Below are 243,479 nucleotides of genomic sequence, written 5' to 3'. Positions count from 1 at the left end.
TGCTAAAACCGGTTTGGCTCAGTGGATAGAGGGTCCCGAGTTCGATTCCAGTCAAGGGCATGTACATTGGTTGTGAGCACATCCCCAGTAGGGGGTGTGTAGGAGGCAGCTGGTCGGTGATTCTCTCTCATCGATGTTCCTATCTATCCCTCTCCCTTCCTCTCTGTGAAAAATCAATAAAATATATTGTTTTAAAAAAAAGAATGGCTCCATGGTTGCCTCCTGAGTCATTGTCATTCAAGAAAAGGGAGTGAGTGACCTCGCCCGTCTCCTGTGCTGTTTTTGTGCTCTCTTGACTCCTAAGGCAGCCCATGGCTCAGGCACTGATGAAAAAAAAAAAAAATGGGAGAGGGGCATATGATATTTAACTTCTCTCCGAATGCAAAACCCCTCACCACCACACTTGGGCTTTGCTTAGTCTTGTTGCTTACCAGCAGACAGAATACTTACCTGGTGAGTAAGGGGCTTGGGCTTCCCACCCCGGCCCTGGACAAAATAGTCCCACTGGCCATGGACTCCAACACTGGAGATGACTGACATTTCCCCGGAAAAAGAGGATGGTCTTCAATGGGGCCCACCACCCAGTTCCCTTTCCCCACAACCACCCCGAAGGTCTCACCAAATGTGGTTTGATGGAGGAGACAGAAACCAAAACTGTGACTTTCCACCTAGAGACCAAAATTATCCTGTGGGGCCTTGTGCAGAAAAAAGGCGGGAGGGAAGCAGTCCACGCATGGAAAAGGTGGGGCTGCATTACGAGACAGTTTGATCCATCAGCTCCTGCGTCGTGGGCCTGTGCTCTCCCACCACGCCCCTCGGTGGCCCAGCACCCTGATCTTCCAGGATATGGGGGAATGCCATGGCAGCCCCGTGGCACAGTGACGATGATCATTCAAGCCCAGTGTCCTCACACCATTGCCATGAGAGGGCCCTAATCCTGAAGATACTGACCTGATACTCTCTGTGGGGAAAGTGACAAATATGAGTAGGATAAAGAGACACTCCTCCACCCCCACTATATCCAGTGATAAACAAACCAAAAAAGGGCATGGAACAAAGAAACCTGGATATAGGCGGAGAACACACACAAAAATTAATTAAATAGAGGTTCACAATTTGACCCAATTGGAAGTCCAAAACTTACTAAAATAATGTATATGGCAAGAAGATAAAGTTCCTGATTGGCTTTTGTGCCTTATTACATCAGTGTTTTTTGTTTGTTTGTTTTTTGTTTTTTGTTTTAATATATTTTTATTGATTTCAGAGAGGAAGGGAGAAGGAGAGAGAGCCAGAAACATCAATGATGAGAGAGAATCATTGATCGGCTGCCTCCTGCAAGCCCCCCAACTGGGGATTTAGCCTGCAACCCAGGCATGTGCCCCTGACCAGAATCGAACCTGAGACCTTTCAGTTCGTAGGCCGATGCTCTGTCCACTGAGCCAAACTGGTTAGGGCTATTAATCGGTTTTGAATTAAATTTTAACATCTGCTAAAATGCACCAGTTGGCATAGACTTTCATAGACTTAATATGAGGGTTCACCTTTTGGTTCTTTCTAGTGTAGCCACCATGTTTTCTAGTTTTTGTATTTAATGCTTTGATATCTAAGGCCTTGCTACGTTGGAGGCACTGCCCCTGCCAGGGTTAGTAAACTCCTAGAGGTAGTCAATGGCTCACCTGTGAGTATAGCTTCCAGGTGTCAGCTTACCAGTCCAGGCCTCCTCTCTAGGCCACTGTTCCCCAGTGCCCACTGAAATAACTCAAACTAGCCAATCCTAAGGCTGCTCACCCTGCCTCACCTGTTTGATTTTCATAGAAAACACAACAAGGTTCATGCGCACATTCCCCCTCGCTCCCTCTGCCTCCTGTCCGACCCATGTGGCCCTCCGTGGGTGTCTCCTGCTTCTTGGAATCTGTGTATAATAAGCTTCTTTCCTCATGACGGTTGTGTCTGTAGCTTTGTATCTTATGTGCCTGACTAAAACAAATCCCAGGGAACTTAACACACCTGGGAGCTCAATAAATTTAGATACGGTAACTATTTTGCTCTGATAAGTTTGGCTTATATGTTCTGTTCAGTGCAAATTTCAACATCAAATTTTACTTAAGCCCATTTATGCTGCACCTTATAAATTAGTCCTCCTGTGTGGGGTGTCCTCTTTCAGGAACCAGGGCTCACCCACCCTCTTGTTACCACACCCATGCTTGTTCATTCTGTTCCCAAGTGCAACTGCCATGTGGCCTTGTGTGGTGTGTGCTGTCCTCCCCTGGGCTGGACAGGAGTATGCATGACCAATACAGTTCTGTTGAGCTTATCTCTTCAGCATTTGGCCGTCCCCATAACTTGAGGGTGGAAATTCCTCCCCATCGACATTGAAGAGGAGGCAAGTTAAACACTTTGCCCTGCTATGATTAGACTCATGAGATTAAAATTATTTGGGTTTGCAAGAAGTCACATGTGACTGGAGAGTGGCCAATGTGTACGTGACATTGGAAGTAAGGTTACGAAAACAAGACTTGGGGATTCCGTGAAATGTCGGACTTCTGGTAACGGGACCCCTAAAATATAATTTAAATCAGGGAAGTACTTTCAGGTCTTCTCCTAACTGAGTTCACTCTCACAGCAGTGCGGGAAATAGATTCAAAAGAGCGAAACCACCAAGGTCAGCAAAGAGTCTGCGTACTGAGCCATGCAGGGGCCAGGAAGGAATGGAGCAGAGCAGTGGAAACAGACAAGAAGGGAAGAAATTAAGAAATATGTAGTAGTTGGTTGGATATGGGAATCCTTCACTTTTGGAAAGCTCTCTAAAGGTGTATGATTTTTTTTTCTAAAGAAAGTCAGAGAATGAAATGTTTCCATTTATATAAATGTACATGTATTTCTAAAAGATCTGAAAGAGTTCGGGTTACCAGGGAGTTTCCTAAGCAATAGAAAAGAGGCACGCAACTTAGCCAGGAAAAAATAACTTCCCCTTCTTAAATTTTATGCATCTTGTACTTTTGCATTGTTCACCATCTTTTCTTATGTAAGGAGTGCACACCTCTGTATTTGATGTAATTTTGAACATTAATAGATGAACCCAAAGTTTGATGTTTTAATGACACAAAGTATACATAAACACCTAGATCATGACAAACAATATGTGAACTAGTTGTTGACCACAGCCTCCAATCCCACCAATCCCACCAATACCCACTCTCACAAAAACTGTTTTAAGTTTGGTGAGTTCATATATATATGTGTATATATATATATATATATATATATATATATATATATTAATATAAAAATCAATTATATAATTGATTTTTACAGAGAGGAAGAGAGAGGGAAAGAGAGTTAGAAGCATCGATGAGAGAGAAACATCAATCAGCTGCCTCCTGCACACCCACTACCGGGGATGTGCCCGCAACAAAGGTACATGAGCTTAACTGGAATCGAACCTGGGACCCTTGAGTCCACAGGCCAACACTCTATCCACTGAGCCAAACCGATTAGGGCAGTGAATTTATATATATATATATATATATATATATATATATATATATATATATATATATAATTGATTTCAGAGAGGAAGGAAAAAGGAGAGAGAGAGAGAAACATCAATGATGAGAGAGAATCATTGATCAGCTATCTCCTGCACACCCCCTAGTGGGGATTGAGCCCTCAACCTGGGCATGTGCCCTTGACTAGAATCGAACCCAGGACCCTTCAGTCTCCAGACCGACGCTCTACCACTGAGCCAAACCGGTTTCGGCAAAAGATGACACTTTTAAGTATTAATTATGTTTTTATTAAACACTAGGAGCCCAGCACATGATTTGAAATTGTGGTGCCACCCACCCTTGTCAGTCTGGCCCTGCCTTGCTCCCCAGGCCCTGCAGAACCCACAGCCGCTGCCAGTCCGGCCCTGCCTCCCTCTCCAGCCCTTGAAGCAGCCGCAGCCGCTGCTGATCAGGCTCTCCCCAGCGCAGATGCATGGAGGCCCCTACTGCCCTGCCCTCGGCTGCAGGTGCAACCTCCTCCTGTCCATTGACCCCTTTATGGTGTCCTGGTTAATTAGCATATTCTCTCTCTCTCTCTCTCTCTCTCTCTATCTATCTATCTATCTATCTCTCTCTATCTCTCAATATATATATTTAGCAAAACAATATCTGACTTTTTCCCAAAAGGCCGCTGCTTTTAAAGTGCTGTCTCATTTGTCTTGAGAACCAGCTAATGCATTTGAAGGTCTTTCAGCCCCATTCAAGCATTGTTGTCAGGTGACAGTAGTGAACGTGTGTATGTGGGCAACTCATTAGTAATAGCATTTAAAAGAAGATGCCCGAACTCAGCAGTTCTAGGTCCGGGTAGGTTAAGACAATTTTCATATTTTGGTGTTTGAAAGTATCCCCTAAAAAGGTTCTCATGAGAACTCTAACCACTTTTCCTTCTGTGCTACTTGGTAAGTTCATCAATTTCTTTCCTACATTATCCAGAACTTCCTCACAATGTTCATGTTTGGTGTTTGAAAGTATCCCCTAAAAAGGTTTCTCGTGAGAACTCTAATGGGGACCCCTAAAATAATTTAAATCAGGGAAGTACTTTCAGATCTTCTAAGGGAGTTTACCCTCACGGCAGTGTGGGAAATAGATTCAAAAGAATGATATCAGCAAGGTCAGAAAAGAGCCTATGGTACTGAGAAACTGTCCTGATCCACAGTACTGATCCATGCAGCCTATAGTACTGATCCATGCAGCCTATGGTACTGATCCTTGCAGCCTATAGTACTGATCCATGTAGCCTATGGTACTGATCCATGCAGCCTATGGTACTGTTGGACTTCATTTTGTTTTTTAATTCTTCAGTTAGTTCTTCTTTCAGATGCAAACCAGCATTTGCTTTCTGCACACATCCTTGTAACAAATCAGTTTTCCCTCTAGACTCTAGACTAGGGGTGTCGAACTCAATCAGAGAAGGGGCCAAAATCTAAAATCCAGCCTAAATCACAGGCCGAATGGTTTACTGAACAGTCATAAACTGTCATTGTGATGGAAACGCAGCGGAGTGCAGTGATGACAGCGTGGTGCGGGCCACATTGCAAGGCCTGGTGGGACGGATTTGGCCCGCGGGCCTTGTGTTTGACACATGTGCTCTAGAGTCTAGAGTAGGGGTGTCGAACTCAATCAGAGAAGGGGCCAAAATCTAAAATCCAGCCTAAATCGCGGGCCGAATGGTTTACTGAACAGTCATAAACTGTCATTGTGATGGAAACGCAGTGGAGTGCAGTGATGACAGCCCGGTGCGGGTCACATTGCAAGGCCTGGCGGGACGGATTTGGCCCGCGGGCCTTGTGTTTGACACACGTGGTCTAGAGGGAAAACTGATTTGTTAAACTGATCGTCTGCCTTCTCTATCCATTCAGCTAGTATCAACTTCAACTTGGCTAGTGTGTGAGCACGCTGCTTCCCCTGCCTCTGAGAGGGTTCAGGCTTCTCCTGCAGTGGCTGCCTGCAACCGGGCCTGATGGCTTGCATGTTCATTGTACCAGAAGGTAGCTTTTCCTCTAATACCACCACTTTCACTTTGGGCTTAACTGCTCTACCTTCTGCTTTGTGGACATGAACCTTTCTGATTCTAGAGTATGGTTAAGCCATCTCTCCAGCTCCTGGTTTAATTCATTGTCAAGTAAATGTTGAGACTCATTCTGTAAGGCACAATCCTCCATTTGTATCTGTTTCAGTGCCAGCACGACTTTATCTCTCTCCTGTGGAAACACACCTGTCTTTTCCTGCATGGATGTAACTGCATTTAAAAGCCAATGTAATTCCCTGGTCTTGTCCTATTCTTTTTCTTTCAATAGTTGCTCCAAAGCAAGATCCATTTTCTTCAATGCAACATATTTCAAATCCTTTTCTTTCCTCATCTTAGAAAGTTGCATATTTGTCTCTTATAATGCTTGATTTCTATTCCTTTTCCCTGGTTGTTTCTACATTTTTTCATTTTCCTGCTTTAGCTTACACATATCCATTTCAAAATTAAATAACCTCTCCTTTAGCTATGTGACTGGCTGCCTCAAATTTTCATTTTCAACCACTTTATGAGTGAAATTCACATTTAAGGAAAGTAACCCATCACCTTTTGCGGTGAGTAGAGCTCCTTTTCCTTAATAAGTTTTGGAAAGCAGCTTGTTTCTCTTTTCCTGCTTAATTTCTGAATAAGTTGGTTCATGTTGTTTTCTTTTTGTTCAGAGATGGCAGCAATGGAATCAGACAATCTCCTGTTACCTTTCTGGATGGTTTTAATCACTGCATCTTTTTCCTGCGTTGATTTTCTGAGCTCTTCTAACTCTCTTCTTGGGGTAATTTCGAAGACTCACTCATTTTATCAGACTCAATTGCCTTAAAAGAGTCTGTAGGCTCTGAAGTAAAAGACCTGGTACTGGTGAAATAAAGTCAAGATCACCTAAAAGAATGCCCTTCGCATTGCAAACCTGCCCTATGTTGAGCTGAATCTGTGCTGATCCCCTCTCTAAGTTTTTGAGCTTGGTTTCATTTCCTTTAAAATTTTGAACCAGATAGCCAATTGGCTTGGAGATCAACACTTCCCAGTGATACCAACAACAAGCAAGGCTTAACAACAAGACTGCACACACAGCCGAGACCGGTTTGGCTCAATGGATAGAGCGTCGGCTTGGGGACTGAAGGGTCCCGGGTTCGATTCCAGTCAAGGGCATGTACCTTGGTTGCGGGCATATCACCAGTAGGGGGTGTGCAAGAGGCAGCTGATCGATGACTCTCTCTCATCGATGTTTCTAACTCTCTATTCCTTGCTCTTCCTCTCTGTAAAAAATCAATAAAATATATAAAAAAAAAAAAAAAAAAAAAAGACTGCACACACAGCCCACAAAGGGCTACACCAAGACTGTCCACCTCAGGTAATTGGGAGGCTGACTCACTGAACCATATAGGACACCTTAGCACTCAAAGCCACCCTACCAACTCAGGGAAGCTGTGAAAATGCCGAGACAAGGAAATAGATCACAAACAAAATAAATGGAGGAAAAAAAGAGACTGAATATAGAGTTCAAAACCACACTTATAAGGTTTTTCAAGAATTTCCTAGAAAAGGTCGATAAGACCTATGAGGAGATGAAAAGGGATCAACAAGAAATAATAAGGGATCAACAAGAAATAAAGAATACATTGTCTGAAATAAAAAATATTATACAGAGTCCTTAAAACAAAATGGAAGATCACAAGAATCAAGTCAAAGATTTGGAACATAAAGAGCCAGAAGACACTCCTCCACAGAAGCAAGAAGACAAGATAATCCAGAAAGTTGAAGATAATGTAAGAAACTTCTGGGACAACTTCAAGCGAACCAACATCAGAATTATGGGGGTCCCAGAAGATGAGAGAGAGCAAGATATCAAAAACATACTGAAAGAAATAGTGACAGAAAACTTCCCCCACCTGGTGAAAGAATTAGACTTACAAGTCCAGGAAGCGCACAGAATTCCAAACAAAAGGAATCCAAAGAAGATCACACCAAGACAAATCATAATTAAAATTCCAAGAGCAAAAGACAAAGAGAGAATATTAAAAGCAGCAAGAGCAAAGCAGGTAGATACCTATAAAGGAGCACCCTTACGATTGTCAGCTGATTTCTCAATGCCTTTGACTTTGTCATGAAGCTTGATACCCATGTCACCATATTTTTTTCAACAAAAATTTGAGGTAAACTTCCCTGAGTAACACACAGTCATCTTAAGAGCAACAGTGAGTGCTGTTGGACAAGTGTCTGCTTGCCCAGCAGTAACCTGGGAGGACGGGCAACAGCTCCTCACCCACAGTCCTGCCTGGAGGGGGTCAGCCAGCCAAGAATCACCCGAGTTTTAGAGAAGGGGTGGGGGGCCATGGCAGCCCTAGTATTGCCTTTGGCCAGCATTTGTTTCATATCCACACAGGGAATAAGTGGGCAAGAGCATCCAATACAAGGTGACAGAAGGAAAGTGGATTTAGGTGGTGACATAGATGCCAAGTTACACCGTCCACCTGAAGCCTATATGACATTAACTAGCACCGCTGGCAGTACATTTAATACAAACCACCAATGGCCACAGCTAGGAAGAAGGTGAGTCCTGACCAGGATGTTCACTCCTGGGCACTGGGAGAAATGGAGGTGCTGGGCTCTGCTGTGGGGAGAAAGCCATAGATGCCGGCACTGCCACTATAAGTCATCAGCAGCTGGACAGTGCCTTGGACTTAATGAGGAGCTTGCTTCCACAGCAAATCCAGAAAAACCTCAGCAACCTGATGTACCTGGTCCTCCTGTCTCCTGTTGACTGGCCACTGAAAATCACCAGAGACAAGGTGGTGGGAAAGGATTACCTTTTGTGTGACTACCCCAGAGATGGAGACTTTTGTAAGCTACTAAGGGGCAACAAGCATGGCCTTCCTTTGGAGCACAAGGCCATGTTTTCTCTCCACCGAGAAAACTGGAGGTGGAAACCAACAAGCCCTTTGATTACTATGGTGACCTGTATTTTGAAGGTGGTATCTCAACTGTCTACCTCTTTGATCTGGACCGTGGTTTTGTTGGACTGATCCTCATAAAGAAGGATGGGGTGGGATCAAAGGTCAAAAGCTTCTGGGATTCCATTCACATGGTGAAAGTAAAGGAGAAACCGCCCATTACCAACAAATCAGGCTCTGGCACCAGAACCTCTGAGACAGCCTTACCAGACAGAGGGATAAAGATAGAACTGTGAGCGAATGCTCCCCATACATGGCCAATATTAGGCACCTCATAGAGGACGTGAAAAACAAAATCAGAAATATGAATGAGATCTACTTTGGAAAAACAAAGGACATCATAAATGGGCTGAGGTATGTGCAGTTTTGCAGGAAAATCAAAAGAAGAAGCTCTTAAGAACTGTTGTAGGCAGCAGAATGGTACCAGGCGTTGACCACGTGGGGTCAGACTAGACTTGGGTTCAGCAACCTCTGTACTTGAGCTCTAGCTAGGAAAGAATTCAGAGACAAGACTCAAATTATAAGAGAACAGTTATTTGGGAAATCACAGAGGGAGAAGTAATTTGTAGAAGAAATGGGCTTAGGAAACATGTTATAAAGGTAAAGGAAGGGTCCTTGAAGCTGGAAGTGAGGAAGGTAAAGGTGATGTGTCGGGGCAGGCGTAGGGGAAAGGAAGGGAAAAGCACAGGCTTGTTCTTGGGAGGGAGAGCACTTCCATCCTAAGGGTTTTAAAAGTGGATATTTTAGGGAAGTTTCCAGGGGAAGATAGTAATAGAATATTCAGCCGCTTTCCAGGTGTGTCCTTTCAGGTCTAGGTCTCCACTGATGGGTTCATTGTCCAATTCAGCTGGTCCTGAGGGAAGCTGTGGGGTCACTGGTCTGGTTTTGCAGCTTTTCTGGGCCTGGAGCTGAAATACAACTGAGGCCTAGATGTTATCCAAAGGTCAAGGGGTCCAAACCACAGGACCTTGGGGGCAAAGGTCCCACCCTACAATTCTGCTTTGCTGGGCACTGGGGCTTCCACCCTGGTGATCTTCTGTACGTGGCCCATGGTCCTTGCTCTGCTCAAGTCTGTCTAACTGCCTAGCACAGAATGACCTCTTGGAGGCTTTGAAGAGAAAGCAGCAATGTTACATGTCTGCTTCATGCTAAGCCAGACATGTCATACGCTCAGATTCCTTTCTTAGGAAACTTTTCTGCTCTCTTCCTTCAGGGAAGTTACACAACTTGCATCACTGACCCGCACAGCACCATGCCTCCTGAGAATGAAGCCGCTACAACCACCTAACGACCTTCTAGACTCCAAGGCCTACTTCCCACCACGTTTTGGTATCAAAACTCTTTCCTTAAAGAGCGAGTTGTTTTATTTGCCTCCGCCTCTGCCCTCACCCCATTTATAGGCATAAAGTACACTGCCTCCCCTTTCCTCTCCTTTTTGCTACATTGGTATAAAAATGTAAAACAAAAATATTTTATAATTGTGGTGTGAAAAACAGAAGAAAAACTGGGGGGACGGGGGAAAGCCATCAGTGGGGGCAGCACGAGCGACAAAAGGCGGCGTGAGGGACCCTTGGAGCGCCCTGCACGCGGCGCACTTCCGGCACGTTAGACTTCCGGCGGGCGGGCTTCCGGCGGGGCGGGCGGAAGCAACTGGTGCGCAGGCCTGGCTGCCCGGCCCCCGGCGCAGTCCCGGCCGGCGGGCGGCGCCGCTGGAAGTGACGCGCGGGGGCGGGCCCAGGCTGGGGAGTCGCCGCCGCCGGCCGGGAAGCGATGTAGGAGCCGCAGCCCTTCTTGCCCCGCGTCCCGCCGGCTGAGCCCGGGCCCCACCGCCGCCATGAAGAAGCAGTTCAACCGCATGAAGCAGCTGGCTAACCAGACCGTGGGCAGGCGAGTGCGCGGCGGGCGGGACGGGGCGGCGGGGCGGCGGGGCGAGGGGCGGCAGCCGGCGGAGGGCCGCGCCTCCCCTCGGGCGCTACGGGCTCTCAGCCCCGGGGTCTGCCCGGAGGCCGGGCCAGGGGGCGCCCTGCCTGGGACGGGTCCCCAGCCTCCTGGGGGGCCGCCCGGACAGCCCGTCCCTGCCCGTGCGCGATGGCCCTCCGCGGGGACCGCTCACTGCCGCCGCCCCTCGCAGAGCCAGCCTCACTCCGCCCTTCGGGGACTCGGGGTGCTGTGTCCCCAAACCCGGCGAACGGGCACCAGAGGCTGGCACCGCCGTCTTGACTTCCACACTTTGGGAACTGGGAGGAAACGCCGTGGCTCAATGAAAAAACAACACACCTTTTATAAGACCTCTTTCTCACTTGGGATTTGGAAGCAGATACTTAGCAGTGTGTCTTTGGTTCTGTTTTTACACCAGATAAGCATTGACCCTTTAAAACTCAACTTTTGGCGTAGAAGCACTGTTACTGACTTAAGCATTTGTATTTCCTTTTACAATTACAGTTGGCATACAATGTTATTCCAGGTTTAAAGCACAGTGACTGCACACCTATAAACCTAACGAGGTGATCCCCCTCCCGACACCATCCGTGTTGATTGCAGTTATTCTGAAGTGACAGAACACCCAGCCTGTGCAGATGACCGGGTGCTGGGACGGGAATGGTTTGTGGTTTGTGGAGCTTCTCTAGGTGATTGGCGTGCGTGGCATTTTCTGGGGCAGCTATTTCAAGGTCTTCCAGGGCGGGCGCTGGACTATCCCGATTTCCTGCTCATTCTGTGATGAGATATGGAAGTGCGAATTTTTCACAGCTTTCGCTTTTTTCTCAAGACAGTTGAGTGAAAGGGGGTGGGGAACTCAGTTTGGCCAAAGCACGTGGGGACACTTCTTTCTTTTGTGTGTATAAAAATACTTTTACTTCCTCTTGACTTTTCCAAATTTGCTTTTCACTGTTTCATTTCCTCAACTTTTTGCTTAGGTTCGTAGCTCAGTTTTTTTGGCACCCCACCCTATTACCATCGTGTGCATTTATCCTTTTTCCAAAGTGACTCCCTGTCCTCTCCATGGGCCTGCTTTTCTGTTTGTAGGAAAATGATAGACTTGGGGGGGTGGGGGGAGTGTAGACATAGTGGTAGTGAGGGCTAACTGTGAAATCAGTACTTCGGGAGAGTCTAGATACATTTATCAGGTTGTCGTCTTGGCCTGCTGGTACACTGTCAGGCAAAGGATGTTTGCTCTTCAATGAAGTTGGGAGGCTTTTTAAAGTTGCAGGGCCACTCAAGGTCTCTGGCCCCTGCTTCCGCTGGGGCAGCTTCTCTCTTCACACTTGTAGATTCCAGCCACACTTGTCTACTTTCATTTTCCATTGAGGCCTCGCTTTCTCACCAATTAGCCTGGAACTCACTGGAAGCCTTTTCAGCACACCTGCCCTACAGCCACCTCCTCCTATTTGTTCTTTGGGTCTCCTGGTAAAGTCCCTGCCCCTCACAGGCCCTCCCAGATGCTCCAACACAGACTAGCTTTCCCTCCTGGTGCTTTCATAACTCCACGCAGCACCTGTTTTTCTGTAATGTAATTGCCTCCTGTCCGCGCTCTCCCTTAGACTGCACGCCTTGAGAGGCCTTGCTATGACTTACTCTTTTGATTCCAGGGGCTGCTGTGCTTCCTGTCAATAATAGATACTCAGCACATAGTTAATCTGCTGTCAATCTAGTTCTTACTAGATTGCTTTGGTGGTGTGGGCCCAAGTATGGGAAAATGAGAACTGGACAGAGGCGATGGTGATTCATACTAGGACTGCCATTCTGGCCCTGACCTTTGACTATTTGAAAATCTTAATTGCTAGATGCCAGTTAGAAGCTGCAGCTATTACAGAGCAATTAAGGGTGTGGCAATTATGCACCCAAAGTCAAAACTTTTTACGGGGAAATCTGTTGCTTTACAGCTGCTGATTTCCTAGATATATATTTCCCCCAACTTATGTAATTGTAAAGGGCTAGGGAGGAAAAAACGAAGGCAGGAGAGAGCCTGGAATTGTTATTTTGTGGAAGCAGATGGTGGGTGGCCATCAGCATCAGGATTCTGGGTATATTTGGGTAAAGATGAAGTATAGACAGCAAAGGAGGACCCCCCTGACCCCATGAATGAAGTTATATGTGTGACTGCCATGCCCACTGTGTGGGTTTCCAATTCATAGAGTTCTAGATGTTGTCTTGCAGTGAAATATTCTCTTCCCAGACTTAGGACCTTGTGTGTAACCCCACAGTGAGATTCCATGGGATGGGCATGTGGGAGGATTAGTAATGGCTGGAAGGAGTGAGTTCTCATGATGCAACTTGTTTACAGTGGTGGGTGAGTCTGTTTCAGAAGGTGGTTTGTGCATCACAGGGGCAGGCTTCTGAGGTGGTCTCATGACAGGGACCGCCCAGGAAGAGAGTTACGATGGTTCCTGTTGTCCACCTGCCTTTTGCTGACCATCCATTCAGCAGACATTTGTTAAGCCCAAACAGTGTACCATTGTGCAAAATATTAAAGAATCAAAAGTGAAAATACAGTTTCTGCCCTGAAGGAGCTTGATAGATTTGTGAAATAATTGAAGCAAAAAATAATTATAAGCTTTTGTCTCATGGTGTATAGTGACTTAGGCTAGAGGGATGCTACCACACAGAGCAGAAGCCAGCTTTCATTGGATGGAGGGGAGGTAACAAAAATGGGGGGGGGGGGTTTTGAGCAGAGCCGCCCCCCCCCTCCATTTTCAAGAATTTTTTTCAGTTTCATCTATTTGATAAGTCTCTTTTGCTTGTAAGAAAACTCAGTTTAAATGTCCTTCAAGTAAAGATGGAAATTAACTGGCTTCTATGTGATCAGAGAATGCAAAAGTAATATGGCTACAGGCTGGGTGGGGTCCAGGAGCTTCTCTCTGACAGGCTGGGTCCCCAAGGAGATCCCCGTCTTCCATCATCCTCAGTTCAGGTCCCAGGGGGATAGAGAATACTTTCCTCCCAGTCACCGAGGCCAAAGTCCCAGGAATGACACCCAAAGTTTCTGACTGGTCACGTGCCTTTCCCTGGAAATGGGAATGGAGTCAGGCCCATTCGAATCACATGGACTGAGTCGGGGAGCACTGATGCTGGTCTCGCAAACAATAGATGCCATGTCATATCTTTTGTAGTCTTGCTAAAAAGGTAGGTATTTTGTTTTTGAAAATGCTTCGTGTAGGTAATCCAGGGGACAAGGTGGTAATTGGGGGAGGCGGTGCCCTGAATCCCGGAAGGTGTACACCAGGATAAGGAACCTGAGGAACGGCTAGTGATGGACTAGGAGTGTCAAGGAGAAAAGGACTCGACTGACTGGGGTTTATGATCTGGTGAGCCTCTGGGAGGGAGTGTCTCAGAGATCCGGAATGCTTTCCCAGATGAGCTGTCTTCAGATAAGCCAGTCACAAGCTCCAGTGCCTGGAGGGGCCAGGCCAGTAAAATCAACTAGTGACTTAGGCTAGGTGAGGGCTGGCAGGGAAGAGGGGACGGGTGGGGAGGATGGGGAGGGGGGCTGAATGGTATTTGTCTCACCAAAGGGGCATGATAATTTTTGGAGTTTTGAGAAAAGCCTGAAATTAGGATTTTAATGAAAATCAGGGGCATTTAATGCAAATTAAACAACCAATATGACACTGTATGGGGCTAAGCAGTTATCCAGGGCCAGATTTGGCCTATAGATCACCAGTTGGCAGTTGCTTGTCTAGAAGGACTTGGAACTTAATGATCCTTGTTATTGTTTTGTGTTCTGTACTTATTACTACATTCTAAGTTCTTTGAATTTGTTAAAGAACTGTTCTTTCCTTTTCAGAAATCTTTAAAAGATCTGATAAGAATAATCATCACCATTTTACTAAGTGCTGTGCCAACCACCTGGCTTGGCCCTCGCCTACAGAGATGATCATTTCTGTTTTATAAAGAAGGAAGAATGCCTTGTTAAGTCCACACAGCTCCTAGGTGACCAACGCAAACATGGGGGGGTGGGAGGTGGGTGTCCAGAGCTTCTGACTGGATTCCATGTGCTTCCAACCACAGACGCTGGGCTGCCTCTTCCACAGGGAAGGATTAGTAATCACTAAGTGTCTTTGCTGCTTATTAAACTGCTGAGCTAGGTGCTTTGAATAAATTATCTTGTATTCTTTTAATTTTTTTAATTTTTAGCTTTTATTTATTTAGAAAGAAGAAAAGAAAAAAAAAAAGCAAGAATTGTTGACCACAGCAAAAATATATTTAGGACAGTGAAACAAGGAAGGCATAGAAGCAACAGGAGAGCCTAGGCTGGGCTGCTTTGGCTCACTGGGAAGTCAGAGAAAAGGGGTCTTGGAGCCAGGTTCAGGGATTAGCCGGTACGAGCTCTGCTGCCTACTGCTCCCCTGGTTGCAAGTCTCATGGGTCCCTTAGCAGTTAGGGGATATATGCCTGTGGGGGAAGAAGGAGAAGAGAATCACATGGGTTTGCTCCCTGGAGGGAGAGCATCAACTTAAAAAAAACAACATGTTTTTGTTGATTTTAGAGAGAGAAAGGGAGAGGGAGAGGGAGAGGGAGAGGGCTTCCTCCTGCACACCCCTACTGGGGAGTGAGCCCGAAACCTGGTCATGTGCCCTCACCTGGAATCAAACTGTGACTTGGCTCATGGGTCAACACTCAACCATTGAGAGCCACATTGGCTGGGCATCTCTGTTTTTCTAGTTATTGTTAATCCTTATCCAAGGATATTTTTCCATTGATTTTTAGAGAGAGTTGAGGGAAGGGGAGAGAGAGAGAGAAACCTCAATGTGAGAGAGACACATGATTGGTTGCCTTCTGCATGTGCTCTGACTGGGACTGGGGCTGGGGATTGAACCTGCAACCAAGGTGTGTGCTCTTGACTCGGAATCAAACCCGTGACCCTTCATTCCATGGGATGACGCTTTATCCACTGGCTAAACTGACTAAGGCATTTCTGTGTTCTTAAAGCAACTCTTAAGGGGTGATGTTATTTATTTCTGGCTAGAGAATGACAGAGCTGGGGGTGGTTCAAACCCAAGTCTCTTGATTCTGAGGCAGCTAAAAATCCATACTTCATATGGGCAGCTCCTACATGAGAAAACACTTGTTTGAGTTCTGGGTGACACTTTTATAAAATCCTGGAGGCCGGGAGTTGATGTTTCTACAGTGGCTCTTATCAGGTATGGTTTCCCCCACCCTTCGCCAAGGCAAGGTCTGGAGACCTTTGATTGTCATGACTTGTGTGGTGTTTTGTTGTGTGTGTTTTTTTTTTTGGGGGGGGGAGTTGCTACTGTCATTTAGTTGGTGGAGGCCAGGGATGCTGCTGACATCTTACAATGCATAGGACTGCCCTCCACACACAGAATGACCAGGTCCCAAATGCCAAGAGTACTGAGATTGAGAAGCCCTGGTCTAGTCCTTCCAGGTTCCAGAATTTTCAACCACAGTTTCACACCGCTGCTTGCTGGGCATACCTGTGTTCTTTTTGACCTATTCAGTATGCATGGTGTATTTTTTATAGTCATTGGCCTATATGTAAAAATGGAGAGTTTTCACACAAACACCTGGTATTTTGGCTGTTAAAATCCTGGAAGACCTAGAAATATCTGGCATTCTCCAATAGCCGACCAGCAGCTGGCCCTTCAGGCTGGGGTACCAGCCATCCAGCTTGCCCTAGTCCCTGTCTGGCTTGTTTTGATCCAGTTACATTCCTTACCAACCCCTCCCTGATCACAGAAACCAGATGACCTTCTGTAGGAGAAGATGCAGTTCTTCCTGAGTAGCCTGCTCCATAGGGGCAGCAGGAATTCTCAGATGCTGAGTCAACATGCATTTCTCCTTGCAAATCCCAGAGCACTGCTCTGGGGCCAGGGTGAACCAGTCTCCTCTCTTTCGTGACAGTCCTTCCAGTGTCTCACATCACAAGCCATCTCCTGACTTCAGTAAATTCTTCATTCGGCACCTACACTGCTGTGTCATTTTGCTCCCAAGGATTTCCTCAGCTATTTTTATTTTTATTTTGTTAATCCTCACCTAAGGATATTTTTCTATTGATTTTTAGAGAGTGGAAGGGAGAGGGAGAGGGAGAGAGAAACGTTGATGTGAGAGAGACACATCAATTGGTTGGCTCCTGCACACACCCTGACCAGGGCCAGGGAACCTACAACCAAGATACGTGCCCTTGACTGGAATCCAACCTGGGACCATTCAGTCCAAGGCCCACATTCTAGCCACTGTGCCAAACCAGCTAGGACTCATATATATATATTAGTGTAAAATGTTTCATAATAAAAATAGACCATAGTCTGGCCAGTGTAGCTCAGTGGTTGAGTGTTGACCTATGAACCAGGAGGACACAGTTGGGGTGTGCAGGATTCTCTCTCATCATTGATGTTTCTACTCTCCCTCTCATACTCTCTGAAATCAATAAAAATATATTTAAAAAAATAGACCATAGAAGAATTAATAGATACTTTAGAATTGCTTTATTTTCTAGTTTATTAATATATTTTTTTATTTTTTTAGTTTTGTAAAACAAGTAGGAAGTTTTCTTTTTTCAATCTATGAATTTGAAACTTTAAATTATTTATCTTGGAAAAGGGAATGAAAGCTCCAAGTTAAAATAGGAACCTCTTTTTAAAAAAATTGTCTACTCTCAGCACAAAGGCGGAGGTGGGAGGTGGGTGGAAAGAGATCAGGCAAATAACTTGAATGCATATATGAATAACTCATGGACACAGACAATAGGGCGGTGGAGGCCTGAGCGGTGGTGGGGTGGTGAGGGTGGGTCAGGTCGGGCTGGAAGGAGAAAAAAAAGGGACATGTGTAATACTTTCAACAATAAAGCTTTAAAAAAATTTTTTTTAAATGAGAAGTTTGAGTTAGGGAGGTTAGATTACAGCAGCTGTCACCAGCCTTTCGGACTTCATGGAGCACTAGTGGTCTGCGGACCACCGGTTGGTGACTGCTGAACTATAACAGTCGGACCCTTTCAGGGCCACAGTGACTCTAGGCAGCATTGTGTGTCTGCTCTGGATTCAGGCAGGGAGTGTCCTGCGTCTCCTCCCTTCTCAGATCATTCCCCAGGGTGGTCTCAACCCCTCAATGCCCCCCTAGCGATGACTCTCATCTTTATGCCTCTAGCCCTGGCATCTCTTCATTGCTAGATCTTTATCTTGAACGTGTCCACTTTGTATGTCCTGCTGAAGTTCAGCTCATGAACTACATCCTTGAGTTGGCCCTTCTTTCCTAGTGTATGGCCTTCAGGCCCAATCCCGCCCATTGCCTGTTGTGTGGACAAGGTCATGGGCACAGCCATGCACTGCAGTGGCGGAGTTGAGTATTTGTAACAGACTGTATGTCTCAGAGAGTCATGTCATTACTGTCTGGCCCTTTCCAGAAAGAGTTTGCTGGCACCAACCCTGTTGCGTCGAATGCCACCACCCAGCCTTGTTAGTCCCCAGGTTTCACCAGGATCTGGCAAGCCTGCTCCTGATGGTGCAGTCTCTGCCTCTTGGTAGCCAGTTTTCCTGTTACTTTAGTTTGAATTTTCTTCCTTTTTCCCCTCCTGGACTCACAGTTGTCTTCCTGAATGGCGTTGTAGCTTGAACTGGTTTGTCTCCCTTTTTGAGGGACATCTAGTAGACCTCCTGTTATGACATGACAGTCACCATTTTAATGAGTATAGCCATTCCCCTCTAAATCAGTGATTTTCAGCCTTTTTAAAATCTCATGGCACATAAACTAATTACTAAAAATCTGCAGCACACCAAAGAATCCTATATAATAAATATGCAAATCGACCGAATTGTGGAATGACCAGTTGGTGGGGGGCGGAGCTGGGCGAGCAGGCAGTGCCAGGCCAGCCAAGGTGCTTGATTGCGGACAGAGGGAGGGAATGGGGAGGTGGGGGGACCCCGGCACCATCCCTTGATCGACCTGTTTAGTCACCTTTTGCAGAGGGAGGCCAGGCGGCAACCGTGGGGTGGTGGGGTGATGGGGGCCGTGCCATCCCCTGTCCTTGCCTCTCGCAGAGGGAGGCAGGGCGGCTGCAGCGGCAGGACAGGGTGATGGGGACCTTCCCTGAGGACTCTGGACTATAAAAGGACTCAGGCCTGGCTGAGGGACAGCTCTACCCCCGCATGAATTTTCGTATACCAGGCCTCTAGTAGTCCATATTTTGCCAATCTGACAAAAGGTAGGTATAATTTTTGATTCATTCATACTGGATGGCTGTTTTGTTCGCTTTGTCATTTTTTTTATTTGACAATCTAAGGGAAAAGAGTTCAGTGCCCCTGACTAAATAGGTACTGTATTGCCCAAGTAGATAGGTATTGACTAGTAAAAATGCTTGTGGCACACCCATTGATAATTGCTGCTCTAAATGATTTTCTTCTTGTGAAATCTCTGGAGTTTAGAATTGCTACATTTGTAGGAAATTGGTATTTATGTGTCAGAGTTTTGTCAGATCGCTTCTGCTGTTGGGGGAGGGGGGGAGTTGCTATCATCCCATGCACAGTGAAGTGGTGATGCCCACTGCCAAGCATGGCATGCACGGTGGCATGAGGGTCCTGTTTCAGCAAGGTTGGAATGAGCGTGCCCCTTTACTTGTATTTCCTCATGTGATATCTTGATATGTATCATTTGTTTATTAATAATGTTCAGTTGTCACTTTCATTGATCAATTACCAATTCAGTTCAACAAGTATCTTTTGGAAACCTGTCTAATTCTAGGGGCTTGGGTTAAAAATATAACCCATTTCTGGGAACTTGAATGGGAGGCAAACATACAGACAGACATTTAAATAGGGTCAGTTATACCTATTTTAGCAAACCTTAGGTATTAATACAAACCTTAGGTATTAATAATGAAATGTTAAATCCATGTCTTGAATATTTTTGTTCTCAGATACATCACTTAATGAATGCAGTGATGGAATCTTGAGGGAGCACATTTATGACCCGGTGCAGGTTTGATACCAGTTTCCACAGGTCGAGCAGATTCTGTTGACAATCTGACCCTGTGATTTATAAAAGAAACTACTCTTGATACAGCCTACTTGCAGCAAGTGATATGAAAACATTGTTCAGTTCCTCTAAGTCCTCCAGGTTGTAAGACTTGTTTCCTATGTCTGGATATTATACTTAATTACAGCTTATTATTTGCATTGGCTACTTACTTTTGATTAATCAGTCCTAAGATGTTTCTCCCTTCCTCCCCTTTCACACAGTTCTTCTTAGGTGTCTTCCTTATCAGAGTTACCTTTGGGTCTAGTAGTCAACTTGATCTTTTCTTTAATGTTTTATTAGCATTTCTTCTCTAGTTTCTCAATGATCTTCCACATGGGTTATTCAAATTTATTCCTTCTAGAGAGTTTAAATCATAAATGGTAGACCTGGCAGGTGCTCAAATGAATACAGATACATACTGAGTAAATACATATTTAGAACGGCACGGAATTTTTTTCTAAGCCACTGTCAGCTACCTGCCACCTGTCAAGTGTGAATATCTATAAACCTACCAGGTTGGATTTCACCTGGTCATCGGATCCTTTTAGAGGCATGGACTAGAGTGGCCACTTGAACCCATGCCCAGCTGTGCCTTGGGGAAAGACACCAGAGTATTTCTGCTTCCCTAGACAAGGTGTGTGCTCACATCAGGGAGCATGGGCCCAGGCCTGGGATCTCAGATGTGCTTGGGGTGAGGGAAGGCTTCCTGTCATGTGCCACTGGAGCAATCTTGATAACAGGCAGGTAGACGTATGGGTGATGGAGAATTCGAGAGGGAAGGAAAATAGGGGAAACCTAACACACTAGAAATTTCATCTTTTAACTTAATATTTTTGTTCAAAAAATTGGAAAAAGACAATCGTATCTGATTCTTAACAGCAGAAAAGTATCCAACACTTATTTTCAAATTCATTAGATAGTGACCTTGTGTCCTTAAGTTCAGAGACTGAGGTATTTAAATACACCATTTTCTGGGTGCATTTCCATCCAAGGGAAGGAGTAAGTGATTCAAAGGTTTAAAAAGTTTTGTCCTGCCCTAGCTGGTTTGGCTCAGTGGATAGATCAACAGCCCGTGGACTGAAGGGTTCTGAGTTTAAGTCCAGTCAAGGGCAGGCTCAATCCTTGGCCCTGGTTGGGACGTGTGCTGGAGGCAACCAGTTGATGCGTCTCTCTCACATCGATGTTTCTTCTCTCTGTCTCTCACCCTCCTTTCCACTCTCTCTTAAAATCAATGGAAAAATATCCTCAGATGAGGATTAACAACAACCACAAAAGTTTTGCCCTGACCTGTGTGGCTCAGTTGGTTGGGCTCCATCCTCTGCACCAAAAGATTGCCGGACTGATTCCTAGTTGGGCTACAAGCCTGGCTGGGCTGTGGGCTCAATACCCGGCAGGGGGTGATTGATGTCACATCGATGCTTCTCTCTCCCCCTTTCCCTTCTTCTTTTTCTAAAAATCAATAAAACTATTTTTAAAAGGTTTTAAAGCCACCAATACTCAGTTTTCTTTGCCCAAAATAGACTGATGGCCACCTTTTCTAAAAACACAGTTTTGTTGTACATTGAAAATTTACTGAGTCAGCATTTCTCACAGTGTGGCTTTTAATTTTCCTTATACTTGTTCATCTCCTCTTACAGCCTTTCAGAATTCTCACTGCTTTTGCATTCATTGGACGTGCTAGGATTATTAATATTCCCCATATAACACAAGATGACAGGACTCAACATATGACCGACCATGACTATGAACAACTTTTGGAAACAGGCAGAATTGATTGGCTTTTGCTGTCATCTGTGGAAGACCATTATTAAAAAATCTTTGGTTCCACTTCTGAGGGGGATCATGGTTTGAAGACCACTGCAATAGAATTTGGGGGGGTTCTTTTAAAAAATATATGTATATGTTTCTTTATTGATTTCAGAGAGAAAGAGGGAGGGGGAGAGAGATGGAAACATCAATGATGAGAGAGAATCATTTATCAATTGCCTCATGCACGCCCTCCACTGGGGAATGGAGCCCACAACCCAGGCATGTGTCCTTGACCGGAATTGAACCTAAGACTTTTCAGTCCACAGGCCGACGATCTATCCACTGAGCTGAACCGGCTAGGCTGTGGGGGGTTCTTATATACAGAAAGTTGAGAATTAAGTTGGTGCTTTAGGAAGACAACTCTGGTGGCGGGCGGAGTTTGGATTGTGGAGAAAGGGAGAGAAGAGAAGGTGATAGGAGCCTCGTTAGAAAGCTATTGCAGGGGTGGAGGAAGAGGTGCTGACAGCCCGAGCTAAGACAGTGGCATTGCAGATTAGGTTGAGAAGAATTCAACACTGTAGTGTTGGGGAGAAGAAGAGCGGAAAGAGCTGAGGAGATTCTGGTTATGGTTGGTGTTAGAAATAAGTCACAATAGTTATTCACTCTTTCATTATTTTGTAATGCTTCTCTTTATCTCTTATTTATTTTTTAAAATTTCTTTATTGATTAAGGTATCACATATTTGTCCTCATCCCCCCATTCCCACCCCACACCCCTCCCCATGCATGTCCCCACCCCCCTATTGTCCTTGACCACTGGTTAGGCTCATATGTATGCACACAAGTCCTTTGGTTGATCTCTCCCCTTTATTCCCACCTTCCCCTACACTCCCTCTGAGGTCCAACAGTCTGATCCATGCCTCCTTGTCTCTGGGTCTGTTCTTGTTCATCAGTCTATGTCGTTCATCATTTCCACTAAATGAGTGAGCTCATGTCCTACAAGAAATACACTTATAAGAACCGAAATGAGACAAGCAATAATGGTATGCTGAAAGGCAAATGAATCAATCTATAGTGAGTTCCTTTCTGGGCCAGCAGTTCTTTTGAGACCCAATTTCAATGTCAAACAGTTCTTATGTGTACATGTCAGCAATGATATTTCAGTTCTGGATGGTGGACAAATGGTGGTAATGGAGGTCCAGCCCGCTCTGGTTTGGTCCTGGGCAACCTGCAGTTATCTACAGCTGCTGACTGCTGGTATGACAAGGCGAAGTCAACGTCTTCCATATCTGGACTGCTTCTCTTCTGTCTTCATGTCTGGGGTAGTCCTGTCAATTCCTCTCTGTTACCAGAATCCACATGGTTTGGAGTTGTTTTCTGAAAATATACTATCTCTTTTATTTTTTAAAAATACGTTTTTATTAATTTTTACAGAGAGAGGGGGAGGAAGAGGGATAAAGAGATAGAAACATCTATGAGAAAGGAATATCCATCAGCTGCCTCCTGCATGACCCTTGCAGGGGATCGAGCTCACAATCCCAGCCTATACCCTGACCAGGAATCCACACAATCACCTTTTGGTTTCTGGGTTGATGCTGAATGGCTGATCCACACCAGCCAGGCAACCCTCCTCTTTTTTAGACACATAATTTCTTGTATCTACTTTTTGTCAAGCTTTTTCTGCCACGGATGTATAACTTTGGGTGTGTGTGCATTTGTGCACCAATACCACACTGATGATCTGTAACGTGTTTTAAATGTGGTAGAACTGGTCTCCTTCAACTTTTCTTTTTCAGCTATTCTCTCTTATTTTATATAAAAATGAATTTTGGTACCACTTCTTTTCTAGTTCCTGAAAAATTAAAATAGGAATTTGGTTTGGAGCTCATTTATTCAAATATTTATTGGGTGCCGGTATGGATCAGGTCGGAGGATATAAAAATAGCTTAAACCCAGGAATTATGATCTGGTAAATTTGTGAATTAACCTGTGAGGAGAATTGATGATGCTTTTGCAACAAAGCACAGCATGTCTCCTTACATGTGCTTTTGTGTGCGTTCAAAGTATTGTTGTTGTTGAGAATGGGGCCTAATTAGTTTAGCTGGTAAACATGGGCGATACTAATGTTTGTATACATACTTGTTTACTTTATACCTTTACCTTATTAGCCGCAGTTGGTAATTTTGTTACTTCTTTGGCTTTTCTGTGTATATATATTACCTTTGTTATACTTCATTTTCTTTCTGTTCTTCAGAGATTTCTTTTTCAACCCTATTTACTTGCTTAGACTCCACAACATGAGGTGTGGCTGTTGAATTGTATAAAGGCCATTCAACTGCACCCCCATTGGGCATTCCAGAAACATGGTGAGGAAGGCTTGTCCTGCTAAAATGCAATGTCCTAGTCTGAATTGTTCCCGGTGGAAATCCACAAATATTTTTCCTCACTTTTTTTTGAACTACACACCTTTTGGTATGTCTGATATTTGAGCCTGTATTGTGTTTTAGCCATAAAATTGGCAGGTGATCTTAAAGGCAGTGCTGGATTTGTAGTGGTCCAACGGTACGTGTATGGAGAAAACAATGGCATTGCCCTTGAATGAGGAAGGAATTGGAAGAGAACGTTGAGAAATGGTGAGAGGAATGGCAGTGCTAGTATGTTAGCACAAGCTCTGAAGAAGTGGTTGCAGTCCCAGTCCACGAGTCTTAGAGCAGTCTTCAGGATGGAAGCCTTGCAGCTGTGGACTTAGAGGGAGGTTCTAACAGCCCTCTCCCTAGAAAATCATCCACACCCACATGTGCACATAACCTCATGGATTTCACACACATCCCCAGGCCTATGCACAAGCGCAGGGTGAAAGGAAACCCAGTATGGCTCCATGCAGAAGCCTACTGGTTCGTGGGCAGATGCTTAGCTGTGGCTCCCAGGCTGTGAACTGCTCTCTGTATGTGCACTCACGCATCTGCTGTGTGTGTTCTGCTTGTCCCAAAACACACTGCCGTCTGTCTGAGAGCCTTCCTCCAAAAGCAGAAATCTGCTTTCGATGAGGTTTTGTGATCATATCAAATTACCTTCCCTTAACAATCAGTTTGGGGGTGATTAGTTAGTTCAGTTGTGCTTTTAAAGCTTTCAGTTGTGGGCTTAAAAAAACCTGAAACTGCTTTAGGGCAGTGGAGTGCAGTAAAGGGTATGCTGGGCTGGGTCTGAGGAGTTGAGCTCTCTGTGCTGTTGGCTAGCTCACTCTCTGAACTTGGCTGAATCTCCCTGCTGTGCTTCCACACTGGCAAGCCAGCTCCTGGCACCGCACGGAACAAGCCTGGCGTGTGGGAGAAGCTGGTGTGTGATAAGGAGGTATTAGAAGAGTCGGGGAAATTGTCAGGTTAGATATCCCCTCAACACTACAGGCCAAAAGAAATTGCAGACAGGTGAAGAGTTTCCTGAAAACGAACCAACAAACAACAACCAACAACCGTAAAATAAAGAGGAAAATATGGAAAGTATTTCATGCTCTGGTATAAAAGTGCAGAGAATGAGCAATAAAAGATAACCTATAGCCCGGCCAGTGTGGCTCAGTGGTTGAGCATCAACCTATAAACCAGGAGGTCACAGGTTTGATTCCCAGTCAGGGTACATGCCTTGGTTGTGGGCTTGATCCCCAGTGGGGGGCGTGCAGGAGGCAGCCCGTCAATGATTCTCATCATTGATGTTTCTATTTCTCTTTCCATCTCTTTCTGAAATCAATAAAAATATATTTTTAAAAAGATAGCCTATAGTTTTAGCCATCTAATAATTAAACTGACCATTAAAACTATGTTGAATAATTGACTGGAAACAGTTGAGAATGGCCACAACAGAGGATTAGTATTCTTAAAGTAGAAAGCTCTCTTGTTTAAATAACATGATGTTTGCATCATGAGAAGGACCAGATGAAAGAACGGTAACTAGTAAATATATGAGTCTTCAAAAGCACAAGCAATTGAAGAAGCACAAAGCTTGAGATTGTTATTCACTTACCAAATTGGCAACGTTCAGGGATATGTTACTGCCTTGGGAGAGGTGAGGCAGGCTGTGTGCTATACTGCTGGCGGAATGGCATCCTTTCCGGAGAGAAATTCCCTGTGGGTCTTAAGACACTTCTAAAATCTGAACCCTAATTCTCATGTACCATCTCTGACCCTTTCAGATTCTCTTTCCCAAACAATTTCTCCTGCCCTTTGTCCAGCCAGTCCCCTTCCGTGGGGCCTCAGGCATAGGCTCTGCTGGACATCACTTCCAGAACTCTGTCCGGCGGGCCTTCTTCTTTCGCCTGTTTGCACACAGCCTGACTTGTGTATCCGTTTGGCTTCTTCACTCTGGTACCTGGGGTGCAGGGTGTGGCCCAGAGAGACCGTCCAGTTTTGAAGTTTAGCGCCGCCAAAATTTTGCAGCCTCCAAGCTCAGCTGGGCTTTTACTACGCCTTCCAGTCCTTGGCTGGTTTCCTCTCCCATTTTCCTAAGTGCTTTTGCCAGACTTTTACTTTTCTCAGACTTACTCCACCCTATCCAGGCACACCCACTCTCCTCATTTCCCTGGAAAACTGGAAGCTGCCCATTTGTCACCCCCCCACACCCACCCCAAGCCAATGCCCCGCTCTCCTTCATTGTCAGCCTTCCTCCTCCACTGGCTCTTTCTGCTTCAATGCAGCACACTCAGGTTTTTTCTTAGCTTTCTTCTCTCTTCATGGGACCTTGCTTCTCCCTCTCCATCCATGCCCTGCATCTTGATTCCAACAGCCATTCTCCTCACATTTTCCTGTCCTGTCATTCTCTGGTCCTTGTTGCTTCACTGACACCACGCTCCGCTTCTGCCCTTCCTGCCCTTCCTGGGACTCCTCCTATGTTCCTAGAAGAGTTTTGCTCTTCATCGGAGGTGTTCCCAGCACTTCTGATTTTTGCCTTCACCTTCTCTGCAGAACCTGCTCTCTGATGAATTCCCTGACTCCGTGTCTGCTGCTGCTGCTGCCCACAGCGTGCTCCTCCTTTCCCTCCAGTGCCCTCTCTCCATCTGCTGCTGCCCAAAGCGTGCTCCGCCTTTCCCTCCAGTGCCCTCCTTCTGCCCACAGCATGCTCCGCCTTTCCCTCCAGTGCCCTCCCTCCATCTGCTGCCCACAGCATGCTCCGCCTTTCCCTCCAGTGCCCTCCTGCTGCCCACAGCATGCTCCGCCTTTCCCTCCAGTGCCCTTCCTCCATCTGCTGCCCACAGCGTGCTCCGCCTTTCCCTCCAGTGCCCTTCCTCCATCTGCTGCCCACAGCATGCTCCGCCTTTCCCTCCAGTGTCCTCCTGCTGCCCACAGCATGCTCCGCCTTTCCCTCCAGTGCCCTCCCTCCATCTGCTGCCCACAGCGTGCTCCGCCTTTCCCTCCAGTGCCCTCCTGCTGCCCACAGCATGCTCCGCCTTTCCCTCCAGTGCCCTCCCTCCATCTGCTGCCCACAGCGTGCCCTGCCTTTCCCTCCAGTGCCTTTCCTCCTGCTGCTGCCCACAGCGTGCCCCACCTTTCCCTCCAGTGCCCTCCATCTGCTGCCCACAGCGTGCTCCACCTTTCCCTCCAGTGCCCTTCCTCCTGCTGCTGCCCACAGCGTGCCCCACCTTTCCCTCCAGTGCCCTCCATCTGCTGCCCACAGCGTGCCCCGCCTTTCCCTCCAGTGCCCTCCATCTGCTGCCCACAGCGTGCTCCGCCTTTCCGTTCATTGCCTTTGTGATGCTGCAGGCACAGCCACACCCACCAGGGCCTCTGCCTGAGTGAGTGTCCGCAGACCCTGTCAGCTCAGCATTTCTGGAGCGGACCTCTGGCTCACCCTCACATCCTGCTGATTTTCTTTCTGGGTGAAGAGCCTGTTGTCTAGTCAGTTACTCAAGTTGGAAACTTGGTGACCCTTCCAGGCTCTTTGATCTCACTCCCTCCCATACCATGTCACGTGCTCCTTTCATTGTACCTTCGTGATAGCTCTCCGTCCCCCTCCACTTACTGCTTTCTCACTGGGTGGGAGGACCCTCCTCCGTTCCTACGTGGGTGTCCTGCTTAGGGGTCTCTTAATGTTCCCCTCCTCAGCATCCCTGATCTCCACACATCTTCCTCAGTTGCCAGAAAGACCCTGCCCCCAAAACAGTTGTCATAATGACAGCTTACGTTTATTTGGGTGCTTACTGTGTGCCAGCGCTCTTCCGGGTGCCAGCAAAATCGGTCCTGCCCCCTTTTTCCAGGTGAGAAACAGGCACATCTGAGGTCACAGAGCTAGTAAGTCTGTTTCCAGGGTCTGTACTCTTACCTACCATGTCGCAACAACAGAAACCATGTTCTGAGCTTTCTAGCAATTAGCAAGTTGCATATATTCTCTCTTTAGTCCTTCCGACTCTATAAATTAGAAACTCCTAATATCTCCATTTTTACAGGTGGGAAAATAGAGGCACAGAGATGTTAAGTAACTTGCTCATAGTTAAACAGCTTTTAGGTGGGCTGGGCTTTGAGCCCCAGCCACATTGCTCCAGGCTCTCCCTCTTAGCCACTTCCCCCACCTACTAGGGTTACCTCAGATGTACCTACAAATTCTGAACTCAAAGTTTCATGGGTATCCTCCTGTTCTGCTTTCAGGATTGTGGATGGCAAAGGAGATAAGCATGCATGAGGTGTTCTTGCTAATAAAGAGAACTTGTGATGATAAGAAGAGACCAGCATTCTGTTTGACCCACATCCAGATATGATGAAGTACTAGGCTTCCCAGTGATGCAGTAGAAATTCCTATGCTGTTTAAAATGCTCCATTCCGACCACTCCTCCTGCCCCTGTATTGATGGATCTCATAGTTTGAAATTCTTGATAAGTTCTTAGGAGCACAACTAGCATAACCACCTGTGACAGCACAGGATTGCACTGGTGTGTGCCATCAGTCCCTGAGGCTGTTCATGCAGGACAGTTTCTGATGGGGGAGGAACTGGGGACATTATGGGAGGCAGTCTGGTCTGGATGCCTGTGCTTATTTCTTCTCCCCATTACAATCCAGTTAAATGCTAGAAAAGGTATGCTTAAAAATTCTTGGAAATTGCCGGGACCGGTTTGGCTCAATGGATAGAGCGTCAGCTTGGGGACTGAGGGTCCCGGGTTTGATTCCGGTCAAGGGCATGTACCTTGGTTGCGGGCATATCCCCAGTAGGGAGTGTGCAAAAGGCAGCTGATCGATGACTCTCTCTCATCGATGTTTCTAACTCTCTATCTCTCTCCCTTCCTCTCTGTATAAAATCAATAAAATATATTTTTTTAAAATTCTTGGAAATTAAGAAATGTGGTGCAGAAAGCTGTTCAGAAAAAGTCTTATTGAGGAGTAGCTCTGTGAATGAGTAAAGCAAGTGCCATTTTCCTTGTTAATTTATTGTTGAAGGTGGGACAGCCGGATGTAAGGAAAATCCTCAGAAAGGCTCTTTTGCATCAAAATTAAAAAGCAGGCTACCAAGAAAAGGTACAGAGTTCTTGGAAATTCAAAACTATGTAATACTGTCACCAGTTAATAAAACATTTCAGGGGGGACTGGGAAGGGCGTAAAGCGAGTTTCTGTGTTCTTTCATTTTCCAGGAGATAGGACTCCCCCAAATTTACATAATCAGAAATCCTATAATAATAAGCCCTAATATGCAAATCGACCTAACAGCTGAATGATTGGCAGAACAACCAGTCACTATGACGCGGGTGACCAGAGGTAGTGATGGGGGGTGGGGCTGGCAAGCAGGCGATGCCAGGTTGCCAGCCAAGGCGGTGCCAGTGGGGGCCACTTGATCACCCCGCCCGCCAGTCACCCCACAGATTGGCCCTGATCGCCTACCAGGCCTAGGGACCCCACCCTATACATTGGGAACGGTGTCTTAGGTTTAAAAATTAAAACCTGGCAAGGCTACTCTAACACTGACAAAACAGGATGATGCAGGGATGACAGGCATGGACTCTGGCTTGCACATTTTGTGGTCAGCCCTGATTCTGACACTTATAGCTGTGCGACAAAGCCAATTACTTACCTTCTCTCTGCTTCAGTTTTTCCACCCATAAGATGGGGGAAATGGTACTACTGCCTCAGAAGTCATGTTAATGTACTACTTTCTATAATCAGGGCAAAAACTGTAGCTGCCCATACAACAGCAAGATGTCTTTCACCTGCATGAGAGTATGGTCACTGGTGCATTCAGCATCCTGGATTGCGAGAGGGATGTCCAACATGGGGATCGGACCTACATCCCCTGAGGGTGCGGGCTACGCTGAGGAACACCCTTCCTCTCCCTACTACCCCGCTCCCCCCAGCATGAATTTTGTGCACAAGGTCTCTAGTAGCACTTATAAAACAAAGAACAGTTGTTTACGCCCTAACCGGTTTGGCTCTGTGGATGGAGCATCAGCCTATGGACTGAAGAATCCCAGGTTCAATTCCAGTCAAGGGCATATACCTTGGTTGCGGGCAGGATGCGGCTGATCAATGTTTTGACTCTCTGTTCTTCTTCCTTCCTCTCTATAATGTGTATATATGTATATATTTATACACACATATATATTTTTTAAAAAAGAGTTGTTTACTAGGTCATTACAGAATCAGAGGAGGAGCCTTTCTCTTGCTCTAAATCTCCCACCCCATTAGTATGAATACATTATGTCAGCGACCTTCAACCCGTGTGCCACACAAATGTTTAGAACCTGCAATACCAGACTATTTAGTCAGGGGCACTGACCTCTTTTCCCTTAGGTTGTTAAATAAAAAACAAAAATGACAACAACCTATACAACATAGCTGTCCGTCCAGCGTGAATAAATCAAAATTATACTTTTTTTTTTTTTTTGTCAGATTGGCAAAACATATTTTTGGTGTGCCACAGAATTTTAGTAATTAGTTTATGTGCCATGAGATGAAAAAAGTTAAAAATCACTGTGTTAACATTGATCTTCACCCAGAAAGTCTGCCACCTTTGTGCTTTTTTGGCAACCATAAGATTCTTTTCATTAACCAAATGGTTCTTAGTAACGAGGGGAATTTTGAAGGCTCCCCCCACCCTCACTTGATTTGGCAATATCTCTCGACGTTTTTGGTGGTCATCACTCGAGTGACCAAAATGTCAGTACGTAGTGCCAAGGTTGAGAAATAGTTAGCTGTCAATTGTATAGCAAACTTGCAGCTCAGACTTTTCCTTTATCTCCCGGAGTATCCTAATACTTGACTAGAAAGCAAATAAAATCTCAAACTTTTTATTGTGCCAAATCTGCCTGCATAGTGAAATTTAAGAATGACATTTAGTGTGGCAAAAAGTGTCTACAGTTAGAATGACTGGGACATCTTTCTGCCACGCTCTGCCGTTGTCCGTCTGTCTGGCTCTCTTTCCCAGGGACTTGGGTGCAGTCTCAAGCCTTCTCTGGCCAGCACTACAGCAGTCATGACTAATCAGAGTTGGCGTGGGAAGTAAAGCTATTCGCCGCTCTTCCCTAAGAGGTCTCCCCACCCCAGACTGGTTCTGCATAGATGTACTGTGCCTCGGGTTTTTCCATTCTCCACCTGCTCCCCGCCACGGTATTGTAGTGAGATCCCTAGGGGGTGAAATTCTTTTCAGCTTTGTGTCTCCAAAAATGTCTTTCTTTTGTCTTCATCTTTAAAAAATATATTTTTTAAATTGATTTTAGAGAGGAAGGGAGAGAGAAAGAGAGACATTAGTGATGAGAGAATCATTGATCAGCTGCCTCCTGCACGCCCCCTACTGGGGATCGAGCCTGCAACCCAGGCATGTGTCCTGACTGGGAATCGAACCATGACCTCCTGGTTCATAGGTTGATACTCAACCACTGAGCCATGCCAGCCTGGCTTGCCTTCATTTTTGAGGAATATTTTCATTTGATGTAAAACTGTAAATTGGCTATTTTTTCTTTCAGCACTTTAAAGATGCCATTCCATTGTCATCTGGTCTTGTATCTCTGAGGACAAGCCAGCCATCATTATTACTGTTGCCCCTTGTATGTGAAAAAAAAAAAATTAAGTTTAAATATATATATATATATATATTTAAACTTAATTTTTTTTTTAATTTTTTTTATTTCAGAGAGGAAGGGAGAAGGAGAGAGAGACAGAAACATCAATGACGAAAGAGAACCATTAATCGGCTGGCTCCCACATACTCCACTGGGATTGAGCCCGCAACCCAGGCATGTGCCCTTGGCCAGAATCGAACCTGGGACCCCTCAGTCTGCAGGCGGACGCTCTAGCCACTGAGCCAAGCTGGCTAGGGCAATATATATATAGTTTGTTTTTTAGCAGTTTGTCCATGATCTTAGGTGTGTTTTGTGTGTGTGTTTATCCTGCTTAGAGTTCTCTGCGCTTGGGTCAGTGAGTTGATATTGTTCATTCATTTCGGGAACTTCTCAGCCAATATTTCTCCTGTCTATGCTCGCTCTCTCTTTCCTCTGGTTCTCTAATTCACATACAATATGCAGTCACGCTCAGTTTGTGAACATTTCCCATCTTGAACAGCTCACCTCTCAACTCCACAACCTCTTCATGCCTGTATGATCTTATGCCTCTCTCAAGTGATAACCAAAGAAGAGAGTGCGAGAACATGAGTCTGCTGTTAACATCTCAGGAAATTGTGCTGTGAATATTTTCATGTGTTTTTGCTTTTATTATCGCTTATTACTATTACTAGATTTTCATTTTTTACTGAACATTTTATTTCCTTTAAAATTTCCATTTCCATTTCATATTTTTGTTTTTGAAGTACTTGTTTTTAGATTAAACAGTACATTAGACACGTACTGTATATAAGAAAGGTTAAAACCAGGGAATCATTTGGGGATCTGAAATGGATTCATTAAATTTACATTTTTTTTCTAACAGGAAAAAGTGCTCGGTTTCGAACAGTCTTCTGGAACAAACTAAGTTCCAGAACAGAGCTTCCACTGAGACCCTTTGATATTGTCCCACAAATCCTGAATACTTTGTTCCAGTTTTTTTCTTTTTGTATTTTAGTCTGGATAATTTGTTCAATTTCCACAACTGCTGAAATCCCTCTACTCCTGCAATTTGTCCATATTTTTCACTGGCTCCTTTAACATATTTCATCATAGCTGTTATGTATGCAGGATAATTTCAGCATCTTGCCTCTCTTTGGATATAGTTGTGTTGACTGCATTCTGTCTTGAAAAAGCCTCATGTTTTCTGTTATTTTGCCCACCCCCTGAGGTACGTTGGCATTGAACGCCAGCTGTGTGCAAAACTGAGCCATGTGCCCATGCTCTGCCGGGTTGCTTGTGTGTGGACTCTGATCCTCTAGCCCAAGCATGTTGTCGCATGGTTACTTTTGGTGCCTTCAGTTCTCCACAGGCTTCCGTTTCTTTGAGGCAGGATTAAAACTTTCTCTGGCAGGTGTGTTTATCTCAGTTCCCTGTGCCTTACCTCACACTTTGCAGTAGGACTTGTGACTGCATCAAGAGAGTTTTTCTCAGCCCCAAGCCACTCCCTGTGGTTGAGGACCACTGCCTGATGCCCATGGTAAGGGGCAGAGTGCTGCCGGGATGCCCTCAGTTCCCTTACTTTGCTCGCAGACTTCAGCAGGCCCATGCACCTGAGCTGGGGGTGGGGTGAAGGGAAAGGATTCCCCCCCTGGGTAGATCACCTGTGTCCATTCTTCTGCTTCTCTCCCTCACCTTCCCCTCCCTCACTGCCTTAATGTACCCTTCTGCGAGCCAAGCTGCACGCTTCTAACTTCAACTTACCTCTTAGGTCTCAAAAGCCATCACAGTTTCAGAGAACTTTTCTGGTATCTGCATTGATGCCCTCCTGTCATCTCTAACCTTTGGCAAGTTAACTTTTTTACGCCTAGGTTTCTCATCTCTAAAGTGGGTGTAATAATACTGTTGGTCTCCTGATATCTTCAGGATTAAATGAGTTAATATGTATAAAGCACCTGAACATAGAAGTTAACAGGATCTCTGGAGCAAACTTGCTCAGATTCAGAGCCCAGCTGTGAAACCTTGGGCAGGTCACTAAACTTCTCTGTGCCTCGATTTTCTCATCTGTAATGTGGAGACTATAATACACACCCCATGGAGTGATTGTGAACTTTAAAGGAATTTATCCTTGCAAAACACCTAGGACAGTGTCAAGCACATGGCATGAGCTTGGTAGATGTTAGGTGGGACGCTGGTGACACCACCCCACTCCTCCCGGAGGGCCTGGCGATCCTGTCCGAGCTCTCACTGCAGGGAGTGTGAGCCCTTCCTTTCTTTGACAGCCCCCGAGCTCTGTCCGCACAGGGCCACACCTCGTACTTGCGATGGCTCGTGGAAGGGAGCCCACACATGCTTCTTGAGTGACTGAGTGAAAGGTTAGCGGTGCAGCACGCCCGAGAGAGCCTGAGGATGAGCCCGGAGACGGGCGGTGCGCTGCACTGTTGTTTCATTCCTCTCAATGTCCTTTTGAGTCAAAGGCTCCTTTAAAAAAGGTTGATTTTTCTATTTCAAGTCATCTGCAGCGTCCTCAGCCACCAAGCTGTGGTGTTGGAACACTCTTTTCTTTGACCTTTAAAAAAGGGCAAGTGAGGATTTATGGTGTTCTCCGCCCAGAGTCCACTCAGCATCCTTTAAAGCAGCCTCACCCCAGTTTTCCCTTAATTTGGTGCATCACCCTAATCATAGAACTTTCTGGGCTACGTCTGTGACGTGTATTCCTTGTAGAATCTAAGGGTCTACACTTACCCAATTTCTCAGCATTACATACTTTTTAAGAATAGGTAATGCTCCTCAGTGGTTGAGTGTTGACCTATGAACCAGGAGGTCAAGATTTGATTCCTGCTCAAGAGCACATTCCCTGGGTTGCGGACTTGATCCCCAGTAGGGGGCGTGCAGGAGGCAACCCATTGATGATTCTCATTATTGATGTTTCTATTTCTTCTTCTCCCTTCCTCTCTGAAATAAATAAAAATCCTATATAATATAGAGGTAATATGCAAATTGACCATCACTCCAACACACAAGATGGCAACCCCCATGTGGACACAAGATGGCTGGCAGGGGAGGGCAGTTGTGGGCAATCAGGCCAGCAGGTGAGGGCAGTTGGGGACAACCAGGCCTACAGGGTAGGGCAGTTGGGGGCAATCGGATGGCAGGGGAGCAGTTAGGCGTTGTTGATTAGGCTGCCAGGGGGTTGGTTAGGGGGTGATCAGGCTGGCAGGCAGAAGCAGTTAGAGGCAATCAGGTTGGCAGGCAGGTGAGTGGTTGGGAGCCAGCAGTCCTGATTGGGAGAGGGATCCCAGATTGGAGAGGGTGCAGACTGGGCTGATGGACAACCCCCCTCCCCGGGGCATGAATTTCATGCACCGGGCCTATTTACAAAAAACAAAACAAAACAAAAAAAGAATAGGTAATGTTTATTGTTGTTTACAGAGATACAATCCTAATTTGCAAAGCACAGCTTCAAAGGTTTTAAAATATTCTGTTTGCTGTATTATTGTGGTCTTTTAAAAGTTGTGTGAGATTGTTGATGTAAATATAAAAGTGAGGTGCTGGAAGGCCCAGCTATATTTATTTTTAGATCATAGATTAGTTTGTAGTGGAGCTAGGACCAGCATCTAGCATGAAAATTAATTAAGAAAGACTCAGGGTTGGTCATTGATCTTGAAATTGTTCTCATTTTGAGGACCCAAAGACTGTGTGTGTGTGTGTGTGTGTGTGTGTGTATGTGTGAGTAGAAGGGAGAGAGGGAGAAAGAGAGAAACCTCAATCTGAGAGAGACACATCAGTTGGTTGTCTCTTCACATACCCTGACTAGGGGTAGGGAGAGAACCCTCAACCCAGGAATGTGCCCTTGACTGGGAATCAAAACTGCGAACCTTCAATGCTCGGACTGATGCTCTAACCACTGAGCAGAGCCTCCATGGCTCTCTGCATTTTCTTTAATGGATGCCTGCCCCAATTTCCATTTCCAGGAAATAGGGGTAGTAACAGCTGCTCCATAAGAGTAAAAAATAAAATATGTGAAAGTACTTTCATTAAAGAAGAATCTACAAATGTAAAGTACTACTTAAATTTCGTCTTATGATTTATCTTTTGACCAGAGAGAGCTCCTTATTTTATGAATTTTTTGAACTTTCAAAAATGTTTTTTAAGTTGATAGTTTATAGCCAGTGATTCTGCCACGCTATTTCTGTTACAATAGTGGTTAAGTCCTTATTGGCCAGGACCACGTTGTGAGTCTGTTCTTACTGTCCATGGATAGCTGCAGAGCACCCCTACTCTTCTGCCCCTGCGTATTCTTGCTGCCTCCATCCTGACGCTGCTGCCAGAACTGCCATTCTGGAGTTCAGCTCTGAGTTTTAGATTTCCACTCCATTGCGGAGAAATGGTCATTGCCCCCCTTCCCCCATTGCCTCCTAGTTCTTAGCAGGCAATGCCTTTCTTTCAGCCGGTCCCACACCCCCCATTCTGTTCCCCAGTGCAGGACCCCCTCACATCCCCTGCCCTGTGATGTTTGGGTGTGTCTGTCTTACTCTGAGATCTGCTCAGACTGCTTCCCTGTGAAGCCTTCCTGGCCACACAGTGCCTGGCTCTTGTCTCTGCTCCCGGCACTCTGAAGAAGTTGGTTGTTTACATCCCTGCCTTTCTCATCCGCTCCCCAAGAGCTCCCCAAGGACGGACTGTGGCTCATTGCTCTCCTTTTCTTCTTCCCCAGTTCTTGACATTCCGTGAGAGCTCCCCGAGTGCTGGCTGAGTGAGTGGCGATCTAAGTATATTGAGCAGGTCCATCCTGAAATGGCAGGCCCTCCCTCTCTGAGCGCACCTGAGCACCCCAGCACTGGCCTTTTTAAGCCTCCTCGCCGGCAGTGCCAACACCACGCGGGACACATTGATCCTTTGATGCAGGGTGTTGTCAGCTCACCACATACTCGTTCTCTGAGTTTCTGTGTATTGTGTGCCTGTATTTTTGGTGGCCCCCAGCCCACGCAGCCTTATCACAACCAGCCCTTTGTTTTAAGTGAGCTGCCTGCCTTGCTCCTGCTCTAAGTTTGACACGCCTCTTGTCTTTGTGACCTCGGCTCTACCTTAACTCTTGCAGAAGAAGCTAGAACTGCTTGAATACCTGCGGAAAGGTCATTCTGAGATAAGACTTGCTGCTTGGGATCTGATGCTGATTATTTGTTGTCATTCTTAGAATAGCTAATGTCCATAAACCCTCACTGAGTACCAGGGACCAATTTAACAAGATAAATTGGATAAATGAGATAACTGTTGGTTCTAAACAGCCACTTTGTGATGGCACAATCATCACTTCTGGTTTACAGTAGGACCATTCCATTTTACAGTGGAGGAGTCAGACTCACCTTTATAGTTCAACAAGCGACAACATTGGACTCAAGAGCGGTCTAACTCCAGAGCCTAACCCTAGCTCCACTGCAGAGTCTCCTCAGTCTTTGCTAAAGATGAAACTTAGAATCTGGAATCTCTCAGCTTCTTATCACTCAGCTTCCTCTGCCTATGAAGGCAAGACACCCATGAATCATGCACATGAGACACATTCCAGGTGGTCTTGAGTAGAAAAGGGTATTGATGGCCTGCTCTACAGGAACCCGGCAGACCATCTGCTGCTGCCCACCACTTGCTGCTGGGCCCTCTTTCCACCCTGTCCCAATAGTTACTCTGCCACATGGCAGCTTGCAGAAACAATGATTGCTGCGAGCACCTCTGAGAGAAAGCCATCCTCACATTCCGGCCTGATGCCAGACAGTCTAGTTTCTCCTCGTATGAGTTTGGGTCCCCAGAGTCTCACCTGGAACTGGAGTTGAGAGCATTTAGGAGCTTATATCTCCCTCCCGATTGAAAACAACAACAGTGCACCTGGTTGCCAGCCCGTTCTGTGACTCGCCTCTGCACCTTTGCACCTACTACCCATCTCAATGTGCTTTTTTCTTTCCTTTTAATTGTAGAACTTCCACTCAGCCAGCTTTCCTGCAGTTCTGGATGATGGTTGTTTTGTCTTTTAGTTGTAGTCTTGTTGTGGTTGTGAAAGGCAGCAAGTACAGGTGTTCACCTATGCCACCATCTTGGTTCTCTAAATAACTCTTTGAGATATAAAATCTATGTGTGACTTAGGAAGAAGTGTTGAAAGAGAGCCTGCACAACCTGTCTGAAGATGCAGAGCGCCTCCCTGTGCGGCCAGAGCTGAGCCCCTGGTGCCCAGTAGCCTTGCCTTTGGCCACTAATAATTCGCTTTAGATTTTCTTGTGGGGCTTTTCAGCTCCTCCGGGCCTCGGCAGCAAACGGTCCTCCTCCATGTGCTCCCAGGTCTTAGCTCCGTGTCTATTGTCCTCATTGTGATACTTTGCAAAATATTTCTTACATATTTTTGCTTGCTTAAATAAATTTTGAAATCTCAAACTCAGCTGCCTCCAGATCCAAGCAGGTACTAAGCATGACTAGAGCAGGGTTGGTAGAGAGGGACTTGGAAGTTCCTTGAGAGACCATCAAAGGGAGTCCCACAGTGTGCTGGTGGCCTCGAAGTTTCCTTCTGACTTGCCATAAGCAGGAATAGTTTATTGGTGGAGCTTTGAGATAACACGTGGTTACCTCATAGGTTCTGTTTCATGTCCTGGGGGAAAACCAACTGACCAAACAAAGCTTCAGGGATACGCTTACACTTGTAGGAAAACGATAACACTCAGTTCCGCTCATTCTGACACACAGCAGGTCATCCTCGGCATTGACTGGAGTTCTAATACTATGGATAGTCAGGTAGGTTGATAAGAGTTTTGTTATTGTTGTTTAAAATAAAAAATAATTGTTACCTTAGAGAAGCTGCAATATGTGGGCACAATTCCATCATTTAAGGAAATAATTCAAAGCATAGAACTATTATATGTATTTTGCCCATGTTATCAAAATATTTTCTATTGGACCATTTTCCCTTCTGATAAATACTCCCCCCTTCTTTTTCAGTGTTATGCTTGAGGGTAATTTTTTTCTTTTCTCATATTATCTCATTAGAGTTCTTCAAACTCTTTTAAGACTTTTAAAACTACTTTGTGGAATGTGTAACAGTTTGCTTCATTTATTGTCAGAGGATCCTTTATGTTTAAAGTCCAATTCTGTGGATTTCAGGTTCCTTTCCAGAAAGTTAAGACAGCTAATCTACTGATTTAAAACAGGAAAAAGTCACCCCGGCTCACTATGAGATCCAGCGTGTGCCCTCCCACTGGGCACCAAGGCTCAGTGGGTTTGTAAACACCTGTAACAGGAGATGACAGTGCTCCCTAGTCTGGTTCCCAGCAGCAGGAAACGCACTGGCTGGCTGTGGGTCTGGCCACGGTAATTTCACTGCGTGAAGTGGTCATGTGCTGTTGACCTATGTCATATTGATGGCTAGAATTTATGTTACTCATAAAAGAAGCAGCTAGATATTTTCAGGTCGTCAGAATTTAAAATCGGTTTGTTGAACTTTCTCTCCATGGCCCCTTTTTTTTTTTTCTTTTCTTTTTTAGTATTAATTGGTGTGTCAAAGTGAATGGGTAAGTAAAAAAGACAGCACAACTCTGATCTGTGATTTGTAATCCACAGCATACAGTGCTGCAGTCTTGGGAGCGGGGATGTTTGTTCTGTTGCCCAGTTTGCCCTCCTGGGTGGAGAGTATGCTGGTGGCAGGAAGATGAGCTGTCCTAGGCCTCAGGGTGGCTGTACGGATTAACAGGCAATTTTGTGGAGTCTGGAAAAGCCAGTGCCTCTCAGCTTCTGAAACAGGTTGGGACGGCACAGGAATCCCCTTTCAACGTAAGAGTTGGGAAGTGTTGAAAAGGAATGGCGTCCAGTGGGAACCACGCTCCACTTGTACCCAGGTCAGAGGATGGCACACTGTGGTCTTTGGCAAGCCTGGCTGCAGTGGTTCAGAGTGGAGTTTGCATTCTTAAATGGTCGGGGAAAATCAGAAGAAGAGTAATTTTTAATGACTTATGATAATTGAGTGAATTCAAATTCCCGTGCCCCTAAATAAAGTGTATTGGGACACCACCAGTTCATTTGTCTCTTTGTGGCTGTGGCTGTCACTCTACAACAGGGAGCGGAGTGCTTGTGGCAGAAGGCCGTGTGGCTGCAGCCTGAAATGCTTATTGTTTGGTCTTGCTAATGCCTGGCACAGACAGTGGTATTTATTCAGATCGTGTCCTGAAGTCTGTTTATAAGTAGGGATCAGAGGGAAAACAATCATGGTAATATCTCAGCATTTAGGGGGACTCATGGGGGCCAAAAATGGGGAGGTGGAGGACAGACATAATTTCTGACTTCTCTGTTACCAGCACTGGGCTGTGCCTCCACATTTGAACTCTGATTGTCAGAGTCAGCCACCCCCACTTGTTCTGGCAGCTGCTTCTCGAACATGAGGCAGAATGTCTAGGAAGAGAAAATACACTTCCAGAACGACCTTACATTCCAGGCCTGCCTGCGAGGCTGCTATCCTGCCTACTGGTATTGAACTTTCTTCTTGCTACATGTTTTGAAATCTAGAATATTTTCAAATCTTATTATATCAGTGTGACAGTCATCTACTTTTTTATTTACTCACTTGGTGTATATTAAGTATGCATTGTGTGTCGGGCAGTTGCTAAGCTGAGGTTCTGGGGCCACGCCCGGCGGAGGTCAGTGATGCTCTGCTCAGAAGATCACTGCACGAGAAGGTGTGGACTTGAGCCTCTATTCCCCTGGCTCCCAGAATCCGTGCGTTATGGAAATGCGAGTGTTCTGAATGCAGAGGGAGAAACAGTGATGGTTCACAATGGTGGCGTTTGGCATTTGAGCGTAGTGGTGGCGGAAACTCCTCTAGAAATTAGTCTATAGATTGGTATGCAAATTGTCAGGCCCACTGGGAATTTTCCTTTGACCCTGTCTTCTAGTTGAAGCATTTTCTGATGGGCTGCTTCAGATTGGGAATGTTCCTGTTTGCTCCCGGTCAGGTGAGTGGGCCGAGAGTCACATCCTGTTAGGGAAGATTGCGGGGGGACGTTACCACAGCCTGTCCAGGGGAAGGCGGACATACTAAGGCCAGCACAGTACTGCTTTTAGGCTTTGAGAATTATGAGGAGAAATCTTAGGCTTTACTAACAAGTGATAAATACATGAAAAATCCTGCCTGACCTAAGCTGCGATTTAATGATGAGTGGAATCGCCCAGTGACTTGCATAGGAAAAAACAGCACCCAGAGTAAAATGGTGAGTGGGACCTGCCTTCCTGCTTGTATTGTTTTTCCAGTTACAGACAGGAAACATTCAAGTGGAGAGTTTCCAAGCACAGAACATTGGACACAAAGAAGGCTCTGACAAAGCAGAAAAACCCAATATAAAATGTGTAGGTCTGTGAGTGAAATGTCTGCTTTAAAACCTATGTAGCAAGCATTCTTATTATTTTTCAAATATATTTTTATTCATTTCAGAGAGGAAGGTAGAGGGAAAGACAGAAACATCAATGATGAGAGAAAATCATTGATCGGCTGCCTCCTGCACACCTCACACGGGATGGAGCCCGCAGGTCCCCAAGCTGGGCATATACCCTCACCGGGAATCGAGCCACAACTTCTGGTTCCTAGATCTTTACTCAACCTCTGAGCCATGCTGACTAGGTGAAAACATTATTTTTTTAGTTGGATAACTTTGACTACCACTTTATTGTTTTGGTCTTTAGATGCCTTGACAAATTCAATATATTGTTCTCCCTTGCTTTACTAATGAATTAAAAAACATATCAAAGATAACACATCTCAATAAAAACCAAACTCCTTTGGCTAATGTACATGCTTTTTGGTTGAGCACTTGGGCCAGTGTTGTGAATAATCTGTGGACTTCCCTTAGGTCAGAGTTCCATGTCTCTGGTAAAGGTGAACGGATGCCCAGTTCAGCATGAAAGGGTTGAGCCTCGGGCCAGGACAGTAATGAGGAGGATCAGGTCATCGGGCCATGTAGTGGGTGAGGTGGGGATGGTGGTGGTTCTCTAAAATGAAGGTGAAGTTGGACAGGCCAATGGGGAGATCTTTGAGGGAGGGAAACGCCCTGATTTGTATATTACATTCTGGAATCATAACTTCTCACTTTAAAGTAATCTTTCTTAGATGTCTCATATTCATGAATTGGAAGAATCAATATTGTTAAAATATCCGTGCTATTCAAAGTGATTATGGGTCAATATATGTAGTCCATTTGTATTGAATTCCAATGGCATATTTCACAGAAATAGAAAAATGATCTTAAAATTCATGTGGAAGCACAAAAGACACTAAAGAGCCAAAGCAATCCCGAGCAAGGAGGACAAGGCATCGCACTTCCTGATTTCACACTACACCACGAAGCTGTAGTCATCAGTACAGTGCTGGCATAGGACAGACATATAGACCATTGGGACAGAATAGAACCACCCAGATATGGTCAGCTATTGACAAGGGCACCACGAATATGCAATAGGGAAAAGGACGGTCTCTTCAATAAAATGCTGCTGGAAAAACATACCTTCATGCAAAAGAATGAAACTGAACTCTACCTTATACCACTCACAAAAATTAACTCAAGATGGATTAAAGAGTAAACTGTAAGACCTGAAACCCTAAAACTCCTAGAAGAAAACAGGGAAGTCTTTTGAAATTGGTCTTGGCAATGGCAGTGTTTCCCAAAGTGTGGCACGCGTACCCCCAGGGGTACGGGAAGAGTTTGGTGAGGGTACGCGTTGCACCGGAGTTTGGTGGGGATATACACTGCACCGTGCTTAGCTCCGCCTAATTCTACGTTCTCATGAGTACTAGGGGTACTCGGCGTTACGAAAATTATAGAAGGGGTACACATATCAAAAGTTTGGGAAACTCTGATTGTAATGGATGTGACACTGTTAGGCCAGCATGGCTCAGTAGCTAAGCATCGACCTATGAACCAGGAGATCACGCTCTGATTTACGGAGCACATGCCTAGCTTGCAGTCTCTATCCCCAGTGGGGGTAAAGGCGGCATGTAGGAGGCAGTCAATCAAAGATTCTCTATTATCGTTGATGTTTCTATCTCTCCCCCTCTCTTCCTCTCTGAAATCAATACAAATATATTTTTTGTAAAAACCACAAACAACAGAGACCCCGAAGACACAAACACACACATTAGCTTAGGCCTACACAGGGCCAGGATCACCTCTTCCACCTCCACTTCCTGCCCACTGGAAGGCTTCGGTGTGGTAATGCAAGGAGCTGTCATCTTCTGTGATAACGATGCCTCCTTCTGGAATGCCTCCCAGAGCGCCTGCCCTGGCTCTTTGCCAGGCAGTGTCCCGTTCCAGAGGTAGGTCCACGGTGCTTTGCTTGGTTTGTTTCATTTTTTTCATCATAGATTTGCTTGTTAGAAGATAATGTACCGCGGACATTCCCTCTCTATTTAAAAAATATATATATTTTTTATTGATTTTTTATAGAGAGGAAGGGAGAGAGATAGTTATAAACACCGATGAGAGAGAAACATCGGTCAGCTGCCTCCTGCACACTCCCCACTGGAGATGTGCCTTCAATCAAGGTACATGCCCTTGACCGTAATCAAACCTGAGACTCTCTGAGTCCGCAGGCCAACGCTCTATCCACTGAGCCAAACCGGTTAGGACAACATTCCCTCTCTATGAATGAAAACCTTTCAGTATTGAGCATGTTTTTAAAACATTTTAAAGAGCTTGTTGAGGTCTGCAAAAACATCTGCTGAATCGAACCCTTCCCTATGAATTTTCTTGGAGTTCTTTTTCTTCTGCAGTTTCCTTTTTTCTTGCCTCCTCTTCAGCTGTATTCCTGTTCAGTTCCAACAACTCCTCATTAGTCAGTTCCTCAGGACCACCTCTCTGAGCTCTCCTGTGTCACCCTCTTCCTCGCCCAGTTTCAGTCATTGCTATCTCAGCCACAGCCTTGCTGATTTTTGCAACCTTTATGCAACTACATCGCAATGGTACAGCATCATGATGGTACAGCGTCAGCAGGCAATGGGAATTGTCAGCTTCATCATAATCTTCTGGGACTACTGGTGTGTGTGTGTGTGTGCTGTCTGTTGTTGGCCATTGTGCAGGGCATGATTGTGGACATTTTTCCAAAGGGGGCATGATTGCAGATATTTTTCAAAAAAAAGATAAATAAATGGCTAACAGGTATCTGGAAAACCACAGTGAGATATCACCTCATACCTGTTAGGATGTCTGTTATCAAAAAGAAAGAAATAACAAATGTTAGAATATGGAGAAATTAGAGCACTTTTACACGTTGGTGTCAGTTGATACAATCACCATGGAAAACAGTATGGAGGCTCCTCAAAAAATTAAAAATAGAACTACCTTATTTATGGTCCAGCAATTCAGTTCTGAGTATATATCTGAGGGAAACAAAATCAATATCTCAGATATCGGCACTTTTATGTTCAATGCAGCAACATTCACAGTAGCCAAGATATGAAAACGACCTACCATTGTGTGAAAGGACAAAGATGCAACACCCACACATACTGGAATATTCCCCAGCCATGAGAAAGAAGGAATCCTGTCATTTGCGACAACATGGTGAACCTGGAGGACATTATACAAGTGAAATTAGCCAGACACAGACACACTGTATGACCTCACATGTGGAATAAAAATAAAAATGAATTCATTGAAACAGAGTACAGTCATAGTTGCCAGGAGCTAGGGAGTGGGGGAAATGGGGAGATTTTGGTCAGAGGATACAAACCTTCAGTTGTAAGATGAATATGTTCTGGGATCTAATGTACAGCATGGTGACCACAGCTAATAATAGTGTATTATATACTGGAAGTTTACTAAGCATTCTTACAATTATAACAAAAAGGGTAACTGTAGGAGGTGATAGGTGAGTTTGTGATAATCATTTCACAGTGTAAATCAAATCAGGACGTTGTATACTTTACATAGAGACAATTTTGTTTGTCAGTTATACCTCAGTAAAGCTGGGAGAAAAAGTAATCTCTCCTGATTATAGGAAATTTTAGATTATTTCAGCAAACCCTAAAATCTGGTTAAGAAGATACATTGGAAATCTTTCTAAAATTTTATCAATGCAATATACAGTGTTCACAAAGGCAGGAGACATAGTGCAAATTTATTTTTGAACAGCGTGTACACATTTTCATATATTTTTTAGCTTCCAGATACTTTTTCAGGTAAAAGGCTTCTAAATTTAAAGCAAAGGATCCAGTTGTTAATTTGTTAGTGGGAAAATAATGCTGGTTTGCCTTGTATTTTGGATACGCTGAGGTATGTGTTCTGTTGTACTTTTGTAGGTTGGCGGTTGGACACAGTGCTTTAAAGCAGTTATGCTTCACTTAAAATCAGATCAAGCGTGTTACTTGAAAATGTAACTAACATTAAAAAAAATATGAAACTATGTATCTGTATAGTTTAGAAAGTCAAATAACCATAGAAGGCTTACCACCAAGTAGAGTGGGTTCTTCCCCACACATCTCACTCTCCTAGTTGAGATTCCCCAACCAAAGAGGCAACTCGCTTCACATTTTATCTGTTTATTCAGGCCTTTTCTCATTCATGTTTATAAATATGTGTAAGCTGCAACCCTTTGAGTTACCAAGTTTAGGTATAATTTATTGACCTCTTATGATAAATGATGGTTTAGGCTTTTTGTGTAACCTTCCTCTCTGCTTCTGCTCCTTTACCTTGCCAATACAATTACATTACAAATTTTGGATATTTTACTATTCGTTATCATAGCAAATATTTGAAGGTGAGCATAGTAGTGTGCTATGATTATCTTTCTGATGGACTTTTTGGGATTTTTTCCTGAAGTTAATACTTGGCTTTTTTGTGTGTGGGGCTATTGCAGTGCTGTACTCATAATGTTTTAACATCTGAATCCCCTCCTACCCCACAAAATCTCTGATTTGTATTGTTTGTGCTTATTTCTTTTTCTTTTCAAATTACCAGTGTGAGGCCCTTGAACAAAGAGCTAGGAAAAGTTGCATGCAGTGATTCTCTTGCACGAATCCCAGCACACTCCTGCTGACATCCCACACTGGGATTGTAATGCATGCTTCCCTCCTCTTTTGTTATAGTTTTGAAATAAGTTCATTTCAGCCCAGCCGGCCTGGCTCAGTGGTTGAGCATCAACCTATGAATCAGGAAGTCACAGTTCAATTCCTGGTCAGGGCACATCTGGGGACTGCAGCCAATCAGTGCTTCTCTTCATCATTGATGTTTCCATCTCTCTCTCCCTCTCCCTTCATCATTCTGAAATAAATAAAAATATGTTAAAAATAAATATATAAAACAAGTTCATTTCATAAGAGGACATATTTGCTCTGAATCTCTTCTTTTGAACTTACGAATACAGCTGACCCTGAAACAACACGGGCTTGAACTGCACAGGCCCATTTATTTAAAGATTTGTTTAAACTGTTGTAAATACTAAAAGTGTATTTTCTTTCTCTGCCTTTATTGTAAGAATACAGTATACAATACATATTACATACAAAGTATGTGTTAACTGTTACCGGTTGAGGAGGCTGTTAGTAGTGAGGGTGGGGAGAGTGAAAAGTTACCTGCCTTTTTGGCTGTGGGGGTATTTGCTCTCCTCACCCTTGCTCAGGGGTCCAGTGTGTGCTGTTGGAGTTTGGGGTTTCCTGCGTGTACACTTTCCTCGCAGAGGGCAGAGGTGGCAGAGGTTCTGCCCAGGTGTGCAGGGCCCGGCGCAGGCCCCTGGGTGTTGGCCAGAGAAGACACTGTCAAAGTCCCACCGTCCCTGGTGGCGTTTTGCTAGAGACAGGGAGAGGCTATGGGGCGCAGGTGCATGGCAGGAAGCTGCGGCGGCCTCATGCCAGGCCTGTCCATTAGTTGGCTGCTGGAGTTCTGTTTGAGGCTGGTTCCTTGAGCTCATGTCCAGCTGGAGCCCTGGCCTCCACTTTCCTAACTGGCGTCACTCCTGGGCCCCCTGCCTGCAAGTGAGTTCTTGCTGGCATATTATGGCCTGCATCAGGCCCTGCTCCTCCAGACCTGGGAGATGATGGAGTCAGGTCAGAGTTTGGTTTCCTGCAGAAGATGAGGGAGCCACTCTCGTGGCCAGCCAAGTCCATGGGCACTGCTGTGGCAGCGGGTATCGGAGACCTCTGTGGCAATCTTGGCTTTATGGGTCGGCTGGAGTGTGCACCGCCATACTGGTGGCAACTGGCGCTCTTCTGGGCCCAGCAATGTTTTGGGGTCATTTTAGTGGGTCCCATTCACTTTCTGGCCTCATGACTTTTCCTTTTCTTGCAATAGTTCCTGGGCAAGATAAGCACTTCCATTCTGCAGTAAATCTCATAACAAAGGCTCAGTTCCTGGTTCACCGCCTTCCCTTTCTCTGCCACTCCCCAGTGCTGAGGACTGCAACAGACTTTTTCCTTTCTCTTAGAAGTGTCCTGTTTATTTCCAAGATAATTTGGTAGGTTTGCTAAACAGCTTGGCTTAAATCACTATTTGAGTCAGGAGTCCAAATGGCCCTTAGATTGTAGTAAAAAACACAAAAAGGGTGCGCGCGCACACACACACACACACACACACACACACACCCCACAATAACTTGGGTTTTGCTTAAGTTGTCCTCTGATATAAAAATTGATAGAATTTCTCCACTAGTTACATTCATTTCTGCCTGTTTTGTTTTAAGTTCTTGGGTAATAATTATTAATTGTCCTGAGTTGCTTTTCATTTCTGGATCTCTAACTCTGAACTTTAATTTTCCCTACAGAGCTGAGAAAACAGAAGTCCTCAGTGAAGATCTGCTACAGGTAACTAACGTATTTGTAAAATATTCTGTTTAAAGTAAAGGCATTCTAAAAAAAAAAAAATCCATAGGTGAGAGCTGAAGCTTATTGTTTTTTAAGCCTAAAGTAGAATGACATGGCTCGCATGGTTTGAGCAGGAAAGAATGGCCGTTGTTGCATGTGATAAAGGGGATGTGAAACTGGTCATGCTGTGTGTCACATGAGGCTGGCCCTGCTGTCTAGCGCCAGGTGTTGGAGTGGGGGTGTGGGCCTGGTCATGGTCCTGGGCAGGTTGAGGGGCTGCAGTTTGCTGCTGTGATGATGCCTTTGATGGGAGAGGCCCTGCCAGCTGCAGCAGAGGCCCCACTGGCTTCAGCTTAGAGTTGTGTGGAGTTTTTTATTTGTTTGTTTTTGGTTAATCCTCACCCAAGGATATTTTTTTCCCATTGATTTTTTTAGAGTGGAAGGGAGGGAGGGGGGAGAGAGAGAGAAACAGCAATTTGTCTGCCTCCCATACATACTCCACCTGGGGCTGGGGACGAATCTGCATCCCAGGCATGTGCCGCTGACCTTTGGTATGCAGGCAGACATTCTAACCACTGAACTGCACATGTGGCCAGGGCTCATCCTAGAGTTGTTTTTTTTTTTTTAATTTTTATTGATTTCAAAGAGGAAGGGAGAGGGAGAGAGAGATAGAAACATCGATAATGAGAGAGAGTCATCAATCGGCTGCCTCCTGCACGTCCCCACTGGAGACTGAGCCCAAAACCCAGGCACGTGCCCTTCACCATAATTGAAACTAGGACCCATCAGTCCGCAAGATGAGCCAAACCAGCCAGGGCCTAGAGTTTTGACTCCTTGCGCCCTCTTACAATCTGGTTTCCCGACTGAGTTGAGTTGGGCTCTGTGGGATTTAGGGTCTCAGTGACAGTGGTCTGGATGTCAGAACCACCATGAGGCAATCAGTTGGCCTCAAGTCATTAGCTCAAACTTTCTTTCCTTTGTAGGGAGAGGCTTGCTGCCCCGGGCCTGAGCCAGGTCCACTCCCCTCCATCTCTCAGCAGGTTTCCCTAACGTTAGGGCTGGGTTGAAGGCCCGGGATCTTGATAACATAGCACTTCACCCTACCCCACCCACCCATACAGACACTCCAGGAAGGACTGAGCCTCCTCACCTGCCTCCTTGCTTCTCATTTCTATGAACTGCCCGTCTGCTCCAGGGCGTCCCTGAGGACCAAAGGCCTGCTCCCTGGCAACTCCCTGTGCAGGGAAGGCGCATGCTTTTTTAAAATGCTGCTTCTACCACGTCACGCCGCAACGTCCTAATTATGACAGCCATCTGCAGCAGAATATTTTAAGAGCACAGTTTCATTTCTTATTCTTTTTTCTTTTTTTTTTTTTTTTTTTTTTTAGGACTGGAAGTTTTCATTAAGGATTAGAAGACCCTCTCCCCCCCAAAGATTTATTAAAGAATGATAGTCTTAATATTTTCCCATTGTTTTATTTGTCATATATTTCTAACTCATTTTCAGATGTTCAGAAATATTGTTTGATCCAGTTAAGCCTCAACCACACCCATTTTCATAAATGTCAGTATCTCTCGCCCACCCCCACCCTAGTGGCGTACATCGCCTCACTCAATCCTTGAAGCCCTGAGATGAGGCCAGCGGCCCTTTCCCTGGAGCGCAGGCAGCAGCCATCTGCTCTTGTCCCCTTGCCCAAACATCTGCTGGCCTGAGGAGGCTGCCAGATTCTAGGAACGCCTTATTTTGTGACACAGATAACCGTGTCCACCATAATTGCTGAGATGTTTTTCTGATTTCTGTTGTTTTTAAGTGTAAAGAGGGAGAATAGTGTTTAAAGGTGTGGAGTCTGGTGCCTCGCTACCTGGATTCAAACTCCAGGTTTGCCCCTGCCTAGCTCTGTGGCCTCGGGATTTACTTAACCACCCCATGCCTCCGTTTCTGGTTCTGTGAAAGGGCGGGTAACAGCTGTATCCATCTCATAGTTTACTCTGGAGAGCATGGGGCGGAGCACGGAGCGCGGCGCATGGTGCTGCTGCAGGGTGGCGTGTTGTTTTGCTCCCACTGTTGTGGCCGGTGATGATTTTGTTTCTGGTGTGAAATTTCTCTTAACTTGCTCTGTCCTCCTACGCCAGTGATTTTCAGCCTTTTCATGTCATGGCACACATAAGCTAATTACAGTCATGTGGCACACCAAAAAAACAAAAAATAGGTATAATTTTGATTCATTCACATTGGATGGCTGCTGTCATTTTTTTCATTGACGATCTAAGGGAAAAGAGGTCAGGGCTCCCGGTGTGGCATATTTTAAAAAATTCTTGCCGGAACTGGTTTGGCTCAGTGGATAGAGCATCGGGCCAGTGGACTGAAAGGTCCCAGGTTCAATTCCGGTCAAGGGCATGTTTCTTGGTTGCGGGCACATCCCCAGTAGGGGGTGTGTAAGAGGCAGCTGATCGATGATTCTCTCTCATCGATGTTTCCAACACTCTATCCCTCTCTCTTCCTCTCTGTAAAAAATCAATAAAATATATATATGTTTTAAATTAATAAAAAATAAAAATTCTTGCCATGGCATACCGGTCGAAAATCGCTGTCCTGCATCCTTTTCTGGATTTCCGTGAGAGCTGATTAAGAGGCTGCCTTCTTATTTTGCTTGCATGTTGTTTCCTGGGCAACTGTGATTCCCAGGAGGCAGAGCCACTATGCATGTTCTGTTCCTTTTCTAATGCCTTGCATGGGGACTCAGTAGATACGTGTCCTTTCAACAGATAGTAAGTGAGCACCTTCCATTGTGTGGCAGACAGCGCTCCAGGTACTTGGAATATGGAGTGAGCAGAACAGACCACAGCCTTGTCCCTGCTGACTGTACATTCTAGTGCAAATGGGAGTCAAAATGAAATGGAGTTTTTTGGGTGGTTTCCCCCATGCTTTGGTGGCCAGTGAAGAGTGTGTATTACTTTTCTAATGTTTTAAATCTGGCCATTGTAAGCTCTGGGGAAGCTGATGTGGCATTTGCTGCTAAATATAAATGTGCCTGCCAGCCCCCCTGGCGACCACCAGGCTTGTCTCGGGACGAAAGCTGCTCGTGCGTGAGGGCCTGAGGGGAAGAGGCACAGAACCTCCTCCTTGGATAAAATGTTTGGGGTAAAAGTACATTCTGCCTTGAATTTGTTGATTTTTCTTTAAAATAGAAAGCATCCCTAAGGGCCTGTTCATTCTTAGTGAGTCATTAGAATACACATTTTTGGCATTCCTTCCTGTAAAAAGCAGCTCCTTTGCCATAAATGGCCATATCCCAGCAGTAATATTTTGGGAAGCAAATCATGATGCGGGGGTCCCCTAAGTCAGTGTTTCTTACTACCGGCTGCCATTCTGTTTAGAGGCTTATTTCAAAAACAAAGACAAAAACCCACCCCAAGCCCAATAGGAATAGTTTTGAAAACACGGACCCTGAGGTTAAATTGTGGACATTTGCTGTGTGTCTTCTGCTTGCTGTCTGTGTGTGGACGGAGAGCTGCTGAGGGCCCTGTGGCTCTCCTTCCCCGCCGTGGTGCTGGAGGTTGGACCTGGCATGTTCCTGGTGTGTGGCGTGTGACATCACTGCCACTGCTCTTTCTGGGGCAGGCTGAGATTCAGCCTCTCGGGGGTCTAAAGCCCTCAGAAGGAGGGAGGTCAGCGGGTCTCACCCAGAGGTGACTGCTCTCTGAGGGGTTATTGGACATTTTTTTGGAGACAGGTTTGGTTGTCACAACTACTGACATCCAGTGCATAAAGGCCAGAGATGGTGCCACACATGCTGTCACTCACAGGACAGTTCCCCACAGCCCACACATTTTTACCAGGAGCCAACAAATCTGACTGCAGGGTGCTTCACTGCCCAGTGCAGGCGCCGCCTAAGGAGAGGCTGAGTTTGTTCTGCAGCCCTGCAATGGCTCCTTTGTCTCTGTTTGCCAGATCGAACGGCGTCTGGATGCGGTGCGGTCAATGTGCCATCACTCTCACAAGCGCCTGACGGCATGCTTCCAGGGCCAGCATGGCACGGACGCCGACAAGAGACACGTGAGTAGCAAATGCAACTCTGCTCTCGGTTCTTGTCTCTTTGAGGGGCTTCTCCTTTGACCAGCTGGATTCCCCAAGCAACACCAGCAGCTTGGCCTGCAGATTTGTACCTCATCTCATGTCCGGCTCACAACACCTGCCCACCCACAACATTCTTTTGAGCTTAAGTTATCGTTGAGCTGAAAGCCCTGCCCACTCCAGTGCTTTTGACTTGAGCCATTTGTCATTGATTAGAGAACAGACCTGTCAGTTAGGAATCCTTTAATGGCAGAAGCTGAAGGCTTGTCTGAAATTCACCTAGAAAGTAGAGTTTATTGGCTTCCTAGCTAGCATTTCAGTGATGAAGCCACAAGCCCCAGTGTCTTTCCTTCTCTCATTTCTCCCCTCAGTGTCCGCTTGACCCCTTAGTGGACACTCCTCCTAGTCTCCTAGTTGCCGGTTGGCTGTTCGCAGCTTCCCTAGGCTCTCCTGTGAGCATCCACCCGGAGTAGAAAGTATCTCTTTCCAGTGGTAGTCTTTTTTTTTAATATGCTTTTTTGAGAGAGAGAGAGAGAGAGAGAGAGAGAGAGAGAGAGAGAAACATCGGTTGGCTGCCTTCTGCACGTCCTCTAATGGGATTCGAGGTCACAACTCGGGCATGTGCGCTGACTGGGAATCAAACCAGCAACTGCTCAGTGCACCAGGCAGTGTCCAACCCACTGAGCCACGTTGGCCAGGGCTTCCAGGGCGAGAAACCTTCTTTTTGCTGGGTTGTTTTGTCACCTGATGTCTCAAAAGGAAGAGCTGGTACACAGATGACCTGTGTCACTTTCTTTTACATTCTCGACAGACACTTGTGGGGCATTTTGACAACTGGGTCATTCCTCTCTTGCATAGCACCAAGCATTCTGCAGTGTGTATGTCAAGGAGTGGAAGTTTGCAAACACCTACAGTCCCAGGAGTGCCTGCGCACATCTCGTTCTTCAGAATCAGCCCAATGCCCCGGGGCTGCCCTTGGCACTCCTTCTCTTGCCACGACTTCTGCTCTGCCTGCCCTTTCAATATTGTTTCCTGGGGTCTGTCCTTCTCGGTCTCACAGTCTCGTTCTCTGAGCCACCTCCTCTAGTCTCATGGCTTCTATATGATGTCTGTATACAGGGACTTCTAAACGATTTTCAGCCAAGTAGAAAGCTCCCTGCCCTCACTGTCTGTCTGACATGCATAACCAGTTCTTCTGTGCTGACTCAAATTCTGTCCCCCAGTTCCGCAAGCTAGAAACTGCAGGTTATCTTACATCCCTTTCAGTTCAGTTTGCCCTCAGTGTTCTGGAGCAGCTCAGTGAGCATGTCTTGCGATTCTCTATGGATGTTTGATTTCCTCCCCTCCCCTCCCACTCTGCCACCTGGTCCCAAAGTGAGACCTGGGCTGCCACAGGCACCTCTGGAGTGGCCTTGCCTGCCTGGGTCACCCCCTTTTCCAGACCGTCTTCGATCCGATCACCAGAGTTGGTTTCCTGAAGTACAGATCGATTCTGTCATCCTCCTGCCTTAAAACAAAGAGACCAACAAAACCCACAAAAAAATCTTCACTTAGCTGTTCTCAACAGGGACCAGGCTACACTCCTGGGATATCTGGAGATGTGTAGGAACATTTTTGGTTGCCATAGAGACTGAGTTACACTACTGGCATTTGGAGGATAGGGAACCAAAACTCCCAACATCTGCAGTGTCTGAGGGGATAGTTCTACACCTAAAGGTGCCCCAGTGCCAGTAGCGCCTGTCAGGGACGTGCTGCTGCCTTTTCGGGTAAGGTCCAAGCTGTTAGCTGACTTACGCCCTTGCTAATCTGATTAAATTCCCCTTATCAGTCCCATTGTTTCTGCTTCCTTTCCTTCATGCAGTATGCATTGTCCACACAGTATGGTGTTTGATAAATGTTTGTTTGTGTCTAATGAGTTTATGTGACAGCAGGGCTGTGCCTCAAAGCAGACACAGGAGGAATAAGACATAACACATGCAAATGCTGGATGAGTAGTAACAGGTCGCCTTCACCCTGAAGGTGCCCACAGCCTAGTGGGGGAGATACACCAAATGGATGATTATAAAACAACATGCTAAATAAAATATGCACAGGGTATTTAAGGACCAAGAATGGGCACCAGAGGAGGAGAGGGGGAGTCAGGTGGGCTTCCTAGAGGAGGTGGTATCCTAGCATTACAGAAGGGAAATGAATGACAGGTGATGGGCATATTCCAGGGAGCAGGGCCAAGGGTGCCTGGCCCTCATTGTTAAAGCCTAATGCCTTAAGCTTCCCTTCCCAATCTCAAACAGAAGTGCCCGAAACTGGCTTCTGAGGAAGCCTGCACTCTGCATGTGGGAAGAGGCGTCACCATGGAAATGATAGAACAGGGGTGACCAGAAGAGGTCATATAATATGGAGAAAGTCGCAGCAGTCTCTAGGGCTCTAGGAGTGACAGGAGGAAATCCCACAAGCCCCACCAGTAGCTCCAATATGTGAAGAGGAAAGAATTGGGGGATGACACGGCCTGAGCCATTGACTTGGCAGAGCTCATATTGTGGGCTGTATGGATCTGGAATTGCTTCTCTGTGTGCAGTTGGCATGCCTTTTATAGATCACAACTTGAGGCTTTTTCACCAAAGCCCTAGGCCTCACCTCTCCTTGGAGGAGTTGGATGGTGATGGACCGCATCTTCATCAGTGAGCTCACATGTCAAATAAGCAGAATGTCCTAATGTTGGCAGCTCAGAGGACAGGGTTGTGGTGGCTTTGGGGTTGGCAGGGGAGCCACAGGCTGTTGACACGGAGACCCAGAGTGATGCTTAATAAACAGACTCCCCGCCAAAGTTAGAGCTCCGGGGCTTCACCAAGTGTATTTCTCTTGATTGTCATGGTTGCCTGTGTGAAATGCCCTTGGAAGGCAGCAGACTGAAATACCGTATTTTCCGGCATGTAAGACGACCCCCTAATTTTTACAGTTAAATCATAGGTTTAGGCCTATATTCGCTGTATAAGACTACCCCCCACTTCAAAGAAAAGACTTACTTTGCCGTCAAGAACTGCAGGTAATTTTTGTGCAGTTTTGGTCTTTTGCCCCCGATTTTCGGTTGACTTTTTTTCGTTTCAAAGGTCGTCTTATATGCCGGAAAATACGGTATGCAACTTTTCCTCTGTGGAGACCAAGCAGGCTCCCGTTTTCAGGGGTCTTCCTAGTCTAGCAGTGTGGAGATGGCAGTAGGGCAGGGAAGCCTACTACTTGTTTGAAAATACCTTGGGAGGAAGGCAGAGAAGTAAGCATACTTGTGGTTACTTTTACATTTCAGCAAGCTACCCATTTACATGGTCAAATCTACAATATACCAAAGAAGATAAAATGAGACCTTCACGGCCTGTTTCCCTGGTCCCCCTCTCCCAGGGAGACTCTAGATGAGACAAGCAGATATGTGTGACATGTCGGGTGGAGCCCTGCAAAAGCAGGAAAGAGAGGGGCATGCTGAGGTCAAGGCACAGAGCCCTAGTGAGGGGAGCCTGCCCTGCTGGGAGTGCCCTTTCTAGTGGAGAGGCAGCATGGGAAGCCCCTTCAGTGAGCAGATTGCAGTGATGTACCCACCCCACTGGTTACTTCCCCTCCTCTTTCTCGGCTTCTGAGATAAACTATCAGCCCGAGGTGGAAAACCCACACCCAGGGCTCAGGCCACTCTGCCATCCCTCACCCAGGTGCCTGGCCATTCCATCTCACCTCCCACCTCCAGCTTCCTTGGCTGTGCAATTAGAACATTAATCAGGTGATTCTTATGGCCATTTTCAGCTGAAGAACAAATCTGATAGGAAAAGAGGCAGTTTTGTGCTTAAAACCCTAAAAAAGTTTATTTGGAAATTTGGCTAGATAGTTTTAGACATGTAATTAAAGCTAAATCTTTATTATTACAGCCAAATTAACAGCCAGTTTAAGAATGCTTGTTCTGCCGAAACCAGTTTGGCTCAGTGGTAGAGCGTCGGTCTGCGGGCTGAAAGGTCCCGGGTTCGATTTTGGCCAAGGGCATGTACATTGGTTGTGGGCATATCCCCAGTAGGGGGTGTGCAAGAGGCAGCTGGTCGATGTTTCTCTCTCATTGACGTTTCTAGCTCTCTATTTCTCTCCCTTCCTCTCTGTAAAATATCAATAAAATATATTTTAAAAAAAGAGAGAGAGAGAGAATGCTTGTTCTAGCAAAAGTTTTTGAAATAGAGCACCTTACTGCATTTATTTGTTGTGATAATCAAAGTAACTCTGTGTCTAGTGCCTGGGACATAGTATGCACTTGATCAATTAATAATAATAATAGTACAGCAACAGCAACATGGCTGCTGCCATTTACTGAGGACTGAATGTGTGCTGAGTACTTGGTGTTGAATCCCTCTGTAGGGCAGCCACAGCCTTGGGACCTCACCCATTCTCATCCCTATAGTCCAGGCACAGGAAACTGACACAGAGCTTAAGTCACACCACTCATACCTTTGAAACTAGACCCAGGCTGTCTCTTACCTAGGTAGTTTGTCTGGAGGAGAAACAAGTGAATGATGACCTGAAGCAGGTAACCTAGAATGGGTTTCAATACTAACAAAAAGACGCACTGTCTTCTGCCTTCCAGAAAAAGCTCCCTCTGACAGCTCTCGCTCAGAACATGCAAGAGGCATCGACACAGCTAGAGGACTCTCTCCTGGGGTAAGAGGCACTGTTTTGAGAAAGAGAGCCAGGGGCCTGGTGAGCAGTACAAGTGGATGGGTGGGTGTGTCCATGGCAGCCATTGTGTGTTCCCGTCATATGGAGGGCAGAACTGGCTGTGCTAACTAGGTGCCTCATTCAGTGAACACCTGTTTGTTCTGGGGCGTCTTGTTTTTTAGGAGGATGCTGGAGACGTGTGGAGATGCCGAGAATCAGCTGGCTCTCGAACTCTCTCAGCATGAGGTCTTTGTTGAGAAGGAGATTGTGGACCCCCTGTGTGCCATAGCAGAGGTGGGTGCTTTGGTGGGGGCTGGGCAGCAAGTAGTTCTCTGTCTGCAACTTTAACAATAATCAGTGCCTTTGACATATACTTCTTTTTGGAAATTCAGGGAGTGAATTGATGGTTCATAATCCTTTGCCTAAGAGAAAAGAAATTTACATATATAAAAGGCTAATATGCAAAGTGTCCCCACGGGAGTTCGACTGGGAGACTGGGAGTTCTATTGCTCACTATGACACGTGCTGACCACCAGGGGGCGGCACGGAACAAAGGAAGGCCCCGGCCAGCTCTGACCACCGGCCAGGCTTAGACCCTACCCGTGCATGAATTTCCTGCACCAGACCCCTAGTTTGTAAATAAATACTGCACTTTTAAATGTTAAACAAGAAACCCAAAGCTCATCCCAATTGGTGTGAGGCATGTTTTTTTCTAGGTGGAGATTCCCAACATCCAGAAACAGAGGAAACAGCTTGCCAAGTTGGTGTTAGACTGGGACTCAGTCAGAGCCAGGTAAGGAAAGCTAGAAGAGTAACCAATAGGTGGCGTCATGTCACCTCCCAGCCACCATCCCCAGCGTGGGTGAGGGAACGCTGTATGGACAGTTGGAAGTTTTTGCAGGTTTATCCACCTGATATGCTTACACCAGTCTTTAGGCCTCATTTTCCCAAGCTTGGCAGGAGGAATGGTGTTTGACCAGCCTGGTCTTAGTGCACCAGTAACAAAAAGGGACAGGAAAGAAAAAAGAAAACGAGTGTCCAAAGTGGCAGGCAGTCTAGAGCATCCCTCTTGGCAAAGTAGAGAGTGGGAATAATTAGATCTGAGATTTTAGCAGCTCCGGAGGGTCCAGCATGTCAGAGCCCCTGTGTGGTTATGATTACCTTCACGGTCAAATGCCGTGCTCCGAAGGGAGGCACTGGTGTAAAACTAAGTAACCCCCAAGGGCTGCTCGCTTGTGGGCTAGTGTCGTACAGCCATTCTCATGCTCACGGCCTGGCCACAGCCTCAGTGGCAGTTGGTATCAGTGACCTTTCTGGGCTTCTCCTTGGGCCTGAGAGCGGGGAATAGGGAGGCAGCCACCATGCCAGGCCTTTTCTCACATGGGTTGACAACCTCTGTAAAGTGCCAGGTAATAAATGTTTTCATCTCTGCAACTCAGATGGGTCCTGTTGCATCTGCTCAGCTCTGCTGGTGTAGCACAGGGGCAGCCCTGGACAATCCATACATGAATGAGCATGGCTGTGTTCCAGTAAAACTTTATTTACAAAGCCACGTGGCTTTGCTACACCTGCTTGTTAGCTCTTAACTCTCACTGCAGTCCTGTGAAGTAGATATGATTATTCTGTCTGGCAGCCGTGACAACATAGCTGTCCTTTACTGAGTTTCTTCATGTCAGATGCTGTCACTACAGCTTAGCAAAGTTGTAATGGTGCTCCCTTCCTTGCTCCTGAGCTGCTGTAGGCGGTCATGTGCACCACCTATTGCAGTTCGCTTGGGATGCGGGGAGAAGCACTGCTCCATCACATGCAGTTATTACTCCACTCTGAACCCCCATATTGCTGTAGCACAATGTTGTTTTTTATTTGTAATTTTTACTTACTATAAAAGGAACATAAATATTCCATGTTATATTTGAGATTTGCTGTAGATATGTCTTTAGAATATCTCTTCTTATAAGTGTTTTCAATTCTTAAAATGCTTCCATAGCTAAGGTTTGCTAGGTATAGGATGCATGACTAGGGTTCTGGTTTTTACTTGCTGCAAGTAATCACAGCCCAGGATAGTACTAGGAAGAGGTCACAAGAAATGCACTGATGCCAGTGGTACAGGGAACATTCCAGATCAAGGCAAGAGGGGAGGGGTGTTTCATGGCAAGAATTCCATGACTAGACACTAGCAAGGGGTTTCGTGGTCTGAGGTTCAGCGGTGGGACTTGCGTGAGACAAGATGTGGTCAGTCCCGCCGGGAGCAGAACACTACTCCCAGCACTACAGATCCTGCATGGTGGGAAACTCTTTTGCCTTCTATTCTAAACTTAAGAGAAGCTGGCGTCCTAGGTACTGGCGCCTGTCCCAGGCAGAATCAGTTTTAGGGATGGAGTTTGGCTCCCTGAAGTTCGTAAGGTTGAGTGTGTAAGCTGGTTCTCATGTCCTATCTACCCTTGTGCTTTGCAGGTGGAACCAGGCTCACAAATCTTCAGGAACCAACTTTCAGGGGCTTCCATCAAAAATAGACACCCTGAAGGAAGAGATGGACGAAGCTGGGAATAAAGTAGAACAGTGCAAGGTCTGAGAACATGTGTTTGCATCAATCTTTTGGGTTTTTCAAATGATGGATGAAAGGTAGCAAATTATTTAGTATTTTACATAATTTCTATCAAAATACTTTAAATGATATTAAGGTGGTTTTATTTTATTTTATTTTTTAATCTTTATTGTTCAGATTATTACATTGTTCCTCCTTTTTCTCCCCATAGTTCCTCTCCACCTGGTTCCCACCCCACCCTGTGCCCCTTATCGCCCCCTCCCACTTCCCTCATCCATAGGTGTATGATTTTTTTAAAAAAATATATATTTTATTGACTTTTTACAGAGAGGAAGAGAGAGGGATAGAGAGTTAGAAACATCGATGAGAGAGAATCATCAATCATTTGCCTCTTGCACCCCCCCCCCCCCACCACCACTGGGGATGAAGCCCGCAGCCAAGGTACATGCCCTTGACTGGAATCGAACCCGGGACCTTTCATTCCGCAGGCTGATGCTCTATCCATTGAGCCAAACCGGTTTCGACGGTGTATGATTTTTGTCCAGTCTCTTCCCACCCCCCCCCCCCACACCCTTTTCCTCAGAGAATTGTCAGTCCACTCCCTTTCTGTGCTCCTGATTCTATTATATTCACCAGTTTATTCTGTTCATCAGATTTTTTATTCACTTGATTTTTAGATTCATTTAATAGATATGTATTTGATGTTCATGATTTTTATCTTTACCTTTTTCTTCTTCCTCTTCTTAAAAAATACCTTTTAGCATTTCATATAATACTGGTTTGGTGGTGATGAACTCTTTTAGCTTTTTCTTATCTGTGAAGCTCTTTATCTGATCTTCAATTCTCAATGATAGCTTTGCTGGTAGAGTAATCTTAGTTGTAAGTTCTTGCTATTCATCACTTTGAATATTTCTTGCCACTCCCTTCTAGCCTGCTAGTTTCTGTTGAGAAATAGAAAGGGTGCTCCCTTGTAGGTGACTAACTTTTTCTCTTACTGCTTTTAATATTTTCTCTTTGTCTTTTGCTCTTGCCATTTTAATTATGATGTGTCTTGGTATGGTCCTCTTTGGGTTCCTTTTGTTTGGGGTTCTGTGTGCTTCCTGGACTTCTAAGTCTATTTCTTTCACCAGGTGGGGGAAGTTTTCAGTTATTATTTCTTCAAATAGGTTTTCAGTATCTTGCTTTCTCTCTTTTTCTGGTACCCCCATAATTTAGATGTTGGTACACTTGAAGTTGTCCCAGAGGCTCCTTGCAATATCTTCATATTTTTGGATTCATTTTTCTTTTTGCTTTTCTGGTTGTGTGTTTTTTGCTTCTTTGTATTTCAAATATTTGACTTGATTCTTGCAATCCTCTAGTCTGCTGTTGGATCTCTGTATATTATTGTTTATTTCAGTCAGTGTATGCTTAATTTCTAGTTGGTCCTTTTTTATATCCTTGAGGGTCTCACTAAATTTATCAGCCTTTTCTAGAAAATTCTTGAAAAACCTTATAATTGTGGTTTTGAACTCTATAGCCAGTCATTTGCTTTCCTCCATTTCTTTCATTTGTGACCTTTTTCTTTGTATCTGCATTTTTTTTTTTAATGAGGGCCTTCATGTGAATTTTATGCTCCTTGATGCTAAAAACAGAAAACAGTACATTAAATATATATGAAATTCTGATATGTATATATATGAAAATTATATATATGTATATGAAGTATATGTGTGTGTATCCAATTGCCTAATCTATCAATTTTTTAAAACCTGTTTAACTTTTACTTATTTTTTAAAACTTTTTAAAATTGATTTTAGAGAGTAAGGGAGAGGGAGAGAGGTAGAAATATCAATGAGAGAGAATCATTGATCAGCAACCTCCTGTATATTTCCCACTGGGGACCAAGCCTGCAACACAGACATGTGCCCTGACCGAGAATTGAACCCATGACATCCTGGTTCATAGGTCGACCCTCAACCACTGAGCCACACCAGATGGGCCTGTTTAATTTTTATGTAAATCACTTACATTAATTAAAAAATATCAAAAGTATAAAATAATGTATAATAAAGTTTTTCTTCCATCCTTGTCCTCCTCCTGCCTAATTTTCACCACCTCCAACAGGTAACCACTGTTACTAATTTCTTCTAGAGATAGCCTATATAATAAAAGGCTAATATGCAAATTGTCCCCTTGACTGGGAGTTTGACCAGGGGCTGGGATCGGCCAGCTGGCCAGCCTCCCTCATACCCTGCCTCCGGCTGGCCTGGCCTAATCAGCACAATCAGGTGGGCTGGCCGGCCCCACCCATGCATGAATTCTTGCACCAGGCCTCTAGTTTTTATATAATTATAGCAAAAAATATATATGACATTTTTTTTCTCTTTTTACTAAAGTAATAACATACCGTAAGTTGGGCTCTATTCACTTCTTAACGGTGTATTAACTACATACCATGGAGGTCTTTCCATGTGCATCCCTCATAAGCTTCCTTGTTTGTTTTTGTGGTCCCCACACTGGGTTGTCCATCAGCTGATGGACACTTCTAAGGCGCCGTTTCCTTCCTGTTTGTGAGAGGAGCTCCCAGAGGTTAATTCTAGGTGCCATTTCCTTCGCTGTTTCTCAGTGACGTGCCTCTCTCCCCAGGACCAGCTGGCAGCAGACATGTACAGCTTCATGGCCAAAGAGGGGGAGTACAGCAAGTTCTTTGTCACGGTAAGCCCTTGGCCCTGGCCGAATGGTAGTGTTGTAAAAATTGTCATTTTAGGGTTTTTGCAAAAGATTTTATTTTTAGTTTTGCTCAGCCATTGTGTGTGTGTCCATCCATTGCTAACATTACTTTTGTTTTTGAATGTGGGTCTGTTCTCAGTTATTAGAAGCCCAAGCAGATTACCATAGAAAAGCATTAGCAGTCTTAGAAAAGGCCCTTCCCGAAATGCAAGCCCATCAAGGTAACGTAACCTGCGTGCTGCTGCCGCTCTCCTCTGCGCCTCTCCTCCGCCCCGCCCCGCCCCTGCATGCCTCCCCTGCGGGTGCCGCCTGGCCCGAGCGCCCAGTGCCCAGCACAGTTCCATCTTTCCTTGCTGCGTTCTCTAATTTCTTCCTAACCCCCCATTAACACACTAATGGGACATTAAACATCTTCTGGGATCTTCAGTTGAAGAGAGAACTGGACTCTTTGGGGGGAGGGGGAGCAGTTCCTGGTGGTTTTTCTCTTCTGTATAGGCTTGACCCATTCCAGCCTCTGACGATCTTTTCCCAATTCAGTGATTAGTCCCACGGGCTTGATTCTGACCTGTGACTGCATGAGCATACATCCTAGGGAAAATGGTTGGGAATTTGCAAAAGGAATTTTAGAAGCCAGTCTGTGGTGCTCCATCAGGCACTTTTTTGGTAATTGAGCGAGTGGTAGGACTGCGGCCACTGTGTCTGGACACCTCCTCTGTGTCTGGACACGGGCTCTTGTGCTTATCAGCACTGGTACTCTGGCCGCCCTTTTCTGGCACATGGCAGATTCCACCCACCGGGATGCGTGGATGTTTTGTTTGATGGCTTAACTGAACACTAAGCTTTTGGTTCTAATTCTCCCTGACTCGCCATCAGTACTTGCCAGCAGAGATGAGTGGACATGGCTGAGGCAGAAGGTGCAGTGCCTGGTCCTGCTCTACTGTTTGACCTGACATTTGGAGCTTAGGTGCTCCCGGCAAAATCAGGGTCTGGAGCTGAGGGTGCAGCCAGGTCCTGCGCGTGCTCACTGTGATTGTGAAAGAGGGAGCACGTGTGTGGGTAGGGGCGTGTGCCACTTCACTAACTCTTAGGAGGGCCCAGCAGGTTGGGCTTTGTGGCTGCAAGTTTCTAGACTGAATTGGGCAGTTCTGTGCCCCGATGACCGCCAAGTCTGATGTTTAGCCATCTCGGTGTGTGACTGCTTGGCTGGCCAATTCTCCACAAGACGAGCTGCCCCTGCTCTTCTGGGTCCTGTTTCCTAGTTCCCGCCTGACAGGTGGGAGCCACAGTATAGAACAACAGCCGCGGCGAGCATCAGCCTCACACAGCACGGGCAGAGCACAGAGAGTGTGTTCATGGGACACCTACTGTGTGCAGAGCCCTGCAGAGGACCAAGTAGTAAACAAGCACAAAAAAGAAAAGGTTTATTTAGCATTCCTTTTTTTTTTTTTTAAACTTTCATTTTATTTTTCTCCCAAGCCTATTTTCCCTAGAGAAGTATGTCAGAAAGTCACAGGGAGGAGGAGCAGGCAGGACGGGGTTGAGGTGGAATAAGGAATGCTGGTGGGGGCACAACTGGGACGGCAATGTGATCTTTTCGCTCCCTGAGGCTGCTGCCTCCCAGCCTAATTCAGCCTGTCCTCGTATCTGCCTCTCATCGTAGCTGTCTCCCTCTTCCTTTTCCTTCTCTGTTTTCAGAAAGACTCGGAGTATCCTTAGGTCGGGAAAAACTCGACTCCACTGCCCCATGCCCCTGCGTGCCCCGATCTCACGCTCAGCTGGCCTTTGGTCAGTGTCCCCTTTAACCTTCTCCATCTACTGGTGGGATCTTGGAGTGCGTGACTCATCTCCGCCTGCCACTGCACCTTCTTACCTCCTTCCCACTCCCAAACACGCCATCTGGTTTCTGTTCCCAGTCACTCTGCTAGTTAAAAACAACAACAGTCCTAGCCGGTTTGCTCAGTGGTTAGAGCGTTGGCCTGTGGACTGAAGTGTCCTGGGTTCGATTCTGGTCAAGGACACGTACCTGGGTTGTAGGCGGCATGCAGGAGGCAGCCAATCGATGATTCTTTCTCATCATTGATGTTTCTATTTCCCTCTCTTCCTCTCTGAAATCAATAAAAACACACACACACACACACACACACACAAAACACTGATTTCCGAAAGAACAGTGATCTCTTAATTGTCATATCCTAGCGCTTTATGTGACTTGGGCCATTTCTTCCTGGTTAAGTTTTCCCTCATTTCCCTCTATTGCTTTCTTTCACTCTTAGGTCTGTATTTTCTCCATTTCTGCCCCTTCCCCTTTTCCAGGGCCAGGTCCTTGCTCTGAGTGTTTTACTCCCTACCCCCAGCCCTCCCTCATCCTTTCCCCTTGCGCCCCCCTCTGACCACCCCCGCTCTCACCCGCGCTCAGTCCTCGAAGTGCTGCGCGCAGTCCCTGACCACTGGCTGTCCCAGCGGCGCTCTCACACCGGCTGTCTGTCCTTCTCTCAGGCAGTCCTGCTTGAACTGTGGGAGCAGCTTCTTCCCTTCTCGCCCCGCGGCCGGTTCTGCCCATTCCCCTCCGCAGCGCCTGCTGTGGGGTGACATGCAGATTCCCAAGCTCCCGGTCTCTCTTCAGTCCGTCTCCCCGGTCTGTTACTTCCAGTCTTATTTTCCAAGGCCCAGGCTCTTCCTCCCACAGCGGAAGCCAGCAGCCAGCCTGTCTCGGAATTGCTCTCACGTGTGGTCTACACTAGAAGTTGCCAACTGCCATATCTCATTAAACATTTTTTAAAAACCAGTACCATCCTGGCTTCCCTTGGAAGTTCGGTAGGTCTGGTGACCAGGATCTGCTTGTTGCGGGTAGCATGGTGTGGCTCCGAGGGCAGCTGCGGCCTTTCGGGAGACCCTGTGCTTCCTCCCTGATCGAGCACGGATGGGGTGGAGCCCTCCTGGCCCCATGGAGACCGCGCTAGTGCCCCTTGTCTGCCCTCTTTCTGCCCGGATGCAGCAAATGTGTCTTGTCTTGTTCGTTGCTGATGTGTGTTCACATGTGTGTCCTGTACTTTCTTCACAATTAGATGGCTCTCACTCTGAGGGGGGCTCTTAACTCGGGTCCTGTGCAGCGCCGTGCACATAGTAGGTGTGTTGTCTGAGAGGCCACTAACCTTGGTGGAGTTTGCCCCAGGAGTTTGTTTCTAGATCAGTGGTTCTCACATTTCAGCAGGCTGGGGGTTAGGACACAGTGTTTACTAGAAAGTTCCAGCAGGGCTCTGGTGACAGGTGCCTTGGCCCAGCCTCCCTGGGTGGTTCAATGGCCGTATTCTGCTCACATCAAGAATCATCGCTTTAGATAAAAAGGACAAAGCATTCACAGTGAGATCCCTCTGAGGGGCCGTCACAGAGCTCTGTGCCCGAGAAGGGCCAGGCCCCTGGCTGCTTTTTTTGTTAGTCCACTGGTCTACTCGCTGGGACTGGACCAGAGACGAGGGGCTCCTGACACTTCTGAGAGTGACCTGCTCTCTGATTTTGTCCCCTGCCCCTCCATCACCTCGTTCCTCAGCCTCTGCCCACCTTTCTCCATGGACTTGTGGGGCTCGCTCTTCCTCCCCGACAGCAGCTCTGCAGTGGGCTCTGCACCTGCTCTTACCTGTGGGTGAGCACCAGGGACACGGCACTGCTCCATCCAGGTGCAAGCAGCAAAGTGGCCGAGAGGCGAATGACTGCCCACTGACGGTGGGAGGAGGACAGGAGCCCTTCCTGTCGCTGGGAAGAGCTAAGTGCTCCTCATGGGAGTGTTTCTGCCAGCGGTTCCTCCGCGCCTCCGGCAGCGCTGGGTCCCACAGGCCAGGCCAGGCCCCTTGCTGCCCGCCTGGCTCACTGCAGCCCTGCCTGGAGCCTTGTTTCTGTTCTCCTGCTCTGTTGGATGTGTTTCTGCCACACTGCCTCAACTCTTTGTGCTCCAAGCAGAACCTGTGACCTGGAAATAAACAGTTGCCTGTGTGCTGTCAGCAGGGCTTCCAGCCTCGCTGCTGTGGGCCTGGGCTCTGCAGCCCAGGTCACACTGGCCATCTTCAGTCCTGTGGGCGCCTGGGGGGCAGCACGGATGCCGCAGGGTTGTCGGGTCTTACTGACGGTTTGCTGCTCTAGATAAGTGGGCGGAGAAGCCAGCCTTCGGGACTCCGTTGGAGGAACACCTGAAGCGGAGTGGCCGGGAGATCGCGCTGCCCATCGAAGCCTGTGTGATGCTGCTGCTGGAGACGGGCATGAAGGAGGAGGTGAGGGCACGGCCGGGCTCCGAGCTGCTCCGCCCTTTGCACACAGCCCCATCGGGATGTGCAGCACGGCGGGCCCTTTTCTCCCTGTGACCCCATCACAGCAGCTGAAGGTGCTGCGGTTTCCCAGCACAGCCGGTGCTGCCCGCCCTGCAGCTCGCTCTGTTAGTCCCACGCGGCTCTCTGGCTGTGCTTCGTGGGGGCGAATGGCATGGTCACTGAGGGACCGAGCTCCACGCGCTCCCCTTTGTAGAGGGGGGTACTCTGTAACTGTCGGGGGCGGGGAGGGGCGTTGGCTCTGTCTTCAGAGAGTTGCTAGCCATCCTGCAATGCACAGGACGGCCTACAGCACAGAACCCTCGGGCCCAAATGTCAGTACCGCTGCGGTTGAGGAACCTGGACTAGGTGCCTGGCCCAGTGTCTCGTAGTTCACTTGTTGGCCCTTCATGGGATTTCCTCTCCAGTCTGTGTAGGGCAGTGAGAGAGGCTAACAGTTCAGTCTTACAGTTTCCCCCCCCCCGAGGTGTCCATTTTAAAAAACCTATAGCATCACCTTGTGGAAGCATAATATATTGTTTTTAAATAGGTTTCTAATGGGCACAGTATTTTAGCAATGGGGCGGGGCAAGGACTACTAGGTTGGCAGTGTGACCTGCCTGCAGGCGACATGTGCTGGCCGTGGTGCTGCGGGTCCTCCATCAGGGTCTTACTGCTGCTCAGGGCCGGCTTCCAACAGGAACCTGATGCTAATGGCTTTGCATTATCTTTAGGGCCTTTTCCGAATTGCGGCGGGGGCCTCCAGATTAAAGAAACTGAAAGCTGCCTTAGACTGTTCTACTTCTCACCTGGATGAGTTCTATTCCGACCCCCATGCTGTAGCAGGTGAGCTCCAAGGAGTGCCCTCCAGTGTGGGGGAGTGCTGTCTCAGACCGAGCGCCCAGGTTCCAGTGCTGATTTTAGTTTTAGGTGAAATGGTCTCCTAGGCGTAAGCTACAAAAGGGAAGAAGTAGATACACACACCCGCCTTTTGTATTCCTGATTGGTTTTTTCCTCGTTATCACATAAAGGCTTATAATCCAAGCCTTTGGAGACGTGCTTGTATTTTCTCCCCTTCTCTCCTCTCCACCTGGTGCTCAGCTGGGGAAGTGCTGTCTGTTAAGATGACTCGAAGCTGAGTGGATTTTCATTGGTCTCTCAGTATACAGGGTGGGCAAAAGTAGGTTTACAGGGGTGAGTATGCGAAACACCACAGTTTATTGTATAATATTTCTTAATTATTATATTATTTTCCACACAAACAACTGTATACCTGCTTTGCCCCACCCTGTGTGTTGCAAGGGACAGAAATTGTTTTAGGGGCATTTTATTCTTTAACCGTTCCTACCCAGTCATGATTTGTTCTATATAGTTGGAAAGTTATAATTGAGGTAATTTCATTTTGCAAAGTAATATGTCCTGAGGGTCCAGCTCCCCTCTGTATCCTCAAAGAGAGTGTTCCTGCTTCCAGGTGCTTTGAAATCCTACCTACGGGAGCTGCCCGAACCGCTGATGACCTTTCATCTGTATGAAGAGTGGACTCAAGTGGCCAGGTAAGGTCAGAGCCTGCGTGTTAAGAGTAAGAGGAAGTGAAGCGCTGTGTGTCCCGCTGTAAATGGTCTCGCTCTCCTGGGTGAGAGAAGAACATTGCCACAGCACGTTTGTTAAATGGCCTACGCCTCCGTTCTGAAGTTCAGGTGAAACACTACCCATTGTGATTCTTGTGTGGGAAGGTCACCTCTTGGGCGCGGACGTAAATTGTCATTTAGTGGGTGAAGACACACAGTGGTTCCCACATTATGGATTGTCTATTGAAGAAAGTCCTGTCACTGCGGACATGTGTTGTACTGGCCAGTGCCTGTTGAGCTGCGTGGGAACTCAGCTGTGCAGTAATGTCATGTTGACATAATTGGTCATAAAAGTTCATGCTAACTGGGCTTGTGCTTTGTTCAGAGTACTGTGCTGATCTAATGCCTGTCGCCTCGTGTAATCTGTAGCTAATTACTTAAATAGCAGATGTTGCTGTGATCGTTTTACAGATGAGGAAACTGAAGCTTGGGAAGTCTCAAACAGTAGCAAGTAGTTGGCAGAGCTGGAATCAGACCCAGCCCTGTGTGACCCGGAGACTGCTCCCATCTTGGTCCCCTCCCTCCAGCCCCAGCACCACCTGTCGAGTAGCAGTTGGGTTTAAGCAGAGCAGAATTGTTTGAAAAGTCCTAGAGACTTCTCACTGCTGGCCAGCCTGCCTCCTAGTCTCTCGTCCCTCTTTTTTTTTTTTTTTTTTTTTTTTTATTTTTTTTTTTTTTTAATATATGTTATTGATTTTTTACAAAAAGGAGGGGAAGGGATAGAAAGTTAGAAACATCGATAAGAGAGAAACATCAATCAGCTTTCTGTGCCTGCAACCAAGGTACATGGCCTTGACCGGAATTGAACCTGGGACCCTTCAGTCCGTAGGCCGACACTCTATCCACTGAGCAGAACCAGTCAGAGCTAAGTTGATAGAGTGGATAAAACTCTCCTCTTAAAGGTGCCTAATTCCTCATCCCTGAAGGAAGGAAAACAGACTTCCCCTTCTATCTCCCTCCCCGTCCTCAGACACTGTCACCGGTGCCCTTAGAAATAAGCCCTTTGCTCAGGTCATTACAGTTCAGGGGAGGTGAGACCATCCCTGTCACTTCCACCAGGGTTTGCAGTGGAGTGAGACTTTGTCCTGTAGACGGGGAGGATTTTAAAGTCAGAGCAAGTTCCTAGTGGGGTGTCGCCCTGGAGCCCGCATGGGGCTCAGTTTGGGGTGAGCATCATGTCTGTGGGACTGGGTAACGGAGCCTGGCACTCTGCCAGGCAGGGGAGAGCTCCGGGCTTGCTTTTACGGGGACACCTGCCCGACCTGAACCATGACTGTTCTCTGTTCTGAGAATCACACTCGTCCCTGTGAGGAAATCTGCTTTAAAGAAGGCGCCTGTCTCCCGGTGTATTGATTCTGCGCCTGATAATGACTGGTTCACCCCAGTGACACGTCACCTGGCCTCGAGTATAACCTCACTTAACTCTGCCCATAGCTCTCCAGACTGGCTCAGTGGTGGAGCACGTACTGATAGCTTCTGACAGTCTCCCACTGGTGGCCCGAGTGGACTCTGCCCTGTGGGCTGGGCTGGCCCTTTCTGTGTCTGTCAAAGTTTGCACATTGAACCTGCAGAGCAGAAGCGGCTGGCTGCCTGGAGCCTTGGCGCAGGATTGGATAGAGTGGATAAAACCCTCCTATTCACGCTAGAGGAGGGCACGATGGGCTGGAGCCTGGGCATGGCCGCTCCTCTGTGCTGCACCGCGTTTAGGGCGAGATCTGGGCTCCGTGATGCCCTGTCTCCGGCGTGCCAGGCATTGACTGGTCTAGGGGATGCACATGGTTGCACCCCTGGAACTCCATCACACGGCACTATCAGCCTTACTCAGCTTGGCACATCAGGAGGTTGGGTCTTGGTGAGGTCGATGAACTGCTCAGTTCAATCGTTTGTTGGTGTTTGACTCCAAATGTGGTTGCTCTCCATCAATGGAGGCATCACTGTTTGTAACATATGACGCAGGTTACTGTATGAATTTTCATTGTGGTTATGGATAAAATTTTTTCTTAGTGTGCAGGATCAAGACAAAAAACTTCAAGATTTATGGCGAATATGTCAGAAGTTGCCACCACAAAATTTTGTTAACTTTAGGTATGTATGATTGACATTCTATAAATAAAGCCACCAAACTAGTGACTCAACAGTGAAAATCTGTTAATCTCCAGCAGGGAGGCTGTTTAATGCAGGCATGCTTGCACACTCAGAGAGCTGGGGGTCCCTGAGGGTGCTGGGAGGAAGGGAGCCTGACGGGGTGGTACTGTGGCCATTCTGAAGCACAGCGGTGTTCATGGGTAAGCTGCCCAGTCATCTCACCCCTCCAGCCACTGAGGACAAAAGTCTTGTGGAAGGTTCGATTGACTGTATGTAGGTTTTGGAGTCTAAATTGCCTAGTAGGTAAAAGGTAAAAATTAACCAATGAATGTACTTTCCATAATATCTTTCATATATGCTACATAGTTTTAAGTAGGACCTAAATCATCCTACTAAATAAAATCTCAGGAAATGGACATTGTATGTGATTTTATATAATAACTATGTTTCTAAGAAAATTTACCATAGGATAAAGTTCTGGAGTTTAACCTCTATTTTCCATCTCACTTAAAATGTGACCTTGAAGAAGGGGAGAGAGAAGGAAAAAGCGTGGCTGTTGACAATGAAATTGCTTAAAAATCAAAGAATATTTTGTAAGGGGCCTGGGTTCAAAATGGCACAGACCTCCCTGGTGAAATGCCTGGCATGTTACCTAGCATGTTGTCAGCCCCGGGCTCTGTGGCTAAGCTGAGGAAAAGCCTCTCCGTCCCAGCCTCAGCCTCGCCTCCGGAGAAGGTCAGTGCTTGTGACGGTCCTTACAGGCTCACAGGCACATCCAGCAGCCATTGCGGATACTCTTGCCCTGTTCCGTGTCAGGCCTGGTTCTTGGTACTTTGGGATCTGGCCTTTGTTTCGTTTTACTCTTTATAACATTTACTAGTTGTCTTTTGCTTAGGGAGTACCTTCCCATGGCTCAGAGTTCAGAAAGTGTGCAGTGAAGAGTCTCCTCGCTCCTGTCCCTCAGCCGCCTCGTTCCTCTCCCGAGGCTCGAGCACATGGAGCCTGTCAGAGTCGGTGCCTGTGTGAGCAGACATGTGCATGCATATGTGCATACGTTTTCTTCTCTCACAGCCTCCCTGTTTTTCAAAACCAAGTGTAGCTTATACTCTATGCATCGTTTCCTTCCTTGCCCTTTTTGCTTAATGTACATCTTGGGCATTTTTCCACATCAGCACCTGGTAGTTTTTCATGGCTGCACAGTATTCTGCTGTGTGAATCTATTGTTATGTATTTATTTAGCCTTCTATTGATAAATAGTTGGGTTCTTCATTTTTTTATAGTGCTAGAGCACATGTGTCAAACACAAGGCCCGCGGGCCAAATCCGTCCCGCCAGGCCTTGCAATGTGGCCCGCACCGCGCTGTCATCACTGCACTCCGCTGCGTTTCCATCACAATGACAGTTTATGACTGTTCAGTAAACCATTCGGCCCGCGATTTAGGCTGGATTTTAGATTTTGGCCCCTTCTCTGATTGAGTTCGACACCCCTATGCTAGAGAATACGTTTGTATGATAAATTGGAAATTTTTTATAATTACAACACGAAGCATTTTCAAATACAGTTTCCTTTAAGCAGTATAGCTACCTATATTTCTGTCTTACTGTGTTAGTACGTGCTCCTGTTTTTGTGTTACTGAGTTTATCTTTCCTATGTTCGTGTATATTGAGCCCACTGTGACTCACACTGCAGTTTATTTAGGGGTAGAATAGACAGCGCATACAGGAGAAATGGATTAGAGATACACAGCAAGTAGAGGTTGACCGCTGAGCTGTTTTCCACTTCTAAGCCCTAAAATTGTCTGTTCTCTGAAATGCAGAACACAGAAAATCTGAAAAATGTTTAACCTGAGCTAGATTCTGAGTTAGCTGCACCTGAGCACTCTGGGCCTGGGCACGTGGGCAGGAAGATGCTATTTCTGCAACCTGTTCAGCGTTGATGCTTTCCCCTTATCTTTTGTGCCATAGGTATTTAATCAAGTTCCTCGCAAAGCTTGCTCAGACCAGCGATGTTAATAAAATGACCCCCAGCAACATTGCCATTGTCTTAGGCCCTAACTTGTTGTGGGCCAGAAATGAAGGGTAAGTAACCTTTCCCCATATTGGATTATGTTCATGCCTTCTTTCCACCTGACGGAGAGTAGACATAACTCAAGACACACATTCCAGCGTAAGGAGCACTTGGGCATGTTCTGAAGTTGACCTTTCCTTGAGCTGACATTCTCAAAACCCTCCTGTGAGCTGCGCCTGTCCCAGAGCTGGCCATGCAGGGGGGCGGGGGAGACACCCCAGTCCTCAACCGGCCCCATCGTCGGGCATTTGGGCAGATAGGTGGCTACAGTACAGGGATCAGCTCTGCCTGCACACCTGTGTGTGCAGATAGCACAGGCATTACAAAGCCTGATGGCTCTGGTGCTTGTTGGAGGGACACAGGTCAGAGAGAGCTCTGCTCAGGAAGTGGCCCTGGAGCTGAACCTTGATAAATGGCTCCCTACAGTGGTCCTGACTGAGCAGAGGGGTTGCAAGATGGAAGTGCTAGGTCCCTAATTGGTGGTGGTGGTGGTGGTGGGGATGTTGCATGTTCTTATTAACGAGCACAGGAGACGTGAGCTATGACGGGTTAATGAAGCCGGAGCCAGGTCCCAGAGGCCTCGCGTCTCTTGCTGGGGTGTTTGAAACTTCTTTTATGGGTCATGCGGTGAGGGTGGCCACCCACATTTCTAAGCAGAGGAACAATGCGATCAGATTGCACTTAGAAGGTGGCTTTGTTGGCATTGAGAAGCATAGATGGAACAGGAGGGGTCAGGGAGAAACCACCAGCAGTGGCGTTTACTCTGATGGTGGCAGTGAAGTGGAAGACAACTAGTAGTTATATAAAGTTAACTGCATACATCATATCTTACAGCAGATACATCCAGGTAGACCAAGGAGTTAAATATAAAAAGTGATGCCATAAAAGTAAATATATCTTTTAGCTTTTGAGATAAGAGAATAATTTTTCAAACATAAAAGCAGTGCAAGAAAGAATTTTAAAAATTGATAGATTTGGCTCGATAACAGTTGGAAACTTCTGTATGTCAGAAAGGTCCTAAACGAATGGTACTTCACAAAGCGGGAAGGCGTTCCTCCAGAAATAGCCACAATATCCCAAAGGCCCTGCAAGTCAGTGGACAGACAGCAGCTCCCCTCTAGGCGACGGGATCCTGAGGCCCGAGCGACCCGAATCCAGATGGGGCGGAGGGGGGGAGGACAAGCAGGGGGAGCTCGCCTTTTAAGCTGGAATGTGAGAGGAGCTACAATTTTGGGTTGGTTGGAAATTGGGGTGAAAATACTCTTCCCGTGGGGAAGAGAGGTCAGAGTGATAATAGAGAGGAGATCAGTTTGGGGCGGCCAGACCAGTTCTCAGCTTCTCCGGAATACCGCGTCTTTGATAAATAAACTAACACGATATGATGCAACGTGTTGAAAGATGGAGTTAAACGGGGTGAAGCGCTGCCACATGGTAGGTGCCCGCCAGCCACCGGGTCTTTGCACCCTGTTTGCTTTCGGGGCGATCTGACCCCAACCTGGAACATGCTGGATAGCGGAGTAACTATTCTCACGTTCTTCCTTCTGATCCCTCTCCAGACACTTTCAATTTGTGAACATGCATCTTGGGACCTGTTCATATATAGCAACCTTCACAAATGGGGGTTCACATTTTCTGACATGACAGAGGGACACGGTCACAATCCATGTCCTTGGTTCTGTTGTAGGTGAAATTGTTGCGTGTGATGTTGGGTCTCACCAGTCACTACCATGGGTAACACCATCCCCGTGGGAAGCACAGCCCTGCCCCCGCCAGTGTCAGCCCAGCATAGAGTACAGCCATCACAGGCTCCCTAGCCGTGCAGTTACCTCAGGGCAGACTGAGTCGGGGGGGACCCACACGCACATAGGCCTTGTGGGTTTAACGTTGCATTATTCTCCAATATCTCATCCTTTGAAAGTCACTGAATGGCTCTGAGCCAGACCAGGGAACCGACAGGCTGCCCGGGGAAGCGCGTGAACTCTGTGCACTTCCTTGCAGGACGCTGGCTGAGATGGCAGCCGCCACCTCTGTGCACGTGGTCGCGGTCATCGAGCCCATCATCCAGCACGCCGACTGGTTCTTCCCTGGAGGTAATTGGCTTTCAGCTTCCCTGGCTGCCGGGGCAACTCGATAACAGGGTGACAGTGTGAAAAGTCCTTTTCAAGGAGCAAATGCATCAATCCTTCATGATTGCATAATTGGTGTCTCTTTTTCATGCTTCTTTCCAGACTGATGCTTTGCATTTGTATTTTGACATCATAGTGACCACATTATTTTGTGTTTCACTTAACACCAACCGCTCATTTTCAGCATATACTGAATACCCCATTAGGTGCCATGTGTGTGCTGACAAGACTTACTCTCTTCCCTGGAAGAACTTGGACCACTGCAAGAGGCCACGTAAACAGAAATTATAATACATGGCAAACGAGAAGGATAGACAGGTGAACAGTGATTTGACAAACTCAGAGGCTGGGGAAGGGAGTCAGGTTGCATGATAGAAGAGGCAGTACTGAACAGGCAGGGGCTTCCTCTTGGAGGCAGGCTTTTTGTTTCTCTAGGCAGATGGCTGGCTTTGTGCAGAGCAAGCAGGAAAGGTTGGCTGGGCCCCTTCTGCTCTGGCTGTCAAGATTTGGATTTCATTCTCTAGGCCAGGGGTGGGGAGCCATTCTCTGCCAAGGGCCATTAGTTACTTATAACATCACTAGAGGCCTGGTGCACGAAATGTGTGCACGGGTAGGGTCCTCTAGGCCTGGCCGGCGATCAGGGCCGATAGAGGCCTTCCGGCTGCCAGCCAGAACCTTCCTTCATTCCGCCGGTCGAATCCCGTGGGGACACTTTGCATATAAAATATAGATTTGTGGGCCATACACAAGTTACTAAGGTTAACTTAAAAATTAGCTTGCTATATTTGGTCTAACAATCACCTCTAGTGCCTTGGCAGGGCCAGACTAAATGGTTTCTTGGGACTTACACTGTCATGAGCCAGACGTTCTCCACCCCTAGTAGGCAATCTGTTTGTAAACTACCTGCACTGCAGTCTTGGGATCTTAAGACTCCATGGCCCCTTTGAGGGTACTGGCTGGGCAAGTGTTGGAAGATTGGTCCAAGTCCGGACCTCCCATCCCTACTTTGCCGGGAGCAGCCCTGCTTTCCGGCCCCCTGGAGTGTAAGCTCCGTGATGCCAGGGCCACGCTCATCTCTTCCTCACCACCTTCTTCAGGTCCCACACCTCCCTCCGGGTCTTGGAGAGTGTAGGGTGGGTGAGTGAATGAAGGAATGAGTGAGTGCAGTCACACCTCGGTTCTCGATGTCTCCCTTCTCAGACAGTCCACTTCCCAACCGACAGCCTGTTCGTGCTGATGCCTGTGTCATCAGTCACACATCTCTCAGGCGACAAATGGAGAGATGTGCGAGCATGAGTCAGTACTGTCATCCTCTCAGGAAATGTGTGCTGTGAATAGTTTCATGGTTTTTTTGCTTTTGTTACTGCTTCTTATTACTGAATTTTCATTTTTTACTGTACATTTCCTTTCCTTTTTAAAGTGTTTATAGATTAAACAGTACATTATACAGGCACTATGTAAGAAAGGTTAAAACAGGGAATCGTTGGAATGGATTAATCAGTTTACATTATTTCTAAGGAAAAATGCTTCTGTGTTTGAGCAGCCTCCTGGAATGAATTAGGTTCGAGAACTGAGGTTCTGCTTGGCATTCTGCCCAAGATCTCCTTTGAGAAAAAGAGGCATGTGAAAGCTGCTTTAGGCAGTATGGAGTTCATGCTGGCTTTTATTTCTCTTTTGTCAGACTGAATAATTCACACTTTTCATTATTCAAATAAGTTATCCATGCTCCTTTTTCGTATTTGTGTGTTTATAAAAAGGACAGCAGAGTCGTGTACATGTTCTGAGCCATGTCCCCGGCTGGTCCCATCTTGCCTCCCGGTGTCATCAGCATCCTGTAGCCGAGGAGAGTGGGCTTCTGCTTAGGAAGCATGAGGCTCACGGATGAAGAGGAAGCTCCTGATCCAGTGGTGTCTTACAGCCCCTACCCCCTACCCCACCCCCTGCGTCTCATGCTCACTGTGCCTTTCTCTTCCTGCAGAGGTGGAATTTAATGTGTCAGAAGCATTCGTACCTGTTGCCCCCCCAAACTCCAACCACTCATCCCACACTGGAAATGAATCTGACTCGGGGACCCTGGAGAGGAAGCGCCCAGCCAGCATGGCGGTGATGGAAGGGGACTTGGTGAAGAAGGAGAGGTGTGTGAGAGCCATCGCTTCAGATGGGTGTTGTTAAACCCTCGGCAATGTACTGCCTTGGAGGCCTGTGCGGCCCAGGCCTGCGAGAGCCCAGAGAGTTTCGGCACGCAGCGCTAGTTCATTGCAGACCTTGCTCTAACAGAAAGTTGGTGCCCAGCCTCTCAGGCCACATGTGCTGTGGGCATTCACGCTTTACCTGCTACTTGGTTGCCCCCACAGTGCACTGGCATCTTACATGTCACCTAGATGTACTTGACTCTGGGGATAGACGGAATAAGAAAAAAGTTAAACATTATGGACTTACGTCCAAGAGTGGGCATGAGAACAACCCACCTCTCACGGTAAGTGTGTGATCTAGTGTTGAAAAGAGGCATATTTTTGGCATAATTTGGCCCTTGCTGGAAGCCAGCCACTGAGTGATGCTCAGCTGAGAAGCCTCAGTCTTGGCCGATTCTGGAAGAGAAGTCTTTGTTGAATTTAGCAGGAGCCGCACGTCTCCGTGGAGGCTCCCGGCTCAGGTGGAGGGCTCTCGGGCGCGGAGGGCTGTGAGGGAAGGCGCTGTGTCCCCAGCAGGGCTGGGAGCAGAGCTGCTCAGGGCGGGCCTGTTTGCGTGCAGGTGGTAGTTACTCGAAGTCATTACGTTAAAACACAGCTCTTATTTTAGTTGCCCAGTCTTATAGTGAGGTTTGGTTTTTTGTTTTGATTTTTTTAACCCATTGCAAAGGGAAATGCTTTCTTTGTCTGTCCCTGTGAAGCCCCGTTTGCTGTGCAGACGTTTTCCCTCACAGCAGCAATGTTTCCTGATGGCAAACCATAGCACACGGCCTTCATCTATTTGTTCCAGAACGCTACTTCCGCGTCAGGTTCCCGTTAGCACACAGTCAGCACTTCTCAGGCCTCTGCCTGGGAGGCTCCCACCAGGAACACGTGCTCAGGGAGCCATGAATCTTATTTTTTGAACTAAAAATAAATCTTACTTTTTGACGTTTATACACAGTGGGCTTAAGTGAAAGTGAGCCTTCCTCTGCCCGTCTAGTCCCCATGTCGAGCCCCACAGCGGTTCCCAGCCCTGCTCTCTCGGTTGCTCTTGCACACACCCCTGCCTGCCCAGGGCTGAGAGGCCCCGGTAGGACCATGCGCTTGTGTGTGGTAACGTGGACTTAAACAGGCTCGTGTGATGTCACGCACTCATCTGCGGTCTGCCTGCGTGCGTCAGCTGCTCCTGCCCAGTTGAGAAGGACACTGGTCAGTACCAGGCCCATTGGTTCTCGCAGGGGGAGGCCAAGTTGAGTCTCTTGCCTCGGTAACAGGGATGGCCATCCACCTGGTCCTTGTTGCTGCACTGCATGCCGGGCAACTTGGGTGGCTGTACCGTGTGGGTTTTAACACGCGTGGACCAATGGGCTTCTGTGTCCGTTATTGGCTTGCATGGTGTGTTGACTGTTTCTTCTCTCTGTGTAGCTTTGGTGTGAAGCTTATGGACTTCCAGGCCTACCGGCGGGGTGGCACCCTAAATAGAAAGCACGTATCCCCTGCTTTCCAGCCGCCACTCCCGCCCACAGATGGCAGCGCCTTGGCTCCTGCGGGCCCAGAGCCCCCTTCCCAGAGCTCTAGGGCTGAAAGCAGCGCAGGGGGTGGGCCTGTTCCCTCCTCTGCGGGCGCACTGGAGCAGGGGCCGAGCCCAGGCGACAGCAGGTAAGGGGGCTGCTTCTGCTGGCAGTGGGTGCTGGGCGCCCTCGCCTTCCTGCAGGTGCTGGTCTGTAGGCACAGCATCCATGCCCCGAGAGTCACCTGGCATGCAGTAAAACATACTTGCCTTCACTCCTGGTGAGCACTGGATGGAGGAAAAGACTGTAAATTGCTTGCTTCCTTTCTTTCCTTTTTTCAAAAGAATGCACATTTGTTTGCATTCTTTACCGTACTGCTTCAGTGCTGGGAGCTGGAAACCAGGAGGTGTCTAGCAATATTATAAATCTCCTTTATCTGTTAGATGTGTACTCAGTGTTTGTGTACCATTGCTTATTGTCATCTAATATGCTAAAGTAAACGTTTCAATGTAGCAAGTAAGGTTATAATATTCCTGGTGTTCATTCATTCACCCATGCATCCATGCATCCATCCATCCATCCATCCCATTCACCCCATCCACCCACCCACCCACCCATCCAGTCAGACTTACTGACTACCTGAGTACTGAGGAGTGTGTGCCAGTGCTGTGCCAGGCACACCGGGTGACTCCCTAGCTTTCTGACTTGCAGGGAGTGATGCATGAGTATAAGGTATAAAATATAATGATAGATCTTCTTAAAAGGCTTTTCTGTTGCTTTATCTTGCTCAGTCACCTAGAGTGGACTATAAATGCATAGCAACTTCCAGGAAAAATGCCTTTGAGCTTGAGAATTTTATTGAACTCACATGAATTTCATTCTTCACACTGACCTGGGCAGAGGACCACTAAGGTGGCATCTCAGGTGGTCCAGGCCGGGCAGCAGCTGTAAAAGATGAGCCGTGTGCTGACTCTCGTCATTTGCTCTACTTTGGCTGCCTATAAAGCACCGAACGGTCATGTAAAAAGGAAAATAAGTGGCATAAAACAAGGACGGCCTGTTGATCCACAGGGGAATTTTCCCCGCATGGAGATGGATTTGTGTGAAGAACTCTCCGTTATCTTCTTTGGAGGGAGTGCCTGGTGATGCCTGATGCTGCTAAGAGATTGGAAACTCTTAACTCCTCAGAGCTGGCCTCAAAGCTCTGAGCGTCCTGAATCCTTTCTGCTTGCATAACTCAGGGAAGTTCGCTTTTTGGTTAAAAATAAATATCTTCAACTTCCTCGGGCTCCATGTTGGCTTGCCAGTCATTGCCACTTCTTAAATGTATTTGTTTTGGTTTAATTTTTTTTTTTTTTTTTTTTTTTTTTTTTTTTTTTTTTAAGAAAATAGTACTAGTGAACTCACATTTTCACTTACTGTAGCTTTCCATTGGTCTAACCAAGACTGAATATATTATTTAAGACAACAGTGAGTCCTCAGCACGGCAGGACAGGTGGCACGTCAGTTGTCAGTTTGCTCTCTCACCCCTCATTTCAGAGTTCTGTGTACGGTGCCCTCTTTGGTGATGTTGACAAAACATAGCTCTAAAGTTTAGCGTAGAGAGATGTTCTGGGCCAGGACATCGAGAGCCTGAGTTCTGATTTCCACCCACTGCCACCAGCTCTGAACTCCCGTCACTTTAATTCTCAGAGTTCTTCTCTCCTGAGGCCACACTAGTGATGGCAGCTTAGCACCTTATATTTCAGAGCTTTGGTGCTTAGCCATAGCTTTTGCTTAGTTTTGTATAGCGTGTGTCAAAATCGCATTATTTTGAAGTCTGAAAGCCTTCCACATTTTTCAATATTTAAGTATTTGCAATGTCCTGGTTGCTGTGAACGGTCTCTGTCATGATGTGTGAGTGGCCCGGTGGTTGGAGATAGTGTGATGCGGTGAGTCCTGTGTGGCACCAATAAAGGTTAGCTCTGTAGGACAGTGTGAACTATTTAAACTTCGTCGTGTTTCAGTGTGCTTAGCTTTTCTGGCTCGGCCTGCCTGCTTTCTAACTGGACTTCTACTCCCCTCAGTCCTCCCAAACCCAAGGACTCTGCAGCTGCAGCCTTGCCCACGCCGGCCCCGGGAAGAAACAGCAGTCAGGTGGCCAGTGGCCAGGGGCAGGGGCAGGGGCAGTCCCCTGCCGGCTCCCACCAGCTCTCTGTCAGCCCAGCGCACAGCTCCACCGGCTCCAGTCCTCATGCTTTGCGGCGAGGTAAGTGGCCTCCTTTGCCCTGTGCCTCACCTCGGGCATGTAAGCCAGGGAGGTGCCAGGCTTCCCAGCAGACCGGGCTGTACCTGTCCCCAGAAATGGCAGGCAGAAAGGTCAGTTTTAACAGAAGTCACTAAAGGGAAATTTAAATGGAGAGACAAACAAAAGTCATCTCCCACAGCATGCCCGTTTTCTAGAAGTCTGGCATTTCAGCCCTCGCTCTGGTGTGGAGCTGCCACAGCCTCTGAGGCCTGGGAGCCACTGGCCTCGGGGTGGGGTAGGTTTCTGGGCCCGAATTAGCATGCAGTCGGACTGTTCCCATCGGCATCCCCGGGGGCCCTCCCAGCAGCCAGGGATTGCTGTAAAGCACCAAGCAGGCTGCTAGTCGTGTCAGCTCTGGGCTGGAACTCCCTGCAGCCCTCCCCAAGCCACCCCTTCCCACTTCATTCACGCACGTCTGCCCGCCAGCCACACAGGTCAGACACCGAGCTCATTCCCTCTTAAGAGCTCTGCACTCCTTTTCCAGAATTTTCTGACTCACACCTTCACGTGTTTTTTTAGTTTAATTTTGTGTGATAAGAACACAACATGAGATCTGTCTCACAGCTTTAAGTGTGCGGGATGTGTGATAGGACAGTAGCTACAGCAAGTCTCCAGGACTTGTTTTCTTAAGTTATTGAAATTTTTTTCCTGTTGCCCTAACTGATTTGGCTCAGTGGATGGAGCATCAGCCTGCGGACTGAAAGATCCCAGGTTCGATTCTGGTCAAGGGCATGTACCTTGGTTGCAAGCACATCCCCAGTAGGAGGTGTACAAGAGGCAGCTAATCGATGTTTCTCTCTCATTGATGTTTCTAACTCTCTATCTCTCTCCCTTCCTCTCTGTAACAAATCAATAAAATAAACAATTGTATTCCTGTTGCTAGTCACTCCCCAGTGCTCTGGCCCCAGAGGCCCTGGCAGCCACCATTCCATTCTCCAATTCTGTGAACTTGATTGACTATGTTAGACTTCTCATAAACAGAATCATGTACTATTTGTCCTTTTGTGACTGGCTTGTTTCACTGAGCATAGGGTCCTTAAGTTTCATCCAAGGTGTCATTTGAGGAAGAATTTCCTTTTTTTTTATTTTTTTTATTTTTAAAAGCAAACCCTTGTGTCAAGGGCTGACTTTCAATAGATCGCAGCGAGGGAGCTGCTCTGCTACGTACGAAACCCCGACCCAGAATCAGATCGTCTGCGAGTGGTTTAGCACCAGGTTCCCCACGAACGTGCGTTGCTTGAAGGGCTCTCCGCACCGGACCCCAGTCCTGACACACGTGGAGCGCACCGCGCCGGAATTCCCTTCTTTTTAAAGCTGAATATTCCATTGCACGGATAACAACTCTGTCCAGTCCTCTGCTGACGGCTACTGAGGCCACTGCGCCGGAATTTCCTTCTTTTAAAGCTGAATATTCCATTGCACATATAGACAACTCTGTCCAGTCCTCTGCTGACGGCTACTGAGGCCACTGCGCCGAATTTCCTTCTTTTAAAGCTGAATATTCCATTGCACGGATAGACAACTCTGTCCAGTCCTCTGCTGACGGCTACTGAGGCCACTGCGACTAGTGCCGCAGTGGACAGAGAGTGTGTGTCTTTGAGGTGCTGATTTCAGTTCTTTTGGGTACACATCAGATATTGTGGATAAACACCTCTCACTGGACTGAGATGAGCTGCACACAGGGAGGTCGTATCTCTGCCTTGAGCCAGGTCTTGGGCCAGCGCCTGACAGCATGCGCAGGACCTCGAATCTCCGGAGCGCCCTGGCGGCAAGCTCAGGGAAACCACCATGTCTAGGCTTCTGCCTGATGGAGCTCAGCTTCAGATGTTGACTTGCGTTTAGGGGAGTGCTGTTTTAAAAAAGTGTGTTCAGCGAGAACCAAAAATGAGGCCAGCATGAGGGATGCCCACACTGAGGTGTGTGGGTGGCGACAGCCCACCTCCCATGCACTCATTGACTTGAGTCTCCTCTGTCTCTCCTCCCCCTCCCCCATCTCTCTCTGGCTGCACTCCTCTTATTGAGGCTCATGTGTAAATGCATGTCACTGGTAACTGCACTCCCATGGGGCACAGCAGAGACACTGCTCCTGCTGCCCAGGTCTAGTGCAAAGCAGAGGGGGCAGGCCGGGCAGGCAGCAGTGGAATCCTTCGTGCCAGCTGAGGGAAGGACCGCCAAGCAGCGGGTCCTTCAGAGCAGAGTGGTGTGGGCACAGCAGCAGTGTTTTTAGAAGGTTGGCCTTGCCATGGTGGAGGCACACTATCGAAGTGATGCCCACAAAGCCATGAGGCCGCACCTCGGGATGGCTGTGGCCACAGGAAGGGACGGGTGGGCTCAGGCAGGCTGGACAGTTTCCCATGGATTGGTTGATGCTGCTCATAAGAGGCCCTTGTGATCAGTGGGAAAAGGTCTTGGACTCAAAGTTTGAGCTCTAGCTTTTGCCTAATTTCACATGACTGGTTGAAGTCTGCCAATTTGACCTTTCCTAACTCAATTCTTACAAATTATAAAGTAGAAATAAAATGCCCCCCCCCCCCTTCTCGGTCTCGTGGCCAAGGCAGTTTGGGAGGGCGCTAGGCAGGCATTTTGAAGTTCCTTAATTTGCATTTGTCACATGCTTTTCTCTTGGTGAGATGTGGTCTCTGGGCTTGAGGAAGAAGACCACAGAGGTAAAGTGCCACCTGATCCGTACTAGGAGCAGTGCCATCAGCGTGGCGTAAACAGTGGGACCACCCTTGGTCCTTGGGTCAGCGGGTATTGGCTGTCACTGTGCTGTTCTCACTGAAAGTTTCCCTCTTTGTGCAGCTGTTAAGAAACCTGCTCCAGCACCCCCGAAACCAGGAAACCCACCTCCTGGCCAGCCCGCGGGCCAGAGCGCCCCAGGGACAGCGCAGCAGACACCCAGCTTGTCACTGAAGCCAGCCACTGGAAACCCGTCTCCTCCCGTCCCGCACGCAGGCCCAGCCCCCGGGCAGCCGTGCACCACCTCACAGCTGGGTGGGCCCCGGAGAGCCTCAGGCAGCCTGGCTCCTATGCAGGCACCCAGTCACCCTCCGCCGCAGCCCCCCACGCAGGTGCCGCAGTCACAGGCCAGGCCGGGGGAGCAGGGCCTGGAGCAGCCCACACACACCCCCCCCAGGACGCCCACCCCCCCCAGCACTCCGCCCTTAGCTAAGCAGAGCCCGGGCCTGCTGGCCACCCAGCACCCTGTGGCGGGCCACCCCGAGACTGCACAGCCACATGCCGGGACCTTGCCGAGACCGAGACCAGTACCAAAGCCCAGGAACCGACCCAGTGTGCCCCCGCCCCCGCACCCTCCTGGGGCCCACCCAGCGGCTGATGGCAGCCTCTCCGGCGCAGTGCCTACCGCCTCCAAAATAGTGACGGGTGAGTATGAACTGGCACCAGGCTTCTGAACCCTGTCCCGCAGGCTGGTCTGCAGCAGGTTAACTGCAGACCCGGCCCAGCCTGCGTGGGGGCCACGCCCGTGTGCCCGTGTGGTCTCCGCTGCTTGTGCCGGAGCAGCCGAGCCATTGGAGAGGCACACCGTGCAGAGCCCGGCAGTCTGCTGAGCCTGATGGGCAGTTTCAGTGCGTGCCCAGGACCTGCCTCATGTACGTTTGTCTGAGGACGGTGACCTCATCCAGGTGGCAGGTGCTGGACTGCGCAAGCGTGAGCTTCATTTTTCAGCGAATGCCTCATGTTCATGGTGAAGCATCTCGGGAATAACCTTAAAACATGTGGTTTGTGCCGAATTGGATGCTCAGGGAAGGGAGTTCTTGACCACCAGAGAGTGGGAGGGGAAAGCTGTCCTCGTGGTCCCCTGGCGGCTGATGCACCGGTTCAGTGGGCTGCCCGAGGACCGCCTCACTGGCCGTCCACAGCACGGCTTCTTACTTAGTCATGGCTTCAGACAAAACTCCACCACAGTGCTTTGATTTACTATTTGATTTAAGGGTAGGATGAATGGATTTTCCTTTAAATATGTTTTTAGGAATGGTAATTAGGAGCTTTGAATCATTTTTTATAACAGCTGAGTTTTAAATTTTTCTCAATGAAGCTGTTTTTATTTATTTTCTTTTTCTTTTTCTTTTTTTGTTGTTGTTTTAGTGGAGCTATTTTTAGAGAGGAAGCTGAACATATTTCTGGCTCCCAACCATACTGAGGAAATTCTCAGCTGGAAATGAACCATGGGGCATCCCACACTGGTACCCCATATAATGAAGGTTAACCAACTAGTCTATCTCTTAGTAACATCTTTTTTCAGGACTAGAATGTATAACTTGCATGGTTAATAACTTTTTTCTGATGACCACTATGCTGTTTTAGGAAAATAAAGCCACATCTGGTTTGTTGTTTCCCAATAGATGCCCTCCCTAGCGCCCTCTCAGGTGGGGAAGGCTCCCAGGACTAAGGTTGGTAGCGCCAAGCAGCTTGCCCCGCTGCCCTGTCTAGCCGTGTTGTGTGTGTGCTTTTGAGCTAGAGCCCAGGAGCAGCCCTGGCCCACGCCGCTCGCTCTGCAGCAGGGACAGGACTTGTTTTATCAGAGGCTCTGGGAGCCGCAGAGCTTGGGTTCAAGGGGCAGAGGTCAGTAGGCAGAGGTCAGTGGGCAGAGAGCCCGAGTCGGAGCTGCTCAGATAAGATGCTAAGACTGCATCTTTGGGCAAACCTCTCAGAAGCATCTGCTCCTGGCATGATTTGCCTGCAGTGATTGGCTCGTCACACCCAGTCAAGGAGGGCTCAGGTGCAATCAGCATGGGAAACGTGTCCCTTGTGTCTTGAGCTTTAATATTTAATTTTATAAAATTTAATTTTAAGTGCAAGGCAACTGCATGGAGCTTCTTAATTTAATGTTTTAAATTTTCAGGACCAAAAAAAAATTATCTTCCAAAAATTTCACACTAAATCCCTTTGCAGTCTAGCATGCTTCCATTTGCTTTCTTAAACCACTTGAGCTTTTAAAAGGCACCGTGAGGTCTTCTGAAGCTTGCCTTTGGGTCCACACGTAGATGGCGTAGGCTCTAGTGAGCAGTGGCTCTCTGCAGCGGATCCCCGCTTCCGCCTGCAGTGGCTGCTTAGCCGGGCTGCTCCCAGTTTGGGTCTGAGAAGACTTTTTGAGAAACCAGATGGGGAAACAGCAGCCCGCCCTGTAAGAGGCGGAGGAGGGAACAGTGCTGCCTTCCGACTCCTTGGAGAGGAGCCCAGAGGCTGGGCGCCCAGGGCGAAGTCCCAGAGTGGAGTGACTGAGCCCCGTTAAGGCTGGGCCTGTCGCACTAGCGTTTGTGACTCACCAGCAGGGGTTTCCCAGGGGCGGGCTCCCCTTACTCAGCTCAGCCGCTCCTTCCAGCCCAGCCTTCACTTGCTCCAGTCTTGCTCGCAGGATGGTTCGAGACCAGCGGGTTCCCTTCAGTCCTTTAAAAAATATTTTTTATTATTTCCCAGATATTTTTTTTTATTTAGATGCAAGACTGTGAACCAGAATTGGATCTGTTCTTTAATACCTTTTTGTTTCTTGGGTTGTGTTTATTCCGGAAGTTTTACTTTTTTTATTTTTGATCTGCTTCAACATTGTAATGTTCTGTACTTATCCATAATCCGATAAGTGGAAATTGGTAGTAAAAGTAATTTTCTTTTTATTAGCTAAATGTTTACAAGTCAATCTACGCAGTGAATTCTCTAACTCAAGAAATGCCAGGTCACCACAGTTATCTTGTATTACAGCAGCAACTTCTAATGTATTAAAGTCCCTGGGCTGCGGTCAGAAGCCGCACAGACCAGTGTTTAGATTATGAGTCACAGGCGTTGGTCGTGCTGCTGTGAACCAGCGTTGGGTGTTTCAAGGAACACGAATCTTCCTCTGACAGGCAGTCCTTTACCGCGGCCTTGGGTTTGCACCTGGGAAGCGTTACAGACACATTTCTGAAGACAGGCTGTTGGTAGAGCATCTCATCTTAAGCCGCTGAACGGAGGCTGGGGCTCAGATACACTCTGGGGGAGACTGTTGGGTGTGGGCAGCCTCTGGCCGCTCGGGGCGGCAGCTGGGTGGGCCATTGGCGCCATCTGAGTCTCCTCTTCACTGTTACTGTAAGCAGCAGTGGGATGTCAGCTTCACCAGTACAGGAGCTCACATCTTGCTGTTGTTAAAGCAGTGGATTTTAGCAGTGTTCTAACTTAAACATTTTATTAAACAATTTAGATGTATGACCTGCCATAATCAGTCAGAACTGAAATTGGAATATTTAATGGTAAGGAAAAGGCACCTGATTGGCCAAAGCATTTTTGCTACTTCATGATCATATTTGTGCACTAATGCTTGTTACTAACCAGACACTCTAACCCTGCCTGCTTGTGACCCCACTAACAGTGCATGCACCCAAGGAAGCTGGCTTTGTTCCTTCATGCTTGCCGTTAATTCTCTGAGAACGGTGTTCACAGTGTGCGCCGGGGCCACAGGCTGGCCTCGGGACTGGGGCAGGGGTCCGTTCATTCTTCTCTGTCCCGGGAAGGCGGGGGTGCAGGAAGTGCATGCGGAGTCGGACATGCGGGTCTGCACGCCCCTCTGATGTAATAGCAGGCAAGCACAGCCGGGGTCGTCTGTAAAGCGGTGGCATTTGTGAGAATGACCGGTGAAGGGATTGCATTTGATGAAATGAGAAAAAGAACTTGCAGTTCTTAATACACAGTGGGTCCAAAAAAAGGGAAGCTTTATCATTTTTATCTAGGAAAAAGAGTTATGTCATGTCAACATTTTAAAACTTCTCTGCCTGGCCCAGCCTGCTAGGACCCGGATGCAGGGGGTGGAGTCAGGGTGCTCCATGTGCAGTGGGTTAAACAGACAGGCCAGGAGCGGGAGACACTCCTTACCTCATGGGCCTGAGGGTCGAGTGAGCCCCTTGTCCGCCTGGTGGCGGTGGGACAGGTTGCTCTCACACTGGTCATTACAAATTTGACACTTTGCTGGTTCTCGGTGACCTCTTATTCAAATTAAACTATTTTTATATCATGAAAATAATGCATTAAAAAATAAGCGTAAATATTAAAGCAGATTAGGGGCCTAGAAATAATAACAAATCTGCTCCCTTCTACAATTGAAGAAGTCCAATATTCATATCCTGTTGTTTTTCCTTCTTGTTATTAAACAATTTAGATGTGTGACTTGCCATACATCATTTCCCCCCTAAAAGGTAAGAAAGTAAATGATCATAATTATTTAGCATATACAGGTCTTGTATTTTTATTTTACTTTCCATCAAATGCTCCTTCCTATGTTATAATGTAGTTTTTATAACCATCTTTTCAGTGACTGCATATTTTATTAAGCAGATGTATTATTGCTTATAGTTGGACATTTAAGTGGTTTGTGTTTGTTTGCAGTTTATTGTTCGTAAGTAGATATCAGAGTCATGTCGCAGTGAAGAGCCAGTGAGACTGGTACCGAGTCTCCTTTGGCTAAAAGGATGAGGGTGCTGGGAGCTGCTGCAGAAGGAAGGACCTCCCCGGCCTCGAAGCTGAAGAGGAGGAAGGAGTTGTCCCTCAGACTCCGGTTTACGGAGAGGGAAGAGCGCTGGGGAGGGATGACGGGCCTGCAGTTGTTTAATTCAAGAATGGGTTTGGGTTTGATACCTGTCCAAGTGGCTGTTAGAATAACCTGGAGATTTTTAGGGTAGGTTTCTGATCTCAGCACAAAATGAACAGTGTTGGTGTGACAGAGAAGTTTCTGGAACCATACCCTCAAGTGCAGAGGGCCAGTCCTACCCTGGAGGGCCACTTTCTGATTACGATAGTCAGGAAAGGAAGGAACCTGGTTGTGGTTGCCTGAGCCCCAGATCAGTGGTGCACGTGACACGGCTGTCTGAGCCACATCCGTGGTGCACCTGACACGGCTCTCTGAGCCATGATCAGTGGTGCACATGACATGTGCTGCCTGAGCCACATCAGTGGTGCACGTGACACGGCTCTCTGAGCCATGATCAGTGGTGCACATGACATGTGCTGCCTGAGCCACATCAGTGGTGCACGTGACACGGCTGTCTGAGCCACATCAGTGGTGCACGTGACACGGCTGTCTGAGCCACATCAGTGGTGCACGTGACACGGCTGTCTGAATCACATCAGTGGTGTACGCCTCATGTGCTGCCTGAACGGAGGCTCCTCCTTTTGTTTTTGTTTGGTTAATGTAACATCTGCCATACGAACTTGGCTCCAGGCAACCTGTGCTCAATGCATATAATGAAAAATGGTGCCTGATGTAAATTCAGAGACAGAAAGTTTTAGAAGTATGTTAAAATTTTCTAAAATAACCTTTTTACTAAAATGAACCAGACTGCTTAAGACTCAACCTCTCTTAAGAGCCTCACCAGAGGGCATACAAACTCCCTTGGGGAGGAGGGAGTGCATTATGCTGATATAATGGGCTCAGGGCCACCCAGTCTGGCTCCAAAGCCCTTGCCAGCGCTGGCCTTGTCACCTCAGATTGAGACTCTGAGTGTCCCTCCCTGAGCTCCCGGGCTCAGTGGGCGCTGTGGTGTGTGCTTAGCCCTGTGGCTGGGGAAGGCACTGACGCTGTCAGCCCTCGTGACGGAGGCCACCTCTCCTGAAGGTGGCGCTGCACACGTTGTGGCCTTTTGTGGTAAATGGATGTGTTGCTTTCTTTGAAGAAATGGTGGATGTGAGAGAGACGGGCTGGCGAAAGAGACATAGCTGTCAACCTCGGTAAGCAGACAGTGCAGGCTGGAGGAGAGGAAAGGAACTTCTAAGAGCACAGTAATGTGTGTTCATCGGTGATTAGCTAGAAACATTCAGGAAAGTTCAAGTCCCGAATTTATATGTGACAAAAAGCACATTTGTCCTCTGAAGACACCTGTGCCTGGTAGGTGTTGAGTTTGCATGCAAACACAGGCATGCTCTTTCCATAGTTCCTGTCTTGTTGGGCTCGGGAAACTTTGCAGTGGATCTCTTGTTGTTCCAGCGGTGTCTTTGAGGCGTGGCTGCTGCTTTACCTGAGGCTATAGAAAGAGGATTGGAAAGATGGTTGGGCTGGATGAGTCTTCATCCATTCATCTGTTCTTTCTCCATCCGTTCACGCATCCATCCAGCTGGCCAGCCACAAAACTTAGTGAGCACCTGCTTTACCCAGGCACTGTTGGAGGCACAGTGGACAAGTAGACACAGCCCCTGCCCTGCTGCTTCTCTTCTGCTGAGGACAATCCAAGACACCCCCTTTTCTGTGCACTAGACCATCCTGACTGTAAGATTGGGGGTGCAGTTCTGACAATCCAGTTGGTTTTGCAGTAGCCATCAGACATATTGAAATGGCATTCAGCACCTGAACTCCGGGACACCTTACTGCGTTCATAAATCTAGAAATTGCTCTTGAGTTGTGGTGCATAGGAAGCCTTGAGGGACAGGCCTGCCAACCCAGGATTCCATGTGAGGAAAGGGACACCCCAGGAGGAAAACTGATCTCACAGCGCAATAGGGACATGGCGGGGGAGGGGTGGGCAGGAACCAGTCTCAAAAACGGTACCTCCCAGAAGTGCACGTGCATTGCCAGCCCTGCCTGTGGGTGAGGAGCCGGTGGAGGAAGTACGCCCTGGGCAGCTCCCAGCAGGGTCGGAGCTGGTGAAGCCCCCACAGCAAGGACAGCCAGCAGCTGAGCGCACAGGGGCGTTCCCAGCACACCCTCTCCCTCCCCTGCTCTCCCTGCTCCCGACACGAGCTCTCCCCAGCAACCTGAGCACTCCCTCGCCCAGCCCTGAGACCCCTAGTGGAGCTCTGTCCTTGGCTAGAACCATCTCCTCTGCGGGTCAGGCCCTGCCCAGCCAGGGCTTCCTCAGGGCTGGGTCTCACTGCTGTGTCCTCACAGGCAGGCGTGCCTGGCCATGGCAGGTGCTCAGGAAGTGTTTGTGCGTGAGTGGATGGAGACGCATGGCCTCGCTAGGCAGAGGGCTGCGATTGTCGAGGTGTCTTGTGAGCATGGGAGTGAGGGGCAGTGGTTTGAAGAGGGCCGTGCATATGCCATGTTGATAAAGGAGTGTCTTAGAACACAATAAGATGTGAAAAAGTGGAGTTGTACATTTTACAAACAGAAAATTAATACTTGCAGGAGATTTGTGATCTTCCTTAATAATCGTCAACCAGGGGTACAATTGGCAGTACTAGAACCATCTCTGGCTGTCACAGTGGGGGAGGGCCATGTGCCACCTGCATCCAGTGGGTAGAAGGCAGGGGTGCTGCTGAGCATCCTGCAGGGCACAGCCCCACAGCCCAAGTGCCTCCTGTGCTGAGGTGGAGGGCATAGCATTGCCAGTAGGAAACTCGGCCTCCGGGTGCCTGTCCTTGCAGCCCCGCAGCCCCGGTGTGCTCAGGAGGCCTCCGGCAGTGCCAGAGGCGCTGGTGAGAGAGTCCCCTTCCTCCCTCAGAAAGCCAGCTGGCGCGCTGGCACTGCGGGACTGCCACTGCTCCCAGAGGGCCGGCAGGTGGGAGTGGGCTCTGCCACGCGGCTGCCCCTGGGTCTCGGAGGCTTGACTCACCTTCCCGGGCTCCTGGTGCCTCTAGTAGGGGAACGTGTGTGCATGGGCTGGTCAGCTTCTCCTCGGAGCCCCTGGGCGGCCTCTCGGTGTGACCATGCACTGACACCACGTCTCGTGTTTTTGTCCAGACGCCAATTCGAGGGTGTCAGAACCGCTTCGCGGCGTCTTTCCCGACCTGCACTCAGACTCAGACAGTAAAGACCTGCCCGGCCGCCTCTTGTTGGACATGGACAATGACACAGAAAGCACCGCCCTGTGAGGAGAGCCCCGCAGCCCTGCCCCCCGAGGGAGCAGCAGGCGGACGGATCTCTGCAGACAGACAGTGAGCAGCTTTCGTGGCAGAGCCTGACCACGCAGGACGTCGCCTGTCACGGCCAGCAGCAGTGCTGCCACGGAAGCTGAATGACCTGTGTCTCGAGGACCTTGGCTTTCTTCACTTGGGAAAGAAATCACACCAGACAAGACCAAGCAAGCTGGCGTGGAGGCAGCGCTCTCGCCGCCCTCCTCAGGCGTCAGTGTGGCCCCGGCGGCCATTGGTGGGTCAGGAGCAGCGCAGACTGTCCCTTTAACAACCATCCACTATGCAACTGCCTCCCGCTCCCTGGACCTTTGTTCCTGCTGCAGAGTCGTTGGTGTGCAGTGCGGTCTGTCCCAACCCTCACACCGTGAGCGTCGATGGTGGCTGCTGGATCCGCCACCTCGGCAACTGGATGTACTGTGCCTTGTTGGATTGCCAGGATGTAGAAAGAAATGTACTGTTCTTTAAAAACCATGTAATTGCTACTTGATAAGGACCGACATTATTCTAGTTTCATGTTCAATTTGAATTAAATATATTCTATGGTTTATATGAAAACTTGATTGTTCTTGGAGGGAAACCTGGTGTGTGTATGAGTGTGCACGTGCATGCGCACGTGTGTGCGCACGCGCGTGCACTTAACCAAAGAATGGTGGCCGGCCACCTGGGTCTCACTGTGGCTGGCCACCTGGTCTCACTGTGGCTGGCCACCTGGGTCTCACTGTGGCTGGCCACCTGGGTCTCACTGGCTGGCCACCTGGGTCTCACTGTGGCTGGCCACCTGGGTCTCACTGTGGCTGGCCACCTGGGTCTCACTGGCCAGAGATGTTTGAAGGAAAAGAGAATCGGGTCACAGCAGTGACACCGGCCACCAGGTACCCCAGAGACTTCCTGCCTGGCCGTTCCCTCAGTGAATGGTCCATGGGTGAGGCCCTTCCTTTGCTCTTACCAGTCTGACACCTTTCTTACTGAGGGCTTACTCTGCCATACGCGGGCCGACCTGGAGAACCAGCCACTGCCAGACACCATGGCCTCCATGCCAGGGAGCTTGCCGACGAGCACCAGGAGGCGGTGTGCAGAGGGCGGAGAGAGGGACAGCACGGAGGGGAGGTGGCGCCTCCGCTCGGAGAGAAGGGACAGCTGGTGCAGCCGCTGAGGGGCAGAGGCGGGGAGGAAGCGGGGAGGCGGGTGGTAGGAGCAGCTGGAACCTTCTACCTGGCTGGGAAGTTGTCACGGGCAGAGGGCTGTGAGGGACGACGGGTGTGCCAGTCCGATGTGTGTTTTCTGTCCCCGTGGCTGCGGTGCGGAGAGCCCGAGAGGAGAGCTGAGGCTGGCACGTTGCGGTGAACTCGTTGCTTAGGTTAAGGTAGCACATGGCGTAGTCTGGTGACTGACTGTGGCCCTTCCCAAAGGGAGAGCTGGTCACAGGGCAGCAGAGTCCACGGTTCCCAAGCCAGAGGCCGGTGGCTGGTCAGCCCTTCGGCCACCAGCTCAAGCTCAGACCTCGAGGAACTAAGTGCAGAAATAGTGGGGTTCCTCGGGCCCTGGAACCTGGGCAGGGGGGACAGCCACACTGGTGGGGTGTGGGCTGTGGACATGAGAGACGGAGCCGGAAGACATTCGGATTGAGGGTCATCCAGCCGGGCACCACGCACTGTGCTGGGTGTCGGTGAGGGCAGGCGTGCTGCCCGGGGACTTAAGCTCCAGAGGGAAGGCAGGTCATCAGTGAGGTGTGATGCCGGCCTCGCCGGCCTGGTGGGCCGGGAGCAGGGCCTCCTGGAGGAAGTGTGTGCGCAGAGGCTGGAGTTGGCCCGGAGATGGAGGGCGTTAGGTGGAGGGAGGAGGAGATAGCAATCAGGCTCAGGGCCACTGTGTACAGCCCTGTGCTGCCCGAGGTGGGAGTGGGGGCGGGGAGTCCGATGAGCCCGCAGAGGGAGCTGGCGGGCCTGCCTCAGCGCCTGCCCGGGTCTGGGAAGGGCAGTGAGGGGCCTCTGCCTGTGGCCGGAGAGCAGGAGAGACGAGGGCGGGCAGGCCGGGCGGGGCGGACAGGGGAGGTGAGCGTGCCTGGAGACAACTCCCTCTGAAGTTCATGTCTGACCCCAACCGGTGGCCAGCCGCAGAGCTCAGTGCAACCGGCCATCCAGGGCAGCGCCCGCTCCCACCCTGCGGCCAGGAGAGGGGCCCTCGGCCTCCCTGGCACCGTGCCCACACCAGCTCAGGCTCTCACTTGTGCCTGGCCCTTTCCCAGGAGGGCTGGCCCTTGCCCAGGCCACAGCTGCCACTTGTATTAGCATGGAAAAGCGAGGTGTGGACAGACCACGGTCCGAGCAAGCCCACTGCCCTTGTGTCGAGGGCATCAAGGTGTTACCAAGCGAGCAGCTTTTGCGCAGCCCGGGGTTCCGTGTCCGTGTGCCTTTGAAGTGTGGAAACCAGGGCCCCTGGAGAGTCTGCCCCAACTCGTCACGGCTCCCGCCCCTATCCCAGGAGAGGGGAGAGCCGTGGCTCCGGGCTCTCAGGTCAGGGCGGTCATGGCTCTGGGCTGTGCGTGGGGCAAACTGCCCCTCCAGGCCCCTTTGTGACCCTGAGTATTGGAATCGGGGCTCTGCGCCGAGCAGAGGGCTCCTCAGGTCGAAAGCCCTCGCCACTTGCATCAGCGTGGAAAAGCAAGGTTTGTCCATCCTGGCTGGAGGTTTAGGGAGCGTCCTTGTGGGAATCAGGCGGAGAAACAGCAGCACAGGGGGGGAGGCACGGGATTCCCCGATTCTGTGCCAGCGCGATTCCAGCACCAACCAGGCGCGGGCATAGACCGTATGGGGAGTAAGTCTCAGAGTGAGAGAGCCTGAGCGGGGCGGCAGGAGGGGGCAGGATGCAGCCCACCAGGCACCTCGCACGTCGGCGGGGAGCGGGAGAGGTCAGGGTGGCTGCTGTGGCCGGAGGCCTCGGGCCAGGCTCCCTGCAGCTGTGGCCGTGGCCGTGGCACGTGGGCAGGAAGGGGAGCACCAGTTTCTGGAGACAAGGAAGCTTTTACACTGCTCTCTGGCTCCCAGCTCAGCCTTCATGCCTTTGTAGAGGAAAGGAGCTAAATGTCTGTGGGAAATGGCCCACAGACCCCCGTGAGCCTCGAGGTAAACACAGCTTTATTCCCCCCGTTACGAGGGGCACCGGACACCATGGAGGCAGCCCGCTCCCACACTAAGCAAAGTAGCCCCAGAGGAAGACGCCGCAGCCCATGCAGAGGACCAGGTTGATGTCCAGCAGGGCCTTCACCAGGGGGCGCTCTTCCAGGGACGCGATGGTGGGCTCCGCTCTGCTGCTGGGCTCCGCGGGGCCCTTGCCGTCCATGCCGCACAGCCAGAGCAGCGCCCTCACCGCGCGGGACTGCCGCTTCTGCTTCTGCGCCCCGCCTGCAGAGCCCAGAGCCACCGTCAGGGAGGCCGCGTCCCCGGGAGAGGGGAGGGGAGGGGGACCGGCGTTCCCACACGCTGTGATCAGGACTGTCTGACCTTCCCTGGCACGTTCCCTGGCACCGTTCCTGGCAGGTGCGCTTAGCACCCTGTTTCTGGGAGCTGCTCTGCGCTGGGAAAGGGGGTGTCTAGGCCTTTCAGCGCTCTCGGGTCTCAGCTGCCCCTGGAGCAGGCAGTGGAGGGCAGGAGTCAGGCCCCTTGGCATGGTCAGCATGTCCGGGGATCCCTCACTCCCACCAGAACGAATCTCGTTTTCCTTGAAACGCGTGGCCTTGTGCCCACACTAGGTTGGCATGGGCCCATAGCCATCAGTAGGTTGTAACGGCCGTGGGGACAGCCCCGCCCAGGGTCGTGGAGACAGCGGGGGCCGGTGGGCGTGGCTAACTGGAGGGCCATGGGGTCTCGGGGCGCCTGCTCACAGCACTAGACACGCCACGGGCACACGTGTGGGCAGTGCTGCCGGGTCTCCCTGTTTCTCAAGAGAAGATGCAAATGGGGGATTTCTGGGAAACCTCAGCCCGTGCAGCTGCCGGGAGCCACTGAAGGCCCTTCAGCAGGAAGCCCCGGCCGCTCCGGGCGCCCTGAGGGGCACTCACCGTGCGGGCCGGCCTCGCTGCCCGGCAGGGCCTCCAGCGGCAGGTCACGGCCATTCTCCGCCGGCCCCTTCGGAGGGAGGGCGGTGGGCGGCGGCACCTCCTTGTGGACCGCGGCGTCGTGGCGCGTGAACCAGGTCAGGCGGCTGACCTGGGGGGCAGAGGGGCCGTGAGGCGGGTGGTCGTCCCTCCCTCTGCGCCCTGCCAGCCCCAGCTCAGCCTGCCCCTCTGGGGCCGCGCCCAGCCCCTCGCTCCACGCCCCTCCCAGGCTCGGAGCCTCTGACCCGCTCGCTCGCAGCCCCAGCTTCCTGCCATGCCCGCCTGGGGGGCGGGGCCCAGCAGCCAGCCCCTCCGCCCCACCGGTCAGGCCACGGGCCCTCTGGTTCGCAGGAGAGCGGGGAGGATGGGAGCGTGGCTGGAGACGCTGGACAGGTGCTTGCGCTTTTGCTCAGTGCCCTCAGAGAGGGTAACCCCCAGAGCTGCCCGCCGTCCCGGGCCGAGAAGCAGCGGGAAAGGGGGTTCTGGCCGGCGGGCTGAGCCGCAGCCAAGCCCCCCTAAGGCCCGGCGGGCCCCTGTCCCCGCGGGCCCGGAAACCCCATGTACCCTCTCCGCGGAGGGCGGCGCCGTGAGCCAGCTCCCGGCGGACATGGTGACCAGGGTGACGGCGGACAGGATGGTGGAGAGGTAGAGGTAGTGCACGTCCTTCACCACCGCGGGGCGCTCGTCGGGCTGGTGACACTGCGGCTGCGGGTACACGAAGTCCAGGACCAGCCGGACCAGGCCCAGGAGCAGGCCCACGGTCAGCCCGGCGAAGGCGCCCTGCGAACCAGAGCGAGGCCGCTGAGTGCCGCGGGGCTGCGGGGGCTGCTCGGGCCTCAGACCTCAGCGAGCGGCCCCCTCGCGCCTCCAGGGACCCGCCTCTGCGCTGCACACGCAGCCCATCCGCTTCCGCTCACCGCCAAGTCCGTCCGAACACAACCCGCTGGTTTTTGACGGACAGGTAGCACCCTCCCCGTTTCTTCCTCCACAGAACTCGTCCCCCCGGCGACACCCCAGTCCCGACACCCCCAGGTCCCCGCTCCAGGCCCGTCTCCCTCCGCGGGCGGCCTGGGCCTCGCCCAGCGGGCCACCCACCTTCTCGGTGCTCCGCCGCCAGAAGCAGCCCAAGATGAAGACCACGGCCACGGGCGGCTGCAGGTAGGAGCTGATGGACTGGATGTAGATGAAGAGCTGGCCGCCCTGGCTGGCCTGGATCACCGGGATCCACAGGATGGACACCAGCACCAGCAGCAGCACGAACAGCCTGGAGCGGGCAGGAGGCGCCGTCAGCGCCGCCTCCCCGCACGGCTCTCCATTTCATAGCTTCAGGAGGCGGCTACAATCCAGCCACTCCCGCAGCCGGCACCACAGTCACATTCCAGGACGTGCACCGAGCAGAAAGCCCCCGCGTGTACAGGTCATGCTTGAGGGAGAGAGGGGCCGGGAGGAGCAGCCCAGGCTAAGCAAGCAGGTAGCCCCTTCGGACACGTCACGGAAAAGGCCATGCGGCCCGCGCCTGGGCAGAGGCCCCCTGCACGCGCAGGCCTTCGGAGTTCTCCCCTCATCGCGCACCCAGTCCGTGCCCTTTCATGGTGACGCGTGTCCCACAGAAGCCCCGTGAGGACACTGGGCAGGTCTCCGTGCGGACTCTGTTCCATCTCCAGGACTGGGGTGTGTGTGAGTGTATGTTCATCTGTTTAACAAACTGCCAAACTGGTGAATGCTGAGCCCTTGGCCTTGTGACCTGTACGCACATCCCATGCCCCCGCCTCCGGCCTGTGTTTTCCTTGTAGCGTGTGGTGTCACGCTGGGTTTCCTAGGTGACAGCCCTGCCTGGTAGTTATTCTGCATTACAATTCTTATCAGACATGGTGTGCAGGCATTTCCTCCCGGTCTGTGCTTGCTTGCTCTCTAATGCCGGCAGTCACCGTTTTCTCTTACAGCCATGCTTTTTAAAAAAAAAATATATATATATATTATTGATTTTTTACAGAGAGGAGGAGAGAGGGATAGAGAGCTAGAAACGTCGATGAGAGAGAAACATTGACCAGCTGCCTCTTGCACACCCCCTACCGGGGATGTGCCCGCAACCAAGGTACATGCCCTTGACCGGAATCGAACCTGGGACCTTTCAGTCCGCAGACCGACGCTCTACCACTGAGCCAAACCGGCTTCGGCACAGCCATGTTTTTGGTGTCAGACCAAGGAACTCTCCCCAGCCTGAGGCTGAGCCAGCTCTCAGGATGCACCTCCCCACACACAGCCCCAAGGTGCTTATTTACATGTATTTTACATAAAATTTGCATGCTATTCATTCCTGTCACTTCTGTTCCCATCAGACTTCAGGATTTCTGAAGGCTTGGTAGAGAAACCTGACCCCTCTCCCTCATAGAAAAACCAGGACCCTCCTCCCTGTACCTGGCTCACTGCTTTTCACCCTCAGTCCCAGGCCAGGCTGGGGACCCCTCGGAACCCTAGGTCTCCTGGCTCCCAGTCATAGCACTGTTGGAGTTGCATCGCCTGGCTCAGGCGTCTTCAAACTACGGCCCGCGGGCCACATGCAGCCCGCAGAGGAGTCTGATCCGGCCCGCCAGGTTTTTTGGGCAGTGAGCGCAGCCGAGGTGTTACAGTAGGAATTAGTAGTTCATATAGTCCGGCCCTCCAGCTCTCTGAAGGACCGTGATCTGGCCCCCACTTTAAAAAGTTTGAGGACCCCTGGCCCTGGCTACTTAGCCTTCACCAGCTCCATGAATACAGAGCCGAGCTGTTTCTGTTTGTTGCTTTATGTCCAGCATCTGGCACATAGTAGCTGCTCATTGAACATCTGTTATTTTTGTTAATCCTCACTTGAGGATATTTTTTTCCATAAGAGTGGAAGGGGGAAGGGGAAGGGGAAGGGGAAGAGAGAGAGAGAGAGAGAGAGAGAGAGAGAGAGAGAGAGAGAGAATATATCACCATGCCCTGACTGGGGTGGGGATCAAACCTGCACCCAGATCTGAGCCCTTGAGCAGGAATTAAACTTGAGACCCTTCAGTCTATGTGTGGATCGATGCTCTAGCCCCTGAGCTACCGGCCAGAGCGAACATCTCTTGAATGAATGAATGAATGAATGAATGAATGAAGAGGTCCTAATGTGCCTCGTTTCGCCGTCAGCGGAGGCTGAAGCTGGGTGATTGCTGGCTGGACGTGGCCCCTGGTGGGCTCAGCTTGCTCCTCCCAGGACCGGCAGCTCCCTCCCTGGCCGGCCCCCCCCACCCCTCCCCCCAAGGGCTCACCTGCCCACAATCATGAGCTCCCTCTCGGACGCCCGAGGCCGCAGGCGGTTCCAGAGGTCCATGGTGAAGATGGTGCTGGCACTGTTAAAGATGGAGGTGAGGGAGGACATGAGCGCGGCCACCATCACAGCAATCATGAGCCCTCGGAGCCCTGGGGGCAGAAGGGAGTCTGTGGGCCTCGGGCTTCCCCTCTCCGGTGGGGCTGTGCCGACGGGCGGGGGGCCTGGCTCTGGGGCCCAGTCCCCGGGCCGAGCCCATTGCCTCCCTCCACCGCCGCGTGTCCCTCCTCCGAGCAGAGCCGGCCGGGGCCCTCCCCGTTACCGGTGGGCAGCAGCTCCAGCACGAGCTTGGGGTACGCGATGTCGGAGCAGCCTGAGGGGTTGCCGCAGACCTCCTGGCAGATCTCGGGGTCGGCACAGGCCACTTGGTCTGGGGGGAGGGGGTGCGTGAGCGCCTGGCTCCGTGACGTGCAAAGGGGCCTGGGCCTTGCAAGCACAGCCCTCCTGCCTCCCTGCCTGAGCCTCGGTTTCCTCAGCTGGGAGTTGGGACGGTGACCGAGGCTCCGGCAGGCGCAGGTCTGACAGGCCGCGGGCAGTGCCGCCACCCAGGGGGCTCAGGTCCCAGCACAGCGGCTGCACCGGCGCCCCCCGCCCCCAGGGGGCCCCACAGCGCCGGGGCTCCCAGCACCCAGGGGAGCCCCTCGCCCTGCCCTCTGTGGGTGCGGTGCTTCCCGGGGCGGCGTGCTCACATACACCCCGAGCACTCCAGGCGGGGGCAGCCCCCACGGCACTCACACCAGCTCCCCCAGACACCCTCAGAACTGGTCCCCAGGCAGCCCCCGCCTTCCCTGGAGGATGAGTGTGTGAGGCAGGGCTGCCGCTGTGCCCACCCTCTGTGGCCGGGGGTCAGTGAGGGGGCAGAAATGAGGCATCGGGTGGAGCACTGTGCCCTGCCCTCCCTCAGATGGACACTCCTGGGTGGACACTGAGGAGCTTCTTCCGTCCGGAGCACCACGCCCAGCACCCAGGACTCCAGTACACCACCCAGTGCTGCTCAGTCCCCACAGCAAAACTTCACCCCTTCACACACACAGAAACACACACACACACACACAGAAACACATACACACCCCAACACACACACCAACACACACACCAACACACACACCAACACACAGAAACACACACACACACACACAGAAACACACACATACCCCAACACACACATACCAACACACACCCCAACACACACACACACCAACACACACACACCAGCACACACCAACACACACAGAAACACATACACAGAGAAACACACACACCCCCCAACACACACACCAACACACACACACCAACACACACAGAAACACACACACACCAACACACACCAACACACACCAACACACATCCCAACACACACGCCAACACACACACACCAACACACACCAACACACCAACACACACAGAAACACACACACACACCAACACACACCAACAAACACATCAACACACACACCAACACACACCAACACATACACACACCAACACACACACACACACAGAAACACACACACACGCCCCAACACACACACCAACACACACACACACAGAAACACACACACACACACCAACACACACACCAACACACACCAACAAACACACCAACACACACCAACACACACACCAACACACACACCAACAAGCACACACACACACACGCACACACACACACACACACACGCACGCACGCACACTGCAGGCCCGGGCTCTTGCTAAGGGAGTTCCCAGCGGGCTCCGTTGGGCCGCAGCCCCTCCCCGGCTCGGACAGGAGGTGAGGGCCGGGCTCTCCAATGAGGCCGCAGGGACCGCCTCAGGCCCCAGCTCAGCCCCTTTGTGGAGGCCCCGGTGGGCCCCCTCGCCGGGCGCCCCGGGTGTGCCCGCGCTGGGAGGTGGGGGAGAGCCCGTCGGTGCCGGGCAGACACTGGCGTGACCAGGAAGGGCCTCCAGCCCCGGCTCTTAGCGGCTCGGTAGAGGTTCCGGACACTTCACAGGCCTGAGACAGCCCACGGCTCTCCTCCCGGGGCCTCTGACAGACCCTCCCTTCCCCCAGCTGATGGACGGAGGATGGCGTGAGCTCCCCCTGCAGCCGGACATTCCCGAGCACCTGACCGGGCCCCGATGTGGACTGTACACTGAACCACCGATCAGCACCGGCCACATACCCTAAGCCCCGATTCCTGAGGCCCTAAACCCTCATGTGAAACCACCAGTCCGCGCGTGCCGAGTGCCCGAAGCCCCGGCCCTTCCCTTTCCTCCCTCAGAAGGCCCTTCACCCCTGCACACGTGCTCTCTCTTCCTCTGGGAGGCAGCCCGCAGGGTCTTCTCTAAGAAAGCCTGTGTCCTGGTCTCCGGCCCGTCTCATCTTCCACTGCCCTCCCCCGGCCTCCCCTCCCCGGCCTCCCATCCCCCGCCTCCCCTCCCCCGGCCTCCCCTCCCGGCCTCCCCTCCCCGCCTCCCCTCCCGCCTCCCCTCCCCCGGCCTCCCCTCCCCGGCCTCCCCTCCCCCGCCTCCCTCCCCGGCCTCCCCTCCCCGCCTCCCTCCCCGGCTCCCCTCCCCCCGCCTCCCCTCCCCCGGCCTCCCCCCGCCTCCCTCCCCCGCCTCCCCTCCCCTGCCTCCCCCTCCCCCGGCCATCCCCTCCCCCTGCCTCCCCTCCCCCGCCTCCCCTCCCCCGGCTCCCCCCCCCGGCCTCCCCTCCCCGGCTCCCCTCCCTCCCCTCCCCCGCCTCCCCTCCCCCGGCCTCCCCTCCCCCGGCCTCCCCTCCCCCGCCTCCCCTCCCCCCGCCTCCCCTCCCCGGCCTCCCCTCCCCCGGCCTCCCCTCCCCGGCCTCCACCCCCCCTGCCTCCCCTCCCCCGGCCTCCCCTCCCCCGCCTCCCCTCCCCCGGCCTCCCCTCCCCCGGTCTCCCCTCCCCCTGCGTCCCCTCCCCCGGCCTCCCCTCCCCAGCCGCCCCTCCCTCACCTCCCCTCCCCCAGGCCTCCCCTCCCCCGGCCTCCCCTCCCCGGCCTCCCCTCCCACGGCCTCCCCTCCCCATGCCTCTCCCGACCCCCGCCCCACTCCCCCCGCCCCCCCTCCCCCGGCTCCCCTCCCCCGGCCTCCCCTCCCGAGGCCTCCCCTCCCCCGGCCTCCCCTCCCGAGGCCTCCCCTCCTCCTGACCTCCCCTCCCCTGGCCTCCCCTCCCCCCACCTCTTCCTCCCCCGTCCTCCCCTCCCCGCCCTCCCCTCCTCCTACTTCCCCTCCCCTCCCCCCCCTCTCCTCCCCTCCCCACCTCCCCTCCCCCGGCCCCCCCTCCCCGGCCTCCCTCCCTCCCCCGCCTCCCCTCCCCCGGCCTCCCCTCCCCGGCCTCCCCTCCCCCGCCTCCCCCCCCCTGCCTCCCCTCCCCCGGCCTCCCCCCCCCGGCCTCCCCTCCCCTGGCCTCCCCTCCCCCAGCCTCCCCTCCCCCGGCCTCCCTCCCAGCCTCCCCCTTCCCGGCCTCCCCTCCCTTCCCCCTGCCTCCCTCCCCCGGCCTCCCCTCCCCGGCTCCCCTCCCCGGCCTCCCCCCTGGCCTCCTCCCTTCCCCCCGGCCTCCCCTCCCCCGGCCTCCCCTCCCCTGCCTCCCCTCCCCAGCCTCCCCTTCCCGGCATCCTCCTCCCTTCCCCGGCCTCCCCTCCCCTGGCCTCCCCTCCCCCGGCCTCCCCCCTGCCTCCCTCCTCCCCTGCCTCCCCTCCCCTGCCTCCCCTCCCCCTGCCTCCCCTCCCCTGTCTCCCCTCCGGCGGCCTCTCACCTGGGAAGAGGATGCGGCTGACCATGCCCGGGAAGACCATGAGGAAGAGGGGCAGCACCTTCAGGTAGGCGGCCATCAGTGAGCCCGCTTTGGCGTGGGACAGGTTCTTGGCCGCCAGACTCCGCTGGACGATCACCTGGAGGACGGGGACTGGGCGCTGGTGGCCTTTCCCCCCGCGGCCCCTCCTCGCAGCGCAGTGCGCTCAGCCTGGCTCCCGCCTCTCCTCCCCGCAGCCCTGTGGTCAGTGGGGCAACTACCGCCCCCCTGCCCTCCCGCTCCTTCTGGGCTTGGGCCTGCCCGTTAGCGCTCTCCATGGAGCCTGCACGCCCCCGCAGGCCCCCCGCAGGCCAGTCACAGCTCCTGCCTTCCCCCAAACAGGCCCCTCCAGCCCGCAGCCCGCAGGAGCTCCCTGCGGAGGCCGCCTGAGACAGACCGGGTTAGCTGAGGGAGAAGGCGGAGGGCTGAGGACGCAGGTGCCCTCAGTCCAGCGGTGCCGATTGCACACGGATAGCTGGGGTTCAAGTCCCGCTCCCCCTTCTCTGCCTGTGGTCGTGGGCAAACACTTTCACCTCTCCTGCCTCAGTTTCCCAATCTATAAAATGGGGAGAGTATTGGAACTGTTCCGACAATTAAAGGAAGTCTAGCCATTTAGAATAGGGTCTGCCCAGCATGTAGTCATTGTTACTGTTGACGTTACCCACCTCTCCATCAGGTAAGTTAAAGGAAATAAAGACTTAAACTGTCTTTTTCCTGCAGACAACCAAGACCCTCACCAAATCCGCCAAGAATCCTGAGTGGATCTGCCCCCACCCACCACACCCCGCCTGCTGTAGGCTCCACCGTGCAGACACGCACTCTCTTTGGGGGAAACTGAGTCCAGGCTGTGGACCCCATCACATAACTGCCAGAAAACGTCAGCGTAACTGAGGTCAATGTCCAGCCCATAACCACAGCACCGCCTGAGCCTGTGGCCCCCAGGGCAGGCGCCTGTGCCCCTGACACCCGTCAGCCAGCCAGAGCTCAGAGCCCTGGGCACAGCGGCCACCAGACTGAGGACCTGCTTCTGTAACTCGGGCCCCACAGGGACAGTGTCAGGTGCCCTGAGTCAGTCACAGCTCCCGGCCGGGGAAAGGACCAGAGGAATGAACGCGGGAGCAGCACCCTGCAGCTCCAGCTCAGCCGCCCTGCCCCCGGCACACCTGCCCCCTCCTCCCCCCGCACCTGCGGGCACAGGCCTCCCTCTCTGGGGGGGAAGGGGGAGGCCTGTCGGGAGAGGCCGTGGCAGTGGCTTGGCGACAGGCGGAGGGCATGCAGCTGGGGAGGGTCTGGATGAACCCAGAATGAAGACCACCCAGTTGGTGAGTCAGAGCAAATGAATGGAGAGGTTAGAAGCGCAGACAGACTCGTGTGAATCCCCCCTCCCCTGGGTCTCCGTGAGCCCTCAGTCTTCCATCTGCCGAATGGGGCCACAGCAGCTTGCCCTGCGGTGCTCAGCAGTCTTCGCAGAGACCACTGGGGGTTGGTGTCGTGGTCACGCTGTTGCCGTTCAGTCAGGTCCCAGGAGAGAAGGGAGGCGGAGCTTGGACAGCAGGTGGACAGCCAGGCGCCCGCAGTGCAGACACGGGAAACAGCTCACTGGCCGCGGCCAAGCAGGAGGCGGGCATGGGGGACACCGGCAGGGGATTAGCTGCTCTTCCTGAGTGGCCTCTGTCCTGGAGGCGGAGGGGCCTACAGGACGGGGCGGGAAGCCAGGGCAGGTAGGAGGACGGAGAGAGCGCAGCGCAGGGCTGGGTGGAGGAGGAGTTAAGGGAGGGACCGGCGAGGGCTGCTGACAGGATTGGATGTCTGGGCTCGGGGCTGCGGCACACTGTGTGCCTACGTCTTGTCTGGAGCCTCCTCAAAGACTCTGCCCCTCACAGGGCCTGGCTCTCCCCAGAGCGTTTTCTGCCGAGGAGCCTGGTCCCCTCAGTCCCCCTCCAGCTCCAGAGGGCAGCCGCGGGCTCAGAGCTTTCTCTCCGCTCCCTCAGGCGCTGGTCCTGGAGCATCCGGGAAGGCACAGGCCTGGCAGGTACCAGCCTCTCAGCGCAGGTGAGTGAACTGCGGACACGCAGGAGGGAACTGTGCCATTGTCTTTAGCTTTATAGTGGACATCAGGGTGGGAGTCTTCCTAGTGTCCCGCTCCTTCCTCTGAAACCCATGTCCTCGTCACACAGCTGCCGTCATCCCGGGCCCCGGGCCGCCCCCGCCCGCACTGGCCCGTCCGAGCCGCCCCACAGCGCTGGGCTTGGACTTCCCGCTGGCCGCGGTGGGAGACGGTGAAGTCGGCGGTGAGGGAGGAAGAGGATGGTGCACTGGCCGGTGTGGCTCAGCCGTCAGCGTGCCGGGTCATGGGTTTGATTCCTGGTCAAGGGCAGGTACTTCAGTTGCAGGCTTGATCCCCGGCCCCGTCGGGACCCAGGTGGGAGGTCTCTCTCCCATCGATGTTTCTCTCTCTCTCCCTCCCCTTCCTCCTTCCGCTCCATTCTCTCCAAAAAAAATCGATAGAAAATATCCTTGGGTGAAGATCAGCAAAGGAAAGGAAGGCAACGGTCAGGGAACTAGACTGAGCCCGCGGTTCCTGGAGCCACTTCAGCGCCTGCAGTCTGTGCTCCATGAGCTAGCGGGTGCCCCACGTCTCCCGGAGCTCATTCTGGTTTGATCCCCCGCCCCCCCCCCCCCGAACTGCTCCCGTTCGGGGGCTGCTGCGTGTCCTCCCTCCGGAGCCCGGCCCCGGTGGTTTAGAAGTTGGTGTCGCTGTTGCTGTCATTTCTCAGGACTCCGAGCCCCCGGAGCACAGGCCCGGAGCGCAGGTCCTGGGAACGGGTGTGAAACGAGAGGGTGTGGCGCCTGCAGGTGCTTCTTCCCCTCTCCGAGGCGTGGGAGCAGCCGCAGTCCCGGCCCGGCCACCGCAGCCAAGGGCAGTCTGCTTTGGAAGCAGCCGTTTCTAGGGAGGAGCTGGGACTGGCTGCTCAGAACCCACCGCCGGGAGGTGTCCCTGGCCGCAGCCTCCAGGCTGGCAGTGCTCGGCCGGGGGAGATGGTGCAGGGCCCATAAGACAATAGCGTTTGTCCAGTCGTCGCTAGTCGCCTCCTCCACATCTGCCCGGGCCATCTGGACCGCGCTGGTCGCAGTCCTGAGCAATGGCTGTCGCCTGGCCTGTCCCCTGCTCCCCCACGAGCCTAACGCTGTGCTGGCCCAGGCGTCGCACGGCGACCCAGGCTTTGGGCTCTGCTGACCCCGCTCAACAGCAGCTGTGCAGTCACCGCGCCGTCGTCGTCATCGTGGGCCTGGCTCCGGCCCCGTCTCTGCGCCCTCGCCCTCCCCGGCACTCACTCGGAAGGAGGCCGAGCCCTTTGGATCAGCCTCCAATTCTTGAACAAAGCAGGGCGGCCGGCGTGGCTGGGGTACACACTGGCGTGCAGCACACACGCCTGAGGACTCCCAGGAAGCGGGTGAGGCTGGTGGACGTGAGCAGAGCCATCACCCACGCGGCTCCATAACCCGTGTAACACGTAAGCGTTCATAGTGGCTCTGCACTCACTGTCCCTGCAGCACAGGCACTGTGACCGCTCCTCACGCTCCCCTTTCAAACTTCCGGGAACCCACTTAATCGTCCCGCGGGTAGCTGCCGCGCCGGGCTCTGGGTCTGTTCTCGGGAAGCCCGCTTAAAGGGGCCGCGTGCGGTACTGCACCGGCGGGCTGCGGTGGGCTCGGCTCTCACGCGGAGGTCAGCCGGGCCTGACCGCGCTGCACTCTCGGCAGGGCCTCCCGTCCTTAAACCACCCCAGCTCCAACCATGGGATCTAGCCTCTAAACGGTACTGGGGTCCGATGTCGATGTAACAGAAAACAAAACATTTCAACCGGCAACAGAGTCCCTGGGTTTGAGGCCTGAGAAAGCGGCTGCACAAACGCCTCTGCCCACATGTCTGTGCTTTCCGGGTCAGGGCCCCCTGCCCACATGTCTGTGCTGTTCCGGTTCAGGGCCCTCTGCCCACATGTCTGTGCTGTTCTGGGTCAGGGCCCTCTGCCCACATGTCTGTGCTGTTCTGGGTCAGGGCCCTCTGCCCACATGTCTGTGCTGTTCCGGTTCAGGGCCCTCTGCCCACATGTCTGTGCTGTTCTGAGTCAGGGCCCACTTCCCACATGTCTGTGCTGTTCCGGGTCAGGGCCCTCTGCCCACATGTCTGTGCTGTTCCGGTTCAGGGCCCTCTGCCCACATGTCTGTGCTGTTCTGAGTCAGGGCCCACTTCCCACATGTCTGTGCTGTTCTGGGTCAGGCCCTCTGCCCACATGTCTGTGCTTTCCGGGTCAGGGCCCTCTGCCCACATGTCTGTGCTGTTCCGGGTCAGGGCCCTCTGCCCACATGACTGTGCTGTTCTGGGTCAGGGCCCTCTGCCCACATGTCTGTGCTTTCCGGGTCAGGGCCCTCTGCCCACATGTCTGTGCTTTCCGGGTCAGGGCCCTCTGCCCACATGTCTGTGCTGTTCCGGGTCAGGGCCCTCTGCCCACATGTCTGTGCTGTTCTGGGTCAGGCCCTCTGCCCACATGTCTGTGCTTTCCGGGTCAGGGCCCTCTGCCCACATGTCTGTGCTTTCCGGGTCAGGGCCCTCTGCCCACATGTCTGTGCTGTTCTGGGTCAGGCCCTCTGCCCACATGTCTGTGCTTCTCTGGGTCAGGCCCTCTGCCCACATGTCTGTGCTGTTCCGGGTCAGGCTCGCCCACCCAGAGGGCCTTTGTGCACGTCCAAGTGGGTGCGAGATGCAGCCTGTGCCCTTTCCTCTTCAGACAGGTGTGTTACACACGTGGTCTTCGCTTTCATCCGTGTGTTCTCACACCAGCTGTGTGTGCCTGACAGTTCTGCCCGGCTGTGCCCTCTGCTGCCAACCTCCTCCCGCCTCAGCCTGTGGAGCCCTGCTCTCCTCCCTGCAGCCTCTGCTCAGGTCACCCAGGCACATCTCCCTCCCCACCCACACCCAGCCTTCTGTCCCTGCTCTGCTTTTTAAAGAATATATACTTTCATTGATTTCAGAGAAGAAGGGAGAGAGAGAGAAATAGAAGCATCAGTGATGAAAGGCAATCATTGATCTGCTGTCTCCTGCACACCCCACCCTGGGGACTAAACCGGCACCCAGGCCTGCGCCCTGACTGGAATGGAAGCGTGGCCTCTTGAAGAGTGATGCTCAGCCCACGGGCCCTGCTCTGCTCCTGTTAATGCCACTCAGCACCTGAGACGTGCGCATCACTCACTTGCCGTCTGCCTGTCCCTCCACGGGCTCCGAGAGCCTGCGGTGTGTTGGCTGGTGATGTCTAAGTGCCTGGTGCTTAGATGACGCCCACTGAGTGTTGAGCAAACAATTCCCGGCCCCAGCGTTAGCCTCCCTGAGAAGCTTTTCTCTCCCTGGCTCGCCGGACCGTCCCAGGCAGCCAGCAGGGAGGAACAGACGTGCCATCATGTGAGCAGAGCCAGAAGATAGCGTGTAGAGCAGTAGAAGGGAGGCGTGATCAAGGATGGCGGGGGAGAGAGGCAGACGAGAGGACAGTGCGGAGGAGGCTGAGGACAGCGCTGAGGGCGAGGCCCGTACCTGGTCCGTGCACCAGTACCAGAGGGACGGCATGGTCATTCCAAACAGGATCCCGGGCCACGGGAGGTCGGAGGTCAGCGGGTCTCGGAAGATGTGGAAGGCGTCTTCCCGGGGCAGCCCGCAGCTGCTGTTCTCCGTCCGGTTGGCGGCCAGGGCCAGGAAGTACTTCTCCGCCAGGCCCTCCAGCCCTCCGACCGCAGCGAAACCTGCACACCAGAGGCAGCGCTCGCCAGGGGCTCAGAGCCACCCCAGCAGGAGCAGGGTTTGGGGACAGTGAAACCCCACTCAGAGGACAGCTACCAAGGGAAGTCAGCACCTCAAGGTCTCAGCCTCTTTTTTGTTTTTAACGCCTTTGGGAGCGAGTATGGGTTGCTTTTCAGAATAATATTGTTAGATGCAAAACACAAAATACGTAGGCTTGCAAAGGAAATCAAATGCAGAAAAGGCAACTCTCAAACCGTAAAAACTACTATAAGCTAGTAGTTTATTTATTTGCCCTTGAAGTAGTAAAAACCTAGCAGGAGGGCTGATAACAATTTTGCTTCAAAGTCGCCTTGAGCACAACAGGATTTCAATGCATCAGCATCAATTGTAAGAACACCTGGATAAGAACATCTGGGGTATCAAAGGCGGATATGGCTAATATTGCCATGGTTTCTTGCCTCCATTTATAACTGAAAAATGCAAAATTTCAATGATAGATTCATCAAATAGAGGTGTGTGTTTTTCCCATCCAAGGTTCACAGACGCCCGGAATTCTGCTCATAAGCCCCAGGCTCAGCAACCTTGCTTTAAGGACGCATTCTTTCCCCTCAGAACTTCTCAGCGCCTCTCAGTTGCAAGAGTGGAGCACAGACTTGTGACCTGGAGCTAGTGGATCCCCCTCTGAGGCTGTTTCCTCATCTGTTAGTGGGGCCACGTGGTGCCAACCTCACAGATGGGGCTGGCAGGTTGAGACACTACCCACAAGGCACCGAGTCTGCATAAGCGTGAGCGGCTCTACAGAGAACGAAGTGCTGTCATGTGAAATCTGCTGCTTTTCATTAATTGGGAGGGTTCAGGGTTACCTCAAAATAATGTAGCTCCCACCAGGTTGCATATTGGAGGGCTTTTTATTTTTTTATTTTTTATGGAAGACGGGAGATTGGTGCCACCACTTGGGTAGGAATGACTACTGGCGAAGAATTACTGTGCTGATAAATTGTCAAGTTTTATTTCCCTGAAAGTTATTCTGTGGTAGTGGTGGTGGTGGGTGTTGTCAATAACTGATAATAAGCAACATGTGTACTTCAGTAGTTCTGCCGGGTGGCCCCACACGGTGGCTGACTGCACCTCCCGGGAGGCCCTAGAGCCGGTGCACCCAGTGGACAGCGTCAGACCAAGGCAGATGGCACCTCCACACACACACAAGCGACACACTCAGGGGGCAGACTCAGCGAGCACCAAAGCCCCACGGAAACAAGTCCTACTCCTGAGGGGTGTCTCCTGCACAGCAGCTCTCCCACTGTAGACACAGCTGGTCCTCACAGCCAACTGGCCTGGAGGTCCATTCCTCCCAGTGACACCAACAGCAATCAAGGCTCAACTACAACAGGGGGCACACCTAGAGTGCCCAGCTCAGGTGACTGGGGAGGCTGAGCCACTGGGCGCTACAGGACACCTAGCACACAAGGCCACTCTTCCCATCCCAGGACACACAGTAGCTCTACCCAATACACAGAAACAAACACGGGGAGCAGCCAAAATGCAGAGACAAAGAACCACGTCACAAATGAAAAAAATGGAACCAAGCAAACCAAAATGATACCCGTGGATTAAAAAGAAGAAAAATGGAGCCAGAGGACAAATGGAACGAGTAAACAACTGGCCAGTAGTAGATTTTAAGCAACCCTGTCAATAATGACATGAATGGAACTAACCTGAAGACACACAAGATGGAGATTGTCAGATTAGATTTAAAAAGCAACTACTGGTATATGATGTCTGCAAGGAACCCGCTTAGAATATAAAGACATAGGTAGGCTAAGAGTGAAATGATGAAAAAATACCCCTTTCATTTATTTATTTATTTATGATTTAATCACTCATCCATATTGATATAGGTGCACTATTAGTTTTTACTGAAATAAAACCAGCAGGTGCTCATGATGAGCACAGTTCTCTCTGCTAAGCCACCTGCCTCCGGCAGGACCTCTGACAGCTGGGTGTGCCGACCCCAGTGCTGAGGGCAGATGTCTCCCAAAGCGGCCAGGGACCCCACTTACTGTAGCCCATCAGGGTGAATGCTCCCACGAGCATGATCACAGTCTGCAGAGCATCCGTGTAGATCACAGCAGCCAGGCCACCTGGGGAGGGAGGGCGGGCGGGGACTGAGTGAGGGCGAGCACCCTGGCGGAGAGGAGTCCCTCTCACCGAGGGAACCTGACGGGTCACCATCCAGCGGCCGCGATGGCTCCATGTTAGCTCTGCAAAGAGGCCCCCCTCCCCCTCCCCTCCGCCCCCTGCACATTCTCGTTTGCACTTCCACTTTGCTGGTTGAGGTGGGGTTGATTTCTCTGCCTCCCAAGCATGGCTTCCTCTGACCAGTGACAGTGCAGCTCTAAGCCGAGGCCTCCAGGGACCTTGGGCTCCTGTGCTTGCTCTTCTGTTGCCCTGACAATATGCTTCCTTTTTTTAATCCTCACCGGAGAATATTTCCCCATTGATTTTAATTTATTTTAGGGAGAGTGGAAGGGGGGCGGGGCGGGGAGAGAGCGAGAGAGAAAAACATTTATATGAGAGAGACACATGATTCAGTTGCCTCCCAAACACACCCAGATTGGTCCAAGAATTGAACCTGGGACCCAGTGAGCCAGGGCCACCATGCTTCTTGAAGAAGCCCCGCCTAGCCCAGTGGAGGACGATCCACATGGAGGCAGCACCCAACTGAGCGCCCATGCAAACCTCCAGCCCTGGGAGCCGGCTGTCAGGTGCCACCTAACTAACTGCAGTTCAGCTGAGCAGCGGGCCAGCAGAATCCCACCTGCAGACAATCCATGAAACGAATTGTGGGCAACGATCACCATTGTTTTAAGCCCCTAAGTTTGCCGGTGTCCATACACAGCAGTTTCCAAGTGACACGGAAGTGGTGCTTGGGCCACAGTCCATGCTCTGAATGCCTTTGCTTTTAACATGAGAAAAAGAATGCGCGGTCTTCAGAGCCCTAACAGGCTTCCTGACCAGGGTCATGGTGGCTGGTCTCAGAAGAATCTTGGTTTTGCCACCAGCACAATGCTTGTAATAGCTCTGGGCAGGGCAGTCTTTCCCTTTCACTCCCTATCACTCCCTCCTTCCTTGCCTGGCACACACATGTACTTGTGGGCAAGGTCACTGGGCAATAAAAGCCCAGGCCGGGGCGTGGTGTTCTCCTGGGACTCGCCTTCCTCGCCAACAGGCCCTGCCCTGAGTGGGAGAGACCTGCCTAGCTCCTGGCCCCCATGCCCTGCCGCCCTGCCATGTCGTTCACTGGCTGGAGTGTGGTGAGAACACTGAACCCACCCTCGTTTTGATGCCAAGATTTAGGGGCATGTACCATGTGCCAGGCACTGGGCTCAGTATTTTATCCGGTCACCGCTAACATCTTGTGAGTCCCACCTAGTTCTACGCAGCAGGACACAGAGGCAGACAAACAGCAGGCTGCCAGGCCCCGCAGCTGACAGCCCAATGGGGAGACAGACCCCCCCACAAGGAGACAGGAGATGAACTGCGCCCATGGCGGGCCCTGCCCTTCCCCTGGGCTCAGGCACACGCTCCTCGCTGACCCTCGGCCAAGCTCTCCGGCAGCATAGGCCTTCATTTGAGTTGGTGGCTTCTCTGCTGGGGCCCCAGCCGTGTCCCATGCACACAGCCCTCAAGGCTCATTCTGTGTCGCTGCCTTGCCTGTGGGCGGGCACAGCCTGGACCTGCGCTTGCTCAGCCTCAGCCACTTCTTATCACCCTTGCTGTCCCTCAGACAGGCAAACGTGCTCTCATGTCAGAGCCCTGCGCCCGTCCTCCCTCCCCATGGCTCCTTCTGTCCTCACTTAATTCTGGTTCAACTGCCGCCTCGGCTCAGCCCTCCATGAAGAAGCCCTCCCCCTCCCAGCTCACCCACTGACTTTTCTGCTGGGCGCCTGTTCATTAGGACAACACACCGGACATTGTGTACTGGTTTCCTATTCACGTCTCCCTTCCCGGCTAGGGCAAAGGCTGTCTATCTGTGCGCTGCTTCGCCCTCCTCCCAGCACGATGTCTGGCCTACGGGAGGTGCTGTTCACTAGTATATACAACAGAATAAGTCGATTACACCAATAGGAGGCAGAGAAGGGGAGGATTCAAAACCAGATACTACTCAACTCCAGGCCAGTCAGAGTCCAGTGGGTCTAGGAAAGAAGTCTGAGGGGCAAAGATGAGGCTGCCCCGCCTCGGGCTCTGGCATAAAGCTGTGGCTCGGCCTTGTTCAGTGCGTGTGAAGACACAGGCTCAGCACCTGTACGTCCTCAGTAAATGGGCCTTGAGTGAATGGAAAGTGCTTGATGCAGCTGTGCTGCATTTTACAACCCCCTCTTATCAGGCAACCTCCTTCCTTAGGACTACAGCCAAGAGCAATCATGTTATCTGGGGGTGAAGTGGAGTTTAATGGATAAATGGTCTGAACACAGTAGAAGACTAGAAGATGGGCTGGGAAAAGATGGGGTGGCACAGTCCCTGCCCACCTCCCCTCTCAGCATCACCCCTTATTCCATCATACCTGCAATCGTGTATAGAGCTGTGATGGCCAACAGCCCAACTATGGCTATGTACAGATCCAGTTTCAAAGACTGCTGAATAAAGATGGCGCCTGCATACATGTCCACCTGTAGAAACATAAAGTGAATGGATGGATGGGTGGATGGATGTGTGGGTGAACAGATGTGTGGGTGAATGGATGTGTGGGTGGGTGGATGGATGGATGGATGGATGGGAGGATGGGTGGATGTGTGGGTGGATGTGTGGGTGAGTGAATGGATGGACGGAGAGATGTGTGTAGCAGAGGTTCCACCAGCCTGGATTCAGGCAAACACAGAGGAATCACACATTGTTATTTCTTCACCCATCTCCTTCCAGATTTGGGGTCTCAGACGGAGCCTTGTGGACAATTACATTTGAGACCCCTTCCCTGGGCTAATACAACAACCTCCTCAGGCTCCCGTTTCTGCCTTGGTCTTCGTACACCCGTCCTCATAGTGCGATCACTCACATGCGGGCGTGGTCACCTCGTCCTTCCCCCAGTAAGGCCCTTCGGTGGCTCCAGGCCCACAGGGTCTTGAATGAGCTAGTTTCACGCCAGGCCCGCCGATTTGCCTGCTGCCTGGCTTCACTTCCTTCGCTCGCCTCCTAGTCCCAGTCCTCCGGGTCCTCGGGAACAAGTCATGTTCACCCCCGCCCCCCAGCTTTGGCGTGCGAATCACCCTCTCCAGATCCTCCTCCGACATAACTTGCCCTGTGGAGGCTTCCCGGCGTGGAGCCCGTTACTGTTCGGACGGAATGGCGTCCTCAGCCCACTCACCCTCACACAGACAAGCTGTGCCCGCTCCAGCTGGGCGAGTCAGCGTGAGCCAGGCTGGCTGAGCGGCACATGCCCCGCTCTTGGCCACTTTCCAGGAGCTCTGCCCATCCCCGGGCTGGGCGGGCAGGCCCAAGGCCATCAGCACCGCTGATCTCTGCTGATCACGGTCGATCTCAGGAGAAGATCAAAGTCCCCTGCGGTCAGTGACCCGCCCCGCCCCGAGGCGCTGCCAAGGCAGCTTTGGCCGGAGCTGGGGAGGTCCTTCCCCCACCTTTTCTCCTGACACCCTCTGCCGTGCTCACCTACCCCACCCCACGTCCTCTCGGCACCCTGAAGCTTGCCCAAGGGGAGAAGAAAGTTCAGGCGGAGACACCCAGCAGGGGCTGCCACAATCCCCCGCCCCCCCCCCCCCCCAGATCCCCACCTTACCGAGATCTTGGTGAAGATGTAGATAAACAGGTAGAGCACAGCCAGGAGGGTGGGGATCCTGTTGCCGCCAAAGCGTTTCCTGAGGTATTCTGGCATCGTGGTGACCTGGGGCCAGAGCTCAGCTTTCACCCACCTGGCCATGGCCTCAGGGCACCAGCCCTTCACCTCCCCCCTTCACCCCCCCCCCCCCCCGCCCAAATGCTGCACACACATGGTCTTGGGAGTCACAGTGGGGGACTCAGAAGGGAGGAGAAAATGGAAGCAAAGAGGTGAGTGGAGGAATTGGGGTTCTGTGCAGGAACATGTAGACAACTATATTTCCCAAATGTGAGGCATTTGTGTACCCCATCCAAGTTTTTGCCATCTCTACTATTATTAATAATTAGAGGCCCAGTGCACAAATTTCATGCATGGAGGAGGGTTCCTCAGCCCAGCCTGCACCCTCTCCAATCTGGGACCCCTCAGGGGATGTCTGACTGACAGTTTAGGCTAGATCCCATTGGCAGTCAGACATCCCTCTCACAATCTGGATGACTGGCTCCTAACCACTCACCTGCCTGCCTGCCTGATCACCCCTACTTTGCCCCCCTGCCAGCCTGATTGCCCCTAACCTCTCTGCCTGCCTGATTGCCCTATCTCTGCTTGCCTGCCCAATCACCTGGTCTGACCTGGCCTCCATCTGGCCTCCCCTGATGGCCTGATCTCACCCCAAACTGCCCACCCCTGCCTGCCTGATCGCCCCTAACTGCCTCTGCCTCGGCCCCTACCACCATGGCTTTGTCTGGAAGGAAAGCGGACGTCTGAAAGATGGCTGGTCAACCCAGTTAATTAGCATATTACCCTTTCATTAGTATAAATGTTTTCCTTTCAATCAACTCACATTTTTATTTAAATAAATTGATCTACAAAGAAAATTTCAAATCAGCACTGTAAATGGAAAATCGATTCAAAATGTACCGGAGCCAGCAAAAATAAACGCATGCATAATATAATAATTTGTTTGGTTTCTCTTCTTTTCTGGCAACTTGCCGTTGCACAGCAAAGACCCTGCGCTCAGAGCCGGCTCATTCTTTCTTTAAGAGAAAAGAAAAGAGTGTCAGGGAAGCACTGGTCAGGGTTGAAGGCCTGCGGGCACCAGCGTGAGCTGCCCCCGAGTTCACCCAACAGCTGACCGACCAGGAAAGGAACTCACTCGCCATGGGGTTCAGTGTGGCTGGCCTTTGGGGAAGGTGCTGTATGTGACCTTCAGCCAGGTCCCCGTGAACACCTGGAGGTTCTGACAGCAAACCACGAGGTCTGCAGAGCGACGGGCATCAGAGGACCCCTTCACCCGGAGGCCCCGCAGCGGGAGGCTCCGCACACCTGGGGGGAGGCCGGAGCCATGCGGGACACCCCAGGGGCTGAGCCATGTTGCTGAGCACCATCTGGGGCAGCACTGTTCTTGGGGTTTGGCATGCCTGTCCACCTCCTCTTCCCCTCTGTAACCCCGACTTAGGGTTGAAAATGTCACATTTAGCCTCTGGGGCCTCAAGCCAACAGCTGTTCTTGCAGGAGGGACAAGGACGGATCGACGATTGTGCGTGCACCCACCCTCGGCTGCAGCTCACCTACCAGGGGGTGACTAACGGCCCGGCCTCAGCCTCCAGCCACAGAGCTCCTTCCTCACTCGGCAGGGGGCACCCTCGTCTGCTGCCACAGCACACGGCAGCCGGCAGGGCAGCGGAGGACGCCTGGCCACCTCCTGGGAACTAGCTGCCTCTCCAGTCCTGACGCCTTCCCACGGCCGGTGCTCAGTGAGCGCTTCCTGAAGCTTTGGCCCGGTGCCCGCAGCTCCGCCCGAAGCGGCAACCAGACACGCTGGCTGGGAGGAGCCGGTCACAGGCCCAGCCACCAACGGCCTCTTATTCAGGCTCCTGTTGTCTCCAGCTGGGACCATGTGTGCCCACAGGACCGCCCTTCCCACGGATCGCACTGCTTCCGGCACATTTTCAAACGATTTGTCTCATCAGTAAGCAGCTCTTTCTACTTTGTGTATTTACAAACTTTTCATAATAGAAGGTGAAGATCAACTATTGCTTTATGGACAACTCTATGATATTGTATGATCTTGCCGTGTGTGTTAAACATCTAAGACAGAAACAGTGAAAGAGACAGAAAGGTGTCAATAAGATCAGAAATAATGTCCAAAGACGAAACCAGTTTGGCTCAGTGGATAGAGCGTCAGCCTGCAGACTGAAAGGTCCCAGGTTCGATACCTGTCAAGGACATGTGCCTTGGTTGCGGGCACATCCCCAGTAGGGGTGTGCAGGAGGCAGCTGATCGATGTTTCTCTCTCATCTTACTCTCTATCCCTCTCTCTTCCTCTCTGTAAAAAACCAATTTAAAAGAAAGAAATAATGTCCAAAACTCCAAAATCTGTTTTTTCAAAATCCTAAAGCAGCATTATTTGGTAACAAAAAATTATAATATTTCATATCAGTTAGAAATTACTCAACTATTGTAGTTTTGCATGCAAAGAAAGAAGTCACTGGACTAAATTTTTCTTAAGTTTAAAGGAGTAACGTGCTATGCCGTAAACATTCAGAGACTCCCCGAGGACCAGGCTCCTAGCTGTGTCACCAGCACATCTTCCCCCTCCAAGCTTGGGCCTCTCAGGCACTGTCCAGCGGGTGTCCCTGTGCAGAGGGAGGGCGCTGGAGAGGGGCGGGGCGCTGGGGAGGGAGGGAGTGCAGGCCTTCTCATCCTGCGCCCGTGCCTGGACTCACCTGGCCTGCGATGTAGATGGGGAGGAAGATCCAGGCCAGCGCCAGCACGGAGAAGATGCCCTGCGGAGCACACGGAGGACACGCAGTGAGCTCAGCCGCCAGGCGCCGGGGTTCCCGCCCTGCTCCCGGGACCTGTCTGCTCGGCCTCCCGTCCGTCCGTCCGGCTCTCACCGGCTGAGTGGCTCACCCTCCCTGGCGTCATACTTCCATGTGTAAATGGGAGTGGGGATGACGTGGGACAATTGGAGGCAGCAACGTTGGCCAGCACAGTGTCCCCTGAACCTCACGCCATCCCCTTCATCCAGGTGCACGCCCGCCCCTCCGCGGAGCGGGGTCCCGAGGCAGGAGGGCTGGCGCCGAAGAGGAGGGGGCGCTAGGAGAGCCCCATTCCTCAGGGGGGGTCGCAAGGAAATGGCTGAGCTGATGCTTATGGCCCTTCCTATACCCAGCCCCCCGCCCGCCCCTTTTACAAGCACTAACCCCATCCTCCCAGCGTCCATGCGGCAGGGGCTGTGATTGTCCCCGTTCTGTACCCGAGGCTCCTAGGCTCCGAAGGTTAAGGCTTGCCCGGGTCACACAGCTGGCAAGCCAGGCAGCCAGGATGCAGCCGGGCAGCCGGCTCTAGGCTGTCCTGGAACCCCACGGAACAAGGAGCCCGAGCACTGAGTAACTCAAGGTTACTCAGTGTGAAGGTGAAGGTCACCGATGAGGGCACCGCCTCCGCACATCACCTGGAGCCCGCTACGCAGGAGAGCGCCTGTGTCTGGCGTCTGTGGGTGGCAATGCGGCCATAGCCATGGCCACTGGGCCACACAGGCTTTGTGACGGCCCCGGGCATCCGGCCACCAGGCAGCCGCCTCGTGCTCCCCGCACAGCTCCCCCTCAGCTCACAGGCCTGGGCCCAGGCCAGCCGGCAGGCAGACTGGCCTTTGCGGGCCAGGGTGCCTGATGCTTCCCGTTCATGTCGCAGAAGGCACCGCTCTGGTTAAAGGTGCAGGCTGCACACAGCCGCCCCAGGAGCTACCCAGGACGCTAGGCCGAGAGGGAGCTGCTGGCTCGGCTGTAAGTACTCACACTGAACTCATAGGCAGCCACGGAAATGCCCGCCGCGGCCCCAGACCCGGCCAGGCCTACGAAGTGTCCACTTCCTATGTTGCTGGCAAACAAGGACGCACCCACCTGTGGGGAGACGGACAGGTTATAAGCGGGAGACAAGGTCTGGGAACCTTCCCCCTCCCTCTGTTTCTCTCTTTTCCCATCCCCCTTCACTCTAGAGAGGACAGAGGAGAGGGGAGAAGGCAGGGCTCTCCCTAGAGTAGGGGTGTCGAACTCAATCAGAGAAGGGGCCAAAATCTAAAATCCAGCCTAAATCGCGGGCCGAATGGTTTACTGAACAGTCATAAACTGTCATTGTGATGGAAACGCAGCGGAGTGCAGTGATGACAGCACAGTGCGGGCCACATTGCAAGGCCTGGCGGGACGGATTTGGCCCTCGGGCCTTGTGCTTGACACATGTGCCCTAGAGTATCTGGCACCCTTTCCCCCTTCCCCAGGACTCTTCCTCCACTTCCCATAAGTTCGCACAATAAGCACGCGGACCTATGCTGCCTGCGTGTGGTTGTGCCTCCCGGGGCTGTGCGCACAGCACTGCATCCCTGGCGGAGGATGCCGGGTGTTGCAGGAAGTGCTCCCCATGAGAACCAGGAGGCCTGTGTTATCCCAGCTCTGCTTCCAGAGGAGCACAGCAGAGAGCCGGCCTCGGGCCGAACTCTAAGTGACCCCATCCCTGGTCTTGGTTGATTGGACAAGATAGGCCTGGGTACCAGGCTGGCTGGTGACAGTCTCTCTCCTGGGAATCTGGAACTGGTCCCTTAGACTGAGTGTGTGTGATCTGGGTGGGGGAGGGGGAGATGGGGGCATGTTTAGGTATGTGCTCATCATTGCCACTCTGCTGAGGGAAGGGGCATGGCAGAGGCATGATCAGGTGGGCACTGAGCAAGAGCCAGAGGGGTGGAGGTGAATATGGGAATAGAGTAGAAATGGGGGGTGGGGCGGGGGAGAGGCGGATGGGAGAGAAGACAGACTGTTTGAGAGACTCCTGGGCTCCTGTTGATTTTCTGGTTTTCATCCAGTTCTATTCTATTGCTCTATCCTTCCGCCACTACCACATTTCTTCCTGATTGTTGTCGTTTTGTAGTAAGTATTGAAATCAGGAGACACGGGCCTCTAACTTTGTTCTTTTTCCAGGTTGTTTTGGCTATTTTGGGTCTTTACATTTCCACCTAAATTTTCGGACCTGCTTGTCAATTTCTGCAACAACAAAAGGCAGCTGGAATGTTGAATCTCTCAAGCAGTTTGGGAAATATTACAATCTTAACAATACTAAGTCTTCAAATCCATGAACACAGACTGTGTTCCCAATTTTTCAGTCCTTCTTTGATTTAAAAAGTGTTTGTGAAGGATTAGTGTCTTTAGTCAGTAAGTCCAACTTTCTATGGACTGCTTTTCTTTCTGTATATAGATCATACTTTCTTTTTTTTTTTTTTTTGCATGACTCATAATTTTTGTTAAACATTACATTTAATGTAACATCACGTGGCAACTCTAGAAATTTGATTGTTCCTCATTCCCCTGAGTTGATTGTTTTAGCAATTTTTTTGTTGTTGCTACTGTTTGTTTATAGACTTTCTAGAATGAATTCTTTCAAGTCTGCATTCTTTGTGATGTGTCCACTTAATTTAGTGGCCAGTTAGTAACTAGGCAGAGATTTTCTTACATATCTAAAGCAAATAACTTTCCCAGGTGTTGCCAAAAAACTTTGTGTGCATGTCAGGGTATGCTTTCTACTCTCAACCTGGATATTTCTGTCCTAGTTTTCATTTCTGTTCATGCAGAGCTTCAAGTGAGCCAGAGGTGAGCGCTTAGGACCTTCTCAGTTCTTTTCTGAGCATGTGCACAGTCCTGGCTATCACATGGCCTTCTGTATTCCCAGGACTGTGTCAGAGCTTCTCAGAACACTCCAGGACATGTGACTTTCCCTTTAAGTGCCTTGATTAGTTCACTGTATGCCCCAACAGTACTGCTGCCTCAGACAGACAGTTGCAATGTTAAAACAGTTGCCACTGATTGTTTTTGACAAATGTCTTGGGGAAAAGGCTGTTCTTGCAAACAGGGTCTCCCAGGGAACTTCAGGAAGAGGAAAATACCTGCAGCTCTATGAGGAATGGGTTTTAAAGGAGCTCCAATCCTATTCTGACCAGAGGCCAGACACCTATTATCTCTCTGCATCTTAAACTCTGCATTCTTTCTTTAAACTTACTGCAAATGGGGGAAATTCTCCCTCTTCTTAGTTCAAAAGGTTAACCCTTGTTTTAGGATCATACATAAAAGTATTATTCCTGATCACCCTCCCTGGGTCTACTAAGTAGAGTAGGGGTGTCGAACTCAATCAGAGAAGGGGCCAAAATCTAAAATCCAGCCTAAATCTCGGGCCGAATGGTTTACTGAACAGTCATAAACTGTCATTGTGATGGAAACGCAGCGGAGTGCAGTGATGACAGCGCGGTGCGGGCCACATTGCAAGGCCTGGCGGGACGGATTTGGCCTGCGGGCCTTGTGTTTGACACATGTGAAGTAGAGGCTTGTCTATATGTGTGATGTGTATGGGGGATGTGAGTTTGTGTGTGCACGTGTGTTTGACAATGTCCTTAGATCTACTTGAAAATAACATACCATCCAAATCTCCTGAAGGCTTTAGTCGCTCTCATTTCTCATCATATATGCTCAGGTATTGAGTGTGTGGCCCAGGCTTGAGCCAGTAAGCACATCAAACCACGCTGGCCACAGTTACTGGCAGCGGATGGGCATGAGCCATAATCAGAAATGAGATGTTTTCCAGGGAAATTCCCATGGAAGCAGATGCTTGTCCCATGCTGGGCTGAAACTTAGGCAGATGGAAGGTCTGCAGCAGCATCCACTACATCTTATTGACATGAAGTCGAGTCTGTTTGAGAATAGCACCCATCCAGAAGGAGAGATGATAGGTAGGTAGGTAGGTAGGTAGGTAGATAGATAGATAGATAGATAGAGATAGATAGAGATAGATAGATAGATAGATAGATAGATAGATAGATAGATAGATAGATAGATATAGATAGATAGATATAGATGATAGATATATAGAAATATAAAGAATAAATAGAGGGGGAAACCAGGCCCTAATAATATCACTTGAGCCCCTGTACTCAGCCAAAACTGGAACTCTAGATTTTTTTCCTCAGGTGAGCTGACCAATTCTTTTTTTTGGTTAAACAAATTTTGGTTGGAGCTAGTTTATACTGGCACTTCCACACAATGTGCAACTGAAGAGTCCTGAAAAGGCAAAGGCCTGACAGAACATCAGCACTGAAAATTCTTTGAGAAGGGACTTCCACTGAACCAAAGTTCACTTACCGGCCACCACGGCATGTCCCCTCCAGCGAGGAAGTAGCCTTTCACCGTGTCTCTCTTGGTCTTCACTGTGGACTGAAACGAAGAAGGGGAGGGGAATAAGGACAAACAGGCGTCCCCGGGCTGCAGATGATAGAGTGAGTCCAATGGGCCACATTTAAACATCCAACAGATTTTGGTTGACCCGTGGTCATAAAGAAGATTTTAACTTGAATACTTTTAGAGGAGACAAGCTCTTTAGGTCACTACAGCCCCTAGTAGTGCCTGCATCACACATTCATAGTAACCTACTGATCCCCAGGCTTTTGAGTTTTACACCCATGGCTTATCTATGATAGCTCCTAATGTGTATCATTTATTCTGTGTTAGCACTTGTATAGCATTTCAAAGCATTATCTCATTTTAATTCTTATTAACTCCTGTGAGGTTGGGATTTGGTAAGGAACTGAGGCTCAGAATTGAAGTCAGTTGTCTAGTGACACATTTCCAGAGAGCAGAAGGGACAGGAATTCAAGCCTGGCTCAGCTTGATTTTGGAGCCCATGTTTTTAGCTGGCCCATAAAACCATCTTTAGAAGTAAGCTTCCCAGCATTGAAGGTATTTAATACAGATATTTTGACCATTGAGTATTTTGTGTGATATTGAGTAAGTTGTTTAACTTCTCTGAGCTTCTGGGTGTAAATGTTGGTGAGAGGATTCTTACTGGATGGAAGATGGCATGATATGGTGTCTTTTCATCCCGGCAAATAACCTTCCTATGAAAATAGACTATAGAATGAAGTCAGTATTGTGGCAAAGTGAGACTCCCCCTTTGTGCCTATAATTAGTTGGACATCTATAATTCAACCAAGGTTCCTTTGCTCAACACACCGGCATGCCCGAGAGAGCCACATGCAGTGTATCCGAAGGAGGGTGTGTAAGAATGCGTAAAGAGGCAGAGGCAGGATGGAAAGGACAGGGATGGTGCCTGCTGATGCAGTCCCCTTGGCTGCTGCAGCTGAGCCCGCAGCCCCAGCTAATGAGGTGGAGAAGACAGGGTGCAGCCCCACAACACAGCCTGGGGAGCGTAAGAGGGCAGAAGCAGTGTCAGCCCCTCTCATAATTGTGGTGGAGTTGACACATGTATGGCCTCTTGGTTCAGCTCGGTGGTGCCGGTAGTCACAAGGAACCACGTAACAGCACAGTGGGCTCATGAACCTGGCTCTCCCAGACAGCCACACCCCACAGCATGGCGGTGGTGCCCTGAGACACAGCAGGGGCACCCACCATCCTGCTCGCCCAGGCAGGGACTCCCATGACCACAGTGACACCCCTCCATCAGGACCCAAGAGGCACAAGTAACACAGGTAAGAAAGTTTTTCTGCTGAAAAACAAAAGAAAGGCCTCTAATTATCAGCCTATTGAATTGTTAAAAATCAAAATGGTTCCTAAATAGAAAAAAAAGTGTTCCCCTTTTCAAATGTGTCAGTAGAGGAACAACCCATCAAGATGCATGAACAACCAAGGTAACATAATTGCACAGAAATAAATGACAATTGTCCATAAACCAAACCAAAGTCATGGAAAATTAGGATCTAAATGAGAGAGAATTTGAAATAGTCATGAAAAAACTCAGATACTAAGAAACTCAGAAAGGCAGCTCAATGAGCTCAGGGATACAATTAATAAATAGAAGAGTACTTTACTAAAGAGATTAAAACTATAAAAAAGAACCAAACAGAGAATCTACGATGGCAGTGGAGTAGGTGGAAGCTATACTCACCTCCTCCCAACACTGAAGTGGAATTACAACTGAATTCTAGAATAATCTGAAGACCAGCTGAAGGATTTACAGAAAAAGCCCCCTCTTGACGGGTAGGAAGGGTGGAAACCAACAAGGGCTGGCCCCACAACCAGAGATGGTGGCTGAGGCTCTCAGCTGCAGGGGGTTCTCTCTGAGCAAAGAGCCAGGAAGAGGCTCCCACATAACATCTGGCTGTGAAAGCAGCAGGGTTTCTGTCTGTCAGGGAGAAACGAGAGTCCACTAGAGACATAGGCACCCTCTTAAAGGGCCAATGTACAAAATTTCATCTGCAGTCACTCATCCTGGGCTCCAGCAAAGGGACAGCAGAATGGACTAGAGTCACATGAGGAGAGTCTAGGGTTTGTGGCTTGGGGAGAGAGCTGAAGGGACAGCTGGCAGAATCCTTGTGCTGTCCCTCTCCCGTACTGTAGAACGCCATCTTCCCTGGGTGGAGCATTCCCCCCCATAGGACACCAGCCTGGGGGAATGCAAAGCCCCTCCCTCTAGTCTCCTTGTCACTGCATCCTGTGGAGCTTGGGCCCCTGCTGAGGAGTCAGCTGCTTTGGCCAGAATGTAGAGTTCTGGGCAGACTTAGCAGGTGTCAGTGCCAAGTTGTGTGGCTTTGGGGTGGATTCCACATCCCCCAACTCCCCCAAAGCCTAACCAGCACCTCCCCTTCATGGAGATTCACTAGCCCCATCCTCCCAGCTCCCGGAAGCCCCACCTTACTGAGCTCAGTCTCCTCCCAGCACAATCTGTGGCAGACTGTGAACAGGGGCCATTTTTCCTCATATGCCCAACCCAGCAGAGCCCCCACTTCACACGACCAAATCTTAGTGTGTTTGGGTCTGAATTGTGCTGGCCTTACCCCCTGAGACCCACCCCCCATCCCATCACAAAGGTATGCCAGCACCCATCAGGTGGCAACCAGACTCGATATACCTGGGGACATTAGCAGTCTCTAACATCAGACTGGCACTGAGTGTGAACCTGTATCAGTCTGGTGACTACCACTTGCCCCTACATGGTAACTCACTGCAAACCTACCTCACGCAACTCCAGCACCACCAGAGGCTCCTTTAGACTGAGCCTGTCACACAGCCGGCAGGCAGAGGTGGCTCTTGAGGTGCCTTGGGCCTTTTGCTGACCTTGGGCTGGTGCTGGTAAAAGCCAGCCTTGGTGTGCAGCTTGACCCTTCCTGTGTACAGCCAGGCCCAGCAGAGGCAGCCCACAAACTGTGGATCAGTTGTAGCTCCACCAGGGCCAGCCACAGGCAGCATCTAACATTGGCCTGCACCAGAGTCCCTCCAAAGAGGCCTAGAACCAACACACCCAGGGGCCAGAGCAGGCTCCAATAAGCCTTACAAGCCTCATATCCAAAGGGAGACTCAGCAGCCACTAGGCCTTGCAGAGGTGAATTCTGCTTCATGCGGTCAGCATCTACACAGCAGCTCACCAGAGGTCAAGGTTGAGCCTCATAGTTAGCCAGCCACAGGGTGGGTCCCATGCACGAAAGGGCCAATAGCAATCAAGACTCAATTACAACAGAAGGACCACATAACTGACACCAGGGACATTCCTGGAGCACCCAGCTCAGGTGATCAAGGAGATTGCACCCTGGATCCCACAGGACATGCAGTACATAAGGCCACCCCACCAACATGGGGAGTCACAGCAGATCTATCTAATAAATAGAAACAAACAAAAGAAGCAGCCAAATGGGGAGACAGAGAAACATGCCCCAAATGAAAGAACAGGATAAGTTTCCAAAAAAAGAGCTAAATAAAATGGAGGCAAGCAATTTATTAGATGTAGAGTTCAAACCAATGGTTATAAGAATGTTCAATGGCATGAAAAAGGACACAGAAACCATAAAAAAAACCCAGACAGAAATGAATAGAATTTCTAAAATAAAAATACACTGGAAGGGCCCTGGCCAGTGTGGCTTGGTGAGAGAGCATCAGCCCATGAACCAAAGGGTTACAGGTTCTATTCCAAGTCAAGGGCATGTGCCCAGGTTATAAATTCAATCCCCAGCTCCTGTGGGGTGCATATGGGAGGCAACCAGTCAAAGTGTCTCTCTTGCACCAATGTTTCTCTCTCTATTTCCCCCTCCCTTCCTTCCACTATTTCTAAAATCAATGGGGTAGGGGAGATTACATGTGAGGATCAATAATAATAATAATAACAGTAATAGTAATAACACACTGGAAAGAATAAACAGTTGGCTGGTTGAAGCAGAGGATCAAATAAGTAATTTGGAAGACAAGGTAGCAAAAAAACACACCCTATCAGAGTAGCAAGAAGAAAAAAAGAATAAAAAAAATAAGAACAGTTTAAGAGAGCTTTGTGCCAACATGAAGCATAACAACATCTACATCATAGGGGTACCAGAAGGAGAAGAGAGAGAGCAAGGGATCAAGGACCTTTGTGAAGAAATAATCACCGAAACTCTCCCTAACCTGGTGAAGGCAATAGACATACAAGTCCAGAGAACACAGAGGTGAACTCAAAGAGGCCCATGCCCAGACACATCATAATTAAAATACCAAAAGAGAGAATCTTAAAAACAGCTGTTTACCTATAAGGGAACTCTCATAAGTGTCAGAAAATTTGCAGGCCAGAGGAGATTGGCACAGAATATTCAAAGTGATGAAAAGCAAGGACCTACAACCTTGATTACTCTACCAAGCAAAGCTAACATTTAAAATTGAAGGAGAAATAAAGAGCTTCCAAGAAAAAAAACAATCAGAAGTTCTGAAGAACTCAATAAATGAGATAAACAATTCATTAGAACAACTGAAAACAGAGCAGACCATATGGAAGAGAGAGTTGGCAAGTTTGAAGACAGAAATCTAGAAATGGGACAAATATGAACCTTTTTCTTTTAATCCTCACCTGAGGAGATTTTTCCATTGAGTTTTAGAGAGAGTGGACGAGAGAGGGCAAGACAGAGAGAAATATCGATGTGAGAAAAACATATCGATCGGTTGCCTCCTGTACCAGGGCCTGGGCCGGGAGGAGCCTTGCAATCAAGGTACTGCCCTTGACCAGAATTGAACCCGGGACCCTTCGGAGCGCAGGCCAAGGCTCTATCCACTGAGCCAAACCAGCTAGGGCTGCCTTCTATTTTTAAAGGAGGAAAATGTACACAATATTTATTTGAATTTTGCATGAAGAAGCCATGAGAGACTACACTAATTTACTACAGGATTAATGATAGTGGTTACCCGTGGAGGGAAGGGGAGTCCTGAGACTTGGCACTGTATCTCATTTTAAAGTTGTTTTTATTTTTGAAACATGTGACTGAAGAAAAACTCCCTTTAGAAAAAAAGCATGGGCTTCAAAGTGAAGGAGATGTGGATTTTAACTCCTGATCTCCTAACTTCCCAACAGAATAAGAGACTGAAGTTCTCCGAGCCTCAGTTTCCACATCTATGAGATGGGCATGGTAACAGCACCTTCTTCATTAGGACCTGTGCATATTACATGAGATGACATAAGTGAAGTACCTAACTTCACACCTGACCTAGCGTCAACTCCAGTGCATTTTTAAAAGGTAAAGTTGTGATTGTGGTTTCTTCCCTCCCTCCGCCCCAGGCTGGCTTACCCACAGTCCCACGGCCAGGACGAAGAGGAAGTACAGAGCCAGCACCGCGATGTCGCCGGCCTCCAGGCTCCTCTGGGGAAAGGCCTCCAGGGGATCGGGCGTCGGCCGAGGACTGCCGGGGCCGCTCTCCGTGGTGCTGAACACACTTTCCATCCTGTGGGAGGGCACATGCGTCAGACCCGGAGCCCAGCACCACTCTCAGCGCATCTGCCTCCGTGAGACAGCCCAGAGCGGCCATCGTGGAGGGATGTGTGAGGAGACAAAGCTGAGGGTAGATTCATCTATCCAGTCCTTCACTCATTCACCCAGAAAATGTTTACAGTGAAGTTTTATCAAATCCATAGTTAATTTTCACTAATTTAATCACACACTCGGCAAAATATAAAGGAGGATAAACAATTTAAATAGTACAGATGATTTCCCCACCGCTGCCACTTAACAAACAGGACAGGAATGACAGAAAAACAAAATGCCTGAGTCGGTTTCTGATTCCCAGGTACCTGAAGCCAGGTCAAGGCCTGGCCAACAATGGTGCCAGACGCTTGGCAAGACACTACCAACTTGTTCCAATAAAATTGTATTTAGCAAGTGCCTATGTAACACCTACTGCATGCCAAGCCTTATTCTAAGTGTTTACAAGTCTGCAAAGTGGGCACTTTGTTCTACCATTTTCCAGATGGCAAAACTGAGCCCAGAGAAGGTAGAGAAGTTGCCCAAGGTAATAGAGCTCAGAGGGAGAGCTGAGGTTGTTGTGTTGAATCACTGTTCTGAGCTGTTTTGCAATGCACTGCACTGACAAGTGGTAGGCAGAATTATGTCTCCTCAAAGGTCTTTATATCCCAGTCCCCAGAACCTGTGAATATGTTAAGGTACATGGCAAAGGCCATAGCCTGTTTTTCTCAGTGGTTAGAGCATCAGCCTGAGGACTCAAGGGTCTCGGGTTTGATTCCACTCAAAGACATGTACCTCGGTGGCAGGCTCGATCCCTGGGCCCTGGTCCAGGCTCATGCAGGAGGCAACCAATCTATGTGTCTCTCTCACATCAATGTTTCTCTTTCTATGTCCCACCCCTTCCCTCCCACTCTCTAAAAAATCAATAGGAAAAATGTCCTCTGGTGAAAATGAACAAGAATAAGTCACATGACAAAGGCGATGGGGTTTGCAGATGAAATTAAGGTGGTAACCAGCTCTCCTTCCAATAGGGAGTGTGTCCTAATGCTCTGAGAGGGACTGCAGCCCTGGTCCTTCCCGGTGGGGGAGGAGGTCAGAGAGGACAGGGCAGGGAGGACTTGGCCCAGTGCTGCTGGTCTTAAAGGTGGAGTAATAGAGCTGGAGCCAAGGACAGCAGGTGGCTGCCAGATGCTGAAAAAGCACACACAGGAGTCTGGCCCTTTAAGACCCACTGAGAGTGCATGACTTTCAGAACTATAAGGTCATAAACTTGTGCTGTTTTTATTCATTTAAAAATAATTTATTCATTTCTGATCACAGGTACAGGGAGGGTGTGAGGGCGAGGTCCATGACCCTGAGAACACAGTGGGCTCAGCTCACCCTGCCCCCGTGTACCCTCCTTCCTTCTGGCGGCACAGCTCGGGACCCGACCACGCAGGAAGCTAAACCTGAGTTTTCCAGCTTACTCGTAAATACTGAGCCGAACCAGCTGCTCCAGTGGTTGGCTTCCTAACGCTCTCGTGAGTGAATGGGTCACGGGCAAATGATGACTGCCTGGCTCTCAGAGTCGCTAAACTCTAATCCCCAGATTGCCATGAGCCTGTGATGTGTGAGCCCGGAGCTTGCACGGCTGCACTCAGCACCTCGTGGCGCTGTCACTGTTCTCCACACGGTGGAGGGAGGCAGGACGCCTGCTCTTCCATGGGATGCAGCACCTGCCCTGGGTTTGATGGGTGAATGGGTGGTCCTGTGTGGACGGGGTGGGATGGGAGGGGTGAGGGCTGGGGAGCTTTCGGGGCTGAGCCCACAGCACCCGCAGACAGTGAGGGGTGAGGAGCAGGACCCGTTTAAAGAACCATCGGACGCTTGCCTGAGTGTTATGTGGGAGGGGAGGGGGCAGTGAGGCTGGTCAGACAGGAAGGCGATTACACAGCTCTTTGGTGTCATTTACAGGAAAATATAAAGTCAGTGGGCTCATCCTTTCAAAGCCGTTTTTATAGCAAGTATTTTGTATTAGCCCTTAAAAACGGCTCTGAGACCCACAGGATTAAGGTTAAGGGTCTGGACCTACAAAGCTGTCCCCCGTCCCCCACCCCCACCCCCACTCCCATAAACACGTCCAGATCGTCACCTGTGCTTCCGACTTGCTGGCTGTAGGTCGGAGGGTCCAGGACTCCCACACTTGCCTTGGGTGCAAACCACTTTCCAGGAGGGGCCAGAGGACTCGGAGAAACTTGTCTGAGAAATAAAAGGATGGTTTATGACAGAATAATGCTGCTTCCGCTGGAAACTGCTCTGACGCCCCCAGAAGACACAACGGGCAGTCGGTGCTTTCAAATGTGCGACAGGGCCTCTGAAGAGAGAGGAGACGCAGAAGCCTTGTCCTCCAGAAGCGCGGGATGAAGAGCGAGTCTACAAGCACGACCAGAGCCGTGTCCCCAAATGTTTAAATGTGTGAAAGCGCTTTGTGATTGTAAACATCACGGGAAGTCCAAACCAGTGCCACGAGCGCCATGCTCCTAACGTAAGGAAACAGATCTGAGAGCGTGGGGAATCAGCAGCGGGGACATTTCTGCATTGAAAATGCCCCACAGACAGCACTGCGTAAGCCAGACTGGGCTCCAGATCAGAGGCCTAAGCAGCCTCGCCACCCAATGTCTGGTGGGACGCCGGAGGGCTGCCGGGCAGCTCCTTCTCTGGCCTCCGTGCACAGAATGCCAGCAGTGTCCCAAACCACCTGACAACCCAGGGGTGTCCCACAAACGTTCACCCCGCCTCTGCGGGAGCAGCCACGGCCACTGCACCCGGCTGAGCCAGGGGCGTCCACCGGAGAATCTGGGGCCGGAAGCGGCGTGGTCAGGGGGAGGCCTGACCAGAAGCAGGAGGGTCTGTGGTCACTGCGGGTGACCCAGGGCAGGGAAGGCGACGGGAGACCCGGGAGCGGTTTCCTGCTCCTGATCGGAGCTGCGAACAGGGCGGCCGGCTGCTGGGCAGCGGTTTCCTGTCCTTGTCGCTGCTGGTCTTCACCACTATTGCCCGTGGGACCGGGTAGCTGTGCTCCGCGCTGGCACTGAGGATGCTCACAGCTGCCCTGCCCTCCATACCACCCCTCCCCCTACCCCCAACACACACAGACCATAGCGCTGACAGCCCGCGTCCCCCCCGGAGACCCAGCGCCAGGCTGCACCTGGCTGGGTTTCCTCAGAGAAGCAGCTGAAGGGGGCGCAGGGATCTTTGAGTTCCCGGCCCACCCCAAGGTGGCTTTGAACTCCTCCCCTGAGGCTGGGAGGAGGCTCCCCGGGCTCAGCCTCAGATCCGGGCCTGTCCGACCTCAGAGCCTGCATTCCCAAACTGCTGCTCCCAACGAGGAGAACTGAGGACAAGGGGCTTAGGAATCAGTTTCATTGGGGCTTGAGATAGATCGTTCTAGAAGCCAGCAGGTCTAAATGGGAGGGAGGGTGAGCAGGGGCAGCCCTCCCGGTCCACAGCCCCTCCCCCAGCCCCTCTGGAAGGCCTGCCAGGCACCGGGAGGGGCGGGGCAGATAAACAAGTTACTCATTGCTGGGCAGGCTGGTGGCTCTGGGCTCTTCCTGAGTCACAGGCGGTGGGGCTGCCTCCCATGTGGGGATAGGAGCACAGACCAGAGAAACCCAGAGCCCCTGCTCTGCCCTGGCCGCAAGCTCCCAGGAGCGCCTGCAAAGTGCCCGCTCCCAGCAAATCCACGGCCCTGCTATCGAACACCTGGCACACCTGAAGCAGGAGCCCAGGTGTGCTCTCATCTCCTCCTCCTCCTCGCCAGCGGTGAGCGAGCACATGGCACCTCCACCCTGCAGGCGGGAAACGAGGCCCCAAGAGGTGACCGTGAGCTGGGCCCGGGCCTGCGGTGCCAGGTGCGTGGAGGCCACAGTGCGGCAGGTGTGGGTCTCCAGCTGAAGCTCGTTACATCATTCAACGCCGGCGGGTCTGTCTCTTTTGTCCCTCCGGCCCCTCGCTCCTTCTCTCCGCTCCTGCAGGGCTTGGCTCCCTCTCTCTGTGTCTTTTCCATAAGCACTCATTAGGCACCACTGTGTGCCAGGCTCCATGCTAAGCCCTGGGGACTCAGTGAACAAACACTCATTAGGCACCAGCTGTGCGCCAGGCTCTGTGCTAGGCGTGGAGGACAGGTGGTGAGCAAGGCGGACCTGGCCAGACCCACTCGATGCAATGACACCGGGGCCTTTGCCCCTCGCACTGCCCCAGGCAGGCACACTGGGGCAGGCGCTCTGGGGTGGGCTCCTGCTTCAGGTTCTGTGAGGGGTGCTCCCGGGATGGGAGGGGCCGAGTCCTGCAGAACAGGCTCCATAAAAATGGCTTTGTTTGCAAGAACACCCTCCCTTCGGGCCACCGATGGGCCAAAGAACAAAAGGGAGCCGAGGGCCACTCGCCCTCTTCCCTCGGCGGTTACATAATCCCCATCGCAGATGTGGGAATTTTCCACAGCGGGCCGTGTGGGCAGGGGGCGGGGCCTGGGCAGCTTTTGCTCCTGTGTGGTGTCCACTGTGGGGTTTACTATCCTTTATAACTTGTGCCTCTGAAGCATTTCATAACAAAAGTAAAAGAAACGAACAAGATTTACAGCATAAAACCGCCTGTGAACTCAATGCATGCAGAGACACAGCAGCGTGCAGTGTTTGGTAGGACATGGCACAGCTGCCGAGGGGCACAAACCCCCAGGCAGGGACAGAAACGGGTCAGAGAGAGATGGGAGCCTCGGACAGCCTGCACTGAGCGGGGACAGTGGCCATCGAACCACAAAGTCCAACTTCAGGCCAGCACTCTCCCGGAATGGCTGTCGGGACAGTGTGAAGAGGGGCGAGTGGCCCTGCCCCTTCAGGTCCCGCCTCTGCCTCTTACTAGTATTCGCTCTGAGATCATGGGCCAACAACTCTCAGGCTGTTTCCCCATCTATGAATGGTCTAAAAATCCTGTGTGTCACAGGTTTGAGGCCTGGAGGGGGGTGTCCCTCAGCCTGGCCTGCCCCCTCTCACAGACCGGGAGCCCTCAGGGGAGGGAAGCGACCCCACCACCAGGGGAAGGCAAAGCGCCCGTCACACCTCTGCTGCTGCCACTGTCAGCAGCACAAGCCTCAGCCGAACCTGGTTACCTGAGCCTCAGCCAGCCCTGGTTACCTGAGCCTCAGGAAGCCCTGGGAGGCTGGGCAGCCACCATCCGAGGCTTGCCTGTGCCTCAAGCCAGCCCTGGGGGGCTGGGGGACTGAGGGGACTGGGGTCTCCGGAGGCAGGCGTGCAGAGCGGCCGGAACTGCCTGGGGGCGGGCTCAGCTGTGCCACATGCCTGCCACCCCAGCGGGGCTGAGGGGACTGGGCGCTGCCATCTTGTGGCTGTGTGTGCTGCCATCTTTGAGGGCGTGACAGTCAATTAGCATATTCCCTCCTTATTAGATAGGATGATCTGTCCCTGTCCTTCTTATAAAACCATTTAGAAAAAGAGCATGAACATGGAGGTCAGGAAGACGCGGCCCCCAGCTGTGTGTGTCTCCTTTGAAGCACACAGCACCCCTGAGAGGTCAGGTTTGCGGGGTCCCCCCACCCCGGGAACAGATACAGGGACACGGCCGGGCCTGGGCCAAGGCCACCGGAAGCTCTGAAGCAGGGTTCCAACCCGGCCTCCCGCTGAGCTGCCCGCCCAGCCTGCGCGCGGATCCTGGCGGAAGTCCACTCACCCTGCAGCATCCCCTGGCTGCCCTCTCCACCCCTGGCTGGTGACCAGCTCGGGTCTGGGATGCCCAGCAGGGCTTTGGTGGAGGCAGCCCAGCCAGGGCGGTCCATTCTGGGAGGTGGAGCAGCGGCTGGGCCTGGGACTGCAGAGGGAGGACCTGGAGGACTCTGCCAGCCTGAGCAGCGGTGCCCTGGGCCCTCGGCGGCCGGTCCTCAGACAAAGGAAGGGAGGACGATCCTGGGACCCTGGGTTGGAGCGGAGGCCACCCTGTCCAGGCCCGTTGGGAAGGGCACGGGCAGGGCAGGGCGTGGCAGCTGTCCCCAGCCAGCCAGCAGGAGGTCACCCATGTGAGCTGTGACCTTGGGCCAGCTCTCTGCTCCACCTCCTTGTCCCTCCGGAGATGATCTCGTCTCAGGAATCCCGGGGAGACCAGCGGTCACAGAGCACCTGGGGAGCCCCACGCCTTCCATCCAAAGGCCAACGTGGCATCTCAGGGGGTGCAGACTGAGCGTCCGAGCTGGACACCAGCCTGTCGGCGCTTCTCCTCCCGTCCCACCGAGCAACACTTCTCCCACCGCTTCCCAGGCCCACAGTCTGCTTCCCTGTCCCGGTCCCACAGTCCTTGACTCTTCCTGCGTCCTGTTCCACTCCGAGGTACAGCCGATCCATCCACTCGCCCCCCTCGGCTTCTCTCATTTCTGTCCAAGCTACTCAAGCAGGAACCTCCCGTCGCGCCTTCCTGGTCCCACTCTGCTCCCAGTCCACCCTCACACGGAACCTCCATCAGGTCAGATCAGATCACTCCTGCTCGGAGCACCCTGTGCCTGCTCTGCTGAGGCCCTGCCCTCTCACAAGGGCCTTCTTCCCCCCACTCCCCCCCCCCCCAGCAGCATTTCATACCTCAGGGTCTTTGCTGTTCCGTTCCCTCCGCCTGACGTGCTGTTCCCTACACGCTTGGCTTGATGAACTCCTACTCACCCTTCAGATCCACCCCAAAGAGCCTTCTCTTGGCCTCAATCTGAGTGTGGCCCTTAAATCATCTCTCCTGACAGCAAGCATGATTCCTCATGACTGAGGCAAGCATGGCGAGTGCACGACTATCACCGCGGTCCCCGCTGCCCGGAAGGGAAGACGCACGCTGGGCGCCAAAGCGGCGAGAGAAGGAGAAACAGCGCAGTGGGTCCCTGGGGCTCAGCCGTCTCCACACCAAGCAGCGCCCGCCTGCACGCCGGCCCAGCCTCTCCGGAGCGGAACTGAGAACCGCCTGGCATTAATTCCTGGTCAGCACTACTGAGGCCACTCGCCTTCCCGGACCGGACACCGTCCAGGCCTGAAGTAACCCGATTGTTCACTCCTCCGTCCCGGCCTCGGTCTCCAAGTAAACCTCCCCGCGAAGCGCCCACCTAGCGGCCGGAGGGGCGGCCCCACCCACCAGCCCCTGGATGGAGCCGATGAGGCCGCAGGAGGTCTCAGCAGCGCTCAGGAAACGCTTGTGAGACGGCAGCATGGGGCTTTCAGAGCCTAGCCATGTGCCCTGGCCCATCGTGACCCGGACACCCCCCCGGAGCCCCCAGAGAGCCACTGGAGCCTGGTGTCCGGGTTTGCTGTCACAGGTGAGTCCCAGCCCTGCCGCTCTGCCCTCGGGCCCGTTTCTTAAAGGCGCTCGGCTCCCGCTGTGATTCGCGGGCCGTGCCTCACAGGGTGCCTGTGCCCGTTGCACCAGGCCAGGACCCGCCCGCCACCCGTGCCCAGCAGGTGCCGGTGGAGACCCCTTCCGCTTGCAGGCAACAGCAGCTGCGCTGCAGGAGCCACGGGCTTCTTGTTACGCAGATCTCCCCCTGTCCTTCTGGCCCTTCCCTGTGTCCTCCAGACCTGCGGCTCAGGGCTGGCCAGTGACGGGCCGTGGGAGAAGGGCCCACTGCTGGCGCCGCTGGCTGTGCCCACCTCCAAGCACATCTGCCTGCTGGCGAGGAGCGTCTCTGAGGGGAGGAGCTGCGAGCCCGGGGCCTCTCAGCAGCGGGGTTCCTGCCTCTCTGGGCCCTGTCCGTTTGCAAAATGAGCATGGGGGAGGGGGGTCTTACCTTCCTCTGGTGCGGCCCCTGCTCTGGGGCCTGGCGGCTTCGGAGGCAGGAGGAGGCAGCGCAGGCAGTGAGGTGGGGACTGGGCTCCTCTCCCTGCAGCCGAGCTGGGGAGGGCAGGGTCGGCCTCCCTCCCGCCCGCCTCAGCTGGTGGACTTTCTTGCAGGTCAAATTCCAAATTCCAGTGCAGCTGAGATTAGGGAAAGTGAGAATGATCTTTCCGGGGACGGGGAGAGCTGGGCCCAGCCCTGCGGGAAGGCGGAGGGCCCCAAGCTCTGCCTCAGCCTCCTGGGCCCTCACCTGAAGGGCCCTCGTGGGTCTGATCAGATCACTGGACCCATCCCTCCTCCCCTGGGAACTGGCCTTCAGACACTCACAACCGACACCCCCTTTCGCTTCGACCTCATCCCACTTGCTGAGACCACATCCCAGTGCTGAGACCACAATTACCTCTCCCCTCCGGGCCTTCCCAGGCCAGACCGCCCGGACCGCCCACCTGAAAAGCCCCCCTAGAGTCCGTTAAAGCCTCTGGCCCCGCCCCCGGGGCTCAGTCCTCCTGTCTCGGTGCCCTAATGCACTGATAATTCTTTACCACGTTGGGCCTCATGCGTTCCTCCTCCGGCGACCCAGCAGGCACCACCCAGCTTCACTCACCCCCTCCCACAGCCTGGCCTGCCCCCTTTCCGGATGGGCGGCTCCGGGCAGCTGGGGGTGGGGCATGGGCAGGGGCAGCTGGGGGTGGGGCATGGGCAGGGGCAGCTGGGGGTGGGGCATGGGCAGGGGCAGCTGGGGGTGGGGCATGGGCAGGGGCAGCTGGGGGTGGGGCATGGGCAGGGGCAGCTGGGGGTGGGGCATGGGCAGGGGCAGCTGGGGGTGGGGCGGTGCTGGCGGGGAGGCAGGGACAGAGGAGGCCCAGGCCCAGGAGAGCAGCCGGCCGCTGTGGCAGTGACAGTGATCTTTGTTCAGCCCCGTCCTGTGCTCCCCAGACCAAGGCGGTGCGGACGGGCGCCCGGAGTCCGGAGCAGCTGTCAGGGTGGCCAGGCCACGGCCGGGCCCGTGCTTCCCACGACTCCAGGGCAGGCGGGCAGAGGAAGGCTTTTGCGGGGCACTCAGAGCATCCAAGACGGAAAAACAGCAGATGTCCCTCCATGCGCCGTCCTCTGAAGATGTGGCCACAGCAGGCCCACGTGGCACCAGCAGCCATGGCCAGAGCAGAGTCCTGGCCACAGCCCTGAGCCTGGGCCTGGGCTGCAGTCCTGGCACCGAGGGGCTCAGGAAGCCCGTGGCAGGCCGCAGGTCCTGTCCGGGGCTCACCCTGGAAGACAGCCTGCTGTCACCCCCAGCTCACCGATGAGAAAACTCACCCACAGCCTCCAAGCCAGTAAGCGGCAGGGCCAGGATTTGAACCGGAGCTGTGTCCACCGGACGAGGGCGGCCGGTTGCACAAAGCCTGGCCGTGAAACTGACACCAGCGCGAGTGGGGGCCTGCGGGGGAGTGGCCTGCCCGGGACGGGGAGGGAGAATGGGCCGCACAGATGGACAGAAGCGGGACAGACAGACGGCCTGACGCTGCGATCTGCCTCCAGAGGCACAATCCCAGGAAGGCCGCATCCCACAGCCTGGCTCTGGTCCTGAGTCCGGGGCCCAGGGGCGATGGGTGTGTCCCCAGTCCCGGTGCCAACAGGAGGCCAGCCGGCGAGGCAGGCGGCAGGCTGTGGCCGGCTGGGAGCACGTGTCCCAGCTGCAGGGACAGCCACCACTCAGCTCCAAACCGGGGAGCTCGGGGCCCCAGGCCAGAGACTGCTCGTTCTAGAAAAACGGGAAGTCCTGCAGTGTGTGCAGTGCCTCGTGGTTAGCACCTGAGGACCAGATACGCCGCTGCTCCGGCCTGTGGCCTCCGAGGCCTCTGGATCGCCGGCCCTGGCCCCTTCTGCTGCTGCAAAGGGCAGGAGGAAGCGCTGGGGCCGTTTGGAAGCTTCTCTCAAAGTTAACACCCCGGCCCAGCTGCCCAGCGGCCCAGCGGCCCAGTGCCCAGGGCCCCGGGCCCCACTCTCGGGTGTTTCCCTCCCCGAGCAGAGGGAGGGGAGCAGAGGGTGGGAGCCGCCAGGAAGAGGCCTGGCCAGTAGGAGGTTAAGGGAAACTCGGGGCGCTCCGCGCAGGCTCCCCAGGCCGCTGGGCAGGGTCCCGGGTTCGGGAGGCTCGAGTGCTGACGGGGCCGGGGGCCCGGGGCCGGGGTTCGGGGGCCGGACAGGGGCCCGTTTCCGGAGCCGCACGTGCCCAGGAGCGGTGCTGCTTTAGGGGGGACCCCCACAAGCTGTGTGAGGCCGAGGGGACGAGGGGACAGTGGACTCCCCCTCGAGGGGACCGCGCGATTCCGGGCGCAGTCCCCCCTCCAGACCGGAGGGGCGGGCTGGGCTGAGGCCGTGCCCAGGGCCAGGGACTCACTGGTGGTCCCTCAGGACCGTGAAGCCTCCGTTAACCCTGGAAAGGGGGCTTCTGAGGCTCCCAGACTGGTGAACCCGGGGAGGGGGGACCCCCAGAGGGCCATGAGCCCGCCCCTTCCCCGCGCCTTGTTCCGCATCTGCTCATGGAGGTGCAGGAGCCCCAGCCTTTCCTGACAAACCGGGGTCCCGAGCGCAGAGCGTCTCTGAGGCTGGAGCCGCTGTGTGCACTCGGGGCGGGGGCTGCGCACTCTCGGGGGCAGCCCCCGCCCCAGGCCCGCGCAGGCCAGCTGCCCCGCCCGCTGCTCTGCGCCTGGGGACGGCGCCGGGCAGCAGCCCCCGGGCGGGCGCGGGCGGAGGCGCGCAGCGCCCACTCGGCAGGTGCAGGACCAGGAGCCTCTGGAGGGAGCCCCGCCGCCCTGGCGCTCAGCCTCCTCCTCTGCGGTCAGCGGGCGACCGCCTCTCTGCGCCTTTTGGGGTTCTTTGCTTCCTGCTCCCCGAGGAGCAGCACTCACAGACCCAGGCCCCCCCTCCCCCCCGCCCCCAAGAGGCCTCAGGCAGATGGAGGAACCCGGAGGGAACCCTCACCCCGCCTGTCCGCTCCCAGCTGTGGATCCCCCTCCAGCTGTGGATCCCCCTCCAGCTGTGGATCCCCCTCCAGCTGTGGACCCCCCTCCAGCTGAGGGCCCTCCTCCAGCTGTGGGCCCCCCTCCAGCTGAGGGCCCCCCTCCAGCTGTGGGCCCCCCTCCAGCTGAGGGCCCCCCTCCAGCTGTGGATCCCCCTCCAGCTGTGGACCCCCCTCCAGCTGAGGGCCCTCCTCCAGCTGTGGGCCCCCCTCCAGCTGAGGGCCCCCCTCCAGCTGTGGGCCCCCCTCCAGCTGAGGGCCCCCCTCCAGCTGTGGATCTCCCTCAGCTGTGGATCCCCCTCCAGCTGTGGGCCCCCTCCAGGTGTGGATCTCCCTCAGCTGTGGATCCCCCTCCAGCTGTGGATCCCCCTCCAGCTGTGGATCTCCCTCCAGCTGTGGATCCCCCTCCAGCTGTGGGCCCGCCTCCCAGCTGTGGATCCCCCTCCAGCTGTGGGTCCCCCTCCAGCTGTGGATCCCCCTCCAGCTGTGGATCCCCCTCCAGCTGTGGATCTCCCTCAGCTGTGGATCCCCCTCCAGCTGTGGATCCCCCTCCAGCTGTGGATCTCCCTCCAGCTGTGGATCCCCCTCCAGCTGTGGGTCCCCCTCCAGCTGTGGGTCTCCCTCCAGCTGTGGATCCCCCTCCAGCTGTGGATCCCCCTCCAGCTGTGGATCCCCCTCCAGCTGTGGGTCTCCCTCCAGCTGTGGATCCCCCTCCAGCTGTGGATCCCCCTCCAGCTGTGGATCCCCCTCCAGCTGTGGATCCCCCTCCAGCTGTGGGTCCCCCTCCAGCTGTGGGTCCACCTCACGGGGGCTGTGTGGCATGGGGGGGGGGCAGAGCTGAGGCAGAAGCCGGCCGCCAGGGCCGTCGGCCGATCACAGGAGGAGTCACTCTGCAGAAGTCCTTTGGGCCAGGGATGGTTTCCGTGAGGACGCCACTAACACGTGTGGCTCCGGCTCTGAAATGAGTGAGGACACTGCGCTGTGTCTGTCTGTGAGGCCCAGCTCTCCGGGGCGCCCGGGCTGCCGGCCCTCGGGGTCTGGCCAGGCCCGGCGGCAGGTGGGCTCGGAGCGCCCGGACCCACCCGGAGCAGCGGGTCAGTGCAGAGCGCCCGCCGGAACAAGGACTCCCGCCAGCGAATCCGCACCCTCTCAGGGCTCTGCACGGGGCATCGGAGGGGGCCCCTGGAGGACTGTCAGAGAGAGAAGGGGGAGCAGCCGGGCTCCGGGGGGAGGCCTGGCCTGGGCCGGCCGATGTCCCTGCACCCGGGCCAGCGTGGCCAGCGGCCTGTGGCTCCAGCTGACTCCCCGGGGCTGAGTGGGCAGCTTGGCAGTCACTTCGCCTCTCTGCTTCGTCCCTGCCCGTCAGTCAGGTTGTTGGGAAGATCAGTGAGAGCACCGGGGGGGGGGGGGGGGGGACTGTGTGTTCCAGCGACGTGGCCAGCCCTGCGCAGGCCCGAGGGCTGTGGTCTGAGCAGCTCCGCCTCTCCTGCATGGTGGTGGTGGGGGGGGGGGGGGGGGGGGTCCAGGCTGTGCCTCCTCCAAAGGGGCCCGTCCCGCCTGCCTATCACTGTGGGGGGCGGAGCCCTCCCTCACGGCCTCGGGGCTGCTGTGTGAGCTCTGCACGTCAGTTAATGGGAGAGAATCACCAGTCCATTAGGCGCAGGCCGGGAAGCCCACGTGCACCAGCGGCTCAGAGACAGAAGGACGGTGGGGAGGAGGGGGGTTCGGAGACAGAAGGACGGTGGGGAGGAGGGGGGTTCGGAGACAGAAGGACGGTGGGGAGGAGGGGGACTTGGAGACAGAAGGAGGGGGGGAGGGGGGTTCGGAGACAGAAGGATGGTGGGGAGGAGGGGGCTCGGAGACAGAAGGACGGTGGGGAGGAGGGGGACTCGGAGACAGAAGGAGGGGGGGAGGGGGGTTCGGAGACAGAAGGATGGTGGGGAGGAGGGGGCTCGGAGACAGAAGGACGGTGGGGAGGAGGGGGCTCGGAGACAGAAGGATGGTGGGGAGGAGGGGGACTTGGAGACAGAAGGATGGTGGGGAGGAGGGGGCTCGGAGACAGAAGGATGGTGGGGAGGAGGGGGGTTCGGAGACAGAAGGATGGTGGGGAGGAGGGGGACTTGGAGACAGAAGGAGGGGGCGAGGGGGGTTTGGAGACAGAAGGAGGGGGGGGGGGGGGGGTTCGGAGACAGAAGGATGGTGGGGAGGAGGGGGGCTCGGAGACAGAAGGAGGGGGGGAGGGGGGTTCGGAGACAGAAGGAGGGGGAGGAGGGGGTTCGGAGACAGAAGGACGGTGGGGAGGAGGGGGACTTGGAGACAGAAGGATGGTGGGGAGGAGGGGGACTTGGAGACAGAAGGACGGTGGGGAGGAGGGAGACTTGGAGACAGAAGGATGGTGGGAGGAGGGGGACTCGGAGACAGAAGGGGGAGGAGGGGGGTTCGGAGACAGAAGGACGGTGGGGAGGAGGGGGACTTGGAGACAGAAGGATGGTGGGGAGGAGGGGGGTTCGGAGACAGAAGGACGGTGGGGAGGAGGGGGACTCGGAGACAGAAGGGGGAGGAGGGGGGTTCGGAGACAGAAGGACGGTGGGGAGGAGGGGGACTTGGAGACAGAAGGATGGTGGGGAGGAGGGGGACTTGGAGACAGAAGGACGGTGGGGAGGAGGGGGACTTGGAGACAGAAGGATGGTGGGGAGGAGGGGGACTTGGAGACAGAAGGACGGTGGGGAGGAGGGGGACTCGGAGACAGAAGGATGGTGGAGAGGAGGGGGACTTGGAGACAGAAGGGGGAGGAGGGGGGTTTGGAGACAGAAGGAGGGGGGGAGGGGGGTTTGGAGACAGAAGGACGGTGGGGAGGAGGGGGACTCGGAGACAGAAGGATGGCGGGGAGGGGGAGGAGGAGCAGGGGGGAGTGTTCTGAGCTGAGGCGGCGGCGGCGGGGCCTGGGCTCCGGAGGGAGGAGGCAGAGGCCAGGGTACCGAGTGTCCTGCCCTAGAGATAGGCCGGCCGTGGACGTCACCTCTGCGGTGACCGCTGCTGCTGTGGGCAAGGCCCCAGGTGTGGGTTCTGTGAGGCCGACAAAACGTTCCAGTGACGGCAGGCACGAGCTGTGAATACGGCGGCCGATGTTCTTACTCTTCGGAATAGAGGTCCCAGGTCAGAGCCCGGACAGGGATTGCTGACCCTGGAAGAGGGACCTTTACCAAAGATTTTTGTTTCAATATCTTCGATTTGAGAGAGAGAGGAAGGAAAAGAGAGCAAAGCACTGATCAGCTGCCCCCTGCACGCCCCCACCTGGGATCAGCTCCCAACCGACATGTGCCCTGACCAGAATCAAACCTTTTGGTGCAGGGGACGAACCCAACCGGTGGGCCAGGGCTACTAAAGGTTTTGACTTGATTTGCTATTTTCTATTTTGTTTTTTAAAGATTTAATTACAATGCCTGCCTGCTGCCCTCCCTTTTAGCTGACTGGATTTCTCAAAGCTTCTTCCAGGAAAAGGAACTCACTGTGCGCCCCCTGGTGGCTGCTTTCTCCATTTACTAGCAGTGGTTCTAAAGGAATTTGCAACCCCAAACCCATCAGGGGCTAGGCTAGTTCAACCCACAGCAAGTGAGGGCCACTCTCACCCAGAGTTTGGAGGCCACTTCCCGTCAGAATTGATGCAACAAAGGGCTGTTTCCAAGAATACTTCAACATTTTAGTGCAGGACTGGGCAACGGGAGTTTTGTTGTTGTTTTGAAAAAAGTCTATATAGAATGATTTGATGCACAGAAAACCAAGCAGCCCTAGCTGGTTTGGCTCAGTGGATAGAGCGCCAGTCTGCGGACTGAAAGGTCCGGGTTTGATTCTGGTCCTACAGTACAGCCACGTTGCTCGATGCAACCGCAGTCTGTACTCCGGTCTGGATCGAAACTTGTGCTGCTGTCAAGAAGCTCACCGCCGCCTTCCCTGGCTCACCCACCTTCCCTGGCTCACCCACCGTCTTTGGTCCACAAGTGCCAATAGGTAAGTTTACTTCCTTCTCATATTTAGCAACTACCATGCATCGGAGCAGGAGCTTCCTTGTCACCTGGCACAGGACCTGGAGGTCCTGCTGGGACAGCCAGACACGTTAGCGACGGGAGCAGCGAGGGGCGTCTGCGAGGGTGAGGCGTGTCAGAGCCAGCACCCCGGGCTGCGGGAGCAGGAGCGCCTCGGGAATGGCTGGCCGTGCTCTGGCACGGATGTGGACGGGCTGGGCTCCTGCGGGCAGCCAGCGCCCTGCACCAGGCCCTGGGAACGTCAGACTCCCGGTGGGACGAAGGCGGGCAGGTGGGCAGGCGGGAGGCGGAAGCAGGCTTCGGCGAAGCCAGGGGCTTAGGGAGCAGAGCTGTGTTGTTGAAGGACCAAGCAAAAACCAACCACTGGCCGAAACCGGTTTGGCTCAGTGGTAGAGCGTCAGTCTGCGAACTGAAAGGTCCCAGGTTCGATTCCGGTCAAGGGCATGTACGTTGGTTGCGGGCACATCCCCGGTAGGGGGTGTGCAAGAGGCAGCTGGTCGGTGTTTCTCTCTCATTGACGTTTCTAGCTCTCTATCCCTTTCCCTCCCTCTCTGTAAAAAATAAATAAAATATATTAAAATAATTTTTTTAAAAACCACCACCACTGGCTCATTTTTTAATCAAACACTTTATTTCCACATAACAAGCGCAAAAAACTCCCAAACACTTGGACGATACAATTAACGCAGTTATGAAGTCAATTATGTACTACTCAAAGCCCCAAAGGTCAGTTAGCGTGACGTCCCAAACATTTCCAGACGTGGTTTTTCGAAGCTACCTTTGGTTTTTGGAAAAACCAGTGTGGAAGTCAATACACATCGAATGCACGGAACACGGCTTACACCCGGCGAGTGGCCGCGGCGAAGCCCGGCGCAGCGAGCACAGCCGGCCGGAGGCCGCGGGGCGGGAAGAGGTCTGAGCTCACACCAGACACTCCGGGCAGGGGCCTCCTGCTCCGCGTGTCTGCTGGGCCTGCGATGGGCACGGATGGCGGGGAAGATGAGTCACAGGAGCGCTGAGCAGCAGGTCCCACAGGCGCGGAGGGCAGGCGGGAGTCAGCTACGTCTCCCGTTGTTCTCACATTGTTTCAGGGTGAGATTGTGGATAAGTTCAGTTAAAATGTTCCAATATTTGCTTATATTTTTAATCGGTTGCTCTATGAGAACCCTCATACATAGCAACTTGAAAACTTTCATTATAAAAAAGAGCGTACAAATAAATTCACAAAAAAGAGACAGTTGATGTTGAGCAGCCAAAAAGTCATGGTTTATTATATCTGAAGAAATTTCATAATTAAACACAACCAAACTGTACATTTACAATCACATTCTATTTGTAAACAGTTAAAAGCCACTGACTTCTTTTGCATCATAGGACACAAACAGTTAGAATCAAGGCAATGAAATGATGGCAAATTCTCTGTTAAAATTTTTACCCTTGTTTAGTCTCTCCTGTGACTAAGCAAGCATTATAATACCATTTGTGGGCAAAAAAAGGGGGGAGGAGAGAAAGAAAGTGTAAAAATGGTGTAACTCGTTAGTTTGCAACAACATTTAAAATTTCCTTTCTACAATGAACGACTCTGTAAGCCCCAAACCGTGCTTACAGGATGCATAGTTACTGATTTCGGCTTTAAGGTACAACATTAGACATAACACAGTCACGACAGCAGGAACAGAGCCACTTGATGGAATTACAAAAATGATTCCCTACTGATCATTAGCAAACCATCATCACACTAATAAAAAGACGGCATCTGAAGCAGAACGTCAAACTCCAGCTTGAAGCGTTTTTTTGTTTTTCTTTTTTTTTTGGCAGAGAAAATTCTTTAACAGAGCAATACATAGTATCAGTGCTAAAACTTGGGGTTTCCTTTTTTCCTATAAGAAACTACAAGGTTTTGTTTTTGTTTGACTGGGGACCCGGTTTTCCTGAGAACCATGCTCTTTGATTTAGGACAGGAATAGAAAACAAGAACATGGCCAAATGCTGCTCCTTTCCCAGAGATAGAAAGCATCTTTTAAATCCTCCTTTTTTTTCTTTTTTTTTTGTCTTTTACTTTTTTTTTTTTTTAATGATGGAAGAGTAAACATTTTTTTTCTCAAAAAACAAACAAAAAAATCTGTAAACAAGAAGGTCAACGTGAGAGCCTTCAAAAGAAAATGGAAAGCCCGTTCAAAGTGCAGGGCCCCTGGTGCAGGCGGGCTGCAAGTCACAGCTGTGGCCACAGTTTTTCAAACTGCAGAGCGAAATTCTTTAGTTTTAGAACATGAAGAAACGGTGCAACACTTTCATTTATCGTCCTAAGTCAGCATCATAACGTGATCTCCAACTCCACGACACACAGTAAGGTAGCGGACATCAAGGCATAGTAGAGAGCGCACACCTTAAGGACATCCTTGAGTAAACATCACACGGAACAGCTGCCCCCCCATATTGCCGATTAGACGGAGAGAACATCATTCAGTGCAAAGGTAAAAGCTCATATGTTATCAGCCCAAACAATGGTTTTGGAAAAAAAAATGGTAAGGGTGGGGGTGTGGGAATAGAAAGAAGAAAAAAAAAAGAACCCAAAGGCTAAACATGATGAGTTCGCACAGGTGAGCTCACTACGCGGTCAGCACGTATGGCGCCAGTGGGAGTGTAACGAGACACCTTCACATTATAGTATTGGCCTGCATGATTCAAGTATTCAACTGATATGTTTCGGGGAAAACAAAGTGGAAAATGTGCAGAAGAGCTGTTCCCACAGGCGCCCCGCTGCAGGCGGCGAGCTCAGCTTTTAGTGCCCCTTTCCTTTGCGTCTTGAGGTCGAGGTCACGAGTCTACCTCTACCTGTCACATGGACTCTCCACCCCCGCCGAGGTGGTCAACAGAAAGAAAAGCATTGATGGGGGAGGGGCTGCTCATTCCTCGGGGGTCACTGCTGCTTGGAGGGCCCCACAGGCTTGTGGAATAGTGGGGGGTCCCCCAAAGGGAAGTGCCATGGAGGTCTCCACAGTTAGTCCCCGCCAGCCCAGCACCATTCCAGTGACTGAGATCAGTCCGGCTGGAGAACGGGTGGGAACAGTCGAGGGAGCCCAGCCGGTTCTGGCTGGACCCGAGGGACTGCCAGCCAGGGGAAGGGGTCAGAGACTGACTTTGTGCAAAGAAACGACTGATCTCCTCTTCACTGGCAAACTCAGCGAGAATAGTAGTGTTCCCCAGCACACACCTGAGGAGGAGAAGCACACGTGAGGACCAGCGGCCGGAGCTCCCACAGCCTCCAGTGCGGGTGGCACCGAGTGTCCAGGACACACCGGGTACCCAGCACCCCCCCCCCCCCCTCCCTGAGCACAGGCCTGCGAAACCATCCCCCACAGGGCAGCGGTGCGGGGACTTCCTGGGCCACCAGACCGGGTGCTGCGGGAGGTGCTCTCACCCCGAGCTCCCCAGGCAGGAGGGCTCGGGGGCGCCCAGAGCAGCCCACTTACATGTGCAGAGACTTCTGTGCCTTCACTACCTCTTCCTTCGAGCTGTAGCGGACCAAAGCGTTTCCGTGCGGGAGGTTCAGGTGGAATGTTATCAGGGGGCCATGCTGCATGCACAGGGTGCGCAGAGTCGAGCCGTCGATCTAGGAGACAGGGCGAGTGCGTTAGCGGCACCGCGCGACGCGAGGACACTGGGGAAGCTGTCCCGGATGCGACGCTTGTCCTCCTCGTCGCCTGATGTTTCACTGCTGGTGCCACTTTACCTGGGACTCTCTGCTGTGATGGGGTCCAGAGGCCACAGAGGTATGGCTCTGGGACCAGTATGCACGTTCACTGGTCCCAGAGCCATACCTCCCTGGCCTCTCGTCCCTGCGTCACTTCCCTTGTCCTCAGTTCCTGAGGTAGCCATGGCGCTGCTGTGGCTTCAAGTCTTCTCTCCGGGGCCCTGAGGCAGGGCCCATCCAGGCACCGCTCCGGGTGGGAGGAGGGTGGGCTCGAACACCAGCCTCCACGGCGGTGGCCCAGGCATTCAGAAAACGGCCTCATTGAACAGGGCAGACCAGGGCTCTCCAAGGGCATCAAGGAGCCCGCCTGAGACCCAAAGCCATCTCCCCTGCCAGCCCCGACTCCCACGCAGGCCCGGCAGCCCTTCCCCCACTAAGAGCCCGGAGACCTCCTCTCCCGGCCGCCACGTGCATCCGCACCCTCCAGTGCCGTGCTCTTACCTGAGGTGTGAGGTTTTTTAGAACAAGCCAATTTGTTATTCTCCCTGAGCTGCTCTCACCCCAGCTGGACCCTGAACAAGGAAGAAAGAGGAAAGTCAGTTCCTGAGACTGTGGCTGGAGCGGTAACCAAGGGCAAGCACATCCCAGTCTCATCATGGTACGTGGTGGTCACGGGCTCCTGGCTAGTGAGGCACAAAGGCAGGCCTCCCTTGGGGATACTTTCATTATGAAGCTAACGCTGTCTCAGAAGACTACCAGTTGGGGAAGGCCTCTCGTGTCCTCTGATGAACTGGAGCCCTGAGCAGACAGCCTCGTTTCTGTCTGGGTCCCCACGGGGGCATGCCACCTGCTTTTGCTCTCTCCCTGCAGCAGACCTGGAAGATGTGATCAAGTCAGCGCCGTTTACCACTGCTCCCAGGTGCCTCACAAACACTCCCTACCGCTCGGGAGGTAGCTCCACTCACGGCTCCCGAACCTTCTTCAAGACCAACAGGGAACCCTAGTGCGTCCCAGCGCTGAATCTTATGTTGCTCCCTCTGCTCGGCTTGGCTTCCTGGTCCCACTCAGCTCCACAAGCCTCCTCCCCTCACACCACACTAACCACTGAGAGGAGCTGGCCCCCAGGTGGCTGTGGCCAGGAGGAACACACAACACCCAATACATTAATTTGCATTTAGTAGCTTAAAACAGACTCAAGTATTTTCATGTAATCAAAACTTCCCCCAAAGGAACACACTAAGTCACCTGTCTAAAGATCAGAAATCCCTGAGATATTACTATTTTCAGCCTGGAGATGACCAAGTTTGGTACAGCCCGGGGGCAGGGCACAAGGAAGTAAGAACCGGCACAAGTTCTGAGTCCAACCTGGGCTTGCTGGGGAGCTGGTCACGTGCAGGCGCAGCAGGAGGAGCGCCCTCTGCCCCTTTCCTAAGACAGTCTGCTTTATGCCTGCTGGCTGTCTCACCAGCAGCACCCTGTCCCTCTCAAATGTCTCAGTTTAGCTCAGCTGGCATGACTCAGTGGTTGAGCATTGACCTATGGACCAGGTCACAGTTCGATTCCTTGCCAGGGCACCTGCCCGGGTTGTGGGCTCGATTCCTAGTGAGGGTTGTGCAGGAGGCAACCAATCAATGTTTCTATACCTCTCCCTTCCCCTCTCTCTAAAAAAAAAAAAATTTATATATATATATATATATATATATATATATATATATATATATATGTAAAACAAAAACCCCGCAATAGATTTTATGAGCCCCTACATCAAGGCCAGGCTTTCCCGGCCCTGCCGTGGCAGCTTCTGCCTTGTGCCACACGCGGTGTGCTCTGAGGGCCGGCCAGGAGGGAGAAATTACCGCACATTTTTAAGAGGAGCAGGTGAGGAGCTTCTCAAAGAAAGGAGCCCCATTCCACTCACTGACCACCGTCTGCCAAGTGCTCTTAGGTGAGCGGATGACGTGGAGACCGCGGAGAGCGCGCAGTGGGAGCGCGCTGTGTGGCCCCAGCCCGTGTGCTGGCCAGTGCCCGGCACCTCGTCTTACCTGGGGTATACCTGGCGTCAGAATTTCCCCATCCTCCACCTACACGAAGAGGAGAATTATCCCACGTAGACAAGGGAGGCTTCTGGCCAGTGAGCCCCGGAGGTGGACGGGATGGAGCAGTGATGTTTTTAGGTGGCAAAGGGACCTTCCACAGCTCATGGGCCAGAGAGGTGTTTGTGACTGACCCCGGAGACCACGTCAATTTGGAATCACTACTTCTGGCTACTCAAAGGGAACAAAAAGTGGGAGGGGGGAGACAATGCTTTTAGAAAAGATCAAATTTAGATAATAACATCCACTCTCCCCCTGAAACCAAATCAAACAAAGTGAGATTATTAAAAACCCCTAAAGCAAACCAAACTGCTGAAGAAAAAAGCCAAGAAAGTGCTCCTTCACCTCCAAACCCCAGAACCCGCAGGCAGCAATCAATGAATCTCTCATCATTGATGTTTCTCTCTCTCCCTCTCCCATCCTCTCTGAAGTCAATAAAAATATATATATATATAAAAAAAGAGCGAGAGAAGGCTAATTTCCTGGCTGTGGCCTCACGGAAGCAGGTGTGCGGCGAACAGACAGCACTGCTCCCCCGGAGAGCGGAGAGCTTGCTGAGAGCAGGGGTCTCAGCAGACAGGGCAGTGCCCACCCCCACGACCCCGCCCCGCCCACCTGAAGTGCTTTGTGCTGTACTGCTGAGGGGAACGTTGTAGTTGGAGGCACGAATGGATGACCAGGCACTAGTTGAAGGCAGCGTGGTGTTCAAGGATGAGGATGACCCTATGTGGGGGAAGAGCCCAGTTAGTCATCCCCAGGGTAAGTGACCTGATGTCTTAGAACAAGCAAAGGCACCTAGCAAAATGGCAACTTCACAGCCATCTTGAGAAAGCACAGGCATGCTCAGGCTCACACACCTACCCAAAACTGCCCCTTCTTATTCAAAACAGCATGCTGAGAGCTGTCTCCAAAACCTAGCCCCTACCCTTTTCTCTAGTTTAGCTCCACTGACCACTGATCGCTCTAACAGCTCGTGGTGGGTCTCCCACCCCAATCCACCTGTTCACCCACCTTAAATACAGGTTGACTCTTCCACTCAAAACCTTCAGTGGTTTCTCTGAATATCAAAACTCACCCCCCCTGACTTTCAGAATCTCCCAAAGATAAGAAGTCGCCATCTCTGGGAGCAATCTCCCATGAGCCACCACGACAGGAGGATGCCGTGTGGCTGTCCCTACTCCTTCCCCTGGGAAGGTAATGGCTCTACCTACGTCTGCAGAGCTGTCTGCCCAACTGTGCTCACCACTGTGACATGGCAACACCTGCTGGCCATGACACGCCTAATATAAGATGCAGACTGGCGCATATTTTCTTTATTAAAAATTGTTTAAAGGGACAGGTGGAAGGATAAATGTTACAAGAACGGAAAATACTCTCACTTCATTCTCCTTCCTTCCAGTGCACCCACGAAATACTATAAATACAACCACATGTTGGTAGTAGGATGATTTTATTTGATAACACATTAAAAAGTGCATCTGGACTATAGGGATCCTTAAAATTGGTATTATTTCCACTCTCTGAAAGACAGAAAGTCAAATTGCTTTTCCAGATGACAGTCCTTTAATATTCAGAGTGTATAAATAAATAATAATGAAGATACAGCTTTTCCAAAAAACACCCATTTCTTAATACCCACAACAGCCACAGCAGGATAAAGGAGGCAACAACCTGCAGCTGGAATACAATGACTGGAAACCAAATAACTGCTGGGCCTTCGTTAACTGCACCTGTGTGTTTACTAGATCCAGTGAGAACAAATCCTTCTCACTTAAAAGTGCTGAAGAGTTGCCTACGGGATGAGACCCTTCTGCTCCCACTGCCCGATTCCCTGGGCGTCAGGGTCTGAGATGTGCGGGGATCTTGCTGCGCAGGCATCACACCTACTCTGAGCCATGCTTACACCATGCTGTCCAGAAGCGGAAGTGTCCCCGCCTACATACCACTGTTCCTGTCCCTGAGGTGGTCAACTTCCCGCACAGTGTTAATTGAAAGATTGTTGATGACACTGCCAGGAGTGACGTAAGGGTCAGTTTCTGGGTCAATGTTTGGATAACCTTTCCATGGTTCACCAGGGCGAAATTCTGGAAATGAAAATTTTAAATTAGTTCAGGCTTAATCACATTATCAGGTCTAGTAATAATTAATGTCGTTTTTAAACATTCGTTTAAAATCTTGCTTGGCGTTGACTTGTATTGACATAACCTTCAAACACGTGGTATCTACAGAATGTGTGAAGTGCAATTAACAAGTTTTGCTTGAAAAAGTTTGTGTTTGGTTTGGTTTTTGTTGCAAAACTAGGGCTAAGAAGATGGCGGATGAAGAGCATATTCGGCACTGCATGCTTTAAGAGTTCCAATTAGGAAGAAAAGCAAGTGAGGCTGCAAAAAACATCTGTAGTGCTCTTGGTCAAGATGCAGTTAGCGCCAGAAAATGCCAGCGTTGGTTTGAGAAATTTCGCGAGGGAAATTTTTTGTTAGATGACAAGAGTGGTCGAGGCCGTGTGTCCAATTTTGATCAAGAAGCTCTTCAAGCTCTTTTGGTGCAAAATCCTCAAATTACCCAACAAGAGCTTGCGACAACTTTAAATTGTTCACAAAAAACAATTTCCAATCAATTGCGTGCACTTGGCAAAGTCCAAAAGTTTGGAAAATGGGTTCCTCATGAGTTGACCGACAACAACCGTAATCAAAGAGTCACAATTTGCAGTTCGCTCCTCTCTAGTCAAAACCGTTTGCTGTTTTTAGAGCAAATTGTTACCGGAGATGGAAAATGGGTGCTGTATGTTAATTTGAAAAGGCGGCCTCAATGGTTGGACAAAAGTGAGGCTCCGCAGCCCACGCCAAAACCTGACTTGCATGCGAAAAAAGTGATTTTGTGTGTTTGGTGGAATTTTAAAGGAATTCTTCATTATGAACTTTTACCATCTAACCTAGGGGTGTCGAACTCAATCAGAGAAGGGGCCAAAATCTAAAATCCAGCCTAAATGGCGGGCCGAATGGTTTACTGAACAGTCATAAACTGTCATTGTGATGGAAACGCAGCGGAGTGCAGTGATGACAGCGCGGTGCGGGCCACATTGCAAGGCCTGGCGGGACGGATTTGGCCCGCGGGCCTTGTGTTTGACACATGTGACTAACCAAACCATTACAAGTGCAGTGCATAGTGCCCAATTGGAAAGGTTAGCCTAAGCTTTAAGAGAAAAAGAACCCGCGCTGATTAATCGGAAGGGCGTAATTCTTCACCACGATAACGCATGACCGCATACTGCAAGAATCACTGCTGCAAAACTGCGCCAGTTGGAATGGGAAGTTCTCCCTCAACCTGCATATTCTCCTGATATTGCCCCTTCCGATTACCATTTGTTTCGTTCTTTGCAAAACTTTCTTCTTGGAAAAAAATTTAATAATGAAGAATGCCTCAAAAATGCATTGACCGAATTTTTTGCATCAAAATCACAAGAATTTTACAAGAGAGGGATTAAAATGCTTCCTGAGCGTTGGGCACAAGTAGTAGAAAACAACAGCAACTCTATTGTTGATTAAATTTTGTTGTTTAAATTCGATTTAAAAAAGTATTAGAAAACGACATTAATTATTACTAGACCTAATAAATAATGTAAAATACTCCTAAGACCTATGAAAATCACAAGCATTTTGATTCGTTAACAAAATGAGATGCGCACAGGCTGTTATTTACGTGCAGGTTCTTACAACAGGAACCAATGCTCTGGGTTTGTACACCTCAAACAGCAACGTCCTACGGTGCTCTACCACCAGGCACCAAGCCACAGCAACTGAGCAGGTGTGCAGGCCACAGGAGCGCTTCTGCCTACACCGCGGCACAGCTGAGATGCTGCCCGGAGGTCCCTGGCACAGGGGAAGATGGGGCCTGAGTGCCAGGGGTGGGCCAGTCCCACTCTCACTGCTTGGAGCAGAAGGCACGGGCCACAGGGCCGATGTGATACCCGACTTCACTGTCCCTCGACATTCATTTGTACGAGCACTCAGCCCAAGAGCCAGAACTGGGCTAAATCAGTACTAAGTCATGACGGAAGCTGCTGGCATCTTACCTGGTGGCCAGTTAACACTGCTAGAGCCATTGGGCGATTTGGCACGTGGCCAGCCATCTCCCACTGAGCCTGGAGGGCTGGCTGGCGAAGTACTGCTGTTCATGAAGTCATAAGGAACAAACGGAGACTCTTCCAGCCTGAAACCACTTGAAATAGCACCTAAAAAGAGAACGATGACCATGAGATGGGAGCAAAATACAGAACAAGGTCTGTCCTGTGCTCTGTGGTTGTGAGGACGCACAGCTGAGAGATACTGTCAGGATAAGAGTACAAAATTATTGCCAAGTCATGAAGACACTCATACTGAGGCCTAAGCTGAGAACAAGCACAGTGCACCCTTTGTGGGATTCCTGCTGGGGGTGAGTGAGAGGTACTGGGGGGGGGGGGGGGGGGGAAAGAGCTACAGTCAAGAACATCACAAACGACAAGTGCTGGCGAGGATGCGGAGAAAAAGGAATCCCCGTGCACTGCTGGTGGGAATGCAGACTGGTGCAGTCACTGTGGAGAACAGTATGGAGTTTCCTCAAAAAACTAAAAATGGAATTCCCATTCAACCTAGTAATCCCACTTCTAGGAATATATCCTAAGAAATCAGAAACACCCATCAAAAAGGACATATGCACCCCTATGTTCATAGCAATATTTACAATACCTAGGATTTGGAAACAGCCTAATGCTCGTCAGATGAGTAGATTACAAAACCGTAGTTGGTTGGCAAATGGCGGCTCGCGAGCCACATGCAGCTGTTTGGCCCCTTCAGTGTGGCTCTTCCACAAAATACCCCGGCCTGGGTGAGTCTATTTTGAAGAAGTGGCATTAGAAGAAGTTTAAGTTTAAAAATTTGGCTCTCCAAAGAAATTTCAATCGTTGTACTGTTGATATTTGGCTCTGTTGACTAATGAGTTTGCCGACCACTGCCGTAGTACATCTGCACAATGGAATACTATGCTGCTGTAAAAAAGAAGGAACTCTTACAACAGCATGGATGAACCTGGAGAGCATTATGCTAAGTGAAATTAAGCTATTAGAGGAAAATAAAGATCACATAATCTCACTCATTTGTGGAATATAATGAACAACATAAACTGATGAACAAAAATAGAGCCAAAGTCATAGAAGCATCAAACAGACCATCCAACCTCAGAAGGAAGACAGGGGGAGGGAGTAAGAGCTCAAGCAAAGGACTTGTATGCATGCATTTGAGCATAACCGAAGGACTCAGACATTAGAGGGAGTAAGGGCATGTGCTGGGAGTTGGTAGCGGCTTGGGAGGTCAATGGGGGGGGGGGGGGGGGAGACATCTGTAATACTTGGTATCTGTTACTACAAGTGTGCAAGCCCATCAAAACACAGCTAACACTTAGAAACGACCGTCGATGTTGAGATCTATCCTCCACGCCCATCCCTGAGCTCACTTTAGAATGAGGAATGCTTTACACAGTGGCAACCAGTGTTTTCTGAGGCCAGGTCAGGTGCTCTGTTCAATGCTGGACACGAAAAGCTGAGTGTGATGAATGGAGTCCTCACCCTTAATGACAATGGATTCTCACAAAGAGGTGAACAAGTGATCAGCAACAGAAGGACAGAGCATAAGGCAAGGAGGGGCTGAGCCCTCATGCAAAAGGTTGGGGTGGGATTCTAGGTGCAGGTGCGGTCTGTAAGGACCTGAGGAGAGGAACAGAGCAGCAGTCTGAGAACTGAAAGACCATCTGTGAGCAACATGGAGGATGGGGTTCTGATCTTGAAGGGAGGGATGCCAGAGTCTGCTGTTCTAAACATCTGGAATGGAAGGTGGCAGGGGTGGTGTGCTTGCTCCAGCTGCCCCAGGCCTCACTGCTGCAGACCAGCAGTCCTGGAAGGCAGCATGCTCATGCAGGACTCTATCAGACACAGCAAGGAGGACCTCACCTTGAAGCGTTTTAAGAGAAGTGAGCCTGGGGCTATGTTTCAGGACCCTGAAAGGCAGGTGTGCACGGAAGTGGCTGACATCAGGAGACAGTGGAACACATGGGTGTGTGCACCCTGCATTTGGGAAGTAGAAGGGGCACTCGTCATAGGTAGACTGGATATGGAGGTGGGAGCAAGAAAGAACTCAAGAAAACCTCCTGGACCCAAACAGCTGTCTACTGTTAAATGAAGAAGGAATGAAGCACCTCGGCATGCTGCAACAGGAATGAGACTTGAAAGCACCGTGCTAAGCCAAAACGCTACTCACAAGACCAGATAGCACCTGCCACCACCTACACCAAATGCACATTATAGACAAGTGTACAAGCTCAGAAAGTTGAACTTTGCTTATGGCTAGGAGAGACGGACAAGTGATAGCCGAGGGGCTCTTCTGGGGCAAGAAAATGTTCGAAAATTGACTGTGGTGATGGATTCAGAACTCTGAGAATATACTGAAAGCCACTGAATCATTCACCTCGAAAAAGGTTGTATTATCTGTAAATTATCTCAATGAACATTGACTAAAAAGCGAATGTCTCTAAGTTGCCAGCTTCAATAACATGATGGAAGGAGGGAGGCACAATTTATTGAATGGAAGGGCAAGGGTGAGAAAGGAGAGCCAGGACCCGGCCACTAGCCTTGAGTCTCCATGGCTGGGAGAAGCTCTGGTTCATGGACCTGAGCTGCTCTAGCTGGAGCTTCCAGTGAAACACAGGTTCCCTGGAGGCAGGTCAGAGCCTCCAAAGTTCCTGTGCCAGTCACTGAGGGTGGCCGGGCAGGACCTCGCCAGGCCCCCATGCCACTCGGCAGGGCATGACCTGCCCCTGACCTGATGCAGTCATTCCACCAATTCCCTTCCCTTCTTTTCTGGCTTCCTCTTCTAGCTACTTGTATTTTTTAGGGAGTGGGGAAGGGCGGGGGAAGGGGAGCGAGAGAGAGAGCGAGAGAGAGAGAGAGAGAGAGAGAGAGAGAGAGAGAGAGAGAGAGAGAGAGAGAGAGAGAGAGAGGGAGGGAGGGAGGGAGGGAGGGAGGGAGGGAGGGAGAGGGAGAGAGAGAGGGAGAGAGAGAGACAGAGAGAGAGAGAGGGAGGGAGGGAGGGAGGTTGGGAGGGAATGAGATACCTTCTGCACGAGCCCCCACAGGGGTGGGATGTGAACCTGAAACCCTTTGGTGCGTGGGCCAGTGCTCTAACCACTGAACACACCAGCCAGAGCTCATGTGCTACATACATTCTTTATTGTTCTCGCTCTTATTCAGTTGATGAACTTGCAGGCTTCACCCATGATGAGTCTCTCTAAAGCCATCCCCATCACTGTCACTTCCCTGTTAAATCCTCCATTTGGTTCTGACTTTTTCACTTGCTTACATATTCAACTGTGTATGTACATATGCACCTATGTATATGTACCTTCTGCTTTCCTAGGAACAGTCCTGGGAAAGCAGAAGGTAGTCTATTTACAGTGGCTAGATGAATGGATATTAAATAAGATGAAAATATTTTAAAACTGTAACTGGTGAAAAGAATTCTGAATCTATGTGATTTACACATAACAAATATATAAAGAAAATGTGTCAATATATAAGAAAATGTTAGAAATCATGCCGAAACCGGTTTGGCTCAATGAATAGAGCGTCGGCTTGGGGACTGAAGGGTCCCAGGTTCGATCCCGGTCAAGGGCATGTACCTTGGTTGTGGGCATATCCCTAGTAGGGGGTGTGCAAGAGGCAGCTGATCGATGACTCTCTCTCATCAATGTTTCTAACTCTCTATCTCTCTCCCTTCCTCTCTGTACAAAATCAATAAAATATATTAAAAAAAAAGAAAGAAAAAAAAGAAAATGCTAGAAATCAAATTATGGTGCAAGTGTTTAGTACCCTACATCACAATAAATTGTGTAAATGTTAACAAATAGAACATTAGAACAATAAAATCAATTGCAAAAGACTAAAAGACCATCGAAAAGAAAATATTTTTTAAACTAGTATAATCTGATTTTTATTTTTTATAACATAATAAAGATTAATTTTGCTTTTTTGTTTCAACTGAGATTAATAAAGCACTTTTAAAAACGAGGATAGGTTCTAAGAGGACTTAGCTTTAAAAATATGTATTTAAAATAAAGACCTAAAGTTAATATTCCACAGTTTTTAAAAAAATAAGAATGCATTTTATACCATGTTTGCTGGAGTTTTGATCCAAAGATGTGTTCACAGAAATGCTGTCCACTGTAGTCCACTTCCTTAGTCTTGACTGTGGCTCTTTAATACTGTTCATATCCATATTTACATTCAAGTTTGAGTTCAAGCCTTAAAAATAAAATAATAATACAAAAGTTTATAATATATAGCATGTTCTTCTTCCTGTATAAGTTCCACTTCCTAGAAAAACTAAAGAAATGTTTTTAATCTTGCCTGAATTCCTTAATAAAGAATCCTGCAAATGTGACACAGCCAAATAATCGGACCAAGGCCAGCCAGGTGGAACCAACACTCGGTCCCTGGCCAATGTCATGCAGACAGTGTGGGGAGAAAGCCACAGTGCGATTCCCAAAGGGCGCAACGCAGATACTCAATAATACGTTTTCAAACCATAAAACTGCTACTATTATAAAACTGCACTCATTATCTGTGGGAAACTATTTCTCCACATAATTTTGATTATTTTTAAACTAGAGGCCTGGTGCATGACACTTGCACACTCAGGAGGAGGGGAGGCCCCTCAGCCCAGCCTGTGCCCTTAGCAGTCCGGGAGCTCTCGGAGGATGCCCTAAACCGAAGTCAGACATCCTTAGCGCTGCTGCAGAGGCGGGACCCCGCCACCGCCACTGCGTTTGCCAGCCATGAGCCCGACTTCTGGATGAGTGGTGCGACCCCTGTGGGAGTGCATTGACCTCCAAGGGGCAGCTCTTGTGCTGAACATCTGCCCCCTGGTGGTCAGTGCATGTCATAGCGATTGGTCATTCCACCGTTCGGATTTGCATATTACCCTTTTATTATATAGGATTATCATATAGGATTCCTTGGCAGAATAAGAGAAAAAAATTTAAGGAGGCCAAATATTGAAGTTTATAAGCTTATCTCTAATAAGATATCTCTCTTTAGCTACTTTCCAAGAGTACCATGCATAAAATATTATATATGATCACTTTCAGTTGCTAACTTTTGCTTGCAAACTGAGTAATTTTCAACTCGTTTAACAGTCAAAGAATACTGTCAGGGCACTTGCCCAGGTTGAGAGGGTGTGCAGAAGGGGTCAATCAGTGATTCTCACTATTGACATTTCCATCTCGCTCCCTTCCTCTCTGAAATCAATAAAAATATATTTAAATATATAAAAGGCTCATATGCCAAGTGTCCCTGAGGGGAAGTTTGACCAGGAGTTTGATAGCTCATGACGTGTGTGGACTACCAGGGGGTGGCACGGAGCGAAGGCAGGCCCCGGCTGGCAGTTGGAAGGCCCTGATCAACCCTGATGGCCAGCCAGGCCTAGGGACCCTCCCTGTGCATGTATTTTGTGCACAGGGCCTCTAGTAATTAAATAAAAAACAAACAAAAGAACTGTTCTGCTCTAACAATTGCACCTCAAGACCAGAGCGCCATACTCTAAGGTGCAATTTTCTACAACTCTAACAATGATATGTCAGGATCAATCTCATGGAACAAGGATGGAAATGTCCATCTTTAGTACTGTGGTCAGAAAACGGACCTATTCCTCCAATGTTTCTTAAAATGTGATCTGGGGACAGTCAACATCAGAATCATCTGAGATGCTTATCAAAAATGAAGTCAGATTTTTAACACACATATAGCTGGTTATCCTAAAGTTTTAAAAACAAATGGTTTTAAATACTTTGGTCTCATGACAGTTTGCGGGATATTAGGTCAGCCAGACTTAAGAAATTTAACACAAATTCTCTAATATCATATCTATTTTTGAAAAGAGTAATTACAGTTGCTATTCTCTGGACCGGTCAATTAAACCCAAGTGAGGCAAATTCTTTAATGGTTCAGAGAGTACATATCTTAGGCTCTGGGGCCACAAGGTCTGTTTCTATACTACTGTTGTTACAACACAAAAACTACAGAAAATGCATTAACGAAAGAGCAGGACTGTGTTCCAATAAAACTTTATTTACAAAATTAGGCAGCTGGCCAAATCTGGGCAACAGGCTCTAGTTTTTCACAACTGATTTAGAGAACTATCCTGGTGTTTGCATAAGCTAAGTAGACTTTTTTAATCAGGAAAAAGCATTCGAGCTGTGAAGCCAGCCTGGACAGGAAATCCATATACAGTGGAACCTTGTTTCTCGAACTTACTTTTGTTCCGGAAGGCTGTTGGAAAACCAAATCATTTTTTTTCACATTAGAAATAATGTAAATTGAATTAATCCATTCCAGGTCCCCAAATATCCCCCCATTTTAACCTTTCTCATGTGCTGTACATGTCTATTGTAATGTTTAATTTATAAACACTTTAAAAACAAAAAGAACATGAAATGTAAATTTAACAAAAAGGAAAATGTACAGTAAAAAAATGAAAATTTAACAAAAGCAACAAAACACAAAAATAATCACAGCACAATATCTTGAGATGTTAACAGTGCTAACCCGACTCATATTTGTGCATTCTCTCCTTTCTCACCTGAGAGGTCAGTGGCTGATCATACAGGCACCTGCATGAAAGGACTGTCAGGTTGAGAAGTGAATTGTTCGAGATGGGAGATGTTTGAGAAACAAGATTCCACTGTACAGTTACCTCCTCACTAGCCCAATATATATGACCAGTATGCAACCAAACAGTGCATCACTTCCCTTTGCTCGAGAGAACAAAACCTTCCAATGTCCGTGAGTATTCTTTTACTACTACATACACTGTTGTTTCTGGGGCCGCCTGGTCACCACTTGCAGTGGTAACTGACAAGGAAACCACATCTGGGAATGGAGAGACAGTGAACAGTCCCCAGGACTCAAAGTGCAATGTAGGCCCCAGCTGACAGTCCATGGCAATACCAGTGAGAGCCAATCCTGCATCAGCTAAGCCAGAGTGAAGGAGCAGCAGGAGCCCACAGCCCAGAAGATGCAAGGAAACAAACCATCTTCAACACAGCTGGACCAGCAGGGTGAGCAACCAACAATTGTCAGGGAAGAGACATAAAAGTAAAAATGAATAGGATGGGATCAAACAAGGGTCAAAACAGAACCGAAGGCATAAGGAGAAAAGGGACCTAAAGGCAAGGGAACATGGATAAGCCTGGCATTTCCAGACGGAGTACAAGCTTGGAGACAGAGTGAGAAAGGGAAGGGAAAGCTACAGGAAATGTGACAAAGGCAACCCCCATTTCCTACATTTACCCCAATAATCTATCTATCTATCTATCTATCTATCTATCTATCTATCTAACCTTAAGTGATCAATGCAACAGAAACAACCGAACGGACGACCGAACAGGCCGTGTGGGGCGACCAGGCCGGCAGGGGGTTAGTGAGGGGAGACCAAACAGCAGGCTGTGGGGTGACCAGGCTGGAAGAGGGGGCAGTGAGGGGCAACCAGGCTGGGAAAAGGGGTGGCAGTTGGGGGTGACCAGGCCAGCAGAGAGAGCAGTTAGGGGTGATCAGGCAGGCAGGCGAGCAGTTAGGAGCCAGTGGTCCCAGATTGGAGAGGGTACAGGCTGGGCTGAGGGGAGGTGGCCCCCCACACACAAATTTTGTGCACTAGGACTCTAGTCATGTATAAATATCTAGACAATAGTCAAATTTCTAGCTTCTGAAAACTACAATGCTACTGTTCTCAGCTGTTTTATCAAAGCAGCTGCTCAATGTCTCACTGGCCCATCCCCACTTCTCTTCATATCCTACAATTAAAATACCTGAGGTTCTTAAGAGAAAAATTATCTTTATTCTAACCCATGCAAATGTGAATGTGGTGTTTTTGAAACAGTGTGATTTTCTTAAATAGACAGCATGAAGCATATTCCCTGAAACATAAAGAAAGGCTACACCTACAAAAAGGAACAGATAAAGGACCAGTGTTGTCTTCACGAGGAGACAGCCCTGCCAGGCCGGGGATTTCCACACACCAGCTGACCGTGTGGCCAAGGAGAAACACACCTATAGGGAAGTTGCTGAAAGCATTTACTGGAGATGGCCCTTTTTGCAGCTCAGATGTAGTGTGGGGCAGGACATTTTCAAGGAAAGATTTCATGGCTGGCTGATGGAGTGACTGCTGCTGAGATGGTGGCGTCTGCTGCTTCACCAACAGGTTTGGATCAAGTTGGCGAGACTGTTGCATCATCTGCTGCTGCACACTAAGAGGTCGACCCTTAAAACGACAAAACAATTGGGAAAAACTGTGAAGACTTTCCAGATACATATCCCCCTTCACTTTCTCATCCACTTCCCTCTCCTCGGAGGTGCACAGTCACCCTGTACAAGCTGGTTAAACTCTGAGCAAGCAGAGGGCTTAGTAAACAACCGACTGCATTATGTTTTCAGGAAGGCATTGTGAGTCTCGTTACAATGGAAGCGATACGAGGGGCGGGTCAGCACGGCGAGGGGAAGACTCAGACCTACCTGCTGGTCTTGCTGCTGCCGGTTCCCAGAAGGCACGCTTCTCTGACTCTGCGTCCTTTGCTGCTGTGCTAAAAACCGCTGCGGGAAGAATGCAGAGATGTCAGTGCCACGCCATCACAGATCAGGCTTCAGTGACTGCGGCAGGTGCACCTGCAGAGGCACGGCTTCATCTGCTCAGCACCAGCATGTCCTGCCTAATCAAACAATCTCTTCCCGGACTCTGGCCTCCAGCAGATCTGTTCAATCTAAACTTGCACTTCATCAGAAAAGTTCTTCCTCATCATTCTACTCCCACCGCACTCCTGACTCAGCTGGGCTTGCTCTCACAGCATCATGCCCCCTGGGCTCACCGTCTTCTTCACAGACACACTGGAAGCTCCATGAGAATCATGGCTGCTGGTATGCCCACTGCACTACCTCCTGCAGTCTAGCCCACAGTGGACACACTGAATGCACACCGCATGACAGGCCTGCACTCCACGCACCTGTAACTGGGAGATCTGAGAAAGCTGGTTGAGTTGGGAGAGCTGGTTCAGCATGGCTACCTGTTGAGGGCCAAAGAGCGGATTCAGGCCACCGTTGTTTGGTGCATACTTCAGCAATGAAACTGGAACCTGAGAACCACAATGGTAAGTTAATAATGGGGTAAAATAATGCAAACTAGCTATAGGTACTATGTATTTTAAATTATCAACACAGCAATTAAATTTATAGACTATTGTTTTGGGGAGCATGTCATATACCTTGTAACTGTTTTCCCTGCTTTACTAACTTACTATTCACATATACTTTCATCAATTAAAAGATAGATGAATTTTAAATCAGTAAACGTACTTTGCTATTGTCCCCCTTCAGAAGTTTTATGAAATATAATGGTAAATTTTAAATTACCTTTGACTCACTTTCTTCACCTTCCCTACATCTTTGAATTAGCTGCATTTCAAAGATGTCAATAAAAAGTATTACAACTGCCCAGCCGATGTGGCTCAGTGGTTGAGTGTTGACCCATGAACAGGTAAAGGTTTGACTTCAGGTCAGGACACATGCCCAGGTTGCAGCTCAATCCTCAGAGTGGGATATGCTAGAGGCAGCTGACTTAATTTTCTCTCTCATTGATGTTTCTCTCTTTCTCCCTCTCCTTTCTCTCTCTCAAATCAATAAAATATACATATTTTTAAAAATGTATCATGATCAACCATTCACCTAATCCTATATAATAAAAGCGTAATATGCAAATCAACCAAACAACTGAACAGCAGAAGGACCATCTAGGACCACACTATGACAGCCACTGGTGCCAGGCCAGCAAAGGCGGGTGCGATACGCTTGGTTGGGGGCCTGGCCACCATCCCATGATCACCCCACAGAGAGGCCCAGGCCACCGGCCAGCAAAGCCATCAATTGGAGGGCCTCCACGATCGCCCCAAAGAGGGAGGCCTAGGCCACCAACCAGTGGGCTGTGGCAGGTGGGCGGGGCCTCCCTCTGTGAGGGAAGCCCGGGTCCTGGGTGCTGGCAGCAGGAGGTAAGACCAGCGGCCAAAGGGAAGCTGGTGTCGGCAGCGGGGGGAAGGAAGGCCTACTCTTGCAGAAATTTCATGCATTGTGTCTCTAGTTCAATTATAAAATTATTCAAGGTTCTTTTCCAGGTAAGTAGAAGGGAATACCATAGAAATTTATTAACCTGAGGGGAGAGTAATGGAGGAGGCACTTGAGCACGGAGATTAGGCTGAGATGAACTGAGAGGTTGTGCTGGAGGCTGCTGCAGGCCCCGGGGTTGTGCTGCTGTGTTTCCAACACCAAACATACTGGGATTGCCATTCTACAAAAACAAACAGCCAGTGCTCTTCAGGACCAACAGCTCATTACCACATCACAATACTGATTTAAGTACAGTAACTACACTTAAGAGAGAGCTTATTGCTTCTACAAATCATTCAACAGAGAGCCTAATACACACATGGACTTACCTGTCTAACAGAATTCAAGTTTTGCATACCCAGCCCTGCTATGGAGCCGAGGGCCTGGTTAGGTAGTGCACTATTTGAAGGGGGAAGCTTCATGCTCTGACTGGACATAAACTGCAAGTTTTGGGATTCATCTGCTACAATGCCATCCTGATTGGACAGACAGAAAGATGCGCAACACCAGCCAAGCAAACAAGTGGAAGGGAGAAATCATTGCAGGAACAGAAGAGAAGTCACATGACATTCCAGCATCAACAGGAAACAGGCAGAAAACAGAAGAGATCAGATTAGTGTTAATTCTAGAGCACATAAAAAGAACCAAACACATTTTATGGGGTTAAGATGAAAATACAAATGCAATCCCTATGATAAATTGAGACATAGAAAAGACAATGAACTACAAATCCAGTGAAAGGATTTGGCACTGGATCATAACACTTTATATTACATGAAATGTTCTAAAGGGTTAACGAGAAAATTACGCTATTCAGTGTCGTGGTTTATTAGCCCCAGGGGTAAAACAAGAAACAGCTCACCTTATCAAAATAAGGGCTGCGCTCCATGGAAGACTCTTTGGGCATCTGAGGCCGAGAACCAGGGCCTTTCCCGACCGTTCGATTGTAATCACCAATATTTAGGCTATGTTTATCTATCTCCATTCGTTTGTCTTGTAACATTCCTAACAAATGCAGGAAATGACGTTATCCAGCAGGAAGACAATTAATCTACTTGGTTTCAGACAAATTTGCAGTGGAAAGCAAAATCCTCCCTTCCCAAACTGACCTATCTTTGGCCTGGACAAGAACATGGGAAATGCACTTGTCTTTAGTAAACCCCGTGCTCCTCACAGCCAAGCTGGGCTTGGCTAACACTGTTATTTTACTGAACCAGTTACCGTATTTTTCGGACCATAAGACGCACCAGTTTTTAGAGAAGGGAAATGAAGAAGAAAAGATTCTGAAACAAATAGTGTCCTAAAATATTTTATGTGCATTAAAACCCAACATCACAGTCATAAACACATGTAATCAACCCTGTAAAGTAAACAGCAGCATTTAGAACCATTTTAGAGCCGGGCAAGCAGACAAGAGACAACACAGAGCTGGGCAAGTAAAAAAACTTTTTTTTTAAAGTATATGTGTAGGCTATATTTGGACCATAAGACGCAGGGACTTTTCCCCCCCACTTCTGGGGGGGAAAAAGTGCGTCTTATGGTCCGAAAAATACGGTAACTTGAAAACAGAAGGCTAAGACATCTTTGGTCATTGCTAGTATGGCTAATTTTGTAATAAACAGTTTCCAGTAACAATAAGAAAACAGCAGCATGACACACGGCCAGACACTCTACTATGTGCTTTGTGCCTTCCAAGCTAGTGCCCACAGCTCCTATTCACGCCTGCCAACAGATGAGGAGGCTGGAGGCTAAACAGGTCTTGCTCTGCCCATTAATCTCCTTTGATTTCTTTGCAACAAACAGGATCTCCTCTCCTGGAAACTCCCATCCTGCAAAATCACCTTTGCTTGAAACAGCCAGCTGCCAGCTACCATACTTCAACAAATCTTTCAAACATGGACGCTGCTGTCTGCCTCCACGTCCTTACCAAATGCCCACCCTGGTTTCGAACCCTCTCTCCACAGCTGGGTCCACTTCCTTGTGCTTCTTCAATGCTGGGATATGCCAAGGCGGACTCAGTCAAAGCAGAGAAACTCAGTATACTCTACAAATGCCCTTCCCTCACTATTTTGCTCCCAATGTATCGACAGCCATTCCCATGCATGTGCTTCTCAAATACAAATATCTATTTTAATTTCACGCCTACACGTAGTCCCACATCTTTAACTGCCTGCTCATAAGCATAACCTCTCACAGGTGACACCAAGCACATTTCCCCAGATCTCCCTTCACCGGAGCAGACATACAGATTTGAAAATCCCTTTCTCTGTCTCCCTGGCTCTCATTCTCCCTATTTTCTCTGTCCTCCAATCTCACTCATCGATTTCTTTGCAACTGTTATCCTTTGAGGTATCTGTTACTGCCACCACCACAAAACTTCATTCTAGGCAAGTGAAAAGAAAAACTCTTAAAAAACCAAAATATTCCTAGAGTAGACACATTTTAGAAATGCAGTTGGTTTCCACATTGTTTCCTTTGCCAGAGACACTGAAGCTCTCAGCAGAGGTGCAGGGAGACACTGTCGGAGGAAAGGCTGCTTCCTGGTCCCAGGGCTCCCCCCTGCAGCACAGGCAGAGGGTGGGTCCAGCTCTGGCTCCGGCCATGCCTGCTCACCACTGGCTAGCAGCTCCTGTCAGCAGCCCCAGGCAGTTTTATAGCAGAGCGCCTCCAGGGAGACAATTCCTCTAAAAGGTGGGCTTCCAATAGTCACACAAGGGTGACACCTCAGTGACTTCTCTGCCATGCACTGAGTTAAGGCCATGTCCAAGAGTTTAAAAAAAAAAAAAAAAAAAAAAAAAAAATATATATATATATATATATATATATATATATATATATTAATTTCACAGAGGAAGAGAGAGAGGGAGGGAGAGAGAGAGAGAAACATCAATGACGAGAATCATTGATCGGTGACTTCCTGGAGGGCCCCCTACTGGGGATTGAGCCTGCAACCTGGGCATGTGCGCTTGACTGGAATCGAACCTGGGACCATTCAGTCTGCAGGCCGACACTCTATCCACCACGCCAAACCAGCTAGGGCATGTCCAGGAGTCTTGATCCCAGCCCTGGGGTGAGGCGGGTGGGGCAGGCTATCTCCTTATATCTGCTCTTTATATATTCTGTAGAATACTTCCAACATTCTTTCTCTTTACCTCTTATTGGCCAAGCCATCATTATTTCAGTACTAATTTATATTTATATTAAACTTTCCCTGTTCAAGTTACTATGTAGGTTCCCTCTCCTGCCTAGACTCAGACTTAATGCAACCATTGCTGAACTGCCCAGGCAAGAACACTGGGGATAACCTTTTACCAAACCCATACCCTCACCCTCCACAGCAAACTAATTCAACTTTTGTTGATTCTAAATCCCACATCTTCACACCTACTGTCTTGGTTTGGAGCTTAGAAACTCTCACTCTTTATTGCTACAAATATCTAATGGTTTTGCTGTGTTTAGTATCTTTCTGTCTGTCCTCTGCTGCCAATGTTTTCTGGCCTAAGATATCTTCAATCTACAGCCAAGATTATTTTTATAAAACATGAATCCAAATCATGTTATTCTCCTGCTTAAAAATTTTTAATCCCATACTTCAGACTGATGTTATCACTATTTTAGTTTTGCAGTGATTTGCAATTTAAAGGCATATCGACACATCTTGGATGGAGCATCATCCTGTACACCAAAAAGGTTGAGTGTTCGATCCCCTTGGTGGGGTGGATAACGAAAGGATTGATGTTTCTCTCTCATAGGTATTTCTCTCTTCCCACCCCTTTCTTCCCCTCTCTCAAAAATCAATGGATATATGCTCAGATGAGGATTAAAAAACATAAATTATATATAACACACACACACACACACACACACACACACACACACACACACGCACATCGACTCTGCACCCAGAGCCCAATGGCCACTCGTGGCCGAGGCCAGTGCACTTTTAGTAGGACCATGCCACAGACATGTCTGTCCATCAGAATGAATATAAACTCAAACTAATTTCATTTTTCCTTACCTCCAGGAAGGTCCATCTTATTGCTCTGCACATTTTCTTCTGGTGAGTCTCTCTGAAGTTAAGAAAAAGCAGCCTGTTAGAAGACCTTAATTTATCAATGAAAATAAAAAGTAAAGAATTTTACTTGGTATTTCATTATTTGTGAAATTCAAGTGCATCATAAAACATTTTTCACTGCCTAATAAAAAAACCCCTCTTAAGTAAGTGACTACAGTTTATCAGCTCAAACTATAAAAATAAAGGCTCTGTGGCCAATTTTACTCTGACCTCTAGCGAGAACTCAAAGATAAAGAATTTAAGAAAACAGAACACACTTACCGAAAAACTGATATTTGAAAACTGTTTAACAAATGGATTTATCCATGCTTCTTCTTGTTTGTTTCCACCCTTCATCATTCCCTTTGTGAAATAAAAGAGTAGAAAGATGCCATGGCCATTTCTATTTATCTGGGAATAGTGGTGGATTAATAAACTAAGACAATTCTCAACTCTCATTTTTAGCCAATTGCTCCTCCAATCAACTCTTAACAGAGTTGTCAAAAATTTTAAAATCAACTTGTTTGATTTTCAACTTCCTTTGCTCCAGTCCTCTGGTATAGCTGTAATGTACAGAGAACTCCCTGAAGGCAAGCAGTCAGAAGGAAAAGGCAGAAGCAAAGGGCCTCCATGACCCACAAAAAGGGCCTCAGAATAACAGAGAACTGCTCAGTTTCTAATTTTCAAATGGACTGTGTTGGGAAAGATAATTATAGTTTGGATTTATAGAGTGAACACAGCCAGCTTACCCCATAACGTAATTATGCTGTGTGCCCCATACTTGAAAAAACACGTTTCCATATGTCAAGCATTTCAGCATTTCAATTTGTGTTGCCAACAACACACCATCCCCAGCAGCAGTTAAACCTGGGGTTCCTCCTATTTGGTGTTGGCTTTTGGAGGCTGGCTGGGATATGGGTCACACAGAATCTGCTTTGGAAAGTGAGTTGAGAGAATGAATGGTCCATGGTTAGCAGAGTGGTAGACAGGGAGCCTAGAAACCACAGGGACCAACATCTCTCACTTACTGTAAAGCTCACAGGACCATTCCGTCTGCTACCTTAATTTCCCTTCCCCAATGCTACTACCTGTTCCTTCTGACTGTGGAACAGAACACAGCTTAATTTCCCCCTCAAGGCAGGTCTCTGAAGCAAGCACCTAACTCTTTGTGAGATTTTGAAGTGTCTTTGATTCCTTTTCCTCTTTTACTCCCACCCCAAGACTAACTGGTTGCCAAGACCTTCTGTCCTATCCAAATGTCTCTCAAACCAGTCCCTTCCACTATGTATCCATTCTTGCTTCCCAACTCAGATCCCTAATGCTGGTCTTTCCTCTTCCAATTTACCTTGCATCCTATCACTGGCTGAAGTTCTTTAAAGAAGTTAATTTAAAAAATCAAACCGATGCTACCTTATATTCAATTTCATTGGCTCCATACTTATACAGACTAAAGTTCGAATTCTTGGGCATGTAGTGAGAAACCTTTACAATCTGTCCTTAGTCTAACTACATAGCCAGACCTCCTAAAAAAATCTACATTTTGGTCATGTCAGGCTACTATTTTCCTTAAAACACCCTCCCCTCCCCCGCGAAGGTATGTCCCAATGCCAGGCTGACACTTGAAGAGAGCTCAGGGAGCTCCTCATGACCGCACTAGACCCAAGCTCCTTGAAGGCGCAGCTCGGAGATTAGTATTTGAACCCCAGCACCAAGCACAGTACCTGGCACACAGCAGAGGCTAAATAAATGTTTGCAGTTGTTTCTAAAAGGTTTTTACTAGCAGAGACAAAGGAGAAAGAGTAAAAAGGCTACACACCCTTTCCCTTCTCCTTTTTTTGCCACTCAGACCCTGTAAGGAAAGACAAAGTCACAAAACAGCACGGTCCAGTGGGAAGAACACGGGGTTTGGAGCTGGAAGACCTAAACTTAAGTCCTTGCTCTGGCACTTACTAGCTATGAAACTTGGGGCAAGTCACCACTTTTCTAGTCTCAAATTCATCAATATTCTATCTCTGAAGGTTAAAAGGATCAAATGATTTATGTAAAATATGGGAAAGCACTTCGTAAGCTTTATGGCAAGGCAATGGGCAAATTCAGCCAAATAAAAACGTTTTTTAATGAAAATGGCAGGTCCTAGACTTAGAATCCCAGGATTAAAAGAGAGGGACCCTGGCAGTCAGGTAGTTGTACTACAAAATACTTGACTCCTAGGGTCTCTTAAAAAGGAACCGTTTCAAGCAGGTGGGGAGGATGTATCAGAATCACCTGGGAGAGTGGGCACGTGTTTTGAAAACGGTCTCCAGGAGAATCAGACACAGCGCCCAACACCGCCTCTTAAAACTGGAGCTCTACACCTGTGCTTCGCAAGCCTGGCTCTGCAACATAAACATGGGGAAGTTTGTCTAGGACACGCAACGTGGCTCAATTTCCAAAGTACAGTAGGCCTGGGATACAGGAAGCTGTACTTCTGACAAATCCCACATGATTTTGATGTACAGCCAGGTCTGGGAATAAGATTTGCCCACATATAAAAGCAAAACTGAGCTCGACTCATTCCTAGGGATTTTTGTCATAGAACCTTTTGGGATGGAAAGGGGCAAAGGTAATGGGTGGAGGAGGATGACTCTGGGTACGGGGAAGTCAGGACTCCAGGTGAGGTGGAATGGGCGACGAACTGGCAGTGCGATGCGGGAGTCAACATGGAGATTTGCCCTTCTCTTCCTCCTCACCACTGCAGACAGCACCTTAGGGGAAGGGCTGTCCCGGCAGCACTGGTGGGAGGGGAGGAGGAGAGAAATCCCAAGCTGTAGCAGTGGGGAGAAAGGAAGTTCCTGTGGTCTTATTTTCCTAGGTGGCTGCCCAAACAGGACGCTATGTCTACGTTGGGGACTGCCTGGACTATATTGTTTGCCATAAATGGGCAGAACATTAACTTTCTGTGGGTAAACTACCTTTGGAATTTAAAGTTGCAAGGGCGTTGCCCTTGAAATGTTTACCTTCGATGACATTTTCTTTGTATATGGTGGCCAATTTAAAGACGAGTTAAGCTCTTGAGATGAATTACTATTCCACATTCCAATCTCCACGTCCTCTTCCTCTTCCCAGCCAGTGGGGCGATTTCCAGGCAATGGCATATCATCACCACACCAGCCATCTTGCATAGATTTTGGTCCTGGTTGTGGATTTGTGATATAAAGAGAAACGTATTTTAATAAAACAACTTTTTCTGGAGAATTGAGCATACAGTAAGGGAACAGGGTGTGGGAATAAATAAAAGCACTTTTATTTCCCTTCCCAAATTTGCATAGCAATACTGAGTTAAAAGTTTCATTAAGCAAGAATTTATTTTTATTAAAAGTTCTAAAAAAAAATCTTCCATGCTTTTACAAATCCAAGGTCTCCTAAACACAGGACAGTAACGGCATTCTTGTTTGCACGCATTTAATCTCCATGGCAACACAGAACAAAGAAGGTAGATGAAACTCAGAAGAGTTCACTCTCATATATGTTTTCAGGGCGAGTGGCCAAAAGGATTGCAAGTCCCATGCAGAAAGCATCCTGTCTACACACTCGGCTTTTGGAATTTCTATGGTGTGTCCTGTACACAATAATCTGAATACCGGGTCCTTCCTGAAATTTGCTCATTATCTGTATAATGTCCAGGGAATCATCTGGAACCTGTGCCAGACAATTGGTATATGTGTCCTTGTGACTATTATATTTCATCTCTCATGCTGGATAGCCTGACAGCCACTTAACTATTTCCAGATAACCCAATGTGGTAAAATATAATTTAGACTTGGTGAAATATATGCAAATCATTAATAGTTGCAGTTCTAAGGAAACTGAGAAAAAAGGAAAATACAGAAAGATAAAGAGCAAACTATGTTACAAATTCAAAGAGCCAAATAGCGAATGGCATCTAGTATGAGGACACATTGCTACCTTAACAAAAACTGACATGATCCAATTAGTTACGTTCAATGAGATCACCACTGCTCTAAAAGAGCTACCAGGAGTCATCAGTCACTTACCAGATTTGCTTATCGCTTGTGGACCAACAGAGCTGGAGCCCCACGTGGACGTGTTGGATGCCACAGCGATGGGTTCCCCCCAGCTGGGACCACTGTCTATGGGTTTCCCCCACGCGGAAGTACCATTATCCACAGTTGTGGCTGGAGTAGAAGGCTCCCCCCAGGGCTCACCCCAGCCTTTAGAAAGTATGGAAAAGAAGTCATCAGCACATGGCAGGGAAGTACAGTGGAATCAGAGGCAATAAGGAATACTTAGGGAACAAAAGATGAAGAACTTCACATTTTTGTATTCTATATTGATGCTGTGATGGGCAAAACAGATGGCGTCTGTATTATGTAAAGACAAGGCATTTCCCATCATTGTAATTTAACTGCAATAAGTGCCCTCTGGGTATAGAGTAGATTCTTTTCAGTAACCTTATTCATGGCAAGTAATCTCCTTTAAAAAAGTTAAATTTAATTCCTGAAAAGTCAAGCCTGTCTGAATTACACCTAGTGAATTAAAGCAGGTTATCATGCTGGGTAATAATGAGTGTATAGAATGTTTACCAAAATGTAACCTTTCATCAATATCATTCGGGAAAAACGCACCCTACGTTTCTATGTGCTGGACAATGCTTCTTAAAATTTTCTAAGTATTATTAAGTTGTCCAAAGCAAAGAAAGGGAAAGCCATAAACATATTTGTAAAAAAAAAAACAAAACACAAAAAACAGCCTTCCCCTTAGATACTCAGCAGTTTCTTCTAAGAATTAAACTAAATTAATTCAATGAACTATACTCAGGATAAAAATGGGGTTTAGTTCATGAAAACACTCCTATCGCCACATCCAATTAATAACTAAGACAATACATTCCAATGACACCCAATGAAAATATCACTGTCAAGATCATTTGCAGAGCCAGAAATCAGTTCGTTATGAGGGAAAGTGGGAATATACTCGAAAGGCACTGTCAAATGTTCCAGGCACATACACTCATACACAATGCATCCAATAGATTTGAATTTCATGCCTACTTAGATAAATCCCTGCTAAGGCCAAATACAGTAGCTAGTATTTAGAGCATGGCCATTAACACTTGCTTTATTTCTGAGGATATTTTAGTCCAGTAATAGAAGAAAAAGTGCAGCTTGATTCAGAAGAACTGAAAAAAGAGTACAGCATCCCCACCCAACACCACCTTTCCAATTCCGCCTTCTGCAGCATTCCTAAGAGAACAGATTCCAATCTGCTGAAGGCATAGCTGCTGCCTGATGGTGAACACCTTCCCTATACTTTTCTTCCCCATAAGCTTTGGATTAGAGTAAAGCAGGCATCTGTGTGCACAGCAAATACTGTTCAACACATCTTATCATAAAGTAAGCTCAAACAAAGCCCATAGTCCTGTCAAGTGTCTGTAAGACCATCAGACTCCACAAAGTAACAACTCACCGGAACCACCGCCTGCCTCTGGGGTTGAGATGGCACTTGCAGATGGCAGCAGTTGGTGCACCTGTGCTTGCTGGTCTGAGCGGCTGCCGCCATTTGGGACATTTTTGTTCCACATGTTCACATTCTTATAGTTGTATTTGCTGGGATCCCCCCAAGCTGAGGTTCCGTCATCAATGTCCATTTTGCGCCGTATGGACTCCGGGGATGGTTCCTCCCAGCCTGTGGGTTCTTCTTCTTTGGCTGGGGCTGGAATCGGTCCTCCCAGCCAGCCTGTACCGGAGGGTTTGCCTGGAGCCGGAGGGACTCCCCAAGACCCAACCATGTCTGGTTGCTTGTTCCAGTCTGGAGAGCTGATTGGCTTTGCTGAATCTCCCCAACCCAGCGACTGACTAGGCTTTGGAGGATCTCCCCACCCCTGGGAAGAGTTAGGTTTAGAAGATTCATCCCATCCTGATGAATTATTTGGATTTATATTATTTCCCCACGTAAAAGAACTAGTTTTACCAAGTTCATTCCAACCAGAAACAGACCTGTCACTGTCACTACCTCCTGAGCTAGATTTTTTATTAGCTTCACCCCAATGGTTACTCCTTGACGTGTCTCCCCAGTTATCACTGGCAGAAACAGACCACCCTTGGTTTGACTTCTGTCCATCACCCCAGCCCTGTTTGTTCTTTTGTGAATCATTCCACATGGGCTTCTCTTCTTTGCAATGCCCCCACTGATTGCTCTTGATCATTCCTGTAGCAGCAGAATCATCTTCCCATCCCCCCTGGCAGCTTGAGCCTTTGGAATCTCCCCACCTCAGAATAGGCTTGGGATCTCCCCACCCCGATATAGATGAGGTATCATTACTGTTAGGGCTAGTCTTGTCTATACACGCCCCTGAGTTAAAAGTCTGTGTTGCAGAGCTCCCCCAAGCCTCCGTCCCATTGTCAGTCTTTCTTTCCCCTCTAGGTGATGTCTCAGTATCCCAGGCAGTATTCTGCTTAATAGGAGTCTGTCCCCAACCAGAGTTGGAGAGGACACGTGGATCTAAGTCAGTTCTGTTAACAATGCTTTGGAGTAATGTGTGCTGATCAATTCTTCTTCTGTCTCTACTCTGAGTCTCCCCAGTTACTTTTTCTTCGAGGCGTCCAGTGCTCTCTGTGCTACCTTCGCTGTCCACTGTACCTCCTGTTTTGGCCCACATGCTGTTTTGCTCATTTGTCTGAGATGTGGCAGAACCCTGATCCTCTTCCTCAGTAGAATTCCATCCATTTGTAAACTTCTTACCATTGCCGTTTGCACTGTCACTGGAATGCTGATTGCCAGGCAGTTTGCTCCACTCCACGCTGGGTACATTAGTGCCAGTGTTCTGTGCAGGAGTTCCCCATCCTCTTCGACTTCCTCCCAAGTTTGCACCATTTCCACTTCCCCAGGATGCACCCTGGGAATTTGTGGGCCCAGACTCCCAGAGGCCTCCTCCTTTATTTGCGTTGCCTGAAAAGTTCGTGCCCACAGGCCCATTCATGCCAGGCTGCATCAGAGTTGTGTTCACAGTGTCACCATCAGCCTGGCTGTCGGGGCTTGCACATTTGTCTCCAGAGTAGTTAGAACCATAGGCACCCCAGGTAGTACCATAAGAGCCTGCACTTTTTGACTCCCCGTTGCTAAGGTGAGGAAGGGAAGTGCCATTCATAACCGATGGAACCTGTATCTGAGGATGATTCATTGTGCTCACACGCCAGGCCCCCGCGTTACTGGGCAGCTCATTATTCTGTACTGAACCGGAGTTTGGTAAACTAGAGGTCATAAAGTTAGTAGTGTTATTTGGTCCAGCCATTTCAGTGGTGATATTCTGAGGTTGACCACTGAATGAAATCTTCTGTGTACCACTTACTTCAGATTCACAAGTTTCCTGAAGGCTTCCCCAGGTACCATGGGTAGAAGAACCACCCACTTTAGAGTTAATACTCTGATTGTTAGGCATCTGGCCTATGGTACTGCACTGAATACTGATGCCAGGACTACTACTCCCCACAGGCCCTTTTAGGGCAAGTCCGTTGTTCTCTAATACTGGCCAGGCACCATGGTTGCTAGCTGAAGTCAAAGTGCTTGGATTTACCCCTCCATTTGATGAAGAGCTTACAGTGCCCCAAGCATTCACTCTATTGTTGCTACTTTCTGATTTGCTTTCAGGAGCATCCACAGAGACCTGACATGTGCTTATCACGGCTCCATGGGAGAAGCCCCAGGGCCCAGTACTACTTCCACGACCCAAACTATTGCTGCTGCCGCCAACCACAAACTTGTTTTGGGAACCAAGTCCAGTGCTGTTTCGAAGGACATCTTTCTCACCACCTGTGCTCCCTGAAGCCATGATAGTGATGTTTCTTTCTGATTCAGAACTGGAGGCAGAATCAGCATCCATGCATTCTGAAGCCAACTCTGGATCACTGCCAGGGACCAAGGGCCATGCTTCTTTCTCAGGGGAGTTGTTTACAACAGCATCCTTAGAGTCTGTGTTGGAGTTGCTCGAAGATGACACAGGTCCCCGCTGTGAATTTTCATAATGAGATTCGGAAGCGTTGAGGTTAGTATCTAAAATAAAAGTACAAAAATTTATTAAGTGTTTGAACAATTGATGGCTATATGATAAATGTATGTGGCTATTCAACATCAACAAGATATTAATATCTGCCAGTACAGCCCTAGCCGGTTTGGCTCAGTGGATAAAATGTTGCCTTTTGACCAAAGGATCCTGGGTTCAATTCTGACCAAGGGTATGTACCTTGGTTGCAGGCAACCAATCTATGTGTTTCTCTCATATCAATGTTTCTCTCTCTTTCCCTCTTCTCTTCCACTCTCTCTCAAAAAAAAAAAAAAAAAAAAAAAAAAAAAAAAAAAAATTCAATGGAAAAATACCCTTGGGTGAGGATTAAAAATTAATTTAAAAAAAGACGTTGAACTAATTTCTTAAAAAGAAGAAAAAAAAACAAAAAAACAACACAAAACGAAAAACAAAAACCTTGCAATGGTTACGCCTCAGCATTTTCCACAGCCTAGCTTATCAAATCGTAGAAAAGCTCACACAGGCAGGGAAGTCTGCACTTTGCTCACCAATGTTGTCCTAAGAGCCCAGAGCAGTATCTGGAACGTAAGAGCTACTCAACAAATATTTGCTGAAGAATAAATTCCTAACTTATCAGTAAGTAGAAGAATTTCAAGTGAGGAAAGATGTGGTGGTAATAATGTATATATTAGTGTGTATGAAGCAATCCAGGCTTAGAGATCAGACTTGGGAAAAGGTTCTGAGATGCAGATGGATAAGGGCAAGTGAATAGGCCAAACTTAAGAAAATGTATTAGAAATACAGGGATGGACAAAAGTACAATTACAGTTGCAATACAAACACAATAATAACTAACACAAGAATAAACTCTGTCACATACAACTGTAAAACCTACTTTTGCCTACTCCTGAATATTAGGAATCTTTCCCTAGCCTTTCTTTCTTAGAAGAACTGTTTATTTATTTTTAAATATATTTTTATTGACTTCAGAGAGAGAGAGGGAGAGGGAGAGAGAGATAGCAACATCAATGATGAGAGGGAATCATCGATCGGCTGTCTCCTGCATGCCCCACACAGGGGATCAAGCCCACAACCTTGGCATGTGCCTTGACTGGGAATCAAACAGTGACCTCCTGGTTCATTGGTTGAATTGGCTGGGCTGTTTATTTTTAAATCCTCACCGGAGGACATACTTAGAGGGAAGGAGGGAGGGGAGAGAGAGAAACATAGATATTATAGAGAAACTCTCTACAAGTGCCTTGACCAGGAATCGAACTGGCAACCTTTTGGTGCATACAGAGTGATGCTCAACCAACTGAGCCACTTTGGCCAGGCTAGAATAGCTTTTACATGTATCTGTTTGGGGTCCTATAACAAGTTTTTAAGAATTACAAAGTCTTTTCCATTATATTTCCATTAATTGGTGTTCATATTCAACCTGAAATATTGTAGACAAGTTTACAAGGTCTTTGCTATTATACTTCCATATCCGTAGCGTTTACATTCAACCCAAGACATGCACACAAGAAAGAACAATTTCAGTTCTTCTCTTCTTCATAAAAATTTAACTTACCTGCATAGCCATAAGTTAATCGAAAGACAACAGAAAAGTTAACTAATATTTTGAAGATCACCGAATGACTATAATTAAAAATCAATTGCTGGCCCTAGCTGGTATGGCTCAGTGGATAGAGCATCAGCCTGTGGACTGAGGGATTCCAGGTTCAATTCTGGCCAAGGGCACATGTTCAGGTTTCGGGCTTGGTCCCCAGTGGGGGACATGCAGGAGATAGCTGGTCAATAATTCTCCCTCATCACTGATGTTTCTACTTTTCTCTCCCTTTCCCTTCCTCTCTGAAATAAATAAAAATGCATTAAAAAAAAAATCAATTGCTGATATTGAAGACTATTAATGATCAGTCATATAAGCCAATAATCTTACATTTACTGCTTTATATTATCATCTAATTACTTTATAGCAGGCAGGGCAGGCAGTTTTAGTGCTTCTAACTCAGTTTAAGGACCTGGTATAGTTAGCAATTCTTCATAGAAGATGGCTGCATTTTGATAGTCCTTAGGGAGTAGCTTAAATTTCAGTTCTCTTTAGAGAATCAGCATATGCAGTGCTTTTATTTTTATGTATTTAAATATATTTTTATTGATTTCAGAGGAGAGGAGAGATAGAAACATAAATGATGATAGAGAATCACTGATCAGTTACCTCCTGCACACCCTATACTGGGCCCGCAACCTGGGCATGTGCCATGACCAGGAATTGAACACTGACCTCCTGGTTCACAGGTCAATGGTCAACCACTGAGTCATGGCAGCCTGGCTGCAGTGCTTTTAACACACATGCTAAGTCATGCCCTAGACTTATTACTAATAGGAAAATCAGGTCCCATTAATAACACCATTTTCTCTCAAAGCACTACTGTTAAGCAACAAAAGGTGATGGAATGAGATATAGCAGAAAAGAGTACTACTACAAAGACACCAAAAATGTATATATAATTCAACATATTAATTTTAAAGTTCTGTAAGTGACTGATTTTCACTCCATTTAAGAATCACTTTAAAAAGATACACACACACACACACACACACACACCTACCGCATTGATTTCAAAGAGGAAAGGATAGGGAGAGAGAAAGAGATAGAAACAAATGACAAAAGAGAATCACTGATCGGCTGAATTGAACCGTGAACCAGTTGACTGAGCTGCAATGGCCGGGCAAGAACCGCTTTTTAAAGCTGACATCTTTCAGTACCCACAGGAAATTAAGGGTATCAAAAACCAGTCCATCCTACTAGATGAAAAGAAATCAGCACGCCAGCACCTGAACTACCAGCAATATCCCCCAGCACTACGGCCACGTGCCTCATGAGCCCTTTGTCACCAAGTCCGAGAAGCAACCCTAGAGCACAGGTGACTGCCTCCCGCCCTTCTCGAGGTACCTTCTCCCCAAAGAAAAGAATAATCCCATTTATTTAGAATAATAATCCCTTTCCTCATCTCAGTAAGATTTATCCTCGATTCCTTCCTGCACACAGCAAATTCAAACGTTACCAAGCTCAAATCTATCCACTTTTCTCTGAATCTAAAGCAATGAAGCCACCATCATAGCCTCTTTACCAGCTATAGCAAAAGTATTTCTGTTGCCATTATTTGCTCTCTGGTGTATGTATATGTGTATATGTGTTGCCACATCCATACAGCAGGAATAAGAATATAAGACTGGGAATATTAGACAAAATTACCCAAGTTGAAAATAAAGGGAGGGACCTGAAATTTAACAATGAAACATCAGATACATTTCCATAACAGGAAAAAGATGGAATATTTTTCATCAGCACTACTAATCAATCTTGTGCTGGAAATACAAACCAATGAAATATGATCCCCAAATGAGGCAAAGATAGTAAAAAAGAAACAGAAAAGACTGACATTTTAAAAATAATATTTTCTATATTCTAGGAATAATCAACAATAAAATATAATGGAAAAAAAAAAAAAAAAAAAAGAGCCTCATTGTAACAATCCCAAAAATCTATGAAGCAATCTGGAATAAAGCTACAAAAACCCTTCAAATAACATGTGATTGAATTTATTGCATGCCATATTGAAGGCAACTTGATGAGTATGGAAATTTTCTCAACAGGAAGCTGCAACAATGTTTGAAGTTTAATCCAATTATAAGAAATGGCTAACAAGTCTGTAACTTGGTTAGGAGTGATTAAAAATTCATATAAAACAAATGAAAAAATTTAAAAACCTCAAAAAGAAGAGTGCCAGGTGGGAAGGGGACAGAACAGCATCTCCTGCATTACACAGCACTGCCCTCTTCAACTGAGCAGAGCGTGACCTGGAAGCATGCTGAAGATTAGCTTTGAAAGAACAATACTTTAAAAAGATGTTTTTAAATGAGGCAATTTTCCAAACAAATCTAAGTGTTAAAAGAGGAAAACATGACATTATCAGCGAATGAGAACTTTCTATACATGAAATCAAAGAAAGAAATTTACAAAATGGCAGACTTGAGTACTTGTCAAAAACAATAAAGCTTTTAAATGTCATCATACATCAAAAGTGAAAAAAAAAGAAGAAAAAAGCCAGTAAAATACACATTTTCAAACTAACTCTATTCTAGACTTTGAAATGTTAGTGAAAATTTCCCTCAGAATCTGGTCCCAGCTTCACTGGGAGGTGGTTATGGTCTAAGTTCACTGTCTCCTACGTATTCTAGTAAAACAAGGAGATATGCCAACAGTAATTATTCAATAAAATTCCATTCTTTAACTTGGAACTTAATACTTCCAAAAACACTAAATTAAAAGACTTTCAAAATTGCATTTACCAAGGGTGAATCACAAGGATCTTTTTAGTTATGGAAAATGTTGCAGCTTAGCTACAAAATGCAGAGATGTGAATGTGTGTGTGTGTGTGTATGTATGTGTGTGTATATGTGTGTGTGTGTGTGTGTGTTGCAGCTTAGCTACAAAATGCAGAGGTGTATGTGTGTGTGTGTGTATAGAGATACTAATCTAACAAGCTGTAAAAGAATAAGACTGCTCAACAATCACAGCTAAAACATTTCGACAAATAATCTAGTTTCTTACAGACAAGGAAGCTAAAACTCATCATTATAAATGATCTGAAGAACACATGATAGAAACATGAGTGATGGAAACATGAGTGAGTAGAAGATGCCCACAAAACTCTTACAGGAAATAGTAAGGAACAGTGCATGTGGAGCAAAGGGCACAGTGGAGTTTTGGTGAGTGTATGCGAAGTACAAAATTTTACACAGTGCACTGCCGAGGCCACTAAGATTTGGATGACTGCATTTCACTGAGATACAGCAAGTCCAAATGTCACCAGCACTCTGCTCTCTCACAATTACCTTAGAGAGTGGAGCAGCTTGAGCACCACCCTGAGGAAGAATGCAGCAGTGCCCACAGCCTGCCCAGGACCATGGAGAGCACACGTGGGGCAGGAGGGAGACTGCAGAGAAGTCAAGTGATTAATTCAGGATGAAATTAGAGCTAGAAAAGCTCATATATTTTTCTTATTAAATTTTTAGCATATTTAGGTAAATATGTGCTTTCTGCCTTGAAGACTTTCAATCTCTCCAGAAAGGAAAGATCTTAAGAAATAATACTTGAGCCCTAACCAGTTTGGCTCAGTGGATAGAGTGTCGGCCTGCGGACTGAAGGGTCCCAGGTTTGATTCCAGTCAAGGGCATGTACCTTGGTTTTGGGCACATCCCCAGTAGGAGGTGTGCAGGAGGCAGCTGATCAATGTTTCTCTCTCAACGATGTTTCTAATTCTCTATCCCTCTCCCTTCCTCTCTGTAAAAAAAAAATCAAAAAAAAATCAATTGCATATATATATATATGAAAGAAATAATACTTGAAATTTTACAGTATTTTTAGAAAATATGAAATGGTATCATTGGAAATATGAGAATCTTAGATGTATAATTTCAAGTATTACTTACATGAGAAAATACAAAATGTTTCTTTTAGTCATTCTAGCCTCTAGTCCAGGGTTTGGCAAACTTCTGTAAAAGTCCAATCAGTAAATATTTTAGGTTTTGCCAGCCAGGTGTTCCCTGTGGCAACTACTCTGCCAATGAATACCCTGTCACTGAAAGCAGTCAGACAACATGCAAAGAACTGGGAGTGGAGACCAACAGGCTACAAGATTAAAGACAATGGTGATACCACAACTAAATGCAACACGTGGACCATTTCTGGTTTGAGAACCAGGTTGGGGAGGAGGGGGGACAGCTAAAGGGCATTCTGGGGCTGGGCTCTAGCTCAGAGGGCAAGTGCCTTGGCCAGACCAATGGTGGCAGCAGTGCAGACGAGAGAGAAAAGCTCAGAGACATTGTGGAGTTAAAATGAGCAGGGCATGGTAAACCCATGGCCTTAAGAAGGAAGAGGGGAGTCAAGCATGATATTAAGATTTCTAGATGGGTGACTGGATGAATGGGGACGCCAAACTTTTGAGTAATGGATTCAGGAGGAGAAACTGGCATGTCGTAAGATAATGAATTCAATTTTGGACATGCTGAGCATGATGAGTTCCAAATCAGCTGAAAACATCCAGACTGGAACACGTGAACCTAAAAATGGGAGTGATCTGAAACAAAGCTACGGGAAGGAATAAAACCTGAAAACTGTTCAATGAAAAATGAAAAAATGAAAGGGCTTTAAGAAGAAAGTAAACAATAAAATTGTAAATACCTATTAAGATAAAAATAGCCGAGACCGGTTTGGCTCAATGAATAGAGCATCAGCTTGGGGATTGACGGGTCCCCAAGAACTCTGAGACAAAGTGGAGGAAAGAAATTCTATATTAGTCTCAAGAGAATGGGAGTTTAAAGGATTTTATTTTATTTATTTTTGCTTTTTTTTTTTTTTTTTTCACCTCCCTCTTCCCCTCCTAAAGGAATTTATTTTAAAGGGTGATAGATCCAAAACCAGTTTGGTTCAGTGAAGAGATCGTCGGCCTGCAGATTGAAGGTCCCGGGTTCGATTCCGGTCAAGGGCATGTACCTTGATTGCAGGTACATCCCCAGTAGGAGGTGTGCAAGAGGCAGCTGATCGAGTTTTTAACTCTCTATTCCTCTCTCTCTTTGTAAAAAAATCAATAAAATATATTTAGAAAGAAAGAAAGAAAGAAAGAAAGAAAGAAAGAAAGAAAGAAAGAAAGAAAGAAAGAAAGAAAAGGGTGATAGAAACTTGAGTATGTTCATAGACCAAGGGGAAGGTACAAGTTGAGCAAGAAATGGAAGTTACAAGACAACAAGGATATGTTCCACATTCATTGAAAAGATAGCAAGCCTGGCCCATGTGGCTCAATGGTTGAGCACTGGCTTATGAACCAGGAGGTCATGGTTCGATTCCCAGCTGGGGCACACGCCTGGGTTGCTCGATCCCCAGTGGAGGGGTGGGGGGGGAAGAGGGTGCAGGAGGCAGCCAATTGATGATTCGCTCTCATCATTGATGTTTCTAACTCCCTCTCTCTTCCTCCTTCTGAAGTCAATAAAAACTTAAAACAAAAAGAAAAGACAGTGAAGAGCACAGGTGAATGGACAGTATTTTAATCTTTAAACATCACTGGAAATTTTAATGTTAACATTTATTAATATTTCCCCCAAGTCTTGGTGTTTCACCAATATAGATCAATGCCCCTGAGCTCCTTTTTATAATAAAAAAGTTCTAAAACAAGAAAGGGTACAAACAATAATATAAAAATACCTGCCTGCTGCTCACCTTAAGAAATACACTACTCGCTTTAGTATGAAACCCTTGTGTATCCCTTCTGATTACTATCAATAGTATATCTCCTTCCTTTCCCATTGCATAACCAAGTGGTAACTTCTCAAAATACTGTATTTTAATTCATCAGTAAGCAATACATTATGTTGGTTTGTATGCTTTATATTTTATACTAGAGGCCCGATGCACTAAATTTGTGCACGGGGGTGGGGTTCCCCCCCTCAGCCCAGCCTGCACCATCTCCAATCTGGGACCCCTTGGAGTAGGGGTGTCGAACTCAATCAGAGAAGGGGCCAAAATCTAAAATCCAGCCTAAATCGCGGGCCGAATGGTTTACTGAACAGTCATAAACTGTCATTGTGATGGAAACGCAGCGGAGTGCAGTGATGACAGCGCGGTGCGGGCCACATTGCAAGGCCTGGTGGGACGGATTTGGCCCGCGGGCCTTGTGTTTGACACATGTGCCTTGGAGGATGTCCAAATGCCAGTTTATGCCCGATCTCAGGGATTAGGTGTAAATCAGCAATCGGACATCCTCTAGAAATCCTGGACCACTGGCTCCTAATCGCTCACCTGCCTGCCTGCTGTTCAGTTGTTTGATTGTCCCTCACTAAACCCCTGCCAGCCTGGTCGTCCCACACAGCCTGCGAGTTCAGTCATTTGGTCGTCCCTCACTAACTCTCCTGCTGGCCTGATTGCCCCATGCAGCCTGCTTGTTCGGTTGTTTGGTCGTCCCTCATTAACCCCCTGCCGGCCTGGTTGCCCCACAAAGCCTGCTTGCTCAGTTGTCCCTCACTAACTAACCCCTCTGCCGGCCTGGTCATAGGCAGCCATCTTGTGAGGAAGTGAGGGTTAATTAGCATATTATCTAGGATAAGTGATACCATACTGTGAAGAAACAGAAAAACATTCTTGGGACAACCAGTAGAAATGTGAGTGTCCCCCTTTTGCTTAGGGGTGATCATAATACTATGGCTGTCCTTATTCTTAGGAAATTACCTGTGTAAGTATTTAACCCTTTGCACTCCGCTGTCCCCTCTCAGGGGACATCGGAATTCTAGCATATCACTCGGATGTCCCCTCTCAGGGGGGACATTGCAGTTAATTAGTGATTACGGGGAATTGAGTTAATTCAACGCACGTGTCCGCTGCAAAGTAGTGTCGAGTAGCTGGTAGCCAATGTCCAGAATGGTTCAGAGTGCAACGGGTTAAGAAATGAATGTTTAGCACATGTATGTCTATATGAGGGGGGAGGGTATGCAGAGGTAAGTAGTAACAACTAATAGATTTGGGTGGACAGCATATAGGGGTTCCCTGTTCTATTTGTTCAATGTCTCTGTATTTATCATGTAAGCTCGAATATAAAATGTGGGTTGGGAACCCTTTGGCCCACAAAAAAACACTGGAGCCAGCCTGCTAAGCATTGGTCCTCTGCAAATTCCAGTGTCATTTAGGCAGTAGCAGGGCCTGATGCCTCACAGCTCTAAGGAATCAACTGCAAAAGGTCTCAGAGCACCAACTGAAACATCACTAAGTGTTTCAGCTCAGCTTGCAGAGTTGTTTGGTTTGACCAGCACAGGATTTTAAAAAACGTGACATGAGGATGTAAAGGTATTTCAAGCAGGGTACAAAAATCAGTACATTTACCGCTGGTCCCTTCACTCCTTTTCACCTTTTACTTCACTTACCTGCCAGCTTGTGAAGGCATTTTACTTTGTGACCTCTGATTTATAAAGTACCCAGTCTCATGTAGGTACTATCCCTACTCCCAGACTGCACTGAATACATGAGACATGCATTATATGAGGAAAAGGGAGACATATCCAGCATTGCACAAAGACTGTAAAAACATTTCTATGTATGTACTGAATGTAGTTATTTAAATGTCAACTCTACCCCATTAACTATCTCTATTCAGGAGACAAAAAGCCAAATGTAAATACAGACAGACAAAAATGAAAACAGATCGGCCCCCACAATTCTGAACTGCATATAGTTCGCAACACAGAATGCCTGTTTCTGGGCCACTGCGTGTGCTGTGATGCTGTCCACAATGCTGCTCCTCACAACCACCAGGCTAAATTAAGGGCTGGTCACTATGTTGTTCTATTAACCTCTCAGGAGCTGGGACAATGTTAACTGTCTAAGAAGTCTCCCCTGACTCACAGATACCCAGGGGTCTATTCTGTGGCTAAAGTTTCTACAACCATTCCTAGCAGTACCACAAAGAAGTTTTAATGTAAATGTGTGACATCTGCTGGTGAGTGGGAATTCACAAATGTTTACAGACACAAAAGCGCAAATCTGGTCTCCTGCAGAGTGCTTTTCCTCAACATTTGCACTCTAGTCGCTGGGACTAACAGACCGCAGTCAGGCAGCCACACTCTCCTCACTTCCACCCCCTCTCCGTGTGAACGCTGTTTGCGCCCGTCAGGTCCTTTAGGAAGAGGTGGGATACTTTTCCTTCTCAGACTCTTCTGAAGACATCTTCCTATGTCCACATCTTAGGCCTTCTTGTCATCTGAACGTACATCTGTAACACTTTTGGATTTTTTGAACCATATCCCTTTTTGAGAAGCAAGATTCTTACACTCCAGTTGTTTACATTTCAAAAACAGCTCTGTTCTTTCATTTCCCAAACAGAAAAGCATATTCAAGATATATCATTTTCTCAATTTCCCACCCACTTCCCTGTTTAATTACCATACCACTATTGCTTAGCTTGCAGTAGGTACTCTGTTGTATAATAACCTCACTTAAGTTTTTAACTGCATTTCTTATTATGCTGATGACTCAATACATCTGCTTCCAATGTGACTTCCCAGATGAACTTAAAACCAACTATCAATTGTTTAGCATCAAGACTGTGTCTAAAGCAGACTTTTCTTCTGAAAAGTGGAGGTCCTCTGTACAACTTTTGAGGGAGAGAATTCATCCAGTGCCAAAGCTATTTGCTTTAGCATGCCACAATTCAATCCTCAGAGCAATCTCACAGATTGGATGGATATTACTGCCTACACTGAGAGTAGGAAAGGGACTCAGGTGAGCTGAGTGATCTAGCCAAGCTCACCTGGTAATAACTGTCTGGAGGGAGGGTATTAACTCAGGATGATAATTCAAGTTTTCATCAATTCCAATAACAACATGCTGTTCTAATTACCTATGCTAGAAAAATTGCATTTCTGTCCTCTTCCTCCTTACCCATCACAGCCAGTAGGTTGCCAAAGCACAGCATGGTTATTATGAGCACAGCTATGGAGTCAGACAGACATTGCCGAGTCCAGACTCTGCTAGTTACTAGCTGTGAAATACCGTAACATGTAGAACAGCTCCTGCTCCATAGACAGAGTGTAGAAAGAGACAGTGCCATCTGCCTGGGACAGCAGAGAGGGCTGCTCGGGTGAGATCACACACATGGAGCATGTAGGTGGAGCTAGGATACAAAAACCAGGTCCATTTGGCTCCAGAGACTCGATTCATTGCCAGTATGCCAGTGTTGCCATGTGTGGGAACCTTGATTCTCAATTCTCTATCTGGCCTGTGATAAAAGCTTCAAAATATTTTGAAAAGAGAATGAACAAAGCAACCAACCCTCAGAACCTATCAGAACAACATGTCGTAATGCACTGGGCTTTGAGAAAATTGTAACCACACACTAGGTGTACTTTCTGCCTCACCATCATTAGTGAGCTGAGAAAAGCCAATCGAGGCAACAACTGAAGGCATGTGCTGTGTGAACATGATTTTCATGAGTGGTAGCCTTTCAATGGCGCATGGTAACTGAGTGATCTAGGCAACTTATTTCATGGCTTGTTTCCTCCAACGAGAAGTGGAGAGAAGAACAGCTTACATCTTACAGGGTGCTGAGGATTGAATGCAATAATATGTCTAACTGCTTAGAATATAACTTGAGAGAAGTGTTCAATTTTAGTTATAGTCGCATGATCAATTTTAACTCTAAGCTGCTTATTAAAATAGGTAGAACCTGGAGGGAGAATGGTTAAAAAGGTTTTTAAAGTAGGCAACATTTCAAGACTCCCTATTCATAACTCCCTGTACAGATCGCTATTTTGCCACCCAGATACTAATGAATACAAATCCATTACCCCCAAAGCCATGAATTCATAACCCTGCTCCATCGCTAGTGATGACAGCTCAAGTCTCGTAAGAAACACCTTCTCTCACCTGACTGGTTTTTGCTGTTCTGCACCTCTCCGTTATTTTGTGGCTGTTGGTTTGTTAAAGCACTGCTTTCTGACTGGCTGCTTAACACTTTAACAGCAGATCCCAGGTTTGCTGCTATGACAGGAAAATGCTGACCCCTCTTTAGAAGCTGCTTATGTTCCTGGTGGCGGAATCGTGGTGGTACTTCACGAGGATACCGAGGCAAGGCCTGTGGTGGCTGCGGCTGCTGTGGCTGTGGCTGCTGTGGCTGCTGCTGTGGCGGCTGCGGCTGCTGCTGATTGTTGGCTGTGGCTCGTTTGGCATTATTATTAGTGCTGGTTGCTGTGGAAGTGCCGTTATTAGAGTTGGCAGGCTGAGGCTGGCTTACACTGGGCTTTATCTGTTCTGGCACTGATCCCGACAAAAGAAAAGGGGTGGAAAAGATTAGCCAGTAAAGTGTACCTCCACAGTTAGCCATCTAAGTAAAAAGGCACTAAGAAAAACAATCCTAAAGGAACAAAGCTTTAAATGTGTGGGGACATCCTCATTCACGGGCTCATTTTCCTAGGAGAGATCACCACCAGCAGTCATGTTGCCTTCTGCTAACTCCCTATCTAGCGAGGTGGTGGAGACCATCGGCATTCCTGGGTCCATGACAGCTTGAGCTTACCATCCTAGTCCATTCTCTGATTGGAGAACAAGCACTGATTATACAACTATGGAACTCACAATAAAGTTTTGGTAACCTTAAAAGAATCCTCGATTCCCTGGTAACTGTTCTTAATCTGCTTCATGTTTAATGTATTTTCATCTTCGAAAGACAACACAACACAAAAACAAGAGTAGAAAATCTGTCGCTTAACATCAGCCTGATCACTGAAGGGTTGTGGGTTCAATCCCCAGTCAAGGGCATACACCTGAGCTGCAGGTCTGGTTCCCTGGCCAGGACACGAGCAGAAGGCAACCAATCGATTGTTCTCACATAGATGTTCCTCTCTCTCTCTCTCTCTCCTTCCCTCCCCTCCACTCTATCTCTTAAAAAAAAAAGGGGGGGGGTATCTTCAATAAGACTTAAAAATAAAAGGAAAAAAGGAAGGAAAGAAACAATCTGTTTCCTTACAAAAAGGCAAAGTTGATGTTTTTGGGTTAAAATGTAAAGTGTGAATCAAACTGAGAACAGGGAAGTAAATACAAAGATAACAGGATGAAATCTATGAGACTAATCAAAATTGAAGAAGTAAATCTCAGAAATAGCTATTTGTCTACTATATGAACAACCAGAAATTACAGAGAGTGAATTTTGAACTCCTAGAAGAGATTAAATAAGTAAACAAATGGACAGACATGCCGTAAGCCAGTTAAGGTATGCCCAATCTCTAGAACCACAGATACAGCAAGGTACATGAACTTCTGGTGCGAGACTGACGAGGTTTCCAGCCCAGGTTGCCTCCCCTAAGCTCTGTGCCTTCGGGCGAGGTGCAGGAAGCTAACTGAGGCCGTGGCTCAGGGATAAAACTGTGTAGGGCTGTCCTTAGATTACATTATGTGGATTATTTTCGTGGCACAAACACAAGGCTATATAAACAGTGACACAATACCACCTTCAACTTCTGTAGCAGCTTAATGTTTCTGTGAGATTCTGATGCATGTTTACAAATGCCATTGTCACATAAATAAAGTGAAATGTCTCCACATGAGTTGTGAGGAAACTCACAGAAAACTGTTCAAGGCCTGAAATTAAAACAGCCACAACCTCTAGCTGGGTTATCCCTGTCTTTCTTGTGTACACAGGCCAGTCTTGTTCTAGTATCCAGCATAATGTAAACACTCAGCAAACGAAGCTTTTACTGTGGCCCAAATAAAACAAGTGTTTATTCCAATGCCTACAGTGCGTATGATGCTGTCGTGAAGTGTTGGTCATCTGTGTTGTTCCCAATAGTCATCCAATTTCCACTTACACACCCTCAGTTCTAGAGTCTCCTCTCATTTAACAATCTAGCCCCACTAGTGCTTCCTTTCTCTAAAAAACTGATGGATTTAGATTATATCACTAACAGTTTTTTAAAAATGTTTTTATTGATTTTTAGAGAGGAAGGGAGAGGGATAGATAGAAACATCAATGAGAGAGGAACATCACTGACTGGCTGGCTCCTGCACATCCCCTAACAGGGATCAAGCCCACAAGCTGGGCAGTTACCCTGACCGGGAATTAAACAGGCGATCTCTTGGTTCCTGGGTAGATGATCAACCACTGAACAAAACTGGCTGGGCAATACTTACTTTTTTAAGTTCCTAATCGAGGATATTTTTCCACTGATTTTCAAACAGAGTGGAAGGGTGGAAGGAGGATTGGGGGGGAGAGTGAGAAACATCAATGTGAGAGAGACATATCAATTGGTTGCCTCTCACATGTGCCCAACTGGGGCTGAGTATCAAAACCATAAGCGAAATACGTGCCCTTGACCGGGAATCAAACACACAACACTTTGGTCTGTGGGCTGATACTCTAATCACTAAGCGAAACCAGCCAGGGCAATACTATTGTAATACTTTTTAACATATGATTTTGGCCTCTTATTTAAAAATATATTTATTGACTTCAAAGAGGAAGGAAGAGGGAGATAGAGATAGAAGCATCAATGATAAGAGAGAATCACTGATGAGCTGCTTCCTGCATGCCCAACACTGGGGATCAAGACTGCAACCATGACATGTGCCCCAATAGGGAATCGAACCATGACCTCCTGGTTCAAAGGTCAATGCCAACCACTGAGCCACACCAACCACATTTTAAAAAAAAAATGTTTTTTAGGGCAACTGAAAAGCCTCTTATTAATAATCATTTGGGCCAAGTACATTCTACGTCTAATTTCTTTATGTATGACATTTTTGTCTCTCAGACAATTTAATGCTCCCAGAATGTAGCAATAATGTATATTCCTTTGTCATGAAAAATATAAGGCACTGGATATTCTAAAGTACCTCTAAAACAACAAAAAAGTGTATGTAATTATAATTATAAAATTATAAGAAAAAAAACCCTCAGCTTTTACACACTTAGTCCTGGGACTCAGAGTGGTTTTTGGCACTTGAATATACCTATAAGTGGTATAGCTACACTCTGCTAAAAAACCAGGCTTGTCTGCTACTTTATGAAGAGGAAATGATGGTGACAACAATTTAATACCCAAACAAGATGATATTTGTGTGAGAGCAACAGGAAAATGTTTTTCAATGTAGTCAAGAAATCAGAATATATATAACCTATATAAAACACTTGAATGACCCACATGAAGACATGCATGAGAACCCTAACACTACCTCAAGAGTGACAGGGAATTTGAAAGCAGGTTTATATGCCACCCAGCAATTCCATTCCTATTTCAAACAACTGCTGTTCTTATCAGTCAAGTGCCACAAGGAAACCAAAGCTGAGATAGGCACTCAGTTCTGGGGCTAGAAATAAGTAAAAACATTAATTAAGACAAAAAAATAATGCAGAAAATAAAAACCAAAAACATCTAAGACAATGTAATTATTAATTACAAAATGAAACTAAATAACCTGAAGTTAATCTCAAGTGTAAACATGAGATACAGTAGTAAAGAGCAAAGGAAAAACTAACAGTGTATATAGGTGGAGTGGAAGGCAAAGTTGCTGGGCAATAATTATAAATAAACATTATAAAATGTATTTAAAACATTGGCTATTTTGCATGTGTAGTTAAAACTTAGGATAATCATATCAGTAAATATCCAAATCAATGGAATAAGAAGAAAAAAAAAGAAAAGAAAAAAGAAAACGTGATCCATTCAACAGCTACAGAAAATGCAATAAAAAGAACTATCTTATTATTGTCGTTAATAAATGTGCATGTGTTAAATTCACTTGTTAATTAAAGCCCTTAAACGGAGTTAAGAAAATAAAAATCACACTTAAGGAATATACTTTGTAAAAATTGCTCCTGAGCCCTAACCGATTTCGCTCAGTGGCTAGAGCATCAGTCTGTGAACGGAAGGGTCTCAGGTTTGATTCAGGTCAAAGGGCACATGCCTGGGCTGCAGGCTTGATCCCCAAAAGGGGTGTGCAGAAAGCAGCCGATCAGTGATTCTTTCTTATCATTGATATTTCTCTCTCTCTCCCTCTTCTTTCCTCTCTGAAATCAATACAAATATGTTTTTTTTTTTTTTTTAATAGCGCCTGAAACAAAACAATGCAGGGAAATTGTGGGTTGGGGAATGGGGATTGGGGTTGTAGAAACAGATATTACCAAGAAATGCTAACAAAATTTAAAGAAAGCAGCAGTAATATCAGATTTTTTAAATTAAAAGAGGAGAAAAGCATTATAAAGGCTAAGAAATATTCTGCATTTATTAAAAAGCCAATTAAAAAGATATAAATAGCTAAGTACTTTTATATGTCAAATCTTAGTCTCAAAATATATAAAACCAAATGGAGACAGATTAAGAAAAACTGAATAAAAGCAAAACAATATATTCTGAAAACAGATAATATAAAACCTTTTTTTTGAGAGAGAGATAATAATATAAAACCTTTTTGACAAGTACCCAAGAAACAGTAATAAAAAAGTACACACGTACACACACACACACACACACACACACACACACACACGCTCTCTAAAGAAAACATCAACAAACTGCAAAAAGTAGAAGACAGATATTTCTGAATTACAATGCAATCACAGTAGAAACAATAAAACTAGCAAATAATATTGCCTTAAATAAATTTTGAGTTAAGTAGAAAGTACCAAAACTGCAGGGTTATCAAGAAAATAACAGCGAAAACAACATACATAATTTTAAGATAGGACTAAACCAGTGCTCAAAGAAAAATTCATAGCCTTATTTTCAGCAAACTAGAATATAATGCATCCAACTCAAATTAAAAACAAATCAAAGGAAGCAGAAGGAAAGAATTAGTAAAGATAAAATAGAAATCGATGACTTTAAAAGTTAACCAATAAGTCCAAGGCATGGTTCTATAGAAGAATAAACTACCAGTTAACCCGATTTTTGAAAATTTTAAATAGAAAAAAAGAAAAAAAATTTAATTAAAATATTTCTTTAAGTTCAACTCTATAAATAATTTGAAAAGCTGGAGGAGGGAAGCATTTAACACTGATCTCAGAAGAGGGGGAAGAAATACAGATTAATAAGCATAGAGAAATTTATAAAATCACCAATCAGTACCAAGTGATTACAATGATCAATATAACCATACAGTCCTTTTTCTTACTAGCATATTTTTAAGAAACAGCATAAGATGGAACATAAACATAACAGAGTTACCATAAGTCAGACAAAATTGTAGTACTCCCAAACAATGGGGGAGGGGGCCGACACAGATAGAAACAGTACTTGGAATATTAAAAAAAAAGAAAAAGAAAAAAGATAATTTCAAATTTAGAGATCCTAGAAAGATAAGAAAGTACTATATGTACAAGTACCCAAGAAACAGCCATAAAAAGCTCTCTCTCCCTCTCTCTCATATACACACACCATCTTTCTCTAAAGAAAGCATCAACAAATTGCAAAAAGTAGAAGACATTATTTCTGAATTTATTGAATCTATGCCAATAAAACAGAAAGTATTGGTTCAAAAGACTGACTGGATTCAAATTTTGGCTCTGTAATTTACTAGCTGCCTGACCATGATATGACTAAACCACTTATTTTGAGACTAAGGTTTGATATATAAAAGTACTTAGCTATTTATATGGGCAAGGTACTTAAACCACTCTGTATCTCTGCTTCCTCATCTGTAAAAATTGAAGTATTAATACCTACAACATGTAGGGTGGTTGTGAGGCTTTAACAGATAATAGGTATAAAGCACTAAGAATGGTGCTAGCACATGGTTAGAACTCACTAAAAGTTAGTGATTACTATTAGCATTCTAGGTTAAGGAAAGGAGGAGAGATAAGGAGGATCCCCCAAGTTGCCGGTCTGGAATCTGGGCAAACAGTGGTACCATTACCAAGATATGAAATAGAACACAAAAATTAAGTTTGGTTCCTGGTTGGTTTGGCTCAGTGGGTAGAGCATCAACCTGCGGACTGGGGGTCTGAGCTTTGATTTAGGTCAAGGGCACATGCCTGTGTTGAGGGCTCGGTTCCCGGTGGGGGGTGTGCAGAAGGCAGCTAGTTGGTGATTCTCTCTCATCACTGATGTATGTTTTCTTTCCTTCCTCCCTCCCTCTCTCTCCCCCTCCCTCAAATCAATAATAAGAAAATTAAGTTTGGGAAGTATGTGAAAGAGAATGAGTTCAGTTTTTAAATATTAGGTTTGCTGATATTGTGAGATAGAAATTCTCAAACATTTTGGTCTCGAGAGCTCTTTACACTTTTAAAAGAACTTTTATGTGGGTTGCATCTATAGATATTTACCATATCAGAAATTTAAAAATATCTAATGATTCATTTAAAAACAAACCCTTTACATATTAAAATAAATACATTTTTTAAGTAGCTATTTCCAAAACAAAAAGTTAGTGAGAAACTTGCATTGTTTTACATTTTTTAAATACCTGCTTAACTGAAGCCAGGTGGATTCCCACATTTCTTTTCAATTTATTGTGATATCCATATTACGTCATCTCTAGAAAACTCTACTACTACTACTGAGGGAATAAGAGTGAACAGAACAGTCTGCCTATTATGAAAATAATTTTGACATTGTGGATCTCATGAAAGTTTCAAGCAGCCTCTCAATAAGTCTCAAACTCAGAAAACCATGCTATAGGATAATCATGTGTAGAATGCAACTGAATAGACAGTTCTGGAGTTCAGTGAAAATCTGAACTCAAAATACAGGTTTAGGATTCAGCATACAGCTAGAAAAAACCTAGTCACAAGCATTGTAGAATGAGAAGAAATGGCAAGACCTAAAGAACAGGTTCGGGGGAGAGGAGGGAGGAGGGTAAGGGCAGAGGGTAGGGTGGGAACCGGGTGGAGGGGAGCTATGGGGGTGGGGGGAAGAGGAACAACTGTAATAATCTGAGCAATAAAGTTTTACTTAAAAAAATAATAATAAAGACAAAAAAGAGAATAAGTTTGGCCCTGGCCAGTGTGCTCAGTGGTTAGAGCATTGTCCCAGACACCAGAGTCTCAGGTTCAATCCTCAACTCCATATTATGCTAAGTGAAATAAGTCAGAGAAAGATAAGTATCACATGATCTCACTCATATGTGAAATCTAACAAAATAAACTGATGAATGGAGTGGATCCAGAGACATGGAAACATGGAATAGAGAGCAGAATTTTGGAGGGAAGCAGGGGAGAGAGGGTGGGTGGGAGGTAACCAACCAAAGATTTGTATGCATATATGCATACCCACTGGACGCAGACAGTGGGGTGGTGAATGCCGGGGGCGGGGGGGCAGAAGCGGGCTGGAAGGGGTCAATGGGAAAAAAGAGAGATAAAAGTAATACTTTCAACAATAAATATTATTTTTTTAAATTCTCAGCTCCAGTGGAGGTGTCATTTGGGAGGCAATCAACCGCTATGTCTCTCTCAAATGTCTCTACCCACCCTCTCCACTCTCTAAAAAAATCAATGGGGGAAAAATATCCTCAGGTGATACAACAACCAAGAGAATAGGTTTGCATAGCAAACAGAAGAAGCAAAGGCAAGAGTCAGTCCTGAGTGCCAGAAGGAAGGAAGTTATTTATTTCAGTAAACAGCCACACCATCTACTGTTCCTCAAGCAGGAATAGCTTCCTCCTTCTATCACTAAATCTAGTCCATCAACAGGTAATTCAAATGCATGCTCTGTCTCCAATGGCCCTACTGTGATTTACTCTTAACAAAAACCCAACTGGTTTCCCTGGATCAAGTCTTGATTACACCCCGCCCCCAACCCACCACCCATACACACTTTCACTTCTTCCCACATCTCTCAGCTCCAAGTTCCCTAGGTAATTAAAGTGCTTTCAGATTTAACCTAAAGTTCTTGGCGTGGCCACTTTTCCAGATTCACATCCTGCTACACCCACAAACGACGTTTCCTTCTCTTCCACACCAAACTCCTGAATTCTGTAAAAGGCATCATGCTTTCTTCATACTATTCCTTTTGCCTAAAATGCCTGGTACCTTTCTTGCAAATCTTACCCTGCTTTTCTAGGAAACAAGCAATCTTGGAAGCATTTTATGACTGCTTGGCTCTCACAGAATTTAAGTATCCCTTAATCTGCATGTGCTCCTAGGTGCCGTTTTCTTATTTCTCCTCCCGTTATCACAGGCATTTCCAACTCCCAGCACAGAAAATGCTACTGAACTACTGTTTGAATGACAAAGGTAAGAACTGTTAGCATATACAAAGCGATTGAATCCAAAGAACAATACAGAACGGTGTTGAGGATGAATCATTGTAGAACACTGACATTCAAGAGGGGGAATAATTTCGAACCAGTAAATGAGAGGGGGGAAGAATGATCAAGAGTAGTAGAATGGGTAAGGCAATGATGGTAGCTGGTTAGTGTGCTGCTGAGTGACAAATCTCTGCTATAAATTAAGCCAGCATCAGCAGAAAATAAGTTCAGTCAACTTGGTCCTTAATGTGGAGAAATTCAATGTAACAACAAACTAATATTTTGAAAGAATTTCATTCATCTGGTATAAAATATACAGACTCACTAATAACTTTTATATTTTTTTCTTGTCATACTGTGAATTATCTTTTGCAAAATTTAAAGGAGGCGAGCAAACTTTGAATTGTCCCAGAAAAAAAAAAATAACTGTTAAGAATGAAAGCATTGCTCACTTAAACCAAAATTTTCCTACAGAGCTCCAAATCAAGACTTCACACTTTGTGAAATAGTAAAATGAACCAATACTATAATTAGATTGTTAATATTTGCTACATTTATGCATTTTCTGATAACATTTCTTATGTAAAAAGATTCTATCATTCTGTAAATCTAAAAATTCTTTAAAAAGTTTATTAATTGAAAAAAATAACGTAGCAATTGTCTTATGTTCAAGTAAAAGATAAACTGTTTACTACCCAAAGTTCTAAATATACCAGGTTCTAAATTTGTAGAAGCAAATTTTATTTATTGTTATTCACTAATTAAAAATATTTTAAATACTTTTCTGTCATTAAAGTTTTTAATCTTTTATTATTTTATTGACTATTAAAGTATGAAAATCCACATACATTATGTGATCTAATTCATTTTTTATTGGTTAAAGAATTACAAGTCTCCTTTTTCCCAGATTAACCCCCGCCCTGCCACTCCCACCCCCGAGGGCAAGCCCCCACTGCCCCAGTGTCTGTGCTCACTGTTGCATGCATTCAAGTCCTTTGGTTGATCTCTAACCTTCCCTACCCTGCATTCTCCCCAAGGTTGGACAGTCTGTTCAGTGTCACCTTGTCTCTGGATCCATTTTTGTTCATTGGTTTATGTTGATCATTATATCCCACATATGAGTGAGATCATGTGATATTTATCTTTCTCTGACTGGTTTATTTTGCTTAGCATAACATTCTTCAGTTTCATCCATGCTGTTTTAAATAGTAGGAATTCCTTTTTTTTACAGCAGCTTAGAATTCCACTGTGTAGATGTACCATCATTTTCTAACCTACTCATCTGCTGATGGGCACTTAGGCTGTTTCCAAACCTTAGCTATTGTAAATTAGGTGCTATGAACATAGGGGTGCATATGTCCTTTCTGACTGGTGTTCCTGATTTCTTGGGATATAGTTCTAGAAGTGCGATTACTGGGTCAAATGAGAATTCCATTTTTAACTTTTTGAGGTAACTCCATACTGTTCAATTAAAATTATTTTAAATTAATATTTTTCTAAGTCATTAGAGTAAGTTTTTAATAATTCATTTTAGTATATTTATTTTATTTTTTATGTTGACTTTCCAGTTGTTTTTTTCTTCATTTTTTTATTAAGGTATTATATGTGTACATACCTTACCAATCCCCCCCACCCCACTCCCATACATGCCCTCCCTCCCCAGAGTTTTACGTACATTGGTTATGCTTATATGCATGCATACAAGTCCTTCGGTTGATCTCTTATATCTCCCATTTCTCCCTACCCTCCCTGCTGTAATTTGACAGTCTGATTGTTTCTTTACTGTCTCTGTATCTATCTTTTTGTTCATCAGTTTATAATGTTCCCTATTATCCATAAATGAGTGAGATCATGTGGTGTTTTTCTTTCATTGACTGGCTTATTTCACTCAGCATAATATTCTCCAATTCCATCCAGGTTTAGTATATTTATTTGAAAAAATAGTAAATAAATGGCCCGCTCTCTGGCTCTCTGTAAGTTTAATAGAAACAAGAGTTTAAATATGAACCAGCCATGAATCATCTTGGATTACTTGCAAAGTCCCCAAAACATCAATCACCAGGCTTTTGTACTCAAGACCTTCCTTTATTCTTATTCTTCTAAAGTCTACAATTTAGCTTTGAATAATAGTTTTCATACTGGCTATATTGTAAATCTTCAGAAATTATTTGAATATATTGATTTGCATCTGAATCCTAAAAAGGGCTGGAACAGTTAAAATGTTAGCTGCTAAAAGTATATTTAATAAACATTTGGAGAATAGACTGCTTTTTAAAATTTATATTCACCTAGAATTTCTATTTTTATCTTACATTACATAGGAAAAACAAAACTATCAAGTTAAGCTCTTAGAAGACAAGATGATATGTACCGGTACTAATTAAAGCAACTAAGAAAATATTCTCATATAAGAGCAACAATGTAAGATTTGCTTAAGAATCTTTTATATTTGAGAAAAATTTCCTGCCTTCTCAATCAATGACATTAGGCATAATAGATAAAATACAGCAAAATTTCTACACTGTCAGCAAGAAATACCTGGTTCTAAAGCACATATCTTGTTTAAGAGTTGGAGGACACTGCATAATATTCAGAATATGGTATTTCCAAGATCTTTGGTTAACCTGTCCATTAAATCTTATCCAAACATGAGATTCAGAAAAGTGGGATAATGAAAAATTGATTTTTCAGACAGAGGAACATGCTTTAAAAAAAAAAAAAATTAAAAAGTTAGCCTTAGCCAGTTTGGCTCAGTGGATAGAGCGTCGACCTGCGGACTGAAGGGTCCCAGGTTCGATTTTGGTCAAGGGCATGTACCTTGGTTGCATGCACATCCCCAGTGGGGGCTGTGCAGGAGGCAGCTGATTGATGCTTCTCTCTCATCGATGTTTCTAAATATCTCTCTTCCTTCCACTCTGTAAAAATCAATAAAATATATATTTTTAAAAAGTTAGACATTTCTGAAAGTCTCTTTCATAATTTACAATTTTAGAAATTATCCCCCAAACTTGTTTCGAAATGCTATGGTCAGTTGTTAACAAAACAGATTTCATAGCCTCACAGATTTATCAAATCAGAATGTTTGTTTTTTAATTCATCATGTGGTTCTTTCTCATGTCTAAGTAAATTTGAAAAGTTCTTCTAGTAGAATCGTAGCATTATGTCAAACACTTCTGACCTATTTGTGACTCAAAAAAAGAAAAAGAAAAAGAAAAAAAAAGACCTAACCATCAACTAGAAGTTTGTAACAAGAATAAGAAAAACGTTCCAAACACACTAAAATAAAATAGAGTTTAAGAAGGATTGCAAAAGTTATACAGAAAAGTATTTATCATGAATCACTGAAGACACAAATCATTTAACAAATATAGGATGGTTAACTGATTTTTTTTAAATAGAAAAAGTTCCAAATATTTAAAAATAAAGTTTTGATAAATTAAATATATACAAATTAAGCTTTAAGAAAACATAGGCCAAAATTGTACTGAATATGGGGGGGAAAGGTAGGTTTTTTAATGTGTTTGGTTTTTTTTTTCAACCTAAGAGTAAAAAAGAGAAACAAGAAAAATTAAGTTTGAATAAATAAAATCATGAGTACATTTTATTTTTTCAAGGGTTATGTGTTTATTCCAAAGTAAAGGGAAAACTGAAAAATAAGTTAAAGGGATGCATTCTCTCCCTCCCATTGCCCACCTGTTTCCCCCAAATGAAGGAAAGGAGGGGCTATTTTGGTTAAGGCTGTTAAGCCTGACACAGGGAAGCCTTCAACAGAGTCACTAGAGTTCAGGACTGGAGTTCCAGCTAAGACCATAACTCCTGCAGGCCATATAGAGTCCACAATAGCATTTGGTCTGTCCCTGCCAAGGCATTAGGGGTGAGTTAATTAAATGTTTGACCTAATATAGCAGCCTAATTCTTATGTTGATAATTTTGTATATAGCCCACAAATGATATAAATATCTAAATGCCCTTTGGCAGAAAAAAGATTCCCAACCCCTGCATAACTTATTAATTTTGCTTTATTTCTTCTGAACATATATTTGCATCTTCTGTGTATGTATCCCTTACAGTGTCTGTTACTAGGCCAAAGGTAGATATTTCTACCTGGGATCCCAACCTCAGAACAACTTCAAACATATATTGTAATTCATAATTTTGAAAATATCTGCAATAAATACATCAGCTGGAGTGCTAATAAGCTTCGTATACAATGAGTTCATGTAAATTGATAAAAACTCTAGGCCCAAGAGGCAAATGGGTAAAAAACAAGAATGGTTAATTTAAAAAAAAGGAAAAAAAGTACACACAATTAAACATGTAATATCCCATTTTACCAATACACAAGTAAATATAAATCAAGGCAATAATATACCAATCTTGGCCTACCAAGCTCACAAGGACATTATGTCCTTCCTGTTCTCGTGATGCAAGACATATTTCCTGCACTCTGATAGAGACGGCCCTGTGACTCACCCACGCTAGAATGGGTTCCATTTTAATGAGAGGAAAAAGCAAGTCATATTGTGGGTGAGGATGAACTTGGAAATGATGGGAAACTACTTATATGTTGTTTTAAGGGGCTAAAAAGCTGCTAGGATACTGCAAACTATAGTGGTGGAAATTAAAATGTACTAAGTATCAGCTGATGTCAGACAATATAATTGGTATCTCTTTACCCTCATCATGATTCTATAAATTTGAAGTATTATTTCCATTTTACAGATTAGGCAGCTAAAGCTCAGAAAAGACTGCCCATGATCAAACATCTACAACTGAAATGCAACACCAAATCTGACCATCAGTCCAACGTTCCTTCTAGTATAAATTAAGTTTCATCTTACTTGTAAAAGCAAAATTAAACTCTCCAAGAATAAGGGAATGACTAAGTATGTGGCACAGTCATCTTGGTACAAAGTCACTTAGCATTTTTAATAAAATATCTATTCCATACTCGGCATCTACTACCCTCTGGGTTCTGAGATCTATGTTATATCATTTCATTCCCACAATATGAAATTGCCTGGATTATTTCCTTTTAACAGAGTCAAACTGAGGATTAGAGGTTAAGGAACTTGCCCAAGTCACAGAAATAAGAACTACAAAGAAAATATTCAAATTCAAGTCTATTTGACTCAGAAGTTTGAACTTTTAACCACTATGCTAAAATTCCAGGATTATCTTTAGTAGATTTAATGCTTTCTACCTAGCCAAATGTTGCCTGTAAGTACAGTAGTAGCCCCCACCTCATCTCCGTTTCCACTTCTCCCGGTTTCAGTTACCTCAGTCAACCATGGTCCTATTTATATGGAAAATTCCAAAAATAAATGTTTTAAATTGCCTGTCATTATTCTGAAGATCTCACTTCATCTCATCACGTAGGTATTGTATCACAAGTGTGAGTGCAGTACAGTAAGATACTTTAAAAGAAACCATATTCACCTAACTTTTATCACAGTATAGTGCTAAAATTTTTCTATTTTATTATTTTTGTTAACCTCATCTAGTGTCTAATTTATAAATTAAACTTTACCACAGGTATATATATATATATAAGAAAAACATAGTATATATAGGGTTCAGTCCTCTCCGAGGCTTCAGGCACCCACTAGGAGTCTTCATACATGTCCCTTGTGGATAAGGGGGAATGCCTGCCCTGTTTTATCAGGCACATTTTTGCTAAGGATGCAGCACTGAGAGCTCTCAGGACGAATCCTGAGGCACAGCTGCTACTCTTAGTGAAACCGAATGAAAGGGCAAATTATGACATATACAGTCTTTTTTCCTAGTCTTATGCTTCCTCTTACCTGGTTATAACAGATAAAGCTATTCTTGCTAATCCATCCTGATTTCTACTCCAATATTTAAACCAGAAAACTCCTGATTTGTTTTCTTTGAAACTGAAGACCTATTGTGCCAAGGTAGAATCTTGGGACTCAGGACACAATTTCAGAATGCTCCCACAAGCCTCCAAGTATGGGTTCATTAATACCTGAATCATGTGTTAAACAATAATTTTAAAACTGTTTCTTGTACTCGATAACAGCCCCGCAGATACTATTTTCTAGTACATTATGTGAACAAGGTCAGGCAATGTGCTCCAAGTCATAACCTATCTGTGCCTTTTATCTCCTAAATCTATGTAGTAAAGGAATCCTTTGTCAAGTCACCCAACTTCCTAAATTTCCTTATTGTAGGAGCCTTTGTGGATAAAGTGGGTGGTAAGCTGAGATGGCAGGTCCACATATTTACCTTTACTAAACTAAAACAAAGGCGAGAATAGAAAGGCAGCGGGGACGAGGACTTGGGTTTGTTGTTCATGTGCAATAGTGCATGGAACAGGGTTGGCACAAAATAAATATTTCATAAATGTTGAAGAAAACTGGTACTTTCTGGATCCTAAGTTTGGGATAGTGAATTAGTACAAAATTATTTTTCATTTTTGTTTCTCAAGACCTCATGAGATTATGAAACATGGCTGTTACTAGCAGTGACAATTGGCTGGGCGTTGTCCCATGCACCGAAAGGTTGCCGGTTCAATTTCCAGCTAGGGCACATGCCCAGGTTTTGGCTTGAACTCCAGTAGGGTGCATGTAGAAAGCAGTTGATAAATATTTTGCTCTGAATTAATGTTTCTTTCCCTCTCTCGAACCCTCCCTTCTTCTAAAATCAATTTGAAAAAATCTTTTATTAAAAAAGGGAAAAGGTAAAGAAATACATTTTTTTAATAATGAGAGGGGGGAAACTTAAACATTTTCTTCCTTGGACTGAGTCATCTCAGTAGTATGTATTCCAATAGTTATACTGCGTCATATAACTTTATCAGCAATAAACATCTAGAAAGGAACTATTGCCCAAGCCCATCAGAAGTTGCTTTCTTATCCTTTTACAGGGGTCCTCAAACTTTTTAAAGTGGGGGCCAGATCACGGTCCCTCAGAGAGCTGGAGGGCCGGACTATATGAACTACTAATTCCTACTGTAACACCTCAGCTGAACCTGACGGGCCGGATCAGACTCCTCTGCGGGCTGCATGTGGCCCTCGGGCCGTAGTTTGAAGACGCCTGCATGAAATGGAGGCGCTGTGATGATTATTATTTATTTATTTATTTATTTATTTATTTATTTATTTTGGGGGGGGGGAGGTCAAAAGTCCCTTTACACCTTCCTTAGGATTGGAGCAAGTTGTTTCACACTCAACTAGCAGTCAGGGGCTTTGCTCTATACAGTATAAATTTTTTCTGCACAGGGGCCTGAAGCATGGAGAAAGCTGTTAGAATCAGTTTTTTGCTTGGTCCTCAAAACTCTATTCCTTTTCATCAACACTCAAAGGTGCAAGAAACAATTTAAGAGTTTTTTTCCTAACAATTCCTGAAAAGCCAAACCATCTCACACATAGCAAAGTTGTCAAATCCTCCCTGGTTCATAAAATTATGCTGGTGATACAATTTTTAAAAAAAATATATTTTATTGATTTTGTACAGAGAAGAAGGGAGAGAGATAGAGAGTTAGAAACATCAATGAGAGAGAGTCATCGATCAGCTGCCTCTTGCACACCCCCTACTGGAGATATGCCCGCAACCAAGGTACATGCCCTTGACCGGAATCGAACCCGGGACCCTTCAGTCCCCAAGCCGACGCTCTATCCATTGAGCCAAACCGGTCTCGGCCAATTCTTTATTTATCTGTGATGAATCAGAAGGGAAACACTACAAAACCTAAGATCTTTCTGGAATATTTTTAAAAGATGCCTTGTTTTAGTTCATTTGTTGAATATTATTAAAACTACTAGAGGCCCGGTGCACAAAAATTCAGGCACTGGTGTGTGTGTGTGTGTGTGTGTGAAGGCCCTCAGCCTTGCCTGTGCCCTCTTGTAGACCAGGAGCCCTCAGGGTATAATGACTGACGGCTTATACCCACGGGGAGTAGTCTGGCCTCCCTCTGTGGGAGGCAACAGGTGGGTCAATTGGGGGATAGCACAGGCTGACAAGTGGCTAGGTCCACCCCGATCGCCCCTTCACCACCGGTTGCTGCCACCACCCCGATGGCCGTCCTCTCCCTCTGCCTACTGGCACTTGCCTTAGCTGGCCTGGCGCCACCTGCTCACTGGCCCTGCCCCCCTCTGACCAGTCATTTTGCTGTTTGGTTGATTTGCATATTCAGCTTTTATTATATAGGACTAGTGGCCCATTGCACGAAATTTGTGCATGGGGTGTGTGTGTGTGTGTGTTTGTGTATGTGTGTGTGTGTCTCAGCCTGGGCTGCACTCTCTCCAATCTGGGACCCCTCTCGCAATCTGGGACCGCTGGCTCACCTGCCTGCCTCACCTGCTCACCTGTCTGTCTGCCTGATGCCACTAACCACTCTGCCTATTCGCCCCCAACTGCCCGCCCCCGCAGGCCTCATGGCCCCCAACTGCCCTCCCTGGCTGGCCTGAAGGCCACAACTGCCCTCTCTGGCCGGTCTCCCAGTCTAATTGGCATATTACCCTTTTATTAGTATAGTAGATGGGCAATGGTGTAACCTTCCAATTTTCCCCTCCATTAAACTACAGGGTTGTTTTCAAAGAAAAAGAAACAGTAAAGCCCAGTAGAGTTCGTTACTTAACTTTTCCTTGGCCATTACTTTACCTATAAATGGTGATACTATTATTGCTGGAGGGAATAAATGCAGATGTATACCATTTCTAGTACACATTGATGAAGCCCCATCGTACTTTCGTTGTTAAGTATCCAATGCACAAATCTCAGAATTCCCAGCCTGCTGCTGTGGCCCCTCCCCTGGTTCCCAAATACTTCCCAATAAAAAGGATTACTCCTTTATTTTTATTTATCAGAGAGGAAGGGGAAAGGGAGAGATAGAGACATCAATGCTGAGAGAGAATCACTGTTTGCCTGCCTCCTGCATGCCCCCTACTGGAGATTGAGCCTGCAGCCTGGACATGTGCTCGTAACTGAATCAAACCCAGGACTCTTCAATCCACAGGTCGACACTCTATCCACTGAGCCAAACCAGCTAAGACAAAAAGGATTACTCTTAAGACATTAAGCTGTAGGACCCTGTTCCAGTACATATTCTGAATCAATGGTACCCATTTGTTTACTGTTTTTAATGTTTTAAAATTTATTTTAGAGAGAAAAAGGGGGCTGGGGGAGGAAGAGAGGGGAGGGCAAAGGAAGGGAGGAGAGGAGAGAAGCAAAAGAAAAACATGGATCGGTTGTCTTCTGAATGTGCCCTGACCAGGATTCAAACCTGCTACCTTTTGGTGCACAGAATGGTGCTCCAACCAACCAACCAACCACCGGCCAGGGCCCATTTGTTATTAGTAATTAAATTTTTAGAATATTTTCCTTAACTAAATGGAGTATGTAAATAAAGCACAGTGAAATGCACACAGTAAATACGCAGTTAGATGTCAGGATGTCTCCAAAATGATTTGACATGTATTTTGATCACTTCCTAGATCAACAGTTTTGAGCAATAGGATTGAGTGATTTTAAAAAATTGTTAGGGTAGAATTGAGTAAGAATAATGGTTTCCAACTGTGGCAGAAACAAAAATGTGTTTTAAATACTGATTCAATTTTCATGAGTTTTTAATCCAGAATGAGAACAGCAGTAATAAACTATGCTTCCCCATGTGACCACCAGAAAACAAAACAAATCTGTTTTCCTCTATTCCTTCTTCCATCCCAGGTTCCCCTCTCCTCCTTTTAGGGGCTCTGAGTTTGTTAGTTCCTGAAATATAGCTTGCTTATGAAGTCACCTAAAGCAAGCTCTGGAATGATAGATAGACAACTAAATATTAGCTGTTAAAAATTATCAGTGTATTTTCTTTTTACATAGATCTGCATGTATGTTTAGAAGAAGGAAGGGCGGGAGAGAGAAAAAAATAGACTGGGAGATCCAACCCACAACCTGGGCATGTGCCCTGACTGGGAATGGAACCTGCCACCTTTTGGTGCATGGGACTTCACTATAACCAGCTGAGCCACACTAGCAGAGGCAGCAGCGTGTGTTCTTTTGTAAGGAATGTATACAACCAGCATGCTTCCAAAATAAGAACTAAAAACCTGTTGGTTTGTTTTTAAATGACCTTTATTCTTCCCCAGGTTTCCAAGGACAGTCTGAATCCCCAGCCTGTTGCTGTGGCTCCTCTCTGGATCCCAAACATTCCCCAAAATTCAATAAAAAGGATTACTCCTTTTTTAATTTCAGATGGAGAGGGGGAGGGAGAGAGAAACATCAATGATGAAAGAGAATCAGTGCTGGCTGTCTCTTGCACGCCCCCTGCTGGGTATTGAGCCCGCAACCCAGGCATGTGCCCTACATGATAAAGGCCACAGGGCATGTTATAAGTTTATCCATCTATTCCTATACCTCCACTGTAAATTTTTCAACACTTCACTCCCCTGCTGTTTCAGAAATAATCATAATATACAATTTTTAAAAATTGTTATTTATTGATTTGAGGGGTGGGAGAGAGAGGGAAAGAGGGAATGAGGGAGCAATGGAGAAAACATGGATTTGTTGTTCCACTTACTTATGAATTAATTATTTGATTCTCGTATGTGCCCTGACTAGGGATTGAACCTGGCAGCCTTGGCACGTCGGGATGACGCTCTAAAAACTGAGCTACATGGCCAGGGCCATAACATATACATATATATATATATACATATATATATATATATATATATATATATATATTTAAAGATTTCAAATAGTCAAACATTGAACTATTCATGCTCTTTACCGTTTTCTACAGGGTAAAAATAAAACATTTAAGAATTTCATTGCCACTCATACTAGTCCATGTTTTTATTAGGTGAATCATGTATCCATTGCACCAAGAAATAAGTATCTAGTTATCTACACATAAGAAAGCTGGTCAAAAATTTAATTTATGACGCTTGACAAAAATCCAACTTTCATATAAACAGCTGAACCACTGAGCGGCAGCAACATCAGTGGGTGTTACTAAACTGAAAATGGCAGCAGCCTTGGGAAGAACCAGCTCATTACCGCAGAATCCCACAGGGGTGCTGCAGCTAACTATCAATAGTAATGCTCAGTTTGACTCTCAACCATCAAGAAGGCTCTAGACTCTAGAGCTATGCAGACCAATAAAATTAAAATTCTGCTCCTCGGCCACATTTCAAGGACTCAGTAGCCACATGTGACTAACCTTGGGCTTTAATATAGACTTTCTAATACAGAAAGTCAAAAAAATGATGCTGACAGTTGGGTGGGGGGGAGTGTCTCCTGTTTTTTTTAATGCTGGCAATAAAAAATGTAAAGGATAATAATACAAACATTCTATGGAGACCAGAGGAGTCTAGGAAAACATGACAACTACATGTGTCATGCATCTTGTATTGGATCCCAGAACAGAAAGACATTAATGGAAGAAATGGAGAAATCTAAATCAAGTGTAGAGTTCAGTTAGTACCACTGCCGGTTTCTTAGTTTTGACAAATGTACCACGGAAATGGAAGATGTCAATAATTGAAAAACTGGGTGAGGTGTATATGGGGAACTCTCTGTAGTATCTTCTCAACTTTTCTGTAAGTCACAAATTATCCCAAAATACAGAATTTAGCAAACACCACCAGCAACTATGGGCCAAACCTATCCCACGAGTTTCCAGCCAGTAATCTCTAATTCCCAAACCATAAGCACCATATAGGCATTACACAGAGCACAAAGGTCAGCAATACACCTGCATGAATCTGAACAAACATGACCAATTTTGAAGGTAGCTGCTGTCAATGTAAGGATGAGTGAGTAAAAGAGTAGGCAAAACAACATACTGCATTCAGAAGCCTGACATTCTCAGGAGATTCAAACCTGTTCATATTTGATGTATGGATCTAAAACGATGACTCATATTTGGAAAGGATGCAAACAATAGGTACCAAAAGGTTATGTTGGAGAAACAAGTATCTATGTGATATCCAGTAAAAAATCCAAGAGAGAACGTAACGCAATGCCCCTAAGTTAAGACACAGCATCGCATCCTAAGAAATCAGAAAAGGAGGAACGAATGGCAGTTGGGACGATCGATTTAAAGATAAACTCTGAGCCGGTTAGAAAGGCTAAAAGGCCTCCTTGGCTGAGAAGACTGCTGGAAGCAGGTTGGTTAGACCATGGGAAGTCAGATTAAAGAGGGCCTTGAGAGCCAACCAGAGGAGTCTGGTCTTCAAGCAAAGAGCAAGGGACAACTTACGACTGGTGTGAGAAAAGTGGAGTTTTAAGAAAATTTGCTCACATTCCTACTAAAGTAATGTGACAACTGTTCCTCCCAGGATCATTCTACATTCCTGCAACGTTCTGACATCCAGGTTCAAAGCCACGTATCACCTTCAAGCCTTCTGATCTCACCAGTTGTAGTTTATGCCTCACAATCTGTCATTTATCCTCCACCCCTACTGCCAAGACCGCAGCTGAGATCTTCGTTACCTTTTCTACGCCTCCTCTACCCTCTGGTACTGCTTTTCTTGGTGACGCTGAACACTAGTGACAAAGAGATGTTCCTGCAGCACAGCTTATGACCATGACCTCTAAATGCAGAAACCTTTGCTGGCTGTCCACTCTCTAGCCAGCATAAGCACTTGTCTGCCTATCTCCAGGCCTATATTCTGCCACTTCCCAACACCCCTATAATCACTCCCTAAATATCCCCTTGTCCACCTGCCTCCTCTGCTCAGAGTGCCTTTCTTTTTCTCAGCTCCATCTTTCAGCCAACACTCTCCACTAATGATTGAAAGCTTTAAAGATGGAACAAAAAACACCAACCATGTCACTCCTCTTAAACTCTCCAGTGCCTCCTAGCTGCCTATAAAAGTTCCATGTTGGTACACACAGGATATGAAGCTCTCTTTTACCTGAACCCTACCTCTCTCTTCAGAAAAAGCCTTCCAACCTGTCCACTTATCACTGGGCATTTAATGTTCTAGAAATTCCACCACTATGCATAGTACCACATTGTTGCCTATCTCTTGCCTTCATCATGCTGATCCCTCTGCCTTTTCATTCCTTTTTTTTTTTTTTTTTTGACTGGCTCCTTTATCTTTTAAGAGTCATAATCTCAAGGTCTTCCTCAAGGAGGCCTTCCTTAATCCACTGTGTTAAGCTAATTATTACCCCTCTAGACTCCAGGACAACTCAGACATTTTTACTTTAACCAAATCACATCATATCATATATCATGTTTGGGTATGCCCTTTTATTGCCACTTTCTCCAATAAGATATAAGCTAAAAATATTTTTTGTTTCCTCTTCTACAACTGTACCTAATAAATGCAACCTTCACCAACGCTGACCTCAAATTAAAATAGGCAATACTGACTGTTTATCAACCAAATGCACAGATCATACTTTTGCTACAGCTCAAAGTAAAAATTCAGAATCTTTAGGCCCAATAAGTTCAGCATCTGAAAGCCCTAATTAGCAAGTAAATCAACTCCTGGGAGGATGAAGAATTCCTGATTTAGGATCTGAGAGGAAGTCAGATCCTGTTACCTTACCTCCCTCAAGACTTTTGCCTGCTATGTACTAGGAGTTGTTCAGCCTGGTACAAATGACAATAAGGTTAGAATCTCCTATCTTCAGTGATAATACAGAGTGGATGGCAGGTCTGCTACAGGAAGGAGTGGGGCCCAGTGTATACAGAGAACAAGAAATAAACGGGACGAGGTGTGTCCTAGAGGTAGCCCCAGAGAGGACTTCTGATGGAAGACAGAAGCAAAGGTACCTGCGCTCACATACTAAACCAAGGAAGTTTGTTAGGAAGTGGTGTACGTCTTCAGAGACAGCTGTAAAACAGGTCCTGAGGCAGTTTATTCTAAATAAAGTGGAACAGCCATCACAATAAAACCCAAACTCAAAGGATAACTCCAAGGTGATGACTCTGAAGAAGTCTGTCCCCACCCTTCTGATTCTTTCATTCGTGTCTCTCTCCCACCCTAGAGGTGAATAAAAACAAAATAAAAAAGAATAAAAATAGCTTTAAACGTACCTTTGATTTTTTGTTCAGTGGCCTAAAATAAAAACAAATAAAAAACAATGTAAATATGAAACTGAAAGAAATGGATTGTTATGATAAAATGTTAATAGATTACTATTATATAAGACATATACACTTTTATAAGGAATTTGTCATTTAGGTGAAATACATTGGAAAAGATATGCAAAGACAGCATGCTTTTCCCAGAGATGTGCCCGATTGTCTCTGATACAATGTTTATTAATAAAATTTAAAAAAGTGTTTCTGTAGATGCAACACAGAGAAGACACTATGACAATGTACAATAAAAAATGGGACTGCATTTATCACTTAATTTGTAAATGATTTTTATATAATCATCACCTTTCCATTAATGCATCTAATTAGGTCTGCACGTTTAAATGGCATAAAAAATTGTTTTCAAATGATAAAAAATGAACTTAAGTTTTCTGAAAGAAAAGTTGAAGATAACACTTGGGCAAATTAGTAATAATTAGGCTGCTATTACAGTTAAACATAGTTATCTTGAATATTTTTGATTGGGAAAAATTTTCAAATACATGTCACTTCCGACATATCTGACAATTCATTAAAATATCCATGTTCAGAAGGTAAACTCACATGGACATGAGCCTTGCTTTCCATGCCAACACTAACCCTACTTCCCCTGTCTGTGACACAGAGGGAGGGGGCTCTGGCACTATACAGATTCCTTACCGTGGCTCAAAAGAGAGAACTGATTATACACAGAGGCCACAGCAAAAATCAACTTTTTAAAAAAAATTAAGACCAATTGTATGGGAGTCTTAAAAATAAAAGATACAAGGACAGGCAGGAAAGCAAGGAAAGACTGAATTGTAACGGATAACCAGAAATTACTTCTAAGTGAAGCATTTCTTAACTGCCTGCCATGGGTTTGATTTGATAATTCACCTTTGCTTTGTCATATAAAATTACTGTTAATAAAAATACCAATTTTTAACCATATCATTATAGAATTATATGGTAAAGAACTATATGGCAATTACCTTAATATTGAAGACACACCAAACATTATCTTTCTCCCCGGAGAGCCAGAATCAGTCCAGGTTTTGACGTGCTTTACCAAGTTTTAGAGCATTAGTGATATGTTAAATAATGGAGGCCCATCTTTTACTATATATGGATCAAGTATTTTTTAAAAATTAATGGAAAGACAATGGCAAAAGATGAGCCAATTAGCATGAACACTTAATTTATTTCTGGAGAAACTGTTTTAAAAATCTAGCAGTAGTAAAACAGTCTTATTAGAGAGAACTCGATGTATAAACACCTTGAAGTATGGAAGTGTCACATCAAACAATAACATACATAGCTTTCTAAAGCCAAAAATTTAGCATAAAAGTATTTTACAAGTTGAAAATCTTTTTTTTTTAACTCTTCCATAATTTACTTTCAAAGAAAACTAAGTTACAGTACACAGAACCATGACCACATTACTAAATCCTAGATATTCAGTGCTGCTCCTCTAGACCTCACAACATAAAGGACACCGTGTCTGCAATCCTTTGGAACAGCTCCATGCTGCTTCTGAACAATGACCAATCTCATTCAGTTGCCTGTCATCTATAGAGAATAGCAACAGAGACACCTGAAGGTGTCTGCCGATCACAACACTGATTAATATAGTGAAGAAATCTAAGTCATGGAATCCAAGCACTCCTAACTGACGAGGAGAAAATGGAACCGATTTTTGTGGTATGAGGGTAAAATGATTTAACTCAAATATAGTGCTTAGGACAGTGTCTGGCATTTAAAAGATTATCAGCAGCCACTGCTACCAGCCCCACCTTTCTCTCATATTTGCAAATAACCTGACTCCCAGTCCCCAATGTCTTGCTTTTTTCTTTCTAGTAATCTACAATGTCTTAATAATGCCAGGTATTAGAATAAGGAAATAACAGTTCAATTCACTTGTTTTAAATAAGATAATTTTTTGTAAGGGAACTTTTCTGTAATTTCTTAGCAAGTAGCACCCAGTTTAGAACCGAGGACTGCTGAACTAAAATGAGTCCAAAAAGAAAAAAAGGAAAAAGGGAATAATCAGGTGCTGCTTAACAATGGGGATCCATTCTGAGAACTGCGTTGTGAGGTGATATGGATGTGTGATCACAAAGGCATTTACGCTAATCTAGAAGGAATAGCTTACTGCACACCTAGGCTGTATGGTATAACCTACTGCTTTGCAGGAGACGAAAAGTAACTTTTCCCCTACCCTCTGGGTTCTTAACTGAGACATCTGTAATAAATGATAAATTAATAGAAGAAAAGCAAAATAGTTTAATGACACATATACCTCCTGGATACATGGGAGAATATCCAGGAAAACTAGGTCTCATCAAAATAACTGGACCCACCACCTTAAATACCATCTTCAGTAAACATGGAAGATGCTGAGGTTGGAGGGAGTCAGTGATGAAGGAAGGTCCCATGAATAGCACAGTAAACTAGGGTAAGGTGGTTATGTAGGTTTGTCATTATCTTCTCCATTGATAAGAGTTTCTAGAGATGAGGTCATCCCCTCTTCCTCATACAGGCAGGGAGACACACACCCCGGCAAATGTAGATTTCCCTTACAATGCAGATGTCTGTAACTTTAGTTGGTTTTCAGAACTTCTCCCACATCTGCTGTTTCTTAAAATAAACCAGCCTAAAATAATCCTAATGCCAAAGAGACATATTTAGGGATGACATGTTCTATACCCCCACAGCTTCTAGACTATGAACCTATACCACATGCTACAATGGTATTTGTGCACTGTACCATGCTACAACCACGTCACTAAGCGATAGGAATTTTCAGCTCCGGTGTAATCTTATGGGACCACTGTTGTATATGCAGTCAGTATTGACCCAAACATCATTATGCAGCATCTGACTGTAGGAAGCTAAAATAAGAGGCAGGACCGTAAGGGGATGCCCTAGATGAGTGAAATGCTTAACCTAGCTTACTGAAAAAGAAACAAAACAAAACAACCCTGCTACTTACGCTGCTGAATATGATCCCCAGTCTCAAACAAAATAGTCTTTGGGAGACATGAAAATAAACACTGAAATTTTAAAAGAGAATGAAGTCTCATTTATATTCATTTGAATCCATAAAGCCTATAAAAGTCCCTTCAGCTTTTAATATAGTAACAAAACTGTCTCAATTAAAATAAGATCCCAATTTGTATTGTTGCATCCTTCCAGCCCTCAACAATTAAATGTTTTCTAGGAACTACAATTACAAACTTAAAGTAAAGATTATACTAAAGTTATCCCTTCTATAATTAACCCATTTCTCAACCTCCTTTTCCTCCTTGCAGCATATTCAAGATTCCTTCTAGAAATTTCTTCTAAGAACAGAACCTGGGTATAAATATAAGGTAACAACTTATTGTTACAATTGTTTCCCCTTTTTAAGTATAGGAACTATATTTTCAATGTTATGCCAACTTATTTTCTAAGTCTTAGAATCAGAAGATAAGTAAATAGCCATACTTCTTAGATGTGAAATAGGCTTTTGGAAAAAAAAAATTTTTTTTAAACAAAGTTATCTCTACTCATAATGATGTACTGGGGCTGGAACATAATAAAAGTCGTGTAATTTTTCTTTAAGGAGGAATTTAAATAAATTTCTATTTATATAATAGACAAAATAAGAAAAACCATCATAATAAAAACACTGTAGTGAGCCTTGTTGGTGTCTGATTATTTATATAAGGAGTTGTGTTATCTATTATTTTATTTAAAAATATAACCTGTGGTCTGAAGTTAATTTTCTTTAAATGACTATAACGGCTACTAGAAACTTTGTTTTCTGTATCTCTGGCATAAAGACCTTTTAAATGCCTTATAAAAATGACTGTAATATATTATTTCCAGCTTTAAAGTTTACCTTTAGATTGTGAAAATAAGGCAAAAAGTGTAAGAAGGTTCTGTATCGAAGAATAAAGCCATGGTACCTAGTTCTGGAAAAGCACCAGCTGAGCAAGTAGAAGATTTCAATTGCAACCCTATTTTTATCACCCTGATGAAACCATGGCAGCCACTTAACTAATTTTAATGCCTGAGTTCCTTATATATAAAGAGTGGATTAGAACATATAGTATCTGAAGTCTTTTTCAGAAATGAAATACCAAAAAAAATTTTTTTTAAGTGTACACAGATTGCATGAAATAGGCAAACTGCTTTTCCTTTAGCGAATTCCAGCATTTATATAATGGGCCCGCCTACCTGGCTTATGTAGATGTCTGTCACTTACCTGGCTACACCTGCTTACTCCTACAACGACAAGCTTGAAGAAACTTGTCCAGAAACTCCTATGACTCACAATCTTTCATATGGGCTTTGAGGATTTTTGTTTTGCTTTGTGTTTTTTTTTTCTATTTACTTAGTAACAGCCTATAGAAATACCAGCTGTCTTCACTTCACCAACAGGTTGTATTTAAATTCAGTTGTAAGCTGGTTATTTGGAATTTGAGAAAGCCTCACTTTAGAGGCAGTCTAGCCTACTAAACTGAACAGGAGAGGTCTTTGCCTTTCCTTTACACTGTGTTCAGTGACAAGGTATGACTGTCAATACCCTACCAATGCCAAAGGGGGAAACACTCTCCATATGAAGCCTCTGATGATGGTTCTAGTAGGACTTGGTTGAGATGGGAGACTAGAACCATACAGTGAGGCAGGGATGGAAGCTATTACTTCAGCTCTGGTAAGAAGCCAAATGGCACAAAAATCATCATTTACGTGTTAAAGACACAGGTGATTTACAGACTGGATATGAAAAAATGGACACTTTAACAACTAGAGCCACAATTTGTATGTTACAACTTAAAAACTATACTCACATTACATATTTTACAAACACAACATTCAAAGAAATTCCAGTGAAAATTCCTTAGAATTTCCTCACTGAAGTGAGTGAATAGACAAATAAACATGGTTGTTATATAATACCTCAGGCCTCTTTTCTAACCATTTCACATACATCCTGACTACCAGCTAAATCTTAAGATTCCTTAGAAGCAGGGATCTCAGGTGCTTGCTAAACTAGTGATTCAACATCAATAAATAAATCTTCCTCAACACATCTATTGTTTCTTACAAGTTCTTTTCATTAAGTAAATGCCTTTCACACCATCGAAAAGAGTCTGAAAAATCTTCCCCCAATCTTACTTAGAAAGGACACAACAAACCCTGAGCAAAGACTGATCAGATTGCAAAGACCATCCTACATCACAGGTCTCTGGCAGGGGCCTATGGCATCATCAAATTCAAGGCCAAAACTCTATAATACTAAATGTAGGTCTTCACAAAAGCAAAGTGGTATAACATGAACTTTCAAAAAGCAGGGATACCTGAACTAGAAACCCATCCCAACCCTAACTATGACAACAGTCACTCCTGAGAGCAACCAAAGGCCAATGATAGGAGTCACCTATCATCCCAACCTTATCCTCCTCCATGGCCCTTCCCCAGTTACAGTAAATCCTCACTTAATGTCCTGGACAGGTTCTGGGAACTTCAGGGAAAGCAGTAAAGTGAAACCAATTCACCATAGGCTAATTGATATAAACAAGAGTTAAATTCCCACAGCTCATCAACGTTCCTGGATGACCAGTTCTTTGTGTCTAACATGGTTAACTGCTCCCAAAATGTACTTACTAGCCACTCAATCTGGAACCTAAGAGTCAATCTAGGTTCCTTGCCCTCCATATCCTTTCAAAAATTTCTGTGGATTTTTTTTAATAGTCCCTTCACCAGTATCTCAGCTTCTAGTTTCGACCCTTTCCAATTCAATTCTACAGTCTGCCAAGGTAGACTCAAAGGCCCAAACCCCTGAAGAGCTGATAGCTACCACCAACCCTCCCACCCCTCGTTTCCTCACCTGACATTTCTACCCTTGGCTCCCTCCCCATTTAAACCCCTGGTTTCCCAGGAGACTATGGACGCTTTCTTCTGAAGTTAGTCTGCTTGGAATCCTTTTGTATTCTGCTCCTTCTTGACTTGGCTAATTTCTATTCCAAAAAAAATTCCCCTGCCCCTGCCCTGTTTCAGGTTCAGTTAAGCTCTTTCTCTCCATGCTTCAACAGTTCCCTATCTGCCATAGTATTGTATCCTATGTTTTTCCCTATTAAATAATGTAAAGATATGGTTGGTATGGCTCTGTGGTTGAGCATCGACCTATGAACCAGGAGGTCACAAAGTTCGATTCCCAGCCAGGGCACATGTCCAGGTTATGGGCTTGATTCCCAATGGGGGGCGTGCAAGAGGCAGTCGACTGATCCATGATTCTCTCTCATCATTAATGTTTCTATTTCTCCCGCTCTCCCTTCCTCTCTGAAATCAGTAAAATATTTTTTTAATAAATTTTTTTTTAATGTGGAGATATGTTGCTATTAGTATATATCCTGTTCCTAGCACAGTGCCTGGCACAAGAGTTATGCATATATAAAAAAAAAGTCATAATTTTTCATTAGAACACAAAAATGCAATAGCAATTTCACTGGGTCTTTCAGAACATGTTAAGGGCCTTGTGTAACCTTAATACTGTAAACGAGAGCCAGCTCAGTTAACTGTCATAAGTCTAAAGTATTAATTTGTAAAAGTTTTTGTAATTATGAATATAATCTTTTATTTTTTGTAATTTGTATTGCTTTGATTAGTTTCTGATGATGTATTGGCTACAGAGCTTTTGCAGCAAATTATCTTAGATTTATCTAAAATATCATAATATAAACTGCAAATTTAAAAAATCAGTCCAGGTAATAAATAAAAAGTAAAAAATAAATCAGTACTTTATTTCCTATTATGTGCATTAATGTTTCCCTTATTACCATATTCATGTATTATTTTATTTTCAATTGTGTATGTATTACACTATCTCATTTAATTTAATTCTCATTTTACAAAATTTAAGAAAACTTGAGGCCCAGAGGGGCTAAATAAAGTTTAAGGCCATACTGTCCTGCATGCTATATGGGAGAGCCAGCTTTCAAGCCCCCTCTATGCAGCTACTACCAATTCCATGCTCTTCTCACTTACAAAATGATGGACTATGAAAACCTAGCAACAGCTAATAGGAGGATAAAGACCTTATAAAGCACTTACCTTTGAAAGAAACTATTGGCAAGATTAAATAACTATATGTTAAATTGTATGCATTGGCAAGTTACTATACATGCAGAGTCAAAGACATTAAAGGTTAAAATGAAACTCCACTGAAGTTAAAACATTAAATCAAATGCTTTAAAAAATCAATAAAAATAATTTTATATTTAAATTTGTTTAAACTGCTTAATATAAAGTTTATACATATACTACCTTCTTTTGAGCAGCTTCCTTCTTTTTCTTGTCGTCTTTTTTCTTTTTCTTTTCTTCCATCAACTGTTCTTCTTCTTGCACTAAATCCCTGAACCATACAGTCGCAATTAACTTTCCCAAAATGTATTAAGAAATAAAAATAATGTTGCATACAGATTCATTTTCACTCTATTAGAAGTACAGACATGGCAAATTATTCTTTTATCATTCACTAAAATAAACACAAATTGCAACCTAAATCTAACTATAGGGCCACCAGTCCTTTTTTTTAGTAAACCACATGTAGTAGAGGTTTTATCTTAATACTAGAGGCCCGGTGCACAAAATTCGTGCACAGGTAGGGTCCCTAGGCCTGGCCAGTGATCAAGGCCAATCAGGGCCTTCTGGCTGCTGGCCAGGACCCTCCTTCGCTCCACACCACCCCTTGGTGGCCAGTGCATGTCATAGTGAGCAATCGAACTCCCGGTCTTCCAGTCAAACTCCCAAGGGGACACACACACAACACACTCACACACACACACACATATATACACATATATCAATATATATAGAGAGAGAGATGGAGAGAGAGAGACAGGGGGAGAGGGAGGGAGGGAGAGAGGGAGGGAGGGAGGGAGGGGAAAAGAGAGGGAGAGAGGGAGAGAGGGAGAGGGAGGGAGGGAGGGAGGGAGGGAGGGAGGGAGGGAGGGAGGGAGGGAGGGAGAGAGAGAGAGAGAGAGAGAGAGAGAGAGAGAGAGATTACATCAAGGAATATGACCTAAAATTAGCAAATATTACATGAGAAACAATTCAAGAATGTAAACATCAAATGAGCCAGAGTTACCTTGTTTCTGGCCCCAGTTATAAATTACTACTAGCTAATGGCAATACCTGGAACTGCACCACAATCCTCTCCTGCCTAGGTATTTGGGTATCTATGGCTGTCCTTGCTCGAAAAAGCTTTATAACTGTTTTAAAAATACAAGTTAGTCATACATAGATGATGTATTTCAACATTACAATAACTTCACAGTCTATAAGCATTCCAAACTATTCTATAAATACTTGTGAAACAATAATACATACATTAAATAAGCTTGTTTCAGTTCTTAAAATCACAAATACTACTCAAACTTGTCAAAAGAACCTCTGGCTCAGCATTTCAAAATGATAGACTAGGCACATGTGCTTGCCTCTTCCTTTCCATTTACCTTACTGAAGTGACAGGAGAAAAAAGGTAATAAATCTATTCAGAGCTGAGAAATAAAAGCAAAAGTAGCCCAACCCAAGAATAAACATGAAAGTCCTAAATGAAGGTATGTGCCATCCTCTGGTGGCACTCTGGAGAGGCCCCAAGGTCAGAGCTGGGAGAGCAGAAACTGGAATGGAGCAGAAGTGCCTAAGGATTCAAAAGGCTGGAATCCACTCCTCCCAGCACTTTCATTCCCATGCCTGCTTGGCTAAAGGTGTGGCTGCAATGGAATCCAGCCCAAAACCAAAGAAACCCTTTCTAGAGACTCGAAATCTTCCATTTTGAACATACTAAATGAAGACTTCACTGAGTAAAGATCTGGCAACGAAAAGGAGCTTACAAATTAAAAGAAAAAAAGAAACTAAACCTTCCTATTGGAAACTACTGCCACCCGCCTCCCTCACACCCTAAAGTGAAGCCTGCCTACCACACCTGGAGCTCAGCACCAGCCCTCTGGTTTGAGGGAGGATGCTACTGGGTAATAAAAGTTAACCAAAGTTAAAGGGAACACACTCCAGTAACCTACACTAATGCCATACAGTCTGCACAGAGGTGGGAAATCTTTTTCCTACCAAGAGCCATTTGGATATTTAAACATCATTCATGAACCATGCAAAATTATCAATGTAAAAATTAGCCTGCTAGATTTAGTAAAAACATTTAATTAACTCACCCCTAATGCCTAGGCAGGGCCAGACCAAATGATTTCCGGGCCTTATGGTATACTTCTGTTGGGCTGAACGTTCCCCACCCCTGGTCTAATACCTAAACCTTCACTCATAATATCAATAAACAACTAAAAATCATCAGATACTTGAAAAAAATCAACACACAAAGAGAAAGTACCTAAACTCTGCCTTGAGGAAGCTTTCCAGAAGGGACATTATGAATAGAAGGCAGACAAGAGATGAAACTAGAAAATAAAATGAGAAAGATTGGCAAGTACATAAGAAACTAGAGGGGCGCTGTGGTTGACCTGAAGTGAGATTACACAAAACTCAAGATGGCTGTGCTGATGGAGTGAACAACTAAATGAGTGACACCACATATGGCTAATGATCCCTTTACAGTACAATGAAGAATTATTGCTAAAATCAGAAGTTGGAGGAAGGGGATGACTACTTGTTATATTTCGTTGTCCTTTGTCCAGAGCAGAACTGTCATGTGGCAAAAAGAATAGCAAAATATATTGGTGCCAACTGTAACCATGACTCACTCACTCCCAAATTCTGTGTGAGGGAGGTAATGAGAGTGCGCTCACTCTCTCTGCTATCCTGGAAAATCAAGGATTAAGTCAGCTATAGCATATGAGAGGAAGAGTACGTTAGAAGACAACGTAATTCAATTATATCACTGTCCTGTTACCCATCAAAAGTTCATTACTAGCTCTAAATACTTAACTGTCTTCAGTCACAGTTTCTGTATTAAAACTGGGAGTAAATGCTATACATTATCTACTTCATAACATTTTTATAGAATAAATGAGAAATGGTTACTTAACGTAGTGCCTCTAATAAACATTCAAATGCCCAGTCATGAACTCTTCTCACCAATTCTCAGTGGCACCCAAAAAAACTGCATCTATTCTACTTTTCTCAAGATTACTCTGAGCCTTTATTACGTGGAAAAGGTCAGGAATCTTCAGCATCTGTTCGTTGTGTTCTGGGAGTCATAGACACATGCTTCTCTAATCTTCTGTGCCACTAATTTTACTCCATAGGATGCTACTTTACTATCTACCCGGAATATTTTCTCCCCTCTCAAACTTCATTTTCAAAGCTTTTTGATGAGGCTAAACAAATATTTTCCTGGCCAAAAATGGTCTCTTTAGTATTTAAAAGAAGTACCATATATCCTCTCAAGGAAATACTATAATATCAACTGCTACTATACTAGTAAGCATAGAGATAAAAACTCTGTTTTTCAAGGCCAACTAACCACGTTTCCTACATTTCCTTCAGAAAGCCAACTGGAAATATATATATTAGAGGCCTGGTGCATGAAATTCGTGCACTCGGGGGAGGAGGACCATCAGCCCAGCGTGTGCCTTCTTGCAGTCCAAGAGACCTTGGGGAATGTCCAACTGATGGCAATTGGACATCCTTAGTGTTGCTGTGGAAGTGGGAGAGGCTCCTGCCACCACTGCTGCACTTGCCAGCTGGTTCACGGCTTCTGGCTGAGCAGCGCTCCCCCTGTGGAAGCACACTGACCACCAGGGGGCAGCTCCTGCATTGAGCATCAGGCCCCTGGTGGTCAATGCACATCATAGTGACCAGCTGTTCCACAGTTCGGTTGATTTGCATATTAGTCTTTTATTATATACAATTCCACCTATGCCCAAACACTTCAGCTTTCAGGATTTAAATGCTAGTAGAGATTCATTTAAGACATATGGCTCTTCCATGTTAAGGTATCTATTAAAAGAAATAATGTTGATGGACCTGATAGGTCTAAGTGATCCATCATATTTGCTTCACAAAGATTCCAGCCAGCATTCATTCATCCCCTGAAGATTAAAAGCAGGATACCTCAAATATGCAAATTCTGGACCTGATAATGAGAAAACTCTCAGTGATTAAAGTGTTAGAGACTATGTTGGGTACTTTATGTATATTTTCTCATTTATTACTTTAAAAAATGATAAGTAAATATATTTCCCTTTTATACACACACAAAAAAATTTTGAACCTCAAAAAGATTATGTGACTTGTTCAAAATCATATATCCAGTACAGGGAGGAGCCAGGATTCAAATCTGGTTCTCAAACTCATGATCTATCCTGGACCCCATGCTGCTAAAAAGCTAGTCTTGGAGGGCAGCTTGGACCCTCCGCAGCCAAGCCCTGTGGAGGCAGCCACAAACTGTGGGTCACTTGAAGCTTCACACAGGTTCCCAAGAGCCAAAAAAGGACAGCTTTTGACAGTGGCTAGCACCAAAGCACTTCCCAGGAAGCCCAGAACTGGCATGCAGAACAGCCTCAATAAATATAAGAGCAGGATCCAAAGGGAGATCGCAGCAGGCACTAACCTCTGCTGAACTCCACTTTGCTTTTTCTCTTTTTCATTACTTTCATTTTTTCTTTTTTATTGCTTTATTATTCTTTTTCTTTTTTTTATCTCTTATTTTTATCTTTCCTCTTCTTACTCTACTTTTTTGTCTTCCTTCGATTTTTTCCTTTTAATTTTAATTCTTCTTTCTCTTTTATCCTTTTCATAATTTTTCCTTCTCTTCTCTTTACTCCATTCCTTTTCCTATTCATTATTCTTATTTTTCACTCCTTTTGTATTCTTTCCCCCCCTTTTTTCCTTCAATGTTCTTTCTCTCTCTCTCTCTCTCTCTCTCTCTCTCTCTCTCTCTCTCTTTAATTTGTGTCCTCTTTTCTCTTTCCTAACTCTTTTCTTTTGTGGTTGTTTTTGTTGCTATTGTTGGAACCTCTTGCATGCTTTTGTTTTGTCTCGTTTTGTTCTGTCAGTATCTGTACATTAGCTCACACAACATGGTCAGGGTTGAACCTCACAGTCAGACAGTCTGAGGGAAATCCCATCCAAGAACAGGACAACACAATCAAGACCCAGTTACAACAGGAGAGCCCAAATAACTCAAGAGCATCCAGCTTAGGAGACTTAAGACAGTGCACCTCTGGGTCCCACGGGACACTTAATACATAAGGTTATCATAGCTTTTCTATCTAATACAAAGAAACAAACACAAAGAGACAGCTAACATGGGAAGACAAAGAAACACCCCCCCTCAGATGAAAGAACTCTCCAGAAAACTCTAACTGAAATGGAGGCAAGCAACATGTCAGTCATAGAGGTCAGAGTAATGACTATAAGGATGCTCAAGGAACATAGTGAGAATTACAAGGAACTTTATCAGCATGAAAAGAGACAAAGAAACCACGAGTAAGAAACAGGTCAGAAATGATGTCAAGAATATGCTAGATGGAATTAAAAGTAGGCTGGATGAAACAGAGGATCAAATCACCAATTTGGAAGACAAGGTAGGGAAAAAAATCCACATCCAATTAGAGTAGCAAATGGAATTTAAAAGCAGGAGGATAGTTTAAGGAAACATTGGGACACCATGAAACAACAATATCTGCATGATAGGCGTATCAGAAGAAGAAAGTTAGCAAATAGTAGAGGACCTATTGGAAGAAATAATGGTAACTTCCTTAAGCTGGTAAAGGAAGTCACAAGTAAAGTAAGCACAAAGAGTTGCAATCAAGAGTGAACCTAAAGAGACCTACTCCAAGACACATCATAATTAAAATGACAAACATTAAAGACACAGAGATCATCTTAAAGGCACCAAGAGGGAGAAAGTTACCTATAAGGGAGTACCCATTAGAATGCCAGCTGAATTCTCAACAGAAACATTTCCGGCCAGAAGAAGTTATCATGAAGTATTCAAAGTAATGAAAAGCAAGGCCCTGAACCCAAGACTACTCTATCCAAACTGGCTATCATTTAAACTTGAAGGCGAAATAAAGAACTTCCTGGACAAAAAAAGGCTAAAGGAATATATTACCACTAAACCAACATTGCAAGTACTGATAAAGAGGATGCTTTAAGAAGATGAAGAAATATAAGTATAAAAGATAAAATGGCAATAAGTACCTACCATGTTTCCCCGAAAATAAGACATCCTCAGAAAATAAGACCTACTTACAAGTTTCCTTGTGAGTGAAATAAGGCATCCCCCCCAAAAATAAGCCCCCCCCCCCCCAGGCTAAACATGAGAGATTTGGTCCACTGATTCTGAAAGAAATGGAGTCACAAGAAATTCACCAGGAAATTCAGGAATTGGATTGTTATGATGATGTTCCAAAAGATGATGACATGATTGTCATTGAATAAATGAATAAATTCTTGATATTGCAGGATTCAGTTTGTCTGGTTTGTGTTGACAACTACCGTACTACTGTACCGAATACAGGTAATAAATTTCCTTTATTTTCACTTAACAATAAATGTGTACCGAATTCTTCTTCATGGAAAAATAAGACATCCCCTGAAAATAAGATCTAGTGCATCTTTGGGAGCAAAAATTAATATAAGACACTGTCTTATTTTCGGGGAAACAGGGTATCAATAATAACCTGAAATGTAAATGGACTAAAGGCTCCAATCAAAAGACATAGTGTAGCTGAATGGATAAAAAAACATGACCCATATATTTGCTGTCTAAAATAGACATGTCTCATAACAAAAGACCCACACAGACTGAAACTGAAGAGATGAAAAAAATATTCCATGTAAATGAAAAATAAAAACAAAAAGCTGTGGTACAATACTCAAATCTGGCAAAATAGACTTCAAAACAAATGCAATAAAAGAGACAAAGAAGGTCACTACATAATATTAAAGGGATCAATCCAAAAAGAGGACATAAACCTGATAAACATATATGCACCCAATATAGGAGCACCTAAATATATATATATATATATATATATATATATATATATATATATATATATATATATATATATATATAAAACATTTAGTGGACTTTAAGGAAGAGACCAGCAGCAACACAGTCATAGTAGGGGCCTTGTAACATCTCGTTATCACCATTGGATAGATCTCCCAGACAAAAAATTGAGGGAACAGGGACTTTAAATGACACAGTGAATAAGATGGATTTAATTGATATTTAAAGAACATTTTACCCCAAAGCAGCAATTATACATTCTTCTCAAGTGCACATGGAACATTCCTAAAGATAGACCACATGTTAGAGCAAAAACTAAGTTTCTATAAATTCAAGAAGATTGAAATCATATCAGCATTTTCTCAGATCACAATGGCATGAAACTAGAAATCAACCACAATAAAACAAAACAAAACTGAAAAACACACATGGAGGCTAAACAGCTTATTATTATTAAAAAAAACAAATGAGTTACCAAGGAGATCAAAGAAGAAATAAAAAATTACTTAGAAATAAATAAATAAATAAATAAATAAATAAATAAATAAATAAATAAAAACAACAGCCCCAAATAAATAGGACACAAAATTCCGCAAAAGTAGGTCTTAGCATTATAGGACCACTTCAAAAAGCAAGAACTCAAATAATCTACCCTACACCCAAAAGAACTAGAAGGAAAACAAGAAAAGCAGAAGGAAGGAAATAATAAGGATCAGAGAAGAATTAAATGACAGAGTTTAAAAAAAAAAAGGCAATGCAAAAAATTAATTAAACCAAGAGTTGGTTCTTTAAAAAGATAAATAAAATCAGAAATAAAAGATGCGAATAACTGACATCACAGAAATACAAAGGATTGTAAGAAAATACTATAAACAACTACGTTCCAATGAATTGGGACAACCGGGGCGAAATGACAAATTCCTAGACACAAAAAATCTCCCAAAACACAATCAGGAGGAATCAGAAAACCTGAATAGGCTAATAATAAAACTGAAGCAATAAAAAAAATTTCACAGCAAATAAAAGTTTTGTACTAGATGGATTTATAGGCAAGTTTTACCAAACATTCAAAGACAACTAAAACCTGTCCTCAAATTATTTCAAAACATTCAAGAGGAGGGAAGACTTCCAAATGCTTTTTGCAAGGCCAGCATTATCCTAATTCCAAATGCAGATAAAGACACTACAAAGAAAGAAAATTACAGGCCAATATCCCTGATGAACACAGATGCTAAAATTCTCAGCAAAGTATTAGCAAGTCAGATATAAACATTAGCAAAAAAAGCATACACCATGACCAAGTGAGATTCATTCTAGGGACACAAAGTTGGTACAATATTTGCAAATCAATAAGTGTGATGCATCACATAAACAACATGAAAGATAAAAATTACATGATCATATTAATAGATGCAGAAACAGCAATTTGATAAAATCCACCACCAGCTTGTAACAAAAACTCTAATTAAGGTGAGCATACAGAGATCATACCTCAATATAATCAAGGCCATATATGAAAAACTTACAGCTAATATCATTCATGCTCAATGGGCACAAACTAAAAGCATTTCATTTAAGATCATAAGACAGGGATGTCCACTTTCACCACTCTTATTCAACATAGTACTGGAAGTCCTAGTCACAGCAATCAGACAAAAAGCAATAAAAGGCATTCAAATTGGAAAGGAGGAAGTAAAACTGTTACTATTCCTAGATGACATGATATTGTACATAGAAAACCCTAAAGACTCCAACAAAAAACTAACAAATTTAATAAATGAATTCAGCGAAGTAGCAGGATACAAAATTAATATCTAGAAATGGATGTTATTTTTATACACCAATAACAAACTCACAGAAAAAGAAACTAAGAAAACACTACCATTTAATATTGCATAAAAATTTAATAATAATAAGATACCTAGGAATAAACTTAACCAAGGAGGTAAAAGACCTATACTCAGAAAAATTTAAGACATTGAAAAAGAAACAGAGGAAGATATAAACAAGTTGAAGACTATATACCATGTTAATAGATTGGTAAAATTAGCATCATTAAAATATCCATTCTATCCAAAGCAATCAACAGATTCAACACAATTCCTATTAAAATAACAATGGTATGCTTCACTGATTTAGAACAAATATCCCCAAAATTTATATGGAAAAATGACCCCAAAAATGACCTCAAAAATTGTCTCAGCAATCTTTTTTTTTTTTTTTTTAATATTTTGTTGATTTTTCACAGAGAGGAAGGGAAAGGGATAAAGAGCTAGAAACGTCGATGAGAGAATCATCGATCAGATGCCTCTTGCACACCCCCTACTGGGGATGTGCCCGCAACCAAGGTGTGCCCTTGACCGGAATTGAACCAGGGACCCTTCAGTCCACAGGCCGACACTCTATCTACTGAGCCAAACCGATTTCGGCTGTCTCAGCAATCTTGAAAAGAAAAAAGTTGGAGGGGTCACAATACCGAATATCAAAATATACTAACAAGGCCACTGTAATAAAAACAGCCTAGTACTGGCACAAAAACAGGCATATAGATGAATGGAATACAACAGAAAGCCCAGAAATCAAGCCACACCTTTATGGTCAATTAATATTTGACAAAGGAAGCAAGATCATACAACCGAGTAAAAACAGTCTATGCAATAAATGGGGCTAGGAAAATTGGACAGGTGCATGCAAAAAAAGAAAAAAAGAAAAAAAAAAAAAGAAAAAAGAAAAAAAGAAACCAGAACACCAACTTACACCATATATAAGAATAAACTTAAAATGTATAAAAGACTTAAATGTAAGTCACATAACCCTAGAGATCCTAGAAGAAAACACAGGCAGTAAATCCCAGACATCTCTCAGGAGCAATACTTTTGCCAATATGTATCCAAGGGCAATGGACTAAGGAGAAAATAAGCAAAGGGAACTACAGAATAAAAAGCTTCTGCACAGCAAAAGAAACCAACAAACTGAAAAGGAAACCCACTGTATGGGAGAACATATTCCTCAGTGATTCATCTGATAAATAATCTCTAAAATATAAAAGAAACTAAAACAACTCAACACAAGACAAACAATCCAATTTAAAAAATGAGCAAAGGACCTGAACAGACACTTCTTCAAAGAGGACGCACAACAGGCCAATAGACATATGAAAACGTGCTCAATGTCACTAATCATCAGAGAGATGCAAATTAAAACTGCAATGAGGTATCACCTCACACCTGTCAGAATGGCTACTATCAACAAACAAGTGCTAGTGAGGATGAGGAGAAAAGGGAACCCTCATGCACTGCTGATGGGAATGCAGACTGATGCAGCAACTGTGGAAAATGGTATGGAGTTAAAAATGGAACGGTCTTTTGACCCAGTGATCCCAATCGTGGTATATAGCTTAAGAATCCTCAAACACCAATCAGAAAGAACATAAGCACCTCTATGATCATAGCAGCATTGTTTATAATATCCATGATCTGGAAACAGCCCAAGTGTCCATCAATAGATGAATGGATAAAAAAGCTGTGGTAGCCTTGGCCAGTATTGCCCAGTGGCTGGAGCATAAGTCTGCACATTGAAGGGTCGAGGGTTTGATTCCTGGTCAGGGGCACATACTTGGGTTGTGGGTTCACTCTCCACCCCTGGTCAGAGTGTATGCAGGAGGCTACCAGTTTCCCTTCCTCCGTGGATCCCTCCATCCCTCACAATGGAAAAATATCCTCAAGTGAAGATCAACAACAACAAAAGCTATGGTACATTTACACAATGGACTACTACATGGTCATAAAAGAGAAAACCAGCTCTTCTTACCTTTTTATGACAGCATGGAGGGACCTGGAGAGTATTGTGCTAAGCTAAATAAGCCAGTCAGAGAAAAACAAATTCCATATGATCTCATTAATATGTGGAATCTAATGAACAAAATAAACTGACGAACAAGATAGAACTAGCATGGATACATGGAACAGACTGATAAATGTCAGAGAAGAGAGGGGTTGAGGACTGGATGAAGAAAGGTGAATGGCTTATTTAAAGCATTTGCATACCCCATGGACAAAGATGACAGTGTGGTAAGGGTAGGGGTGATAGTTTGGCAAAGCAGGGTGGTGGGGGTGGGGGGTGTCAGGGGCATCTGCAACAGTATCAATAAAAAGTTAAATATAAAAAAATGCCATGGTCTTTCCTTTCCCCTCCCATTCACTCTTTTCAGGAGCCACAGAGAATAAGTCCATTTCGTTTAGATGCATTAAGATCTTCCCCAGACTGCACCTCCACAGTCCTTTTCTTATTTCCTTCCACCTTTACAAGAACACACAATGGAATGTACAAAGTATTCAAGTTCCAAGAGGCATGGTAGGGTGTGATCAGGGGCAAGAACAGCAAAAGAATCAAAGACAAAGACTAAACAGCCACCGGTTTTGACAAGAGGGAGAAGGCACTGGTAGTCTTTAACACAGCAATTCCAGTACTTTTATTTTTGTGAATGTTTGTGGGGGAGTGGTGTAGGAGAAACAACTAGACCACAACTGGTGAACAGATAAGCTGTGAGGTCCCACATTTGAGGAATTCAAATAGTTCATTTTTAAATGAGAGAAATAGAAGGTATCTAGAAAGCTATCAGAAATGGCAAAAATGTCCTTCTTTAAAAAAAAACAAAAAAAAAACTCATCAGGAACAATGCAAGGTGCATGACAGAGTTCACAGCACGCTACCATTTGTGTAAAAAAAGGATATGTATTCATAGTGTTTGTGGCAGAGGGAGCAGAAGCAAAGAGGTAATGGGAACCAGAGGAAAGGAGATCTCACTGTATAAATCATAGCAGTCATATAGTTTTTGACTTTTGATTGCTGATATAATTAACTAGAGACCTGGTGCACGATTTTGTGTACAAGTGGGATTCCTCAGCCTGGCCTGCAGGATTGGGCTGAAATTGGCTCTCCAACATCCCTGGAGGGGTCCTGGATTGTGAGAGGGTGCACCAGTGCACGATCGGGGTTGGGGAAGGGCACAGGAGTTTGGCCAGCCGGGGAGGGACCGTGACAGGGCACCAGTATGTGTCCAGCCTGTCTTGCTCAGTCCAGATTGGCCAGACCCTAGCAGCAAGCTACCCTACCAGTCAGAGCATCTACCCCTGGTGGTCAGTGCACCTCATAGCAAGTGGTTGAGTGTCCTTAGCATATCATTAGCATATAAAGCTTTAATTGGTTGAACAGATGACTGAACACTTAGCATATTAGGTTTTTATTATATAAGATTGTATCAATAGATTTACTACTATTGACCCGAACTTGTGTTTGCTAGTATAAACCTAATTCAATTTTTAAATTAACTTGCTAGGTTTTCTTTCTAATCTAGGCAAATTAAAGCTATAATGATATACCACTTTTATTTACTAATTTTAATTGGCAAAATGTACAAGAATAGCCTGGCCAGTGTTACTCAGTTTTGGCTCAATGCAGGGGGCAATAGACGGATTGATGTTTTCTGTGTCTCTATCCTTCTCCCTTTCCCTCTCTAAAATTAATTTTAAAAAACCTTTCTAATGAGAATGAAAAAGCAGATGTGGTTAAGTGTTAATAGTTGAGGAACAGAGATGAAGGATGTTCAGAAATTCTTTGTTCTATTCTTACAAAATTTCTCTATGACCCAAACTATCTATATACATATATATATAAACAGGGAATATGCTAATTAGCCAGGCATCATGACCCTTCAGGAGGAGCTGCACATGTAGATAGGGAGGAGGGGACTGAGTGCCGCGCCCAGCCCCAGCGGCCAGCCCCAGTGGCTGCGGGGAGACTGAGACTGGGGCTGAGGCGGAGACAAAACACAGGAGCGCCTACCCCCACCCCAGCAGCCAGCACTATGTGGGTCAGGCATGGGTCCTGGCCCCCCTCGAGGCACCTCCTCGCACAATGTCAATTACGCGCTGGGCCTCTAGTTTTAAAATAAAAAGCTCAGGTTGAGGAAAATTGGTGAGATTAGAAAGTAACCCCATAATAATAGAAGCATTCTATAGTTTACAAAATGCTCTGAAATATTATCCATTTTAAACCTGTAACTCTGAAACGTACTGATGTTATTCCCATTTGACACTTAAAGAAACTAAGTATCAGAAAGGCTAAGTGAGTTGTATGGTACGAGGCAATGTTACGGCTGACCCAAAATCCGGTTTTCTAAATTATACCCTCCTTGATTCTATTCCTCTTTTGAGGTTTATCTTAATTACTAGTTACTCTCCAATTCATACAAACCTCACCCTTGACCTCTAATTAAACAATGCTTATTTTCTAATTATTTCAGATGTTAATCTCACTCTTCCAAATAAGACTAATTGCAGCTCTGGGAACAAAAACCAGTTCTGCTTGTATTGTGCTCCCCAGCCCTGGGCACTCCAATAAATGTCAATTCCTGCTTCTTTGCTTTTACTAACTCTCTAGCCCATCACCACCACTGAACATACAATGTTCACTCTCACTTCCACCCACATTCTACTTCTTTAAGGACCAGTATAAGTCCAATGTACTATTTAAAAGCAAGCATTTCCCGTTAGCATAGCATGCCATTCACAGCTCTGACTCCAATGACAAAGAGAAGTGGGCTTAGTTCGACACTACACTGCCTGCTGTTAGTGAATTGTTTATTTTCTCTAAAGTCATCTTCTCATTTATGAGCGGTTTCAAACTGTATCTCCCTCAAAGGGTTGTTGTAAAGATTAAATTAGGTAATGCAGACCAAGTGCTTAACAGATGCAAACAATAAGCATACACCAAATGTTAACTATAAGACACCAAATATAAAACAGTACACCAGGCTAAGGCTGCAACCGAAGGAGGGAGAACATACAGTAGAAAATAGAATTGCCGCTTCTTACAACTGCTATCATCAAGAAGACAAGGTCAGAAGTGATCAAGAGGACATGGGACAAAAGGGAAGCCTTGTGCATGGTTGGTGGGAATGTAAATTGGTTCATTTACTATGGAAAACAATATAACAATCCTCAAACATTTTAAGAGACAACTACCAATGACCCAGCAAACCCACTATTGGATATATATATCCAAAAGAAATGAAAACAGATGTCAAAAAGATATCTTCAGCCCTGGCCTGTATGGCTCAATAGTTAGAGCTCCACTCCCCCACATCCCACCCTTATTCCCCTGCACCAAAGGGTCTCGGGTTCCCAGTGAAGGGCACATACCTAGGTTTGCAGGTTCCGTCCCCAGCCAATCAGAGAGCATGCAGGAGGCACCAATCAATGTGGCCCTCTCACAAGGATGTTTCTCTCTCTCTCTCTCTCTCTCTCTCTCTCTCTTCTCTCTCTCTCCCAGTCCCTCCCTTCCTCTCTCTCTAAAAATCAGGGGGGAGAAAATATCCTCGGGTGAAAATTAAAAACAAAACAAAAACAACAAAAAAACAACGACAACAAAGATATCTGCACTCCCATGTTTATTACAGCATTATTCATGATTGCCAACATATGGAAATAACCTAAGTGTGTGTCAATGGATGAAGAAGATGTAATCCACACATACACACACTCTCTCAATGTAATACTATTTTATCATGAGAACAAAGGAAGTTCTGTCATTTGTGGTAAAATGGATGGACCTGAAGAGAATTATGCTAAGTAAGCCAGACAAAAACAAATACTGTATAATATCACTTATCTGAAATATATAGAAGATGAACTTATAGAAACAGATGGTTACCAGGAGGTGAAGGAGTTGACTTACAACTAGAAGAGGAATAAGTTCTGGAGATCTAATGCACAGAATAGTGGTTACAGACAATACTAGACAATATATTTCAAAGTTGCAAAAAGACTAAATCTTCAATATTCTCACCACACAAAAACTAATGTGACATGCTAGAGGTGTTGGCTAATGATTTGTTTAGCAATTATATTGGACTACTTAAATATATCACATCACCACGTTGTACACCTTATACTAAGTTAGACATCAAGTATTTCTCAATTAAAAACAAAAACATGCCACACAAGAGCAGTGCACTAACTGCAGGGGATTGGGGCGGGGGGTGGGGAAGAGACAGAAAATGTTATTGATTTTACTTGTTAATCATACATTTAAAAGCTGAAAATTTTTAGAAGAAATGAAATTCAATAAAATTAATTATTATAGCAGAACTAGAGGCCCGATGCATGAAATTCGGGCACGGGGGTGGGAGGGTGTCACTCAGCTGAGCCTGCACCCTCTCCAATCTGGGACCCCTAGAGGGATGTCTGACTGCCCCCTCTCACAATCCAGGACTGCTGGCTCCCAACTGTTCACCTGCCTGCCTTCCTGATTGCCCCTAACTGCTTTTGCCTGCCAGCCAGATCACCCCCTAACCACTCCCCTGCCAGCCTGATTGATGCCTAACTGCTCCCCTGCCATCTTGTGGTGGCCATCTTGTGACCACATGGGGGCAAGATTTTTTACCACATGTGGCAGCCATCTTATGTATTGGGGTGATGGTCAATCTGCATATTACTCTTTTATTTGATAGGATACAGGCCTGGTGAATGGGTGGGTTTGCCATGAAGGATGTCCCGGATTAGGGTGGGGATTCCCTTGGGGTGTGGGGGGGCCTGGGTGAGGGGCCTGTGGTGGTTTGCAGGCCAGCCATGCCCCTCGGCAACCCAAGCAGAGGCCCTGGTATTTGGGGTTTATTTATCTTCTATAACTGAAACTTTGTAGCCTAGAGCAGAGCCAAGCCTCCTGCTCGCTCCATGGCGGCAGCATTTCTGTTGGGGTTTACTTATCTTCTATAATTTAAACTTTGTAGCCTTAAGCGGAGGCCAAGGCAGGCCAGGGCTGCAGGAAAACTTGGCTTCCTCCATCATCTGGGGCAACCCTAGCCTCCTACTCTCTCCAGCTCCGTGGCTGCCACCATTTTTGTTGGAATTTATTTACCTTCTATAATTGAAACTTTGTACCCTTGAGTGGAGGCCTGGGCCCACCAGGGTGTGTGGAAAGCTTGGCTTCCTCCATCGCTGGGGAAACCCAAGCCTCCCTCCTTCTCGCTCTGTGGCTGCAGCCATCTTGGTTGGGATTAATTTGCATACTTGCTCCTGATTGGCTGGTGGGCATGGCTGGTGGATGTGGCAGGGTGATGGTTAATTTGCATGTTACTCTTTTATTAGATAGGATGTTATAGACACCAAACCAATAGCTCAAGACCCCAGATTCCAGATTCCGATCCAGACCAAACCGGACACCAAGTACTATAAGAAGACAAAGATCACAACTACAAATCAATAACCTTGTGCATACGAACACAAAAATCCTTAATGAAAACTAATAAATCAAATCTAGCAACATATAGAGGATGCTATACCATGCCAAGTGGGATTTACCCCAGAAATGCAATGTTGGTATAACATGAAAATCACCCAATGTAATACTGGTACAACATATTAATAGAATGAAGTAAAATAGTATATGATGTCTCTCAACAGACGAGAGAGACAAAATCCAACACCCTTTCATGACAAGATAAAAACACACAAAGCAGGAATAGAAGAAAATTTTCCTTTTTATCCTCATCCGAGGATATATTTATTGACGTTAGAGAAAAAGACGGAGAGGGGCAAAGGAGGAGAGGGGGAAAAGGGAGAAAGGAGAAGGAAAATGGGGAGAGGGAAGAGAGGTCGAAGTGGGGGAGAAAGAGAAATCTGTGAGAGGAACATCAGGATCGAACCCACAACCTTTTGGTGTACGGGAGGATGCTCCAACCAACTGATCTACCCGACCAGGGCTAAAGGGAAACTTTCTTAACAAAGGGCATGAACCCAAGGCTCACATCATATTTATTTTTAAGATCAAGTGCTTTTCCTCTCAATTAGATATAAGACAAAAATGTCTGCTTTTGCCACTTCCATTCAACGCTGTACTATGTGTAGCTTCTAGTCAGAAAATTGGGCAAGGAAAATAAACAAAGGGCACCAAGATCAGAAAGGAAGTTAGAAAAATATCTCTATTCACAAATGACATGACCATCCTATATAATACAATAAAAGGCTACTATGCAAATTAACCAAATGGCAGAAAGACTGGTCGCTATGACGTGCACTGAACACCAGGGGGCAGACGCTCAATGCAGGAGCTGCCCCCTGGTGGTCAGTGCGCTCCCACAGGGGGAGCACAGCTCAGCCAGAAACCCTGAGCCAGGCTCACGACTGGTAAGCTCAGACATCCCCCTGCAGGCTCCTGGACTGCGAGAGGGTGCAGGCCGGGCTGAGGGAATTGGGTCTCTAGAATATGTAAAAAGTTCTAAGGAACACACACTCATTGGAAACAATAAAGGAGTTCAGCACAGATGCAGGATACAGGATCAACTCACACAAATCAACTGTCTGATGTACTACAATGAGGATGAGCCATGAGGATATTACGCTAAGTGAAATAAGCCAGTCACAAAAGGACAAACATTGTGATTCCATTTATATGCAGTATGTGGAACAAATTTATAGAGACAGAAAGTAGAATAATGGTTGCCAAGGGTTGAGGGGAGGGGAGAATTTTGCAAGATGAAAGACTGTGGAGATGTATGGTGGTGATAGTTGCACAACATTGTGAATGTGCTTGATACCACTGAAATGTGCACTCAAACATGGTTAAGATGGTAAACTAGATGTACCGTTTGTGCTTCAAGGGACATCAAGAAAAAGTGAAAAGGCAACTCACATAATGGGAGAAAATATTTATAAATCACTTTTCTAATAAAGAATTTGTATTTAGAATAGGTAAATTCTTACAATTCAATAAAAATATAACCAAACTTTAAAATGGACACAATGAATAGCCATTTCTCCAAAACAAATACACAGTGGCTAATAAGCACACAAAAAGATGATAATCATTAGTCATTAGAGAAATGCAAATCAAAATCACAATGAGATGTCACTTCAAATCCACTAAAATGACTACAATAAAAAGGAACAATAGCAAGTGTTGGTGAGAATTTGGAGAATGGAATAGCTATACATGGCTGGTGGGAATGTAAAATGGTGCATCTGCTTTGGAAAGAGTCTGAAAATTCCTCAAAAACTTAAACACAACCCTAGCTGGTTTGGCTCAGTGGACAGAGTATCAGCCTTCGGACTAAAGGGTCCCGGGTTTGATTCGGGTCAAGGGCACATGCCTGGGTAGCAGGCTTGATCCACAGTAGGGGGCGTGCGGGAGACAGCCAGTTAATGATTCTCTCTCATCATTAATGTTTCCATCTCTCTCTCCACCTATCCCTTCCTCTCTGAAATCAATAAATATATCTTTTAAAAAAATAAGAAGTTAAACACAGAATTACCACATGCTGAAAACATATGTCCACACAAACACACACAAATGCTCTTAGCACCATTATTTATAATAGGCCAAAAATGAAAACAACCCCAATGTTCATCAACTGATGAACGGGCAGATAAATAAAATGTATTACAGCTTTTCAATGAAATACCTTTCGCCCATAAAAAGATGAAGCACTGACAACACACTACAATATGGATGAACTCTGAAAGCATAGTAAGTGAAACAAGATACAAAAAGCCACATATTGTATGATTCCATTTACATGAAATGCCCAGTAGGTAAATCCATAGACACAGAGTATAAATTTGTGGTTGCCAGGGGTTGGGGTAGGGGTGAATGGCAGGAATGCTAAGAGGCACAAGGATTTTTTTTTGTTCCAGGTCGGAGGAAAGATGATTAAAATGTTCTGAAATTAGGGAGATGTGATAATTCTGAATATATTAAAAACCACTGGATTGTATAATTTAATAGGGTTAATTTTTAAAAAATATATTTTATTGATTTTTTACAGAGAGGAAGGGAGAGAGCTAGAGAGCCAGAAACGTCGATGAGAGAGAAACATCGACCAGCTGCCTCTTGCACACCCCCTACTGGGAATGTGCCCGCAACCAATGTACATGCTCCTGACCGGAATTGAACCTGGGACCTTTCAGTCCGCAGACCAACGCTCTACCACTGAGCCAAACTGGCTTCGGCTAATAGGGTTAATTTTTATCTGAATGAAGCTGTTATAAAAAAGAGAGAGAAACTGAAGGGAGCATTCAGAGAAAAAGGAGTTGACAGAACAAGAGGTACAGGGCATAAAGCTAGATAGCTGAGCACAGACTAGAGTTTGGACTTAAAATTCGAGTCACTAGGAAAGCAAGCAAAGCTTTCTAAGAAACAGTAGCAGGCTTAGAACTGTCGCTTGAGGATACGAACCTGCAGCAGAGTGGAGAATGCACACTGTATGTCCCTTTCTATCTGACATGTTAAGAGTCTCGCTTATATGACTTACATTACACCTAGGGAATCACAAGCAGAATATTAGTACACCAACTTCTCTAACACCCTTTGTATGGCCAATTATCAAAGAGTGAAGTAACACTTAAAAATACATTTAAAATCAGTGCATATTTAAGCACCACCATCTCTCTTTGTGTTTTAGGGGGAATTTCAAAAGGATAAAAGAAGCCGAAACTGGCGTGGCTCAGTGGATAGAGCATCAGCCTGTGGACCGAAAGGTTGCAGGTTCGATTCCGGTCAAGGGCATGTACCATGGTTGCGGGTACATCCCCAGTAGAGGGTGTGCAAGAGGCAGCTGATTGATGATTCTCTCTCATTGATGTTTCTATCTCTCTATCCCTCTCTCTTCCTCTCTGTAAAAAATCAGTAAAACGTATATTTTTAAAAAAAAGGATAAAAGGGCCCAGTCAACAAAACACAGATGTCAGAATTATAAATGTATTCAGTATCACTGCAGCAAGCTGCTTAATAAATGTTAGTTGACTTAAAACCACTAGTAAGAACAGCAAACAAGTGACTTGATTTTACCTTGTTTATGATACAAATCCAATCAATCACTGTTTGCAGAAAATATCTCAAAGGTTCAAAGTACAAATTCCGAAACCAGGTTTCAATCTGTTTTGAGCATTCCATGAGAGCTGGGAAGTCAGCTGAGTCATCGTCATATAACATGCTATAGCACTGCTGAAAATTCAAAATGCTGTTCTCTAGTTACAAGAGTAGAAATGCTAGGATTCTGCTTCATAGCCAACTCACACAGAGTATGTACATCACTTAAAAATAAGACTATTTTAATAAGAAACCTAAACTATATTAGTTTTATGTTTGTTTTGAAAATAAAAACTATGCCTTAGTGCCATTGTCGGCAAACTGAAGCTCGCGAGCCACATGCAGCTGTTTGGCCCCTTGAGTGTGGCTCTTCCACAAAACACCTCGGCCTGGGCGAGTCTGTTTTGAAGAAGTGGCTTTAGAAGAAATTTAAGTTTAAAAAATTTGGCCCGAAAAGAAATTTCAATAGTTGTACTGTTGACTAACGAGTTTGCTGACCACTGTCTTAGTGGAATGTTACTTTCTCTCTTTTGAATCTTAAAATCTCAATGACCCTTTGCCATCTGGTCTCTCTGGAATTCAGGATGAGAACCCCTGTTCTGGCGGCACAATGCCACCCTAATTTCAATAGGGCATTCTTTTCAAGAATGCATATCACAAGTCCAGGCACCTATGTTTCATTCTCTTACCAGGACTGTAAGTGTGTCACTGGTGAAAGCTGATGTCCAAAAGGGAGCTCCCTTCAGAACAACCCTTCAACAAGGCCTGAATCATTACAGCTGATCAAAGACCTGTGATTACTGTAATTTCAGCAATTTAAATGAGATGACAGTTTACTAGTAAATGAATTGTCTAGCATAGGGGTGTCGAACTCAATCAGAGAAGGGGCCAAAATCTAAAATCCAGCCTAAATCGCGGGCCGAATGGTTTACTGAACAGTCATAAACTGTCATTGTGATGGAAATGCAGCGGAGTGCAGTGATGACAACGCGGTGCGGGCCACATTGCAAGGTCTGGCGGGACGGATTTGGCCCGAGGGCCTTGTGTTTGACACATGTGGTCTAGCACATTGTAAAATAGAAGAAACTGAGTTAGTATAAGGTAAACATAGTGCATACTGGGTAAACTGTGTTAATTTACTTTAAAATGGTGTGTATGGGAGGCTGGCAGGCAATACACTGAGAACAAACACATCACTATGTGACAGCCCTGCACAAAAGGTCTCACTGAATCAATCACACAGAAACCACCAGGTAAACCCCAAACGAAGCTTGCAAACAAGACTACTCTGGATATTCCAAAATGTCATGAAAGGGGAAGAAAAGGACAAGGAACTACTCCCGATGTAAGGAATTACAGACAAGGCAATTACGTGCAGCCCCAGATTAAGGCATTGAGGCTTAAATTCATAATTAACATACTTAAAAACACGTTGTTGGAACAACGAGGAACATCTGAATGTGGACCCAATAGACAGTAACAAAGTTAACTTCCTTGTATGTGGTGATAATTTTTTGTTTTTACCTAGAATGCCCTTCTTTCTGAAACATAAGAGTTGTTTAGTGACGACATGGCACAAAACACTAATTTGGCAAATAGTTATACATGGTAAATCTAGAGAGAGGTACCGTACAGGTGTTCACTGTACCATTCTTGATTCTTTGCTTAGGGTTAAATTTTTTAAAATTGCAAATGGAGGACATTTTTTTTTATTTTGAGAGATGTATCCTAAGTCAGTCTGGACATAATGCATACAGTACATACCTGCTTTAGTCTTTGGAATCATGGGCGAGACTTCTGAGGTTGCCATAAAACACAACTGTAAAAAGCTTTAACTCATTCTTACAGACTGATGTCAGATGCCAAAATTCATAAGAAATTACAGAACAGCACTCGGATTTTTTCATGACATTTATATTTAAATTTCCAGAAGGTGTTACACATTTTAAAGATAAGCTTCGTTTGTGATTCATTTATTCTTTCAAATGACTTACCATATAGCTGCTGAGGTAAGCTAGAAAGAAATCTATCAATATATAAATCTGCCGGCCTACAAACTCTTTCAGGAGAAAGCAACAAAAAGCTTAACCAAGTCAAATGACTGTTTTTCCAGACAGAGCTGGATGGACTGCAGGAGCGGGGCCCACGCTCCCTAAGGGACACCGAATGCCCTGGTTTGTGCCTGTCGTTCCTCATCTCTTCTTATTGAGCATTTGTCCCAGGCAGGCAAAAGCACCTCAGATACAAATGTCTCGGTTTAGATGTACATCATGCAGTACTACAGTGTAGTTAACTTCTCTTATATGATGGTATTTAATGTTGATTTAGAAAAACCAACAGTGTAACACGAAGCATGCCACTTGTGCTTAGATAATATACCCTACTTAGGGGTGTCGAACTCAATCAGAGAAGGGGCCAAAATCTAAAATCCAGCCTAAATCACGGGCCGAATGGTTACTGAACAGTCATAAACTGTCATTGTGATGGAAATGCAGCGAAGTGCAGTGATGACAGCGCGGTGCAGGCCACATTGCAAGGCCTGGCGGGACGGATTTGGCCCGAGGGCCTTGTGTTTGACACATGTGCTACATTATGGTAAATTCCTTACTAGAATGGAGAAAAATGGTTCTAACGTGTTTAGAAAGCAGAAACCAAAGTTATCTTTTTCTCTACTGTGTAATATAGAATAAACACTGCACAGCTGTAGGGAGTCAAAAGGCCTGTCACTGGTTAAGGGAATATAACCTTGACCAAGTTATTGGCTTTGTCTCAACCACAGCTTTCTCTTGTGAAAAATGAAGGGATCAAAATGCTGACAGGTCTCTACTTGATGTCATCGTCCAGCTCTAAATACTCAGTAATTTCATGGTTTGGGCCACCAAAATATTTTTTAATTGAATCAGCTGAGTTAGACTTTTTTACAACTAGAAAATACAACCTATCTTCCTTCCCAAACTGCTATTTCTGTTCTGACCTCTCCTCTCCTCTCCTCGGAGGCTGGGTGAATCTCCCATTACCCAGGATGAAGGCCACTTAGACTCCTCTCAACTCTCCCTGCTTCCAACTCCTCAGGGACGTTTTCTCTCTCACCTTTTCTATCCCTTCAATTCAGGTCTGCATCACCTTTTACCTAGACCACTAGTTATCATTCTATCATCTTGGTACTTTGAAATATATAATAGCTTCTCAATCTGATATTCAAGAACCTCTCCATCTGCCCCACCTTTTTATGCCAATTGTACTACTCACTGCCATTTCAACATTCCCTGTACTTTCCGGATCAAATGCCTTTACCCCTGCTGTTCTTACACAGCCCTTTTCTCTGCTTTTCAAAATCGATTCCATTATTTAAAGCTCAGTTCCAATGGTGATCAGTTCCCTTTTCAGTGTCCATAATACTAACATAAAGAGACAATTTTACTGGCCAACAGTGGAGAAAGACAGCTTACCTAGGGTGGCAAAAGAAAATTATCTCTTTGCCAATTTTACTGACCTTGTTCCCTGGCACAGGGTCCTGAGAACTTAGCAGAGGAAAAGGAGAATTTCTGGCAGTACGAATTAGACATTTCAGATACTAGAAGTCAGAGGTCCACACAATGGGATTTACACTCCCAAGGTATTAAAAGATGTTTAAATTAACAGAAATTAATTTAACATTTAAAGATTTAACATTACATGGTTATCTTCAGAAAAAATACAAAGCTCCAGAACAGTGTTTCCAACTGAGACAATTTGTCCCCCCACCCCCAAGGGGGATTCTGGCGGTATAGGAAGACATTTCTGATAGTCAACTGGATGGAGTGTTACTGGCAGATACTGAACAGTCTACAATGCATAGGGCAGGCACTGCAATAATAAATGATCTGATCCAAAACATCAACAGTGCCCAGGTTGAAAAACTTCGATCTAGAAGAATAGCATGTATTTCTGCCTCCTCAGATATTCAAATGTTTCCAGATGAAAAAGCATGTCTCTAATCAGAGACAATATAGTCTGAAGCCAGAAAGCGCCTCCGATTTCCAGTACCACGATCTCCTGAAAGTTACCTAACCTTTTTGTGCCTTTAAGTCTTCATCTGTAAAACCGGGATAATAAGAGCACCTATCTCACAGAATGTTCCAACAATCAGGTGAGTCCATTTAAAGTCCTTGGTAAAGTATACCAGGCAGATATAAGCATTCAATAAATTTAGCTACTTTCATTCCTCTCCTCCCTAGGGCCTTGTCTTGCAATTGGAACATAGAAGATGCTCAAGAAATGTTTCCTAAGTGAATAATGCCTGTTCCTCCTGGGGAGGGCACAAATAGGTAAAGATAGATAAATGCTCTTTATTGGGGGGTGGGGGGGAGGAAGAGGTAAAGGTGGAAGGAACCATTTGCCCTCCCACTCACATCTCTCCCTCCACAGAACCGTTTCAACCTCTGGGAAATGTGCCCCTCTCATGGCCCTTAGGGCAGGCCATCCTGTAACCTCCTTCCTATTTTCTTTTTTGTCCTTCTGACCAACTGAAGTTGCTCATTCATAATGAGGTGACTTCTCTGGACCCCTACCATCACCTACCATATATTAATTGTTTATGGACTTATTGTCGTCTTCCTATAGACTGTACAAGCTTTCCATGGCTAGGGACAACAGTTGAAACCTTTTTATATAACCCAAGGGCCTACAGACCTTAGCAACTGTCCGGCCGAGCCTGGCGTTTTATACATTAGGCACAGAGAAGCTAAGTGAATTGCCAAGAGTCAAGGTCATATTGCAAGTGGTAGGTAGCTAGGATTCAAACTCTGATACTTAACTGATACAGAGAATCCAAGTACTATCTGACTGACTGCAATCACATATGAAAACTGTATCTGTGGTAGAGACCATTTTTTTAATTAAGTACCAGAAAACCTCTGCAGGAATTATACTGATAGTTACCTGACAAAGCAAAAATGGAGAGAAATAGACCCAAACTCCAAACTCCTTCCTGCTGCTGAAATTACACCTTGAAGACTCCACCTGATTTGTATCTTTAACATTTCCTTAATAGCTTCTGACAACAAAACTTATTTAAATGTCCAACAAACAGTTAAGTCAGTGATGTCAGGCTTAATTTCCTTTAAATGGTTCCATAATTATTTTAAGTAACAGAAAATCTCTTCTTTGGTAGTCAATGATGCCTACCCTTCACCAACTGAACAGAATCTTTAAAAACCACTTGAACAGACTCCTATCTCAAAAAACTCAAAAGACCAGCAATTTGAAATGATCCTATATGGCAAAAAACAGTCAGGCAATTGGCGTTGTGTGTTAACCTCAACATAAACTAAACCTCACAGTCCTCACGCAAAAACTACACGAAGACCTGAGACAGGAGAAATTTTATTTTATCCTGTTCAAGTGAAACAAAGCTGTTCACTTATCAGGTTAATCTGGAAGTTTCTCTGAATGTCCCAAATGATGCAAAAGAAAGCAGCAAGTAGGAAAGAAAAAGACTGTAAGACAGAACACTGAAAAAGAGTTAAGCATGGTGCATTGATTGCTTTGACGCTTAAGCAATTACAGCTCAATAAAAGTAAACAATTCCATAAACTTGACATAAAGGCATCATTAAAAAAAACACAAAAACACACACACTCCCTCTGAGGTGATGGTTTGTTACCAGTGCAAAAGCACTCAAGCCCAGTAAGAATGATAACCACATATGGGGAACATATTTTAAATTATTTTACCAGCCTACAAAAGAGCGTAGACAGGAATCGTAGTTTCGAAAGAAAACAAAACGCAGTTTCTGCTTGGTGAAGTTCAAGGGCAAAACTGCTCCCAGTGCAACAGAACCCTCCTGACTACAGTGTTGGGGGGAAGGGGGGGGAGAAATGCGAACACATAGTGTCTTTTTATAAAGGCAACAATTTGAGTTACAAAGTAATAACGGGGAAGCCAAAACAGTTTGACAGCACGCCCTAAGGGCTGCCTCAATCGTGAGTCACACAATGCCTGCAACCACTTACAATAGTAATTAATGCACAAGTCCCCTAATTAAATCCTAAAAGGGCGAGAATGCTTTAACTAAGTTTACAAGAATTGCCTCTCGCTGGCCGCCCCAAATAAAGGCAAACACGCTAATGACGCGGCACCCGCAGCCCCGCCGCCGGGACGCGCGGCCCCGGGCGCTGCCTGGCGCGAGGACACGGGGACCCGCGGCCCGAACATGCGCGGAGCGGGGCTCCCGCCGCAGGGCGCGGCGCGGCGCCGTCTTACCTGCTAAGAGTCCTCTCTACGTCTTTGGTCGCTTTAGCTTCCAATTCTCTGAAAGAGAGAAAGGGAGGGACGCGCCTGAAGCGGAGCCCTGCCGCAGAGGCGGCGGCGCGGTGGGGGAGGGGCGGGCGGGCGGCTGCGGGGCTGCAGCCCTCGGCGCCCAGGGGCGGCGGCGCCCCCCCACCCCCAGGCCCGCGGCCCCCGCCCGCCGCCCGCCGGGAGCAGCCCGCGCCCCACCCAGGCCCGCAGCGCGGGCGCCCGGCCCCGCCACCGCCGGCCGCGGGCCCTGCGGCAGGGCTCCCCCGCCGCGGAGCCGAGCCGCTCACCTCATGTGTAAAGTGCACGAGCGAGTGGGGCGGGCGAGCGAGGCCGCGAGCCTCAGGCCCTGCGCAGCGCCGCGGGGACAGGCCCGAGCGGCCGCGCCAGCGCCATTTTCTACACCGACCCGCCGCTGCCGCCGCCGCAGCTGCTGCCGCCGCCGCAGGCCCCCGGCCGGAAGTGAATGCCCCGCTCCGCAACCCCTTCCGGGGCGCCCCGCCGCCGCCTCAAGATGGAGACCTAGCAACTGGGCCCGCGCCGGCCGAGCCCGTGGCAACCGCCGGGCCGAGCGCTGCCCCCCGCCCGTCCCTCCTGCCGCCGCCCGGGCGCCCGCACAGCGCGGGCCGGGGTCCGAGCCCGACGGCGTCGCCGCGCTGTTCGGATGTGACAGAGGCCTCCCCTCCGCGGCGGCGCGGGCTCCCGCTCCCGCCCCTCCCCTCCCCCACACACACACCACACACATTCCCCCTCCCCACACACACACACCACACACTCACACACACCACACTCACACACACACACCAAACACACTCCCCCACAGAACCACTCACACCACACACACACACACACACACACACACACACCGGCCCCTCCCCCACAGAAACACACACACACACACACACACACACACCGGCCCCTCCCCCACAGAAACACACACACACACCACACACACACACTCACATCGGCCCCTCCCCCACAGGACCACACACACCACACACACACACACACACCGGCCCCTTCCACACATACACACACACATACACACACACACACACCGGCCCCTCCCCCACAGAACCACACACACACACTCACACACACACGCACGCACTCACACACACACACACGCACTCACACTCACGCACGCGCACACATCTCCTAAGCCGCAGGGTCCGCCCTGAGCGGCCTCAGCCCGCGGGGCCGGTGTGACCTTGGGCCGCTGTTGGACCCGCTCGGCGCCCCGCAGGCGGGAGCACGCGGCGCCGCAGGGCCCGGAGGCCTCCCCTGAGCCCCGCCGGGACAACGGCCAGAACTGCCCCTCGGGTCTCACAAGCCCCTTCCGACCCGGGGCCTGGCCCCGGGGGCGGCGCGGGCGGCAGAGCTCGGCCCGCGGTGGACGCGGCTTCAGTCTCAGGCACGCGGACCAGGGTGTGCAGCACTGACACAGGGTCCTGGCCATCCACCCGCACGGGCGGCCATGTGCCGGCCGCTGTCACTGTAACGGGCAGCCTGCGGGGCGGAGGCCGGCGCCCCGGCCGAGCGGGGAGCAGCGGGTTGGAAGGTGCCCGGGGCCCCAGCGGCCCGGGAACGGGCGGGCGGGCGCTGGCCTGGCGGGAACCGGGAGGAGCAGGGAGATGGCTACGATGGGGCCGGCGAGAAGCGGTCCCAAGGGAGCTCGCCAGAAACGAACATACATATGCTTACGGTGCTACATATGTAGACACGGTGAGATACAGCCGTGCGAATAGCGGGAGAAAACAGACCTGCCGGCATGCAGATAGACAAAGATCGATACACGCCGAAGGAAGAGCGGACGGGAGATGCACAATGCACACGCTTGTAGATAAAATTAGGTGCGGACATTCGTGTGCTTTCTTTCCATCCTCTCACAATGCCTTTTCCCTAACGTGAAAATGAGTCTTCCTCTGTGCTTAACACCCATGCTTTATTCTGAGAAAGAATGGATTTTTTCTCATCCCATTTTCCTCTTTCTAAGCTAGGTTCTTCCTCTGGCTTTAAAGAATGCCCAAGTTTCTCCCATTAAAAAGAAACAAAGCCACCTAGACTGCCCCGTTCCCATCATCTCTGGGGGAGATGTGAACTAAAAACTGAATGAATGAATGAATGAATGAATGCCCAAAGTCCTAAAACACGTGCGCCAAAATGTTATTTTTCTTCTTTAAATGTATCTGTGTGTGCGTGTGTGATTTTTCTTTTTATACAATGAGAATGTGTAAAAAAAAAATTGTTTTAATCAGGTTTAAAAATTGTAAAATGTAGAGGGCAACAAATAAATGCTAGTTACTTTCCTTTTTCTGCCATGGTCCCTACTCTCAATTCACCCATACATATATTTACTTTTGTTTTCCTTTATCGTCATTTCTACTTAAAATGTTAAAAAAAAATAAAAAAAATTGCCCAGCAGTGTGGCTTAGTGGTTGAGCGTCCACGTATGAATTAGGAAGTCCCAGTTGGATTTTCTCTCAAATGGGGGCACCTGGCCAGGGCACAGGATCCCCAGTAGGGGTTGTGCAGCTGATCAATGATTCTCGTCGCTACTGTTTCTCTCTCTCCCTCTCCCTTCCTCTCTGAAGTCAATAAAAGTGTATTTTAAAAATATATATTACAGTATTTCTTTAGGAATTAAAAAGTATGAATCACAGTATGCTTTCATGCCAGCCTTATGACTAATTTTCCACAACAGCATAAGGCAATGAAAACAGTAATACTATCAACATTTGCACAGCTGTCAAGTTTAGCTGACTCTTTTAAAAATTAGGCTTTTCTTAGCTTTGAATAACTCGATGTTTCTTTTTTCTTCTAAATATGTTTTTATTGATTTCAGAGAGAGAGGAAGGGAGATGGATTTAGGGAAACGTGGATTGGCTGCCTCCAGCATGCCCCCTACTGGGGATCGAGCCTGAAACCCGGGCATGTGCCCTGACCAGGAATAGGACCAGCAACCTTTCAGTGCATGGGAGGACACCCTACCCACTGAGCAACACCGGCCAAGGCTCAGGCTGGAGGTTTGACCCTGTGGACAAAAACAGACTTCATACTTCAGATCCACTGGAGCCACCATTTTTACTTTACTTGCATAATCAATTAGGAACAAAACCAGAAACAGAGTCCTCTATAGAGTAATGGGTGTGAGCGAAAAGGGGCTGCATGCTAACCTGACTAGCTCAGGGAAGGCCTTTGTGGCGGCCTTGCAAACTCCTAAAGTAACCACAAAGGAGGGTTTGAAATTAAAACTTTTTAAACAAAAAAGTTTATGGTGGGGAGTCATGTCCAAGGCAATGGTCATGTAGCTTCCCTTTAACGGAGCCTGGCTATTATCTTTTTGCATCTATGATAACATATTGTTGGAATGTCAAAGTTCTTTTCCTTATTCCAGATCCCTCAAAGCACAGGCACCACAAGTCCCTTTATTTTTATTGAGTTAATTGTTGACTGTTAGCTGTCCTGCACCCACCTAAGTAAAAGAAGTATACATCTGTCATTTTCTTTTTTATCCAATCCCAGACGTTTCCCCACTTTGCTTTCTCCCACCTCCCTAATCTATCACCAGTGCATTTCATGTAATCCATTTCTGCCTCCTCTTTTGATTGTAATGTATAAAACAAGGTGCAAAACTACCATTCTCAGGAGCATTATCTCAATCCATTGAGACTCAGCTTCCCTGCCTTTGTCAACAGTTTGGCTCAAATAAACTCACAAAAATTCTTCACAGGTTTAAATGTTTCTATGTTAACATAGGTTTCATCGACACAGCTCATTGAAGTAAGCAAATACCATGTTCTACAAGAAGCATATTACCTAGGTTAAGTGAATATTAGAATTTTTGCAGGCCTCATGGTTGAAGTCTATACAGTTAGAGAATTTGTTTTCTGTGGTATTAAAT

The 243,479-nt window shown here is 47.4% G+C and overlaps 3 protein-coding genes and 1 pseudogene across 15 annotated transcripts; 2 read left to right on the top strand and 2 right to left on the bottom strand.

Moving 5' to 3' along the window:
* Positions 1–8,097: 8,097 nt before the first annotated feature.
* Positions 8,098–9,940, top strand: LOC118731521 (annotated as a pseudogene).
* A 263-nt stretch (positions 9,941–10,203) lies between these two features.
* On the top strand, positions 10,204–90,609 carry ARHGAP17 (Rho GTPase activating protein 17). Of its 7 annotated transcripts, XR_004991892.2 has the most exons (22): positions 10,204–10,406; positions 47,007–47,046; positions 50,999–51,103; positions 55,731–55,804; positions 55,984–56,095; positions 56,518–56,594; positions 58,256–58,367; positions 60,972–61,040; positions 61,195–61,276; positions 65,190–65,317; positions 66,084–66,195; positions 66,821–66,902; positions 68,982–69,062; positions 71,027–71,140; positions 73,128–73,219; positions 75,234–75,390; positions 76,852–77,085; positions 79,004–79,185; positions 82,027–82,608; positions 83,589–83,636; positions 85,418–85,466; positions 89,882–90,070. XR_004991892.2 is itself a non-coding variant. In XM_036460149.2 (21 exons), exons 1-20 carry the CDS (start codon positions 10,354–10,356, stop codon positions 85,423–85,425), a joined length of 2,496 nt encoding a protein of 831 aa, XP_036316042.1. In that variant the 5' UTR covers positions 10,204–10,353; the 3' UTR covers positions 85,426–85,466; positions 89,882–90,070. The 7 variants fall into 7 exon arrangements, 6 of the variants coding, with proteins under 6 accessions (XP_036316042.1, XP_036316041.1, XP_036316043.1 ...); XM_036460149.2 differs by lacking the exon at positions 83,589–83,636; XM_036460148.2 differs by lacking the exon at positions 85,418–85,466.
* Positions 77,003–133,480, bottom strand: SLC5A11 (solute carrier family 5 member 11). The gene is made up of 18 exons (XM_036460152.2): positions 133,434–133,480; positions 125,465–125,618; positions 120,075–120,146; positions 116,697–116,801; positions 115,623–115,682; positions 112,858–112,962; positions 111,631–111,736; positions 109,127–109,207; positions 106,863–107,068; positions 101,240–101,375; positions 97,744–97,851; positions 97,423–97,573; positions 95,243–95,411; positions 94,712–94,927; positions 94,112–94,259; positions 93,243–93,455; positions 90,342–90,344; positions 77,003–77,040 (listed from the first exon to the last, which is right to left on the bottom strand). Exons 2-16 carry the CDS (start codon positions 125,615–125,617, stop codon positions 93,244–93,246), a joined length of 2,028 nt encoding a protein of 675 aa, XP_036316045.1. The 5' UTR covers position 125,618; positions 133,434–133,480; the 3' UTR covers positions 77,003–77,040; positions 90,342–90,344; position 93,243.
* Positions 133,481–141,148: 7,668 nt separating this feature from the next.
* On the bottom strand, positions 141,149–240,243 carry TNRC6A (trinucleotide repeat containing adaptor 6A). 7 transcript variants are annotated; one of them, XM_045570274.1, is made up of 27 exons: positions 239,866–240,242; positions 239,543–239,590; positions 213,763–213,850; positions 207,444–207,514; positions 207,199–207,221; positions 207,037–207,137; positions 206,428–206,449; positions 184,104–184,493; positions 170,074–172,656; positions 168,642–168,818; positions 167,604–167,779; positions 166,424–166,456; positions 164,890–164,970; positions 164,572–164,623; positions 161,416–161,558; positions 160,597–160,734; positions 159,401–159,529; positions 158,916–158,993; positions 158,454–158,664; positions 154,521–154,652; positions 150,399–150,557; positions 148,270–148,410; positions 146,942–147,049; positions 146,276–146,497; positions 144,735–144,805; positions 144,013–144,152; positions 141,149–143,753 (listed from the first exon to the last, which is right to left on the bottom strand). In XM_045570274.1, the coding sequence occupies exons 1-27, from the start codon at positions 239,868–239,870 to the stop codon at positions 143,378–143,380; spliced, it is 5,898 nt and encodes a 1,965-aa protein (XP_045426230.1). In that variant the 5' UTR covers positions 239,871–240,242; the 3' UTR covers positions 141,149–143,377. The 7 variants fall into 7 exon arrangements, with proteins under 7 accessions (XP_045426230.1, XP_036316289.1, XP_045426231.1 ...); XM_036460396.2 differs by lacking the exons at positions 207,037–207,137; positions 207,199–207,221; positions 207,444–207,514 and adding an exon at positions 160,883–161,029 and having other exon boundaries at positions 239,866–240,243; XM_045570275.1 differs by lacking the exons at positions 184,104–184,493; positions 207,037–207,137; positions 207,199–207,221; positions 207,444–207,514 and adding an exon at positions 160,883–161,029 and having other exon boundaries at positions 239,866–240,234.
* Between the last annotated feature and the right edge of the window lie 3,236 nt (positions 240,244–243,479).

This window comes from Pipistrellus kuhlii, unplaced genomic scaffold (assembly GCF_014108245.1).
Source record: "Pipistrellus kuhlii isolate mPipKuh1 unplaced genomic scaffold, mPipKuh1.p scaffold_m20_p_31, whole genome shotgun sequence".
NCBI classification, from domain to species: domain Eukaryota; kingdom Metazoa; phylum Chordata; class Mammalia; order Chiroptera; family Vespertilionidae; genus Pipistrellus; species Pipistrellus kuhlii.
The sequence above is the reverse complement of the archived record's forward strand: the minus strand, read 5'-3'. Positions and strand labels throughout refer to the sequence as shown.

Coding starts and splice junctions, on each gene's coding strand:
- SLC5A11 (XM_036460152.2), bottom strand. CDS start 125,617: ATGGAAAGTGTGTTCAGCACCACGGAGAGCGGCCCCGGCAGTCCTCGG. Junction 101,376..106,862: donor GGTACTGGTGCACGGACCAG/GTACGGGCCTCG, acceptor CCCGTCCTCCAG/GTGATCGTCCAGCGGAGTCT. Junction 95,412..97,422: donor GAGCTCATGATTGTGGGCAG/GTGAGCCCTTGG, acceptor TGCCCGCTCCAG/GCTGTTCGTGCTGCTGCTGG.
- TNRC6A (XM_045570274.1), bottom strand. Junction 164,624..164,889: donor TTTCAAATATCAGTTTTTCG/GTAAGTGTGTTC, acceptor TCTTAACTTCAG/AGAGACTCACCAGAAGAAAA. Junction 161,559..164,571: donor TAAGATGGACCTTCCTGGAG/GTAAGGAAAAAT, acceptor TGCATTTGTTAG/GAATGTTACAAGACAAACGA.
- ARHGAP17 (XM_036460144.2), top strand. CDS start 10,354: ATGAAGAAGCAGTTCAACCGCATGAAGCAGCTGGCTAACCAGACCGTG. Junction 61,277..65,189: donor CGAAATGCAAGCCCATCAAG/GTAACGTAACCT, acceptor TTGCTGCTCTAG/ATAAGTGGGCGGAGAAGCCA. Junction 82,609..89,881: donor CGCCTCCAAAATAGTGACGG/GTGAGTATGAAC, acceptor GTTTTTGTCCAG/ACGCCAATTCGAGGGTGTCA.